This window comes from Lithobates pipiens, unplaced genomic scaffold, assembly GCF_037356315.1.
Source record: "Lithobates pipiens isolate NorthernLeopardFrog02 unplaced genomic scaffold, aLitPip1_a1.2 Scaffold_16, whole genome shotgun sequence".
NCBI lineage: Eukaryota > Metazoa > Chordata > Amphibia > Anura > Ranidae > Lithobates > Lithobates pipiens.
The window spans coordinates 206953255-207197047 of NW_027507748.1; the positions used below are offsets into that span (position 1 = coordinate 206953255).

At 43.3% G+C, this 243793-nt stretch overlaps 1 protein-coding gene across 1 annotated transcript; it reads left to right on the forward strand.

Annotated features, from left to right (window-relative positions):
- The first annotated feature begins 25267 nt into the window (after positions 1-25267).
- CCDC80 (coiled-coil domain containing 80) lies at positions 25268-243340 on the forward strand. Its single transcript, XM_077480931.1, has 8 exons — positions 25268-25643; positions 59015-60912; positions 71095-71251; positions 149678-149814; positions 158727-158878; positions 206354-206457; positions 238307-238387; positions 239760-243340. Exons 2-8 carry the CDS (start codon positions 59026-59028, stop codon positions 240107-240109), a joined length of 2868 nt encoding a protein of 955 aa, XP_077337057.1. The 5' UTR covers positions 25268-25643; positions 59015-59025; the 3' UTR covers positions 240110-243340.
- The last annotated feature ends 453 nt before the right edge of the window (positions 243341-243793 follow it).

Consider the following 243793-nt stretch of genomic DNA (forward strand, 5'->3'; position numbering starts at 1 on the left):
AGAGGTTGCGGACATACTGCAGGAGGGGGACAGAGGTTGCGGACATACTGCAGGAGGGGGACAGAGGCTGCGGACATACTGCAGGAGGGGGACAGAGGCTGCGGACATACTGCAGGAGGGGGACAGAGGCTGCGGACATACTGCAGGAGGGGGACAGAGGCTGCGGACATACTGCAGGAGGGGGACAGAGGTTGTGGATATACTACAGGAGGGAGACAGAGGTGGTGGATATACTACAGGAGGGGGACAGAGGTTGTGAACATGATAGTGTCCTCCTCACCTTAGCCTCCTCCTCTGTCCACCATCATATTACTTCTCCACATTATCAGTGTGCTATGTCCTCCTCCTGTGCCTCTTTCTCCTCTCCACAGGTCAGGGCAGCACAGTGCTTCCCTGACCTGTGGAGAGGAGATATAGGCACAGGAGGAGGACACAGCACTGATGATGTGGAGAAGTAATATGATAGCTGACAGAACACATCAGTCTCTGTACCTCCCCTGCATGCCACAGCTTCACCCTCCGCCGCCTCCGGGCTCCCAGAGATGTCCTCCGCTCTCACTCACAGACTTTACTCACAGTTTTACTCTCCTCTTCCCTCCTCAGTCCTCACCCCTGCTCGGCTCCTCTGCCAGTGTCCCGATCGTCTATTCAAAAACGGCGCCGGGAGGCGCCATTACGTTACTGCGCATGCGCCGCCCGGCCGAGCGCGTACGAACTTTGGAACAGCGCATGCGCCGTTCCATGGTCTGCTCACGGCCATCTTTTTTACGGGCACCGATGCCCATAATGGATTTTAATGGGCAGCTCCAAAAAGGGGTTAACTCTACGGGTGGTTGCAAACACCGTGGGGCCCCCTGCTGGACACCGGGCCCTCGGTCGGCGCCCGACTGCCCTAATGGTCAGTCCGCCCCTGCTCCTTGGCCAAGACACTGCATGAAGTTTGCTTATTCCACCTGTGCTTCAGTGGGTTTACTCCCAGTAAGTAGTTCAATGTTTCTGAACTGCAGTCCTCAAGTACCCCCAACAGGTCATGTTTTCAGCTTCCCATTATTTTGCACAGGTGATTTGGTCAGTTTCACTGCCTTAGTAATTACCACAGCCATTTCATTTGAGTGAAATCCTGAAAACATGACCTATTGGGGATACTTGAGAACTGGAGTTCAGAAACATTGCTCTAGTTTCCTCCTACACACCACACAGACATAATAATAGGTTTTTGACTCCTGTCCAAAATTTACCCTAATATGTGTATGCACAGGCCCACTGATAAGGCAGTACAGCAGTACAGCCAGCCCTCCTGCACCAGGCCCATCCTCCATCAGTTTGGAAGGGGAGCCAGGCACTAACCGAGCTAGAGAGCAAGCTGTACTGGCTTATTGCTAACAGCAATCCTCTTGTGCCTCCCACTGCAGTGCTGCCAACTCTTCCTTCTCTTCCTCCCTCTGGCTGCACTTCAGGGGGATCTGTTCTAGTACCTGTGCCCCCCCCTCTGCTGCTCGGGACCCCTGTCTGCCCCTTCCACCTGCTGTCCGGGCCCCCCGTGTGTCTTTTTCCCCTGCAGTTCTGTCAGCTCTCCCACTGGCAGCTGCTGAGGGTCATTTCAGGATGGTCATATTTACTGGCCCCTTCCTTAACTAAATGAACAAAGTGGTACCAATCACTCCTGTGTCCATTCATCACTAACGCATAGTAAACATAGTTTACTATGCGTCAGTCTGTGAATGAACAGGAAGCCTCTGAGTGCTTCCTATTTATTAATTTGTGTAATTAAGGCTGTAGCGAAAGTGACTGATGAATCTGTGTCCTCAGTCCCTTTCTCAGTCTCAAATGTGAGATATCAGGGATCTATTTTGACCCCTGATATTTCACCAACAGGGCAGTTAAAAAAAAGATGTTAAATAAATAAATGTAAAAACAAATTCTAAAATATAGAAAAAAATTAAGGACTTATTCACATATGCTTTGTTCTCCGAAGAGCAGTCAGCATTTAGGTCGCTCTTCAGAGAGCATTTGACAAGTAGTGAGAAGTCTAATTGCCTCCTCACTGCCTGCTTTAACCTTGTACTAGCGTGTTGCAACCGCCTGCTTTGCATGAGGTTGGAGGGTGCTTGCAGAGCAGCACTATTCACTTGAATGGGTGTTGTTCAATGGGGGAAGCATAGCATCTAGTGTATTTTTGGCAAAAATATAATTTGATATCTCTGGGGGATGCTTGTCAGGTAGGCTGAATGGGGCCCCTTCATTTCTAACAGCAGTCCTGTTTATGCATGTGAGATAGGGAACTTAGATTCTATTGCTTTTAGGGCAGGGACTAATGTGTACAGTTTGTAAAGTACTGTGTAAATTGTCTGCTCTATATAAATGCCTGTAATAAATACATAAATAATTATTCTGGTGATAACTGTCTAAGATAGGAATAACCCTCACTTTGTGAGATTTTCTCAAATTTCTTGTTGCCTTGCCTTGTTGAGGAAATGAAGTGAAAACTCTCAAGTGGGACAGAGACAGCAACAATTATGTTTTAATTTAGCAAGAGGCTAACATTCAGTCCCCTCCAAATGCCTCTGTCCTGGCTAGGTTTGTCACAAAGACCATTTAACCTTCTCCTATGGTTTTGCTCCCTTTTTGGTCAAAGCAGACAGATGTGCTCCCTTGCTGCTCCCACCACTAAAGAATGCGGTTCTCCAAAGTTGTAGACAGCAGGAGAGGAAAGTGAAATGTTTTTCTTTGGGCCACAAAACTTTGGCTTGGGCTGTGTCTAGGACTACATGCAGATATTCCAAGCATTTGTGGGTTGAACCAATACATGTTTGTGTAGCACCCTCTAGTGTCCAACTAGTGTAGGTAAATGTATTTGGTATGACTTGTGGCAACTGTGTGAGTCTGTAATTAGGCCGGGTTACTGCAGGTCAGGCTGGATGGCTCTACAGGGTGGGTCTCTGGTACCTCCCTCTGGAGAAGCTTCTGGAAGTTAGTGGGCTGAGGCCAGGAGGTCTTGATCTGCATACTTGAGGGGATCTGGCCATTCCCCATGTAGAGGGCCTGGCAGGGTGGCTGGCTCCGCCCTTAAATATGGTGGAGCCTGGCCAGCAGGGGGGTTGGGTGGAAGATGGAGTGCTGAGTTTGCTGTTGTGTGGCCTGGGATGGGACTCCAGGCTGGGAACTGAGGAAAGGAAGGAAAAGAAGCCTAAGAGAGGAACCTCTATTACCTTTGGACATCAGGGCTGGCATGGGAAGATCTGATTAGTTGGAGGCTTGGACAGGAGTCTTGCTCAGTGCAGGGGGGGCAAAAGACAGTGTGAATACCTCAGCACACCAAGGGGCATATAAGGTAAAAGACTGACAGACATAGCATACTTTCCAATCCAAGGACAGCATTGTGCTAAAACCTAATCCCTTGTCAGTGATCATCTCCTTAAACTTTTCTACTTGTCTGATCTCTATACTGGAACAGCGCTTCCCTTGTTGAACCCTTTTGCTGTTTTTTTCACTTGGTCGCATGAGATCAGGAGCAGCAGCTCGGTTTTAACCCTTTACATACATATGGGATTTTGGACACACTCTTGCGCCAGTTTTTTTGTTTGCTTGAGAGGGCCTACACACAAACACAAGCCTTGGCAGAGTAAAAGTTTATAGTAGATTTTCAGTTGAAACTGTTACAATGAAAGATTAGCAAACTGTAGAACAGGACAGTTAAGCACAGCTCTCAATACTTTATTACACTGTATTGTTACTGGAGGATGGCTTCTACTGGGGGGGTTGCAGTATTCTGTATAGCCAGGCTGCACTAGTCCCCCGAAGGAGATTCTCAGAAGGTTCTATGGCACCAGACAGTGTCCCTTACTCTGTCTCTACTTGCCAGGAATCCCTGCACTAAACACTGTCCCTAAGCAGCGAGTTATTTACCTTAAGCTGCCACTCACTCAAAGTAAGCCCTAATAACATGGGATCCCCTATTAAGGTGGCCACCTGAACTCTTGCAGGAATTGGATATCAAATCAGATACCTACCTTCCCAGAGAGGACTGATAGAGTCCATATGGAGAAAATTCCCTTTTCACACTTCTTTTCCCCTGTAGCGTCTATGCAGTGCCATCTACATAAGGGAAGAATACTTGCACCTACCTACTGGCTTCTTAATTTTGAGATACATCCAACTTTGAGCATATCAACATTGATTATTGTGTCCCATGTCCAACATAGGAAAGGATATATTTTTTGTTAGATGATTGATTTCAGTACATTACAAAGCACTAAACGCAGAAGTGCCTCAACAGTCCCCGAGGAGTTAATTGTCATTATCCTCTAAGAACATTAATGACAATGCATGAATAATCATTGCTGTTACATGGGTATAATCATGTTCAGTCTAGTAATCTGCATTTCAATGTACATAATCCTATTGCTCAAAATAAAAAGAGGATAGTATTAGTTGAAATCACTAACTTTAACTAATATATTATTTTTCTTTGTTGCCCTGCCCCTTCCTTTAAGCTCTGGAACATCTGGTATGCAGGTCATTGACTGATACTCTAAAGAAAAGTGTGTTTGTGCCCAACCCTGACTATATTGACTGACAGTACTGATATTTGAACAGTATAGGGTAGTCTATAGTAATTTTGGAGTTGACCCTTTTTTTTTTTTTTACTTCTTACATTTTGTATGTTGTAGAGGAGGATAGCTCCCACATGAACTAAAGCACCGTACGCATGGGCTGAATGGCGGGAGACATCGGCCAGTTCAATAAAAGCCGCCTGACATTCGGCCCTTGTGTATGTGAGCTGGTCCGATAGAAGCCAGCCATTTGGCCAGCTTCTGTCAGACGAGCATGCTGGAAAACCAGCAGCCAGCCAGCTCCTGATCAGTACTCTCAGCCAACGACCGGGAGCGCTGACCGGAGTGTTCTGGCAGGGGGGGTTCTGTCAGAACACAACAGCTCAGCAGGGGAGAGCTAACTAACATTAAATAGTTAGTAGAGCGGCTCTGACCAGAGCTGTACAGGTTTTTATTCGTTCAACCTGCTGGGTTGAATGAAAAAAAAAACTGTTATGCCCCATACACATGGTCGGATTTTCCGACAGAAAATGTTCTATGGGATCACTCTGTTGGAAATTCCAACCGTGTGTAGGCTCCATCAAACATTTTCTATCGCAAAGAGAGAAGGAAGGGTTTTTAGGGACTTTCATGAAATCATGGCCTGGTAAGGTCACACATTTCCATCCCTAGGGACTTTAAATGAAATAATGGCCTGGTAAGGTCCTCCCCTGTATTTCTCTAGGACATTTTCCATTGAAATTTCCATCACACAAAATTTGAGATCTGGAGCTCAAATTTTCCGACAACAAAATCCGTTGTCGGAAATTCCGATCATGTGTACACAATTCCGACACACAAAGTTCCACGCATGCTCGGAATCAAGCAGAAGAGCCACACTGGCTATTGAACTTAATTTTTCTCGGCTCGTTGTACGTGTTGTACGTCACTGCGTTCTTAACGTTCGCAATTTCCGACCAACTTTGTGTGACTGTGTGTATGCAAGACAAGTTTGAGCCAACATTCGTCGGAAAAAATCCATGGTTTTTGTTGTCCGAATGTCCGATCAATGTCCGATCGTGTGTACGCAGCATTAATATGTACCAGGCTTAAGAAAAAATACTTGCATTTGTTGATGGCAAGTGAAGGCACTGGGGTTGATTTACTAATGAAGTAGAGAATGTTCACTTTACAAGCAGAATTTTTTTTCCCTGGCATGTCCTTGAATGATGGAAGCATATTAACTAATACTTTATCAAATCAATCCACGTGAGTTACCAAAAAAAGTCCTTTTTTTGTCATTTTAGCTTGTGGTGAAACCTACCCACAAATGGTACTAGCTAATTTCTTCCTTAAAGTGGAAGCCAAATCACTAATATGTAACATAAGCTATACAATGTTAAAGCGAAACTAAACTTTCTCAATTAGCATTATTTATTTTAATCCTTATGCTGCTAGTATTAGTAAATAGGAAATTATATAATATTTACTTGTTTTAAACTTTTTTTTTTTTTTTATATATATTTCCACAGTTGCTTTTTGGTTTCTGGCCTAGGCCAAAATGTCAAACGTCGCTGAAGTCTTCATGGTATGTTTTTTTCTTTAAACTTTCTGAGTTAAGCACACCTTCCTTCCTGCATGCTCGAGCTAAGGGCAAATGGATTGCAGGAAGTAAATGCTACATGAAGCATCTGATCTTACTCAGGGTGGCCACAGCTAAAAATGCTAGAGGGTGTTTTTCAAAGCGATTTCTGAACAAAATAAAATATGAAGACATGGATGGATGGGTGGGTTTGCTTTGAATAATAGAAATGAACTAAACAACATTTTAATTTTGTGGTGCCCAGATTCAGTTTAGTTCCACTTATGAGGCATACACATGACCGGACTTTCCGGCAGAAAAGGTCTGATGGAATCATTCCATCAGATATTACGATCATGTGTGGGCTTCATCTGACTTTTTTCTTCAATAATTCAGACAGACCTAGAAATAGAACATGTTTAAAATTTGCCCGACAGAATAAATTTCTATCGGGAAAACCGTCTGTATGCTGGTCTGTCGAACCATTGAACTTCCTTTTCTAGTCCCATCGTATGTCATCAGGTTAAAAAAGAACAGACTTTGGTCCGTTCATGTGTGGGCAAGTATGTTCGGTCGGAAGTCTACCGTAACTCCATCGAAAGTCCGTTGGAACTCCATCGGGAAGACCGTCTGACCTTTTCTGCTGGAAAGTCCGGTCATGTGTACGCAGCATTAGGGACGGTTTCACAGGGGCGGTCAGACCAGGTCCACCTGTCAGCTTTTCAGATGGACCTGATGGGACCAGCCATTGTTCTCTATGTAGGAATGATGATGTTGCTCCAGATGTCTGCCAACACCCACTGGCATCTGATTTGATCCTATCTGCCAAAAACATACGGATGGGGAATCTATTCTGGATCAGATCGGATGACAGTCAGAAGGAAACGGACAGGTGGTCCATTTCCATCCAACCGCCCCATAGAGAACAGAGAGGTTGTGTCCGTGTCCGCTCTGCATAGTGGAGCAGACACAAACCTGTCATCCGCTGGCTCAGTGGGGCTTAGCTAAGAGATCCCCTGCTGAGCAGGTGGATTTGCATTATGATGTCCGCCCCATGGGAAAAGTGGCTAAATGTAATTTCAAAACTTATTTTAACTCATTGGGTCTAATGTAACTATGTATGCACTATACCTGGCTGATCCTTGTGGAAGCTGGAAATTACTTTGGAAGGCACCGTTACTGGAGTGCATAGGCGTGCGCACAGGGTGTGCCAGGTGTGCCTGGGCACACCCAAATAACCCCGTGTGCATTAGCATTATCCAGGGGTGGCACTAGGTGGGTGGTTGGGATGCCAGTGGCCAGTGTAAATACCCCCATTATATTAAAGGTTAGTGTCAGGGAACTCACCATACGTATGCCCGTCCCCGTATAGCGACAGTTTCCCTTCATTCCAGGCGGCATGCGCGGTGTCCCCGTCAGAGGCGTACGAATTCCAGGACGAACGGACGTATGCTAATCCGAACACGTGGACGTACGCCAATCCGAACACGTGGACGTACGCCAATCCGAACACGCGAAGACACCCGCGCAAACTGAACGGATGTACGTATTCACGCACGGACGGCCACTTCCACCAATCCTGGCTCACTCCCCTCTATATAAACAGGATCCTGGCCTGACATCAGTGCTGGATCGTCTTCAGCTACTCCTGTAGACCTGATCGTTGCTCCTGTGACCTTGCTCCTGTGACCTTGCTCCTGTGACCTTGCTCCTGTGACCTTGCTCCCGTGATCCTTGTTCCTGTGACCCGTTCCTGACACCCGCTCTTTGGATACCCTGTGCTACTATCTCCTGGACTACCTTTGACCCCGGCTTGGACTTCGACTTTGGCTTGTCTCCTGAATCTGTACCTCGTTTGCTTGCACGTTGCCAGACCCTTGCTTGTTCCTGATTACGCACCTGCCTCCTGTTATTGTACCGCATTGCCTGCCAGTTGCCGACCTTGCCTGTTACAGACACGCAGTGCTTCCTGCACACCTGCTGATCTTCCGGTGCCTACCTACAACATCTCTTCTACCGTGAGGACCCAGCATCTCCAAGGTCTGCTACTTCCACCTTCAGGCACCTGCACCCTTTCGTGTCCTCACGCGCCCTGTCCCCATCCTCAGGGGCGTGGAGACCGGAACCGTGCGAGAGGCCACCCTCAGCAGTCTGACTCCACTGTAAGGTACGTGACAGTACGATCCAGCCAGAAACATGGAGTCAGACAGGGGGGCCTCACCTTTGGAAGCTCTGTGCCAACAAATCTCTGCCCTTACCCAAGCAGTTCAAGGCCTGCAGGATGGTTACCATCAACTCGAGCAGAGGGTGGAGACATTAACTCCAAACACTACAGCCTCCCAAGGGGCTACAGCATCTCGGTCCGCCAGTCCGGCATCCCCAGAATCCATGCCTGCAATAGTGGTGCCATCCCCGGAGCCTCGAGTTCCTACTCCAGAGCGATTTTCCGGAGATCGCAGCAAATTCCATGCTTTTCGTAATGCATGCCAACTATACTTCCTGCTACAGCCTCGCACCTTCTCCTTGGAAAGCACAAAAGTAGGGTTCATCGTCTCCTTGCTTCTGGGGGAACCTCAGACCTGGGCCCATCGCCTCTTGGAACAGGCCAGCCCTTTACTTGATACCATGGACTCTTTTCTGGATGAGATGGCTAAATTATACGACGATCCTCAGCGTGCCACAACTGCTGAGGCCAGTCTCCATGCCCTGCGACAGGGTCGCAGACCTGTAGAGGATTATGTGACGGACTTTAGGCGGTGGAGTTCTGACACTCAATGGAACGACGTTACCAATTCCGCATCGGATTGTCTGAATCATTAAAAGACGAGTTGGCCCGTATCGAAGTTCCCAGTTCTTTGGAAGACCTCATACAGGTATCGATCCAAATTGACCGCCGTCTTAGGGAACGGAGGTCTGAAAGAGTTGGCCAGTTTCGCCCCACTTGGATGTTACCCAAGGCTCCGAATTATCCTCCTGCTTCCACACCTGCTCCCATTTCCGAAGCTCCAGAGCCAATGCAATTAGGGCTACTTCGCTCACCATTGTCTCCTGAAGAGAAGCTATGCCGGCGCCAGAATAACCTTTGCCTTTACTGCGGGGAAACTGGTCACTATGCGAATACATGTCCAAATAAGATTCGTAAGTTCAAAGACTCACCACTTGTATCCAATGCATTACCTCTGACAAAATCAATTCATATAGCTGTTCCCTTTTCCTTACAACTTCCAGGAGGAACACTCCAGGTCCAAGCTATAATTGATTCGGGCGCCTGTAGTTGCTTCATTGACCATACTCTCATTCTACAACACAACATTCCATTGGTACCCAAGCAACGCCAACTTTCTATAAGGTTAGCAGATGGATCCAACATCAGATCAGGTCCTATTACCCATGAGACTCAGCCACTACTTGCCAACATTCTATCCGATCACCAAGAATTAATCTGCCTGGATGTCATTTCTTCACCACTCTTCCCAATTATTTTAGGAATGCCATGGCTACAAGCCCATAATCCCCAAATAAACTGGATAACCGGTGAGGTCGTGTTTCGATCCACTTACTGCCTCCAAAATTGTGTCAGGACCTCAAACCACCTGGTTCCGGTCATTGCCTGTTCGGGTTCTACATCTGAGCTCCAGAGGTTGGTCCCAGTCACATACCACAGATTCCTGGATGTGTTTGACAAAAGAAAGGCAGACACACTCCCTCCTCATCGGGTCTACGATTGCCCAATCGAGTTACTACCTGGAGCCGAAATTCCATTCGGGAGGATATTCCCTCTATCGGAACCTGAACTCCTGGTCCTCAAAGAATACATCAATGAGAACCTCAAGAAAGGATTTATTCGACATTCCTCTTCCCCAGCCGGTGCTGGAATATTTTTCGTTGAAAAGAAGGATCATTCGCTCCGCCCATGTGTGGATTACAGGGATTTAAATAAAGTGACGATTAAAAATCGCTACCCCCTTCCATTGATTCCAGAATTATTCCAGAGACTTCGATCAGCCAAAACATTTACGAAACTGGATTTACGAGGGGCCTATAATCTAATCAGAATCCGTAAGGGGGACGAATGGAAAACGGCCTTTCGGACACGTTTTGGCCACTTTGAGTACCTGGTCATGCCATTCAGACTCTGCAACTACCCTTTTCAACATTTTGTTAATGACATTTTCAGGGACTTTTTGGATTTGTTTGTAATTGTTTATTTAGATGACATTTTGGTATTTTCAGACTCTCTAGAAACCCATCGTGACCATGTGAAACAAGTTCTCCTGAGGTTAAGACAACATGGGCTCTACGCCAAGGCCGAGAAGTGCGAATTCGAGCGACGGACCATTCACTTTCTGGGTCTGGTAATATCAACGGAGGGAATAGAGATGGATCCTCAAAAGGTTTCAGCCATTTTATCCTGGCCACCTCCAACTGATAAGAAAGGGGTACAGCGCTTCATTGGATTCTCTAATTTTTATAGAAAGTTTATTAAAAACTTTTCCAGTGTTATAGCTCCCATCACGCAACTCACCAGCAAACAAAACCGCTTCCGATGGTCCATCGAGGCCCAAGCTGCGTTCGACAAACTAAAAGGGCTATTCACGTCGGCCCCAATACTCAAACACCCTGATCCTGCTCTACCTTACACTCTGGAAGTGGACGCTTCAGAGAACGCTGTAGGCGCCATCCTGTCCCAACGCCAAGGACCTAAATCATTAATGCATCCTGTAGCATTCTTTTCCAAAAAACTAAATACGTCAGAAAAGAACTACGATGTGGGAGATCGGGAGCTCCTGGCAATCAAACTGGCTTTAGAAGAATGGCGGTACCTACTTGAGGGGGCAACACATCCAGTATTAATTTTTACAGATCATAAAAATTTGGAATATCTCAGAACAGCTAAGCGTCTCAGGCCCCGGCAGGCAAGATGGGCTCTTTTCTTCTCCCGTTTTAATTTTCACATAACCTACAGACCAGGATCCAAGAACAGTAAACCCGACGCATTATCCCGTATGTTCTCTGAAACCGAAGCCTCATCCCCTCCGGACACCATTTTGCAAGCAGGGAACTTTCTATTAACACGAACCAGTTTTCTGTCACAGGTTCGGCAGTCGTCTCAAGGTGCATCAGTCCCTCCAGATATTAACCTCCAAGAAAAAGATGGTCTTCTCTGGCGAGGAAGTAAACTATTCATTCCTCAAAATCTTCGCACCTCCGTTCTACAGGCTTGTCAAGACTATCCCCTGGCGGGTCACTTTGGGGGTCACAAGACGATAAGTTTAGTTCAAAGGCATTTCTGGTGGCCAAACCTTGCGAAAGACTGCAGGAACTATGTTAGCTCTTGTTCAACCTGCCTCCGGAATAAAAACAGCAAGAATAAAGCTTGGGGATTGTTGAGGCCATTACCTATCCCTGAAAGACCATGGGATAAGATCGCAATGGACTTTATTGTTGAGCTTCCCCCCTCTGAAGGATTCTCCTCTATCTTCGTGGTGGTGGATCGCTTTTCCAAAATGGCACATTTCATCCCCATGAAGGGAACTCCATCTGCAACCGAGACAGCCAGAGTATTCATTAAAGAAATTGTCAGGCTCCATGGAATTCCTGGTGATATTGTCTCTGATCGTGGAGTCCAATTCACGTCAAAATTTTGGAAATCATTATGTGAAGCTCTGGGTATCAAGTTAAATTTCTCTTCAGCCTACCATCCCCAAACAAACGGGCAGACTGAACGCACTAATCAAACGTTAGAACAATATTTACGTTGTTTCACTTCTTTTTCTCAGGAGGATTGGGCTTCGTTACTACCCTTGGCAGAATTTGCATTTAACAACTCTACTCATTCCACCACAAACCAGTCACCATTTTACTCCAACTATGGGTTTCATCCCTCCTTCCTGCCAACATCCTTACCGGATTCTCCTGTACCAGCCGTCCAGGATAGGCTGAATTTCTTTGTTATCAACAATCAGGTACTTAAAGAAACCCTCTCTAAGGCTCAGGAGGACGATAAAAAAATTTTGGACAGGAAGAGAAGGGGGGAATTGGATTTAAAAATCGGTGATCGTGTGTGGCTGTCAACTGCAAAGCTGAAACTGGCGTGTCCCTCTAAAAAATTGGGACCCAGATATTTGGGACCTTTTCCAATTAAGAAGAAAATTAATTCAGTAGCCTATGAACTTGAACTTCCCGGCTCATTTAAAATCCATCCTGTATTTCACACTTCTCTACTTAAGCCTGATGTACCTAATTCCTTTCCAGGTCGGGAGTTAAGCCCTCCAGAAGCTATATTGGTAGACGGGGAGGAGGAGTTTGAAATCGAAGCCATTCTGGATTACAGGAAGCGTCAAGGACAAAACCAATACTTGATTAAGTGGAAAGGCTTTGGCCCTGAAGAAAATTCCTGGGAACCCGAAGCAAATCTTCATGCCCAGAGGCTTATACGGGCTTTTCATCGCTCTCAAAGGTCGGTTCTAAGGGGCATCCGGAGGCTGCCCTTAAGGGGGGGGGCACTGTCAGGGAACTCACCATACGTATGCCCGTCCCCGTATAGCGACAGTTTCCCTTCGTTACAGGCGGCATGCGCGGTGTCCCCGTCAGAGGCGTACGAATTCCAGGACGAACGGACGTATGCTAATCCGAACACGTGGACGTACGCCAATCTGAACACGTGGACGTACGCCAATCCGAACACGCGAAGACACCCGCGCAAACTGAACGGATGTACGTATTCACGCACGGACGGCCACTTCCACCAATCCTGGCTCACTCCCCTCTATATAAACAGGATCCTGGCCTGACATCAGTGCTGGATCGTCTTCAGCTACTCCTGTAGACCTGATCGTTGCTCCTGTGACCTTGCTCCTGTGACCTTGCTCCTGTGACCTTGCTCCTGTGACCTTGCTCCCGTGATCCTTGTTCCTGTGACCCGTTCCTGACACCCGCTCTTTGGATACCCTGTGCTACTATCTCCTGGACTACCTTTGACCCCGGCTTGGACTTTGACTTTGGCTTGTCTCCTGAATCTGTACCTCGTTTGCTTGCACGTTGCCAGACCCTTGCTTGTTCCTGATTACGCACCTGCCTCCTGTTATTGTACCGCATTGCCTGCCAGTTGCCGACCTTGCCTGTTACAGACACGCAGTGCTTCCTGCACACCTGCTGATCTTCCGGTGCCTACCTACAACATCTCTTCTACCGTGAGGACCCAGCATCTCCAAGGTCTGCTACTTCCACCTTCAGGCACCTGCACCCTTTCGTGTCCTCACGCGCCCTGTCCCCATCCTCAGGGGCGTGGAGACCGGAACCGTGCGAGAGGCCACCCTCAGCAGTCTGACTCCACTGTAAGGTACATGACAGTTAGGTTCAACTGTAGGAACATATTACTTCTATACTTAGGATGTAAGGTAATAGGCTCCCAATCAACTGTCTCCCACCATCAGAGCCTCCTCACTGTAACAGCAGGTGGCGTTCATGTGTGTTTGAGCTTTGGGGTGCCCACTCTAATGCAATAGGCTGCGCACACCTATGCTAGAGTTATTGCCACTGGCTCCAAGGTCTTGTTCCCAGTGCCTGCTCCACTGCTTAGTAAACACAGGGGGTCACTAACTCCACTGTGCAAAAATAGCCTTACCTGGAATTCAGTTTAAATCTGCCCCTTTCAATTAAATAATTATACCTGGTGATCCTGCCATGAAGATCCTCATTTATGCTATATGCTGTAATAGCGTGCTAACATTATTTTCTGGTTTTATTTTCAAATTTTCCTGCTGATGCATTTTTAAGTAACCATTCGCAAATACATTTTTTTAGCAAAAAAATGTTTTAAATATTGTGATTTGGTATAATTTAATAAAAATGTTGGTTGTTTTTAAAAACTTTTTGTATTTTATGCTTTGTCTGAGCTGTACTCACACTATTGAACCATTCATATGTTTGCTTCCTATATGTTTGTGTTCAGCAGGGTTAACAATGGAAATTATAAGTGGAAGATGTCTGCTTATCTGTAATGGGCAGTACCAGGACAAGTTCACCAGTGCCCTGGGCAAAGATGACAAACTGCCCCCTTCCAATAGAATAGGGGCAGGGCTAAAAGCTTTGCTCACGGCACTGAGCTGAATCATATGGAATGATTGTGGCATGTGATAAAATAGTGCTGATGGTTGTGGCACACCATAGGGAAAGAATTTGGTGCACATTCTGTCTTGAAGACAAATATGTGGCTAACAGTGGCAAGGGAAGAAAAATCTCTATCAGTGGTGACTCTGGAAGCATAAAATATCTCTCTGTTAGTGGTGTCACTGAAAGGAAAAATAGCCCCCGCGTTGGTGGTTTTCACTGGATGGAAAAAATTCCCCTGCATCAGTGGTGTCACTGGAATGAAAAATAGCCCCTGCATCGGTGGTGTCACTGGATGGAAAAAAAGCCTCTTCGACAGTAGTGTCACTGAAAGGAAAAAATGTCCTTCTGCCAGTGGTGTCACTGGAAGAAAAAATGTCAGTAGTGTCACCAAAAAGAAAAATGAAGCTGTGTCAGTGGGGGGAAAAAAATGCTGCTGCGTCAGTGGTGTCAGTCTAAGAAGGTCTTTTATGGAATCTGTGTCAGTGGGATAAAGAAGGTGAAGACCCAGTGAGTGCATTCAACAAAACACACATTTCTAGACAGCCTGCCTCCATTAACCTTGCCGACCGGTCCAACCCCAAGCCTAAACAGCTTCCCTGCAGCGTTAACACCGTACAGCCTGCCACTGGGGGAAGGTGCTTACTGGCCGGCTGTCTCTTGGTCCCACCTAGAGGGACAGCAGTCTTCTCTTCTGGTGAGGTTCAATTGCTGTGCCAGTGAAGGGGGGCAGGACGGTAAAAGCATCAGGCCAGGAGTATTACAGTGCAACAGAGTTGTGTAGGATTGCGGAAGGTGAAGCAGATGTATCAGCCCTTGTACACACGGTCGGAGATTCCGACGGAATGTTTCCTATCGGAGCGTTTTATCGGATATTCCGACTGTGTGTGGACTGTTGGTCCGTCGGATACTCCGACGGACCAACTTTTCCAACTTGCCGGTAAAATTTTCAGACAAAATGCTCCGATCAGACATACTCTGATCATGTGTAGCCTACTCCGATGGACAAGGTGCCACGCATGCTCACAATCCAATTCGGACACGGAAGCGCTCGTTCAGGTATAACTACTGCTCGTAATCGATATAGCACATTCGTCATGCTGCAATGTTAAAAATTCTTTCATGAAGCACATTCTCTTGTTCTTTACAATGCTGCAAGAAGGAACTTCTTTTGATGCTCATAGTCACATTCACTTCTCCCAAACCTATTTCCTGACTCTTTTTTACTCATTTCCGCAATACAATTTTTAAATTCGTCACATCTACACAATTACATTTTTTGTTTATTGTTTTTTGGGTGAATTTTGTGTTTGTTTTTTTTCATAAACATCTCCTTTTTTGACAGTTTGCTCATCTTTCCATTTTTTGGGGTGTGTTTTGTGAGTCAACTTACCACAACAACATTATTATCTTTTTTTTATTTTGTTTTTATTTTTTAATCTACAGGAGGTTGTTTAGTGTTGGTACCCCTTGTTATTCATTTCACTTTGTATTTTTGAAATGTACCTGCCTGCTCACAAATAAACTGGCCTTTTTGAAGTAAAACACATACACAAGTATTTCTTCAAACAAAAAAAACCTTTATTTAGGTGTCAGTAACAGATAAAGAGGGAGGCAGCGATGGAGAAACTGGGGAGATTAGCAAAGCCTTTGGCCCCCAGGGCACACATCAACTATTTAAACGCAAAACTTGGTGGCCTGAGGAGTACATGTCTGAGGGAGAGAAGTCTGGTCCTGAAGTTCAAGAAACCCGGAACAGCAGCAGATGACATCTATGTTCCCAGGCTATGGTACTACAAGAGGCTGCATCTTCTGTCAGACCAGACTGAACCCAGGTCATCACACTCTGGTCTTCCTTCCACGCTTCCTTCCAGGCTGTGGCTGGAGGTGTGGCAGAAGGAGGAGGAGCAGGGGCATGGGCCAAACCACACAAGTGTGTTTCTGGTGTCATTTGGCCCAACAGACCCTTGTTGAGGGTGTGGAGAATAACCTCCTCACACAAGAGCTGTTGCCCCTCCTCCCTTTTCTCCAGTTTGCATGCAGCCAAGGCGGCAAAGGCTTCTTGATAGGTGGGTTTGGCTTGGAGGGCCGCTGAAGCCTTCCCAATCAGCCTCAGAGCCGACTTCTCCACATTCCCCCCCTTTCTCGCCATTTGGCGTGGAAGGAGGAGGGGAGGGACCTGGCATTCTGTCAGGCTTCTTTGCCCGCCCACCGCCTGGCTTCCGCTTACCCCCGCCTCCTCCTGGCTGCCACTTTCCACAGCCACCTCCTGGCTGCTGCATTCCACACCCTCCTTCTGGCTGATGTCTTCCTGTGTATGAAATAGGGATTTAGTTTTAGTTTTTGGTTCATCGAACACGCACAATTTTCACATCAAGACTGTTGCAAATTGTTAAGCAATACAAAAGACTATCATTCTGAGCCCAACATTTTTCTTTATTGTCCCAAAGGTTTTGGCCACTACTGTCTGTTGATATGTGAAACACTTTCTAAAATCAGCAATTAGTGAGCAAAAATCAAGTTAACATCATTCATTTTTACTCCCAAAATATGTACAACAATACTATACCTGGCTCAAGCTGGGCTCCCCCAGTTCTTCCTGAGTGGAAGGCCCAGGTTGGGCATCGGAAGACTCAGCGGGTGTGGAATGTAGCATAGGACGCGTGGAAGGAAGAGTAGAGAGTGATTCCCTGGCCTCAGCCTGGTCTGACAGAAACTGCATCCTATTATAATACCACAGCCTGGGGACATAAACATCCTCTGCTGAAGCTCCAGATTGCATGGACTGCAGCACCTTCTTCCTCTCCTTCAGATAAGTACTCCTCAGGCCACCGATTTTCACTTTTAAATAGTGGATGTCTGCCTTGTGGACCACCGGCTTCACAAACTCAACCAGTTTCTCCATTGCTGCCTGCCTCTTTTGTCTGTTACTATAATGAGGATGTGTCGCTTGCCACAGGCAGGGCATCTCCCTGTATTTATCGATGAACAAAGGGAGGAAGCTATGATCATTGAAAATGTCCATAATGTCTGCAAGACACAACACAAGACAAACCCTAATGTCAGGCTAAACTCCACTAATGCAGTTCTCAATCTAGAAGCAGTATAGCCTAGTGATGTACCAAGTTCAAAATTTTACCTTCGTTTGCATGATCGTCGCGTCAGCTTCTCCCTCTGTTCACAGATCGTACGGACGACACACGCGTGTTGCGTTTTATATACAGTGCGCATGCGTGAAACTCCGCCAACCCCTGACGTTCTGTCTAGACTATTCCCCGCCCCTTCGCTTTCGGCGCAGTGGGGAGAGCACATGGCGGAGAGAACGCAGGTGCACAATCAGAGTTCCACTAACGAGGAGGAGGGTGAGGAAAGCCCGGAGCCTGAAACGTCCCGATCCAGGAAGAGAAGATTTAAGGCCTCAAATATGTCTTTTGTAGAGATGTTGGAGATGGTGGACATATTGAACAGGATCGACTATGATGGGAAGTATGGACCTTACCCAAACCCAAATATCAGAAAGGCCAAGATCATGAATAAAGTTGTGAAGAGTCTTCAGAAGAATTTTGGGGTACGCCGATCCATGGATCAACTGAGAAAACGCTGGTCAAACCTGAAACTGAGGGAGCACGAGCAGTACAGAAGGATCAAGCGTGTTCTTGAAAAAAAATAAGTAGTTGTCGTGTGTTCATATGATTATTCTTGCTTGCATACATGCTCCATGTGCTTTGATCTCATGTTGTGCATTTTAAAATGGCCACTTTCAAGTTCATAGTTTCATTCGTTCGTAAGAAACATCGTTCTGCAGGTAAGTATTCCAGCTTAACAAAGTGTCCACAATAATGTTGTCACCTTTGAACTCGGCCAAACAACACAATTGTACAACACTTCCAAGCAATGTTTCATATTCCTAGTTCTGCCCTCTGTGTGCTAATTATTCTTTTTTAACATTCTCATAGGGGAGAGAAGACTCAGCAAGTATGAGGACACCAGGGACCCCACCCCTCCCGAAGAAGGCAAAATTCCAAAAGCAGAAGCAGAGGAGCAGGAGAAGGAGGAAGGAGAGATCGTTGAAGTTGGACAAATTGTCACCACAACAGGTGAGTGTTGGAGACCACAGCTTCCGGTAAGCTCATCAATGTATGTCACCATATTTATAATACATGGTGTGTTTTTTTGCTTTGTTTTGTAGGTGATGTGGAAGAAGAATCCCATTTTACCAGTGAAAGTGCCCAGATTCTGATTGGGGAGATAATGGGGTGCAATCGAGATTTGGAAAATATCCAGCAAAACATCAATGATGTTAAAAATAAAATGAAGAACATCATTGATGTTTTGGGGAGAGTGTGAAACAGCCCAAACTAGCTAGGGTTTTATTTTTTTGCTTTTAAACCACAACTTTTGTATTTTATAAAAATCTAAATTTGGAAGATGCACAGAGTGTGTCAACATGCGTTATCTCCCATCATGGGGGATCAATGTACGTGTTTTGTGGAAAGTGGCTGAGATGAAGGGGTTGCAGCCCCAAAACATGTACATTGATCCCCCATGATGGGAGATAGCACATGTTGACACACTCTGTGCATCTTCCAAACTTGAATTTTCCAGGGGTGACACCCCATGTGATGAAGGCAATATCAGCCCAGTTTGTACATACTCATGTCTGATATTGTCTTCACTTTTCAAAGTTGAACTTTGTAAGTTCCTGTGTTCTGTATGTTACGCTTGGATACATGCCTGTTTACACAAAAACACAAAGTTAAAAAAAAATGACCTGAAAGAATGTTTTTGATACACCCAATTTGTTGGTTTGTTGTAAAACCCTTTTCTAAATGCAAATGTGAATGTGCTTTGATTAAAAAAGTTAAATGATCAACAATGTGTGGCTTCCTTTTTTCATTGCGCAAAAGATGTATTTGGAGTAAAATTGTTGTTTTCTGTGACAATGGGTGTTATTTACTAAATGTAACTCCACTTTGCACTCCAAGTGCAGTTTCAGGTGTACTTTTGCAGTGCACGTGTAGTGCATAGTGGATGTGCCTTTAGTAAATAACACCCACAGTGATGTGTTAATTTTCACAATCATGCCATTTTCCTGCCATGGTGCTGAAAATTAGCACGATTTTGGTCAGTAATGCACTACATACATCAGTTACCAAAAACAAGGTGTATGTGTAGCAGACCCACAACATAATAAGATTATCTGAAGAAGAGACTGACCCCTCATCTTGCTCAGAACTTGGGTTTGAACTGTTGTTGAAAAAGGCACAACAAGAAAAAACATTTTACACATTTACCTAGGAGACACCTAAAACCAAGCCAAGCAGTAAATGCAAAAAATATTGGAGTTTGAAAGAAAAATGTATTCCTAAAATGCCGCTCAGACATTGTCTGGCATATCAATGGCCCCCCTACCCACAAAGTAGTCCATGTATTGGGTTCTGACCTCACAGGCGCTTTGGGGGGGCAAGCCAGGACGAGCAGCTTCAAGGCCCGTGAGGTTCTCATTTTCCAGCAAGTCTGCTTCTTGGCCAACTGAGACCGCATAGTTTGCAGAATGTCTTTTTAGGAAATTGTGAAGAACACAGCACGCCAGCACAATGTGATTTATTTTGTATTCCGCCATGTGAATAGGCATTAAAAAAAGGCGGAACCGGCTAGCCAGTATTCCAAAGGTGTTCTCCACCACTCCTCAGGTTCTGGACAGGCGGAAATTAAAAATTCTCTGGTCCGGGGTGAGGGTCCTCATCGGGAAAGGCCGCATCAGATGGTTTGCCAGGGCAAACGCCTCATCCACGACGAAGACGAACGGGAGTCCTTCCTGATTCTCTTCTGGGGGTGGCAAGCCCAGACTGCCACTCTGGAGACGCCAGTAGAACTCCGTCTGAGCGAACACTCCACCATCCGACATCCATCCATTTTGCCCCACGTCCACATACAAGAAGTCATAGGTCGCAGACACCACCGGCAACATCACAATACTATTAAACCCCTTGTAGTTAAAATAGTATGACCCCAAGTTGGGTGGTGGGACGATGCGGACGTGCTTCCCATCAATTGCACCTCCACAATTGGGAAAGTCCCAACGACTGGCAAAGTGGGAGGCCACAGTCTGCCAATCCTGTGGCGTTGAAGGACACTGTGGAGTGAAACAAGACCAAAAATTTTGCACATCAACATTGCAAGCAGATTAGACACAAACATTTTTTGGCAAGATTAGTATAACATTTTGGGAACTGACTATTTAAAGCCTAAAGTATAAGGTCCCCTTATCAGAGTCATCACCCCCCCCCATCCCCCCCATCTGATGGGCCCTTGCTAAAAAATGAGGGGGGACGTTTTGGACAGGTAACCCTCTCCACTTGATTGAGAGCTGAATGCCTAAATAATGTGTGATACTTTGGGAAGCCCCTCCTTACTTACACTATTGGCATCCCACCGGACAGGTAATAAGTGTCATAATAACAAAAAGAAAACAAAATGGAAGCACATTTTGACATTCTGCTATTACATATCAAGATAATTATTATTATTATTATTATAATATAGGATTTATATAGCGCCGACAGTTTACGCAGCACTTTACAAGATAATAATAGGGTAAAAAAATTAAAAAATTATATAATTTGAAAGTATTGAGGCAGGCCCTTGCACTACATGCTTTGGTGAATTCGTCCATAAATGTGACCATCAAAAAGGTAGGTAGAGTTTGTATTGGGTTTGGTAAAGTCAGCAGATAGAGGATTGCTATCAGCTGAGCTAACAGTTGGGGGGAGGGGGGTTCCTAATGAGTTTGGCACAACCAAAAAAAAAAATGTCACTCTGCATGAATTGAAGCACACACATAACATTTTTAGACATTTTAGGGGGTGTTTAGGGGAAAGCAATACTATGGAGCTGACAAAAGACATTGGTAAGTGACTAGACTATAGTTTTATGGGCCAAGAAGAGCATGGTGGGGAAGTTAGTGAGGCAAATATGCATGAGGACAAAGGGACAGAGAATATGAATTAGAGCATATTGCAATGCTGGTAATTAGGGAATGAGGAAAGAAATGCAAGACATTAACAATCATGAAATAGAATGTGATGTTAAAGGATAAAACTTACCTTCATATAGTCCTTCTGCAGGACCTGAATGATGGCAGAACAGGTCTCTGGAATAATGAGCCCCAGGGCCTGGGGGGAGATGCCTGTGGAGAACTTGAGGTCCTGTAGCGCAACGTGGCGATGAGTCCCTGCTCCGGAGTGATGGCTTGCCGCATGCAGGTATCCTGCCTGGTGATATAAGGGGTCAGCAAAGACAGCAGACGGTGAAAAACGGGGTCCATCATCTGGAGATAATTCCTGAAATCATCAGGATTATTCTCCCGGATCTCACGGAGCAAAGGCATGTGCGAGAACTGGTCACACTGGCGCAACCAATTCTTGGTCCACAAACGCCTCCCCTCCCTGTTCATGGACCGGGCTTGTGTCAAAGCAAGAACCCCAACACGAAGTCCCTGCACAGCACAAACTCTACGACGAGTACGTAGACGAAACATGGTTTGAAAACGGTCAGCTGGTCAGAACGGACAACAGAAAGCACTGATAAACAGCAATGCCTGAAAGAACGACCTGAATAGCAGAAGCAAGCAGACAATAAGCAATGCAAATCAAAGTGTACTATACCAAGATATAGTCCACAATGAGAAACAAATACTTACTGACTACACGCACTGATTATCAGATACGCAAAAACAAGCAGAAACTGAAGAGCAGTACCGAACTGAATCACAAATCTGAAAAGCGCGAATCGTCTTTCACCAAACTTCTACTAACAGGATGCAATAATCCCAACTCAAGAGTGGATTTATTCACTCGTGCCTCTAAAGGGTACAGTGTTGCGCAAGATTTATGAATAGGACCTGACCTCTTTGATGCTGTGAGGTCTTACTATCTGATGAGGTCTTATTACCATACATCCACAGGAGTTGGATTGTATGTTGGAAGGTGCATTCCCATGTAATGCAAAGGTGCACCCAAGCAGTTTGTAGCTCGAAGTTCAAAGCTTCAAAAGGCTTAACAGTAAAAATCAAAGTGTTTTTTTAAAAATGATGCCTGTTCACACCTAAGTGCTCTAGGCATCTGTTGATGCTAGGCACTCGAAAAAGTACCGGGGCTTCTTTTTGGGTGGATTTGGGCATTTTTTATCCTATAGACTTCAATGGGAGCAGATAAAAAAAAACTTGTGAAAATGCAAGTTCCAGGTGCTCCCAAAAAGTCTATGGGGCCAAAAACACCCCATCCTTCCCAAATTCTCAAGCATAAATGTAACCAAAGGTCCCTCAATATTGACACTTTCTGTGGTAAGGATTTAATATAACAGAGGGGATCTGACTTCTGTGAAACTTTGGGGGTTTTAAAATTTGGTGAGTGTTCATTACCATACTTTCATAATATCTGAGCGTTTTCAGGTGAAAGTATATTCCAGTGTAATATGAAGGTTAAGATCGATTTGACACCAATACTCTTGTTGTCAAAAGTGGAATACAATAGTAAGTGCAAGATATAACTTTATTTAAAGTACAACAAAGGGAAAAAGTTTGTTTTCCACTTTGGATAGAGTAAGGGAGGGTTAGAAATCCTGTAAGTTTTATTTTTGCAATCTATGTCCCATTACGGAGATTTCCTTCACTTTCTGTCCCATGGCCAAAATTCAAAGTGAGAGGAAATCCCTCCAAAGTGAGGGAATCGTTGGTTGTCACCAGGGTGACCAGAGCTAGTGTCCCCATCTGAAGTTTCCCCCTCTATTCCTGTTCTGGGGACAACCCAAAATTTGGGATTTTCTTTCTGTTGATTTGGTCAAATAGGGACACAAACAGCAATAAAAGCCTGATAGGTATTTTAATCCCCCTCCACTTCATCCACAACAAAGCTTTTCCTTTCATTATAGTTTAAGCGTCCCATTCTTTGTGGGTTGGTAAGTTAATGCTTCTTCCATCTCTCCCTGCATTGTCACTCTTTTTCACAGACTTCCAAGTGGCAGTTTCAATATGAATTAAACTGGGTACACATGGATCAACATTTGGCTGGTTCACCAGGGGCCAGCCAAATTTTGATCTATGTGTGACCCTCCCTGTTTGACAGACGTCTGTTGAACAGGACTGCTGGAAAACCTTCATTCAATCATTCACACATAGGGTACCTTTACTGGAATAGACAACTGGTCTCTAATAATCTCTCTCAAAGTTTGTACACCACCACAGTCACTTGTGCATTTACAAGGAACATGAAGAGCCCTCTCCACCTGTCCAGCCTATTACCGATACCACACTCCCAGTAACGGTATGGAGCCCCGCTGTGCATCTAGCACTGACTCCATGCATACTTCTTCTTCTGTACTTGTGTACAGGTTGGGGCCCTCTGTAGTACTGATCTGCTCCCGTTGCTATAGTAGACAGACCTATACGGAGAAAGTGCCGACAACAACTCCTCCTGGAAAAAGCTGTCCCACCTGCCATGCTAACTTAACATGATAGTTTAATATAAAGTGCAGTCTTTCCCTAACATTCCTAGTCTCTAACTCAGGCTTGTGGCTGCCCCAGCATACCTGTACAGGAAAAAGTCCTGAGAGTAGATGTGCAATAATTGTCACTCCAGACTCAGCATATTCAGCAGGCCAACAGGACGGATCGACAGTACCACAGACTTTCAAAAAAAACCCATGTAAGTCCCCAAGGCCCTTGGCTACAGACCCCTATCCCTTTTATAAATCACGGAACCAGAGGGTCAGACCCAGAAAAGTTCACCAAGAAAATAACCGGGAAACACAATTAACACTAACCTTCCTGCCTGGGGCAGCAATAAACTCTACCTGCCAACAAACTGATCAGTGTATTCTGACAGCAAAGGAGTCCCGTTGTCAGAATAAAATAGCACAGCAGGGATGATTCTTCCATCTACCTTGTTTGTGTGGATGGGGGAATCCGTTCATTTTTTTTTTTTGTTTTTTAATCAGTCCTTTTAATCATGCTGACCCTCCATTCACTTATTCATTGATTGTGGTTTTTTCTGTGTATTGCACTTGGTGTTGCTGCTAGTTATATGCCCTGTACACACGGTCGAGCATTCCGACAACAAAATCCATCAGATTTTTTTCCGACGGATTTTGTGCCAAACTTGTCTTGCATACACACAGTCGGACAAAGTTATCGGAAAATCCGATCGTTCGTAACGAGGTGACATACAACATGTACGTCGGGACTATAAATGGGCCAGTAGCCAATAGCTGTGGTCTCTTAATTTAGTCGGAATTTAAATCATCGGATTTTGTTGTCGGAAAATTTTATATCCTGCTCTCAAACTTTGTGTGTCAGAAATTCCGACGGAAAACATCTGATGGAGCCCACACATGATCGGATTTTCTGATCGCACATTTTCCATCGAAAATTTCGACCATGTGTACAGGACATAAGTTTAATGTGCTAGTCTTCAGTCCAGCGCAGTTTTTTCTATGCTATACTTGTTCATTTGTCTCGCTTAACTAAGCTAGGTCTTTCTAATAACTACTTAAATAATTACACAAACTGTGTAATATGGTTGTGTGGATGGGGGAATCCATTTGTGCATGTTTTCCCAGCTTTACGCAGACATTGTCCGTCTGGCAACCCACTCTGAGAAATGCTAAGCAACCATCATTGGAGTGCACACAGGTAGACAAGACAGACAGAATGTGTTTGTAGGTTGCAGGAGATCAGCGGCACTGAGATGCAATCAAGGATGACCAAAAAAATGTAAAAACAAGTATTTTATTTAAAAAAAGAAAAACATTTTTTTTATTTTTTTACCACAAATTAAATGTCGTAGTTAGGTTTACATCTACTTCAAACTGTAGGACGCAAACATTAATGAGAATGTAAGTAAATTTAGCCTACGTAACGAACATCTGTCCTTGCTTTCTGATGATGTGTAATGTTTCAACCCCACAGGAATATGAGAGTCCTCAGCCCTCCCTCAGTACTTCTATTGGGCAGGAGGCGGTGTTGTGCTGATCAGTTAAATTCTTCCCAAATTTTCTCTCTGGCTTGCAGTGGCTGCTGCTCTTGTGTGAATTAGTTCTAGAGGAGCACAGCAGACTTTTTTCTTTTTTTTTTTCCTCCCTAAACTTCTCTCTCTAAAAGAAAATATTAAAAGTGAACAGGAAGCAGGAGTTGGGGTGCAGAATAAACAGTGGCCTGTGAGAAATTGTGTCATTTCCTGCAGACAAGACTACACGTTTCGATTAATCCATACTCATCCCTTCCACAAACAAAGGACCAAGCAGAAGTTTGAAAATGAAGGAGAAGACAAGGAGTGTTTGAAAAGCCAGATGTTAGAAGAGGACAGCTGACTCCATCAAAAGATAGAAATGGATGTGTAATTGGTAGCAGGAGAGACAAGGTAATCAATCACAACCTTTAACATTCACGCCAACCGTCATTCTTTTCAATGTCAGCCGTATAAAGTTTTTTCTTTCCAAACTTTCCAACTTTTTTTTTTTTCCCCAGACGTGATCGGAAAGTATAAGAAGAAATGCATTGACTATATAAGTTGTGCATAATTAGGGGGCAAAATGATTATGGGTGGGGTAGGAGTGGGAAGGTTTGTTGATTGAAATCTGTGTTTCTAACTTATTTTGCAAGTTGGCGGTATTTAAATTTTATTTTTTTTACACTAAAAATAAGATCATGTGGTTCATATGGTTGCTTTTTAAAAAAAAAAAAGTATGTTAACCTGTAATTTAATTCAGTAGTCTTTGAATGAATGATCCTTTTTACAGGAATATCGTGCTGTTTGGTTTGTTTTTATACCTATGTTTGCAGCTTTACTGCTTTTTTTTTTTTTTTTTTTACTCCAGCAAAAGTTTACTATTCTTGTTGCTTAGAGAGGGGTTTAACCCTTTTTGTACTGCTGCCTTTTCCCACAATTCACTGGCATTCCTCCAGCCTGTAAAAGAACTGCACATGTAGCAAATGTACTTTTTATTTATTTATTTTTTAAATATTTTAAGCCGTATTGATACAGCTGACCATTCAGGAAAAAGGGAGAAACATTGCAGCATTTGTTCAAACAGCCAAAGCGGAGAGACTATGAAAAAGATTTCAGGAAGCCAAATGTTCGGCTGTGCAGAGACAGAAGCTAAAGAGGTTGGGGGGGGAGGGTTGAGACTGATATGACTCAGAAATATATTCATGCAGGTTGTGGAAGCAAAAAAACGTCAAAATTTATTGCGATGTTTAATATGCATGTAAATTCTCCAGCAAGATGCACATAAAAGCAGACATGTTACATATTGCAGACAATATAATAGTCTAGGAAAAGATACATTAAAAGTTATTCAAAATATGAAATAAAAACGAAAGATTGATGCTATTTTTTTAAGTTTTAAACAATAAATTAAATAAAAAATACATTTAACCACGTAGCATAATACTACGTCGGTACTACGACGCTAAATATAATATTTTCTGAAACGCGGACGGTGCGCCGCTTTAAGCAAAAAGTGGTCTCCGTGGCAGATTCGCTGCAAGATCCCTTTTATCGGGGGCCCCCTCGGCCGCGTTCTGGTCATCTCTGCCGCTTACCGGAGCCGCTGGTAATGGCAGAGTAATTTGCATCCTCTCCCCTGACAGGCCTGGAGCCGAGTAAGGGAAAGATGGCCCCCCACTTAGCTCCATAACATTGAATGGCGGAAGCGACGTCAAACATCACTTCCGACCAATGGTCTTAAAGCGGAATTTTTTTTTTCCCAAAAAAATAAATAAATTACATAAAAAATGTTTTATTTTTTATATCGCAGTGTATTTAAGTTTATATGTGGGATCTGAGGTCTTTTTGACCCCAGATATCACATTAAAGAGGTCCTGTCATGCTTTTTTTTCTATTAGAAGGGATGTTTACATTCCTTGTACTAGGAATATAAGAGACCCAAAAATGTTTTTTTTTAAAGAACAGTGTAAAAATAAAAAGTAAAACAAATAAGAAAAAAACTAAAAAATGTAAAGAGCCCAGTCCCGCCGAGCTCGTGCGCAGAAGCGAAAGCATACATAAGTGTCAAAAAGAGGCTTGGTCCTTAAAGTGTAAGTTCACCTTTACAGAAAAATCTGTACGGTGAACTTACACAGGTCCCCCTCCTTGCCCCCCCCCCCCTGGTCCCCCTGACCTGGACCACCGCAATCTTCAGTTCTAAGCCCAGGTATATCCGCGCCAGGAGCCTGCGGCTTAGAAACCCTCTCTGCAGCCACGCGTCTTCTCCATAGCTGACAGGACGGACTATATGGCTGCTGATTGGTCGGCGCTGGCTAATTAGAATGCTCCTTCCTGATGAGGGGCATTTTGGACATTCATTTTGGACATTCAGCTCAGTTGATTTCTAAGCCTCAGACTACTGGCGTGTATATACCGGGGTTTAGAACCCCAGTTCCCCTTACAGAGTTTTCTGTAAAGGTGAACTTACCCTTTAAGTGGTTAAAAAAAAAACGAAAAAATTAATTATTGAATACAACATTTTAGTTGAACTAGTTTGTCTCTAGAGCAAACTCTTGGCATTAAAACTACCTATTCCCCCTGCACATTATATATATTCTGAAAGCAGAGGCCCTTTAGAATAAGAAGATGATAGTTGTAAAACTTTATATTACATGATATTTGCACAACTGTTTATCAAATGCAAATTTTCAGGAAATATATTAATAAAATAAATTTTAGTGCAAACACACACAATACAATGCCCATTTTTTGGTAAATTATAAAAGATGAGGTTGTGTCAAGTAAATAGATACCAAACGTAACAAGTCTTAAAATTACATGCACGTGTGATATTGCAAAACATGTCAGCACCCAAAAATCTCAATAGGTGATGCTTTAACCACTTCCCACCCGGCCAATGTATATATACGGCCGGGTGGGAGCCGCCTGCTCCTGATAGGACGTTCAGGAACGTCCTTCAGGAGTAGCGGGATCGCGCGCGCGCGCGCCCGCGCAGCGGCGCGATCCCGATGTGCTCGTGTCACCCGGACACGGCACATCTCAGATCGGCAGGAGGGCTCTGTGATTGGCCCTCCTGATCACATGACGGCCGTGTCCAATCACGGCCGTCATGTGATGTAAACAAACAGCCGGTTGCTAGGCAATCGGCTCTCCTCTCCTCACACGGAAGTCACCGCTGAGGAGAGGAGAGCAGATCGCTGCAGCCGGCTGATGATCAGTGAGTATGGGCTGCTTTTCACAGCTTTTTACTCACTGATCATCAGTGTAGTGTAAACACACAACACACCACACAGTGAAAACACAGTCCCCACATATGTCCCCAAAACACACATGTCCCCAAAACATACATGTCCCCAAATAATAAAAACACATGTCCCTAATAATAAAAACTTGTCCCCCACATATGTCCCACTAAAATCACATGTCCCAATGATTATCTGCACACATATGTACGTGATCACCTGCACACATATGTACATGATCATTTGCGTACATATGTCCGTGATCACACAAACCAATTATTATACACTTAACGGAATTTTTTTTACCAAAAACATGTAGCAGAATACATTTTGGCTTAAATTTATGACAAAATTTGATTTTATTGGATTTCTTTTCAAATAGAAAAAAGAAAATATTGTTTTTTTCCCAAATTTCCGCTTTTTTTGCGCTTATATCGCAAAAAAAAAAACGGAGTCGTGAATAAATAACACCAAAATAAAGCTCTATTTGTGCGAACAAAATGATAACAATTTCATTTGGGTACAGTGTAGCATGACCGCGCAATTGTCATTGAAAGCGCTAGAGCGCTGAAAGCTGAAAATTGGGCTGGGAAGGAAGGGGGTGAAAGTGCCCTGTATTGAAGTGGTTAAAAGCCGTTGCAGCTCATCAATATAGAGTTAACCAGGAGCTCCTTTACTGGAGTTGTTGCTTTCACTCTGATGTTCACTTGAGGTGCGACCGCGGTTTATATACGTGTGTGCACCCTGGGGTGCATTTGTGTTTGTACATGTGTGTGGATCAATGGGGGTTAGGGCAATGTTTAAGGCCTCATGTACACTGCTGCTGGTAAACAGACGTTTAGGAGCAGTTGGGTGTTTTTTTCAGCTGCCCCTTAACTGTCCTCTGTAATCCTATCAGTACATGTACACAGGGTCGTTTATAGTAGTTTCTAGGCAGTTTAGTTTAGAAACATTTTTTGGAAAGCAAAAAAATGTATTCATGACAGATGTTCAGAGGCATTTGAAACTCCAAATGCCTGTAACAGCTTGTAAATGCATGTAAACACAGTAACTCGCGTTTCACAGCATTTTGTTTAAAGGTGTTTTTAATGGAGATACATTTTGAACTATTTTCAATGCAAAAAATGCTTCTAAACGCAAACACGGTTAAACGTGGCATGTAAAAGCGGCACAGCTGACGTTTTTAAACTGTCAAGTTAAATCATTCAGGAGAGGTTTTAAAACGTGTACATGGAGCCGAAAACTTTTTTAAAAACTGTTTTTATAATTTTGTCTTTTAAAACTTTTTTCTTTATTTATTTTTACTTGATTGCTGTCATAGGTAGTTTATAAACCCCCCATGAGATCACATTAGGCAGGTGACAGGTGCTCTTTTTGGAGACATTAGGGGTCTAATAGACCCCAGTGTCTCTCCTGCCCATTACACCATCTAACTGAGCATAGATCTGCTTGGTTAGACGTGTCCCCTGGCAGGAAATAGTGGATCTGAAACCAGACGTGACAAAATCAACGTCACTTCTGGTCTATTCATTTACATGCGAGATGGAGACATAAACAAGCTTTGCTCTCCCACTAATCTCCATCCTGAAGCCAGCGGTTGCAGTCTTGGGCTCCTGGTAAGAGCAGGAGAGCCCAGGAACCATTGGGGCCGACAGTGGTGGGGGGACATCGTCACTATACAGCAGCCACATCACTTTCACTTTCAAGCCGGGACCTGGCTGAACAAGCAGAGCACAAACCAATAGCTGCAGTAGCAGCCGTCAGCTTGTGATTTAGGCATCATGCTCATGAAGTATTCATCTGTTTTTCATCCGTGCTTATCAGTTGTTCATCAATTGTTCATCAGTTTTCATCCGTGTTTTAGACAAAAAAAAGTGACTGAACTGAACTTCAAAAGACTGTATATAGCTAATTGCTAAGGAGGGAGCCGGGAAGCCAGATGCTGCGTCCTTACCAAAACCGATGAGTCATCAGCTGTCAGCAGGATTCCTCGCTGACAGCTGAACGCAAAAAAGAAACAAATTGTCGGCAAAAAAAATGCGAAAAAAAATGATGTGGGGTCCACACCCGTCCCTTCGGGTCTAGTATGGATTCGGAGGGTCCCCCCCAAACTCCATACCAGACCCTTATTCGAGTATGCAGCCTGGCAGGTCAGGAAAGGGAGGGGACGAGTGAGTACCCCCCCGCTTGAACCTTACCAGGCCACATGCCTTCAACATGATGGGGACAAGGGCCTTTTCCCGACAACTCTGACCGGTGGTTGTGGACAGGGGGGCTTATCAGAATCTGGGAGATGGGGATGGGAATGTCGTTCGCTAACCACGGTTTTTCATCTGTTCAAAAAAATGGATGTTGACGGAAGCGGATAAAAATAGATGCAAATAAATAATCATCCATTGTCATCCATTTTTCCTTAGGAATGCATCAATGTCCGTTTTTCATCCGTCAACAGATGGATGAAAAATGGAGGAACAGTCGATATGTGTGACGAAAATTCTATTTTGAAAGAAGTAGCTAATACCATATGGATGGTTTACAGTATACAGATTACAGACTGTAATAATTTAAAAGCAGAATATATAACAAGCCAGTTCATTACTGAACACCATTTGAAGATTCAATTCACAGTACATCACTAAAACATGCATTTCAACTTTCTAGGAGTGAAAACTATGTAGGCACATAACATAAATCTGCCAAAGATTTAATACCTTAAACATAATTGGTTAAAACTAAATTATACTCACCTCCTCTCCAGCGATGCACCTTTGTGAGCTTCCTCACCAGTCCCCAACATCTTTGACTGGCCTTCTTTCAGGTACAGGATCTTTTGCCACCTTGATTGACCACTAGACATGCGCAGAACAGAAAAATTTGTTTTGTTTCATTTCGGATAGATTTGTTATGTTACTAACTTAGTTAAATTTAGTTTTGTTTATTTTCTAACAAATTCAAATTTTTAGAACCAAATGATCGACGGATTTGAATTCTGTGTGAAGAATAGCTGGTTATTAACCATTTAAGGACCGGCAGATTTTCCCCCTTTATGACCAGGCCATTTTTTGTGATACGGCACTGCGTCGTTTTAACTGACAATTGCGTGGCCATGCGACGCTGTACCCAAACAAAGTTGACATCATTTTTTCCCACAAATAGAGCTTTCTTTTGGTGGTAATTGATCACCTCTGCTATTTTTATTTTTTGCGCTATAAACAAAAAAGCCTGCCAATTTTGAAAAAAATAAATCAATATTTTTAACTTTTTGCTATAATAAATATCCCCCCAAAAAATGTAAAAAACTAAATTCTTCATCAGTTTAGGCCAATATGTATTCTTCTAAAACATTTTGTCAGAAAAAATTGCAATAAGCGTATACTGATTGGTTTGTACAAAAGTTATAGCGTCTACAAAAAAGGGAATAGATTTATGGCATTTTTGTTATTTATTTATTTTTTACTAGTAATGGCAGTGATCATCAATTTTTAGCAGGACTGAGAAATTGCAGCGGACAGATCGGACACTTTTAAATTTTATGGGGGACTATTGACATTTATACAGTAATCAGTGCTATAAAATGCACTGATTACTGTATAAATGTCACTGACAGGGAAGGGGTTAACACTAGGGGCGATCAAGGGGTTAAATGTGTTCCCTGGGAGGTTGTTCTAACTGTGGGGGCAGTGTACTGACTGGAGGAGTAGACAGATCGCTGTTCCTAACCAATCACTCTCTACTCCACTGACAGGAGATCTGGCTGCTACAGCTGTCTAAAGGGCTGACATACAGCTACGGTGATTCGGGGGAACAAGCCAACCTGCTGCAGTATAATTACAACGGCTGGTCGGCAACTGGGTAAGGAGGGGGCTGGGAAGCAGCCGCCACATCTTTAACAACTGATGACTTATCAGCTGTCAGTGGGCCTCCCCACTGACTGCTGAAATGTAAACAAAAGAATGTCAGCAATAGAAAAGTCAGAAAAAAAAACAGCATGCGGTCCTTCAGGTCTGGTATGGATTTTGAGGGGAGCCCCACGCAAACAAAATTGCCCCTTCAAAATCCATACCAGGCCCTTATCCAAGCATCCAGTCCAGAAAGCCAGGACAAAAAAGGGGCGAGCACCCCCCTCCTGAACCGTACCAGGCTACATGTCCTCAACATGGGGGGTTGGGGATCCGCCCCCACCCCAAAGCACCTTGTCCCCATGTTGATGGGGACAAGGGCCTCTTCCTCACAACCCTGGGTGTGGTTGTGGGGGTCTGCGGGTGGGGGGCTTATCGGAATCTGGAAGCCCCCTTTAATAAGCGGGCCCCCAGATCCCTACCCCCCATGTGAATGAGTATGGGGTACATAGTGTAGTGTTTACAAAAAGTGAATAAAAACTGTACATGAGTTTATTCAAAAAATTCAAAATAAAAAACTATGTCCCCTGATGTAACTTCACCATCAGTCACACCGCCCACCAGACCCGAAAAAAGAAACAGAAAAAAACTCCGGCTTCATTGAAGGCTCTCTGTCAACTGCCTGCTCCTCCGCCTGACATTTCTTAAATAGCTAAGGAGGCACACGATGATGTCAATGACCGGGGCACGCAGGGTCGATGATGTCACAGGGGGGCAGGGTCGCCAGCTGACATCATCAGGTGACTGCACCCCTTAGCAACATAAGAAATGTCAGACAGAGGAGCAGGCAGTCAGCAGGGAGCCTTGAACGAGGCTGCAGGTTTTTTTTTTTTTTTTTCGGGTCCAGCGGCGCGGCAGTGGTATGATTCATGATGGATCTACATCGAGGGCCAGCGCTGCATACTCCCACAACCACAGCCCAGGGTTGTGGGGAAAAGGCACTTGTCCCCATCAACATGGGTACAGAGTGCTTTGGGGAGGGAGGGGCAGAACCCCCCCTGAACCAAAGCACCCCCCATGTTGAGGGCAAGTGGCCTGGTAGGGTTCAAGAGGGAAGCTGCTCGCTCGCCCCCTTCCCCCTTTCCTGGCCTGCAGGCTGCATGCTCAGATAAAGGTCTGGTATGGATTTTGTGGGGAATGGGGTTCCAATTTAAATTTTGGCATGAGGTTCCTCTTAAAATCCATTCCAGACATGAAGGGCCTGGTGTGGATTGGGGGGGACCCATGCTGTTTTTTTTCTGACTTTTTTTTTGCTAGCATTTTTTTGTTTACAGTTCATCTGTCAGCATGTCACGTGGGGAGTGATGGCATCAGCACGTAGCCTTGCCCCATGTGACCCCCGGACGTGCGATTGTTTTTATCTGCTGTAAGTAGCCATTTGGCTTTTTTCAATAAAACATACATAAAAGTATAACAGTATCACACTATTGGAGTTCTCTTTTATATGGTCCACCTCCTATTCTTGGCTGGCTTGGATATCCCACTATGAGGGTGATTACATTGGAGGATATACCTCACCATTAAAGTGTCCCAGAGGCTTCCTGGTTTCCAGTACCATGCAGAGATTGTTCTGCCTGTTTGTCTGACCATCCTGGCAATAGGTGCTCCTCACCATCTGGTAAGAGTCCCTGATCACTGGGTGTGGGGTGCCACAAAAGGCTCTGCATGACGTTTTGGTGTGGGAATATCTGTTTAATTGACCTTTTGGACTTTCATATATCAACCATCAGGATTCACTCTTTGCACAGACTTTGAATTCTTTATTTATTTTTTTGCACTTGAAAGTATTAGGATGTTTTTCATGCACTGTATCATATCACATCTGAGATTCAGTCTATAATCATCTCTTTAAAGCGATTATAATCTTATAATCTTTAAGATTAGTGTGATTTTTTTTTTTGTTTAATGTATGTTTTACATGGTTTATATCACTCGGTTAAACAGTTTGTTAACCCTAAAAAAATATAAAAAATTGGATCCTGCTCCTATAAAGCATGTTATATGACACAGTGCATGTCCTGTGTCATTTGCACCCCTGCAAGACCTAAAAAACCTGGCTGATCCTGCCAGTTTCTCCCCACCCCTCTGTAAACTGACCACAATGTATCATGGCTGTTGAGACCAGACACCGTGGTCAGTTTACATGCCTCTGTCATCAGCAACCTGCTATCTGATCTCCTCTCTTCTCCTGTGTCCTCCTCCCTCTTCCCCCTCTGTCTGTGTATGAGCCGCCCCTCCCCCTCCTGCTGCTCTCATAACACAAACCTGTACACACCATCAGCACAACCTCCTATTGCAGTGTCTGCCTCTGTGAATGATTTATAAATATAAATGCTAAGAGCTGAGATTGCGATCACATGACCAGCCAGCTCTTTCCTCCCCTCCAGACTCATATCAGCAGAGGAATCTCAGCCCCTCTCAGAGGAGGAAAGAAAAAAGCTGGCTGGTCATGTGATCACAATCTCGGCAGTGAAATTAGGTATTTACAGCATTTATTTTTATAAAACACACACAGAGGGGATACTACAATAGCAGGCAGTGCTGATAGTGTATACAGGTTAGAGTGACTTAACAACCACTTTAATCACTGCAGTCCCTCATTTATGTATATTACATTTATGGAATAATTTTGATGGTTCAACCTCAAGCAACACCTAACAAAGATGGCACCTCATCCCTGAAAGTTTGAAACATGAATCAAAGGACAGGAAGGGAAATTAGGGATTTTTGCGGTGCTAATTAGCAAAGTACAATTAATTAAAGTACAAAGTTAGTAGTACAAAAATTTATTAAGTTTGAGCTTAAAATCAGTAGCAATATATGCTTAAAAGATTCAGAATAATGCAATACAGTGGTTGTTCTCGTCAAGCACACATAGTCCCGACATGTTTCGCATTAGATTGCTTCTTCAGGGGATGTGTGAAAGTTTGAACAAGATCTAGACCGAAAATACAAAATACAAAATAATAATAAAGTATGTCACAACATTCATAAGTGCAGAAATAGAGGGGGAGGGGAAAGGGGGAGGGGAAACAACAGACACACACACATCAAACCCACCTTCAACCACTACGTTGGTGGTAAAGTAGTGGGATTGTCCACCTCGGGGGTTAGACGCAGCAGTGCTGAATCGCAGGGGGCTAAAAAGCCAACCCAAGAAAACTGATAGAAAAAGGGATATACAGTAAAAAAACCAAATTTGAAATTTTGGGATGATTTAAAGTTCTTTGAATACCTAACTTAATTTTAAGGTTGCTAAAATAAAACAACCTTTTGGGGGTGAAGAACCCTCTAAAGTATAAAAATTGAGAAAAAATAGTACAAGGATATATTTTAGTTTCAAATGTATTACTTACATAGGTTGGATAATTGTAAGCAGTGGGGACGCTCGCATTTTGAAAAAAATCTTTTTGAGCACTCAGGGAGACACACCTGCATAGAAATACCAGCTGGGTGGCCAATCAAAGAGAAAACAAAACGAAGATTAGAAAAGTTAAAGTAAAATAAAAAAGTGTATCTCAAAAGGGTGGTGTGTACATCATAAACTGAGTGTTATAAAGACACAAACCCTCAGGCATATAGATATACCCAAAGAGTTAAACATTCGCATCCCAAGGCATAGAATTCAAAGCCAGGGAGTTAATGCAGGCATATAGAAAGGGACATGGACAGTAGCCTAGGTCCAAAGGGTTGAAACACCGGCAGAGAGATACGTGAACGTTTGCAAATGAAAAAAAGACCGATCGAGTAAATGTTGAAGAATATAACAGTAAGCTTACCGAAAAGTACAGAGTCTGAACGATCAAGCGTCACCCTTGGCTGCAACCCGCAACGGAATGACGATATTACGAAGGCTTTTTATATGCCCCGCCATCAAGCCGGCGTCTGACGTAGTCGGCCTGATGCGGACAAAAGGAGCGCTGTTGCGCATGCTCACCAATGGGACGAGACTGAATAAGCCTACAAATCCCATAATGCCTCAGGCATGTGGGCGGAGGAAAGAGGGGAACGATCGATGCCTTCGTAGAAGGCGAAGGCATAAACGAACGCGGCCACCAATCTGACCGCCCGGTCAGGCGTAGAGGCAAAAAACGATGGAAAAGAGGGTCGGAACAGAATGGCAGAAGAAATAGCCAATCCTTCCGACCAATGTAAGGGGAGCGTCGCAGCGCTAAAAAGGGGCAGTGGCACACAAGGCGCCTGTGCCCCCGGTGTCCGTGCGAACAGCACTGATGGGGAAACCGTAGAGGTGGACCATTCGGGTGGGAAATCATAAAAGGGAAGGACAAAAAATATTTCTCTAAAAGCTGCACATAACAGAACATAGTAATATCGTAAACATATAAACATATACATGATGTATTTTTATACTCAAAACAAATCAATACAGACAAATTTCAAATAATACAATAAAAAAAAAAAAAAAAAGGGAGGGAGGGGGAGGGGAGGGGGGGAAAGGGGAAGGAGGGGAGGGGGAAATGGGAACCCAACCAGGTTCCCTCTCAGAGGGGCGGTCAGCAAGATTGAAAGGCCAGAAAAGGTTTCTATATCATAAAAAAGGTTTAAAGCTTAAGTTTTCATTGAAGCCAGGTGGAATTGTAGCCCTTAGGTTGAAAATCCATTCAGCTTCATGTTGAAGTAAGATATTATCCACACTGCCCCCTCTCACATCAAGGGGGATATGTTCAAGTGCGGAAAAGGTGATAAATTTGGGATTGAAGGCATGGAAGAGGCCAACATGTCGACTGATGGCCGTCTCCATTTTCTTTTTGATAATGGGTTTGATATGGTCCTTGATTCGAGTACAAAATTGTCGCTTTGTTTTACCTACATAAAACCCGCCACAAAGGCAACGGGCAAGATATATAACGCCCTGTGTTTGGCATGTGACTCGATGTTTAATGGAGTGCCATTTGCCATTTGGCAGTTTAAGTTTGGTATGTGAATTGACATAACAACAAACGTCACAATGGCCACAAGGAAAAGTGCCATTGGTTACTTTTCTAGTGTCCAACTTTGGTTGTTCAAAGTGACTATGCACTAATTTATCTTTGAGAGAGGGAACTCTTTTAAAGGTAACTTCGGGAAAGTTTTTAATATATTTCTTGGTAGTAGGGTCAGCTAGAAGGAGTGGCCAAAACTTGTGTAAAATTTCCTTGAACTTACGATGCTGATTGGAATAGCGAGTAATAATTCTAACTGAATCATTTGTATTGGGACGTCGGGTTGAGAAAATAAGTGAAGTTCTAGTTTTGGGTTTTACACGGTTATAGGCTCGTTTCAAGCATTTATGACTGTATCCTCTTTTTTTCAATCTTTGGTAAAGGTCATCAGCTGCTATATTAAAATCTGAATTTTTGCTACAATTTCGCTTTAAACGCAAATATTGGCTATAAGGAATACTGTTAATCAAAGAAATTGGGTGAAAGCTAGTAGCGTGTAAAACCGTGTTACCAGCAGATGGTTTCCTAAATAAGAGAGAGTTGAGTCTACCTTCACTGTCCAACGAGATGGTTATGTCTAAAAAGTTAACTATTGACTGACTATGTTGCATAGTAAATTTCAAATTGAAATTATTAATGGAAATCAATTGAAAAAAAGTTTTTACTTCTGTTTCCGTACCTGCCCAAAAAAAAAGAACATCGTCGATATAACGAAACCATGAAATAATTTTATCCAAAAATGGTGACAAATCTTCTCTAGAGAGAGTTTCCTTTTCCCACCCCCCTAGGTACAGGTTTGCATACGATGGGGCACATTTATTCCCCATTGCAACTCCCTGTACCTGGAGGTAGTGGGTGGAGTCAAAAACAAAGACATTATGCTTAAGAATATATTCAAGGAGGTCCACAACAAAAGAACTATATTGTGAGAAAGAGGAACCTCTTTCAGAAAGAAACCTGCGTACAACTTCAACTCCCTTGTCATGGGGAATTGTGTTGTAGAGGCTTTCGATATCCAGGGCAACCAGCCATGAGTTGGGAGGGAGAGACAGTCCCTCAATCATTCTTAACAAATCGATGGTGTCTTTAACATATGAAGATAGAGAGATGACATGTGGACTTAGATAGCTGTCAACTAATGCGCTCGCATTTTCAGTTAAACAGGAACATCCTGAAATGATAGGACGTCCTGGAGGATTTGTTTGAGACTTATGAATTTTCGGTAGTGCGTAAAAAGTTGGAATCTTTGGATCCTTGATGTTTAGGAATTTCCATGTGTTGAGGTCAATGACCCCTTGTTGATATGCCTTAAAAATGAGATTCAAATAGATATTTCGATAATTTAGAATGACGGTTTTAGAAATAGGACGATACCAATTTCTATTGGTGACCTGTACCGTGACCTGTCTGAGGACAGAGTACCGAAAAAAAGAAAAGGGAACTCTGAACACGCCTCCACTGAGTCCCTTCGGAATCAATTGGGCACTCCGCTCTCTCGTCGGGCACCACCGTTTTCATCTAAACCAACACCTGCTGGCACACTTGCGATGTTTCACCCCTCTCACTCTCTTTCTTTAGGCTCTCGTGGCACACAACCAATGTTAAATCAATGCACAGCCCCTTCGGCCCAGGCAACCTCCTCCATAACTTCTTTGCAATCTGCGAATCCATCGGTAAGCACTACCAATGTCATTATCTCGCCTCTAGGTACTCCTTTACCTGCAGATTTGAAATTGGCACCTATTTTTTTAGGCAAGGACCAGATTCCACCGATGATTTGAACGACATTTATGTACAAGGTAACCTTGATTCATCTACAAATGAGTTGTCAATAATAAATTTATCATCACAGAGATTATCCGAACCTGAATTGGAAGTCTTGAAATTAGGACTAACCTTTTGTCCTGATTCAAATACAACCAAATTTCAACTTATTAAGGATTTACATCTTTTTGCCCGTAGATTGTTATATCGAGTTATCTTTGATAAGCCTGTTACTCCAGACTTTGATAGTAATGACGATGTCCGGTCTTATGAAAATATGACCGAACATTATGCCATCAAAAATTTGATGGAATTATGGGAGGAGGGAAACACTGATGACGACGACTCGGAAGTAATTTCCACTCCGAGTCTGTCAGTCCCAGGTGTTTCCTTCCCCCCCCCTCCATCCTTTAAATGCAAATCCAGAGCATTTCCTCTACTCAATGCAAACCCAAACATTTGGGCGTTTATACAGCAAACAACTATAGAGATTGAGAAATTGTCGTTTCATTCACCCTTATCTAACAATCTTTCGTTACAACACAGAGCAGCTATTAAATCCTTACAAAAAAATACAAATTTAATTATTAAGCCCGCAGACAAGGGCGGAAATTTGGTGATCATGGAAGTTTTACAATACACTTCCATGTGTCGAAATATACTGTCCAATAGAAATTGGTATCGTCCTATTTCTAAAACCGTCATTCTAAATTATCGAAATATCTATTTGAATCTCATTTTTAAGGCATATCAACAAGGGGTCATTGACCTCAACACATGGAAATTCCTAAACATCAAGGATCCAAAGATTCCAACTTTTTACGCACTACCGAAAATTCATAAGTCTCAAACAAATCCTCCAGGACGTCCTATCATTTCAGGATGTTCCTGTTTAACTGAAAATGCGAGCGCATTAGTTGACAGCTATCTAAGTCCACATGTCATCTCTCTATCTTCATATGTTAAAGACACCATCGATTTGTTAAGAATGATTGAGGGACTGTCTCTCCCTCCCAACTCATGGCTGGTTGCCCTGGATATCGAAAGCCTCTACAACACAATTCCCCATGACAAGGGAGTTGAAGTTGTATGCAGGTTTCTTTCTGAAAGAGGTTCCTCTTTCTCACAATATAGTTCTTTTGTTGTGGACCTCCTTGAATATATTCTTAAGCATAATGTCTTTGTTTTTGACTCCACCCACTACCTCCAGGTACAGGGAGTTGCGATGGGGACTAAATGTGCCCCATCGTATGCAAACCTGCACCTGGGGGGGTGGGAAAAGGAAACTCTCTCTAGAGAAGATTTGTCACCGTTTCTGGATAAAATTATTTCATGGTTTCGTTATATCGACGATGTTCTTTTTTTTTGGGCAGGTACGGAAACAGAATTAAAAACTTTTTTTCAATTGATTTCCATTAATAATTTCAATTTGAAATTTACTATGCAACATAGTCAGTCAATAGTTAACTTTTTAGACATAACCATCTCGTTGGACAGTGAAGGTAGACTCAACTCTCTCTTATTTAGGAAACCATCTGCTGGTAACACGGTTTTACACGCTACTAGCTTTCACCCAATTTCTTTGATTAACAGTATTCCTTATAGCCAATATTTGCGTTTAAAGCGAAATTGTAGCAAAAATTCAGATTTTAATATAGCAGCTGATGACCTTTACCAAAGATTGAGAAAAAGAGGATACAGTCATAAATGCTTGAAACGAGCCTATAACCGTGTAAAACCCAAAACTAGAACTTCACTTATTTTCTCAACCCGACGTCCCAATACAAATGATTCAGTTAGAATTATTACTCGCTATTCCAATCAGCATCGTAAGTTCAAGGAAATTTTACACAAGTTTTGGCCACTCCTTCTAGCTGACCCTACTACCAAGAAATATATTAAAAACTTTCCCGAAGTTACCTTTAAAAGAGTTCCCTCTCTCAAAGATAAATTAGTGCATAGTCACTTTGAACAACCAAAGTTGGACACTAGAAAAGTAACCAATGGCACTTTTCCTTGTGGCCATTGTGACGTTTGTTGTTATGTCAATTCACATACCAAACTTAAACTGCCAAATGGCAAATGGCACTCCATTAAACATCGAGTCACATGCCAAACACAGGGCGTTATATATCTTGCCCGTTGCCTTTGTGGCGGGTTTTATGTAGGTAAAACAAAGCGACAATTTTGTACTCGAATCAAGGACCATATCAAACCCATTATCAAAAAGAAAATGGAGACGGCCATCAGTCGACATGTTGGCCTCTTCCATGCCTTCAATCCCAAATTTATCACCTTTTCCGCACTTTTTGCATATATCCCCCTTGATGTGAGAGGGGGCAGTGTGGATAATATCTTACTTCAACATGAAGCTGAATGGATTTTCAACCTAAGGGCTACAATTCCACCTGGCTTCAATGAAAACTTAAGCTTTAAACCTTTTTTATGATATAGAAACCTTTTCTGGCCTTTCAATCTTGCTGACCGCCCCTCTGAGAGGGAACCTGGTTGGGTTCCCATTTCCCCCTCCCCTCCTTCCCCTTTCCCCCCCTCCCCTCCCCCTCCCTCCCTTTTTTTTTTTTTTTTTTTTTTTTCATTGTTTTATTGTATTATTTGAAATTTGTCTGTATTGATTTGTTTTGAGTATAAAAATACATCATGTATATGTTTATATGTTTACGATATTACTATGTTCTGTTATGTGCAGCTTTTAGAGAAATATTTTTTGTCCTTCCCTTTTATGATTTCCCACCCGAATGGTCCACCTCTACGGTTTCCCCATCAGTGCTGTTCGCACGGACACCCGGGGCCACAGGCGCCTTGTGTGCCACTGCCCCTTTTTAGCGCTGCGACGCTCCCCTTACATTGGTCGGAAGGATTGGCTATTTCTTCTGCCATTCTGTTCCGACCCTCTTTTCCATCGTTTTTTGCCTCTACGCCTGACCGGGCGGTCAGATTGGTGGCCGCGTTCGTTTATGCCTTCGCCTTCTACGAAGGCATCGATCGTTCCCCTCTTTCCTCCGCCCACATGCCTGAGGCATTATGGGATTTGTAGGCTTATTCAGTCTCGTCCCATTGGTGAGCATGCGCAACAGCGCTCCTTTTGTCCGCATCAGGCCGACTACGTCAGACGCCGGCTTGATGGCGGGGCATATAAAAAGCCTTCGTAATATCGTCATTCCGTTGCGGGTTGCAGCCAAGGGTGACGCTTGATCGTTCAGACTCTGTACTTTTCGGTAAGCTTACTGTTATATTCTTCAACATTTACTCGATCGGTCTTTTTTTCATTTGCAAACGTTCACGTATCTCTCTGCCGGTGTTTCAACCCTTTGGACCTAGGCTACTGTCCATGTCCCTTTCTATATGCCTGCATTAACTCCCTGGCTTTGAATTCTATGCCTTGGGATGCGAATGTTTAACTCTTTGGGTATATCTATATGCCTGAGGGTTTGTGTCTTTATAACACTCAGTTTATGATGTACACACCACCCTTTTGAGATACACTTTTTTATTTTACTTTAACTTTTCTAATCTTCGTTTTGTTTTCTCTTTGATTGGCCACCCAGCTGGTATTTCTATGCAGGTGTGTCTCCCTGAGTGCTCAAAAAGATTTTTTTCAAAATGCGAGCGTCCCCACTGCTTACAATTATCCAACCTACGTAAGTAATACATTTGAAACTAAAATATATCCTTGTACTATTTTTTCTCAATTTTTATACTTTAGAGGGTTCTTCACCCCCAAAAGGTTGTTTTATTTTAGCAACCTTAAAATGAAGTTAGGTATTCAAAGAACTTTAAATCATCCCAAAATTTCAAATTTGGTTTTTTTACTGTATATCCCTTTTTCTATCAGTTTTCTTGGGTTGGCTTTTTAGCCCCCTGCGATTCAGCACTGCTGCGGCTAACCCCCGAGGTGGACAATCCCACTACTTTACCACCAACGTAGTGGTTGAAGGTGGGTTTGATGTGTGTGTGTCTGTTGTTTCCCCTCCCCCTTTCCCCTCCCCCTCTATTTCTGCACTTATGAATGTTGTGACATACTTTATTATTATTTTGTATTTTGTATTTTCGGTCTAGATCTTGTTCAAACTTTCACACATCCCCTGAAGAAGCAATCTAATGCGAAACATGTCGGGACTATGTGTGCTTGACGAGAACAACCACTGTATTGCATTATTCTGAATCTTTTAAGCATATATTGCTACTGATTTTAAGCTCAAACTTAATAAATTTTTGTACTACTAACTTTGTACTTTAATTAATTGTACTTTGCTAATTAGCACCGCAAAAATCCCTAATTTCCCTGTCCTTTGATTCATATTACATTTATATTTGTTTTAGCGGGACAGTCCCTCCAAATAAGGGTGAGTTAAGAGTTATACTAGACAAGCTAGACTAGTGTCAAACCCTAGAGCAAAAGTCAACACTAAAATACATTTTAATGGACAGAATGCACAAAGTTGTGTCCCTGGGTCTATGTGGGTCCCAGGCCAGACTTGTAGTATGTATACAACATATCTCCCAACTGATTTTGTCCCTGATTTGAAACAAATTCCCTCTGTCCCTCATTCCTCCTCATTTGTCCCTCATTTTGCTCTGATCTTTATAGTTGTATATAAAATTGACTTTTTATTTTTCAAAAAGTGTTTGCCTGTGCTAAACCTTTCTGCCAAGTTCTAAACTGTTGCATTTGTAAATGCCAAAAGTCAGTATAAAGGAATAGTAGTGGTAAAAATAACTGGTGGGTTTATCTAATCATGTTTTTGTAGAAGTCTCCTGTAAGGGTGTGTGTCCCATACCTACATACCTATCCCTTATTCCCATCTCAAAAAGTTGGGAGGTAGGTATACAACAAACTCTCTTTGTCAGAGAAAATATCGGAGGTTCTCCTTCACTGATTTCCACACATCACTGTAATTAATTATATCAGGCACCAGGCTGTTTTAGGTGATGCCCATTATAAAAGGTTAGGCAATTTTAAAAAGTCATGTAATACCGAAAACGCTATTTTGGCATAGCATGAATGTCTTCTCAGTTGGTTCAAAATATACAGCATACACTGCAAAGGAAAAGTGCTATTAGATGTTTATGTTCACAGCTATGTAATGCTGAGAATCTACATATGAAAATCATATGACTTTTGAACAAAATAATGCCTTTGAATAATGACTAAATTATAGGGGTCATAAAGTGGGTAGCTGTACCTAGGCTTGAGGCTGGATGGCTTTCAAGCTTTCAGACCTTATTGCCTGCAAATGAGGACCAAAACACATATGTTCGATGCTTGCTGATGCTTTTTCTGGTCATTTAGAAAGGGGTAAAACAGAACAATGACATATGGACATTTCCAGTAATCCATGTCATAGGGAAGGCGTAAGGGTAAAAACATTTTGTGCCCCGTTGTCAGACCTGAGGCTCTATAGATCCAATAAAGTTTGTATGTTTCAAAACACAGCAGCTGTGCCACTGCAGGCATTCAGTTGGACTAGTTGGCCGAAGTGTTTTTCAGATTACATGCTTTTGAACAGGCTTTGTTGATGAGATATTATAGAAAAACATGAAAAAGAGAGGTCAAGCAAAACCAAGACCTTCTTCTTCCCTATTCCCAATATTTTGTAACCACTATGACTAAAGTCAGCTCTCTACAATGCCCAGTAGTGGCTGGCAGCTAGCCTGGTATGACGTCTAAGTCACGGGCTTCCCTTCCTATCTTTGTTGTCCCAGACAGAGATCCGTATATTGTATATTGTACAGTATTGTTTAATGTTTAGGCTTATTGGATTACTCATCACCAGCTCCTGTGCTATGCCTAAAGTTTACAGTGAGCTGCAATTACATCCTGTATTTAAATAATTTGTTATATTTACTTTCTGTATGCTACAGCTTGGCATAACATTTTTAATTAAAACCTAATTATGCACACTTTTGAAAAATCACTTCCTTTTGGTCGCCTCTGGATGATCAACGTCAGGCAGTGTGATAGGGTAGAGTAGGCGTGGATAGGTTTGCAGCCTCCACCATTCACAGCATACACAAGCCAAACATGACCTACATAAAGCATTTATATTCTACTTATTGACAAATGAAAATAAGCCTATGATGTCCATGCTTTCTGCTCTAAAAGAAATACACCCAGGAGGATATGTAAAACTTTATAACTCACCATCCAGGCCAGCCTTGCCCTCCTCAGTCTACATAAATGTATTCTATGTTAATTTATGGAGAGTGAAATTATGTCAGTTCATCTGACTCTAATTATTAACACTTCCTGGAAGAAGGAAGACCACACATCCTGCATTATTTCAATCTCTGAGACTGTGAATTGTCCACCCTCTAGTGCAGGGTTTCTCCAAAAGGGTTCCTTGGAACCCTAATGTTCTTCCAGAGGTAGCTAGGGGTTCCTTGAGCAATGAGCAATTTCTGACTCTCAAATAAGTTCCCTCTAAAACTATTGCTATTTTTAACTATCTGTAAGAAAGTAATTATTCCCAGTAACCACAAGTGTAAGCAGCATTCTTCCCACTGACCATCACACAATGTATCATGAAGTATAGGTACAGTCATTTTTAGCAGGGGTTCCCCTGAGACCAAAAAGTTATTTCAAGGGTTCCTCTATGTTGAAAAGTTTGAGAAAGGCTGCTCTAGTGTGTGTTATTAGAATAGAGTAGGCAAACTATAGCCTGGCCCAGAGATAAACCTTAGTCACTGAATCTGAGTCAGGGTTATTAGAAGCAAGGGCTGGATGACTCATCCTGGTAGCTCTTTGGTGTCTTCCCCTTTTTTCTAGAAAGATGGAGAACATTCTGGAAGCTAGTGGGAGGATGTAGGATCTATTGCCTTGAATATATATGGACTCTCAGCCAATCCCAAAGAGGGGTTTTACCTCGGACGGGAGCTCGGGAGGCTGGCCTAGAAGGATCCCACCTTCTATAAGGATTCAAGCCAGAGAGGCAGCAAAAAGAGCAAGGAGAGATAGTAAGTAGTTCAGCACGGTGCAGGGACAGATAAGGGGAGAGATTGCCAACATTGTAGCAGTGCTTTCTTGAAGACAGTGGTGTGTCGTGTCTTCATCCAACCTTGCCCTGGGGAATCTCCATTTGTGTCTCAGTCAGGAGGACTGGGAGAAGAAAACAGACAGGTTGTATGAGATATATGTGAGATATGCTGTTCACTCCACATGTGCTACTTTACCAAAAGGGGCTCAAGTTCTTGCCTGTAATGGGCTGTTGCTGAACTAGGACTGTTAGTTTCTTCAGGAGTGACTCAGCAGGAGCTGTACATAGGGGAACCAATTTTGTGCAGGAGGAAGGAAGAAGAGAAGTCTGTAAATATGGAGGAAGTTGTCCCTGTTTTTGTGTTTGAACATTCTCAAGTTGAGCATCCTATAATACCCTACTCCATCCAAGTTATTATTAATCAATAAAACAACAAAAAAAACAAGCAAAAGGATTGGTTTCTGAGTTTGAATAAAGGGAAGAAGGAAATGCTGTGTGATTGGTTGTGCAGCAGTGGATAACCCGGACATCATTGACTCCGACAAGTCTATATATCTATGTATTTCTCTCTAACTGACCTCAAAGCATTTGGAGGAGGACCGATTCACACTACAACGTACATAAAGAAACACACCAGCAGTCTATTTTTCATTTGTGCATTTTTATGCGCATTTACATGCATTTTTTATGAGCATTTCTATTTGTTTTAATGCATGTTTTTATGCATAGTTTCCTATGACCTAATTGCTCTGGGTGAGATATGCATTGCATTGTGGTGAATATGTGCACATTAACACGTGTTTCGGTGCATTGCGTTGCGATATGATGTGCACACCTATGGAATTGTATAACTATGGAATGCTGGTAAGAACACAACACATGGGTAAATATTGTTTTGTATGTGTCATTGCAGTTACCTGTGTTTTTGCATGTACAGTGAATGGGACCTTACTCTGCTTCCCTCACTCTTCTGTTCTTATTGTCTGTATTATTTACTAGCTATGATTCCTATGTTTCCTAGCCTAGCTCTGCACTACCTGTAACTGCTTAGGGTTGTCACCTGTCTGGGATTCACCTGGACAGTCCCGGGCTTGAATCATGTGCCGGGTTTTGTACTGCTCGAAACCTGGGTACATTATTCAGCCCAGACCCGGGAAAGACCATTCGGGCAGGGGGGGGGGGGGGCATTAGCACACCTGCCACTGTGGAGAGAGCAGCAATGGCATTGCTTCTAAATAAGTACACTGTGCCTGCAGTGTGTGTTGGGGATCTGAAGCTCCTTTCTGTCTCCCCTCTTTCAGTCTCCTGCATTGTCTATGTTATCTCTGACTTTGAGCCCCCCCCCCCCCCTCCGCCTCCCGATTGAGAGAATCGGGAGGCGGAGCTCACTGTAGCTACTGTCGGGCTGGCTGCTGCTCACACCACAGGCAGGGAGGAGGTGCGCAGATTTTTTTTTTCCTTGGGTGAAGAGTTGCAAAGTTTCAGGAGGATTTGTTTTTCAGGTGATGCAGTAAAGGGTTAAGGTGACAGGAGAATCAGAAGAGATAGTGAGTGTGGATGGTGACAGGTATTTCCTAAGCAGCACACATGACTAGCTATACAAACATCCCTCAATCACTCAGCCCAAATTATTATTATTATACACGATTTATATAGCGCCAACAGTTTACGCAGTACTTTACAATGTATAGGGGGGACAACACAATTACAGTACAGTTCAATACAAAAGGTACAGGAGGGCCCTGCTCGTAGAGCTTACATTCTAAAGGGAGGGGGTGGTACAAAAGGTAATAGCTGCAGAGAATGATTTGATGGGGGTGGCTTGGGGACAGTTAGGTGGGTGTGGGATATGTAATCCTGTCTTTATGTGGGGAGTTTACACCTGATTGTACAGACTAAGAGCTTGGATAACACAGGGTTACATGAATGGTCATAAATTACCTAGGGGCATATATAGATATATATTTACATTTTATAACAGGAGATTATAGTTCATTGAGTAGTACTATTGTATGATTTATTGTATATACAGTGGTGTGAAAAAGTGTTTGCCCCCTTCCTCATTTCCTGTTCCTTTGCATGTTTGTCACACTTAAGTGTTTCGGAACATCAAACCAATTTAAACAATAGTCAAGGACAACACAAGTAAACACAAAATGCAATTTGTAAATGAAGGTGTTTATTATTAAAGGTGAAAAAAAATCCAAACCATCATGGCCCTGTGTGAAAAAGTGATTGCCCCCCTTGTTAAAACATACTATAACTGTGGTTGTCCACACCTGAGTTCAATTTCTCTAGCCACACCCAGGCCTGATTATTGCCACACCTGTTCACAATCAAGGCATCACTTAAATAGGAGCTGCTTGACACAGTAAGGTCCACCAGAAGATCCTTAAAAGCTACACATCATGCCGAGACCCAAAGAAATTCAGGAACAATTGAGAAAGAAGTTAATTGAGATCTATCAGTCTGGAAAGAGTTATAAAGCCATTTCCAAAACTTTGGGAATCCAGCGAACCACAGTGAGAGCCATTATCCACAAATGGCGAAGACATGGAACAGTGGTGAACCTTCCCAGGAGTGGCCGGCCGCCCAAAATTACCCCAAGAGCGCAGCAACGACTCATCCAAGAGGTCACAAAAGACCCCACAACAACGTCCAAGGAACTGCAGGCCTCACTTGCCTCAGTTAAGGTCAGCGTTCATGCCTCCACCATCAGGAAAAGACTGGGCAAAAATGGCCTGCATGGCAGAGTTCCAAGGAGAAAACCACTGCTGAGCAAAAAGAACATCAAAGCTCGTCTCAATTTCTCCACAACACATCTTGATGATCCCCAAGACTTTTGGGACAACATTTTGTGGACCGATGAGACAAAAGTGGAAATCTTTGGAAGGTGTGTGTCCAAGTATATCTGGCGTAGAAGGAACACTTTATTTCATAAAAAGAACATTATACCAACAGTAAAATATGGTGGTGGTAGTGTGATGGTCTGGGGCTGTTTTGCTGCTTCAGGACCTGGAAGACTTGCCGTGATAAAAGGAACTATGAATTCTGCTGTCTACCAAGAGATCCTGAAGGAGAATGCCCGACCATCTGTTCGTGTACTCAAGCTGAAACGAACTTGGGTTCTGCAGCAGGACAATGATCCTAAACACACCAGCAAGTCCACCACCGAATGGCTGAAGAAAAACAAAATGAAGACTTTGGAGTGGCCTAGCCAAAGTCCTGACCTGAATCCTATTGAGATGTTGTGGTATGACCTTAAAAAGGCCGTTCATGCTTGAAAACCCTCTAATGTAACTGAATTAGGACAATTCTGCAAAGATGAGTGGGCCAAAATTCCTCCAGGACGCTGTAAAAGCCTCATTGCACGTTATCGCAAACGCTTGGTTGCAGTTGTTGCTGCTAAGGGTGGCCCAACCAGTTATTAGGTTTAGGGGGCAATCACTTTTTCACACAGGGCCATGATGGTTTGGATTTTTTTTCACCTTTAATAATAAACACCTTCATTTACAAACTTCATTTTGTGTTTACTTGTGTTGTCCTTGACTATTGTTTAAATTGGTTTGATGTTCCGAAACACTTAAGTGTGACAAACATGCAAAGGAACAGGAAATGAGGAAGGGGGCAAACACTTTTTCACACCACTGTATAGTAGTGGATGAGCACAATAGCTTTTTTGATTAATGACAACACTATCTGACTACTTCTCAGCCCTCAACTCCCCCCAGCTTGCATCACTCCCAGGCCACTCCATACATCCAGCTGACAGATATCAGTCAGAGCTGCTTCCTACCCCTCAGCTGAGGGACATCATTCCATGGTCACTTTCCTTTCCTTATCTTCCCAACATCAATCCCTGGTCACCCCACAGACACTGCAAGAAATCCCTCCCAATTCTGCCACTGTCATACCCATCAGGGTCCTCTCCTGTACATACTGCCCCCATCATACACTCCACACTCCTCTTCTGTACATACTGCCCCCATCATACCCTCCAAACTCCTCTCCTGTACATATTGTCACCATCATACTCTCCACACTCCTTTCCTGAACATACTGCCCCATCATACCCTCCACACTCCTCTCTTGTACATACTGCGCACTGTCATACACTCCTACTGTACATACTGCCCACTGTCATACCCTCCACACTCATCTCCTGCACATACTGTCCACTGTCATACCCTCCACACTCCTGTCCTGTACATACTGCCCCCATCATACCCTCCACACTCCTCTCCTGTACATACTGCCCCCATCATACCCTCCACACTTCTCTCCTGTACATACTGCCCCCATCATACCCTCCACACTCCTCTCCTGTACATACTGCCCCCATCATACCCTCCAAACTTCTCTCCTGTACATACTGCCCCCATCATACCCTCCACACACCTTTCCTGAACATACTGCCCCATCATACCTTCCACACTCCTCTCCTGTACATACTCCCACTGTCATACCCTCCACACTCCTCTCCTGTACATACTGCCCACTGTCATACCCTCCATACTCATCTCCTGTACATACTGTCCACTGTCATACCCTCCACACTCCTGTCCTGTACATACTGCCCATATCATACCCTCCACACTTCTCTCCTGTACATACTGCCCCCATCATACCCTCCACACTTCTCTCCTGTACATACTGCCCCCATTATACCCTCCACACTCCTCTCCTGTACATGCTGTCCCCATCATACCCCCTGCACTCCTTTTTCAGATTCAAAGGCAAACTGCAGAATCAGCATGCGGCAAGATAGCACATCGTTTTTTAAAAATGTTTTTAAAATTCATTAAAAATACGCTACTAAAATACCACATTTTATGAAGCAATATTTTAGTAGTGAAAGCCTGCGGTAATTTAACACTGGTGACAGCCAGCATCATTGCACAGCAGGGATGGGCCGAGCACCCCCTCTCGGTTCGGTTCACACCAGGGGAACTTCGGGTCTGGTATGGATATTAAGGGGAACTCCATGCCAAAGAAAAAAGCGTGGGGTCCCTCCCAAATCCATACCAGGCCCTTCGGGACTGGTATGGTTTTTAAGGGGAACTTCACGCCAAAATAAAAAAAATACCCTCCCCATGCTGAGGGCAAGCAGCCTGGTATGGTTCAGGGGGCGCCTGCCAGGCTGCTTGCTCGGATAAGGGCCTGGTATGGATTTTGGGGGAGACTACACACCAATTTTTTTTTTTTAATTTGATGTGGAGTTCCCTTAAAAATCTATGCCAGACCCAAAGGGCCTGGTATGGATTTTGGGGGGGACCCCACGCCTTTTTTTTATTTGCATGGAGTTCCCCTTAAGATATATACCAGACCCAAAGGGCCTGGTATGGACTGGGGGGAGGGAACTAATGCCGTTTTTTCTTAATTCTGTCATAGAGTTCCCTTTAACCACTTCAATACACTGTATATACTGTACACTTACTGCACTGTATATATATATATATATATATATATATATATATATTAGACTGCCTGCGCTGTATATATAGTCTAGACTGAATGCAGAATATATATATATATATATATATATATATATATATATATATATATATATATATATATATATATACACTACACTGACCACACTGTGTATGTGTGTATATATATATATATATATATATATATATGGCCTCTAGCCAATGTTCAGTGGCTCATCATTACACTATATATGGTCGCCATGTAAGCAGCCTTATATAGCCTGAGGCGTGGACTAGACCCCCTGAGCCATGATTGTGCTAAAGGGGGCCAAGCCTTTGGACAATCATGGCTTTCACAGCAGAGTGCACTGTGAATGGCCAAAGCATGCAGGTCAGGTGCACACTTGGCCAATCATCAGACATCAATGTACTGCGATCTCGCAGTGTATTATGGGGTGTTCCGCGGTGCTTGAATTTGCCACGAACGCCCCATAATATTCGGTATTCGCAGATCCCTATTGCAGAGTACTACTTCTTAAGTTATGCCGCGTACACACGTAGCCAACTATCCGGCGGACTTAGTCTGATTGACTTCCCACCGGACTGTCCGCCGGACTTTTTGAACGAGCTACTTGCCCACACACAGCACTTTTTCAGCGGACTAATACGGCGTACTAAGTCCGCCGGACTATCCACCATACTTTTAAAATGAACGGACTCGCCCACACACGCGGAGGAAAGTCCGCTCATTTTGAGCGTGTCTCCAGGTAGCCAGGGCCAGCGGTGCAATAAACTATTTTAACCCTTGTGTGTTGTGTTTTTTTTTTACTTTTTTTTACAGGTGAATGGGTAGGGGTACATTGTACCCCATACTCATTCACATAGGGTGGAGGGCCGGTATCCGGGGGCCCCCTTATTAAAGGGGGTTCCCGGATTCCGATAAGCCCCCCGCCCGCAGACCCCGACAACCAACGGCCAGGGTTGTTGGGAAGAGGCCCTTGTCCTCATCAACATGGGGACAAGGTGCTTTGGGGTGGGGCGCTCGCTCGTCCCCACCCCCTTTCCTGGCCGGCCAGGTAGCGTGCTCGGACAAGGGTCTGATGTGGACCTAGGGGGACCCCCACGCCGATTTTTCGGCGTAGGGGTTCCCCTTTAAGTCCATACCAGGTGACAGGGCCAGCGACGCCTCCTTCTCTGGCCCCGGCTACCTGGAGACACGGGAAAAGTCCGCTCATTTCAAAAGTACGGCGGACTAGCACACACACGGCCGTACTGTCCGCCGAAAAGCGAGTCCGGCGGACAGATTGGAGTGCAAAAATACTTTCTTAGTCCGCCGTACTTTTTGGTAAAAAAAGTCCGCCAGAGGCTACACACGGGCGGATTGTCCGGCGGACTTGAGTTTGCTGGACTTTTCCACCGAATTGTTTGATCGTGTGTACACGGCATTATACACACTAGATATAATAATTAATTTTTTGTGTATGTAAAAGTGGCACAGTAACATTTCATGTCTTCTGTATGTTGTGTGAATTCCTCAGCGTTTTTTTTGTTTTCCATGGATTTTGCACAGTGACGCTTTTCTTGGGTCTAATTTATAAGGGCTAGGAATGATCTGAACACCCCCCTGTCGGTTCGCATCCAGAACACGCAAACAGGCAAAAAATGTGTTTGAACATGATTAAAGTCTATGGGACACGAACATGAATAATCAAAAGTGATAATTGTAAAGGCTTATATGCCTGGTATTGTCATAAAAAGTGTTTGGGACCTCAGCCCTGCCCCAGGGGATATGTATCAAGGCAAAAATAAGTTTTAAAAACTGCCATTTTTTCGGGAGAAGTGATTTTAATGATGCTTAAAGTGAAACAATAAAAGTGTAATATTCCTTTAAATTTCGTACTGGGGGGGGTGTCTATAGTATGCCTATAAAGGGGGCATGTTTCTCGTGTTTAGAACAGTCTGACAGCAAAATGACATTTCTAAAGGAAAAAAAGTAATTTAAAACTACACACGGCTATAATGAATTGTTGGTCCGACAATACACATAACAGTTCATTGATAACAACGGCATGGAATTTCCCCACAGGGAAACCCCCAAACCCAAATTTAAAAAAAAAATGCGTGTTGGTCCTCCTAAATTCCATACCAGGCCTTTCAGGTTAGGTATGGATTTTAAGGGGAACCCCGCGCCAAAATAAAAAAAAATTGCATGGGGTCCCCCCAAAATTCCATACCAGATCTTTATCTGAGCACGGAACCTGGCAGGCCGCAGGAAAAGAGGGGGGACTAGAGAGCTCCCCCCCCTGAACCGTACCAGGCCACATGCCCTCAACATTGGGAGGTTGCTTTGGGGTAGCGGCCCCCCCAAAGCACCTTGTCCCCATGTTGATGGGAAGAAGGGCCTCATCCCCACAATCCTTGCCCAGTGGTTGTGGAGGTCTGCGGGCGGGGGGCTTATGGGAATCTGGAAACCCCCTTTAACAAGGGGACCCCCAGATCCCGGCCCCCCCCTGTGTGAATTGATAATGGAATACAAATGTACCCCTACCATTTCACAAAAAAGTGTCAAAAGGGTTAAAAAAAACAAGCGACGTTTTTTGACAAGTCCTTTATTAATTTGTTCTTCTTCCTCCATCTTCTTCTTCTCCATATTCTTCTCCATCTTCTTCATTTTCTTCTTCCTCTGCTCTTATCGTCCTGCATCTTGCTCCGGCTTTTTCTCCGCTCTGTCCGCATGATCTGCCCTTGTGAGAGTCTTCTGCCATGTGATGCTTCTGTTCTTCTGACACTTGTTATATAATGGAGGGTGGGGCCACCCAGTGACCCCACCCCGTGACCTCACCCCCTCTGATGCACGGGGACTTCCCTATGGCTTTCCCTGTGTTGTCAGAGGGGGCGGGGTCACCCAGGACACAGGACAAGAAGAGTGGAGGAATAAGAAGATGAAGAAGAAGATGGAGAAGAAGAAGAACACCGAAGAAGACTGGAAGAAGAAGCGGAAAGAAGAAGAAATTAATAAAGGACTTGTCAAAAACCGACTCTTGTGTTTTTTAACCCCTTTGACACTTTTTTGTGAAATGGTAGAGGTACATTTGTACCCCATTACAAATTCACATGGGGGGCGGGATCTGGGAATCCCCTATTTAAAGGGAGCTTCCAGATTCCGATAAGCCTCCCACCCGCAGACCCCCACAACCACCGGGCAAGGGTTGTGGGGATGAGGCCCTTTTCCCCATCAACATGGGGACAAGTTGCTTTGAGGGGGCGCTACCCCAAAGCACCCTCCCAATGTTGAGGGCATGTGGCCTGGTACGGTTCAGGAGGTGGGGTGAGGGGGACCCCCCACACGATTTTTGTTTAATTTTGGCATGGGGTTCCCCTTAATATCCATGCCAGACCTGAAGGGCCTGGTATGGAATTTAGGGGGAACCCCATTCATTTTTTTATATTTTGGTCCGGGGTTCCCCTGTGGGGAAATTCCATGGTGTTTTTATCAATGAACTGTTATGTGTATTGTCGGACTGACAATTCATTATAGCTGCGAGTAGTTTTAAATGACTTTTTTCCTTTAGAAATGTAATTTTGCTGTCAGACTGTTCTAAACACGGGAAACATGCGCCACTTTACAGGCATACTATAGACACCCACCTGGTACGAAATTTAAAGGAATATTACACTTTTATTGTTTCACTTTAAGCATTATTAAAATCACTGCTCCCAGAAAAACGTCAGTTTTTAAAACTTTTTTTTGCATTGATACATGTCCTCTGGGGCAGGACCCAGGTCTCCAAACACTTGTTATGACAATACCATGCATATAAGCCTTTAAAATTAGCACTTTTGATTTCTCCTATGGACTTTTAAATGGGGTTCTGAGGCCTTCAAATTTGCCGCGAACACCCAAATTTGTTCACTGTTGCAAACTGGTGAACAGCCAATGTTCGAGTCAAACTCATGTTCAACTCGAACATGAGACCCATCCCTAATAAGGGCATACAAATACAAAAATTTATACTGATCTGAACCAGTGTTAATTTAGTCAATGAAAATATTTTCAGCAAAAATCAGCAGCAGAAAACGAAACAAAAAGCACATCACATTTTCGTCCACTGACAAAAAATATGACAAAAATCAATTAGGGTATCATTAATGAATGGAAATTAAATGAAATTGTGAGGCAGGGAGGTTTACCCTTATGAACTTCAGATGGGAGAGAAGCAGCGCCAATCTAAGTGCAGTATGTAAAGCAAAAATGAACATTTATTAGGTTTTGCACTTACAGGATAAGACATGGCATGTAAAAGAGACCAAGCAGTGAAGCCCCTCTGGATGGAGAGCGGGTTTCAAGTGCGCTGGGGCAGTGGGCACGAGAGGGAGCAATCATCACCAGGGACACAGAGAGACTGGTAGGCGTAGCCATGGCAAGCGTTTGGAGCATGCATGCTTCTTCCTCAGGCCTCCCGAGTGGCCATCTCAGCTGAGATTAAATAGAGGCAGCGGTGCCAGTGGAGAGCAAGGCGTAGCATACCGGCTCCAGCTATAACCCCATAGAAACAGCAAGTAGCGGCCGTGGGAACAAGCAAGTGGTGTAATACATTAAATAAATGGTGGTTTATTCATGACACCTCAAGGATTTATAGTTTAAAACATAAGATTTAAAAGTGAAAAAAAAATATAGAAGTAAAAGATAATGTCATAAAATTATCTGTCTAAAATAAAAGGGAGTAAAAATATTATAAAAAAATAATAATGATAAAAATAAAAAAAATAATAAAAGAGGTCAGCTCTCCATCCAGAGGGACTTTACTGCTTGGCCTCTTTTACATGCCATTTACGTATTATCATGTAAGTGCAATACCTAATAAAAGTGCCTTTTTGCATCAAATAATGCACTTAGATTGGCGCTGCTTTTCTTCCATCCTTTTTACCTACAGAGCCACTTCTTACTCTGATGGTTGGCTGCGTATTCACTGAACACATTAGATTTTAGTTGACTAAAATTACTTTATTCAACTAAAATGTACTGGAGGTTTTAATTGACTAAAATACGACTAAAACTAAAACAATTGCAGATGACTAAAATGTGACTAAAACTAAAATGCCATTTTAGTCAAAAGACTATGACTAAAACTAAATCAAAATGCCAAAATTAACACTGATCTGAACACAGCAGTATTGTATGCTTTGAGCCCATGATCACTGGTTGGTTTTGTTCTGTAGTGTTTAGCCGTGTAAACCAAAATTAAAACAGCAATTATGTGTCATATACGGGAGGCGTACATAGACCTTATTGGCTATAACCTTTTCTCAGGGCCAACATGAAATATGAACGATATACAGCTATGGTTCCACTGCTGTTAATTACACACTATTGATTCTTACATCTTCCCCCATGAATATATCATTCATACATCGGTTACACATGTGCAGACATTCATGAATGGAGGCCAAGGTCATTCAGTGCACGTGCTGCAGCTGCATGAATGACTAATTTACAGAGGGAGATGTAAACATCAATAGTGTGTAATCAGTGGCCCCTTGCGCCACTGCCTACACATTTTTGATATTTACATGCTGGCCCTGAGCAGCGAGGTCTGTTGACACTGTACACATGTTAGCACCACTTGCCACCAGAAACATCCTAATGTGCATGAGCCCTCATTCAGTATGTTTTGTATAATTCTGAATATAACGTATCATTATGTATGGACGCTGCTCGGCATCACTTCTCTTGTTCGCATTCTTGGTGCAATTTTGAATATACAGTAGCTTCTTATTCTTTATGTACAGATGCTACACAACAACATTTCACCTATACTGTATGCTGGATCTGAATCCCAGTATCTGTTCTCATTCTGCACAGTACTTATTTTTTTATTCTTATTAAAAAAAAAAAATAATTGTGCAGCACTGTCCTACCCTACAAAATTGAATAAATATATATCCAGTATAAATTAACTTGCAATTAATCATATAAACTATAGAGTTAATTGTATAAGGTTAATGCACAAATAGTGAATATATTATACATGGCATATAAAAATGAATAAAAAAATATATATAACATCTTTTATAAAGTCCTATAATACAAAGCTTATAAAAGGTGCTTTGCGTGCTTCTCACAATTGTGCAAATAAAGTCTCTCGTCACAGTGCAAGAAAGCACTTTGGGTGTTTCCAACAGCAACCAAAGTGTAGCAGTGCTCAAGAAATCACCTTCCGTGATCACGCTCTTTCTTAGGTTCACACGGCTGCTATCAGAATTTAATCAGTCTTTCAGTTTAATTCTGTAGTGCAACTTGGATGCACTTTGGATGCTACTTTGATGATACTTTGAAATGGTTTGCAAATTCTATAGTGGCAGAAATGTGCTGGAATCACAGTAGTACAGGAACCTTTCTGCAAATTCATACGGTACTGAATTGTATTGATGTGTACGGTAACCATTGGTGAGATTTCCATTGTCATTTGATTCTGTGTGACTCAAGTTGCAATTGAAATCACATTGGTGTGAATAGTGCCTTATTGAACACACAGAGTGGTTTTCATTTTTTCAAAGTCATCCAAAATCCTAGAGCTATCCCCAGAACAAGGGAAACCAAGGGGACACTCGTCCTGAGGACAACAGTCTAAAACCCCATACACACTATCAGATTTTCTGCTGATTTTTGTCTTCAGATTTACCAAAACCATGCAGTGCAAGGGCCTGCCTGATTACATACAAATTGAAACTAAGGTCCTAAGGTTTGACCTCATATTATATGGTTTTGGTAAATCTGAAGGAAAAAATCAGCAGAAAATCTGATAGTGTGTGTGGGGGGCTTTAGAGGAAAACTACTCAACTTTGGGAGATTTCCCTTAATATCTGTTGCATCTAAGCAACACGAAGTGAAAAAAAATTACTCATATGAAAATTTTTAAATATAAAAAAAAAAAAAAAAACCTTGCAGGTGTCTTAACTTTTCCCTACTCTATCTGTATCTAAAGAAAAGTTGTGGCTATACATTCACTTTGACATATATGCTGTATACAAACTTTTCCATCAAATCTCAACAAAGACATTGAAGCCAGGTTGCAAATGAAAGGTTGGTGTTAATGTCAACTGTTTATTGCTGTCCCTTTTGGAGAGATCTCCTGAACAAAAAATGGTTGCAAATCTGTCAAACTGGGACACACGCAAGAAACAAAATCACATCACATAGTAGTACGAGGAAGAGGGCAATATTGCTGCTCATACCTTCCCGGCTCACTAACAACTGCTCATCCATTTCTTGTCTTGGTGTTGCAGGGACAGAAAGTGAGAACCCCCCAAATTTTCCCACTCTTTCCAAAACTAAACAAAATACTTTGAATAGATTTCAAATTTTTACAATGTTGGGTTGGATTTTAAGCTTTAAGTACCTATTTTTAAATTGTATTGCTATTTAGTTTACAGAATATATTCTTACAATTAAATGTTACCTAAAAATACTAATTATAGGCTTCGTTTTTTTTGCTTTGATTTGCAGACATTTCTACAATGAACTGGACATTAACATTTCGCCTAGCAGTTTTGCTGGCCGTGTGGATAATTTGTGCTTCTGACAGACCTCAGGGAATCAATAAGGACAGAGTTTTTCGTACAAGGACAATACCTAATCAGAGACAACATCAGAATTTATCTAAAACACAAAGTCATTATGTATATAAGAACTCAAATAAGAGAAACTTGTCACAAATTATGGTGAGTGATGAGGGTCAACCTCGTGATAAAAAGGTTAACCCACAGCAAAGGCCTGCTTTTAGACAAGTGCAGGCTAGAATGTTGAAGGATGACAGTGCAACCTCTGCACGTTCTAGAACAGCACGATTCCCTTCAGCTTCAAGTTCCCCAAATATCCTTGCAAGTTTTGCCGGGAAAAACAGAGTCTGGATTATCTCTGCTCCACACGCATCTGATGGCTATTATCGCCTGATGATGAGCCTCCTTAAAAATGATGTGTATTGTGAACTTGCTGAAAGACACATTCAACAGATTGTCATCTTTCACGAGGAAGGAGAAGAAGGAGGAAAAATCAGACGTATTACAAATGAAGGAAAGATCTTAGAACAGCCACTGGATCCATCAGTTGTACCTAAAATGATGACTTCTCTAAAACTGGAAAAAGGAAAATTTGGTATGGTTCTTCTTAAAAAGACTTTACAAACCGAGGAAAGGTATCCTTATCCTGTGCGTCTAGAAGCTATGTATGAGGTTGTTGACCAAAGTCCTATAAGAAAAATAGAAAAACTTAGGCAAAAAGGCTTTGTACAAAAATGTAAAGCAGCTGGAGTTGAGGGACAGGTATCGGAAGAAGGAGACAGTAGTAGTAGTTCAAGTAGTGGAGGTGTTAGCAGTAGCAGTACAACTAGTAGCACAAGGGTTGTGAAGCCTACCCAAGGCAGTATCACTGTCCAAAACACATTTAAGAAGGAAGAACCAAGAAGAAATTTAGTTCCTACAAGGTCTTCTAGGGTAAGAGCTACAAGAAAGCCTATTATAGTACCACCAACACCTTCACCTACACCCAAAGCCACAACCTTACCTCCTCCAACAAAGGCAATTACACGAATATTAACTACAGAAACAAGACCACCTACAACGCTACCTACAACAGTCCCTCCTACAACTCAGAAACCATGGACTACTAAATTTTATGCCACTCCTGAGACTCACAAATTACATGTGCAAGCTGAAGTAACAACGAAAAATCCAGATACAGCAGGACATTACTTTCCTGTGAGAACAGATAAACACAGAGATAGACAGCATGTGCAGACAGGAAAGCACTTTGCTACTACAAGCAAAACAAACAAACCAATGGTCCATGAGTCCCACACAGATGCTCCCGTTATTTCAACAACCACAACAGTGCATGATACAAAAGAAAACACAGGGAGGTTTGTGGATAACCGCACAGATAGAAAGGACCACAGTTCTCATGATATTACTCCAAGTCAAAAGAAACCTACAAAAACCAAACCTCCTAAAAAGAAAGGGGTGGAGAAAATTTTAAACAATGAATATGAAGACAAATTTGACCTTGGCAAACCCGCAACACCCAAGGTGGAAGAGGTCATAGAGGAAGCAAACATTCCACCTAAGAAAGGAAAGGAACATAAAAAAGAGGAAAAACCTGAGAAAACCGAAAAGAAAAAAAAGAAAGCTGAAAAAGCAGAGAAACCCGCCAAGAAAGATAAACCACCTAAAAAAGATAAGGCAGATAAAAAGATCAAGAATGAAAAAGATCGAACTAAGAAGAACAAGAAGGTCATCAAAGCAGAGGATGATATTTTCACAAAGCCAGTGAAGAAAATATACACAGAAAGTCCACAAAGGTCACTGCCAGCATTCCTGGAAAATTTTGAAGGCAAACGAAGACTATTGGTAAGTGTTTTTTTCTAATTGTAGAGCAAAAAATATATTTTGTTATTACTATGTTGTAAGTGCTACAGCATTAGTGAAGCAGTGCTTTAGATGGCCATACAGTGTTTGTGCAACTTTCATTTGACCAATATCATCAGTAACAACTGGATAATAAAAGAGTTAACCCTCCAGCATTTGCAACTTAGGTGAAATACAGATATAAATGTAATGTAAGTATAAATATTGTGTCTCTTGATACACTATTTACTAAAACCTATAACCCTTAAATAAACCTTAAATATATTGCCGAATGTTCTGAAGGTTTCCCAGCCATATTTTAGACCAGCCTTTCGCAAATTGAAAAGCTCTTTTAAAGGGACTGTTTTAACTACTTCCCTGCAGGGCCAATCCTGGCATTTCTCTCATACATGTAAAAGTCACAATTTTTGTGCTAGAAAATTACTAAATTTTGCCTGTAATGCCTGTAAAAGCAATCCAGTGGCTAATCAGCTGTTAGGATGGCTTTTACAAAAGAGGGAATCACTGGCTGAGAAAAAAGATACTGGGATGATGCCTGTAGCTGCAGGCATCATCCCGGTATAACTATTTTAACCTAAAGACATCCATGGATGTCCTAAGGTCAGGTAATTTTTTTTTTTTTACTCCTAACCATAACAAATAAACAAACAAAACACACTATATTGGCAACAGTTTTGGTTGGGACGCCTGCCTTTACACGCACATGAACTTTAATGGCATTCTAGTCTTAGTACATAGAGTTCAATATTGAGCTGGCCCATGCTTTGCAGCTATTACAACTTCAACTCTTCTGGAAAGGCTGTCCACAAGGTTTAGGAGCATGTCATTTGGTGGAGGGGGGATTATGGTGTGGGGTTGTTTTTTAGTGGTTGGGCTTGGCCCCTTAGGTTCCAGTGAAGGAAACTCTTAAGGTGTCAGCATACCAAGACATTTTGGACAATTTCATGCTCCCAACTTTGTGGGAACAGTTTTGGGATGGCCCCTCCTTATTCTAACATGACTGTGCACCAGTTAAAAAAAATGTCCATAAAGACATGGATAAGCGGCCTGCACAGAGTCCTGATCTAAACCCAATAGAACACCTTTGGAATTAATTAGAGCGGAGACTGCGAGCCAGGCCTTCTTGACCTCACAAATGCGCTTCTGGAAGAATGGTCAAATATTCCCATAGACACACTCCTAGGGATGAGCCGAACACCCCCCGGTTCGGTTCGCACCAGAACTTTCGAACGGACCCCAAATTCGAACGAACGTTAGAACCCCATTGAAGTCTATGGGACTCGAACGTTCAAAATGAAAAGTGCTAATTTTAACGGCTAATATGCAAGATACTGTCCTAAAAAGGGTTTGGGGACCTGGCTCCTGCCCCAGGGGACATGGGTCAATGCCTAAAATGTTTTTAAAAATGGCCGTTTTGGCGGGAGCACTGATTTTAATGACGATTAAAGTGAAAAAAAAAAGTGAAATATTCCTTTAAATATGGTGCCTGGGGGGTGTCTGTAGTATGCCTGTGAAGTGCCACGTGTTTCCCGTGTTTAGAACAGTCCCTGCACAAAATGACATTAAACGGAAATAACACCATTTAAAACTGCTTGCGGTTTTAATGTTATATCTGGTTCCTGCAATATGGTTTAAAATCATTGAGAAAAATGGCATAGGTAGCCCTCCCTGCCCATTACCAGCCTATTTGGGTCTTGTACGCATATTAAGGGGAACCCTGTACCCATATTAAAAAAAGGAAATGCGTGTGGCCCCCAGGCCCTATATACTATATACTCAGAACAGCAGTATACAGGCGGTGCAAACAAGACAGGGACTGTGTAGGTTTGTTGTGTTAAGTTGAATCTGTTTGTAATTTTCAACTGGTACATTTTTAAATGTAACTCCAGTCAAAAAAACGATTTTTAAGCTTTTTGGAAAACATAGGGAAGGGTTATCACCCCTGTATAATTTGTTTTGTCGTCCATCTTTTTTCATCTCACTTGCTGTTGTCTCCTTCCGTTTGCAAGTAGGAGATGTTTGTAAGTTGGATGTTTGAAAGTAGGGGCCTGCCCTATATGCTCTGCAGAAATGGCGGAACAAGGTGTTGGTTTTGCCACAACATTGTAAGCCCTCAAAGTGACTCTTGGTGGGCGCTGGAGCGCCCTGCTGTGAACGATTATATCAAGAATTGTAATTACATGCCATTGTTGAACAGTGGTAGAAAAATTGACTTGGTGGTTGTGGTGCTGGTGCCACAACACTATAAGTCCTCACCGTTACTCTGGGTGGGCACAGGAAGGGGCCCTCCTGTGAAATATTATATCAAGAATTGTAATTACATGTCCCTGTTAAACAGGGGCAGAAAAATTGGGCCTTAGGCACTGGTGCTGGTGCCACCACACTGCAACCTCTGTCATATACTCTAGTTTTATTGCAGGAATTAGCCCTGCTGCAAAGCATTGCATCAAAAATTGTACTTAAACGCCCCTGTTAAACAGGGGCAGAAAAATTGGGCCTTAGGCACTGGTGCTGGTGCCACCACACTGCAACCTCTCCCATATACTCTTGTTTGATTGCAGGAATTAGCCGTGCTGCAAAGCATTGCATCAAAAATTGTACTTAAACGCCCCTGTTAAACAGGGGCAGAAAAATTGGGCTGATGGCATCAACCAGAAATGTTCTTCCAACATATCAGCGGAGGAGGAAGAGGATAGACAATCAACATAACAGGACAGTCACTCAGCATCAGCATAGGCAGTCTTGAAGGGATGTGGTATTTCAAAAAAAATTATTCGGTTACATCAGCTTCAGGTGCTTGGTAGCTGTGGGTGATCCAAGACTGATTCATCTTGATGAAGGTCAGTCGATCAACTGATTCGGTGGACAGGCGCACCCTGTGATCGGTAACAAAGCCACCAGCAGCACTGAAGGTGCATTCCGAAAGAACGCTGGATGCAGGACAGGCCAGTAGCTCAATTGCATACTGTGCAAGCTCTGGCCAGTGATCCATCCTCAAGGCCCAGTAAGCCAGAGGATTTTCGGTGGGAAAGGTGTCCAAGTCTGACCTTGCCCCTAGGTATTCCTGCACCATGTAAATCAGACGCTGGCGATGGGTGCTGGAACCGATCATACCTTGGGGCTGCGGACTAAAAAATTGTCTGAAAGCATCAGTCAGACGGCCACCTTCTCCACCGCTCCTTCTGACCGATGCCTCAGCAACACGTTGTCCAGGACCAGGAGTTTGTAACCTCCCAGTCTCTGGGAACGCGTTGCACAGACCTTTCTGCAAGGCCTCCCGGAGATGTCTCATCCTCTGCTCCCTCTGTGATGGCAAGATAAGGTCGGCAACCTTACCCTTGTACCGTGGATCAAGGAGAGTGGCCAGCCAGTAATGGTCCCTCTCCTTGATCCGAAGAATATGAGGATCCTTCCGCAGGCTTTGCAGGATCAGGGAGGCCATGCAGCGTAGGTTAGCTGAGGCATTCGGTCCGGAGTCCTCTGGGTCACTAAGGATAACATGATCCGCAGCTACCTCCTCCCAGCCACGTACAAGTCCACGTGTTTCTTGGGACTGTAAATCATCCCTACAAGACTGCTGCTGCTGCTGCTGCTGATGCTGATGCTGAGTGCCAGCCTCCACCTCCATGCTGACACAATCATCCTCCTCCTCCTCTTCCTCCTCCTCATCCTCTTCCTGTGTGATGGGTGGCACAGCAGGAACACTGTCTGGATAAAGGGGGCCTTGAGAGGCAAGGAAGTCCTCCTCTTCCTGCCTCTGTTCTGCCTCAAGTGCCCTGTCCATTATTCCACGCAGCGTATGCTCCAAGAGGTGGACAAGAGGTACAGTGTCACTGATGCATGCACTGTCACTGCTCACCATCCTTGTGGCCTCCTCAAACGGTGACAGGACAGTGCATGCATCCCTGATCATGCCCCACTGGCGTGGTGAGAAAAAACCGAGCTCCCCTGACCCTGTCCTGGTGCCGTAGTCGCACAGGTACCCATTGATGGCCCTCTGCTGCGTGTGCAGCCACTGCAGCATGGCCAGTGTTGAGTTCCATCTGGTGGGCATGTCACATATAAGGCAGTTCTTGGGCAGGTTCAACTCCTTTTGGAGCTCAGCCAGCCGAGCACAGGCATTAAATGATTGACGGAAATGCACACAGACTTTCCTGGCCTGCTTCAGGACATCCTGTAAGCCGGGGTACCTGCCCAAGAACCGCTGCACCACCAGGTTAAGGACGTGAGCTACACAGGGCACATGGGTCAGTTGTCCCTGTCGGAGGGCGGAGAGGAGGTTGGTGCCATTGTCGCAAACCACCATTCCTGGCTTAAGCTGGCATGGCGTCAACCACCTCTCGGCCTGCCCCTGCAGAGCTGACAAAACATCCGCCCCAGTGTGGCTCCTGTCCCCCAAACAAACCAGCGCAAGCACGGCATGGCATCGTTTTGCCTGCGTACTTGCGTAGCCCCTGGAACGCCTACGGAGCACCTCTGGTTCTGAGGACAGAGCACTGGAAGAGGCCATGGAGGAAGAAGAAGAGGAGGGGGTGGAGGAGAGAGGTGTGTCACAACCAATAGTAGCATTTTGGAGGCGTGGTGGCAGAACAACCTCCAACACTACTGCACCTTGTCCTGCATCCTTCCCAGCTGCCAGAAGAGTTACCTAATGGGCCGTGAAAGACAGGTAACGTCCCTGTCCATGCCTGCTGGACCATGAGTCAGCGGTAATATGCACCTTACCTCTGACCGCCCTGTCCAGTGAGGCAAGGACATTGCCTTCCACATGCCGGTAGAGAGCCGGAATCGCCTTCCGTGAGAAAAAGTGGCGTTTGGGGACCTGCCACTGAGGAACCGCACACTGTACAAACTCACGGAAGGGGGCCGAGTCTACCAACTGAAAAGGCAGCAGTTGAAGTGCTAGCAATTTAGCCAAGCTAGCATTCAACCTCTGGGCATGTGGATGGCTGGGAGTGAACTTCTTTCGCCGGTCCAGCAGCTGGGGCAGGGACATTTGCCTGCTATAATCGGACGTGGGTGTACTGCTAGCAGAGTTCCCGGAAGCACTTGGCTGTGACACACCTAATTCTACACCTTCATTCCTCTCAGAGCAGGTTTCAGAGAGGACTGAAGGTCTAGTGGGGTTGGAGATGCCAGCTGATGAGGAGCAAGGAGAGGTCCGCTTTGTTCTTTGGTGTGGGTCTTTGAGGTACGCTTGCCAACGAGCTGCATGGCAGGTCAACATATGTTTGGTCAAGCATGTGGTGCCCAAGCGGCTGATGTTTTGGCCACGTGAGATACGCTTGAGACATATGTTGCAAATAGCAGCGATCTGATGCACTCGTCTCAAAAAAGGCCCACACCAAAGAACTTTTAGAATAACGCGCAGAGGCAGCTCTCTGCACAGGCGGAGCTCTGCGGTGTGATTCAGTCGGTGTGCTGCCCCTAAGCTGGCCCCCAGGGGGCATCCTGCCTCATTGGACATGTGCCTCCTCCTCCTCCTCCTCCTCCTCCTCCCTCCTTCCAGGCACCCACGTGGAGTCAGTGTCCTCATCATCCCCTCCCTCTTCATCGCTGTAGCAAACCTGGCAGTATGCTGCAGCTTGTGGAACATGACTGCCAGATTGCTGTCCTTCTTGAGCATCCCCTCTCTCTGCGCTCATGCTACTGCCTTCCTCTAGCTGAGTGTCATCATCAGAGCCCACAAAACACTGGGCATCCTCCTGGAGCATGTACCCAACACTGTGCTCAAAGAGTTCAGGAGACTCCTCAGGAGGACGTGGTGGGTCTAGGGAAGGAGTCACTGATGATGACATTGAGAGGAGGGAAGACGATGCATCGGCAGCTGCTTTGCTACTACCCTGAGACTGGGTGAGAGAGGATGAGGAGGATGAAGAGGGCTTGGTCATCCACTCTACCAAGTCGTTGGCATGTTGCGGTTCAACATGTCCAGCTGCCGAAAAGAAGGACAAGCATGTCCCATGGCCACGTGCTGATGACAATGCACCGCGTCCACGACCAGCACTGTTGTCTCTAGACACAGAGCCTGCTTGCCCTCTTTTATCGGCTCGCGCCTGTCTGCCTCTCCTTGCTGGCCTTCCAGACATGGTAATTGCCTGAAGGGAGTTGGGTAAAACAGCAGTTGGGTAGTGTATATTGTGCTGGAGGCACACAACACCCACTAACTCCTGCAGATGCCTTTATTATAGAACACCAGAGATAAAGGGGTATATACAGATGTATACTGTGCTGTGCTGGAGGCACACACAACTTCCAATAACTCCTGCAGATGGCAAGTGGGCTCAAATAGAGAACAGCTATGTAGGTGGATATAGCGGTATGTACTGGGTACAGAGCACGCAGACAGCACGCACTATCTCCTAACACTACTGGGTACAGAGCACGCAGACAGCACGCACTATCTCCTAACACTACTGACTGCAAGCTCTATTATAAAAGATAGATCACTACTACTAGCTATATAGGTGAGGTGAATATAGCGGTGTATACTGCGGTCAGGTCACGCAGACAATAACCAGAGAACACCAGAGATAAAGGGGTATATACAGATGTATACTGTGCTGTGCTGGAGGCACACACAACTTCCAATAACTCCTGCAGATGGCAAGTGGGCTCAAATAGAGAACAGCTATGTAGGTGGATATAGCGGTATATACTGGGTACAGAGCACGCAGACAGCACGCACTATCTCCTAACACTACTGACTGCAAGCTCTATTATAAAAGATAGATCACTAGCTTTATAGGTGAGGTGAATATAGCGGTGTATACTGCGGTCAGGGCACGCAGACAATAACCAGAGAACACCAGAGATAAAGGGGTATATACAGATGTATACTGTGCTGTGCTGGAGGCACACACAACTTCCAATAACTCCTGCAGATGGCAAGTGGGCTCAAATAGAGAACAGCTATGTAGGTGGATATAGCGGTATGTACTGGGTACAGAGCACGCAGACAGCACGCACTATCTCCTAACACTACTGACTGCAAGCTCTATTATAAAAGATAGATCACTAGCTATATAGGTGAGGTGAATATAGCGGTGTATACTGCGGTCAGGGCACGCAGACAATAACCACTATACAACAGCAAGATAGAAAATCGGCCGAAAATGATTGGTGTGTACTGTGTTGAAGGTACACAGAACACCCACTGCTTCAGACGCCAACACACTACACGAGGCCGCCGCGATGGCGGCCTTATATAGTGTGGGGCGTGCACTACACTGCCTGTGGCCAATCATGGCTCTACTCGCTGCTGGCGCTGCGATTGGCCAAGCATGCGGGGTCACAGTGCATGCTTGGCCAATCATGAGCCAGCAATGCACTGCGCCATCGCAGTGCATTGTGGGCCGTGAGCGCCACACTAATTTGATGCGAACGGACCAAAATGTTCGGACTTCGCCGAACGGACGAACAGCCAATGTACGTTCGAATCGAACACGAAGCTCATCCCTACACACTCCTAAACCTTGTGGACAGCCTTCCCAGAAGAGTTGAAACTGTTATAGCTGCAAAGTGTAGGCCAACTCAGTATTGGACCCTACGGACTAAGACTGGGATGCCATTAAAGTTCATGTGCGTGTAATGACAGGCATCCCAATACATTTCACAATATAGTGCATGTTCAAACCCACAACACATGCCTTTAAAGTATGTGTAAACATGATTTTTGAATAGCGTAGAGAAGGGTTGAAACCTCTTTTGCCCCACTTTGGAAATTCCCCTTTTTTTTCTCTGCTGAAGAAGCAATGGGAAATTAATGGAAATTTTTCCAAGGTAAGGGAAATTCCTGACTTAGACAGTTGTGCTCAAACATTCCTCCCCACTGGAAGATTTTCCCTCACTTCTTGCTGTGGTGGCAAGTTACGCTGACATTTTGGATTTGTTCTCACTTTCTGTCTCAGTGATAGTGGTCACCAGGACAAATAGAGGGGGTAAGGCTCTGACCCAATGGGGAAATAGACAGCAATAAAGGGTCCAAAATTTTCCCACTATACCTGAAACTAAAAATATTTTTTTTTGCCTTTACATAAACTTTAAGAGTATATGCATAATTAATAGAAAGAATCATATACGTTCCTTCAGGACTGCAGAAGGCTAACAAGAAGTGAATGTGAATCACGCTTAAAGTTAATATAATTGCTATGGTAAATAAACACTTTATAATGTAATTTTATGCTGTAAAGTAACTAGTTGGTTTCAAGGAATAGCAATACAAAGGTTAAACTATGAAGGGTGCATTTTACATAAATGAATGGCTTAGATTTGAGACTAGTCACGTGGTGCCTAATGTATATTTCAGCGAATTTGACATAGAAAACACTGCGTTTGCATGAAATTAGTTTCCTTTTAACCTGATCCATCTGTATGCAAAATCATATGTAAACAAAAGACATAAGGATTCATGTGTGCAAGAATATTTGGACAAATGATACATAGTTCAGAAATGTTTGGAATTTATCAAGTTAAAGTGGATAAATATGTCTAAAGCTGAGAGAAATAGGCTTATTGTACAAGAAGAGGGTAAAGATTGTAGGGACCACATGCTCAGCCTACAAAACAGGACTAACTATGGTAGGTACAGCAAGGTTGCCCCAGTCTATCACAGAATTCTATGCTGACAGATCCTGCAGAGCAGTTCAACTGGAGCTGCATGCGGAAGACATGTCCACAGGGTGGCATATACCTTGTTGGACTTAACCCCTTAGAGGCCAACAGAATTCTAGAATTTCTGAAGTTCCTGGTGTTCCTTGCACCAAAGTGCAAAGTCCATTTAACGAAAAGTGAGCATCCTTCATCTAACAACTCCACTTTGCTTAATGAAAAAAAATCTTTTGAGGAAAGTTTAAGTGTATATCTTTAAAAAAATTAAAATAAACATGTCATGCTTTGCACAGAGCAGCCCTGATCCTCCATTCTGGGGTCCCCCACTGGCCCTCCTGGCTCCATCTCTTTGATGAATGCCCCCATAGGAAGCTACTTCCTATGAACTCGTGAGGGCTTGATTCTGAGTTTTAATGTCTGTTTCTATAGACACAAACAGTGCTGCTCAGCCCCCACTCCCTGCTCCATCATCACAGGAATTTATTTACAGCAGCAGGAGCCAATGGCTCCCACTGCTTTCAATCAGCCCTATGAGCAGGGAGAGCCGGGCACAGCGCTGGATCAAGATATAAGGGGGCTGGAAGGATCCTGTAGCACAGAGGATTTATTTATTTAATCTTAATCTAGAGAATGCATTAATGGAAAGAAAAAAAACAGCCTAAAGCCTTTAGAACCACTTTAAACATACTTACTTTCTCTTAAGAAGAGGTGATTTAATCTTAATGGAATATGATCACTTTATATAAACACAGAATGATATACTCAAAGGAAAGCTTTCACCACAAAAGACCCATGACACTGTTTTCTGCTTAAGAAAAAGAGATTTAACGTCCTGATACTGAAGGTGTTCTTCACTGTAAGAGGTGTGAAATTATGGGATAGTCTTTCACAGGTACTGGTTTCAGACTCAGACTCAGAAGATCGTATTAAAAGAGAACCCAAATATGCAGTATATCTAAATGCTCAAAAAATAAAAGGTTACTAATATAAGAGATAACAACACAGAATACTGATTTAGGAGGTGTTTGCCTGGGTGTCAAAAACAAATTTTCTTGGTAGAGCAAATTGGGCCATGCTTTATAAGGTTCCACTTGATCAATCTTGACTGTCACATCTGTTATGCCGCATACACTGAGTTTCGGCCAGCAAAAGACCAATGAGAGCTTTTCATCGGAAAATGCGACCATGTGTATGCTGCATCAGAATTTAGCTGGCCGAATTCCCACCAGCAAAAATTTGAGAGCATGTTCTCAATTTTTCAGACAGAAAAACTTTCGAAATTCCAATCATGTGTATGCAATTCCGACACGCAAAAACTCACGCATGCTCAGATTCAACTAGATTTTCTAGTCCCGACGTACGTGTTGTACATCACCACGTTCTTGATGGTCGGTATTTGGTGTGACCGTGTGTATGCAAGACAGCTTGAGCGAAATCCCGTCGGGAAAACCATCAGAGCTTTTACCAACCAAAATTCCGATCGTGCGCATAGTGGCATGCATCATATATAAAATATTGCTGAGTAAGCTCATATTATTTTTATTTTATATATAGCTTATTACCACACCAAAAGAAGAAAACAACATGTATTCACAACAGCGAGATGAGTATCTTGAGTCAGTCTGTGAAATGGCCATACGAAAAATCTCAATCATTACAATTTTTGGCACTTTAACAAACAGCACAATGAAAATTGATCACTTCCAACTTGGTATGTACAATTTTAATATGCACCTATTTGTTTTTCTCTTATTTGATTGCCCTTGATTTCTTCTTTGTCTAGCCTGTTTTGTTTTTAAGCTACCAATTACTGTCATGTAAATAGCCTTCATCCCCAGAGGAGATGGCTGAATTAAAATAATTCTTTCTGCTGGCAGATTGTTTTTAAAATCCCTCATGGCAGCATCATATAGCTTCCCCCAGGGGCCCAACTCACTAGAACAATGGTAGGGGGAGTAAAGATATTATATGGAGCTATCACAATGTACGTAAAAGTGTAGGATTGTTACAAAAAAAATAAATCGCTTTTTTTGTTTGTCAGCTTCTGATGTCTGTGAATGAGATTTTATATGTAAAGCACCTGCACCTGGAGCTCTCCATTTCATTTCTGTTCATTTCAAAATTGCACATGGAGTCTGAAAGAAAGGGGTTATGATGGTTGTAATGGCTTTTTGTTTATTAGTCAGGAGGCAATCAAAACCAAACAATTTTGTATGGACACGACATCCTAAAAGAACCTCATGCATTAAGAGTACATTTTCAGAAGAGGGTGTTTTGCAAAGCACCTTGTCCCCATGTTGATGAGGACAAGGGCCTCTTCCCGACAACCCTGTCCGTTGGTTGTCGGGGTCTGCGGGCGGGGGGCTTTTCGGAATCTGGGAGCCCCCTTTAATAACAACAACAACAATAACAATGTACCCCTACCCATTCACCTGGTGAAAAAAGTGAAAAGAAAACACAACACAAGGTTTTAAAATAATTTATTGCACAGCTCCGGTGGTCTTCCGTCTAGGGGGGGTCTTCTCCACTATCTTCTGCTAGCTCTTTTACTAGCGAATGAGCCCGGCTTTCTTCTTCTTCATTGTCGCCGCCACCGCCCGGGGGTCTTCTTCCGACTTTGGGGGTCTTGTCCCCCTCTTCGGTTCTTCTTGCCGGGCCTCCTCTTTCTTCTTCCAGCTCTTTTACTAGTGGTGGCCCAGTCTTCTGTCGCCGCCTTCTCTTCTTCTCTTCTTCCTTGAGATGTTGACTCGACGCTCTCTCTGACCGCAATGACAGGGACGCGTTGTGCGGCAACTTATATAGGGACAATGGGCGGGGTCACCAGGTGATGTCCCCGCCCCTAATGATGTCAGAGTCCCGGAGGATGCTGGGATTCTGACATCATAAGGGGGCGGGGTCATCATGTGACATCACCCGGTGACCCCGCTCATTGTCCCTATATAAGTCGCCGCACAACGCGTCCCTGTGATTGCGGCGAGAGAGAGCGTCGAGTCGACATCTCAAGGAAGAAGACGAGAAGAAGAGAAGGCGGCGACAGTGGCGATAGATGACCGTGCCACCGCTAGTAAAAGAGCTGGGAGAAGAAAGCGGAGGCCCGGCAAGAAGAACTGAAGAGGGGGACAAGACCCCCAAAGTCGGAAGAAGACCCCCGGGCGGCGGCGATGAAGAAGAAAGACGGGCTCCTCCGCTAGTAAAAGAGCTAGCAGAAGATAGTGGAGAAGTCCGGCGAGAAGACCCCCCCAAGACGGAAGACCACCGGAGCTGTGCAATAAATTATTTTAAAACCTTGTGTTGTGTTTTTTTTACACTTTTTTCACCAGGTGAATGGGTAGGGGTGCATTGTACCCCATACTCATTCACAAAGGGTGGGGGGCCGGTATCTGGGGACCCCCTTATTAAAGGGGGCTCCCGGATTCCGATAACCCCCCGCCCGCAGACCCCGACAACCAACGGCCAGGGTTGTCAGGAAGAGGCCCTTGTCCTCATCAACATGGGAACAAGGTGCTTTGGGGTGGGGGGTCGCAGGGCCCCCCTTCCCCAAAGCACTCCCCCCATGTTGAGGGCACGCGGCCTGGTACGGCTCAGGATGGGGGGGCACTTGCTCGACCCCACCCCCTTTCCTGACTGGCCAGGCTACGTGCTCGGATAAGAGTCTGATATGGACCTTGGGGGGACCCCCATGCCGTTTTTTCGGCGTAGGGCTTCCCCTTTAAGTCTATACCAAGTGACAGGGCTCGCGAGGTGGAGGCAGCGACATTGACCTCCTGCGCTAGTCCCGTCTACCTGGAGCCACGTTCAAAATGAACAGACTTTTCTCCGTGTGCGGGCAAGTCCGTTCATTTCAAAAGTCCGGACTAGCACACAGACTGCCGGATTGTCTGCCGACTGCCGAGTCCGCCGGAAAATTTTGAGTCAAAACTTCTTTCTAAGTCCGCCGGACTTTTGGGGAAAAAAAGTCTGCCGGAGCCCACACACGGGCGGATTGTCCGCCAGACTCTGGTCCGCCGGACCAAGTCCACCAGATTGTCTGATCGTGTATACAGGGCATAAGACCCCTTTCACACAGAGGTTCTTTTCTGGCGCTTTCACGCAAAAAAAAAATTCCAAAAACCTATTTCCAGTTAAATCAATTAATGCTTTCACACTGGGGCAGTGCGCTGGCAGGGTGGTAGTGCCTATGCAACCCTTGGCGCCATTAGTGCTCCCATCCACACACTATAGGAAGTTGTTCTGTGGTTGAGTAAAGCATTAACCCCCAACAGTTTTGAGACTGTTACTACATTTGTTACCGCACCTGTTTCTGCAAGCGTTACTGCACCTGTCACTGCAAGTATTACTGCATCTGTTACTGTAAATTTTAATACTGGTGATACAATCAAGTGCTCTTGAAACTCTTCTGCTATACCGCTCTTACAAATACAAGAGCTGTTAACTCTTCTTAGTCTCTATGTGTGTCTATGTGTGTCATTCCCTCTCCATTGGGTACCTTAGGTCCTGGCCCTGACCATATGGGAAATGATGATAAGGCTCCTTGGGATTTGTTAGAAAACAGCTAAGTCAAAAAGAAGTTTGAGAAGGCACTGGTTTACTTATGGAATATAGAAAAAAATAGACTCCTCTTCCAGCATGATGTTACCAGGTGCTGGGCTAAAGCAATTTGAGGAAGGAGACATTTCTTAGATGTTTATTTACTAATGCTGGAAAATCAGTCTAATTTCTGCATAGAAACCAATCAGCTTCCAGGTTTTATTGCCAAAGCTTAATTGAACAAGCTGAGGTTAGAAGCTAATTGGTTTCTCTTCAGAAATGAGACTGATTTTGTACTCTCCAGCTTTAGTAAATAAATCCCTTTGCCTTTCATTCTCTTCTCCCTCTACTGAGATACTGATATTATGCTGTACCATTCTCCTCTGGCCAGCAGGGAGAGTGCTAAAGTCAAGCCAGCCTTTAGGCTTCTATGCAGAGCGCCGGCAATCCTGGGAGTAGTAGCTTGAGATGGCAGCCATATACTACAGATCACCATAGGCACTGTGCAGTAGGATGAGTGGGAGATGAATTTTATTATATTCCACAGTAAAGTTATTTCTCTTGGTGCTGAGGTAGCTAGAGAAAGAGTACCCCCATCTGAATATTCGTCTGCCATGGAGACCATACTAGTGGAGATCCGAGCCTGAGTCTGAAAGTGAGGACACCCGGGGGCAGCACAGCACCCCCCACCCTAAAGCACCTGCACTGCTGCCACAGGAAGATTGGAGCATCCGCTCACCCTCTGCTTCCCACCGCTGATCACTAGAGGCCTTTGGGGAGAGACCAAGCAGTGAGAGGTCTCAGCAGCATCCCTGGGACTGGTGAGAGGGCTATTCACCCACTGCTGATACTACTAGCAGGGACTGAGCAACTGAGAGCAGGACACCAAGTGTACACAATCCATACTGCACCCATACTGCACTCTATACCACACTTATTCCAAAACAAGACTGCACCTTATACTGTACTTATGCTGCATGCAGGTTAACAGGGACTGTTGTTAAGTGCCCCAATGCTCTTAAAGGGTCCTAATAATAAGAAGAGCATCCCAAAGGACAGCCCATTCCGTAATAATTATTCTGCAAGTCCCCTTTGTCCCCCTGCTCCCCCCTCCTTATTCAGTCTCCTTTTCTTTTGGGATCTGCATACTCAGTTGGTCTAGGACTAGCTTCACCACTATAAATGTACTCTGGCAGTATAGTTCCAGCACTCAGTGGATTGAGCTTTACTACTTCTCACTACTGCACTTGAGGTGGTCTTGCTACTGTTTATGCTGATCTGGATGTTGAATGTCATCTTATACCTAGCTCTTACTGTTAATTACTTTGTATTCTAATTTGTGTTATTACCATTGTTAATCCATTTTATGCTTGCCTAGTTACCAACCATATTGGGTGACAATATATTAAGTTTGCCTTTGCTACCAGGTTTGGTGCCCATTTTCTTTGATATAGCATGTGATTTCCTGTGATATTTATGTACAGTATGTTTATACAATCAACCCAGTGTGTTAGAGAGGCTGAGGATTTTAGAAAAGCTCAAGGCAAAGAACAGAGGACCTATTCTAATCAGCAGCTAATACAGATGTAGCTCTACAATGGCACACTGGTGATATTGTATAAATTAATTAGTCTTTCCAGACCTTTTCCAACACCCGGCACGGGAGCCCCAATCGGCACGCAAAGCCTCTTTTGCTGCACTTGACTCCCTCCCCATCAGCAGAGCAGCGCAGGGAAGTGTCAGTGAGTCACTAATGCATTCCAACTTCATAATTCCCCATGCTGCTCCTGCACTGAGGGGGAGGCACTGTACCCACACACATTGTAAAAGATGGGAAATATTGTTTGGCTCTCTAACTTTGCTGTAGCTGTGATCATCAGATTTTATGATGGGGAAGACATTGGGTGCAGTCCTGCTGGGGGGGGGGGGGGGGTGGTCCTGTTTCCAGGAGGAGGAGGACTGTCTTGGGCCACTGCTATAGCCAATCACAGTCCTGCTATCCCGGTCCACCATCTGGAGGAAGATGACTCGCTTGGTTGCCACTACCAATCTCAGAAAGGAGGGATTTCCCTGTGATTGAGAAAACCACAATCAGGTGACAGTTTTTGGAATTACTGTTGTGCTTCTGGGAACTTTGTTGAAGTTATTCCTGAACCTTTGTGTCACTTACTACTGAACCCCTGCACTCTGTGTCTCTTTAAGCCACGGCCAGTATTCAGTGCAATGAAAATCACACCCAACTTTTGCTGCGGCGCAGAAACTTTTTTTCAGCTGCGGAGGCCCAACTTATGATCATGCACACAGGCCCACTGCTTTCAGAAAATGCCCCAGACCTGAGCTCATCATTGCGCATCCATTCCAGCATGTGGTCTGGATGCAAGAGGTGGATCAGCAGGATGAGGGTGCCAGGACAGGTAGATGTGTCTCATCTCTGCTTCCTTTCGCCACTATACATATCACACATATCATAGATGAAAAGAGGATACCGCAGTGGAGCAGATGAGCAGGAGGGGTTCAGAGGTGGGGCATATGTGCAGGGAGGTACAGTGGTGGAAGAGATGAGAAGGGGGTTCAGCAGTGGGACAGAAGAGCAAGGGGGTTCAGTGTTGGGGCAGATGAGAAGGAGGTTCAGTGGTGGGACAGAAAAGCAGGGGGGAAGAGCAGTGGGGCAGATGGAGGTATATTGGTGGGACAGATGTGCAGGGGGTTACAGTGGTGGGGCAGGAGAGCAGGGGGAACAGAGGTGGGGCAGAAGAGCAGGGGGAACAGAGGTGGGGCAGAAGAGCAGGGGGTAGACAGGGGAGACAGATGTGCAGGAGGTGCATTGGTAAGGCAGAGGAGAAAGTGGGTTACAGTGGTGGGACAGATGAGTAGATGGGTTTAGTGTTAGGAAAGATGAAAAAGTGATTTAGTAGTGAGACAGAAGAGCATGGGGATATGGCGGTGGAGCAAATATGCAAGGAGATACAGTGGTGGGGCAGATGAGAAAAGGGGCACATTGATGGGGCACATGAGCAAGGTGGTTTACAGTGGTGGGACAAAAGAGCAAGGGAGTACAGTGGTGGTGCAGATGTGCAGGAGGTACAGTGGTGGGAGGGATGAGAAGGGGGTTCAGCAGTGGGACAAAAGAGCAGGGGGGTTCAGTGATAGGGCAGATGAGAAGGGGTTACAGTGGTGGGACAGATGAGCAGGGGTTTCAGTGTTGGGGAAGATGAGAACGGGGTTCAGCGGTGGGACAGAAGAGCAGGGGGTACAGCAGCGGGGCAGATGTGAAAGGAGGTGCATTTGTGGGACAGATGAGCAAGGAGTTAGCCCTTGTACACACGGTCGGAGAATCAGTTGGAATGTGTCCTATCGGACCGTGTCATCGGATAATACGACTGTGTGTGGTATGCATCGGATTAATTCCGTCGGAATATCCGTCGGACCCAATTTTCCAACATGTTGGAAATATTTCCCAACCAACTGGGCCGGTCGGACATACTCCGATCATGTGTAGAGAATTTTGATCGGACCAAGTGCCACGCATGCTCAGATCAAATTCCTACATCAAAGCTATTGGCTACTAGCCTGAATGTAGTCCCATCGTAACGAAATTACGTCATCACGTTCTGAAAGATCGGATTTTTCGCCAACTTTGTCTGACCGTGTGTATGCAACAGTTTCGGACAAGATCCGACGGGCAAAATCCGATGGATTTGGTTGTGGAAATCTCCGACCGTGTGTACAGGGGCTTACAGTGGTTGGGCAGAACAGCAGGGGGTACCGAGGTGGGGCAGATGTACCAGGGGGTACAGTGGCAGGGCAGAGGAGAAATTAGGTATGTTGGTGGGACAGATGAGCAGGGGTTTACAGCTGTGGGACAGAGGAGCAGAGGGAACAGAGGTGGGACAGATGTGCAGGAGGTACATTGGTGGGGCAGATGAGAAAGGGGGTTACAGTGGTGGGGCAGATGAGCAGATAAGTTCAGTGTTAGGACAGATGAGAAGATGGTTCAGCAGTGAGACAGCATGGGGATACGGCGATGGGGCAGATGTGCAGGGAGGTATAGTGGTGGGGCAGATGAGAAAGGGGGAACATTGGTGGGGCAGATGAGTAGGTAGTTACAGTGGTGGAACAGAAGAGTGGGGTGGTACAGTGGCGGGGCAGATGTACAGGGGGTTACTGTGATGGGACAGATGAGCAGGGGGGTGCAGAGATGGAGCAGATGTGTAGGGTAGTACAGTGGTGGGGCAGATTTACAGGGGGTTACTGTGATGGGACAGATGAGCAGGGGGGTACAGAGGTGGAGCAGATGTGTAGGGTAGTACAGTGGTGGGGCAGATGTACAGGGGGTTACTGTGATGGGACAGATTAGCAGGGGAGTACAGAGGTGGAGCAGATGTATAGGGTAATACAGTGGTGGGGCAGATGTGCAAGGGATTACAGTGGTGGGTCAGATGTGCAGAGGGTTACACTGGTTGGGCAGATGTGCAGGGGGTTACAGTGGTTGGGCAGATGTGCAGGGGGTTACAGTGGTAGGGCAGATGAGAAAAGGGGTACATTGGTGGGACAAATGAGCAGGGGGTACAAAGGTGGTGCAGAAGTGCAGGGTAGTACAGTGCTGGGGCAGATGTGCAGGGAGTTACATTGGTGAAACTGATTTGCAGGGGAGACAGTGATCTGAAGTGTAGAGTGGCAGGAATTGGGGCTGATCTAAGGCGTGAGAGTGCAGGATGTTAATTTCTCACTATTTAAGTAGTTTACAGAATTTACTTTATAAAAAAATGCTTTTCGTGATTGAGAGTGTGAAGTTGACATTTTTTTGTTATGAAATCAGCACGCTCAATTTCTTTGAGAACATTTTTCGGCACACTGTGCTCAAAAGGTTGCCTACCCCTGCTCTAGCTTATTTTTCTCATTTCAAGTGCTCACATACTTTTATATTGATCATCGTGACCAGAAATGTGCAGCCTGTAACCTGTGATGTTTTTCTAAAGCTTTATGTTGCATGGTTATTATTTGAATTCTGAGCAATGAGTGCAGGGTAATGCCCTTTGCAGTTTCTGACCTTGCCTCATAGCTCCTCAAAAATGTATTCTAGGATGAAGTAAAGAGAAACAGCATATGGAGAAGAATACCTTTCCCTGTGGTGTGTTAGGTGGTGCCAGGGGTCAAGTCCTGGGAAAAAAAGTGTGGGAACTCCCACCCAAGATCCACTCCCCCACCAAAAAAAAAAATGATACGCTCATATGCACGAACACTTCAAGTGGTATTTTTCATCCAATTTTCGTATTGTGTGTATGAAGCTCAACTGTTAGTACATAAAAAAAAACTAAAAAAACAATCCTCAATAAACAAGAATACAGTAATTCTCTGAATAATCAGAATTCATTCAATTGTGCTTCCATGCAAATATGAACATCATGTTCTGATCTTTATTGGGGAATTTTATTTTGTATATAGAGTATTTATGTGGTGAGTTTTCATTGAACAGAGTTTGGATAACACAGGGTTAAGCGGAAAGGTCATAAATTAACTGCACATTATCTGGACAGAATGCTTGGGGATATAGTGATGTGTTCCTGCTTAGGAGATGTATGTTAGCTTGAAGGGCTGCAAACTCTGCAGGGCTCCAACACACACTCACTGCTATTCCAACCCTTCACATATTTCCACATAAACCTCCCCCTGGCATTAAACTTTGCCAGGTATTGTGCCCAGCTTACCACCCAAAACTGATGTTCCTCCCTCAGCTCACCTCTCTCCCTGCATGTCCTGTGAGCAGAATAGCTGTGCTCCTCCTATGGGATTATATGGCACTGAAGATAGAGGAGGGGGGGATTCAGTGGGACACACGGAGCAAGTATGCAGGAGACTGGAGGGGGAAGATGAGGAGACAGAAAATCAGGAGGGGCCAGTGGTGAGGAGCGCATCACGAGAGGTGTGACTAAATACAATCTCTTAGCAGCAGGGACCTGATCTACCCGTCAGCTAGCTATGATTGACAGGTAGATCGAAGAGGAAGCTGTCATGGGGCCCCCTACTGGCAATGGCTGAATGGTGAGTCCACCCCTGGTGCAAGCTGTGTTGGTGGCTGCTGGTGTAGCACCTGATAGCCCATGTACACACGGTCGGAGATTTTGCCAACCAAATCCGTCGGATTTTGCCCGTCGGATTTAGTCCGACGGATTGTGTCCGAAACTGTTGCATATACACGGTCGGGCCAAGTTGGCGAAAAATCCGATCTTTCAGAACATGATGACGTAATTTCGTTATGATGGGACTACATTCAGGCTAGCAGCCAATAGCTTTGATGTAGGAATTTGATCTGAGCATGCGTGGCACTTGGTCCGATGAAAATGCTCTACACATGATCGGATTAGGTCCGTCTGGCCCAGTTGTTCGGGAAATATTTCCAACATTTTGGAAAATTGGGTCGGACGGAGATTCGGACGGAATCAGTCCGATGCATACCACACACAGTCGGATTATCTGACGACACGGTCCGATAAGACTCATTCCGACAGATTCTCCGACCGTGTGTACAAGGGCTCACACAGCTCGCATACTTCAAAGTCCTGCAGGACAGGGCTGCTAATGGGAACTGAGTTCCTGTTGTGGAAAAAGTACAGGAACTCCGTTCCCATGCGTTCCCGCAGGACTTGAGCCCTGGGTGGTGCTTATCAGAATTTCTGGAAATATTTTTAGAGATTGAGGCAGCCCTTTGGGTGCATTCACACTTGTGAATGCACCCTGCACAAACCCTAGAAGGGAGTTCCCCTGATTAGTAGGCAGCCCCATTGAAAACAATGAGAGACTGCTGGTTCTCACAGCTAATGGTTAAGGCTGCGATCACATGTGAGTGACCACCATCAGACTCAGACTGCCCGTGTCCAGGGCCGATCACTGGCATGGGGGTCACAGTGGTCACAATGCTTGAGAGATTACATCCAAGTAGGCTTGCTTAGCTGCTGGAGCCAGCAACCTCCCATTGCTTTCAAGGGCGCTGCCTACTCACAGCTAATTATAAGGGGGTTTCTAGCAGGTAATCGTGGGCAGGGTGTATTCACAAGTGTGAATGCACCCTATAAGTGGTGCTGGCCCAGGCTATACCAAGCATGTCAAACGCAAAAAAACAGCAGGCTGATTTGAGATAGCTAAACTGTTAAAAGGGCTGCATTATGGGGTTATTTACAAAAGGCAAATCCACTTTGCACTGCAAGTGCACTTGGAAGTGCAGTCACTCTAAATCTAAGAGGTAGATCTGAAATGATTGGAAGCTCTGCTGATTTTATCATCCACTCATGTGCAAGCTAAAATGCTGTTTTTTTATTTTTGTTGCATGTCCCCCTCGGATCTACAGCGACTTTACTTCCAAGTGCACTTTCAGTGCAAAGTGGATTTTCCTTTGGTAAATAACCCCCTATGTCTCCTGAAGACTGTACTTAGTTAATTTCAGAAAAAAGATTATAGTACTTTGGAAATTAGCATCAAAGTAAAAATGTCAGCGTATAAAATGTAATTTCAGCTTATAAAAGGAGGACATAAAACATTTTCTGAAGCATTTAGATGAAAACTTAAGAAAGTTTAATTTATCAGCTCAAGAATAGCTAGAAGCAGAATATATTTTTTTTCTTTAAAGTGATTGTAAAGGTTTAACTTTTTTTTTTTTTTTTAAATAACAAACATGTTATACTTACCTACTCTGTGTAATGGTTTTGCACAGCCCCAATCCTGCCATTTTGGGGTCCGTCGTCGGCGTTCCGGGCACTTACACCCCTGCCGAGTGCCCCAACAGCAAGCAGCTTGCTATGGATGCACTCTTGTATGCTCGCTCCCACCCACCACTCCCTCCTCACTGGCTCTTATTAACAGCAGAAGGAGCCAATGGTCAGTGAGGAGGGAGAGAGAGAAAAGAGAGCCTCTGTTCTTGTGCACATTACTGGTTCAAGATCAGGCTCAGGTAAGTATTAGGGGGGAGGGGGGAGCTGCATGAAATGTTTTTTACCTTCATGCATAGAATGCACGAAGGTAAAAAAAAACTTTCTGCCTTTAGAACCACTTTAAACTGTGTGTGTATGTGTATATATATATATATATATATATATATATATATATATATATATATATATATATATATATATAATCTATCTATATCCCACATATTTTAGGAATAAGTAAAGGAGGGTTAAAACCCTTGTCAGTTTATATTTTTGCTCTTTGCATACCATTGAGGAAATTTTCCTGCATTTCCCAGACACAGAAACAGGAAATTAGAGACAACTATTCTCTAATGCCCCGTACACACGATCGGGGTTTTCGTCTGAAAAATCTTAAATGTTTTTTCCGACAGAGTTCCGCTCAAACTTGGCTTGCATACACACGGTCACATAAAAGTTCTCTGAACTTTTGTCCGTCAAGAACGCAGTGACGTACAACACTATGACGAGCCGAGAAAATGAAGTTCGATGCTTCCCAGCATGCGTCGAATTGTTTCCAAACATCCATAGGAATTTTGCACGTCAGAATTGCTACAGACGATCGGAATTTCCGATTGGAACTTTTTCAGTCGGAAAAATAGTGAACCTGCTCACAATCTTTTCCTGGTGGGAATTCCACCAGCAAAAGTCAGATAGAGCATACACACCATCGCAATTTCCGACCAAAAACCTCACATTGGACTTTTGGTGGCGGAATTTCCGATCGTGTGTACAGGGCATTAGACCCCTTTCACACTAGGGTGGGTCACAAAAATAGCGCCTGCAAAGTGCCTTGAAAGAGCCGCTGATGTGTCTCCAGTGAGGGCCCGAGGACTTTCACACTGGAGACGGTAAAAAAAGTCCTGCTAGTAGCATCTATGGATCGGTGAAGGAGCTCCTTCACCACTCCTGCCCATTGAAATCAATGGAGCAGCACAGCTATACTGCCGGCATAGCGCTGCTGCAGCAGGGCTTTGCAGTGGTTTTAACCCTTTCTCAGCCGCTGGGGGGGTAAAAGCGAATAGTGCAGCTAAATTGGCGGTAATGCGCTGCTAAAAATAGTGGCATTTTACTGCCGATGCCACCCCCATCCCAGTGTGAAAGGGGTCTTAGACAGTTGTTCCCAGAACAAATGTCCCCACATTGGAATAATTCTCCTTGCCCTAATTTTTCACTTGCCCGCACTTTCTTTCTTGGTAAAAGAGGCCACTAGTACACAAAGCATGGTAAATATGAAAGAAAAGAGGGGACAGCAATAGAAAGTCAAAAGAGGGCCACTTTCTATAGTTTTGTTTTATATGTATAGTACCTAGATATGTACTTTATAACCATTGAGGAGCACAGAGAAGGAGCAAGAAGACCACACGTGGCCCATATAAACGCTAGATTGATATTCCTGGGTTATACTACAGGGTCTGTTTATAAAAAATTTTCACCAAAGATCCACACAACTTTCACCCAAGATTCACATATTTATCTAAATGCATTCAATTGTGAAAATGTGTGATTCTTGGGTGAAAGCTGTGTGAATTTTGGGTGAAATAGACACAAGTATAAGATATCGGTCAGTAAAATATAGTACTTATTAATTTTGTATTCTTCCCTTGTGGATTGTTATTAAATATGTCTGCGTTTTTATTACAAATATGCATTATGTAAACTGATTTTTAGTATAGTCTGGCAGTGTCTGTTTCAACAAGCTGTTTTTAAGGACTAGCGTCATTAAATATGGATAATATACCTAACTTCATGCTAAACGAGCATCCTGTTACGCAAGGTGTTTTTCCATTCTGCAGTATTTTATATTAACCCTTTGTACCAAAATGTAGTTGCTGAATATTGAATTACTGTGATCAGGAAAGAGCTCAGTCGGCAGCTGTATAGGCCCCTCATTTGGAGTGTAAACTATGCAAATTTATATCTTAGATCTAAATATGTCTGTAGGCTCTTTCATGTGATACTTTAGGCCACCCTACAGGTCTCTAGCTTTCATTCTCTACCTATCCCTTCTTAGCTATTTCCCCCTTGTTTGTGTGAGGATATTAAAATTTATAAATTTTTGACACAGATCAGAAATTTTTCAGCACCTCCTAGCTGGTACTTTAACTCTGGCACTGGTCAGCACTGATATTTTCCATATATAAGTCAAACCTTGAATCAATAGTTTTTTTTTAATTCAGCTTTAAGCAGTTAAAGCAACATTATTTTTCCGTTTGGGAGAAAAGTTTTACATAAATGAATAAAAATTGACCATTGTAAGCATGACGTCAGCGTGGTTTGTCTCTCAACCCTCTCTCTGCTTATTAGGTATTCATTAGCTACCAAACTACCCATTTACATCACTGTCAATGTTACAATTAAAATCTGAAATAAACAGCTAAGCATAGCATGTCCATTTTTTGCTGGGCAGCTTGGCCTATTAATGAAAGTTGAAAATAACAGACTTACTGGCCAGAGTTGAGGGAGGAGGGATTAGAATATATTCCACAGTCTGGGCACAGGTATGACAATTAACCACTTCAATACAGGGCACTTAAACACCTTCCTGCCCAGACCAATTTTGAGCTTTCAGCGCTGTCGCACTTTGAATGACAATTGCGCGGTCATACTACACTGTACCCAAATGAAATTTTTATCATTTTTTTCCCACAAATAGAGCTTTCTTTTGGTGGTATTTGATCACCTCTACGGTTTTTATTTTTTGCGCTACAAATAAAAAAATACAGAAAATTTTGAAAAAAAAAATGTTTTTTTTTGTTTCAGTTTCAAAACTTTGTAAATAAGTACGTTTTCTCCTTCACTGATGGGCACTGATGGGGCTACACTGATGGGCACTGATAAGGCGGCACTGATGGGCACCAATGAAGTGGCACTGATGAGGTGGCATTGATGGACACTGATAGGCGGCACTGATAGGCGGCACTGATAGGCGGCACAGATGGGCGACGCGGATGGGCGACACGGATGGGCGACACGGATGGACACTGATAGGTGGCACAAATTGGCACTGATAGCTGGCACGGATTGGCATGGATGGGCGGCAGAGATGGGCATGGATGGGCGGCACAGATGGGCATGGATAAGCGGCACAGATGGGCATGGATAGGCGGCACAGATGGGCATGGGTGGGCACTGATAGGCGGCACAGGGGGGCACTCATAGGCGGCACAGGTGGGCACTCATAGGCGGCACAGGTGGGCACTCATAACAGGTGGGCACTCATAGGCAGCACAGGTGGGCACTCATAGGCGGCATTGGTGTTATACTGTACTAATGGATGCCAATCAGTGCCAAACAATAATGCATGCCAATCAGTGATGCCCATTGTGGGCACTGATTGGCATCCATTATGGGCACTGATTGGCATCCATTGTGCTGACCATTGGCATCCCTGGTGGTCTAGGGAGGATTACCTTTTCCCTGGTGGTCTGGTGGCGTCCCTGGTGGTCCAGTGTGGGCATCCTCGGGGGGGGGTGTGCTGATAATCGATCAGCACAGACCCCCCCTGTCAGAGGAGCAGCCGATCGGCTCTCCTCTACTCGCGTCTGACAGACGCGAGTGAGGAAAAGCCGATCACCGGCTCTTCCCATTTACACTGTGATCAGCCGTGATTGGACACGGCTGATCACGTGGTAAAGAGTCTCCGTCGGAGACTCTTTACCGAGATCGTAGTTGCCAGGTGTCAGACTGACACCCCGCAACAACGATCGCCGCGATGCGCGCCCCCGGGGGCGCACAGCGGCTCATAATCCTGAGGACGTCATATGACGTCCGGTCAGGATTATGAAACCACTTTGCCACCGTCAATTTGTAATAGGGCGGGCGGCAAGTGGTTAAATTGATGAGTGCGGAGACTGTTGAAAAAGTGCGTTTTTGCGACGAAATGCCTCGGTTAGGGCTATGATACAGAATTGAGAAAAAAAAAAAACTAAAGGGGCTCGAAAGGAAAAGAAAAAGGGGCTAAAGTGTGTTTTTTCTTTGGGTGATAGTGGATCAGCAAGGAGAAAATGAGAGTGAAAAGTTCCTGTTTTTATGCTATGGAGATTGCACTTTATGGAGGACATTTTACCATCTTTGCTATTTGCACAAATGAATTTGGGGTGGACTTGAATCTGAAATTTACATATGCACTTTATACTATTGTGCACTTTATTTTTACTTAATGAAACAAAAAGTACATAATTGGTTTATATAGTCACTTTGCATTTGAAATATTGTAGATAGTAACAGAGTTCTGTATTTTTTGTTTGTATACCAGGTGTTAACTAGATGTTAATGCTATTCATGCCAAATCTTGAATCAAAAAACGCACTGGAAAGGCACGCCACTAGTGTACTGTATGTCAGTGTGCAAAAAGGAAACACACATTGGCACAAGACAATTCACCTGACTAATGCAAAGTCCACTTTTAGACTCCATTCACACAGGGGCAACTTTGGATACGACTTCAAGTCGCCCCAAGTCGCCCCTAGTCGCCTCAAGTCGCGCTACATGTAAAAATCATTGTAAGTGAATGAGAGCCATCTTAATGCACACTACTGAAGTTGCTCCGACTTCAGAAAAGGTTCTTGTACTACTTCAATCTGACTTCTAGGTGACTTGCACCCATTGATTTCAATGGAAGTCGCCTCCAAGTCGGATCCCCATCTATATTGAAGCTACAATGTCACCTCTCTCACAGAATAATCAGCTTTGGAGGGGGAACTCCATGACAATTTTTAAATAAAAAAACGGCATGGGTTCCCCCTCCAGGAGCATAGCAGGCATAGGGCATAGGGGTCCCCCCGAAAATCCATACCAGACCCTTATCCGAGCACACAGCCCAGCCGGTCAGGAAAGGGGGTGGGGACGAGTGAGCCCCCCCTCCTGAACCGTACCAGGCTGTGTGCCCTCAACATGGGGGGTGGGTGCTTTGGGGAAGGGGGGCGCCCTTCCCCAAAGCACCCACCCCCTATGTTGTGGCCTGGTACGGTTCGGGGGGGGGGGGAGCCGCTCGCTCGTCCCCACCCCCCTTTCCTGACCGGCCGGGCTGCGTGCTCGGATAAGGGTCTGGTATGGATTTTTGGGGGGACCCCCACATAGTTTTTTCGGCATGGGAGGTTCCCCTTAAAATCCATACCAGACCTAAGGGCCTGGTATGCCCCCAGAGGGGGAACCCAAGCCGGTTTTTTTTTTCCACTTTGGTGTGGAGTTCCCCCTCCAGAGCTGATAATTCTCTGATTGGCCACGGCCAAAGTCGCCTGGCCTCGGGCGACTTAAAGTCGTGTTGTAAGTCGCCCGAAGTCATGTTGAAGTCACTCCATGTCGCGCTGTTATTCATACTCAAGTCGTGTCCAAGTTGCCTCCAAAAGTCGTGCTGGAAGTCATGTTGCCCCTGTGTGAATGGAGTCTTACGCAGATGCATACATCTAAATGGGCCCTAAAAGCCCAGTTAAAGAGGAGGGCTGGTTTAACCACTTCCCACCTGGCCAATGCACATATACGGCCGGGTGGGAGCCGTCTACTTCTGATAGGACGTTCAGGAACGTCCTTCAGACGGAGCGGGATCGCGCGCGTGCCCGCGCAGTGGCGCGATCCCGATGTGCTTGTGTCACCCGGACACGGCGCATCTCAGATCGGCAGGAGGGCTCTGTGATTGGCCCTCCTGATCACATGACGGCCGTCATGTGATGTAAACAAACAGCCGGTTGCTAGGCAATCGGCTCCTCCTCTCCTCACACAGAAGTCATTGCTGAGGAGAGGAGAGCAGATCGCTGCAGCCGGCTGATGATCAGTGAGTATGAGCTGTTTTTTACAGCTTTTTACTCACTGATCATCAGTCTAGTGTAAACACACAACACACCACACAGTATAAACACAATGTCCCCACATATGTCCCCAAAACACACATGTCCCCAAAACATACATGTCCCCAAATAATAAAAACACATGTCCCTAATAATAAAAACATGTCCCCCACATATGTCCCACTAAAATCACATGTCCCAATGATTATCTGCACACATATGTACATGATCATTTGCGTACATATGTCCGTGATCACACAAACCAATTATTATACACTTAACGGAATTTTTTTTACCAAAAACATGTAGCAGAATACATTTTGGCTTAAATTTATGACAAAATTTGATTTTATTGGATTTCTTTTAAAATAGAAAAAAGAAAATATTGTTTTTTTTCCAAATTTCCGCTTTTTTTGCGCTTATATCGCAAAAAAGAAAAAACGGAGTCGTGAAAAAATACCACCAAAATAAACCTCTATTTGTGCGAACAAAATGATAAAAATGTAATTTGGGTACAGTGTAGCATGACCGCGCAATTGTCACTGAAAGTGCGAGAGCGATGAAAGCTGAAAATTGGGCTGGGAAGGAAGGGGGCGAAAGTGCCCTGTATTGAAGTGGTTAAAAAAAATAAATTAAAAGTCAGCAGCTGCAAACACTGTAGCTGCTGACTTTTAACCACTTTCAGACCGGACCATTTTGCTGGTAAATGACCAGAGGTCTTTTTACAATTTGGCACTGCGCTGCTTTAACTGGTAATTGCGCGGTCATGCAATGTTGTACCCAAACAAAATTTGCGTCCTTCTCTTCCCACAAATAGAGCTTTCTTTTGATGGTATTTGATTGCCTCTGCGATTTTTATTTTTTGCGATATAAATGTAAAAAGACCGCAAATTTTGAAAAAAAATGATATTTTCTAATTTTTGTTATTAGAAAAATCCAATAAACTCAATTTTAGTCATACATTTAGGCCAAAATGTATTCAGCCACATGTCTTTGGTAAAAAAAAAAGTCAATAATTGTATATTTATTGGTTTGCGCAAAAGTTGTCACATCTACAAACTAAGGTACGTTTTCTGGAATTTACGCAGCTTTTAGTTTACGACTGCCTATCTCATTTCTTGAGGTGCTAAAATGGCAAAACCCCCCCAAATGACCCCATTTTGGAAAGTAGACCCCCTAAGGAAATTGATAAGTGGCATGTTGAGCCCATTGAATATTTTATTTTTTTGCCTCAAGCGATTGAATAATGACAAAAAAAAATGTTTTATTTTTTTTTACACAAAGTTGTCACTAAATTATATATTGCTCACACATGCTATGGGCATATGTGAAATGACACCCCAAAATAAATTCTGCTGCTTCTCCTGAGTACGGGGATACCACATATGTGGGACTTTTTGGGAGCCTAGCCGCGTACGGGGCCCCGAAAACCAAGAACCGCCTTCAGGTTTTCTAAGGGCATAAATATTTGACTTCACTCCTCACTACCTATTACAGTTTTGAAGGCCATAAAATGCCAAGATGGCACAAAACCCCCACAAATGACCCCATTTTAGAAAGTAGACACCCCAAGCTATTTGCTGAGAGGCATGTTGAGTCCATGGAATATTTTATATTTTGCCACAAGTTGCGGGAAAATTACAAACTTTTTTTTTTTTTTCACAAAGTTGTCACTAAATGATATATTGCTCACGCATGCCATGGGCATATGTGAAATGACACCCCAAAATAAATTCTGCTGCTTCTCCTGAGTACGGGGATACCACATATGTGGGACTTTTTGGAAGCCTAGCCGCGTACGGGGCCCCGAAAACCAAGCACCGCCTTCAGGCTTTCTAAGGGCGTTACAGTTTTGAAGGCCATAAAATGCCAAGATGGCACAAACCCCCCCCCCCCCAAATGACCCCATTTTGGAAAGTAGACACCCCTAAATTTAGGGGTACACTAGTGAGACTAGGTAATAAATGGCGGGTGCCCTGAAACTATAAAAAAATAACTAACCAACCAGCGTCACCTGTAACAATTATATGGTGATCACTGGTGAAAGGGTTAACTAGGGGGCAATCAGGGGGCTTTATGCGGTAGTATATGGGGGTCCCTGGCGCTATAAAAAGCTGCGGCGAACCTAAATACCTACCTGCCTAACTAGCGTCACCTGTGACACTAATACAGCGATCAGAAAAACGATCGCTTATTAGGCTGGGTTCACACTGGAGCGATGCAGGAACGGCACGAATCCGCAGCGGGTTCCCGCATCACATGCCTCCCGGCGGCAGTTCACACTGCCCTATGCGAACTGCTGGGAGTGTCAGTGAAATGTTAATGACACCCCCAGATCAGTTCGCATATCGCAGTGCGATCTGCAAACTCGGATCGCATGGTGTGAACACCCATGCGATCCGATTCTGCTGCGGACCAAAAAAAGGGTCCCGTGCGGGTTTGCGGCGGGTGCGACACGAATTCAGCCATACTATCTGTATGACTGAACTCGAATCGCACAGAGATCGGATGTGATTTGCACTGCAGTGCGGTGCGAATCACATCCGTTCTCATAAACCGCTGCAATGTGAACCCAGCCTTAGTGACACTGGCGACGGGGGGTGATCACGGGGTTAAACCTTTATTGGGGGGGTTAGGGGGGTACCTTAGAACTAAAGGGGGCTAACCCTAACTGCCCTAACAGTTATTACAGTCACAAATGACACCCACCGGGTGATCAGGGGGTTAAACCTTTATTAGGTAATAATTGGCGGGTGCCCTGAAACTATAAAAAAATAACTAACCAACCAGCGTCACCTGTAACAGTTATATGGTGATCACTGGTGAAAGGGTTAACTAGGGGGCAATCAGGGGGCTTTATGCGGTAGTATATGGGGGTCCCTGGCGCTATAAAAAGCTGCGGCGAACCTAAATACCTACCTGCCTAACTAGCGTCACCTGTGACACTAATACAGCGATCAGAAAAACGATCGCTTATTAGGCTGGGTTCACACTGGAGCGATGCGGGAACGCCACGAATCCGCGGCGGGTTCCCGCATCACATGCCTCCCGGCGGCAGTTCACACTGCCCTATGCGAACTGCTGGGAGTGTCAGTGAAATGTTAATGACACCCCCAGATCAGTTCGCATATCGCAGTGCGATCTGCCAACTCGGATCGCATGGTGTGAACACCCATGCGATCCGATTCTGCTGCGGGCCAAAAAAAGGGTCCCGTGCGAATTTGCGGCGGGTGCGATGCGAATTCAGCCATACTATCTGTATGGCTGAACTTGAATCGCACAGAGATCGGATGTGATTTGCACTGCAGTGCGGTGCGAATCACATTCGTTCTCATAAACCGCTGCAATGTGAACCCAGCCTTAGTGACACTGGCGACGGGGGGTGATCACGGGGTTAAACCTTTATTGGGGGGGTTAGGGGGGTACATTAGAACTAAAGGGGGCTAACCCTAACTGCCCTAACAGTTATTACAGTCACAAATGACACCAATGCAAAAAAAAATGACATTGGTGTCACTGTGACTGGGGGGCAGGGGTAATTGGGGGGGTGATCGGGGGGGGGTGAGTGTGCCTGGCATGTTCTACTGTGTAGTGTCGTGTTGGTGCAACTCACCGATCCTCTCTCCTCGGTGTCGGAACGAAAAATACCGACACGGAGGAGAGATTACATCACTTCCTCTCCTGTGTTTACATTACAGGAGAGGAAGTGATGTGACGAAGGATTTCTATTCGTCGGGAGCGATCGCGAGGGGGTGGCCATGAATGAATGGCCGCCCCCTCATCCCGAATCGCTCGCGAACGAATACCGACCGCCGCGGGAAGGCAAGGACGTACATGTAAGCCCTTATGCCTGCCCGTGCCATTCTGTCGACGTACATCGTCGTGCGGCCGTCGGCAAGTGGTTAATAAGCACTTATCTGTCCAGGGCTCCCGCGATGTCGGCCGCCTGAGGCCGACCCGTCCCTCAGCTCTCGGGTCCCGGCGCCGCCATTCTATGTAAGGGAAGCAGGCAGTGGAGCCTTGCGGCTTCACTGCCCGTTTCCTGCTACGCATGCGCGAGTCACGCATCGCTTTGTGAATGGGACACGCTGTGTTCTGGGACACACAGTTCCCATAACACAGCGCGACCCATTACCCAGAAGACGCCGCACGGAGGAGAGAAGAAAGAAGATCTCCGCGGAGGAGGAAGAGGCAGATTAGGATGATGTGCCTAGCAACAGGCATTTCTGGTAAGTTAAAAAAAAAAAAAAATTCAGATTTTTTTCTAATTTTTAATGTATTTTTTTTTTTTACGGTGGCCCTCCACTTTAATTTTCATGATTACATATTTAAATGTAATTGTTACATAAGTAAGCAGTGTAAGTTTCTGAAATTGACTTGGTATAAGCCTCTTGCAATCCCTGTATAGCAGAGCTCAGACAAGAAGAAGAAAAAGAAGCCTACAAGGAGTCAGTCAGCTGTGCTGCTGTGTTTATGCTAATAAGTAGCATGCTGATAGAACAAGATAGCAGAGTGACCGAGGGATGGGTTTATAAGTGTGCTGCTTTTTCTTTATTGTTCAGTCACACGTTGTTGGGATGAAAAAGACCTAGATGTATTACTGAACTAAGGAAAATTAGGCATCCTGCCCTACCAGACATAGCTGTGGTGTATAGTAGACATGTGCAATTAGTTTCGTACGAAGCGAAAATTCGTACGAATTTACATAAATTTGTACATTCGGGAGGATCCAAAATACGAATTGCTATGCTTTCAAATTTTGTACAAAATACGAAATTTGGTTTACGAATTTTGGATTCAAATTCCATTACAACAGAAACGTGACTCGTGTTTTATTGACCAATCAGAGGTTTTCTTCTGCTGCTGAGTGAGGGTTGGGAAAATTACCTTTTTTAATATGGGAGTGGGAGACTGGTACTGGTAGTCGATGGGAGATTCAGAATTGGACAAAATAGGAATTTTCATTAGTTATGATTAGGGATGAGCCGAACACCCCCCCGGTTCGGTTCGCACCAGAACTTGCGAACGACCCCCGCGTTCGAAACGAACGTTAGAACCCCATTGAAGTCTATGGGACTCGAACGTTCGAAATGGAAAGTGCTAATTTTAATGGCTAATATGCAAGATAGTGTCCTAAAAAGGGTTTGGGGACCTGACTCCTGCCTCAGGGGACATGGGTCACTGCAAAAAAAAGTTTTAAAAACTGCCGTTTTGGCGGGAGCACTGATTTTAATGACGATTAAAGTGAAAAAAAAAGTGAAATATTCCTTTAAATATGGTGCCTGGGGGGTGTCTATAGTATGCCTGTGAAGTGCCACGTGTTTCCCGTGTTTGGAACAGTCCCTGCACAAAATGACATTAAACGGAAATAACACCATTTAAAACTGCTTGCGGTTTTAATGTTATATCTGGTTCCTGCAATATGGTTGAAAATCATTGAGAAAAATGGCATGGGTAGCCCTCCCTGCCCATTACCAGCCTATTTGGGTCTTGTACGCATATTAAGGGGAACCCCGTACCCATATTAAAAAAAGGAAATGCGTGTGGCCCCCAGGCCCTATATACTCAGAACAGCAGTATACAGGCGGTGCAAACAAGACAGAGACTGTGTAGGTTTGTTGTGTTAAGTTGAATCTGTTTGTAATTTTCAACCGGTACATTTTTAAAGTGTAGCTCCAGTCAAACAAACTATTTTTAAGCTTTTTGGAAAACATAGGGAAGGGTTATCACCCCTGTATAATTTGTTTTGTCGTCCATCTTTTTTCATCTCACTTGCTGCTGTCTCCTTGCGTTTGCAAGTAGGAGATGTTTGTAAGTTGGATGTTTGAAAGTAGGGGCCTGCCCTATATTATAGCGGTATGTACTGGGTACAGAGCACGCAGACAGCACGCACTATCTCCTAACACTACTGACTGCAAGCTCTATTATTAACCACTTGACCACTGGGCACTTAAACACCCTTAATAACCAGACCAATTTTCAGCTTTCGGTGCCCTCACATTTTGAATGACAATTACTCAGTCATGCAACACTGGACCTATAGGAAATGTTTGTCCTTTTTTTCACACAAATAGAGCTTTCTTTTGGTGGTATTTAATCACCTCTCAGTTTTTTATTTTTTGTGCTATAAAAGAAAAAAGACCGAAAATTCTGCGAAAAAATTAATTTTTCTTCGTTTCTGTTATAAAATTTAGCAGATTAGTAATTTTTTCTTCATAAATTTTGGCCAAAATTCATACTACTACATATCTTTTGTAAAAATAAGTACAAATTGGTGGATATTATTTGGTCTTTGTGAAAGTTATAGAGTTCACAAGCTATGGTGCCAATATCTGAAAATTGATCACACCTGAAGTACTGACGGCCTATTTCCTTTTTTTTTTTTTTTTTTCCACAAAATTGTCATATTATCAGGTTATTTCACACACACAGCATATGCATACCAAAAGACCCTGGAGAATACAATGGTGGTCGTTGCAAATTTTTATCTCACACGGTATTTGCACAGCAATTTTTCAAACGCGTTTTTTGGGGGGAAAAAACAGTTTTGTGCTTAAAAAACAAACAAAAAAAACAGTAAAGTTAGCCCAATGTTTGCATAAAGTGAAAGATGAAGTTATGCTGAGTAAATAGATATCAAACATGTCACTCTTCAAAATTGCACATGCCCGTGGAATGGCGCCAAACGTTGCTACTTAAAAAATCCCCATAGGCGACGCTTAAATTTTTTTTTACTGGTTACATGTTTTGAGTTGCAGAGGAGGTCTAGGACTAGAATTATTGCTCTCGCTCTAACGTTCTCGGCGATACCTCACATGTGTGGTTTGAACACCGTTTTCATATGTGGGCGGGCTTACGCATGCGTTCGCTTCTGCATGCGAGCACATGGGGACATGGGCGCTTTAAATTTTTTTTTTTTTTTTTATTGTTCATTTTACTTTATTTATTTTAGTTTGACATTTTTTTCCCCAAAAATATATTTTTGATCACTTTTATTCCTATTACAAGGAATGTAAACATCCCTTGTAATAGGAATATGGGGTGACAGGTCCTCTTTACAGTGAAATCTGGGGGTCAATATGACCCCACATCTCACCTCTAGGCTGGGAAGCCTGAAATAAAAAATAAAAAAAAGATTCTGGCTTTGATCGTACTGGCGAGTTGGTAGAAGCACCGGAGGGCGGTGAGGGGTGGGGGGCGCCTATGGCTGGGTATTTCAGGGTATCACCGAGTATGGCTGGGTATCTCCGAGTATGGCTGGGTATGGCAATTTATGGCAGGGTATTGCAGAGTATTGGCGGGGTATTGGCGGGGTACTACAGAGTAATAGCAGGGTACTGCAGAGTATTGGGGGGTACTCCAGAGTAATGGCAGGGTACTGCAGAGTAATGGGGGTTACTGCAGAGTAATGGGGGTACTGCAGAGTAATGGCAGGGTACTCCAGAGTAATGGCAGGGTACTGCACTGCAGAGTAATGGCGGGGTACTGCAGAGTAATGGCGGGTACTGCAGAGTATTGGGGGGTACTGCAGAGTAATGGGGGGTACTGCAGAGTAATGGCAGGGTACTGCAGAGTAATGGCAGGGTACTGCACTGCAGAGTAATGGCGGGGTACTGCAGAGTAATGGCGGGGTACTGCAGAGTAATGGCAGGGTACTGCAGAGTATGCACTGGTATTGCAAAGTATTGGCAGGGAATTGAGGGGTTAAATTCGGTGAGCAGCGATGTGGGCACTGCAGATGCAGCCCACATCGCTGCTGACACCGATCTCTTTCCCCTCCGCTGTACCGATCGGTACAGAGAGGGGAGGGAGGAACCGGCGTCATAACATGACGCCGGTTTGTTTACCACGTGATCACTTCGTCATTTGACGGAGCGATCACGTGGTAAACGGCCGCGACTAGCGGCCGTTTACCATGATCCGTGATGCGCCGGGTCCTGTGGACCCGGCGGTCACGGATGCTCTCGAGTGCGCGCCCCAGGGGGCGCGCGAGAGCAGAATTCTGGGAGGCCGTTAATTAACGGCCTCTCAGAGTTAAACAACCGCCCTGAAGCCGTTAATCGGCAATGGGCAGTTGTTAAGTGGTTAAAGCTAGATCACTAGCTATATAGGTGAGGTGAATATAGTGGTGTATACTGCAGTCAGGGCACAGACAACAACCACTACACAGCAGCAAGATAGGAAATCAGCCAAAAACGATTGGTGTGTACTGTGTTGAAGGTACACAGAACACCCACTGCTTCAGATGCTAACACACTACACGAGGCCGCCTCAAAGGCGGCCTTATATAGTGTGGGGCGTGCACTACACAGCCTGAGCTATGATTGGCCACAGGTAGAATGCCTGTGGCCAATCATGGCTCTCCTCGCTGCTGGCGCTACGATTGGCCAAGCATGCGGGGTCACAGTGCATGCTTGGCCAATCATGAGCCAGCAATGCACTGCGCCACCGCAGTGCATTGTGGTCCGCGCGCGCGCCACTCGAATTTTGACGCGAACGGCCCAAACGTTCGGAATTCGCCGAACGGCCGAACAGCCAATGTTCGAGTCGAACGTACGTTCGACTCGAACACGAAGCTCATCCCTAGTTATGATTATTCGTTATGATGAAGTTAAAAACCCAGGAAGTCAGCACAGGGATGGTGGGAGCCACTCATAATGATAAGTTCATCATAATGAACATTCGTTATTGTTACGAAAAGTTAACGAACCTAGCGAAAATTCGTATTTCGTAAGAATCCAAATAAAATTTCAGACACGATTTAGGAAATACGAATTAACTGCTAATACGAAACGGAACGGAACAAAACAAATTTATTGATGCCGCACATGTCTACTGTATAGCAGTCCTGTGTAACTCCCAGAAATGGATGGACAAAAAAACAAATTCATTAGCGGCAGGGCCGGATTAACATAGGGGCTATGGGAGCTGCAGCCAATACCTTAAAAAACTAAAAAAAATCACAAAAAATGATTGACTTTGAGGGTCCTGGCTCGGCTACCAAGGGTCCCATATTGCCAAAATTTAAGTGGTAAGTAGCTGAAGGTCTACCCCACTACTGGTCACATTTGGGGCTCCTATCACCTATGGTTCCAGAGATACGGGGGACTCCTTGCACAGCCTGTCAGAAGCTACATTTGGAGCGGCCAGTTTAAATACAAGCTGGTACACTCGGTTTGCAGCCTACTGAGAGGATTAGCTCACAGTGCCTCTCCTTACTTTTTGTCAGAGGCACTGAGCTCAATGGAGCCTGCAGAGTTTGGCAGGCAGCACCGTCTGTCAAACTCACTCGCAGTAACAGCATAGTCCAACAATGTAAAACTGCCAATCAGCAATGTAAAAAAAAAAAAAAGGAGGCGGCAGTAGCACCTCATGAACGCCTGTCAGCTGCTGCTATACCACTTGTTGAAAAGCAATACACCGCAGATCACTTTTTAGAGGGCAGTAAGCATTACTGGAAATGTGAAAGAAACTTGAAACACATCATCCATTTCACACTCCCCACCAACCAGGTCACTCCCCAGCCCCTTCCCATGTTAGCCACCTCCCTTCAACTTATATCACAGGTGATCATTTCCCAACCTACAGCTGACAGACCCTACTCCAAAAGATATCACTCCCAGTTACTAACCCCACCCACTGATTGATATCCCTCCATGAGCACCTCACACCCTCCTGCTGACAGACCTCTCTCCCCAGCCTGTCCCCACACACCCTCTCACCCGCTGACCTGTGGATGTGGGAATCACACCCGCAGTGTTATTGTGTTCTGCCAGTGGGGAGCCTTCCCTACACACAGAATACAATCATCAGTGTTGCTAACTATAGCTGGCAGCACTGACTGTTTTAGGAAAAACCTGACAGGCTGGTTGTACTCAAGTTGATTAATAGATTGACTTGTGTATAACCAGCTAGCCCATACATTGATTGACTATAGCTGGTCTCTGCTTAATTGGCTTAATTCCAATTCATGTATGGCCCGCTTAACCACTACACAGGCCCTAAACATCCTTCCACAAACCTTACGTTTTTCCTTCCCAGATTCCTACATCCTTCTCACCTGTACATAGTTCCCACTGTCATACCCTCCACACTCCTCTCCTATACATAGTGCCCACTGTTATACCCTCCACACTTCTCTCCTATACATAGTGGCCACTTTCATACCCTCCACACTCCTCTCCTGTACATACTGCCCACTGTCATACCCTCCACACTCCTCTCCTGTACATACTGCCCACTGCAACACCCTCCACACTTCTCTCCATACTGCCAACTGTCATACCCTCCACACTCCTCTCCTGTACATACTGTCCACTGTCATACCCTCCACACTCCTCTCCTGCATATACTGCCCACTGTCATACCTTCCACACTCCTCTCCTGTACATACTGCTCACTGTCATACATTCCACATGCCTCTCCTGTATATGCTGCCCACTGTCATACCCGCCACTCTCCTCTCCTGTGCATACTGCTCACTGTCATAACCTCAACATTCCTCTTTTGTACATACTGCCAACTGTCATATCCTCCTCTCCTGTACATAATGCCAACTATCTTTCTCTCCACGCTCCTCTCCTGTACATACCACCCTCATAATACCTTCCACACTCCTCTCCTGTACATACTGCCCCTATCAATGCCTCCACACACCTCTCCTGTACATACTGCCCCATCATACCCTCCACACTCCTCTCCTGTACATACTGCCCACTGGCATACCCTCCACAATCCTCTCTTGCACATAGTGCCCACTGTTATACCCTCCAAATTCCTCTCCCTCACCTGTCCATACTTCCCACTTTTCTACCATCCATACTCCTCCCCTATGCCTCTCACACACAAAACAGTTCTTTAAAATTATATTGAATATCCTCAATGTTATCATCTCTAGAATGGGCACACTTTTCTTCCATCTTCCAAGATCTGTGCCTTCAGTCACTTGCCTTGGCTGGGCTGTGTTGCTGTCATTTCCATGCATGCTCATTTGCATCCTCTCTCTTTAATCCCCCTTCTATCTCTCATCCTCCCTCCCTTACCCCTCCACCCCTCTCTCATGCCCTTTCTCTCTCTCTCATCCTCCCTGTCTCTATTTAATTTAATTTGTTATAACAAAAAATTGTTTGCATTTTTAATTATTATTATTTTTTTTTAATAAAAAGCCCCACCATAATCCTCCTCAGCACCAGGCCCATGATGTTCTTAATCCGGCCATAAATAGTGGATAAAATAGCTGCCATATATGCATTTCATCTGCGTATTTAGCTGTGTCCAAACCTGTATGTAAAGAAAAAAAAACTGCGCTGTGTCCAAACCTACAACTATAGTAGCAGCTCAAAGTGAAATACACACAAGCATAGATAGATAAACATAAGGAGCTGCGCTCTAAAAATAACATGTGACCCAATAATAAGATACAAAACAAACTTGTATATAAATTCAACAAGTCCCAATAAGTGAATCATGCGACATATAAAAAAAAGTCTTCCAATGTATAGGTAAAAAATCCTCCAATGGAAAAAAGGTGAATAAGTCAAACCACAAATTAAAGTGACTTTCTTCTGTGACTTTAAGATGGACAGAGTGAATCCACCACCACAGAGAGCGCACCCTTACCAGCTGCACAAGCTTAATGTGGTTGTAAACCCACTTTGAAAAAAAATAAAAACTAACACCTGCAAGACAAAGGCATAATGAGCTAGTATGCATAGCATAATGTATGAGCTAGTATGCATAGCATAATGTATGAGCTAGTATGCATAGCATAATGTATGAGCTAGTATGCATAGCATACTAGCTCATTATATAATACAAACCTGGGATCGAATCCCTTGCTGCAGTGCCTGTACACGGCACCGGCCGGCGACATCACTCCTGGGGGTTACTTTTGGGTATCACGGCTCCGCTGTGATTGGCAGAAGCCACGATAATGTCACTCCCACGCGTGGCATTGCTTCAGTGTGCATGTGCCGGGTTAGGACAACACTTTTAAGCTGGGTTAGGGCAAGTTTACATCAAATCATATTACTTCTAGTTTATTGGGAAGCTCAATTGACTTAAAGCAAATACAAATAGACAGAGTTAATGTCTGATAGATTAAAGTGTATATCCCTCTTTCACAGCTATTGTTCCTATTTAGCTAATTTGCACTTTTCCTGTGTGCTGCTAAACAGAGCACAGATTTGGCAGTAGATTGAAAAAGTTCTTTTGAAAAGGCCGGACTAGACTTAAACACAAGTTCTGGGTCAAACAGCAGTGAGCACATCAGTGACCTCGCAAAAAGTCAAAAGTCATTGGTGAACAAATGTTGACTTTTAGTCAACATTAAAAGGATTTATTTGGGGAAGTTACAATTGTTTCATTAGAATCAATGACTAATTGGACTTTAATATTGCATATTTTCACTCCCAAAAAATGTTTTTTAACTCAACGCTCATTCTGGTATTTACTGTAGCGCCTTGTAAAAAAGACACTGGAGCTAAAATGAGAGCTATTTGCGGGTCTGAGCATGCTCAGTTGTGTTGGCACCTAGTTGTACAAAAACTTTTATTTCTTCTCAGACTTTTAAAGATATTTCAGTGTAGAAATCACTTTTTTACACAGTTTAAAAGCAGATTATCTTTAAATAATATACCAAATATTTCAGTACTATTTAGACACTTCTATCATGCTCTAAATGTTATTTCCATGTGCACTAGGTTTTAGCAGAGTTAGGGTTTGAGCGCTATTTGGTTTCAGGGAACTATAGTAATTTCGATTTTGGGAGTATTTTTTTACCAGCGCTACAGTGATTAACGTTTTAGCGCAAATTAGTGAGGCTAGCGCAAATTCACAGTAATTTGCGCCAATTAGTGCTGCAGCACTATAGTAAATGATCCCCAGTGGGTTTTATGCAAGTGCTCTATCCTTTTTCTAAAAGGGACTATACATTATACATTACTATTCCTGATTTGTTAGGTGTTATTTACCATGTGTACATCCATAGATGAAAAGGTGCTAAAAATGGGTGGGTTGATACTATGTATGGAAGGGAAACCTGCCTATATCCAGTGTCGGTAATGCCGTGTACACACGACCGGACTTTCCGGCAGACTAGGTCCGACGATCTTCCCGATAGACTTTCGGCGGCATCCGATTTCCGACGGACTTCCGAATGAACGGACTTGCCCACACACGAACGGACTAAGTCCGCTCAAATGTCCGTTCATTTTGAACGTGATGACATAAGACGGGACTAAAAAAGCAAGTTCAATAGCCAGTAGCCAATAGCTTCCCATGCGTCGTATTTGGTTCGTCGGACCAGCATACCGACTAATGGTTTTCCCGATAGGAATTGAGTCTGTCGGACAGATTTGAAACATTTCTTGGTCCGTCATATTTTTTAAATGAAAAACAATCGGATTAGTGCACACATGATCGGATTGTCCGATGGACTGACTCCATCGGACCTAGTCTGCCGGAAAGTCCGTTGGTGTGTACGCGGCATTTGAAGGTTTGACACATCAGGACTCATGATCCAGATGATTAAATATTAACTAAAGGCAATTTTTTTTTTATCGTTTGGATAGGGTGGAGTTGGATTAGAATGGCTGTCAGTTTTATTTTTTTTGCTGTCTGTGCCCTCATTAGGGAGATGCACCCTCTTTATTTGTGATGTTTACCATTATCATTAAAAGTGAAAATAAAAGAAAATCTCACATTTTGGGCTGTCCCCAGAGATGTAATAAAGGGGAAATCTTCCAATGGGGACACTAGTTCTAGTGAACTGGGAGTCCCCAAGAAATTCCCTTAATTTGCAGGGATTTGCTCTCACTTCCTGTTTGCTTCTGGGACAGGAAGTGAAGGGAAATCCTTGCAATTAGACAAAGATGACATGAAAAAAACCTCTTAGGCCGCGTACACACGAGAGGATTGTCCGCCCAACTAAGTCCGTCCGACAATCCGACAGACAGTCCGTCCTACTTTCGAATGAACGGACTTGACCACACACGATGAACAGACAGTCCGCCGAAAGCTTGCGCGATGACGTGTACAGCACGTACGACGGGACTAGAAATACGACGTCCAATACACTGCAATGCAACCTTTCGCCGTGTAAATCCTTTCTGAGCATGCGCCATACTTAGTCCGTCGAACTAGCCTACTCACAAGCGGACTGTCCGCTGAAACCAAGTTTGGACGGACAATATTACGGAAATTCTGAAAGACTTAGTCCGCCAGACTGTCCGCCGAAAAAGTCCGCTGAAGCCCACACACGAGTGGATTGTCCGCTGAAACACGTTTCAGCGGACCAAGTCCGTCAGACAGTCTGCTCGCGTGTACGCGGCCTTACTCTAAAAATGAAAAAAAAAGTTTTGCCTATAGTTCTGCTTTAACCCTCTTAGGTCTGCAACACAAAAACATTAAAGTGGATGTAAAACCAATTCATGCAATCTGACCTGGGCACATATATCTGTAGTGTTTACTTATCTCTCTCCAAAGCCCTAAGTCCTGTGTCTTTCTGTTTATTCCTTCTTCTGTTATCAGTATGACAAGTTCTCTGAGATGGGCGATAAAAAAAGACTGAAATGTGTGTAGGGGTGGGTGCTATAAATAGATTAGCAGAGAGCCTGTCTTGTCACAGCACAGCTCTGCAAGTATGTTGGTTCCTCTGCCTGAAGGGGGGTTGTGCTTTTCCTCCAATCATCTGTCACACAGTGTATGCCAAGACTCCACTCCTACTGCTGAATGAGGAAGTAAAAATTCTAAAACAATGTTAGAATTCAAAAAAATGTAGCAAGCTGAAGACAGCAGATATACATGTAAAATGTATGTAGGGAGATTTTTCTTATATCTGTGTATCATCTGAGTAGGGTTGCCACCTTTTCTTCAAGACAAACACAAACACTTTAGTGGCGCACAGCAATTTTATTTTTAAGGGGGGACACTGTGGACTCTGCTGTAAAGAGGAACTCCAATGTAAAGGGGTTACCGTTCACCAAACCTCTAACTTACATCAGAGTTCCCAGCATTCCTCCTTAAATTAGGGTCCTTAAAGCCCCCTTTACATCAGAGTCCACAGGGCACCCCTTACCTTAGTGTACTCACTTGCATGGAGGCAGGAGAGAGAAGGGAGGGAGGGGGAGACTTCAGTTACAGACATTGGAACTTCCAGCCCCACACATCCCTTTCCTGAGGCACAGAAGACTGAGGATTGGACTGTGGGTGGGCAGACAGAGGGGTGGGGGTGAGAGGAGGAGGAGCAGATCAAGCCCTCTCTCCTGTCTGTGTATGGGGGTGCACTTGCCATTTGTCGTACTTGATTAGTTGGGGAACCACAGTCCATTCTGTGCATTGTGTCTGGGTTTCAGGTGGTCTGAAACCTGGATACATGCTTCAAAACTCGAAGTGTCTGGGTGAATCCCAGGCAGGTGGCAACCCTACATCTGAGGCTGTTCACTTCACTGGGTATAGGAGAAGGTTTACATCCACTTTAATAAGGGAGCTCAGCATGCTCCTAATAAGGCCAACAGTGCTCAGTCCTTCTTATTCCCTGTAAAGCACAACCCGAAAACACAAGGGTGCAAGATGAATTTCTGCATGCAATATAGGTACATGTTTCATAAAAAAAAAATGTGGATTGTCTACTGTCATCTATTATAATCTTCCAAAATAGCAATCCTCATTAAAGCTGAAAGCTACAAATTTTTTTATTGAATGTTTACACTGGGCCAACTTATCTCACTTTAAGTATACATATCTGATATTTGGAGGGCCACTGGGTATGCTGTAAATCAATGTAATAGTGAAGTTCAGTTTTAATGTTACACTAAACATTTTTCTTATTCTCCAAAAATAATCCATAGACATCCACTACTTAATGGCCTTTCCATTAAATCATTTCTTACTTTGTTTTTCTGCCTCCCTGTAATATCCTCTCTGAGTTCCTTTTACCCCTTCTGCTTGTTGGGGATAAACAATGCACATTCGTTGCGGTCATGTGAACTGCTCTATGTATACTATACAACCGTATTCCCTAGTCCATCTTGGGGGGAGAGCAAGAGAGGATGGCTATGCTCATAAATGCAATGGGACCAGGGAGAATGAACATCTTATGCCACGTACACACGACCGGACTTTTCGACAGCAAAGGTTTGACGGAACGAATCCATCAGATGATTCGATCATGTGTGGGCTCCATCGGGCATTTGCTGTCCAAAAATCTGACGGACTTTAGAAATAGAACATGTTTCAAATTTTTCCGCCGGAACTTCGCCGGACCCAGTTCATATGGAGAAATCCGCTTGTCTGTATGCTAGTCCGACTGACGAAAACCGATGCTAGGGCAGCTATTGGCTACTGGCTATGAACTTCTTTATTCTAGCCCGGTCGTACCTCATCACGTTCGAATCCGTCGGACTTTGGTGTGATTGTGTGGGGCCAAGTCCGTTCATTTGCAAAGTCCGTCGGAACTCCGCCGAAAATCCGTCAGGAAGACCATCGGACCTAGTCTGCAGGAAAGTCCGGTTGTGTGTATGCAGCATAACAGGAAGTCAGATAAGAGCAGCAGCAGCAAAAAAATAGAAATTGCAGACTCGGAGGAGGCTGAGAGTAATGGAAGGTACTTTTGAGTTATTATTATATACTTAATAGATTCCTTTTTTCAACTAGGGTTTAGTGTCACTTTAAGTCTAAACATAATTTTAATGTATTCTCTACAAAAACAAATATAAAACAAACTGCAGTCAAACGCTTTTATTATTTGTCTAAGCAAAAAGAAGAATTTACCTCAACAATTTGCCAAATTAGCTGCAGTTCCTTTATCTGGGAAACTGAAAAAAAGCTCCAACTCAGGCCGGGTTCACACTCTCCAACATGAAAGTAGCGCGACTTTGCCAGACAACTTTGACGCAACTTCAACACTACTTTGACGCAACTTAGAAGCAACTTTGAAGCAACTTCAGGGAATGGCTATGTAATGTTCCTGTAATGTTGGATCCAAATCACATCAGTTAGCCCCAGTTCACACTGATGTGACACAAAATTCGTAGGCCTGTTGATCTAACTTGTGACTTTGGACCGACATTGATTCGACTTCCATCCAACATTAATGAATGGGATATGATTTTGCTCCGACTTTGAGATAGTCAGACTTGTCCTTTGACCAATCAAAACAATCCCAATTGACATAAATGATGATTTGACTTGAATGCGACTTCCTTTGAATTCTATTGGCTGAAATCGGACAGAAGTTGGACCAAAGTAGTGCAGGAATCGTATCCAAGTCGGAACAGTTAAGAGGGCTTTCATAGGGAAAACTCATAGGGAAACATTGATTTTTACATGTCATGCTCTGATAGTCAGAGCGCATGTCGCACCATTGTGAATCAGGCCTTATGTGTGAAGTATACTATGAATCTGTAATAATGTCTGATGTAATGACAACCTTGTAAGTGAATCAAATGCCTTGAACCTTAAATCAGGGCCAGACAGCAAACTTGCAGGTAGCTAATACAGCCAAAGAATCAGGCAAAGCTTTCCAACCACTTTGAATTTAAGGCGTTAGCTTGACCAAGCCTGGAACATCGCAGATGTATCAGAGGACACAGCTGTGTCAACACACACTGGTAAAAATCCCATGCATAAATGATGAGGTAGGGTGTGCAAACAAGAGCATGACAATATAACATACATGTGAGTATACGCTTTCATTAAGAAGATTAAAACAGGATATGTTCCTTCCAGCTTTCGTAGTGTGAGGAAAACCAACATCTGGGAGCAATTGACTTGATCAAACTTGGAGGAACATAATCAGGAAGGTTTAATAAAGCTATCACCAGTTAAAGTGGAGGGCCACCCTAAAATAAAAGATGGCATTAAAATTCTTTAAAAAAATATACATATATGTATATATATTTTCTAACTTACCTGAAACCGCTGTTGCTAGGCAGTCTTCCTAATCTGCCTCTTCCTATTCCGTGGCACTTCCTCCTCTTCGGCGAGCGGCCTTGTTGCCTTCCGGGACATATGTGTGTCCCAGAAAACAAAGGGGCCGTTCACAAAGCGCTGCGTGACTCGCGCATGCACAGTAGGAAATTGGCAGTAAAGCCGCAAGGCTCCATTGGCTGTTTCCCTTTGTTAAGATGGAGGCGCCAGCAGCCGATCCGATGGATGGATCGGCCTCAGGGGGGCGACATCGCGGGCTCGCTGGACAGGTAAGTGTCCTTATTAAAAGTCAGCAGCTACAGTTTTTGTAGCTGCTGACTTTAAAAAAAAAAAAATTACAGCCGGAACGCCCCTTTAACTTTTTCTCAAATACAACAATTCAATATTGTGCATTCATACCTACTTTTGTCTTGGTGTTTAGCCCTATTTGGTGTTTTAGCCCTATTTTCAAAGCAGTTATTGAAGGTACTGCAATTTTATAATTTGCTACAAATTAAGAGAGGTCTAGCAGATATAAGTCCAAAAGCTGCTAAGGTGTTAGTAAGTATTGGTCTGACAGTTCAGGTGATAGCTTAGTTTTTGCAGTTGACCGGGTTAAAAGTGTATTTAGAGTAAATTCAGCCATAGATGGAGAGATTTTCTGTCCTGCAATCACAGGTTGTAAAAAAAGAAAATTGCTTGCTTTCCCCATCTGCACAGTCAGTGTCTAGCAATTATTGCATGAAGATCCAACAGGCTGGTTGTATCAACTTGGGTACATTCAGCCAGCCCATACATAGTTCGAATTTCGGCCGGTCCCTGCTGAACTGGCCGAGATTCAAACCATTTATGGTCGGCTTTAGGCTCAGAGCTAAAAGTTTAATTTTAAGGGTAAGGAAAAGGATTGATTGTTAATGATAAAGATAAATGAATACAATATATAATATTTGACATATAATATATATTTTGCTGAAGAATGTTCAGCATTCAACACTTCTGTGAGCATAAAATTGTGGTGTTCCATGCATTCCTATAGGACAGGGGCCAGTGAAAGGAACCACTGAGCTTAGTGGGGAACCAGGCATCCAACATACCCAGAAGTGTATCAGATCCAAGCTAGGATCTTCAACCCAGCAGAGAGGGATTGGGTCATAAGGGCAGTGGACTTTACTTGAAGGAATTGCTTTATTTATTTATATTTTAAGCAACAGAGTCACTGTAATGTCGCATACACACGATCGGACTTTCCGGCAGACTTGGTCCGGCGGACCGGAATCCGTCAGACAATTCAATCGTGTGTGGGCTCCAGCAGAATTTTTTTTCCCAAAAGTCAGATGGACCTAGAAATAAAACATGTTTCAAATCTTTCTAAAAATCAGGAAAACCATTCGACTAGGGCAACTATTGGCTACTGGCTATTGAACTTCCTTGTTTAGTCCAGTTTACGTCATCACGTTCAAAATGAACAGACTTTCAAACGGACTTAGTCCGGCCGTGTGTGGCCAAGTCTGTTTCGTTCAGAAAGTCAGTCGGGAAGAACGTCGGACCTAGTCTGTCGAAAAGTCCGGTCGTGTGTACGCAGCATTAGTGTTAGGTTATTGGTTAATCCTACTGGTTATGGTAAAGGTTAAAGAGGAAGTAAACCCTGATGGGTTTACTTCCTCTTGGATTCCCTGCAAAGGTAAAGCATAATGGACTACTATACATCGCATAGTAGTCCATTATGTGTCACTTACCTGACACAGGAGCCAGCGAAGTCACTGCTGTCCCCTGTAGATCCGAGCGTCCATCTTCTTGGTGGGTCTCGCTGCTCCGGCGCTGTGATTCCCCGGAGCAGCGATGACGTCACTCCCACGCATGCGCACGGGAGCCAACACTCACGGCATATCGCCACGATCTGCGGCCTGCCCAGTGCGCCTGCACGCCGCTGTCTTCGGGTAAATATCTCCTAAACCATATAGGTTTAGGAGATATTTCTTGGACCTACAGGTAAGCCTTAATCTAGGCTTACCTGTAGGTCAAAGTGGTTTGTAAGGGTTTACAACCACTTTAATTGTCATGGTAGGTGAACTTTTAGGGTAAAGGGGTCAATTCACATAATCATGTTGCAGTAATGAACGTTACTTGCATTGTTGTGCTTTGATGTCTTCTGTTGCAAATGGCATACCAAAGCACCTCCAAAACATACATGCAACACACTGCAGGGCAGTAGTATGTTGCGCTGTGAACAATTGAAGGTTCCACCTATTATTTCATGCGTTGAAGTGCATTTCAACCAATTTATTTTGAACAGGCTGCCCAATGCAGCATGTTGCAGTGTGGCTCAACACACAAAAGCACACTGCGCTGTGGTGTGTATAATTTTCAGGGTTGGATTAGAAGGCTTGCAATGGTTATGAAAAGGAAAAGGGTGGTGATAAGTGTTTGGAGGGTGCTTACAATGAAATTTTCATTTGTTTTTGCGAACCGAACTTTAACAATTTGACGTCGTACAATAAATTAAACAGAACCATCTGTGATTTTAACACAAGTAATTATAAAAAAAAAAACGTTTGAATAGAACACATTTTTCAATATTATTCTGACATGACAACTGCCTGGCAACATGACAAAATATAGTGAAATTGGATGCCAGTTTTATACTGTGATTCCTAGTAGCATCATCTGCATTACAGATGTGAAGCTAAATATGTTCTTTTTTATTTTTGCAGAAAAGCTTCTCTTAAAGCAGTACTTAACCCAAACAAAAAAACTGTAATATATTGCAGCTTACCAATTCTTAAATAGGATGATATTATTCATTTTTTAGGCTTAATTTGCTTTATTTACATCTAGTGATCCAGCCAATAACACAATTCCTGTCTCCACACTGGGTGGGGGAGCAATGGAGACATCTTTGGACTGTAGCATTGTGAATCCGGGGGAAGGGTAATATTTGACTTGGATGGATTTAACTAACAAATTGAAACCAAACTCTGGCTCACACTATTTAAGCAGTTTCAGCAGTGGTGGCCGCTCTATACGGGCGCAGGGGCGCCGCCCCCACAGTCCATGGGCCTGGCCCCCGAATCTACATGCAGGATGAATGTAATCCAATGGGACAAGTTTTTTGGTAAAAGTAGAACTAAAGACATTATATAGAGGCTATAACCCATATCTGTTTTTTGTTTGTTTTTTACCATATGTGTCCTATTGGAGACATTTCTCATTGCTTCCTGTCCCATAGCCAAAACAGGAAGTTAGAGGAAACCAAGTGATTTGGTGTAGAGTTTATAAGCCAAACCACATTGGATGGATTTTTGATGTTGCGAAATTGGACTTTATTATTAAGAGAGGACTGGTGGAATGGACATTTAACACAAAAGTGCAATACTCGAAAACATTTTTTGTTTTATTGTTCGTAAAAAAAAAAATGATATGCATCATTTCTAATTGCTTACACTGATTTGGATGTGATAATTGATGTTCACAATAATCTACAGTGGCATAATTTATAGGGAACAACCTACTTGGTGCAAGGGTGTGTACATTTGATTGAATAGTTCTTTTTTTGTTTTGTGAATATGGTGTAATACATTATGAAAATAGAATGTACATGGAGTTAGCACTGGTTTTATGTTATTTTTGCAAACGTTACTTACAGTAAATTATTATGTGGCACTTTTTAGTTCTTGCTGTCAAATACTGACATGATCATATTTCATCTAGAGATTTATTGATTCTCCCTTTAGTGAATATCTGAATGTCAGACATGTGCAATTATAATCCTTGCTGAAGACCTGCTGAGACAGGAGATAAAGAGATTGTGTTGCCTTCTACCAGTTTTAGCCCCTTCGCTGCATTTTGTTTTTCATTTTTTGCACACGTTAAAATACATATTTCATCGCTGAAGACTACTCAGAGTATATATAAGAATATATATATTATATATATATATATGTATATATATATATAGAGAGAGAGAGAGAGATAGATAGATAGATAGATAGATAGATAGATAGATAGATAGATAGATAGATAGATAGATAGATAGATAGATTTAAAAAAAAAATATATTTTTTTCAAAAAGCATAGAGCCTGTAGAATACAATGGTGACAGTTTTATATCTCTTGCTTTTGCGCTGTTGTTTAACCACTTCCCGTCCTGCCTATAGCAGAATGACAGCTGGGAAGTGGTTCAGTTATCCTGATTGGGCGTCATATGACATCCAGCAGGATAAGCCGCATATGCGCGCCCTTGGGGGGGCACAGCACAGCAATCGGTGGTGTGGTGTGTCAGTCTGCCGGAGGCTCTTTACCACGTGAAAAGCCGTGTCCAATCACGGCTGATCACGATGTAAACAGGAAGTGCCATTTATCAGCTTTTCCTCACTCGCACTTCAGGAGTAGAGATCACAGACGCGAGTAGAGGAGAGCCAGGGTCAGCTCTCCTGACAGGGGGTGTCTGTGCTGATTGTTTATAAGCGCAACTCAACCACAGATGCCCACCCAGGACCACCAGGGATGCCGCCAGGGCCACCCACAAAGGAACTCCAACAGGTATACCACCCTAGACCACCAGGGATATGCCAATCAGTGCCCAGGCAGCTGCCAATCAGGGCCCATTAATATTGCCTGCCAGTGCCATCAGCGATGTCTATCAGTACAATCTATCAGTGCCACCCATCAGTACCCATCAATGCTGCCTATCAGTGCCACCCATAAGTACCCATCAGTGCAGCCTTTCTGTGCCCATCAGTGTCCCCTATCAGTGTCCAAAAGTGCCACCTATGAGTGCTCATCAGTGCTGCCTATCAATGTCCATCAGTCCTGCATATCAGTGCCACCTATCAGTACCTATTAGTGCCGCCTATCAGTGTCCATCAGTGCCATCTCATTGGTGCCACCTCATCTTTGTCGCCTTATCAGTGCCCATCAGTGCAGCTTACCAGTGCCCATCAGTGAAGGAGAAAACGTATTTATTTACAAAATTTTATAACAGAAACAAAGAAAAACTTTTTTGTTGAAAATTTTCGGTCTTTTTTTATTTGTTCAGCAAAAAATAAAAACCGCAGAGGTGATCAAATATCACCAAAAGAAAGCAATATTTGTGGAAAGAAAACTATAAACATTTTGTTTGGGTACAGTGCAGCATGACCGCGCAATTGTCATTTAAAAAGTGACAGCGATGAAATCTGTAATTTGGCCTGGGCAGGAAGGGGGGTAAGTGACCGGTATTGAAGTGGTTAACAAACTCTTATTTCAGTAAAAAAATACATTCAAATTAATTAAAGTTAACACAAGCACAATTTAATTCCCATTTTTGTTAAAATATAAATGATGAGGTTGCGTTGAGCAAATAGACAAAAAATATTTCAAGCCTTAAAAATTGCATGTTTCTCTGAAACGCCAAAAAACAATGGTCTCCAAAATGGTCTATAGGTGACGCTTTAAACGCCTTTGCAGCTTAACAGTAAATAATAGCCCTAGATTTATTGCTCTTACTCCAGATCCTGTATCAGAGTTACCTATGATTGTGTTGCACAATCGTCCTTTTCATATGTGTGAACACCCAATGTGTGCATTTACAATATATGTGTATGGCAAGAGGGCGCAAGAGGTTTTTAAAATCATTTTTGGGGTTTTATTTTATTAAACTTAAATTTTTTTAAACTTTAGTTTAAACAGGAGTTTTTTTTGTTTTGTTTTTTCACTCGGAACAAAGCATAAACATATCATAAAGATAAAAGTTGGGCTTTACAATATGATGCATTTTCTGTGAAAAAGAAAACAGTTATTGTGTAGTATTATTTTATACTCTTTATACTCTACTACACGTACTTTACATTTTTTAGATGTCCCGGCAGTCACACAACATAACTTATGTTTAAATATTTTAAAATTGCAGCTTACCTTTTTCAGATGCTCTTTTCTGGACCCTCCAGCAAGGAAAAACCCTAGTTAGGTCTCTGTATTTAAAGGGGCTGAGCAGCTATATTTACTATAATTAACTTGGACTGTGATGTGCAGGCAGAACTTTATTATCAATGGGAAATTGATTTGAACAGTGTCTGTCCTAACAAAAGAATAAAAGTTTAAAATCTGGGCTTCTTGTATTACATGCTAATGACGACAGGCAGACAGAGGCAAGCCATTGATGATGAAAATCGCTCATTTCAACACTGACTGTGTTGATGGGGGAATCCCTCCTGGAGTGCTATTGTACTCCGCCAGCAGGGGGGCTTTATCCACTTGCCGACTGCTGCACACCGATTTACATTGGCAAAATGGGACGGGCAGGCATAAAGGCGTACCTGTACTTCCCTTTGAATTTGCCTCCTAGCAGGCACATGCATGCTGCGGGAGTGTGCTCGCGGGTCCCGCAAACTCGATGTTCACTGGCGGCCCGCAATTACAGTGAGGAGAGGCAGAACAGGGAGATGACTATGTAATCAAGGCATTTCCCTGTTCTGCCTAGCAACATGAGAGGGATCTACTGCTCCCTGTCATCGAGAACAGTGATCCCTATCATCTTGTACTGAGCCCACCCCCCCTACAGTTAGAACACATCCACCCAACTGATAGCCTCCTCAACACTGTATCTCAATCTTCCACCTGACTGTCCCTGCTGGCGTGGCCCATGTCTATTTATAGAGTGGCCTCAGCCCCCATGCCAGCCTACCTCTGAGGATTGGCCAAGGCTCCATAAATATTCAAGGCAGCTCCTCCTAACTTCCACCCTCTAGTTCTAGAAGATTCTACAACCTTCTAGACCAGGGGCAGGCAGCAGAGAGCTGCCAGGGTGAGTCACCCAACCCTGAACTTTAGTAAACCCCTGACTCAGATTCATGGAATTGTACTTCCACTATTTTTTTTTTTTTTTTTTTTTTTTTTTTTATAGGGTTTTAAGACAATTATCCCTCCCCTCCCTACCCGTAACAAACCCCGTTTGGTCCCTATGGACCCATTGGGGGAGCAACGGTTTCAATCTCTCTGCTATCACTTTTGAGAATATCTTCACATCCGTGTTCAGAAGAGAGATTGGTCTATAACTCCCAGGGGTTGTTGGCTCCTTCCCCTCCTTTAATATCAAAGTTATGTAAGCCATCAATGCCTCTTCCCTCAGATCTTCCCCTTCTGCAACTGCATTCATATACTCACATAATTTGGGGGCCAATATCTTTTCAAACTTTTTGTAATATAAAATTGGAAACCCATCCGGGCCTGGACTTTTCCCTATTGCCATCCCTCTTATTGCCCTCGCCACCTCGTCTACCGTGACCGGGGTCTCCAACATTTCCAGCTCTTCCTCCGGGACTTTAGGAAAATCTATCCCTTTTAAATACTCAATAGTATCCTCCTTATCTCTGTTTTTCTCCATTCCCTGTCCTACCTTATATAACAGACTATAATATTTATGGAAGACCGTCGCTATTTCAGGAGTGGAGTGCTTCATTTCCCCCTTTTCATTTTTAATTTTGGGTATGAAAGACAAATTCCTTCTCTCCCGCACTACTCTCGCTAACCATTTCCCAGGTTTGTTCCCCTCCTGGTATCTTATGCTCTCTGCCCAGTGGTTAACTCGCACCCTTTCCTCCTCCATAAGTTCTTCTAATTGTAGCTTCTTATCTTTTAGCTCTGCTTTCTCTGGGATCCCCTTTGATCTAGTTTGTTGCTCCAGTTCCCAAATCTCCTTATTTAGATCTTGTAACCTTTTCCCTATTTCCTTTTTTTTCCCTGTCCCAATGCTTATTAGGATTCCTCGTATATATGCTTTGTGGGTCTCCCATATCGTACTCCTCGTAACCCCAGGGGAATCATTTCTTATAAAAAACTCTTCTAGTTCTATTTCAATTCTGCTTCTAGTTTCTGGGTCCTGGATCAAAGCTTCATTTAATCTCCATGTCTCTCTTTTAGCCTGATCTATTACTAGCTCCAGCTGCACCATGACTGGAGCATGGTCAGATAAGGAGATAGATTTTATTACTGTATCTTTGAGAGCTGGGAGCATTTGATGTTCAATCAGAACATAATCAATTCGGGTGAATGTCCCATGCACCGAAGAGTAGAAAGTATAGTCTCTGCTGTTCGGATGTTTAATCCTCCAAGCGTCAACCAACTGAAATTCTAAGAGCAGGGCCTTTATTTTTTTATATCTAAGCTCCGGCCAACGCGGGGACCCGGCTGAGGAGTCCACCCGAGGGTCGATGCCCATATTCAGATCTCCCGCTACTATCAGTTTACCTTTTTTAAACTCCGCTAATAGTTCCAAAACCTTCCTTAAAAATTTATCTGGGTCCCTGTTTGGGGAGTATATATTCGCAAAGGTGTATATTCCATCCGATAGTTTCCCTCTTATAAACAAGAATCTCCCTTCTGGGTCGGCCATCTGTTTCTCGACTTCAAACCTCACACTTCTCTCAAAGCCTATTGCTACCCCCCTGGCGTTACATGTTGTAGAGTCACCGTAGAACCATGTTGGGAACCCCCGGGACGTCAGTCTCCCTGTAGCCTCGTGTGATAAATGTGTTTCCTGCAAGCAGACCACATTCGCTCCATACAATTCCAACTCCCTATTAACTCTGAACTTTTTTTGGGGAGTACTTATACCCCTTACATTATATGTTATCAATTTCAGTCTTGTCATATCTCACTGATCCCCTCCCCCTCCCCTCCTCCCCCGGCCCCCCGGGAGGGAGACATCCCCCCCCCACCGGAGGTCGACGCGGGGGAAGAGAGAAGGGGGGGGCGAGAGAGCAGGAGAGAGAGCACCTAAACCCTGTTTGAGAGAGAGATTACCCCCTAACCCACCCCCCCTCCACCCCCCTCCCATCCCCCCTCCCCCCTTCCCCCTCCTCCATTTGGAGGAGTGAACAATTTCCACATTTGTTCCTCGCTTAGGTGTCCCGGTGACCCACAGGTCACCTTTTGCCCACCTAGCATTCTTTGGGAGGACCGCCTCATTCACGGCCTGTCCACGTGCCCACACCTCCCCCCCTCACCCGCCAATGATGGTAATTATACCCCCTCCCTCCCCCCCCCGTCCTGGACCCGAGACCATTGCACCACCCTACTAATTCCTTCGTTCCCCAACACCTCCTCCCATCCTGGTAGTGCTGGTGGGGGGATTTCTAACTTATTACAAAAGTCCGTTAAATCCTCTGGGAACCTTAGTACTGCGGAGCGGCCATCTCTCCTTCCCCTAAGGCATGCTGGGAACCCCCATTGATAGGGGACATTTAGTGACCTCATCAGATCTGTCAGAGGTTTAAGGAGCCTTCTTCTCCTCAATGTTTCCCCTGCTAGGTCCGAGAATATCTGTATCTCCGCCTCCTGAAACAAAATTTTATCCAACCTTCGGATATTCTCCAACACTAACGCTTTATCCCCCAAAAAATCGAATCTAATTATTACGTCTCTTGGTTTTTCTGTGGCTTGGGCGCGGTATCCCGTGACTCGATGTACTCTGTCTATTTTTAATTTGTCCTTCTCCGCCCTGCCTAGAATGGGATTGAACAAGTCCTGCATCACCCTAGGGAGCTCTTCATTTTTAAATTTTTCTTCTAGGCCTTTTATCCTTAAATTTTTCCTTCTTCCGCGATTTTCTTGGTCCTCGATTTTATATAGGATCGATCTGTTTGTTTTTTGGGCTAATTTCACTTGTTCTTTTAGATCCCTCATATTTTGTTCATATCCATTCATTCTTTCCTCCAACTCTTCCACCCTTCCTAGCACTCGGCCAATATCTGTCTTAATCCCGGCTATATCAGATTTAAGTGATGTTTCAACCTTGGTCAATGCCTCTGTAAATACCTCTCTCAGCATGCTCAGGCTCACTTGTGGGTCTGCCAGCACTAGGGCTCCTTCTAATTCGGGTTGGATTTCAGGTTGAATTTCGGGTAGGGGGGTAGCCTCTCCTTTTCTCCCCAGTTCTTCCCTTTTTTTGCCTTTATCTTCCTCTCGGGAGCTTACCCCCCCCGTCCTGGTACGAGTTGGGCCTACGTCCTTAGGTTTTCCTGCTCCCCGCACTTCTCCCGTGTCTATAGTTTTACTCGTGCCTGCACCTGATTTCCTTGATGTCTTCTGGCTAGGGGTTTCCTGGCTGCTTTCCAACACACTTGTCTCCCCCACTAAGTATCGTTGTATCCCCCCCGGGCTAACAGGTCCCGTACCCCCCCTTTTATTCATCTTCCCCGGCATTCTCCTTTGTTGCAGGTTAACACCCAGATCCAGGCCCTGTCCCTTTCCCCATGACTCTTATGGGGTCCGGGTTGCTCAGATCACTTTCTGGGGGCGGGGTACCTCACTCCCTTGTATCTGTATGCCTGCAGGCAACTACAAGACAAAATTGCTGTCAGGGAGTGCTGGGTGCACAATGGGCGAAGGACCGAAAATTGTGAAATGAGCCCCCAACCCGACCGCTATTTTATGCCTCTATCTAAAATTGTAAAAAGAAAAAGAAAAAAAACTCTGCATAGCATTACTGATTATCAATCCTTCAAATGTCCATCTGTTCACCTCTCATCATTCCTCCCCCTGCAGGGTTTATATCCAGCTATTCAAGCAGTGTTGATAACAATCTGATAGTTCCAGAGAAGGAGTCACATTAAGAGCAGTTGTTAGCGTGCTTATGTATATATCCGCCTTACCACTTTCCAAGAGAAGTTATTACAATAACAGCTTCTGACAAGATATGCAGCCGACCATCACCCCTCCTTTCATTCACACAGATTGCTCAGCTATCATTGCTCCTCCACTCTATCGCTGATTATCTCATTCATAGCCTTGCCGGCCTGTGCAGGGGTGGAAAGGTCCGTGTCCGGCTAATCAGGCGATATTGGTAGTACACTGATGGACAGGTAGTAGACGTCACATTAGCAGCAATCGTTAACCAGCTTATACATGTATGTACCTTACCGCTTTCAAAGAGAGGTCTTTAGAATGATAACTTCTGATCACTGATAATGACCAAATCTCCAGCGGGCCATCTCCCCTCCACTCATCCATACGGTTGCTCACCTCTCACTGCTCCTCCACTCTGTCAATGACCCTCTAATTCTTTGCCTTACCGACCTATGTAGGGTAGGGAAGGTCCGTGCCGTCAAGCCTGCTCCGCTGAAAGGAGGGGGGGGCGTAAGGCTTCCTACAGAGCCACCTTCCCACCGCTGTGTCTCCGCTTCACAGGAAGCATTCTCCGCTCGCTCTCTCTCCTGGCTTGATCCGGGGCGTCCGCTCGCCTCGTGGAAGCGAACAGCTGACGGCGGGTGGGCGGGGCGGGTGGATCAGGAGGCATAGGCGGGTGCGGCGGGGGGAAAGGACGCGAGCCGACGGCCGCTACGTGTCCACGGCTCCTCCCATCCCCGCCTGGTACTTCCACTATTGATTGCAAAATAAAATAAAAAATGTAAATGAAAATAAAGTTCCACTTCTGTGGCCAGCTTTAGGCCTCTTGCACACTGCAGCTTGAAAAGGATCAGTACAACCTTTTTTTTTTTTTCCTGAGCTAAAATGTAGCCCGCATGCACATAAACAAGAGATGAGGAAGGTATTGTGCTCGCAAATGCGTGAACGTGTACATATATATATATATATATATATATATATGTGCAAATACGTGCAGAAGTACACAAAAGTGCACAAAAAAACCACATGAAATTACATCCAAAAAAGTAGAAGCTCAAACATCAGTACCGTGTGCAAGAGGCCTTAGGCAGACAGGACAGGACAGAAAGTAAAGCAGAAACTGAAGTAAAAAGACTTCTGGAATGACATCAGCGAGCCCTAAGTATATACGGTACAGATCTATAAGAGCACTCAATGTACCAGTAACTGACTGTTAATAAACATTTATAGCCTAAGGTGACAAGAGACAGGAGAGAGTGACACGGAGTAGTATGGAGAAACAGACAGGACAGACAGGTAGGAACAAAGTGCTGGAGAGCATAGACAAAGATGGTAGACAATAGACTTTTAAGAATCAGAGTTAAAGTTAAAGCAAGGGAGACTAATAAAGAGGCATGTATAAGGATTTTATTTATTTCAGGTACTTATATAGCACCATCAATGTATGCAGCGTTTCACATATGTATTATACATTCACATCAGTACCTTCCCCCAAGGAGCTTACAATTACATTCATACATACACATACTAGGGCCAATTTAGACAGAAACCTTATGATATTTTTTGTAATATGTTAAAAAACGCAATAGCATACCCATCCGAACCATAGATTCCTATGACCTAAGTGGCCGTTTAACAAATTTTGGCCTGGGGAAAGACGGAGGTAAATTATAGTTTGATTTTCTACTCTGGAGGTGTCAAACCTCCAGACAAAATAAAAATGAATGCTGTGATGAGAAGTATAATGGCGTGTACACACAACCAGACTTTTCGTCCGAAGGACTTTGCAGCTAAGGTCTGCCGGACTTTCAAACGAATGGACTTGGCCACACACGATCACTCCAAAAGTCAGACGGATTCTAACGCGATGACATAGAATAAGGAAGTTCATAGCCAGTAGCCAATAGCTGCCCTAGCGCCGGTTTTAGTCTGGCGGACTAGCACATAAACGAGACGACCGGATTTTTTGACCGGACTCGAATCTGTCGGAAAGATTTGAAGCAAGTTTTATTTATAGGTCCCCCAGACTTTTGGGAAGAAAAAGTCAGCTGGAGCCCACACACGATCAAATTGTCTGACGGATTCCAGTCCGCCGGACCAAGTCCATCGAAAAGTCTGGTCATGTGTACGCGGCATTACACATAATTAAAGTGATATTAAACCCAAAATCAAAAAGTTGGTATATTGCAGCTTATCAGTGGCTGCATTTGTTTTCTTTTTTTTTTTTACTTTATTTTCGAATGGTGATCATTGCCCTCTCCCCAGAATGACAATGCTGCTGTACAAAGGTGTCTATGTTGCTTCTCCATCCAGAATAGAGACACCCCAAGTCAGGAAGTGTGTTACTGGCCGGATCACCAGGTGTAAATAAAGGTTAAAAAAGCCTAAAAAAGAAGACAAATGCAGTCACCGCATTAAGAATTGGTAAGCAATATATTATTTTAGTTTAATTATGCTTTAAAGTGTATGTCAAATAAAAACTTTTTTTTCTTAGTTTTGGATAGCGTGAGGAAGAGTAAGAACCAGGCCAAGTTTTCACCGCTATCAAAGGCTCTGTTAGAGAGATTTCCCTTCACATTCAGTGCTGTTGATAACTTTTTTTTACAAAAGCTGCCTGGCTATCATACTAACTTGCTTCCTCCAATATGTCAAGTTGCTAAATCAAAGGGGGTATGTCGTGTGACTTTTCTGAGCTGCATACTTCCTTTGGGCCAATACTGATTGAAGCCTGAGGGTCACAGAAACAGCAACTTCATAGAGAGGCAAACCTTGGCTCTACCCAATGTGCTACTGCTGTCCAAAGTGATACTGTGAAGATAAAGAGGCAAGCTTTAAGCTTTGCCATATTACAATAAAACCTTTGATAAAAATATTTAAATTGATTCATATATGTATCTCCATTTTGTATGTAGTGGTATACACTCTCTTTTATTTTATTTAAAGTGGACGTAAACCCACCTATCGTTTTCAGCCGAGGAACTTCAACTGCCATGGTGCTGCACATGTGATCTGTTATGACACCAGCCATTGGATGGTTTGACAGTTTGATTAAGAGCACAGCCAATGTGCAGTTAGCATTCCCGGAATGCCGGGAATCTGTTTTTATGAAACTGTTAAATCGATAGGTTTTCTTCCACTTTAAGAAAAGTGTTTAAATCACACTTTAAAATGTACGCCTAGTAAAGGACTTTTTCAATTCTAAGTAAAAAGTACATGAATGATTACCGCAGTACAAGATAGCATCCCCAATACGTAGCACATGTCAGATGATCACGCCAGCATTGCTACATCTTTGCCCTAAGCTGGCCATATGCACAGCAAATACGAACTGTTCAAAATTTGTTCCATGGGTGGCCATGTCAGCACTCTCCCACTCGCTATCCTTTGGGCTGAAAATTGAAGGTACAAGGCTGAAATTGCCAGGCAGGCAGCAGCTGCATCCAATCATATACAGGTATCCAATCAGATAGCTGGCATGGGAGATTCCTCCATCCATGCTGTTTAGCGTGGATGGAGGGTTTATTGGATTTCTCTCATTCGGGCCATGGAGTCGAACAAGAGAAATCTTACAGTGTTTGGCCAACTTTACACCTGATTGTAGACAGCTGTAGCTCTTTTCAGTTGTGGAACAGGGATGGGCACACGTCCATGCTAATAGAGAAAAAGAGATGTGTGTTCTTAGGATTATTATCTTACTGTCAAGGACAAACAAATGCACCTAGGTGTCATAGATGCCATATACATGGAATAATTGAAGAAAACCCCAAAAGAATATGAGTTTAAGACATTTTGGTGAGAACAAAGGCAACAAGTCAAATATATGAAATGTTTAATAAAGCAACCGATTGCCATGCTTGGTTGCAACTGTTTTCTATAAAAAAAAATTAAAAAAATACTTTAACATTTCTTTGCTTTGCTAATACATGCATCCACCTAATCAAAATGTTATTTTCTAAAGGCTCAAGTCAATCAATAAAAAAAGTGGAAACACTGATTAAGTGATTTCACAACACTTCCAAATGTGACATAAAACCAACATTATAGTGTGGTACAACCTATATAACATGCAAACTAATGTCCATAACACATATATAGTCCACTAGAAGTATCTTCAATCACCACTGTGTATAAAGTGCATAACATCCTCCAAATTCACAGTACAAATAGTGTCTTGTGTTCCTCCACCACTTGTAACATATAGCAGCTCACCTCCAAATGTGACCTCTAAATAAAAATTAGGTCAAAATCTGCTCAAAGGAGTAACACAGAGGTGAAGTCCACACATCCAACTCTCCTTCACCACTCAAACATATAAAACATGTAAAGAAAAAAAGGTGGACCAATGGTGTTCCTGATATACTATGTTTAATGATGCCAAAATAGGCCTGGTCCTTAAAGTGGTTGTAAACCCTTACAACACACTTTTTGCTACAGGTAAGCCTATAATAAGGATTACCTGTAGCTACCCTGGATATCTCCTAAACATGAACGGTTTACCCTGGATATCTCCTGTATTTGCATGTGCCAACATCAACAGCACATGCTTCAGTAAATGTGTGCCGTTACCGGCGGCTCCCACGTGAATGTGTGGGAGTGATGTCATCGCGGCTCCGGCCAATCACAGCGCCAGAGCCTGCGATACCCGGAAGTAACTCCAGGAGCGATGTCAGCCACTGGTGTACAAGGACGGCTGCAGGGGCTTCGATCTCAGGTTAGTAAATCATAATGCTATGCATACTAGCTCATTGTTTCTTTTGTCTTGCAGGGTTTTTTTTTTCTTTTTTGCCCTAGGGCTTACAACCACTTTAAGTAGTTAAAGATAAAACAAAAATAATGTGGCGCCCCAAATAGTGCCAAAAATATAAAAACCATGAAAATAAGTGAATATGCTGAACCAAAAATATGTTATATGTGATTCTAACAATATATGATGTATAATAACAAGGTAAGCTAAAGGTGAATGTTCCAAAGATAAATGAATCAAAAATTTCCAAAAGTTCTTGGATAAACAAAAACGGTGCAACTCAAAGGTAAATCCTGTGTAGGGAAGAGTCTCTCACACTTCTCCCAGTGATATCAAACTGAATCTTGTGTATAAACAAAGGATAAGGTGGCACGCTTACCAGATTGGTGGACTCGTATACTGTACGGTATTCTTGAGGAGACACCTCAATAGGATTCAGCATGTGGAGTCGATCTGTGACAGAGCCAACTTCCAGTATCGACAGAGAGGATCCAAAATCAGAAAACGATCTCCAGGGGGTGCAGTGATCCACATTAAAAGTGAAATTGGTGATCCATAAAAATGGGTATAAAATAAAAAACGCATATAGTGTGACATGAACACCTGCCAATCCAAGTGACAACATGGATGTCACAAACACCAAGCCACCCTAGCTCTGCAGAAGAGCCACATCCGCTGCCACCACCGATCGAGTCCCCCAAGTCTGTTAAGTGTGCCACCTTATCCTTTGTTTATACACAAGATTCAGTTTGATATCACCGGGAGAAGTGTGAGAGACTCTTTTGGAAACTTTTGATTCATTCATCTTTGGAAAATTCACCTTGAGCTTAGCTTGTTATTATCCAACATATATTGTTATAATCACATATAACATATTGTTGGTTCAGCATATTCACTTATTTTCATGGTTTTTATATTTTTGTCACTATTTGGGGTGCCACATTATTTCTGTTTTATCTGTATTTACACTGAGGGGGTTATTTACGAAAGGCAAATCTACTTTGCCCAACAGTGCAAACTAAACTTGAAATTGCACTGAAAGTGCACTTGGAATTGTAATCGCTGTAGATCCGTGGGGTACATGCAAGGAAAATAAAAAAACAGCATTTTAGCTTGCACATGATTGGATGATAAAATCGGCAGAGCTTCCCCTCATTTCAGATCTACCCCTCAGATTTACAGCAACTGCACTTCCAAGTGCACTTTCAGTGCAATTTCAAGTGCACATTGTAGTGCAAATAACCCCCTATAAGTCTAGTGGAATGTTGGCAGCCTACTAGATTAATGCGCAATTTATTTCTACATTTATACCACTTAAGGGGTTAAACACAAGTTATTGTAGGCTCAGGGCTAAAATAATACTCATTAATGTGTATTTTGGTGTAACTATTTTTTTTTTTCTTTTTTTTTTTCCCAAAAAAAAGTTTATTGGAAAAGTTATGAGAAATTTACAGAATGATGAACAGGAGTAAAGTACATCAGGTACACAATAAGTCACTCAATCATGACAAAGCTATGAGGGGTAAAAATCCCCTATGACGGTACAATACTCGTAAATAACTTGACTAACTTTAGAGCACTAAATGACCCTACGGACTTATAAACACAAAGGTAAAAAAATAGTAGGTTAACCCAATATCAAGGATAGTAGATGTTCACATTCTTGTGTATTCTTACAATGAAAAGACAGCAATAGACATGTTACTTAGCAGGGGTGCATGCTTTAGGTACATGCCCTAAGAAAGTGGAAAAAGTGGTATGCAAATGTCAGGACTTAGGAAAGTAAGGTTTCATATTCTGATGAGTTTCGGAAGTGATGCCAACAAGCCCAAATTTTCCAGTAGCCGAGTGGGGAATCTTTCGTTTGGTGTATAAGTTCTTCCATCTCAGCCACCTAAGGCCGCGTACACACGCGGGGACTGTTCGGCCAACTTTGTCCGCTGAACAGTGTTTCGGCGGACAGTCCGCCCGTGTGTGGGCTTTCAGCGGACAGTTTCAGCGAACAGTCCGCTGAACAAGGTTTTTCGGAAATTCCGAAAAACTGTCCGCTGAAACTTTGTTTCAGCGAACAGTCCCCTCGTGTGTAGGCTTGTTCGTCAAACTAAGTTCCGCGCATGCTCAGAAAGGATTTACACGCCGAAAGTTATAATGCAGTGTATAGGACGTCGTATTTTTCGTCCCGTCGTACGTGCCGTTCACGTCATCGCGCACGGTTTCAGCAAACTGTTCGTTCGTCGTGTGTGGCCATGTCCGTCCATGCTAATTTTGAGCGGACTGTTTGCTGAAACTGTTTGACGGACAAAGTTGGGCGAACAGTCCCCGCGTGTGTACGCGGCCTTAGAAATGCGATGGAACCAATCCGAGATGGAGGGAGGGGCACTGGATTTCCATAGGACCGGAATGCACATTCTCGCTGCATTAATGAGGTGTTGTGCCAGGGATCTTTGATATTTCGATCTCGAAATCGAGGTATGGTGGAGAAGTAGTTGTGCTGGCGAAAAATCAATGGGGAGGGTGGTGATCTTACAAGTGAGACGGTGGACCTCTGTCCAGAAAGGTCGGATACGGGGACATGACCACCAAATGTGGAGGAGAGTTCCCTCTTCCTGAGAACATCTCCAGCATGTAGAGGGTACTTGGGGGAAAAGTTTATGTAACTGAGACGGGGTTTTATACCATTTTGCAGCTAATTTGAAACCATTTTCTTGTACTGACACATTGATAGACCCCTTGTGAATATGGGAGAATATGGTTTCCCACTCCTCTTCCGACAAATGCAAGTCCAGATCTGATTCCCAACTGCCGGAGGATTTAATAGATCTGGGATTACATTCCGCGAAGAAGATGGTGTAGATTTTGGATATGAGGTGTCTTTGTGGTTCCATCGTGTCGCAGAGAGATTCAAAAGGAGTGAGTGATCTAGCGAAATCTTGTTGTTGCTGGTGAAAGGTTAAAAAATGTCTAATTTGGAAGTATACCCATTGAGGGATCGGTCGTCTGGGGTCTTTACTCGGTACGTTTGAGCGCGTTAAGAGATTTCCATTGGTAAAAAAGTGTCGGGAGAGTATCTCTGGGTGTGGCCATATGGAACGAAGAAATGAATCGGATTGACCAGATGGGAAGTCTGGATTATGTCTAATGGGTGTTAGTGGGCTGCGGTGAGACGAGATTTGTTGTGTTTGGCACACTGATCGAAACACGTGTAAGGTAGGTGCTACTAACGGGTGCTGTTTACAGATCATGGGAATGTGTTTCTGATCTAACCAGGGTAAATGTCTCGTCGGAATTGGTGAAAGTGTGTTCTCCAGATGTACCCAAGCTTTCGTAGAGGTATGTACTTTCCAATCTACAATTCTGGATAAATGGCAAGCCCAATAATATTTCCTAATATCTGGAAAGCCTATTCCGCCTTTTGCCTTAGGTATTGTTAGTCTATCGTGGCTTAGTCTGGGCCTTTTTCCGTTCCATAGGAATTGTGTGCAAATAGATTTGTATGAATTAAAAAAGGCCACTGGGAGCTTAATGGGGATCGTTTGTAGTAAGTAAAGCATTCTGGGTAAGATATTCATTTTGACAATCGAGGCTCTGCCAAACCATGAAAAGATCCCCGTGGACCAGTTTTTAAGATCATTTTGAATGTTCTGGAGTAAAGGAAGGTGGTTGTGTGAGTATAGGTTTTTGATGTTAGAAGGTAGCTTAATGCCTAAGTACAAAATTGCTGAGCTGTTCCATTTAAAGGGGAAATTTCTTTGGCAATGCTCTACTGCTGATTTACTAAGGGATACATTAAGAGCTTCGGATTTATTAAAATTGATTTGCAAATTAGAGATATATTTAAATGAGTCTAGATCTTTGAGGAGGTTGGGTAATGTAATATGTGGTTCTGTAAGGAACAAGAGGATGTCATCAGCAAAGGCTGCTATCTTTTGGACTGTATCTGCCATCGACACACCTCTTATATCAATATTTGCCTTGATGCGATTGAGTAGAGGCTCTAACGTGAGAACAAATAGAATGGGCGAGAGCGGACAACCTTGACGAGTCCCGTTGGATACGGAGAAGGCATCCAACAGGTGGCCATTCACCCTAACATGGGCTTTCGACGAGGTGTATAGTGCCATAACATGGGATATGAATCTGTTCGGTAGACCTATAATCTGTAAGGTTTCGTGCATATAATCCCAGGCCACTCTGTCAAATGCCTTCTCCGCATCCAAGGAGAGGAGGAATCCTTGAGTTTTGGAGGAGGACAGCCAGTTATGTATATTAATTGCTTTAATTGTGTTGTCTCTCGCCTCCCTCCCCGGGACAAAGCCCACCTGGTCCAGTGAGATCAATCCCGGCAAGAGAGGCAAGAGACGATTAGCTAGGATTTTGGCATAAATTTTAAGGTCTACATTCAGTAAGGAAATGGGTCTATAGTTCGAAACAAGAGATTCGTCTTTGTTTGGTTTGGGAATGACCGTGATGTGCGCTGTCAGTAGATCTCTCGGTGGAGGGTTTTCCGTAGTAAAAGAATTAAATGCCGCTAGGAAACGTGGTTTCAAGATGTCAATAAACGATTTATAGTACCCAGATGTTAATCCATCTGGGCCAGGGCTTTTGCCTGGTTTTAGGTGTTTGAGGGCTGTATCTAGTTCAAGCGCGGATATTGGAGCTTCAAGATCATTGGCTATTTCGGGTGTTATAGGAGCCGGGCCATATTGGTGTAAAAATTCTCTAATTAGTCGTGTCCGTTGTGTGTTCTTTGGTAATTGGTGAGTATCATTCAGATTGTATAGGTTCTTATAGAAATGAACAAATTGTTCAGCAATTTGGTGGTTAGAAGAGATCGTGTTCCCCTTTTTGTCTTTTAACTGGTGGATTGAGTTGGCAGCTCTTTGTTTGCGGAGCGCTCTGGCTAAAAGTTTACCAGATTTATTACTGAATTCGTAGAAGGTTTTACGTGAGAGTATGTAGTTTCTCTTGATTCGGGTGGATATGTAGTTTAATAGCTCTTGTCTGGCCTCAATAAGTTCGGGAATGGAGTTCTCTACCTGAGACAATTTATGCACTCTTTCCAGAGTTTTAATCTTGTTTGTGAGGTACAAAAGGTGGGCAATTCTGTCTTTTTTCCGTTTAGCCGCAGCAGCTATGAAATCCCCCCTGATTGTGCATTTATGTGCCTCCCATAACATCATAGGGGAGATGTCAGGGGAAGCATTGTCCTCAAAATAGGTCGCTAGGCGCTCCTTTGTTGTATGGTGTAACTATTTTTAACTTCAAAACTTCATGAGGTGTCAAGTCATGAATTCATTTAATGAAAGTATAATTTAGGCAAAATCTATGACAGGTTATCTTGAGAACGTTCTATGGTGCTGCATTTTAAAGTGCTGCTTGCTATAACTATACCAGTTCCTGAGTCATTCCCCTGATCTTTTCACATTCTTAAAATAGACATGAATGTGTGGTCTGTAGGTTGACCAATGAACACTGAAAGTGTTGTGTTTAAAATGCAGAGAGCATCTGATAATCGGTAAACTGGTAATTTGTGGTGTTTTAAACACAGCCTTGCGTAGAGCCCTTTCAGAGAAATATCACTTATTTACTAGTATATTCTAAGTTCTATTGCTGCATTGATTGTTTTTTTTAGAACTTCAGTTTTTTCAGCATTAATATGTTATATTAACGCTTGCCGACCGCAAAACATAGATTTACGGCAGCAAGGCGGCTCGGCTGCGCCAGATCACGTATTAGGTACATGATCTGACACTTCCAGGTAGGGTGTGTGTGCGCATGTCACCAGCTACCCATCAGTGCTGTGATTAAACACAGTAGATGTTGATCAGCGGGTTCCCGCCAATGGCACCTGCCGATCATCATGAAAAGCGTCAGTTACTAAAAATTGCAGTATATATCCTATAGTTTGTAGACATTACAACTTTTGTACAAACCAATCAATATACATGCTCTCCTCCAGGACTTTTCCAAAGCATCTCCAATCCTATGGAATGCCCTACCCCAATCTGTCCACTTATTTCCTACTCTATTAGCTTTTAGACGATCCCTGAAAACCCTTCTCTTCAGAGAAGCCTACCCTACCCACACTTTTCATTTTCTCCATCAGCTCATCCCCCCCCCTTTTTACCTTTTGTTTCCACTTGACCCTCCCTTCTAGATTGTAAGCTCTAACAAGCAGGGCCCTCTGATCCCTCCTGTATTGATTTGTATTGTAAGTGTACTGTCTGCCCTCATGTTGTAAAGCGCTGCTCAAACTGTTGGCGCTATATAAATCCTTTATAGTAATAATAGTAATAATAATAATAATATACGCTTATTGGGATTTTTTTAACAAAAACATGAGGCCGAATACATATTGGACAAAATTTATCAAGAAATTTGATTCATTTACATTTTTTATTGGATATCTTTTATAGAAGAAAGTTTAAAACAAAATTTTTTTTAATTTTTTTTTTTAATTGTCAGTGCTGTCTCACAAAAAATGGGCTGGTCATGAATGGGGGTAAATCTTTTGCAGGTCGAGTGGTAAACTAATTTGTTAACTACATAATGCATGTTATAAAAGAAAAAATATATTCTATTAAATAAAATTCAAGCATTTTATTTGACCCATATATAAGAGGGCTCTTCCTTTAACCACTTAAGGACTGCCTCACGCCGATATACGTTGGCAGAATGGCACGGCTGGGCACAAGCACGTACAGATACGTTGCCCTTTAAGTGCCCAGCTGTGAGTAGCACACTGCCACCGGCACACTCGTGACCCGATCCTGAGCTCCGTGACCGTGGCCATAATCGGGTCACAGAGCTGAAGAACGGGGAGAGGTAAGTGTAAACAAACCTCTCCTCGTGCTTCCTAGTGAGCCTGTCACCGATCGTCTGTTCCCTGTCATAGGGAAAGACGATCAGTGACATCATATGCCAAGCCACACCCCCTACAGTAAAAAAAACACAAACACACACACTTAACCCCTACATTGCCCCCTAGTAGTTAACCCATTCACTGCCAGTGAAATTTTTACAGTAATCAGTGCATTTTTAATCGCACTGATCGCCAATAGTCCCAAAAATGTGTCAAAATTGTCCGACGTGTCCGCCATAATGTCGCAGTCACAATAAAAATCGCTAATCGCCGCCATTACTAGTAAAAAAAAATTATTAATAAAAATGCCATAAACTATCCCCTATTTTGTAGACGCTATAACTTTTGCGCAAACCAATCAATAAACGCTTATTGCGATTTTTTTTTTACCAAAAATATGTAGAAGAATACGTATCGGCCTAAACTTAGGAAAAAACATTTTTTGAAATATTTTTGGGGGATATTTATTATAGCAAAAAGTAAAAAATAGAGCATTTTTTTCAAAATTGTCACTCTATTTATGTTTATAGCGCAAAAAATAAAAACCACAGAGGTGATCAACTACCACCAAAAGAAAGCTCTATTTGTGGGAAAAAAAGGACGCCAATTTTGTTTGGGAACCACGTTGCATGACCACGCAATTGTCAGTTAACCTATCGGTAATCCCGAGTCTGGCTCGGGTTGGGATTTTAGTACCATAAGCGGTAACCCCGAGCCAGACTCGGGATCGCATCGCTGGATACAGGGAGAGGTTACTTACCTTTTCCCCTGGATCCGGCGATGTCCTCCTCGCTGTGTGATCGAGCTGTCCTCCGCTCGATTCACACAGTGCCCGAATGCCGCCGAGCTCCGTTCCCTGCAACGTTACGGTGCACGGGAGCGGAGATCGGTACCAAATTCAAAAAAGTAAAAACACACAAAACACACACAGTACTGTAATCTTACAGATTACAGTACTGTATACAAAACATTACACACCCCCTTTGTCCCTAGTGGTCTGTGCAGTGCCCTGCATGCACTTTTATATTATAAATACTGTTTTTTTTCTGCCTGGAATTTGGAGATTGTCCATAGCAACCAAAAAGTGTCCCTTTATGTCAAAAGTGATTTTAGACCAACTAGAAAACAGCGATAATAAATTAGAATCACTTGCAGAATTGAGTGATAGAGATTTGTGGGCAAATTTGTCATCAAACACTCAATCTAATGACACCGACACTTCTGCAAATGAGCAATTTTCAGTGTTTTAGGATTTGATTACATTATTGAATAATTTTTATTATTATTTATTATATTATAAACGTTATCATATACCTTGTCAAATAGGGTCCTCCATCAGATGCTGTCCTCTGCGTACTGCGCATGCGCAGTACGGAGCAGACCAAGCTTCGGAAAATCTGCCGAAACTAACGGCGCCTGCGCCGTGAGTGGAGGAGGTAGCCCCACTATCCAAGCGGACATAGGGTTTAGAATTTTAGAGGGCCCCTCGCGGGCGAGCTTCGCTCGCCACGCTTCGGGCTCGGCCTCGCTGCGCTCGGCTCTTTTTTATTCTAACTCTATGTCCCTTGGATAGTGGGGCTACCTCCTCCACTCACGGCGCAGGCGCCGTTTAGCTTCGGAGATTTTCCGAAGCTTCGTCTGCTCCGTACTGCGCATGCGCAGTACGGAGCGGACACATATGGATGGCCGGACTCTATTAGGCAGAACACCGGGATGTCTGCTAGACTCTGGTTTGAACAGATTTAAGAGAGTTATTCCTAAGAATTACAGGACTACAATATAAAACGCCAAATTTCCATGCAAAATAATTGTACCGCTTTCAGCACCTAAAACCAGAACTAATCATACCGCCAGGGAGGTTAAAGCAACGCAGTGCCGAATCGCAAAAAGGGGCTTGGTCCTTCAGCTGCATCTTGGTCCGAGGCTTAAGTGGTTAAGGTGTAGTCACGTCCCCTGAGTGCATGTGCTGCTAAAGAGTCCAGCCCTTTTCCTATACGAATTAGGAAGAGGAGCAGTTTAGGGTTCAGGTCTGTGTGTAGAACAATCACCTATGAAGTTTGTGGGATGCCACACATGTAGAGCCTGAAGAGGAATAAATGGTACACGTTTCTGCAAATAGGTGAGAACCAAAGCAACACCCCCTTGTTGCAGTTGCTACCATTATTTGTGACTGTTCTTGACACGTCTTCTACACTGTAATCCTAATAGCATGATGTCATTGGGTGACACAATGACAGTGACATTGGGGAGTTGCTATGAAGTTGCTATGAATCAGGGGGCGGTGAGAACATGATCTAGGACCCACCATCGTACACAGGAACTCTTGGAGTCTGCCGTAATCATCTGGAGTGGAACAGATCCTTCATTTTGTTTTGGGTACCTAGGTTTACTGTAGGGCCACTACACTTCATTCCCCACTTCATAATTTGAGCCTACTTAAAAATCACTTCAGCCCGGAAAGGTTTTGCCCCCTTAATGACTAGGCCATTTTTTGTGATACGGCACTGTGTTGCTTTAACCGACAATTGCATGGTCATGCGACAATGTACCCAAACAACATTTTTTGCGCTATAAACAAAAAAAACAACAATTAAACTAAAAATAAAAACTTTTTTTTTTTTACTTATTGCTATAATACGTATCCCCAAAAAAAATGTATTCATCAGTTTAGGCTGATATATATTCTTCTACGTCTTTTTTGGTAAAAAAAATTGCAGTAGGCGTATATTGATTAGTTTGTGCAAATGTTATCTCGTCTGCAAACTATGGGATAGATTTAGGGACTTTTATTTATTTTTTATTGTTTTTACTGGTAATGACAGCGATCTGCGATTTTTAGCGTGACCGTGACATTGCGGCGGACAAATCTGACCCTAAATTACACTTTATTGGGATCAGTGACATTATAACATTGATCAGTGCTATAAAAATGCACTGTTTAATGTAAAAACGACACTGGCAGGGAAGGGGTTAAAACTAGGGAGCGATCAAGGGGTTAAGTGTGTTCCCTGGGTATGTTCTAACTGTTGGGGGTATGAGCTCATTGGGACATGACAGATCACTGCTCCCGATCACTGGGTACAGAAGATCTCTGACATGTCATTAGGGAGAACAGGGAATCGCCTTGTTTTCTGCCTCTGTACACAGCAATCGCGGGTCACTAGAAGTCATTTAGTCCACGGGACCTGTGGGCACGCTCCTGCGGCACGTGCGTGTGCGCTATCCTCCTTGCACGGACCGACGTACAGGTACGTTGGTTCACGCAGAAGCGCCGACCTTCTGCAGTACATCTGCGTGAGCTGGTCAGCAAGTGGGTAAAGTGTAACTAAAGGCAAACATTTTTTTTTTAGAGTGGAAAGGGATAAGAACACCTGTCAATTTTTTTTTTACTGCCCCTGTTAGAAAGATGCATCCTCTCTATCTGTCCAGTTTACCATTATCATTGAAAGAGAAAGTTAAAGAAAATCCCAAATTTTGGGTTGACCCCAGAACAGTAATAAAGGGCAAATCTTCTAATGGGTACACCAGCAGGGATAAGTTCACCTTTAGTAACATGTTACATATTACACCCATATTTAGGTTGTAACAGGCAACTAAAGCACCTGCCTGAGCCCCTACAACCTCCCTCTACAATTTAAATAGAGCACGGCCATGTGGGTCTCCGCCCACGCAGCCACGTCGTTTATTCATAGTGAACTGCAGGAGATGGCTTGAAGTCCTCAATGAACTGAGAGAGTGCTGGTGAGTGCTCTCATAGTTCATTGACCTTCCTACTTTTCAGTAAGGCTGGGTTCACATATGAGCACGGAGCAGCTCACAGCAGGAGTCCAGTGCATCCTCGTTCACTGTTTCAGGTCTGATTTCAGCCCTGAAATGGACCAAAAGATGCAAAATATGTGACTATTGTATTGTAGATCAGAGAAATTTAAAAAATCAATGACAAATCTTGTAGAATTAGCTGGTGTATAATTCAGAATTAAAAAAAAATATATATATATATATATATATATATATATATATATATATATATATATATATATATATATATATATATGCATACGGTATTTCAGGTAGCATCAGTATATGTTAAGCAACACTTTTCAAATTACATAGATTAATTTCCATTTTCATGGAAGGTGCTTCCATGGCAGTTTACTCTGAAGCACTTTGGAGAAAACCAACACTTCTCGCTCACTCATTGGTTTCTTTTCTCCAAATATAAACCCATACAAGCTTGTATAATCTAGAAGAAAGGAAGAAGGATGGATCTGTTCTCTGCTTATTAGGTGTGTCTCTTGAATAGATTGAAAAGAGAGTAGATCAGATTTAACAGGCAATTCAGGCGCATCACAGCACAGTAGTAAATGACTACAGAAAACCTAGAGGTTAGTTTTTCTAGAAAAACATCCGTTGGTAAATAGGAAACAATGCAAATATGAAATATATGTGTGTTTCTATGTATGTAGGTTGGAAGTCCATTAAAATCCCCTGCTGTGGTGCCTTCGCCAGTCCATGGGTTACAAATCTATAATACTTGCTCTTGTACAAAAAAAAATTATGATGTTTAACCATTGATCCATTTTCTCTTTGTAAACCAAAGTCACATCTTTTGGACATGGATTGTCATCAATGTTCCACCAGTAGTTTAGACCCTCTTAGGTTAAGAAAGACCACTTCCCCCCCCCGCTGTAGACATTTTCTGCATGGTAACATGGCTTTCCATTAGAAATGTTGTTTTGCTGTATAAAGCTAACCTTTGCATTTGAGCTTACAAACCAAATGTAGCACTCAAGAGACTGTTTTTTTTTTCTTGATTACCACTTGCAAAACTATTGGGTTATAGTTGTGCTTTATGTTTCCATGGTTACCTGTTTTTCAAAAGGTGTTAACTCAACAAATACCTCTGGAATACAATGAAAAAAAAAAAAGTTTAACATAAATAGCATAACAAATAATAATGCAAAAAAATTAATATAGCCATTTTTTTTTTATTATTTGCACAAATAATTGTACACATTGCTTGATCCTATTTTGTAAAAGATTAATAAAAATACTTTCTGTTGTATGAAGTGGAAATTGAACTGAAACAGCTGAGAAGGATGACACATGCATTGTTCTTCAATGAGTCTATGTGCTTAAAAAGACATTTAGACGATGAGTAAGCCCAAATTAGTTACAGTTACAGACAATGACATAACAGCCTGTAATAGTCTCTTGAATCAGGTGTATTTGTATTTAGAAGCCGTTTAAATGGAAATCCTGATTTTTGCAAATTACGGTATTAAAAAGGAATGTTTTATCCTATTTAGATAATGCAAATGTTAACAAAATTTGGAGGATACTTGGCTTTCTTTACTTTGTGCCTGTCCATTGAATATGGAAGAAGGCGTCACTGCGGTGGTGGAAAGTGCAGACATGCTCATTGGTACCTTGGAAACAAACACAGATGTGGGCATTTGTGCCACAGCAAATAAAGGCAATTGGGGGACTGGGGGGCAGACGCAGTGTGGGTAGGAATTGGTGTGCAGGTGTGGTTTGGGGGAGTGAGATGGTATTTGGCTGTGGTGGTGAAAACACGGGGGGGGGGGGGGGTTGGAATGCTGGTGAGAAGGGGACAATAGCGAGGTGGGGGGTCATTGCCCCAGTGGCGGTCAGGGAGGTGGTTGCAGGCATGATCGTGAGTGGTGTCTCCTTGAGTAGCTGTCAGCTATAACTCCAGATGCATTCCTTCCTGCTAGCAGCAAAGGTTGGGTGGGTAACTGGTTGTAAGGGCTACTAGGCAAAGGATTTTAGTGTCTGTGTAAGCTGCAACAGAAGCCAGGGGGTAGAATGGTAATGTCAGCTGGCAGCGCCAGAAATTAGAAGGCCAAGTCCTTTTCTCACCTTTTTCTTCCAGCTGGGTATAGCTGTTGTGGATGGAACTGGCCTATATTTAATGCCATTGTTACCGCACATGCGTAGTAGGTACACAATGTTATTACCTACAATCCACTACGGCACATGCACCAGGTTACCCGAGGAATCCACACTTCTCCAAGAGCAGACATGGCATTTAGGCTAAATTTACACTATTGCGTGCCAGGAAAATATGCACACTTCCGCACATTGACCATGCTGCTGGACATGTCATGCTGCTGTTTCGCATGACATGCAGGGGTGCCATTAATTCTTTGTGGCACCTCTATGCGTTGGCAAAATGCCAGCAGGCAATGCTCCGATTTTCAAAAGGGTTCCAGGACATCTTTCCCTTTGCTTCTGTGGGTAGTGCAGCCTACAGCCTACTGAAATGAATTGTCTGCCCTACCCACAGAACAATTGTGAACTGGGCCTTGGTGCCAGTGCTGCATATCTCCTCTAACCTGCAGAAAATTTTCCAGATACCAGCAATCAGTTCCTAGCACAAAAAGGCTACTGTCACCGATACCCTATTTGTAGCCTTACATATCACACAATGTACTAAACTGAGCCACATATCAGTTATTAGTGCCACTCAGAGACTTCCTGTTCTGAGAGCTGATTGCTGGTATGTGAGGTTAGAGGAGATCAACAGCATTGTCACTAAATTCTGGGTTGTGGTCCTTCTTCCTATGCATGTTCATTAGAACTCTATTGATTACTATGGGGTACGGGAGACAGAACAGCCAGATTTGTCATAAGGCAATAATATGTGTGTTTTTCACAATGTTCCATGGCGATTCTTTTAACAATAGAAGTGCAGGCTGCAGAGGTCAGACCTCTGGGGGCGCGGTACACATTGTGTGTGTTCCTGAGGGAAGAGGAAGGAGGTGCACACTACTGGACTTAGAGGAAGTGGGAAGCCAAACACTGAGATGTTATTATAAACCCACCTACCTCTTCCATTACTACAGCAGACACTCTCTGGAAGTCCAACATCAAAACTGTTCAAGTACCACCGTTTATCTCTAAACTAGGTGGGGAACTAGAGTGGGGAACTAAAACTACATTCTACTTCCTGTATTCTTCTTTTACAATATTTAAATTATATATTGTATATTGTACATATATGTGTTTATATGAATGCTAGGCTAAGGATAGATTTAGCATTAGTTATGCAGATAGGTTGGATATGCAGGCACAATCCTATCAGGCTTGCTATTGTCTCTTTGTTGGCAGCTTTATAAACATGCCCACTTGGTTTGGCTGAGCATCAGGGCCGTTTGAAGGAATTTGGGGGCCCCAAGCAAAATGGACATGGAGGCCCCCCCTCCCCCTGCACGCACGCATGCACGCACGCACGCACGCACGCACGCACGCAAAGCCTGCAGAAATCACAGCATAGCAATACAGTTTAAGTTCACCAACACTTTATGTAAATAAAAAAGGTTTACAGAGTAAATACTGCTGTTGCATATAATGTGAATAAAATGTGAACATTTTCAACAATTGAACATTTCCAAAAAAACACCAATGTACCATAAAATCAAGTATACATTAAAAAAAGTGCACGATAACTAAATCCAACATACTTAAAACATACGCACACACACACTTAAAAAAAAGCAATAAGTTGGAAATGGGATGGTAAAGAAATAAAATAGAAAGAAAGCTATGGTAATTGTTTTTATTATGGTCAGCAAGCTACCCTATTTTTATTACTAAATGGGTCTTGATGACTGCCTCCCCCCCCTTACTACTCCCCCCATGTTCTTTTTAACCCCCCTCCCTACCGCGTAACACGCGGCAGGAGATTCAGTTTTATGTTCCCTTCCGGCTGGACTGAAAGGAAGTGAGCGTGTGCACTTCCTGTCAGTCCGGCCGGGAACAGAAAACTGAATCTCCTGTACCGCGCGGACTGCGGGAGGAAGGACTAGGAGCTCGGCCACTCTACAGACTGCCTGCAGCTTATAGGAAGCGGCGGCGCGGCTGGGGCCCCAGGCCAGCTCGGGGGCCCCAAGCAATTGCTTGTTTTGCCTGTTCTGTTGCGACGGGCCTGCTGAGCATGCATGTTTATGCTGTGAAGAGGGAATGGGATTTGCTGTCTGACACTTTGGTGTTGGGTTATGAAGGTGGAAATGATAATGATCGCTTTGTTCAACAGGAACAAATGATATATTTAGCTGGGGTTGAAAACAGTCTGATTTGGAAACTGTAATGAGAGCATTTATACACATGGAATGTGAAGATTGTGGCAAACCACAGCAGGTAAGTATACATGGGGCAGGGGAGGGTGGGTTACTTTAGGTCACGGGGAGGCAGAATGGATATGAGCACTATATGAGAAATTGCACTTTTCCTAAGCATGTACTCTAAAGGGGGGATTTACTAAACAGGACATTTCTAAGCTGCTTTACAAAATTATTTACAATTTGTTTAAGTGGAATAGTCCTGCTATTAATATTATTAGCAGCGTTGGTAGCATTTTATTTTTTTTTTTTTTAACATAAAGTTTATTTAACCATAAAAAAACACACAAGAAGTACAATCCAGAATCATTACAGTTTAGCCAGACAATGTTGCACAATCAATAACCCTGTTCTTAATCAAATACATACATAGACAATCGGGGTATTGTTGTGGGGCAGAGCCCACTCTCAGTCCTTGCCGCCCGCCCGCATCCAGTGTACAAATATAGCACTTGATTAAAATGCACCCCTAGAGGAGGGGGGGGGAAGGGGAGGGGGGGAGAAAGGGGCACAGGCCCACCACATCCCCCCCACCCCCCACGACCACCACCCAGCAGCCCCAAGTCCACAGCAGGCCCCATCAATCCGGAGAAGAACACCCGGCTATCCAATAGTCAGTTGTTTAGCCTCTACCCAGTCCGCCCATATTCTGTCAAACTTCCCTGGGCAATTCCTCCCCATATAAGTTAATTTATATAAAGGCAACGCATTATTAATAAGTTGCAGCCAGAGCTGCCTGGAGGGGGGTTGAGCCTGATTCCATTTCAAGAGAATAGCCTTCCTAGCATACATACAGGTGTAGAAGACAAATAGCTTTTTCCGCTGGGGAGCCTCAAGGAAGGAGCAGATACCCAGGAGGAGGGGGGCTGGATTGCAGGGTACATTCAGTTGCCCTACAGAATTGATGTCATCCAGGACCTCCAACCAGAACTCCCTGATCGGCGGACATGACCAAACCGTGTGGAAGAAGTCTGCCTCCCCCACTCCGCATCTGGGGCATGCCGGCGATCTGTCCGGATACATTTTGGCCAACTTCAGCGGGGAAAAGTAGGCCTGATGAAGGAACTTGAGTTGGCCAAATCTATCCCTCGAGGAAATAGCCAAGGTCAGGTACTGCCGAAGCCCCTCCTCCCACTCCTCCCCCGTCAGGTCCGCTATGTCCCGTCTCCAAGTCTCATACAGCTGAGAGACCTTAGAGGTGTCTAATAGAGTCAGCATATTGTAGATGGTCGATAGTGTTTTACGTTGCTCTGGGGAACGAAGCTCTGATTCCAAAGCCGACATCTGTAGGGTGATCGGTTGGGGAAATTGGGATCTGTATGCGTGGCGCACCTGCAAGTACCTAAAAAACATCCGGTTCGGAAGGCCCCTAAGGGCCTTCAGAGCATCAAAAGTAATGAGTTGCCCCTGGGACACTATATCCCCCAGAGTGGCAATCCCATGCCTTGTCCATACCACTGGGTCCGGGATCGAGTGAAAGTGGGGGAGTCTCGGGTTACCCCATAACGGTGTCTCCGGGGACCACGTGTCAGGTTCCTCAAATTTCCCGGTCACCGTGTCCCATACCTGAACAGTCGTCCTCATAGGTGTCGTCACCCCCGGATTAGCTCTCGGCCCAGTAAATATTAGATTCCGAAGTGTCTCGCCCGACCCCAATAACGCTGCCTCCACCACCGACGCCGGATTCACACTTTCCCGGGTTAACCACCACTTGACTGTCACTAGAACCGCCGCCCAATAATATTTAAGAAAACACAGGAGGGCAAGGCCCCCCAACGCGACCGGTAGCTGCAACGTAGTTTTCGCTATCCTAGGTGCTCTCCCATTCCAAATAAAGGACACCATCACACTGTCCAGTCTCCTAAAGAAGGACATAGGTATGTTGACGGGGGTCTGTCTAAAGAGATAGAGGAGACGGGGTAGGATGGACATTTTAATTAAATTGACTCTACCCACCGGGGAAAGGGGAAGAGATCTCCACACCGCACATTGCTGGGTAACCCGAGTCACCACTGGGGCGAGGTTAAGTGCAACGAAGTTCCCAAGATCCCCATCAATCTCCACTCCTAGATATTTAAACCGGGAGACCCGCTTGAGCTGTCCATCCAACTCTCCGGGGCCCACCGCTGAATGAAGAGGAAATAATACTGACTTGCCCCAGTTTATACAGACCCCCGAGTACCTCCCAAATCCGTCAATAACTTCAAGGGCCCGTTTCAGGGAGGAACCATAGTCTCTAAGATACAACAGAGTGTCATCTGCATAGAGCGACACCTTCTCCTGCTGGGGACCTATGTCTATTCCCCTCACCCGGGTCTCGGATCTGAGGAGGATAGCCATAGGTTCTATCACCAAGGCGAACAGCCCCGGCGACAGAGGGCAGCCCTGTCTCGTCCCCCGCCGCAAGGGGAAGGGTGGAGAGAGGACCATCCCCGTACGCACCCTAGCAGTCGGAGATCTGTACACAGCCTGAACCCAGGAGACGAAGACGGGACCAAAGCCAAACCTACGGAGGACCTCTCAGAGATAGATCCACTCCACGGAATCAAAGGCCTTTTCCGCATCAAGGGAGGCCACCACCGCTTTGTCAACGTCCCCGACCCCCGAGGACAAGACCGCATACAGTCTCCGAAGATTGATGTCCGTCCCCTTTCCAGGCATAAAGCCCGACTGATCCTCATGGATTAGGGTAAGTATCACCTCATTGAGACGCCTGGCGAGGATTTTAGTCAAAACCTTTGCGTCGGAATTAAGAAGGGAGATAGGCCTATAGGAGGAGCAGAGCTGGGGGTCCTTCCCCGGCTTAGGTATGACCACAATAATAGCTTGATCCATAGAGTGGGGAAGCTCACCGTCAGTCAACGTCTTTGTAAACATGTCATAAAGTCTGGGCGCCAAATCATCTACGTATTGCTTAAAGAATTCAGGTGGAAGCCCATCCGTACCGGGGGTCTTGCCCGACTGAAGAGAGCCCAGCGCCCCCCGTACCTCCCCCATTGTAATGGGGCTATCTAGGGCCCGCTGCGCCTCAGGGGACAAGGTTGGAAACTGTACTCCGTCTAAGAAATTGTGCAGCTGTTCAGTAGAGTAGCCAACCCTTGAGGAGTACAGCCTAGTGTAAAAGTCCTGAAAGCACTTATTAATGCCAACTGGGTCTGTAATAACGGTCCCATTATCAGACTGTATCCTAGGTATAGTGGCGAGGGGGGACTGTTCCCGGGCCAACCAGGCCAGCAGTCTCCCAGTCTTTTCCCCCTGCTCAAAAATTCTTTGTGTCTGAGCCAGTTGCCTCTTGTGCACCTTAGCAACCCTCAGGAGCATTACCTCCCTGTAAGCCACCTTCATGTCCTGTCCCGTAACCGGATTGGCCGTAGTGGCAAACCTGGACTCCAAGGACAGGGCTCTGGCCTCGGCCTCCTCAAGGGTAACCCGGTCATTCCTGCGCTCTCTCGCAATAGCCGAGAGGTAACACCCCCGTACGTATGCTTTGAAAGCGTACCACACGGTGCCCATCGAGGCTGTACCCACATTCAACCGCCAATACTGTTGTATCAGCGCAGCCATTTCAAAATCTATAGTGGGGTGCTTAACCCAAAACCTGGAGAGACACCAGATTCTATCTGAGGGGGCGGTAGATGTTTGTATACTACAAAGCAGGGGGGAGTGGTCCGAGATACCCCTAGGGAGAGTGGTGACCTCCCCAATCCTAGGAAGCAGGGCAGCAAGATCAATGCGTGACAGTGAATTATGGGGGAGAGAGTGGCAAGTATAGGAGCGCTCCGAGGGGTGCTTCCATCGCCACACATCCTCCAGGCCAAACACACCCGCCCATTTAGATAAGTGAGACTCGCTGGAGGAACCCGGGGCAGCTCTATCCAAGGATGGATTCGGGGCAATGTTAAAGTCCCCCGCCAATAGGATATTATCCGTGGTGTATTGAGCCAGGATGGGGACCATACTATAGAGCAGGGACAGGTCCGCCGGGGGGGGGCAGGTACAAGCCCACCACCACCATCTCCACCGTGTCAATAAGAGCGTGCAGTATGACATAGCGACCCCCGGGGTCCAGCTTAACATCCAGCAATTCAAAATTAAGATGTTTATGTACTAAAATGCTGACCCCCCGGGAGTACGCCGTGTGGGTCGCATGGAAGTGTCTCCCCACCCACGGACGTTTGAGACTGAGAATTTTGCTGCCCACCAAGTGCGTTTCCTGTAAGATACAAATATGGGGGCTATACTTTTTAACCACTTGGGATCCGCGCTATTGCAAAATGACGGCAATAGCGCGGACCCACATTTTCGGGACTACGTCTATTGACGTAGTCCCGGTTACGAGCGGCCTGCGCGCCCCCTGAGGGGCGCGCGCGGCGCGCTCTGTGATCGGCGAGTCCGTGAGACTCGCCTGATCACCGATCCGTGTAAGGGGTCGATCCTGACCCCTTATCACGTGATCAGCTGTCAGCCAATGACAGCTGATCATGTGATAAAACGGAGCCGGTAATCGGCTAGAAAAAAAAAAAGCCGATCGCCGGCGGCCGTGTTCGGGACATCAGTCCCGATCACGGCCAGCAATTTAAAAGGACACCTGCCCCCTGCCAGTGCCCACCTGCCACCCGCAGTGCCATCCTGAAATAAAGTAAGTGCCCCCCTGTCAGTGCCACCCAGCAGTGCCCATAGTGCCCACAGTGCCACCCAGCAGTGCCCACAGTGCCACCCACAGTGCCACCCAGCAGTGCCACCCACAGTGCCACCCAAAATCTGCCTCAGGTGCTGCACCCCAGTGCCGCCCATCAGTGCCCAGCAGTGCCGCCCATCAGTGCCCAGCAGTGCCGCCCATCAGTGCCCAGCAGTGCCACCTATCAGAGCCACCTATCAGTGCCCATCAGTCCCATCTATCTGTGGTACCTATCAGTGCCCATCCGTGCCACCCATCCGTGCCACTTATCCGTGCCACCCATCCGTGCCATCTTATCTGTGCCCATCTTTGCCCATCAGTGCCGCCTTATCTGTGCCCATCGGTGCCGCCTTATCTGTGCCTATTAGTGCCGCCTTAACTATGCCTATCAGTGCCCACCAGTGCAGCCTATCAGTGCCCACCAATGCAGCCCATCAGTGCCCACCAATGCAGCCCATCAGTGCCCACCAATGCAGCCTATCAGTGCCGCCTAATCAGCGCACTTCAATGAAGGATAAAAATGACCCGTTTGCAAAATTTTATAACAAACTATTAAAACATGATTTTTTTTTTGCATCTTTTTTTGTTTGTTTAGCAAAAAATAAAACTCCGAGCTGTAACTAAATACCACCAAAAGAAAGCTCTATTTGTGGGAAAAAAATGATAAAAATTTCATTTGGGTACAGTGTTGTATGGCCGCGCAATTGTCACTCAAAGTGCATCAGCGCTGAAAGCTGAAAATTGGTCTGGGACTGAGGGGGGTTTAAGTGCCCAGTAAGCAAGTGGTTAAGGAACTCAAATACAAGGGAGCGTTTAATTTTGCTATTAAGCCCCCTAACGTTCCACGAGAGAACTTTTAACTGGGCCATAACCTACATAAAATGAGATAACTCACAGGGGATGGTAAATTAGGCAGGCCCCAGGGAGGCGACCCCCCACCCAAGACAATACCAGTTCCCGCCCAGTTGCTACAGTAGGGGCGGAGCCCCAAGGCAACCCCCAGGCATATTAACCACATGTACTCGTGACCTCTTAACTGTCTGGCATATAATAAAACTACAGAATAACTCTGCAAGCTAAAAACAAAACAGAACAAAAACTTAAACACCCAACCCCTCCCTCCCCACACCCCGCCAAACATAGCAGAGGGCGTTTGCATACCCAAACCAACCAAGAGTCTTAATTAGGAATGTCTCCTAGGGGGGGAATATGGCACAGACAGCACCCCAAGGACCCAACCCCCACCGGGAAAGAGAACCAAATGGGGGGGGGGACGCGGGAGCCAGGGAGCCCCACACCGCACCACGTAAAATGAAATAAAAAATAAAAAGTACCAAAAAGAGAAAAAGAAGAAAAAATGTCTGCATTAGTAGAGCGTAGCAGTCCCGTACACTGAGGAGAACATGTGCGGTTGCCATCCACCAACAACAGTCACCCAGTCTCACAACTTGTGTCCCACCCGCCGGTCCCAGCTCCACCAGCCTCAGGAGAAGAAGTCATACGGGGGACAAGGAGCAAAGACGTGCCCCACCAAGGTGCAATGCCAGGAGAAGTCAGATAGCTGCCCTGCACCCATCCAGAGATAGGCAGCCGTGTCTCCAGCATGATGCAGCCCAGGGCCGATGTGTTGCAGAGGCAGCGACCCGCCATAGCTCAGCGTCCCGTACAGCCCCGCCGCAGCCGGTGACCGCGGGAGGGGGGGGAAGGGGAAACCAAGGGGCCCACTGAGCGGGCAGCCACCGGGGACACACAAGGAGAAGTAGGCCTAGAAAGTCAGGGCGTAGAGCAGGTGGCAGGGGCAACACTGACCTCAGGGGAGAAAAGAAATGGGCTAGCGATCCCGGGGCAGCGACTCCAGCCAGCGGGACACATCCTCCGGAGCAGTGAAGAATTTCGAGGACTCTCCGTCCACGACTCGCAGCTTAGCCGGGAACAACATATTGTATTTCAGGCCTCTTGCACGAAGTTGTCCCTTCACATGGTCGAACGTACGACGAAGGCGCTGGGTCTCGGTTGAGTAGTCCGGGAAGATCATAATCCGAACGTTCTCATACCACAGCTCCTTGATCTTCCTCGCCTCCCGTAGCACAAGATCCGATCACGAAAGTTCAGAAGCCTGAAGATAAAGGTCCTCGGCGGCGTCCCAGGCGGTCCCTTCACCGACGGCATCCTATGCGCCCGTTCGACCGCAAATTGCGGGGAGAAGGTTGTCTGGGGTAGGAGGGTACACAGGAGTTGTTCAGCAAAAGTAGCTGGGTCGCGGCCCTCTGCCCCCTCCGGGAGGCCCACCAGGCGGAGATTATTCCTCTGCTTCCTGTTCTCTTGATCTTCCGCACGGGACTCCAGCACCTTCATCTTCACCTGCAGAGTCCGGATAGATTCACCATGCCTATGAACGGTATCCTCCGTGTCTCCCACACGTCGTTCAGCTTCAGTCAGGCGCTCTCTATATTTATCCATGTCCCTGCGAATTAGACCCATCTCCAGCTGCATGTGGTCGATCTTGGCTGTCAACGTGGTCTGACACCCCGCAATGGCCTGCATAAGAGCCGTGAATTGCTCACTCCCCAGCGCGGCCGTCGCCTCCGTCGCCTCCGGGGTATCAGTCTGGGACGCCATGTTGGAGGAGCATGCACGTGCGACCTGGTCAGCCGGTGGGGTCTTCAGGTTCTGCTGCCGCTTCCTCTGCGATCCAGGGTTGCCTCTTCGCATTCCCGGGACAAAGTGGCACCCGTCCGGGAATATAAGGGTGATTAAAAGTCTCTCTAGGCGGATAATTGAACCAATGCGGCGCGGAGCTCCCTCTACACACGTCCGCTCAGGTCGCCATCTTGCCACGCCCCGTTGGTAGCATTTTTAACATTTTTACTCTTCATCTTTTGAAAACTGTCTCAAACAATGATCACAGATTGTGGTTCTGGCTATGCCTTTTCTACTTTAACTGTGTTATTTACATTATTTGTAGTTCAGTCTCATACTAATTATACCCAGAACACTAGAACTATTGTATGCAACATACGTAAATCATATAATCATACAGTAAATCATATAGCCATGTAGAATATTACCTATTTCATAGCTAATGACCTGGTATAATTTTTTTTTTCAAGGAAGCATACAGTATATAAACTAAACATTTAGATCATATTTTACCTGAATATTTAATATAGGTTTAAAGGTAAAGGTAATTTTGTATTCTAATTAGCGCTTAAGGCTAAATTACTAGCTACTTTAGAGATAGCTGTGAATTGTAGAATGAAACTGTTTATTTCCTGTAATGGTGAAGGTACTGTACATGTACAATGAAGGTAAAGTGCAGTATCCATTGCTTGGGTAGTGTGCTCGGCTAGAGAGAGAGAAAGCAAGTAGGAACACTTTACTGCAGCTGCTTTCTATGCCCTCACTGAACTATTAATGCTGGATCTAGTAACCTTGTCTGCTTCCCACCAGCAGGGGTGGCTTCCCACCTGCAGAGGAGCAGAGTGCTACCAAGCCATGCCTTGCGCGTTTTGTCATTCTGACGTAATTTCTTAGTCACCCCAATGAAGTCAGAATGACAAAACATGTAGGATGTGGCCTGTGGTATTGCTTGGTAGCACTCTGCAAAATAGAGTATCTGTATATTACCAATGTTAGAGCCATCTACAACAGCAGCATTGATATGGTTTTAAAGTGATATTGGTGGTTTTATTCAGTTAATATGTGAGTGCATTTTTTTTCTTAAAGTGGATGTAAACCCCATTTATGAAATTTGACCTGCGCACATCTATCTGTAGTGTTTACTTATCTCTCTCCAAAGCCCCAAGTCTCGTGCTCTGCACATTATTTCCTTCCTTTGCCTATGGGAAGAGGAGTTGTGTGCCTTTCCTCCAATCAGCTGTCATACAGTGTATGCCAAGAATCCACACCCTGTGGTGGAACAGGAAGAGACATTCTAACACAATGTGCTCTTTCTGAACAGTATAGAAAGTTGAAGACAGCAGATATACATCAAAAACTTATGTAGGGAGATTTGTGTCATCCCTGTGTATCATCTGAGGCTGTTCACTTCACTGGGTATATCTGTGGGTTTACGTCCACTCCAACCACTTCAGTCCCGAAAGAATTTACCCCCTTCCTGACTGGGCCATTTTTTGCGATATGACAATTGCATGGTCATGCAACGCTGTATCCAAACAAATTTGATGTGCTTTTTTCCCCACACATAGAGATTTCTTTTGGTGGTATTTGATCACCTCTGCGGTTTTTATTTTTGCGCTATAAACAAAAAAGAGCGACAATTTTGAATAAAACACAATATTTTTTTCTTTTTGCTATAATAAATATCCCAATTTTTTTTTTAACTATTTTTTTTCTCAGTTTAGGCTGATATGTATTCTTCTACATATTTTTGGTAAAAAAAAAAAAAAAACGCAATAGGCTTATATTTATTGGTTTGCGCAAAAGTTATAACGCCTACAAAATAGGTTATTGATTTATGGCATTTTTATTATTTTTTATTTTTTTACTGGTAATGTCAGCAAACATTATGGGGGACACATTTTTGAAACCATTGACATTTATACAACTATCAGTGCTATAAATAGTCACTGATTACTGTATAAATGTGTCTGGCAGTGAAGGGGTTAACACTAGGGAGCGATCAGGGGGTTAAATGCGTTCCCTCACTGTGTGCTCTAACTGTGGGGGAATGGGGCTGACTGGGGGAGAAGACTGATGGGTGTTCCTATATACTACTCCCCTGACAGAACATGGATTTGTGTGTTTACACACAGATCCACGTTCCTGCTCTGTCAGGAGCAATCGCGGGTGCCCAACGGACATCGCGGCCTCCAGGCACACACATCGGCTCCTCAGTGGCACAGTACCGGCAGGAAGCGGAAGATGCCATATAATACCCGCCCAGGATGGGAGATCCCATCTGCCGACATCATTTCACAATATGCCAGGAATGAAGGGGCTAATATAAAATATGTCAGTGAGCACTATGTCAGTTTTTTTATCCTTTTAAGCGCTGCTCCATGCTTTATCACCTGAGCTGAGTGCTGGATTTAGCCTGGCATACATTATACAATTTTCTTATTCAATTTCCTTTAAATATACCTTCAATTATGTAGTGCAAGGACCTGCCTGATTGCATACAAATTGAAAGTGTTTAGGTTTGACCTCATCTTATATGGTTTTGGTAAATCTAAAGAAAAAAAGTATAAGAAAATTGTATAATATATGGCCAACCTTACTGCGTTAAGCCTTGTGCACACGATCGGATTTTCCGCAGACAAAACCTCAGACTTTTGTCCGAAGGCGTGTGCCTGGATTTTGTCTTACAGGCAAACAGCAAGGAATTGTCGGCCAACAAACACGAATGTAGTGACATACTAGGTGGTTTTTCAGCTCTTTAGCGCCACCCTTTGGGCTCCTTCTGCTAATTTCGTGTTAGTAGAAGTTTGATTTCGTGCTTTTCAGTTTGTTTCTGAATGGCTGTTCGTCAACCTGACATTTTGCAAAATCGGAGGAGATAACGTGTTAATTATTATTGGCCTTGGAGTTATTGCTTTGACCCAAGTCCAGTCCAGAAACAAGAGGAGGAGGATTTCTTGGACCAAAAATTGGTTGCTTTATTAATCCTGACCAATTATGTCATATGCCTTTGCTGCGGGAGCTCCAGGACAATAATCCAGATGATTTACTGAATTACCCCCGGATAACGGACCCCTGCTTTCACTAACTCTTGGCATTGTTGACCCCCTATATTAAGAAGCAGGACATATGCATGAGGCTTATATTTTATTTTTTGGTAGAATAATAATGATTTGATTTGTTATATTTTCTATATTTTTGGATGCATAGAATGCACTTTTTGGTTAAGTTCTATTGGCCAATAGCATGTCTAATTTTATTTGTTTTCTTTTTTTAATACACAATAAAAAAAATGTGGAGAATAATACTTGACTATGTGGGTTATTTACAAAAGGCAAATCCACTTTGCACTACAAGTGCACTTGGAAGTGCAGTCGCTGTAAATCTGAGGGGTAGATCTGAAATGAGGGGAAGCTCTGCTGATTTTATCATCCAATCATGTGCATGCTAAAATGCTGTTTTTTATTTTGTATGTTCCCCTCGGATTTACAGTAACTTTACTTCCAAATGCACTTGTAGTGAAAAGTGGATTTGGCCTTAGTAAATAACCCCCTATGTATTTTACTTCAAATGACAGTTTGGGAGTAGGCAGTTACATTTAAAAAATACAATGTAAAATTAACAAGGGACACCAACATACTTGTATCTTTGATCTTAAAAACTAGGGGATAATGGTGTTGTAGTAACTTGCCCAAAAAAATAAAAAAAAAATAAGAATAATAATAATATTGTTCTTGATATCACTAGAAAAAAAAAGCCTTTGAAAATTAGTTTGCAATAACTCCATCAGTATCACAAGAAAAGCAGCTTCATTATTATCCCATTAAAGAAGAAGAGAATTGTGCGCTGTATTTCAAGATTTCATATTTTGCCACGTCACGAATGTTAATTCTCCATTACGAACGCTAGTTTACAAGACCAGCCGCTTCGGGCTCGTCCTTGCTTCCGAGCATGCATATTTGTACTTTGGACTTTTGTCCGACGGACTTGTGTTTACACGCCCGGAAAATCCGACAACAGACATTTGTCTGCAGAAAATTTCAAAACCTGCCATCCAACATTTGTCCGCAGAAAATCCGACAACAATTGTCAGATGGAGCATACAAACGGTCGGCTTTTCCGCCAACAGCCTGTCATCACACAATTCCCGTTGGAAAATCCGATCGTGCTTTAGGATTGATTGAGCTCTGGGAGAGTCCAGCTGGGTTTTTTGAATCATATTGATTTGATTAAAGGCACGATAAGATTTTTGTAATATGTTTATCCATAAGGTGAGTATGTGCCCAAAAGAGGTTTGGTGGAGGTATCTAATGTTATACAATTTGAGCTCACCGAAGTGGACTGTCTATGTTGACTTGATCACGATTGGTGGATTGTATCACAGTTTTATTCAATGACATTTATATGAAGGACTGTGCAGTGTGCGGTGATGTTGGATTATAATTACACACATGTTTGTATTTAGCACAATTCTGATTTATGTTAATTTGTTTTTTTATGTAAATTTTTGTTGTATATTAACCAGCACAGCATATTTTTATACACAACTGCTATTTATGTAATTTCTTTTTGAATAAAGTTATTTTTATAACAGACAGGTGATTTCTCCATAAAATCTTTACCATAAGCCTATACTCAACCTACAAATGTATTTATATGTAATCACCTTAACATGTGAATGTATTCATATAATAAAGAGAGGCACTAAAAAGGGTTTATTGTTTCTGCCTTTAAACAAAAAAAAAAAATCTACAATATAAAAGGGATTGATCTCAAGCAAAGATATATGTCTGTTTTTTACAGTATTCTGAGTTGAAGAGATCAGATGTTGCTCTGTGTTGTCATATACTGTATGTGACGGATCCTATCCCCCACACTCCGCTTGAGTGCTTCCGTCAGTATACAGCTTCCTAAGTCCTGGAACACGAGTCCAATGGATCTGGCTATAGGAACTCCCAAGAACTAGACAACACCAGTCTTGGAGAACATCAGGAATAGTCTTTTATTTGAGATCTCACACAAATATATACAGCAGGATGACTAAAACCTAACCTAATTAGCATGAGCTAATTATCTAATCCTTGACCCAGACTAGTTGACTGGGAGATAACACTTTTCAGGGTAAGACTTTGTCTCCTAGCTCACTGACTGACTATTCAGTACACATTACCATAAACATCAACACAGGGTTAATTAGCACAAACAACAATGTGTGGAATACTCTTACAAGCCAGACTAGACTCATTTACACAACAGACAGGTGGCTGGAGTTCATGACATTAGCATATAACAGTTTGTGTCCCAACAGTGTGGTTCAGTCTATTGCTAATATGGCATATACATATCCAGACTCTGTGTGTCTTGGGGGGGGGGGGGGGGGGCATTGACCTGATTCCAAGTAACACCCCCTCAGGGGTCCCCAGGCATACAGCTCACGAAGAGCACCATTCCCCCAAATGTCAGGGCCCATAATCGCAAGGCAAGAGGCTTGCATTCAGTCCCCTCCAACAGCTTCTGTCCCGGCTATGTCTGTTACACTGTATTTCAGGGCATCATTTACATAGACACACAGGTGAAATAGTTAGGAGGAGTCTTATTTTTTGATAATTAAAAGTCAGCAGCTACAAAAACTGTAGCTGCTGATTTTTTATAAAAAGACCCTTATCTGTCCAAGGATTTAGTGCTGTACCCACCCGAGCAATTTTTTCCACCAGGTGCCAGCATCTTACCTGTGGGTAGTCAGCTGCCCACTGTACATGCTTGAGCCACGCTGGGCATTGTAAATGGTCCAGTAGTCTTCTGGGACCTGTGATGTGTCCCAGAAGACTGCAGGGAGGGAGTGGCTTGAATTGCCAAGCGATCCTAACGGAAGTGGGGGGGGGCAACAGCAAACATCACAAAAAAGACTCCAAAAGACTCCAAAGTTGATTCCATTTCTTACAACTTGCAAGCACCTGCTGTTTATTTTCATCAGAGGACTGGGAGGCTGCCAAGATTCTGTTTCCATAAACCGCAAGGGGAAAGAAAATGTGATTTCCGTGCCTTTGTTGTAAATTTGGAAGGTGAATTTTTCCAAAATGCCTATAGCTACAGAGGTGAGGGCTTGTTTTGCTGTAAAGGTTGTTCGTAATATGTGGATACTTTAATGTTCAAAGTTTGGGCACAGTTTCATTCTAAGTAAGAAAAGTGCTGAATATCATGCAATGCATATACCATCCAATATCCAATATTTGTATTTTATTACATTTCATGTTACAATGTGCTATCTTTATTCTTGTTTTTTAAGACAATGAAAAGCCTATGAAAGTAATTGGAGACGATGATTTGCTGGATCATGAACTCAATACAGAATTGAGGAAAGAATATGGCATGACTTATAATGATTTCTTCATGGTGCTAACAGACTTAGACATGAAGGTTAAGGTAGGCAATCTGTTTAATGTATATTTTTATGTTGTACAATGACCTGTGTTATTGTTGGCGTTATTGTTGTTAGTAATATTGAATAATGATGCAAAGAGCAATAGTGTTATGTAAACCATTACAATCAGCATTCATGAGCATCCACAACCAATAGCTTAACATTGTAATAGAAACTGTTTTAGATTGGCGGCTGAGTGTTACCAACAACCACCACTGTTACAATAAATATACCAATATGTCAACTTAAAGAGGAGTTCCACCCAAATGTGCTTCCTCTCGCCCTCCAGTGCTATATTTGGAACTTTTCAGGGGGGAGGGGGGAACGGGTACCTGTTTTTGACAGGTACCCATACCCCACTTTCGGGAGACAGTGCCGGCCCCCCTCCTTCGCTGGGCCAATTAGCTTTGCACATGCACAGTAGGGCTTCACTGCCAGTTTCACAAATGGCAGTGGCAGCACCTGACAGCCGATCTAAAAATCTGCTGAGGTGCTGACATTGTGGGCCTCCTGGAGAGGAAAGTGTCTATATATTAAAATTCAGCAACTACTGTATTTGTAGCTGTTGACTTTGTTTTTTTTCCCCAGACTGGAACACCTACCCCTTTAAGGCAAACCTGTGCTTTGCCCATATAGGGCAAACAATAGGTTTGCTTTAATGCCACCCTCCCTAGCAACACATAACTTCTCCCCTCACCACTCCAATTAGTAGTCAGCAGCAAATAAAATACCTGGTGCTTCTGGGTAAAGAGGAGCATATGACTTCCTCCATGTGATAGCATTGATACCTGATGACTGGCCCTGTGCTGTAGTTTGGGGATGGGAAAATTCCTTAGCCCCATATACGTTTCAACTAAAATTACTCTAATGCCGCGTACACACAATCGCACATTCCGACAACAAAATCCATGGGACTTTTTCCAACGGATGTTGGCTCAAACTTGTCCTGTATACACACAGTCACACAATGTTGCCAGAAATTCCGAACGTCAAGAACGTGGGGACATCCGACAAACCGAGAAAATTGAAGTTTAATAGCCAGTGCGGCTCTTCTGCTTGATTCTGAGAATGCCTGGAACTTTGAGCGTCTGAATTGTGTACACACGATAGGAATTTCCGACAATGGATTTTGTTGTCGGAACATTTGAGATCCAGATCTCAAATTTTCGGTGTCGGAAATTCCAATGGAAAAAGTCAGATGGAGCCTATACATGATTGGAATTTCCGACAACAAGCTCCCATCGAACATTTTTCATCAGAAAATCCAACCTTGTGTACGGGGCATAAGACTAGGTTCACACTATTGGGGTTTGCCTGCCTCCATGTTTCTGGGGGAACAGCAACTGCTGTACCTGTGGGAAATGCAGGGGATAGGTCCCTGAATCTTTTCTGCAGCCCCATGGAAACCGCACAGTGCTATGCATTTCTGTACACAGTGAAATGTGCTGTGGTTTCCAATGCATGGGGGTGCCATTAAAAATGAATGGCACCCCAAGGCATCTGCCAAACAGCAGTGCAATTTTGCTGCGGGTGTTGGAACGCATGCAATTTAAACACAGTCCCACATGGTCTAATTTTATCCAGGGCTGTCTTTCTTTTCTCCTGACTTCTAGACAGATTAGGGGGGGGCATTGGACTAAATTTGTTTCTTTTACTTGCATGGGAAAAGCACACGTTTAATGTGCTGTGGTTTCCAATGCATGGGGGTGCCATTAAAAATGAATGGCACCCCAAGGCATCTGCCAAACAGCAGTGCAATTTTGCTGCGGGTGTTGGAACGCATGCAATTTAAACACAGTCCCACATGGTCTAATTTTATCCAGGGCTGTCTTTCTTTTCTCCTGACTTCTAGACAGATTAGGGGGGGGCATTGGACTAAATTTGTTTCTTTTACTTGCATGGGAAAAGCACACGTTTAATGTGCTGTGGTTTCCAATGCATGGGGGTGCCATTAAAAATGAATGGCACCCCAAGGCATCTGCCAAACAGCAGTGCAATTTTGCTGCGGGTGTTGGAACGCATGCAATTTAAACACAGTCCCACATGGTCTAATTTTATCCAGGGCTGTCTTTCTTTTCTCCTGACTTCTAGACAGATTAGGGGGGGGGGGGGGCATTGGACTAAATTTGTTTCTTTTACTTGCATGGGAAAAGCACACGTTTAATTTAAATTCTATGGGTAGCATTTGGCTATTAGTATATAAGCAATAAAACAAATCAGTTTACACATGCTTAATATCAAGTTGTTTTCAGCTGTACATGAATTGGTTGATTGATTAAATTATTAATTAATTTACCGTACAGCATGTACTGTGTAATAGATGGTATACCACCCCTGTAATGAAAGCTTGACCGCTTAACATTCCTTGGACCACAAAGATAAAAAAAAAATATTAAATTGGTGGGTAAGAAGAAATTCTTGGTAAAAAGCCAGATATGCTGGTTATTTGTAAGGTCAAGTCACCCAACCCACATTGAACAATATGTTATAACTTTGTATAGCAGAAAATAACTACTTTTATTAAATATAACAACAAAAAAATAAAGTCATGTAATAAGCTCCACATAGTAGTTTGGAAATGCTTGCTTGCATTCAACTTAAAAAAGGTAAAGTAGAAAAGGCTCATTATGAAAAAACTGTTATGAAACTCCAAGCAAACTGATAAACCCACTATTGTAGATTGTATTACCCATCATAGTTTTTGGAATTCATGTAGTCCACAGACTCCGGCTAGAAGTTTGATATCACCATTGAAAATCCACATTCTTGCATCTTTTTGTGTTCTCTAATTCCTCTTCATTGGATTAGGAACGCTTGTCACTGTCATGTTGAGGTCCTTCATGAGTTATCCTACTTCTGTAATTCCTATCATAGCCTCCAGCTTTCAGTGTCTAAAAACATTATAGACCAGCCTTTTTCAACCTTTTTATGTTAGAGGTACTTGGAGACTTGGAGAACAAAACTTATTTATTGGTGTCAGTGCAAAAAATGCCCCTTACATTGGTGGTCAGTGGAAAGACTGCAACCCTTAGACCCCTTTCACACTAAAGGCACCTTTCAGGCGTTTTAGCACTAAAAATAGCACCTAAAAAGCGCCTCTCAAGCCTCCCCAGTGTGAAAGCCCAGCTGCTTTCACACAGGGACGGAGCACTTGCAGGACAGAAAAAAAAGTCCTGCAAGCAGTGTCTTTGGGGCGGAGCAGTAGCGGTGTATACACCTCTTTTAAACCGCCCATGCAGCAGCGGCACTTTTACGGGGCCTTTAGCCCCTTGTTAATCCCTTCTTTGGGGTTAAAATCGCCCGCTCCCGCCCCCCTCACAGCACCGGTAAAGCCCTGCTAAAACTAGCCACGCTTTTACGCTAACACTTCAGCGGTCTGAGTGTTAAAGTAGCCTTACTGTGTGTATGCTTCATCAGAATTTAGCTGGCCGAATTCCCACCAGCAAAAATTTGAGAGCATGTTGTCAATTTTCCCGATGGAATTTTCCCGATGTATTTAAAACTCTCTATCAGAAAATCCGATTATTTGTATGCAATTCCAACACGCAAAAACTCACGCATGTTCAGATTCAACTACGAGATGGAAGCTATTGGCTACTAGGCATCAAACTTCCTTTTTCTAGTCCCATCGTACGTGTTGTACGTCACCGTGTTCTTGGTGGTCGGAATTTGATGTGACCGTGTGTAGGCAAGACAGTTTGAGCGGAATTCTGTCGGGAAAACCACCAGAGCTTTTTCCGACGAGAATTCCGATCGTGTGTATGCGGCATTACAGTGGTAGTCAGAATGCAGCCCTATAGACAGCTTAAAAGCGGAGTTCCATTCAAAAGTTGAGGAAGTAGAGGAAGTTGTTGTAACAAACTTTTCCATATGTACCCGCAATGTTTGACCACTAACGACACCACACTATGCTGATAGTAGCTAGCCACCTTTTATGGAAAGAATACCAGTCATAGCCTGTATTCCTGTACTGTTTCATAATGTATAACTTCAGTTGATGTTTTCCTAACCCAATTACAAACCTATTTATCATGCAGGAGATATTGACATTTAAAAGCATCAGATTCTTAATTTTCTGTTAGAACTATATAAATATAGTATATAAAACAAACGCCTAATAAAGATAAATGCTCATACAGAATAAAGATGGAAGACAATACACATTTATATTATACATTGAGATCCTCATAAGTAAATTGAAATCCAAAACCAGACACATTTTCATTTTTTATTATTATTTTGCCATGTGTGTCTCATTGGAGAGATTTCCCATCACTTTCACAAGTGCCCCCAGAGCAAGTGATTTGCTAGGGGGTACCGAGCAGGAGGGAGGGTCAAAGAGCACCAGTGGGGGACCCAAGAAGAGGAGGAATGGGGCTGCTCTGTGGTAAACCATTGCACAGAGCAATAAGTTTGCTATTTAAAAGAAAAAAAAAAGAAAAATCACTTGAATATCTGCCTGAAGTACAGTTTTTAAAAAAAATAAACGTATCTGGAAATGACTGGGTGATTGAAGAAGTAATGGGCACATATCTGTTTTTTTTTTTTCTGCACATAAAATAATTCTGGTACAGTATATTACAAACCTAGCAAGCTGGGCACACTTAAATGACCTAGCAAGTTAGGGATCTTTCCATAGTTGACCTCTATTTCTAAAAAATGGTAGTTGTCTGGCTGCCAAGCCATGCCCTGGGTCAGTATTCAGGCTAGACAGACAGACAATTAGCATTTTCAAAAAGAGAGAAGAAATTGTACCCTCCATTTTTTAACCACTTCTGGACTGCCGCACACCGATGTACGTCCCTACTTTGGGGACGGATATCATTGTTATGACAGCAGCTAGCTGCCATAACCCTGGTATCGCCAGGCGGTCCGGTACAAGATAAAAGTGGTCTCTGCAGCGGATTCGCCACCAGATCACTGGTATCGCCAGGCGGTCCAGTACAAGATAAAAGTGGTCTCTGCAGCGGATTCGCCACCAGATCACTTTTATCGGCAGTGGGAGAGGCCACCATCCGGTGCCCTCCGCCGCTTACCGGAGCCATCAACAGCGGCGGAGATCACGTCTGTCCCCTGGGCTGACATGGAGACGAGTGAGGGGAAGAGGGCCCCCACCAGTCTCCATGACACTGCAGGGCGGAAGCAACATAAAAAAGGTAAACTTCCACCCATAGCTCTTAAAGGACCATTTTATTTTTTTTATTTTTTTTAAATGACAAAAGTAAATATGAGATCTGAAGTCTTTTTGACCCCAGATCTCATATTTAAGAGGGGTATTGTCATGCTTTTTTTCTATTACAAGGGATGTTTACATTCCCTATAATAGGAATAAAAGTGACACTTTTAAAAAAAAAAAAAGGTAAAATAAATAAGAAAAAGAAAAATTTTAAATGCGCCCCGTCCCGCAGAAACGAATGCATACATGAGTAGCGCCCGCATTAGAAAACGGTGTTCAAATCCCACATGTGAGGTATTGCCTCGATCAGTAGAGCGAGAGCAATAATTCTAGCCCTAGACCTCCTCTGTAATGCAAAACATGCAACTGGTAGAATTTTTTAAATGTTGCCTATGAAGATCTTTAAGGGTAAAAGTTTGTCGACATACCACGAGTGGGCGCGATTTTGAAGCGTGACATGTTGGGAATCAATTTACTTGGCGTAACATTATCTTTCACAATATAAAAAAAATTGGGCTGTTGTCTTATTTTTTTATTCAAAAAAGTGTATTTAAAAAAAACAAGTGCGCAAATACGGTGTGACAGAAAGTATTGCAACGACCACTATGTTATTCTCTAGGATGTTAGGAAAATAAGAAAAATAATGTTTGGGGTTTCTAAGTAATTTTCTAGCAAAAAAAAAGTTTTTAACTTGTAAACACCACATCTAAAAAAGAGGCCCAGTCTTAAAGTGGTTTAAATAGAGTGAGAGATTCAGATATAACAGTGAATAATAACTTCACAGCCAGCATGAGGTTTAATAAGTAGAAGTTACTTACAGGTTGCTATTTTGATCACATTCAAGAAGACTCCAGATAATATTTAAAGATTAAGAATTCCTGCCGCTTGATATGGCTTTGATTCAAACATGGTTCAAACTCAGCCAAACTCTTATGCCGGGTACACACGATGAGACTATCTAGTGGACTTGGTCCAGCGGACCAGAGTCCCCCGAACAATCCGTCCGTGTGTGGGCTCCGGCGGACTTTTTCTTTCCAAAAGTCCAGCGTACTTAGAAAGAAGTCTTGACCGGTGGACAATCCGGCCATCTGTGTACTAGTCCGCCGGACTTTTGAAATGAACGGACTTGCCCACACATGGAGAAAAGTCCATTAATTTTGCAGCGAAAGTCCGCGGGACTTTTCAACGAGCGGACCTGCCCACACACAACCGAACTTTTCCGGTGGACTAGGAGAAAAGTCCGTTCATTTTGAACGCGGCTCCAGGTAGATGGGACTAGCGAAGGAGGTCAATGTCGCCGCCTCCATCCGCGAGATTGACACCTCGCTGGCCCCGTCACCTGGTATGGACTTAAAGGGAAAGCACTACACTGAAAAAACGGCGTGGGGTTCCCCCCAAAGTCCATATCAGACCCTTATCCAAGCACGCAGCCCGGCTGGTCAGGAAGGGGGTGGGGACGAGCAGATTCTGATAAGCCCCCCGCCCACAGACCCCGACAACCAGCGGCCAGGGTTGTCGGGAAGAGGCCCTTGTCCTCGTCAACATGGGGACAAGGTGCTTTGGGGTGGGGGGGCGCAGGGGGCACGCGGCCTGGTACGGCTTAAGAGGGGGGGCGCTCACTCGTTCCCACCCCCTTTCCTGACCGGCCAGGCTGCATGCTCGGATAAGGGTCTGATATGGACTTGGAGGGGACCCCCACACCGTTTTTTCAGTGTAGGGCTTCCCCTTTAAGTCCATACCAGGTGACAGGGCCAGGGAGGTGTCAATCTCGCCGATGGAGGCGGCGACATTGACCTCCTTCGCTAGTCCATGTGTGGGCAAGTCCGTTCATTTCAAACGTCTGGCGGACTCCCACAATAGTCCGGTGGTTTTTCCGCTGGACCTAGTCCACCTGAAAAGTTCGGTAGTGGTTGGGCAGGTCTGCTCGTTGAAAAGTCCCGCTGACTTTCGTTGCAAGTGCGGTACTTTGTCCGCTGGACTACGTCCGCCGGATAGTCCGATCGTGTGTACGTGGCATTAGTCTTTTCACTTCAGAAAATTCCTTCACTTAGTTATTATTTTATGTGGAGATATAACACAGAATTTACAAATCTGTACTGAGGTAGTCTGGCAAAGGCAGTGATAGTAAATCATACAAATTTTAGAGCAAAGTAGTGGTATTGAAAGTAACAAATAGCATTTTCAACCCAAAATAACAAATAACATGTTAATTCTCCAAACTATTCTTAAAACATCTAAAAGCAAAGCAAAAGAAAGAGTGATAGAAGATATAGAAAACTATAAAAAAATCTTTATCGGTCTGTCTTTATGGACCTTGTTTGTGCACTGGTGCGCAGTCATGTTGGAACAGGAAGGGGGCATACCCAAACTGTTCCCACAAAGTTGGGAGCATGAAATTGTCCAAAATGTCTTGGCATGCTTACACCTTAAGAATTCCTTTCATTGGAACTAACGGGCCAATTCCCAACCCTTGAAAAACAACCCCACACCATAATCCCCTCTCCACCTAATGATTTGGACCAGTGCACAAAGCAAGGTCCATAAAGACCTGGATGAGTGAGTTTGAGGTGGAGGAACTGGACTGGCCTGCACAAAGTCCTGACCTCAACTCGATAGAACACCTTTGGGATGAATTAGAGCAGAGACTTTCGAGCTAGGCCTTCTCAATCAACACCATTGCCTGACCTCACAAATGCGCTTCTAGAAGAATGGTCAAACATTCCCATAGACACATTCCTAAACCTTGTGGACAGCCTTCCCAGAGACGTTTAAGCCATTATAGCTGCAAAGGGGGGGCCAACATGTACGTGTAAAGGTAGATGTCCTAATACTTTTCACAGTATAGTGTATGTTGTTATTAAAATGTAAGACCATTTTTTGTGTTGGATAACATAGGAAAGGGTTAACATATTTGGAGGTTTATTTTTTGTTGTCTGTATCTCATTGTGGAGATTTCCTTTCAAAAACAAGAAGTCAAAGGAAATTTGCAAAATCAAAAGTAAGGGTTATTAATCCCTTAGACAGTTGTCTTTCGAAAATGACAATCTACCTTCACCTTTGATTTGGTGACAAACTAAAAATTTTATATTTTCCCTTACAAACTGTCTACAGTGCTGACGGAGACCCTTCTCCATGCTCCAAAACTAAAAAAAATTGTCTTTATATGCATTCAAGCCAATTTTAGCAATTTCAATTGTGTAACATTTCAAGAAGACTTAAAGCCTGGAAGTAGGAATTCATATTAGTGGGGTAGCTTGAAAAAGCTTTTTTATTTTTTGGTTTGATGGCATTTTTTCTTATTTTTATAGATTTTCTTCTTTTGCTTATCTGTCTATTATTCACTTTTTTCCGTACATCAACATCATATTGAATGAATAGAAAAATATCCATCCTTTTTATATTCTTACATCAAGCAGAGCTGTAACAATGACATGTTTCATAGTCAAGAGAAAGTATGTGTCAGGGTCAAGGAATATTAAATTAGAAATTGTTGTATCATGAACCCAGTATTTATGAGATACAAAATGATTTGGCCTTGACTATTGAATAAGAACCTCTGTAATGTTATACTGTGTTGGACAGTAGCTACATGTAACCTTTACCTCTTGTTTAACTTTAACTTAAAAAAATATGTAGCGCTAGCAAGTCCTTGCATGAAATTCCCATTTATGGTCTCTGATGATAATAAAAGCAACTATCAAGGATAAACTATAAATATTCTATTTGTGATTCACGCAGCAATATTATGAAGTGCCCATTGCTATGAAGTCTGTGTTTGACCTCGTTGATACATTCCAGTCAAGAATAAAAGAAATGGAGAAACAAAAAAGAGATGGGATTACTTGCAAGAGGGAAGACAAAGCAAGGTCTTTGGAAAGTTTCTTGTCAAGGTAAGTTTAATAATAATGGTTGAGCTAGGCTGAGCTTATAAATATCAACTAGAGCACTTTTCATCAAAGTACAAGATGTATTCTACTGCTGGTACCCAACCTCAATGTGGATGGTACAAATTAAAGTTCAGGATATATTCACAGGAAGCCTTGTGGTATGCTTGTTCTAGTGTCAGCAAGGGTTTGTGGACATGTTAGTGCAATGTGTTTACTGGCTATCGTCTCTACTTATTCCTTTAAGAGCTGAATGTATGACAAACATGCATGGCAGCAGTATGCAGTATATATCATAATTTGCAACTACTTTTTTTAGCCATAAAGTAGATTAGTAAATAAGCTGCAAAAAAGCCCTCACTGACCTCTTTAGTTGCAAGTGCTGTGAAGTTATACATCCTCAAAGTTTCCAACCAAAACAGTTTCACTTTCAGTTTTTCTCAGTAGCTGCTATCCTAGCAGAGAGTTGGCACTGGAAGAAAGAGAGGTAAGATGCCTGGTGCAGCACATCCACAGAGTCCTATGGTGGTATGAGAAAGACAACCTCAGTCTGGGCTCTCACCTTGCCACGCCCCAACACATTTTACTCCGCCCTGTGGAGCTTAGTCATGTGGATGACCATGACTAAGCTCCAAGGGGCAGAGTGAAATGTGTTGGGGGCGTGGGCTGGGGGGAGCCCAAGCTAAGATTGTCTCTCTCATACCGCCATAGGACTCCATGGATGTGCGGCACCAGGGATCTTTCCACTCTTCCTTCCAGTGACTACAGGAGCTGGGACGAGCTCTATCCCTTGCTAGCACTCCTGCAGTGGTTGCAACATTACCCACACTACTCCCCACAGTGATCGAGCTTGAGCGGCACACTAAACAAACCCTGGGTCACAGTGAGTTGGCAGCCAGTCAGCCTTCAAATCTCTAATTTAAACAAATAGCAGGTGAACTGGAAGAGGGGGAGAATGGAGACCCCACCTGGAAGAATTCAGTGCTACTGCTGCAAACTTTGAGGATGAATTGCTCCCCAGCACCTACAGCTACAAAGATCAGTGAGAACTTATTTTAAAGCTCATTATTGCTAGTTAAAAACAAGTACACATTTGAATGTCCACAGCTTGGTTGTAAAATGTTCTCCTTCCTTGATATAAAAATACAAAGACTGGTGCTCTGCCTTCTAATCACTTAAGCAGAGAAGGTGAGAAGACAGGGGAAGGTGTCAGAAGCCTTTTTAAAACTGCCATTCTAGTTCTATTCTGCCAAAACGGATTTCATGACTGAATTAATTATCTTTTCAACACTGCTTCACAAAGGTAACCAGTATAAAAATATATAAAAGTAAAGATATAGTGGGTCATGAAAGAGATCTGTCAGGTCAACTTCAGAATCAATGGATACTGGGATATGGAGTAAGATTAATTTGTTTTCACTGGCAATGGAGGTATTGTATTGGTTGCCGTGTAACCTGAGATGGTTAAAGCAACACTCTGATCAAAAGTAGAAAGAAAACCCTAAAATGCAAATAGCAAATAATCTACTCAGGAATATGCCCCCATACTTTGGAGTAGTGCACCAATCTCATGCTCATCTTCTGGTACAGTATTTGGAAACTCCAACCCTCTTCCTAATTGTAACAAAAGTGTAGTCTAATTTAAGTCTGGTGCAGAAGATAAGAGGGATCAGCTATAACAGAGGGGCAATGGAAGCCAGTGGGCGATGTCACCAAGGCTCAATGAATGTAGTCCCATTGTCGAATGCTTCCTGACAAAGGGTAGCAGCTGCTTCTGGATCATATGACCACACTCAAGCAGAATAAAAAGAAGGTATTTATACTGCTCTCTTTTATAAATGGTATGCAGCATAAGCAGAAGAGGGGAAGGCAACATTTTTAGGCAAACATATTAGATTAAGTGTCATTAATGTGATTCTAAAGTCTAAAGGCATTCTCTGCATTAAGGTAAAAAACCTTCCACTGTGTGTTCCCCCCACCCTCTTTAAAACTTACCTAAATCCTGTATCAATTCCGCACTGTGCCCAGCAACAGGTCTTCTTTCCCTCTCTTCCTTGTTTCTCAAGCTTTGCTGAGAACAGTGGGAACCATTGGCTCCTGCTGTTGTCAGTCACATCCAGTGAGCAGAGAGCAGGTAGTTGGGTTGAGCCACGCTGTGTGTGTCTATGGACACACACAGCCTAGCTCAAGAGTGAGCCAACACGTCTGCCCCATGTTTATTTTCGTTTTAAAAAATTGACTTTACAATCACTTTAATGACCCCATTATTCTAATTCTAGGCTGTCTATATGCCACTCTTCTCCAATGTATTACAAAATTTATTTTGCCTCCTCTTGCTGCACTTCTGGCCCTTCCCCCTATAAAATACCCCTCAATAGATCTCTTGATGCAAGTCTGCAACCCAAAGAGGAACATGAAGGATCACAGGAGCATTCTCCCCAAAGAACATAGCAGTTTGTAAAGTTATTTTTTACCTAAAATTGCTTTTTATTAGTTCAGCTGACACTTCAACACTGCAAAGCCTGTGATGATGGTATATCAGTTATGTCAGTTTTGGGTAGAGTCTGCGGAGTCAAACTACATCATGGATTGTAATAGCTCTAGGGGATTCTAGAGAAACACTGGCTCTGGACTTGAGTTCCCTGGCTGGTGTCCCTTCTTTAACCAGTTATAAAATAATATCTGTTACTGCAAGACTTTTTTTTCATTTTTTTTATTATTGATAATGCAAGAGGAGGAGTAGCAACACCAAATACTTTCAGGTAAGATCCAAAAAATATGCCACAGAGAGTGAACCTTCGAACTCTCCAGGAGATATAAGTAGCTGGCAAGTCGCTCAGTCCAACAGACTCCACCTACCATAACAGTAATTATGCAGAGATTGGACAAACAGCAAATGTTGGGCAAAAATCTTAAGTTACTTATAGAAATGAGATAACAATTAAAAATTCTGAAATTTTTTAGATGCATCAGGTAGCAATCAGTGGAGTATCATCCATGGGTGCACTGCACACGAGGCTCTGTGGGGAGGGGGGGGGGGGCACTGTGACCCACTCTGCACACATGTATGATTGTCCCCTGGTGTGGCGGGGGGGGGGGGGAAGTTGTAAGCACTGATCTCCTTGCATGACAGCCGCTTCTCCTCCTCTCCCTCCCGCGGCTATCAGTGCTTACAGCTGTCCCTCCTGCTGCACCGATCCTCCCGAGCTGTTCTCCGTGTCCTCCTCCTCCTGTTCTCCTCCGCCTCCCATGATCTGTCCCAGCTCACTGTCTCCTACTCCTCCACCCCCCCCCCCCGTTCTCCTCCGACCCGCTGTGTCCTCCTCCTAGTCCGCCCTCCGCAGCCAGCTTCCCTCCTTTCCTCTCCCGTGGGCTGTGGGGGATGTGTCAGGACAGATAGCGGAGGAAGGGGTCGGTAAATATATAGTTTACTGGCCCCTTCCTTTTCTGAATTGGACACCGAGAGCGATCGTTACCGAATGCTCTCTATGACCTGTAATAACTGAGCAGAGTAACCTGTGTGTTACTCTGCTTCAGTTATTTATTTATTATTTATTTCAGTTACTTATATAGCGCCATCAATTTATGCAGCGCTTTACATATACATTGTACATTCATCAGTCCCTACCCTCAAGGAGCTTACAATCTAAGGTATTTTTTGAAGGGAGAGGAGCTGCTGTCTCCTCTCCATTCATCTTCAATGCTGAGAAAGGGACTGGGGAATCTCTGTCCTAAACCTCTTTCTCTGTCTCAAAGGGGAGCTGTCTGACCCCTGATATTTCACCAAAGACCACCAACAAGGGTGATTAGAAAAAATATATATATTGCAAAAAGTATTAAAAAATAAAATTGTAATTTTTTTTTTATTAAATTCTAAACTACTGACACCATCTACTGCTCTACTGACACCAACCTCTTCCCTACTGACACCGTCCAAATCCCCACCCCCCCCCAATCACCGTGAGAAAAATATAATACAAAAATAAATTGTAAGAAATAATTTAAAAAACAAAATTTGTAAAAAAATAATAAAAATAAAAAAAATCCTGACACTGTCCATTGCTCTACTGACACTGTCCACTGCCCTAGTGACACCACCCACTGACCACCAAAAAGCATTTTGAAAAAATGAAAAAAAAAAACGTAAAAATAAAATTGTAAAGAAATAACAAAAAAATTTAAATAAACTACTGACAATGTCCACTGCCCTACCGACACAATCCTGCACATTCTACCCACCTCCATACATGTGCACTCCTCTTCTGCACATATTACCCACCTCCATACACTCCGCACTACTTACCTTCACATAATACCTACCACCATACACTCCACACTTCTCTCCCTGCACATACTACCCATCTTCATACCCCTCTCCCTGCACATACTACCCACCTCCATACACACCGCACTCCTCTCCTGCACATACTACCCACCAGGCCTGGACTGGGACAAAAAATAGGTCCGAGCATTTTAGACTGGGCAGCCTTTTTTTTTCCAATGGGATCAGTGGCAGTACTGGGAGAAATGGAACGAGTGGCAGTGCTAATGGGGGGATGGGATCAGTGGCAGTGCTGGGCAGGATGGAATGAGTGGCAGTGGTGGGGGGGGGGGGTGATAGAATGAGTGGCAGTGCTGGGAGAATGGAATGAGTGGCAGTGCTGAGAGGGGGGATTGGATGGGATCAGTGGCAGCATGGAGGGAGGGTGGGATTAATAGCAGTGAGGGGGGTGGGATGAGTGCAGTGCTTGGATGGATAAGATGAGTGCAGTGCTTGGGGATGGGATGAGTGGCAGTACCTGTGGATAGTTGGGATGAGTGGCCATGCTGGGGGTTTGAAATTAGTGGTAGTCCTGGGGGTGGAATCAGGGGCAGAGTGGGGGGTGGGATCAGTGGCAGTGCGGGGGGATTAGATCAGTGACAGTGCGGGGGGATGGGATCACTGGCAGTGCAGGGGGATGATATCAGTTGCAGTGGCAGTGTGGGGTGAATAGGATCAGTGGCAGTGGCAGTGCGGTGTGGATAGGATCAGTGGCAGTACTGGGAGGGATAGGAATGCATATGCACACCTTTTCTCCATAGACCCTTACAAGTAGGTGGCTTTTGTATTAGGCTCTGAGAAGAAAGGGTCAGGAAAGCACAGCCCGCTGGCTCAGGGGAAATCAGGAGTTCTGCCCAAACAATTTAGGTGCTCTTGATTAAGGTCATCTGCTCTGACAGCTATAATCGCAGGCAGTGGTACTTACTTTGTCTCCAGCCCTATGGTGTCTGTGGCAGCAGTGACACCTATCCCGAGATCAGGAGAAGGGGTCTCCTCCAGTTCCTCTTACTTCAGTCAGCCAGCCTCTAGTCTCCACCCCCCAGCCATGCTATGAACTAAATGGGTGACTGTGAAGAGGCTGAGTGAGCGGCACAGGCTCAAGGGACATCTCAGCAGGGTGGCCGCAGGTTTAAGAAACATCCCAGCTGGGCAGCCGCGGGCTGAAGGAACATCCCATCTGGAAGGCCGCGGGCTGAAGGAATATCCCATCTGGGTGGCCCTGGGGTTGAAGAAACATCCAAGCTGGGTGGCCGCAGGCTCAAGGGACAGCCCAGCTGCCGCAGATATTTTGGGGCCCACACGGACATGCAGCCCAAAGGCACCGGCCCACCGGGCAAGTGCCCAGGTGCCCTATGGCCAGTCCGGGCCTGCTACCCACCACCAAACACACCCCACACATCTCCTGCACATACTACCCACCACCAAACACACCCCACACATCTCCTGCACATACTACCCACTGCCACTCTGTACTGTACATTCCCTATTTAACATTACTGCATTCTGCAAAATGTATATCTCAGACTCTATTAAACTACACCCCATTTAGCCACGCCCAACATTTAGCACGATTTAAACCTTGCTCATTTTTTCACCGTGGCGCGGTACGCATGCTGCATTTTTTCTTCTGTGCCTAGGGCCCACTTTTTATCTTGCACATGGACCCACTCATTTCATGATACACCCCTGGTAGCAATTATATGTTCATGCGGTATACATAGACAATGCACACTATCAGGAATAACATGGGATAGAGATCTTCTTTGTTCTTTAATGTTTTCTCCTAATAAGGCCATATCAGGATGTGTCTACAGGAACCTCCTCCATGTCTTTATATGACCAGACATAATACCATGTTCTTCTGTTTGGTATGAATTTCAAATTAATATTGGGGCTGGAAGACTCTAATAAAAGCACCACTTCCTTTATATATGACAGAACAGTGTATGCCCAGAGAGCAAAATAATGGAGTTTTAAGGTGCAAGAAAATCAATCAAATTTGCAAAAAATTTAGAAATTTTATTACATAGATAATATAAAACAATTTATAAATCTTGGGCCACATCAATCCAATGGTCAAGATACAAAAGTGTTATTGCCTCTACATGTTTCACCACAAACGTGGCTTCTTCTGGAGCTTTTGTAGGACCTTGTTATTTAATATATTACCCCCTTTCAAAACGATCCTGGTTCCAATTGATCCCCTAGATCAGGGATATGTAATTAGCGGACCTCCAGCTGTTGCAGCTGAAGTCCCATCATGCCTTTGCCTCTGGGTGTCATGTTTGTGGCTGTCAGTGTCTTGCTATGGCTCATGGGATTTGTAGTTCTGCAACAGCTGGAAGTCCACTAATTGCATATCCCTGCCCTAGATCAATCAAGAGTTTTAATGGGGAACGTATGTGCCACAAAAAATGAGAAGAGAAGAACAATATTCATATCCTTTTCCGAATGCACACTTCCTCTGGTGCCAACAAATGTTCCTTAGCTCAGTGTCAATATGACACCTCTTTAACCAGTTTTCCATTCTTTTACAAGGGATTAACCCTTTTAGACGGGTTATAGAGCCTCACTGGTAACAGGGTAAATGGCCACAGCCCTGTTACCAGTGAGGCTCTATCACACTTTTGTACCTTGACCATTGAGTTGATATGGTCCGAGTTTTATAAATTGTTTTATACTATCTATGTAATAAAATTTCTACATTTTTTGCAAATTTGATTTTGATTGATTTTCTTGCACATTAAAACTCCATTATTGTGCTCTCTGGGCATACACTGTTCTTTCTGTTTGGTATGGTTGGGTGGGTTGGACTTCTCTGCATGTTTCTTCCATGTCTCTCCCTTTTTCACCTCTGCAGGTGCTTGCACATTTTTACCTGAAGATGCTGTAAGCTTCCATGAGCCATTAAGCACTTTCTCCCTACCTAAGCCTAATAACTCCCACACAGTTCCTTCATGTGTAAACTGTGTACAGGAGAAAGTGAGACTGAGTGTTCACCCATGCAAGCAAATGTCATCCCTCATTCCCTCTTAAAGGGCAGCAAAATCCACAATCTACTCGACTGCTTAGATGGCTCTTTGGTACACTTCTGTTTGCTGTTCTGGATTGACTTACTTACTGACCCTGCATGTCATATTAGAACTGTGTTTGACAAAGTTTTGCTGTGATTCCTGACCTTAGCTCAGCTCTAAGTCTTGGCTTTGATACTTGTCTCCAAGAAGCCTTGGAAACAACCTCTGGCATGACTCCTGACTACCATATGCTTTTGCATTGGTACTGACAGCATCTGGCTGCTTTAACTTGCACTTGAATTTAGATTAATTTCAGGTTTTAACCATTTGCTGCTATGTGGACCATTTCATTACACCTAGGCCTGTACAGCTTCTGTCAAGGAACAGCCACTATCCTCCAGAACTTAGGCCCTAAGGGCACCCAAGTAAAATACCATGCACATAAAGCATATCCTAATGGCTGTTAGGAAAAATATTCCTCAGCAATGATCCAACCATAAATGATCCAACCATAATAGTTTGTGCATGTTGGTTTGTATACATAGTTTACAGTTCTTTTATCATTTACAGTATGAATGTGTATTTAGATTTAGGTGTACATGTAAATACACACACAACAAAGTTGTCGAAAATCCGATCGTTCTGAATGAGGTGACGTCAAACACGTACGTCGGGACTATAAACGGGCCAGTAGCCAATAGCTTTCGTCTCTTAGTTTATTCTGAGCATGCGTGGCACTTTGTCCGGCGGAATTGTCTACACACGATCGGAATTTATGCAATCAGTTTTTGTTGTCGGAAAATTTTAGATCCTGCTCTCAAACTTTGTGCGTCGGAAAATCCGGCGGAAAAAGTCAGATGGAGCCCACACATGGTTGGATTTTCAGACAACATGATCCCATCGCACATTTTCCATCGGAAAATCCAACCATGTGTATGGGGCATAATATTTAAATAGATCATTGTTTATTTCCAGTTTGTTATTCTATACACAAGTTTATTAGATGTTTTTTCTCTGTAATCATCTGGATTAATTTTACGTAGTAATCATCCAAGGAAATACAGTGATTGGTAACAGATGAACAAATCATTGCTTACATGATTAAAATATTGCCAAACTGGGTTGATCTTTTCTTTCTCCTTTATCTTTGCAGCCACAAATGGATCAGTTTAGCTTTCCTGAGGTTTTAGAGTATCATTAAAGCCAGCAAAAAAAAAAAAAAAGACATATTCATTACCTTCCGTTTCACTTGAAATGGCAAAATCACACAGCATATCCACAAAATATTTGTGAAGTTTCCTTTGCTTCAGCTGCCATTATGAGGGTGGTGCATTCAATATGTGCTAGTAAATTTAAAGAGGAAGTAAACCCCTACCCTGTCCACCTTTAGGAGTTCCCTGAAAACGTATTTATTCAGGGAAGCCTATCCCACACCCACCTAACTGTCCCCGAGCCACCCCCATTATATCATTCTCTGCAGCTATTACCTTTTGTACCACCACCCCCTCCCTTTAGAATGTAAGCTCTACGAGCAGGGCCCTCCTGAACCTTTTGTATTGTACTGTAATCGTGTTGTCCCCCTATATATTGTAAAGCACTGCATAAACTGTTGGCGCTATATAAATCGTGAATTAAAAAAATCGTGAATAAAAAAAAAACCCTGATGGGTTTACTTCATCTTTGTCTCCCTGCAAAGGTAAAGCATAATGGGCTACTATGCATCGCATAGTAGCCCATTATGTGTCACTTACCTGACACAGGAGCCAACGATGTCACCTCTGTCCCCTGTAGTCCGGAGCATCCAACTTCTTCCGGGTATCGCTGCTCCGGCCACTCACAGCGCCGGAGCAGCGATGACGTCACTCCCGTGCATGTGCACGGGAGCCGTCACTAACGGCATATCGCCGCTGCTATAGTGCGCCTGCACGCCGCTGTTACGGCGCATGCGCCATAGACAGCTGTAACTGTCTTTTAGTAAATATCTCCTAAACCGTGTAGCTTTAGGAGATATTTATTGGACCTACAGGTAAGCCTTAATCTAAGCTTACCTGTAGATCAAAGTGGTTTGTAAGGGTTTACAACCACTTTAAAGCTGAAGTTATGAATTTTTTTTGCATAGTTACATTGGTCCAGTTTGGACCAATATATGTTGGTATGTGCCAAAACTGGTCAATCCATATGGAAGCTGAAAATTACTGTAGTAGGCATTGCTACTGCAGTGATCGCAGCTAGCTTCTGGGTCCCATGGTCAAGCAACTTCCCTGTGGCATTGTGAGCACAGGAGAACGCTCGCATGGCACAGGAACACTTTGCATTTTCTCAATGAATGCAAGCCATTCTCTGATTGGAAAGGCAGAGCAGTGACATCATTGCCACCGCAAAGGTTATTTTAAAGGGACCTACCACAGAAAAGTGTTGTTAAGTCTTTTTATAATCTTTATTGTATTCACCAGTAGGAGTCTTGATTTCAAGAAAAGGAGGGAGAAAATGAAGGAAGAGAGAAAATCCAGCCAGACTCCAAACCACTGACGTGGAAATTTTGCTATATGCTGCGTGTAATCCATGTCACTTTCAGCCTTTTGGTATAATGCATCCTAGTACAACCCTGTTTCCCGTATCTTCCCAAGTAACAGACATGACCACCATTCTTACATCTTTAGCTCTACAGCTCAACTGTCTGCCCTCACGAGCACAGGCACTTCGTTTTTATTTATCTGCAACAAAAGGAAAGACAAACAGGAAATGGCCCCAACAGCCAACTGCTTCCTCCTTGCTATATGACATCACAGGAAATGACAACACAGGAAATGACAACAGTAAAGGGGAGGGCATCCACAGGAGTGTGGGGGAATTGCACATGCCCCACCCACTTGAGGCATGTACACTGCCCCCAGCCCAGCCACATGCATGCACATCCACCATCTTGGTCAGCATGGAGCCTATTCAATACTGCTCAGAGTAACCAGTATCTAGTAAGAAAATTCTACTTGTTCTTACAGGCTTGAGAAAATCTGCGGGGACATTGCTACTGCTGTTGTCAATATACGGTACGAGTATACCAAAAAGGCAGATATCAATGTCCTCTTATAAAAGCAGATATGTATCCAGAAGGGATAGCCTAGCCACAACAGAGATATACAGTGGTGTGAAAAAGTGTTTGCCCCCTTCCTCATTTCCTGTTCCTTTGCATGTTTGTCACACATAAGTGTTTCGGAACATCAAACCAATTTAAACAATAGTCAAGGACAACACAAGTAAACACAAAATGCAATTTGTAAATGAAGGTGTTTATTATTAAAGGTGAAAAAAAATCCAAACCATCATGGCCCTGTGTGAAAAAGTGATTGCCCCCCTTGTTAAAACATACTATAACTGTGGTTGTCCACACCTGAGTTCAATTTCTCTAGCCACACCCAGGCCTGATTATTGCCACACCTGTTCACAATCAAGGCATCACTTAAATAGGAGCTGCTTGACACAGTAAGGTCCACCAGAAGATCCTTAAAAGCTACACATCATGCCGAGAACCAAAGAAATTCAGGAACAATTGAGAAAGAAAGTAATTGAGATCTATCAGTCTGGAAAGGGTTATAAAGCCATTTCCAAAGCTTTGGGAATCCAGCGAACCACAGTGAGAGCCATTATCCACAAATGGCGAAGACATGGAACAGTGGTGAACCTTCCCAGGAGTGGCCGGCCGCCCAAAATTACCCCAAGAGCGCAGCGACGACTCATCCAAGAGGTCACAAAAGACCCCACAACAACGTCCAAGGAACTGCAGGCCTCACTTGCCTCAGTTAAGGTCAGCGTTCATGCCTCCACCATCAGGAAAAGACTGGGCAAAAATGGCCTGCATGGCAGAGTTCCAAGGAGAAAACCACTGCTGAGCAAAAAGAACATCAAAGCTCGTCTCAATTTCTCCACAACACATCTTGATGATCCCCAAGACTTTTGGGACAACATTCTGTGGACCGATGAGACAAAAGTGGAACTCTTTGGAAGGTGTGTGTCCAAGTATATCTGGCGTAGAAGGAACACTGCATTTCATAAAAAGAACATTATACCAACAGTAAAATATGGTGGTGGTAGTGTGATGGTCTGGGGCTGTTTTGCTGCTTCAGGACCTGGAAGACTTGCCGTGATAAAAGGAACTATGAGTTCTGCTGTCTACCAAGAGATCCTGAAGGAGAATGTCCGACCATCTGTTCGTGTACTCAAGCTGAAATGAACTTGGGTTCTGCAGCAGGACAATGATCCTAAACACACCAGCAAGTCCACCACCGAATGGCTGAAGAAAAACAAAATGAAGACTTTGGAGTGGCCTAGCCAAAGTCCTGACCTGAATCCTATTGAGATGTTGTGGTATGACCCTAAAAAGGCCGTTCATGCTCGAAAACCCTCTAATGTAACTGAATTAGGACAATTCTGCAAAGATGAGTGGGCCAAAATTCCTCCAGGACGCTGTAAAAGCCTCATTGCACGTTATCGCAAAGGCTTGGTTGCAGTTGTTGCTGCTAAGGGTGGCCCAACCAGTTATTAGGTTTAGGGGGCAATCACTTTTTCACACAGGGCCATGATGGTTTGGATTTTTTTTCACCTTTAATAATAAACACCTTCATTTACAAATTGCATTTTGTGTTTACTTGTGTTGTCCTTGACTATTGTTTAAATTGGTTTGATGTTCCGAAACACTTAAGTGTGACAAACATGCAAAGGAACAGGAAATGAGGAAGGGGGCAAACACTTTTTCACACCACTGTAATATGTTTCTCTTGTTATGCGGACTTCGATTCTCTAATGTGCATAGACATTTGAAGTCAAGAAGCCCAGCGCATTGTGCTCGATACTTACAAACCGGCAAAAGCCCACACACACAGAGAACACGTCTCCAAGCCCATGAGAAGGTTTTCTTACTGACAGTTTTACAGCTGGTCCCGATTCAACCCACGTGCGCTCTGCTCGGTTAAATCAGACTCAGGGAGACAGATGACAATCTATAAAACACATATCCTAGAATAAAATGTCCACATAAGTCCATATAATAAAATTTCTACAACACCACTTTAGAAGTATCTATGCTGGTTAATTTAAATTTGAACTGGCCCACATCATGGGTGTGAGGGATATAGCCACAATGCAGGATAACCAATTATTTACTCAAAGAAATTAAAGCCCACTCTAATTAAAATTGGAACCTCTGTGTCTCTTTCAAATTAAATTCTGCCTAGTGTCATTCAACCCACTGACTGTGAACCCAAGGCTCCAATGACATGCCCCCTAGGAGCGCAGCAGCAGGCCACCCTGATCTCACAGGGGAATAAAGCAGAAAACATTGTTTATCATTATGTGGTACCTTTCCCTGCAACATAGAAGTCTGCCCACCAATGCCACGGGGAGAAGTCCCCAGAATGTGATTTGAACAGACCAAATACGGTCACAAAAAAGGTATGTATACAAAAATATAAAAAATGAATCCAAAGGGTTTAATTTGTCTAGCCATGCTTATGATTCACACTGTCCTGAAATTCTGGATACCCAGGATAACATTATCACTATTAACTATAGGAGATTTGCAGTTTTCTGTATTGTCTTCCTGTCACTTGGACTATTAAAGCGCATCATCACTTAGTTGAGGTCTCCATTTCCCTGTGCTCTTATCAACTGTTTTTTTTTTTTTTTTGTTACATGTTACATTGGCAGCATTGGTAATGTAGTAAAGACTTACTTTGATCTGTGCTGTGTAGAGATTTGTGGGAAGTTAATATAATAAGAATGGTTAGGAAATAGGCTTCCAGTATTTTTAATGACTATACTTTATATATTTGCCTAGAGTTTAACATATAAAAAAAAGATGCAGAAATGTATATAGCAATTAGTATGTTTTCAGCCTTTGCCCTCCAGATTGATTATCTTAGAAAAACACATCTGTCACTGGACTATGAAAACAATATACAGTTCATTCACTTATTGAGTACGATTTACTAAAGGCAAATAGACATTTTGCAAGTGAAATTTCTCTGGAGCTTGGTAAATGAGGGGAAGCTTCACTTTGCAATGAATACCCAATCCCATGCAAAGAATACAAAAAAAAACTGCATTTTTGCTTGGACATGATTGGCTGGTGGAAGTCAGCAGAGCTTTCCCTAATTTACAAAGCTCTGGATAAACTGTATTTGCAAATTGCACAATCTATTTGCCTTTAGTAAACCAACGCCAATGTGTTTTTATGTGTGTAGCTTCACCCTGCAAGTCATCCACTTTCAATGCCTTCATTTTCCTAATGCTTAATCTGAAACTGGAAACTGTTCTGTACAAGATCATATTTATTGAAAAGCCAACTAGACAGCCCTTTGAAGAAAGGGCAGCCTTACATGTGGTGTTGCTTAGTCTGCACTTATGCTATATAGGAATACTATAAAGGTGTAGCCATATATTACATGCCTTAAATGTAGAAGGGAAACATGATGTATGCATGTGTTCATATAAAAGTAAGGGGTTATATAGATTATATAGTATACAAGGTGCGGGTGGACAGTTGGTGGCATAGAAGATGTTCATCAGACACAGAGTTCATATTATCCAAAGGGTTGGGGTTATTTCTGGTTGCTATCAGCCCGGCAACGTCACGTGTAATATACATGCCAGCATTTCAAGTTCAAAGACCTTCTGGGATTGGTTTACTGAAACTCGAGAGTGCAAAATCTGATGCAGCCGTACATGGTAGCCAATCAGCTTCTAACTTCAGCTTGCTCAATTAAGCTTTGAAAAAAAAATGGAAGTTGATTGGTTTCTATCCAGACCTGCACCAGATTTTGCACTCTCCACTTTTAGGTAATCAACCCTTCTGGCATGTATAATACTAGAGGATTGCTGGGTGTCTGAGAGTCACAGGCACCACATCCCTTGATAACACACATAGAACAAGAGAGCTGGATTTTAAAGGTGCCAACACAAGTTTATATAAAATTATCCATATTTTTTTTAAACATTTAAAATGGTAAACATTCCATATATAAAACCATCATAGAGCATCCATGAAACTACAGTAAAGGTGGAGTAACTTCAGCTCAACATGTTTAGCCAAACAATGGCTTTTTCAGAGTCGGCCAAGGGCAGAAACCAATGCCGCTTGCCAGCCTAGAAGCACATAGATCCCGTTGAGCCACAACAGAGACCTCGTAAAAATTGATGTTTAATTGACACAAAAGAGGGCAAGCATAGTAACAGAACCTATTGGTGCCAGTATATGGAGCAAGGCCAGCAAATCATTTTCACCCTCCTACCCCACCTACTGGTGCCCTGGGTATCCATATGGTCACCCATTCCCACCAGAAACTATTAGTTTTTTAGGTGTATGCCATCTAGTGGAAAAAACTGAAAAAAAATATTTGAATAATTTTTATAGGAAAACAGAAAATAATAAAGTGACTAAATATGCAGCGGACAGTCAACCCCCAGAACCCAAAAACATTTTTTAGTTACACTAAAGAATAATTAAACAAACCAAAGACCTGGCCAGATATTCTATTTACAAAAAAAATTATTGTATTATTTATAAAAAGGGCTTGATGCTCACAGAAATCAAATGCAAAACATTTTTTTATAGATATAAAAAAAAAATACAAACATTCCCTCTGTTCTCAGCTGCATAATAGCTGGGGGAGGAGAAGCAGCAGCACGTTGAGCTTCACAGTAAATAGCTGTGCAGGAGAAGTGTGTCAGGACAAGTCTGATCATTGGAGGAGAGTATACTGAATTACCAGCATAGCTAGAGAACTGACCATGGTGTGGTCCCCTACTAAGTGTGGACTGTTTTTAATAGGAAAGCAAGGGGACTAGCAGGAACATCAGGGATTTCACACAAAGGAAGCAATATAAACAGAACAGCATACTTTCTCATACAAGTACATGGTACAGCAGCCACATATCAGGAATATGAAGTGTTGGGGTAACAAACGCTTTAAGGGCCTGTTCACACTACTGTGTTGCGTTTACACGCAAATGCGGTACAGTTCATTTTGAACGGCATCTCAATGCACCTTACCATTGTACGTGGATCACAGAATTCCACTAGCAAAAAGGCTGACTGACCCTTTTTTTGATGCGCTAAGCAACCCATTCAAAGTAATTAACCACTTCACGCAAAATGACAAAGCCGTACATCAGTACTTTGACGCTAAATACCGGGGTTTGTGGCAGTAGCTAGCTGCCATAACCCCAGTGTTTTCGGGAACACTGTTTGTTTCTCTTTAAATAAAAGTGGTCTCTGTGGTTGATTCACCACAAGATAACTTTTATTGGTGGCAGGGGAGGTGCCCACCACCCTCCCGCCGCTCTCCGGTCATCTCTGCCACTTACAGGACCTGCCAGTAGCTGCAGAGACTATCACGTCCTCTCCCTTGGATGCCTGGCTGCCGACTGAGGGGAAGATGGCCCCTGGCGGCTCCAAGGCATGGGAAGGCGGAAGCGACGTCAAACATCACTTCCACCCATAGCTCTTAAAGGAGAATTTTTTTCAAATATTTTTTTTTTTTACTATTATTATTATTATTGCATTTTAGTGTAAATATGAGATCTGAGGTCTTTTTGACCCAAAATCTCATATTTAAGAGGTCTTGTCATGCTTTTTTTCTATTACAGTGGATGTTTACATTGTAAAAGGAATAAAAGTGATCCAAACATTTTTTTTTGTTGTTTAAAACTGTATCAAAACAAAAAATTAAATAAATAAGGAAATAAAGAAAACATTTTTTAAAGCCCCCCCCCCCCCCCCCCAACCCAACAAGCTTGCATGCAGAAGCAAACGCAAAATTGGTAACCTGCAGAAATTTTTAAACATCGCCAATGGAGATTTTTAAGTGTAAAAGTTTGTCGCCATTCCACGAGTGGGTGCAATTTTGAAACGTGACATGTTGGGTATCAATTTATTCGGCGTAACATTCATTGACTTTCACAATATAAAAAAAAGTTGGGCTAACATTACTGTTACTGTCTTATTTTTTAATTACAAAAGTGTTAGAAAAAGTGGTTAAAAGTGATAAATGGGTTTATGAAAAAATAAACATCCATACTTACCTTCACTCTACAGTATTGGTCTGATGCTGCAGCTGTTCCCCCGCTGGCTCTGATCATGAGAATTGAGCAATCACATGACCACTGATCGCTCAGTTCTTGGTCCACTCGGAGCAGAGAACAGTTACTGTCCATCACTGCTCTGTGCTCTGCCCATCCAGCGCTTTCTGGAGCACCAGGCTGGGGAGATGGTTGGAGCAGCTGGCTCTGGCTCTCATTGGCATGCTAAGATACTGAGCCAGCTGCAAATCATGAATCCAGGTGGATCCAGACAATATGGTCAGGATGCTTCCAGAGCCAGCTGTCGGCTGATTCTGGGTCAAAGGCAAACAAGAACTTGAAGAAGAGAAATAGGGCAACAAAAATCTTTCACTATACTTTAACATGCAAGCGCTAATGCAGCACAGCAATGGAGAATAGAGCCTGAATGGATGTACAGGAGAGGGGAGAAGGATCTGTATCCTTTACAGATAGCATTTTCATTGTTTATGCTATACATGTAAAAGTTAAGCGTGTATGTTTTATCTGTAGAATATATAAAGGTTTGTTCTCAGGACATCCCTTTGTTCTTTTAGCTCTACTTTAATATCTATACAACAATTATGCACAATCGTGGAGTTCACAATAGGTGGGACCCATCCTGCTCTTAGCAGTCAAAACATGGCTGTCCAAACAAAGATTCAGTCTAATCACTTTGGCAATGTGTTGCTATTCAAGAAGATGGAAATATTTGACGATTGATGCTCTTCTTTTACAACCTATTACATTTTGTTTAAAAAGACAATTAAACATAATCAAAATATGGCTTGGTTTTTGCAATTTACTTCATATAATCAATAGCTAGCAAGCCATGAAATGGGTTTACTGCAATTTATATCTACAGTTCTAAATTATTTGCTAGTATAGTGTTGTCTGCCAAGCGCTGCAAGCATAAATTCAGTAATCTTTGTGCTGAAATGAAGCCAGGCAGCCACTTAACATTTCTACAAAAAAATCTGCGTTCAATCACAACACAATCACTTTCTTGTAAACAAGAATGAATATTTCTAAACCCAACCTTTATTTAGCTTCCCAGGTCATGTACACAGTATGATCTACATTTTATTTAGAAAAAAGCCTTATAGAACTGTCATACAATGTGTGCACCATTCCCATTCTCTTTACAGTGAAGTCTTTTTGACAATGTATTGTAACAGATTGTTTTGTCAGTGCTAACAATGTATGACTAAATAGAGCTTGAAAGAGAAAGGAAAAATTGTAACGAAATGTTGATGTCTTTCTTGTTTGGAGGGGAACATTAAATATGCAATCATATACTATATGTGAAAATGTAATTACCCTCATTTAAATTAAAGTGGATATAAAGGAAAAAAAACAGTTTTAAGTCTGGATTGGTAAGGCGTTACAACCCCTGTCTGTGTACATGCTATGGAGATCCAGTCCTGGTGGCCTCTAGTTACTGGAGGTGAAATCCAAAAATTTGGGTTGTCACCAAAACAGGAATTTGAGTAAATTTTTCCAATTGTGATATTTGTTCCAGTGAAAACTGTCTAGTAGGGATTTCCCTCACTTTGGAGAAATTTCCACATTTTGATAACCTCTGAAAATCTGCATCCTTGACCCCTCTACCACTACCTTTTTAGGTGACCAATTCGTAGACCTGTTAGATGCTGTAATGCAAAACTATGGTAAAGCCCTGCACATCATGAGGGAGTGTATGATGAGCAAATAGGCTGCCCTGATGTATAGATAATATGTTTTAATATGTTTTAATATCACATTTTATATAGAAACAATATATTTTTAACATTTATACCAGGCATCAATAAATGTCAGACTGCGGTCTGGATGCAAACCGAAAGACAGTTCTATCCAAACTGCCAGCTAGCCAGTTCCCAATGCATCTACCCACCCTCCTTCCTCTGTAATGATTGGTTGTTAGGATCACTAGCATCCTAACAGCCCAATGGCATCACCTGTATGCCCTGCCCCCAACATCTCATAAGGATAGAAGTGGAATGTCCTTCACCCAGACTTGCAGCTTGGTTCACCTCCCAGCTTCCTCCCTCTGCCTGCCTGGTGCTAAAAAGTATGGGGGCACTCTGATGGGGACACCCAATTTAAGGGGGTATTCTGATTGGGATATGTGATGTAAGGGGCACTCTGATGGGGACACCAAATTTAAGGGGGCATTCTGATTGGGATATGTGATGTAAGGGGCACTTTGATGGCAACAGCCGATGTAAGGGGCAATCCGATAGGAACACATGATATAAGAGGGCACTTTTTTTTTTTAATAGACATAAAATGAATATATATACTGTATACTAGGATATGAGTCATAGCACAAACATGAGAATTAGACCACTGCAGGAAAAAAAAATACTGAATGAACATGTTTGAATTTAAATTCAGTAAATTATTATTTACTTTGGGATCATCTCTTTTACATGTATACCTAAAAACTGAGGTTTTAAAATATGTGCCACATTGCAGTTACCACATTTTTCCTTTCTTTCTAAAAGTACCTGGTGATCCTACCAGCACTCCAGTCTTCCTTTAGGAGGATGAGAACCCAGCAGGTGCCGCAGGTAATTTACTGGAACATTGCCACCCTCAGCGGCCAGGTAGGGCTGGATTGCTGTGCACAATAACAAGAGTTGTCATTGACCACCCCCTGTGATCCAAAATAATGCTTTGTATCTGGAGGAAATAGATCAGTTTGCCCTCTTAGATCCCACCTCCTGACATTGGTGAGCCGCAGACTTCAGTGTCCATTGTTATGATGTCATTGGGTAAAGTGACTAATTTTGCTACGTAGGAAAATGGTAAAAAAAAAACATAGTTCCAAGGGTGCATGGGGGGGGGGGGGTGGGTAATATGTTAAAAATGTTTTGGACATAGTCTAACTTTCAATAAAGATCTGGACAGCTTCTAAAAATGTTTGTCACATAAAAAAGACAATTGGAATGATTTATTTTTTTCCTTGTTTGACTAGGCTTTCTGGTCTTTGAAATCTTTGATTTCACCACTTAGTCTTGAAAATAGTATCTGCAAGTATATGTAAGCGCAATATCAGCAGATGTTTGTAAAAGCATTTCTAACAAGTCAGTGTCAACCAAGAGGCCATATGTTCCTTCTTCTTTCGCATTTCCCTTCCACTAGTTTGCATGCTGTTGACATTTTTGTCAAGTAAATATAAAAGTATTTTAGAACAACAGAGTGTTAAGCAAATGAATCTCTGTTTACAACTGAAAGGATATTCCTAATATGCCTATTCCTAATATGTAAGTGAGAATTTAAAACAAAGAGATCAAAACATTACTCAGCATATTCTTTTTTTTTTTTTTTTTTTACGTGACATCTATACGTTTATTACCTCCACTATCTGTCTATGAATTTTTTCCTCTTCCGTTTTTTGTTTTTTTTTAGGTAAAGAAAGTAAATGCATAAAGGTATGCTAGCCAAGATCATGATACATACAATCAAAGTACCTGAATAGCAACCAAAGCCCCTGTATGTGCAATTTAGTATAACTAGAGCTGGAAACGAATATCACATTTCAAATCAATCGGAATAAGATGGCTTGAGGCACTAGATGATTGACAATTTCTTCCACAGGTCTTTTCGTTCTTCTCTAGAAATGGTTTTCTCAGCTAAACTTTCTCTTTGAAGTAGACACAGAGTGCTTTTACAAGAATGATGGGAAACAGACGCAAAATGGAACCGGAAAATAGCCTATGCAGTCAAGAGGCCCTAGCAGATATTAAAAAATTGTGCAAGTTTGTAAAATGATCATTCATTTCATTATCCTACCTGTAGGCCATTTGCCCCCCCCCCCCCCCCCAGAAGCCTAGTCATAAAACTCCTATTAGAAGAGTCACGTCTGGAGTATTTGGTCAATTGCACCTACCATTACAGGAATGAAGACCAAAGGTTTTTGTGTTCTAGCAAAAAAGGAAGGCTGTGAGGAATGCTAAACCAGGGGCCTAAATAGCCTATAGGTTTATCTATTGGGGCCATTTGACTGCATAGGCTATTTTATGGAAAGGTCAACTAATGCCGCGTACACACGACCGGACTTTACGGCAGACTAGGTCTGACGGGATCAGTCCATCAGACAATCCGTTCGTGTGTGGGCTATTCTTTTTTTTTTTTTTTTTATTAATGTTTATTAAAGAAGAGAAGCGTGTACAGAGCATAACAATCAATATAGAAATCAATAGCAAGATCTACAACATTATAACGTTAGTTACATGGGCACATAAATATACACCCTCCTCTTCTATCATAAAAGAGGAGATATAGTAGACAGAATTAGAAGGGGAGTAAAGGAAAAGGAAAATAAACAGAAAGAGAGAGAGAAAGAAAAAGAAGGGAGAGGGGGGGGGGGGGGGGCGGGGAGGGGGCAGACCACCGTCGGACAACCTATTGCAAAATAACAGTAGATGTAGTAAAAACAAGCGTCATGTTCACTTCACTCTGGTTGAGACATTATGGCTGCATAACTCGAGGAATATTTGAAGGCAACCCAACAGGCCCAGATCTTTGTTGACAACTCAGATTTACCCCGGAGGGAAAGGGTCATATCCTCCATGTAATATGTGGTATCCACAGTGAGCAACCAACGCCGGAGGGTGGGGATCGTCTTCATCTTCCAAAACTGAGGAATGAGGGTTTTAGCAGCGTTTAAGAGATGTGGTGTAATCGACCTCTTGTAGGAGCCTGTCGGCCTTCCCGTGCAATGGAACAGGACATACCACGGGTCATTAGGTACCTCCCATCCCTGGATTTCTTTAATTGTGTATATGATCGCCAGCCAGAATGGGCGGATCCTCGGGCAGTGCCACCAGATATGGGCATGAGTGGCTACCTCCCCGCACTCCCGCCAACAGAGTGGGGAGGACTGGGGAGAGAACCTATGTAGGACAACCGGTGTGTAGTGCCATCTGGTCAAAAGTTTGTACGCCATTTCTGATGTCTTAGAGGATCCCGAGGAGGCATGAGCCAGTGTTAGGATTTGTGACTGCTGGGACGGAGACAGCTCCATTTGTAGTTCCCTTTCCCAGTACCGTAGAAAGGAGGGGGTACCCGTAGAGGTGAGGGACAGCAAAGCCTGATAGAAGTACGAAACTGGCCGCTCAATCGGGTCAGGTTCAGCAAATGCGGTTTCCACAGGTGTAAGCTCCGCCAGGGTGCGCAGGGGTTTTGGGAGCATGCGAACAAAGTTCAACAGTTGATGATGTTTCCAGCGATCCATGTAGGAAATGGAGGAGTCACCCATGATGGAAACAAGAGGTAGCACCCCGGATGGGCCGGTGAACTGATGGAGATAGGTGTTAGTGCCCAGCCGCCACGGGTGAATCTGAGGGTCCATGTTACCCGGTGGGAAAAAGTTGTGACCCACCAAGGGCATCAGGGGGGAGTTATGCAGCCAGCCATTTCTCTTACAGATAGAGTCCCATACCATCAAGGAGGAGTGTGTAAGTGGGGACGTGGTAGGCAAAAGGGTTCGGAACTTCCTCGGTATCCACATCAGCGTGGAAGGTTCAGCTCCACAAAGGTCTGTTTCCACATTTACCCAGAGTTTCGTGCCCTTGCAATACTTTAAGTCAGAGAGTCTGGTCAGTACAACGGCCCTATAGTAGAGTTTGAAATCTGGTACCGCTAAACCCCCGCTACACTTAGGGCGGATGAGGAGCGTTCTATTCAACCTGGGCCTTCTCCTATTCCATATGTACCGGTATACCATAGATGTCAAAATTGTAAAAAACCCCACCGGTATTCCAAACGGGACCATCTGCAACATGAAGAGCACCCTGGGCAGCAAGTTCATCTTAACCAGGCCTATTCTTCCCAGCCAAGAATGTCGTAGCTGGGACCACTTTTGGATATCGGATCTAAGAGTGTTGAGTAAAGGCAGAAAGTTAGCGCGGAAAAGGGACGATAATGAGGGCGTTAGGTAAATGCCCAAATATTTCATGGAGCTCAGCTGCCAGTTAAAGGGATAGTTCTTTTTCAGGTGGGATACTTGTTTGGCGGGTACAGAGATGTTTAACATTTCCGATTTGGACATGTTGATTTTAAAGTTCGACACCGCGCCGTAGGCCGCAAACTCGGACATAAGATTTGGAAGGGTGATCAGAGGCTGTTGCACGTAGAACAAAATATCGTCCGCGTAAGCCGCGTATTTGTGTTCCGTCGTACCAATGGTAACACCATGTATATTCGGATTTTGTCTAACAAGGGATAAAAATGGTTCTAGGGATATCGCGAATAAAATCGGCGAGAGCGGGCACCCCTGACGAGTGCCGTTGTATAGGGTGAAGGGGTCACTAAGGGTTCCGTTGATCCGTATCTGGGCTGTGGGGCAGTGGTACAACGCCGCTATTTGGGAGCGCAGAGTGGGACCTATGCCCAGGTGCGCCAGCGTAGCCATAAGGAAGTCCCAGTCCACCCTGTCAAACGCCTTCTCAGCATCCGTGGAGAGTAACAGGGTGGGCTGGGCAGTCCGCCGCACATATGCCATCAAGGAGAGTGTGCGGAGAGAGTTATCCCGCGCTTCCCTCCCGGGGATGAATCCTGTCTGATCCCGTGAAATCCATTGTGGCACCAGGGGGAGCAGCCTATTCGCTATAGCTTTAGCATAAATCTTCGCATCTATATTCAAGAGCGAGATAGGGCGGTAGCTCGCGCAGTCACTAGGGTCCTTGCCCTCCTTGGGTAATACCGTGATATGTGCATGAGTGGTCTCCGGGCGAAGGTCCCCGCCGTCCGAGGTCACGTTAGCATATCTGGTCAAGTACGGCATCAATATATCAGCGTACGCTCTATAATACGATACCGTGAGGCCGTCTGGACCCGGTGCCTTACCGCGCGCCATAGCTTTCATGGCGCCCAGAAGCTCCGCAGTCGTCAACTCCCCCTCCAAGGAAGCCAAAACCTCCTCGGAGAGTTTCGGGAGAGCGGCGCGGGCCAGATAGTCCCCAATAAGGCGTCTCCGAGCCTCTCTATCATGGTCCCCCTGGTGCACCCGATACAGGCGCTGGTAAAAGTCCCGGAATGTCTTGGCTATACGGGGTGTCTCGAACACCAAGTCTCCCGAGGGGGTCTTAACTTTGGCAATAAACGCTGCATTCTTCCGCTGTCGCACCGAATTAGCCAGCAGTCTACTGGGCCTATCGCCCCACTCATAAAAACGGTGAGCTACCAACCGCGCGCGACGTTTGTGGTCTAAATGAAGGAGAGACTTCAGGGTCTCCCGTTTTTCCGTTAAGGCGTGGAAAAGGGCTGGAGTCTGGTTCAACTTATGTCGGCGTTCTAAGTCAGTAATGTCCCGCAACAAGTTGGCCTGTTGAGTTAAGCGCTCCCTCTTTTTCCTAGAACCCAATTCTATGAACTTTCCCCTAATATAGACCTTGTGGGCCTCCCAAAGCACTCCCGGTGAAACTTCAGGACTGACATTAGTCTTAAAATAAAACTCCAAACTTTCACCCATCACCTTTTTATCCGCTTCTTCGGCTATAAGGTCCTCGTTCAATTTCCAATTAGTGGCCTTCAGAGGTATGGACGCCACGCTAATGGTTAAGGATATCGGAGCATGGTCCGAAATGGGGGAGGAGTCAATGCTTGACTTCACTACGAGCGGGAGATGTTGGTGGTCAATGAAGCATAAATCTATTCTAGAGTAGGTTTGGTGCACCGGGGAAAAATAGGTAAAGTCCCTTTCCCGTGGGTGAGCAATTCTCCAGACATCCATCAATTGTAGATCATGGAGTCGAGAACGTATATACCTTATTCCCCTGCCGGAAAGCGAGGAACCACCCCTAGAGGTGTCCAGAGTAGGTTCCAAGGGAACATTAAAATCGCCTGCTAGGAGGATACATCCACGTGCAAAGTTCCGCAGGGAGCTAAGTGTGGAAGCCAAGAAACGCACCTGGTTTTTGTTAGGGGAGTATAAGGTGGCCAAAGTACACTGCATGCTGCCCAAGGTGCCCCGCAGAAACAGAAACCGTCCCGCAGGATCACACAACATTTCCTCAAACGTGAACGCGGTTCCCCTACGAAGCCCGATGGCCACACCCTTGGCTTTAGAGATGTCCGAGAGGCTGTAGTACCACGTGGGGTACTGTGGTGAGTGTAACCTAACTCGAGTCGTCTGTGTGAGGTGGGTCTCCTGGAGGAAGACCACGTCCCCCCGCAAACGGTCCAGTTCCCTATATAAATTGTGTCTCTTCCCTGGGGCGTATAGGCCCCGTACATTAAAAGATACAATGTTCACAGTAGCCATGGGGTTTCAGGAGGAGGAACCGCGATCATCACAACATTATCAATACAATACCAAGGCGGTCTGCCGCCAGAGAGGGGGGAGGGGAACAGAGGAGGTGGAGGCAGTAGACAGAAAAGGTGAGAGAGAAGAGGACAGGAGAGAGAAAGGCAACAAAAAAATACAAGGCCCCACCTTAGTGGGAAAAACAAATTGAACCAAACAAGGTGCTGTCGAGAAACAGCCATTAGTGCACGCATTACTATGCCGTGCAAGAGCGGGCCGCGTGCCCGCCACAGGGCCCCCACGCCCGCCACCCCAACGGGGGAACGGGCGCCGAGGCCCCGCGCCGGGCGGCCCCCGCTCAAAAAGGGGGAGGCGGGACGCAGACAGCCGGGCGCAAACCACACCATAAAGGTCCAAGGCAGCGCCCCGCGGTCCGGTGCCGACACCCAGGCAAAAAAAAAAAAAAAAAATCTATAAATAACATCATCCAAAACCTAAAGCGCCTGTACAGAACAATATTGGTATAAAACTGAGGCGGTAGGGTACCCAATGGGGGGGGGAGAGAGGAACCAAGAGTCAAATACGCTCCAGAGGCACAGCGAGGAAAATAAAGAAATGTCACGCCAATAAAAAGACAAAGGGCAAAAGTGCAGCGATGTTCATATCCAGACTGAGGGCCCCCTAGGGGTGCTCAGCCCTGGCCTGCAAAAACACGTTGTCGCCAAAGGCGGTCAGCTTCCTCGCACAAACTTAGTAAAGGAAACATTCAGGCGGTATGCCCCACAGATGCAAGTAGACGTCCTGAACAGGTAACCAAGCTGAACAAGTTGGTGGGCAGGATGCCCTTTCAAGGGCGGCAATCAGGTGCAGAAGTACGGCGGGCACGGCTCACTCTCTGCCAGCCCTGGTCGGTCCCAGCGGGCAGGGGCGGGATGCCTTCATGCCATCCAGGTAGTTCTGGGGTAGGAACGGACATATCCGTGCAGAATTTGGACAGCTCCTCCGGAAATCGAAGTATTGCGGTTTTGCCATCTCTAGATGCGATCAAGGCCGCAGGGAAGCCCCACCTATATTTAATGGACGCCGCCCGGAGCAGTTCCGTGAGGGGCCTTAAAGCCCTGCGTCGATCCAAGGTTTCTTTAGCGAGATCCGGGAAAAAGGATAGCATCGCCCCATGAAAATCAAACGGATTAGCTCCCTTAGCTTTCTGCATAATCAGTTCCTTTTCAGGATAATGGTGGACCCGGCAAATAATGTCCCGTGGGACGTCTGTAGCAAGATTGCGTGGGCGGAGTGCCCTGTGCACCCGGTCAATCTTCAAAGGGGCGTCAGGTGCTCGTCCCAGAAGGCTATTAAAAATGCCCCGAACGGATGGTAACAGATCGTCGTCTCCAGTCGCTTCGGGAAGTCCCCGAATCCGAACGTTATTACGTCTGTTACGATTCTCTTGATCTTCGATCTTGTAGGCGGTCGTACGATGCGAAATGGCAAGTTGACGTGTAGTCGCCTGGAGGGATCGAATAGCGTTCGCGTGGCGATCGAGACGTTGCTCCGACTCTTCAACACGAGCCAATACTTGCGAGAGATCCGAACGAACTGCGGAGACCTCCTTCCTGATGACCCGCTCGAGGTTCAGAAGCATGGCGGCGAGATCGGAGGTAGTAGGGAGATCGCTCACTCTTGGCGCCGCTCCGGCGGAAGGATGTGACTCACCCTCGGCCCCTGAGCCCGCCGAGGACTCGGGCGAGCGCGACCTCCGGTCCGGCCCATCGCGGGATGCGGAATCCACTCTACTCCGCGGCTTGCGGCCTAGGTCGTCCTGCTCTTCCACCTCGTCCGGTTCCACGGAAAGGAATCGCTTAATCGACCCCGTTGAGGCTCCTTTCTTGGGCAGAGACTTGCCCGTCCGCCGGCCCATCACTCAGGTAGGAAAAATATAAATTTTTGGATGATTTTATGTATATTTCTCGGTGTCGGCCTCGGAGCTCACAGAGCACACGTCTGCTCTAGCACATCACCAGGCCACGCCCCGTGTGTGGGCTATTCTGACCGTTTTTTATAGTCGGACTAAAAATCGTGAAAACCATTCGTCTGTGTGCTAGTCCAACAGACCAAATACGCTGCTAGGGCAGCTATTGGCTACTGGCTATTGAACTTCCCTGTTTAGTCTCATTTATGTCATCACGTTCAAAACTAACGGACTTTCGACCAGACTTAGTCTGTTCGTGTGTGTCCAAGTAAATATGATGCAACTTTTTAAAACAATGTTCTGCTGCATAAGTGTGATATGCAGAATACTCTAAACACAAGTGGTTCTAAAATTACAGCTCTTTTCTTTATCTAGTCCTTAGGGCACTATTTCTCTCACCGGCACCAAGATGAGGCACTATTCCTCCCAATAACACCAATAGTGGTGCATTATACTAACGGCGAACATTATTCTCCGTTCGCCGGACCATAGATGCTAGGACATTTTTTTTCTGCTCATTGACCATTGGTCCTGAAACATTGTTTACACCCAGTGACACTGGGATTTTTTATACTCCCACTGGCTACAGCCTGGCTCCCTAAAGCCTGAAAGATAGGGAACTGGCCTTCTGTTTAGAAAGTTTGTGTATCTTCTACTGTAGACCATACATTTGTTCCTCGTATATAATCTGCCTTATCATTTCACTTTTTGTTTCCTGGGGATGAAAAGTGGCTTTAAAAAGTGTACAATATTGGAGGTATTGCTTAGAGCAACCAATCAGAAGTATTGCCTAATTGTTCCATAAAATCAAAGGTGAAACCTGATTGGTTGCTTTGCAGTAACTCTTTTGTGCTCATTTTCTTTTCTTCAGCTTTTCGCGAATCAGCTCCATTGTGTTTATATATCTCCTTAAAAAAATGTAAGCATTTCAAGTGCTACAGCAAACGTACCCATAACCCTTTAGATCTTTAACATCTTCTATGTTTCAAGAGTTGCTATGATGGATGTTAGCGCTGTCTTTAAAAGAATGAGGAGGTCACTCATAAAAGTGAATTATCTCTTGGGAGGTGTTGAGCTGGAATTCCTGCACTTGTTATTGTTTCTGTCACTAAGATGTAGAAGTGAATGGTTTATTTTCCAACTGAAATGTCTCTGTGCCTTTGACGGGGTGAACTCATTCTGCAGTGTCAGCTCTTTGTATTAGTCAGTGTTCCAGACACCACATTACTTTTGCTCTACAAAACTATCAGTGTCTGCAATGATTAAATGAGCAGTATACAGCGATAATACTCTATAGGCATTTTTTTTTTTTTGTTCTATTAATCTTATTTTAAAGCTGAACTCAAGGCAGATATAAAAAAAAGACAAATGTATGCAGCTATATATTCATTAATTAATCATGATATTTATATTTTTCATCTAACCAGTCACGTACCTAAATGTGACTTGTTATCAGGCTCTTATATTACCCTGTCCATCAGCAGTACTAAAACTGTGTGAGGTAGGGCTAGTACTAGGAGCCAGTCTGGTATACTGAATGCAAATATGCTTACAATAAGATGCTGACAGAAGGTGAGGGCAGAGAAACTGGAGGGATTGTGACACACCTGGGTATCGGACCCCTGCCCTTCTCACTTACTCGTAACGGAGGACCAGTCAATCTCACACCACGCTGTCACTTGCATAACAATAACCACTCTCAGCTGCGCACGGCACCAAGATTTCCCAGCTTGAGGGAACACAATCTAGATGCCAGCAGCCTGAAAGTGATTGCCACTGGGCTAATTAAGAAATTAACACTTTAGCTGCCACCACGAACTTTGATTTATGGGACAGTCAAAACTCCCATCAATTTAGCAATACCAATTATGATTTTAGAATAATCGTCTGTAAAGCCGCGTACACACGGGCGGACTGTCTGGCCAACTTAGTCCGTCGAAACACATTTCAGCGGACAGTCCGCTCGTGTGTGGGCTTCAGCTGACTTTTTCAGCGTGCAGTCTGGCGGACTAAGTATTTCGGAATTTCCGTAATATTGTCCATCATACTTTGGTTTCAGCGGACAATCCGCTCGTGAGTAGGCTAGTTCGACTAAGTATGGCGCATGCTCAGAAAGGATTTACACGGCGAAAGGTTGCATTGCTGTGTATTTGACTTCCTATTTCTAGTCCCGTCATACGTGCTGTACACGTCATCGCGCAAACTTTCGACGGACTGTTTGTGCATCCGTGTGTGGCCAAGTCCGTTCATTCGAAAGTAGGACGGACTGTCCGTCGGATTGTCTGACGGACTAAGTTGGCCATACAGTCCGCCCGTGTGTACGCGGCTTAACACACACTGCCACCACAGACAGGTCTGCTCAGAGGCCTTACTCTAAACAGTAGCGCTCAAGAGGCAGGTTCATTTATAGCTTGCATTAAGAGCTTTGGAGACAAGGTTAACACATTTCGACATAAGGGTTTAATAATGAAAAGGTCAAAATTGGTGCAAATACAACATTTACAGAAAAAGATGTTTCAACGAAATAAAGACAATATACAGCCACAAAGAAATAAGGTAGAACTGAGGAGGAAGAATACATGCAACGTCCGAGGGTTGATCAGAGTTCGATCAATGAGCTGGGTAATCGCTTCTAAAACTTGGCATATGTTCCTGCTTTGATGGTAAAGGAGAACTCTCAAACTGTCCTGGTATCTCTCTTTTCTTTGGGATCAAAGGGGTGTTGACAGCTACCATTGACCAATTGTCTGATCATCTTCTTTAGGGATTGGTTGTTGGGAGGTCTCTACATTCGTGACCATGTCTCAGGTACCGTTTGTGATAAATATTCATATCTCTGCGTCTCTACTGTTTACAGATGGCTAATATCCATATTATGGTCCAGCGTGACTGTTGCTTCAAAACAAATATGAACATGGCAGGTTTCCAATGTCTATTTTACCTAGAAGGAATAAGGGGTACCAGTGGTTTTCCATATAATCTGACATAGGGGTGTCTGAAACGTTACAAATTATCAGAGGAAACTAAATATGTCCATATTAAGGCTGTGCTATTATTATTTTGGAAGTTATAAAACATGCTGAAGTTTCAGAACTATACTAAACTGTCTGCACTCTATGTGGATTGAGGTATTCATGGCAGGTATCTGTTGGTTCTCTGGATTGAGAGGGTGACAGTTTTTTTAGGGGTTCCAGCCTTAAATTGTGGATCGGGTAATGGAAAAGTCTGTGTATTCTGATCACTAGATTGATAAGGTCCTGGCCTTAGTCACCAGTTTGCGTATTGGATAACTGTAAGAAAAAAGGTCACGGTGCTGTGCCCTTCACTGGACAACATGGCTGGGATGAGCTGCACAATGACAAAAATGGCTACTAACCACACAGCTATGCGTTAACCCAGTACGTATGACCATTACAGGGATGACCTCAACTCTGATCATTTTCTGTCCAATCAGTGAACAGTTGAAGTGAGAAATTACACCACTCGACGACCACCCACAGTACATTTACATGAATAATTTGACACTAAATAATGTTGCTATGGCAAAAACCGTGGTATCTTCTTGTTCTGGGGGTGATTGTCTACAAAATAAAAGTGGTCTTAGCAGCGCATTCACTGTAAGATCACTTTTAGAGGCTTCCTGGCCATTTCCCCACTTACAGGACAGATCAGTAAAGGTGGAAAAAATCCGTCCAGCATCATCTTTCACATTATATAAAAAATTGGGCTAACTTTACTGGTTTTTGTTTGTTTTTTGCGTTTGAAAGACCACTGCGCAAATACAGTGTGACATAAAATATTGCAATGATCACAATTTTATTCTCTAGGGTCTCTGCTAAAAAATATATGTGTAATGTTTGGGGGTTCTGCATAATTTTCTAGGAAAAATTATAGTTTAAACTTAAAAAAAAAAAAAGTTCCATAAAAGGCCTGGTCTTAAAGTGTGTAACAAAGGAAACAGTGTCACCCCCCTGGCTGTGCAATGGAGTGTGTAAATCTTGGGACTAAATGGACAGAAATGCAAATCATTTTGCATGTAAAACAGCTGCCTTATATGTACAGGGTTTGGACAAAAATATGGAAAAACTACATGATTTAAAGGTGTGAAAGCGTTGAAAGCAGAAGTGATGTAACATGGGACAGTAGGCAGCATAACCCCTTTCCTGCCAGTGCCATTTATACAGTAATTGTATACAAATAAGTCATGCTCATATAACCTGAATAATCACATATAATAGATGAAAAAAAAAATACAAACACTAGTGAAGTGCAAAAACAAAGTGAAAAAAAACAAGTGAAAAGTAAAGCAAAAGTAAAAAATTACAATTCCACATAACAGGAAAAAATCAACAGTGTGGAAGATGATAATTCCAATGACGTGATAAAGTCCAGATTCCTTCCACCTTCACCAAGAGAGAGAAGAGAAGAAAAAAGGGGGTAGGGGGGATTCTTGAATCGAAATAGAACCCTACTCGGTGTGTGGGGATCCTTACCCGAACTGATGGGGTCATATGCGCCAGCAGATTTAGCCCTCTGCAGGGTCTAACGAACCTCCGTATTGCTGAAGTCCACCAGGTACAGAAAGGAATCCTCCACAGTATCCCAACTGGAAATAGAAAATCCAGTCTAGGGGGCGCAATTTATTTTGCAGTATACAGTGCCGTTATAGGAGTTAAATTCTACTTTCTTCTGCGTCTTACACAAATTACACACACATACATTTATACAGTAATCAGTACATTTTTATAACACTGATCGCTGTATAAATGTCAGTGGTCCCAAGAAAGTGTCAAAAGTGTCCGATCTGTAATGTCGGATTTGTAATGTTGCAGTCCCGCTAAAAATTGCAGATCGCAGCCATTACTAGTAAAAAAAACTAATAATAAAAATGCCATAAAAAATGCCATAGATCTATTCCCTATATTTTGGATGTTATAACTTTTGCGCAAACCAATCAATATACGCTTATTACGATTTTTTACCAATAATATGTAGAAAAATACATAACTGATGAAGAAATTAGTTTTTTTACATTTTTTGGGGGATATTTATTATAGCAAAAAGTAAAAAATATTGTTTTTTCTTTTTAAATTGTCACTCTTTTTTTTGTTTATAGTGCAAGAAATAAAAACCGCAGAACTGAGCAAATACCACCAAAAGAAAGCTCTATTTGTGGGAAAAAAAACCCTACATTTTGTTTGGGTACAACATTGCACGACCGCAAAATTGTCAGTTGAAGCGACCCAGTGTCATATCGCAAAAAATGCCCTGTCATTAAGGGGGCAAATCCTTTGGGGGCTCAAGTGGTTAAATGGGGTCCTGGGAATTTCTGGAATGTTCTGGGAAGTCAAGTGACCTTATATGACCTATCCTTGAGGACCCCCGCCCCCCCAGAACTTCTAGAACATACCTTTTTTGACTTATCACAAACCCCCCCGCCCCCCGAAATCAATTAATGGGGGAGGCTTGAAACTCGAGCCACCAACATCCCATAAAGGTAAGGAAAACCTTAAAACAGGCTATTCCCCCTTTCCTCGCATTCTTTTGCTTCCACTGTCTGATGAGACACCTAGCTAACAGGTGGGAAGCCTCACTTTCATGGAGTCATGTCAGAGCTTACTGAGTTTCAAAGATGGGAAATTGAAGCTGCCCATGTAGCTGGTGCCTGTGTGATTGAAGTTGCCAGTTTATCTTCAGTGTTGTGAGGTACGGCATCAAAGGTTATGACAGCATATACAGTTTCCTGGAAAACATCATCTGATAAGCATAAGCGCAGTTGACATGGTCATCTGATCAAAAGAGACAAAAAGGACATGCAGTATTGTGCAGTATTGTGACCCAGAATAATATTTGTCAAATCCCAGGAGAATTCAGGCCGCCTTGGATGTTAAAGGTGGTCCAACACCATATTGGGTAATGTTTTCATTAATTTACCTGGAGTTTTCATATTTTTGTCCAAGACCTGTATTTTATCTTTGTATTTAGAGGCTTGCCTTAAGTTTACTATGGCAAGTACAACAATACGTTTTATGTCACGTACACACGATCAGACTATCCGGCGGACTTAGTCTGGCGGACAAACCGCCGTAAAGCCCGCCGGACTGTTCGAACGAGCGTACCTGCCCACACACGTGATTTTTCAGACGGACTAGGTCCCACAGTCCCAGCATCCTCTGGAACTGTGACATCATAATGGGCGGGGACATCATCCAGCGATGTCCCTATATAAGTCACCGCACGTCACGTGCCTGTCATTGTGGCCAGAGACAGCGACGGGGCAACAGCTCAAGAAGAGGAGAAAAATAGAAGAACAGAAGAACAGAAGGTGGCGGCGATAGAAGACCGGGCCACCGCTTGTAAAAGAGCTAGAAGAAGGCACGGAGGCACGGCAAGAAGAACCGAAGAGGGGACAAGACCCCCGAAGAGGGGGACAAGACCCCCGAAGTCGGAAGAAGAGGGCGGTGACGAAGAAGAAAGCCGGGCTCCTCTGCTAGTAAAAGAGCTAGCAAAAGAACAGAAGATAGCAGAGGAGTCCGGCGAGAAGACCCCCGAAGACGAAGAAGACCCCCAGGGGGGGTCCTTGTCCTGGGGACAAGGTGCTTTGGGGTCCCCCCTTCCCCAAAGTACCCCTCCATGTTGAGGGCACGTGGCCTGGTATGGCTCAGAAGGGGGGGCGCTCGCTCGTCCCCACACCCTTTCCTGACCAGCCGGGTTGCGTGCTCGGATAAGGGTCTGATATGGACGCCATTTTTTCGGTGTAGGGCTTCCCCTTTAACTCCATACCAGGTGACGGGGTCAGTGATGCTTCCTTCGCTGGTCCTGGCTACCTGGAGCCGCGCTCAAAATGAATGGACTTTTCTCCGTGCGTGGGAAAGTCTGCTCATTTCAAAAGTATGGCGGACTAGCACACACACGGCCGTATTTTGGTGCAAAACTACTTTCTTAGTCCGCCGGACTTTTGGGTAATAAAAGTCCGCCGGAGCCCACACGGGGGGATTGTCCAGCGGACTTGAGTCCGCCGGACTTTTCCACCGGATTGTTTGATCGTGTGTACGCGGCATTATATGAACAAATTACATTTACCTTTTAAGTGAAACACATGTATTTTCCATAAATATTTTTCCTCATTAATAAAAGCATTGGAAAAGAGCCACTGTGATCTCATCAAACAACCAGCTCGTGTTCTTGAGGTGCACCCCAGCTCCCTGCCACATCAAAAGAGATTACCATGGATCCAGTTACATTATGCCTTGACAATGTTAAATATTCATAAAAAGAAAGTGTTGGCCAATTATGAATATAGCTAAAACTCTTCAAAAATATAAGGATTTAAATTCAATGTGCTTTGGTGGATTTTTTTCTACACATAATGATGTAATTCTAAATAATTTGTATCCAAGAATTTAACATTTTCATGACCATGGTAGTATACATGCCCAGGCCAAAATTTTCAGCTTTAGCATGTGTTGGCTAATGTAATGATAAAAGCTGGCCATACATTGTGCATATTTCATCTAATTCCTGATAAACTGGACGAAACTCTGTAACTGGGTTATCCTGTTGCCACCCGCCCACCCAACAATCTGTGACTGAAAAACAAAAGGAGCTTGACAGAAAATTGTCAGAAAATCCAATCTGATGCAGGCATTGTTTCATTATTCTGACAGCCACTGGTGATGGTTGTCAGACTACAGTAGCTGCAGCTGGACATTTTTCCATCCATGCTGTATAGTGTGCATAAAGAAACTTGTGATTTTTTTTATTCAGCCCTTCATTTAGACTGAATGATAAAATGTAACTATTAATGGCCAGCTAAAACTCTATGACTAATTTACACACCCAAATCACAAATACAAATTTCTAAAGACATAAAAGGTTTTTATTTACCACACAGTTTAAAAAAAAAAAAAAAGAAAAAAACTGATCTGGGCTGACATAGAAACTGTACACTATTAAACAGATGGCACTTCGGGTGAACATTATTGCCGGTTTTAATCTGCAGGCTGAAGACGTTCTTTCAATGAACCTGCAGCCTGCATGTGATCACTGTCTTAGAAAAGTAACCACTCTGAACCACTAGATTCTTGATTGTCAGTGGTGCTATCGGGTATTACTAACAGCTGGGACTCAACGAGTCAGGAAATGTACAAAGGGTCGGCTGTTGACTCTCCAACAAGAGAACATTTACTAACATGTCCTTGGCATTAAGCAACATGTTAGGGAACATTAACATTAGGTACAATTATTCCTAAGCAAAAAAAGATAGGCATAGCCTAGATCAGATAGAATAAATCCCCTTGTGCTAAAGAATTAGACACCTATTCCCTTGTAATAAGTCAGCTAAGTTCAGTAACAGATAGGCCTCCATTCATGTATACTTTCTTTTAAAGGGTTTGTTAACCCATATAACACAAATAATGCCAGATCCTCTATTAGAGCCTGGCATAGCACACTGTACCTGTTTTGTAGAATACTGATTTAGCGCTGTCTTCAGGCCGGTCACATGACTCGCGGACACTATACAGTTCAGATGGATGGATACTGCAGGAGGGGCCGTGATCTTCCTCTGACATCAGCAAGGGAGATCACATGGCCGCTCAGCCTTTAATGTAGTAGCCTTTAAAACTGGCCGACAGTCACGTGACCGGCCTGAAGACAGCGCTAAATCAGTATTTACAACACTTGTTTTTCTACAAGACAGGTACAATGTTCTATGGCAGGATATAATAGAGGGGCTGGCAGTGAGCATTTCACATTTGTAATTTTGCTAATAGTGGCGGGGGGCGCAGAGACACGCAGACACTAGCTGAATGGCAGGAGGGAGGGGATGAAGGGGAGATATGAGAGCAGCGGGGACAGCAGCGTTTGACGAAGGGAAGCAATCAGACCACGGTGATCAGAGCGGATAGCCCTGGTTTTCATGGTCTGCACAGAGAGGGCATACAGGCAGTGGCAGGTTCGGGGGGGGGGGGGGGTTACAGTTTAAAGGGGGCAGATTACACAGCACAAGCACTGTGCTGTTTAATCTGCATTAATTTTAATCTATTTTTTTTTTTTTTTTGGGTTAACAAACACTTTAACTGTGTCATTATGATGTTGTACTAAAATGTTAGACTGGTAAGAGCTTGAAGTAGGAATCTTTAGACCACTAATCTGCGTTCGGTAGTGGTTACATTTTTTTTTAAGTCATATTCAAAAATATATCTTAGATCAGTTTCCCAGAAATGTCCTCCCCAAGTCCCACCAAAAGTTTACAGTTTGTAAATAGCCACAGAGGTAATTAACCCAGCTTGCTGAAACACTGAATTCCCAACCTATGCATATGTGTTGTTGTTCCACTGTTTATAGGGCGTTTGGGAGACAGGTCTGGGAAAACACTGTAGTACAGAATAATCTAATAACAGAGTATCAAGTGTGAACAGTTAAAGCTGGAATGCCATTGGTGTGAAATATCTGGATTTTGCAAAAGCTTTTCATATTGTTTCTGTAATTCCCCAGGTGCACAAGTGAGACTAGAAAATGGGGGAGATCTTACACAAAGGATTAAAGACTTGGTTTGAACGCAGAATATGAAAGGTAGTGTTAAAATAAGCTACAGAGAGAACTGTTTCCCAAAAATTGGCATTGGAGATAGAACTTTGTATTTTTTAAAGATAAATTATCGGCATATAACATATATATGCGTATAACACGCACCCCAAGTTTCGGATGGAATTTAAAAGAAAAAAAACTTTTAGGAGGGAAGTTTAAGGAAAAAAACCTACATTTAAATGCCCATTAATGCAGTCTTGTCAGTGTCATTTGCAGCCTTGCATTGCAGCCTTGTCAGTCATTTGCAGCCTTGTCAGTCATTTGCAGCCTTGCATTGCAGCCTTGTCAGTCATTTGCAGCCTTCCATTGCAGCCTTGTCAGTCATTTGCAGCCTTGTCAGTCATTTGCAGCCTTGCATTGCAGCCTTGTCAGTCATTTGCAGCCTTCCATTGCAGCCTTGTCAGTCATTTGCAGCCTTCCATTGCAGCCTTGTCAGTCATTTGCAGCCTTGCATTGCAGCCTTGTCAGTCATTTGCAGCCTTGTCAGTCATTTGCAGCCTTGCATTGCAGCCTTGTCAGTCATTTGCAGCCTTCCATTGCAGCCTTGTCAGTCATTTGCAGCCTTCCATTGCAGCCTTGTCAGTCATTTGCAGCCTTCCATTGCAGCCTTGTCAGTCATTTGCAGCCTTTCATTGCAGCCTTGTCAGTCATTTGCAGCCTTGCATTGCACCCTTGTCAGTCATTTGCAGCCTTCCATTGCAGCCTTGTCAGTCATTTGCAGCCTTCCATTGCAGCCTAGTCAGTGTCATTTGCAGCCTTGCATTGCAGCCTTGTCAGTCATTTGCAGCCTTGTCAGTGTCTTTGCCATTTAAAAATGGTGCCGCCGAGATACAGAGTGGATGTCCTGTGTATCTCAGCGGCGCTCGGTAGCTCTCGGGCGTTCTCTGCGACTTTCGGCTTTCGCTGCTATTTTTGGCCGCACTCGTCTGTTCTCGGTGGCTTTCCGAAAGAACGCCCGAGTGCGGCCGAAAATAGCCGAGAATGGCTGAGTGCGGCCAAAATAGCTGAAAGCCGCCAAGAGAGGCAAAAAAGCTTTGAAACGGCGGGGGATCGGTGTATAACACGTACCCAGGATTTTCTCCTGATTTTAAGGGGAAAAAAGTGTGTGTTATACGCCAATAAATACGGTACATGTATATCATATGGTATTGTACATGCATTGTACAAAATTATTTTAAAGTACATCTTACCAATCCTTAGATGTAGTGGTTGCATAAATTTTCTTTTTTCATCATGTGTATATTTTTTGCAAATATAGAAAAAAAACCTGTTGATCCTGTTGCCATTTTGGAGACGGCTGTGACTTCCTAAGACTCACAGCTATCTCCCGACTTTGTATGTATGAGATCCGCCAACTGCGAGTACATACTTGCTAAAAAAGGGTGTTTTCTATTTTTTTTAAAAAAGGAAAAAAAAGAGTGCAAAACTGTTGCAAATGTGTAACGGGGGGGGGGGGGGGGGGGGCATGTTATGGCATGTTGTAATTGTGAGTGATGGTTCACTTTGAATACTTTACAGCTGGGAGAAAGAGGTATGCTTATCATTTATAATAGAGACATCCCAATCCCCAACCAGATGAATCATCACTGAATAAAACAAACATGTGGCTGACGTGCAAAATCTGCACTAGCCTTACCCTCTCAGTGTTATAGACAACAAGGATTTTTTACATATTAGTATTGGGAGAAACAGGAAAATTCTCTCCCCTCTTCTTGTGAGATTAAATGGGAAAAAGTATTTTTTTAAACCTAGTCAACTATGCAACTGCTGACCGCACAGACATTTTTCAAATGGTTGGTTGGTTTGGCAATGTATGGCCAATAAAAATCCCATCTAAATAAAAAAAAAGTAAACAAAATAGGCGCCTAAGACAAAAATGTTTAGTTTTATAATACAAATTTCTGAATTGGACATAAGTGAAAAGTTTAAATCATAGCAAAAGAAGTTTCATTGCGCATGCGATTTGGAACCTTATACAGGAGTGTCCAAACCACAACAGAAAAAGCTTCTGGGGTTTAGGTTTCCAAGAACACACATGGAATCCAGAACTCCTGATACAAAGCCAATGGTGGGGCCAATATGCATGAATATGTCTTAAAATATCCTTATTCGCTTAATTTGTAAGCCACTTTTGTTTTAGATCGTTGTGTGTTTTTTCTTCATTATTTACCTATGTCATGTTCTTTTTAAAAATACTAGGATTACAGAGGATAGAAATCAATGGTTTGCTACAGCCTGATACATTTACAATTGGTTCACATGCAGTTTCACACTTTTAGATGACAATTAAGCAGTCTATGGAATACAAACTACCAAAACAGATAAGCTTATAGTACTACAGCTAGAGGAAACCTATTAGACAAATTGGACATTCCTGACTAATAGCCAAATATTCTTTAGTGCCAGTGCAGAATTTAGCTGGTTCTGTGGCTATGCTGTTTTTTTCTTCCATGATCTAACCAAGGCAGAACACAGGAATTCGAGGAGACTGGCCCAAGCACATATCATACATTCATAATAAGGGTTCCCACTTCCTCGATCATTGTTTGCTTACCTCACAGTTTATTTGTCCTTAAAGCGGAGTTCCACCCAAAAATTGAACTTCTGCTTCAAGAACTCCTCGCCCCCTTGGGGGCTTCCCACTTCCACCTTCTGCCCAGGGACCGCCAAGGTGACTCCTCCTTTCACACGTGACACGTGACAGGTCCGAGGAGATCGCCTGTCCACTACAGGAGCGCAGCACGACTCGCACATGCACCGTGTGTGCATGGCCGTGAAGCTTAAAGCTGGTAATGGAGGCATTGGCGGAGCGGAGGGGGAGAGGAGCGATGCTCCATTCGGCTGCATCGCTGGACCGTGGAACAGGTCTGTTTATTAAAAGTCAGAAACTACACTTTTTGTAGCTGCTGACTTTTAATAAACATAAAAAGCCTGAAACTCCGCTTATATATAGATATATGATATGTTTAGATCCGTTAATAAACTTTCTTTGTAAAAGAAAAAAATGAAAACTCATAGTATTTTTCTTTCAACTTTACTAGCTTGTCAAATATGTTTTATATCCTTTTTAAAATAATTTAATGAAAATATTGTTATGATTATTATCATACAAAGAAACACCCAGGGCTCTTGCATTTTGCAAAGCATGATAGCTGTTTTAATTATAAAAGACAAATACTGTCCAGTTTCTTAGAAACATCCAGCTTATAAGTGACCAGCTTCTTTCTGCACACTCATTCTGGCAAACACATAAGCATTAGACATCATCTTACTCGTATGTTGGAAACCATAAATCATCAGCTTCACTGCCCCTAAAGCTTGTTCTACATAGAGAAGACTATCATATTATTTATTGCGCGACTGGGTAACCATAAAACAGGAAGGCAATGTCTATTGGTTCCTTCAAAAATTTGATGGCATGACATTTCCTGGATAAGAGGTACCCATTACCAAGCCTGAAATGTATGTACATTGACTTAATCCCACCTGTCTTTAGAGGAGACAATAGAAACCTCTGTTGCTTCCAGGATCAAGTGTTGCAAGGGGATCTATGAACTGAAAACTCTTATCCAAAAAGGCTTAAATGAACAATTTAACTTGACTTTTTTTCCTTTAATGTCTTGAATGGCTGGCATACAGGTCATTGGCTGTAGAGTGTGGCACCCCATTTGTATGTACACTTGACAGTATGGACATTCTCCCATTTACCAATGCCCTATGTTGATCTCTTTGGGGACCAGGAACATATCACAGCTTTTACTGGTGACCCATTATCAGGATCGGTGTCATCCTCCTACCCTTGATCTTAGATTAGCCACCAGACTGTTTCTTTTTGTTATAGTGTTGGTTGATTTATTGTGCTGTTTTACTGCATGCCTTTTCCATCCTTGAAGGTCTACTGCATATCAACCTGTTGCTCTAGCTTATGTTTAATCTTGTTTTGTGCAGTGTTTTTTTTTTAATTTACCTTTATTTATCTTTATTTTTTATTACATCATTTATTTTATTTTGATGTAGCTTAGCTTAGGTTTCATCTCTTTTTTTTGTGCAAATACTATATTTATTTTTCTTACATAATTTATTTTATTTTGAGGCATACTTGTTCATCATTGATCAGCAGTTGTAGATGCCAGCGTTGCTACTGTAGTTTATTTTTTTTATTTTTTGAGCTACTTTTTCCTTGGCCCCTTTTTTGTTCTGCTACTTTTTACTCTCTATCCTTGTGAGTCCATTCGGCCCTGATGTTTAATTTTTAAGGGAACATGTTTGTGTATTATGTTGCCTAGTAACACTCTGTTCTGCCAAACACATGCACTGGGTGTGACATCACAGTCGAACTTCCACACACTGTCCTGACTGCTTGGTAATCTACTGTTGCCTGCACGTGCATTGCATAAGCATTAGGCTATGCTGATATGATCTATCTGTTTTATACATACTTTTTTACATTTAATATGTTATTTATAACTTTCCTTGTTAGCTAGCTGCCATGCTGTTGGTATTTGGGGCCCTGTATGTTGCTAGTGACTACAGCTATGTGACATGTTGTTTTGAATTGACACAGGGTTTTTTTTTCAACTTTTTGGGGGCAGGTTCCTGATTGGTATAACAGATGCTGTCTTATGCTTGTGAGTTGCTTGTTTATTTTGTAAATCTAAATAACAGTATTTAGTGCACACTAACACTAAGTGTTGTGAAATCACTTAATCACTTAACAGGTGTTAGCTGGAAACTCCAGTGTGGTTTGGAGCACTGTCATTTTTATTTGATGTTATATTATATTTTTTTTGAGTTACACATATTGTTGGTCTATTAATTCATAGCATTTAAATTTTTGCAAATCTGTCATTACTGTCCTTTATCATTACATTTGTTTTCTTGAAAATGCATATCTATCTCTATGCTGCAGCATCAGTGTGATGCTGTGTCCCATATTGGCCGAGTAATCAGCTGACCTCTTATTACTCAGTTCCGGTCTACTTTGAGCAAAGAGCAGTGACAGTCAGTCACCAGTCTCCACTCTACCCCTCCAGAGCTCATTGTAGTGTCAGGCTGGGGGGGGGGGGGGGTAGGTGCAGCTGTCAATTAGGCAACTGGGTGAATCCTATCAATCTGGTCAGGATCCTTCCAGAGCTTGGAGTGGCTCTGTGACTGACATTAGCTGATAGCGGGCAATAGCCTGCTATAAGCTGACTCTTGGTCACAAGAGAGCAAAAGTAATTGCATTCCTGTGACCTAAGAGATGTATGGCCTTAACCACTTAAGGACCGGGCCTATTGTTCAGACTCGATGTTAAAATCAATTTGTTTTTGCTACTTAGAACCCCCAAACATTACTTCTTTTTTTTTCAGACACCCTAGAGAATAAAATGGTGGTTGTTGCAATACTTTGTCACACCATATTTGCGCAGCGGTCTTACAAGCGCATTTTTTGGGAAAAAACAATTTTTTTGACTTAAACAATAAGAAAACAGTAAATTTAGCCCAACTATTTTTTAATTTGTGAAAAATAATGTTACGCTGAGTAAATTGATACCCAACATGTCATGCTTCAAAAATGCCCCCGCTCGTAGAATGGCGACAAATTTTTACTCTTAAAAATCTCTTTCTACAGGTTATCAATTTTAAGTTAGAGGAGATCTAGTGCTCTTGCTCTAGCGATCACGGTGATACCGAACATGTGTGGTTTGAACATTGTTTTCATATGCAGCCACGAATGACCTATGTGCTCACTGCTGCGCGCGAGCTCGGCAGGGCAGGGTGCTTTCAATTTTTTCTTTTTACTTATTTATTTTACTTTTGTTTTTTGTTTTTTAACACTGTACTTAAAAAAAAAAAAAAAAAAAAAAAAAAAGCACTTTAGAGGCAGGGGCTGCAGGGAGGAGAGGAGAAGATTTCTGGCGGGTCACATGAGCGCTGTAAATAAGGTATTTTCCACAATAAAAGTTACAAGAGGAGACACACTGCAAATTAAATAATCTTTTTAGAAAACGGATTACATGTTTTTACAACGACTTTAACTAGGGCTTATTTTCAGGGTAGAGCTTATATTGCAACCATCCCCGAAAATAACTCTAGGTCTTTTTTTCGTTATTGGGCTTATTTTCAGGGAAACAGGGTATTTACACATGCTATACAGCCACATAAACATTTAGGGAGTAATGATATGTTAAAATCCAACTCCAGATTAATTTTATTAAAAATAAATTTGTCCCTCTTAAACAAAAAAGGCAGCTCGGGCTGTAATACTCACCTTCTGGTGCTGTCATTTTCACTACATGAAGTCCACCGTTTTCCAAGTTCAATGAAGTCCAGTGTTACTCAAATTGGAAGACTGAAGAAATACTGCAAAGCGTCAATGTATACTTTGCATTAATGTCTCGCCAACGGTGGACCAGAGGGTACCCTTGCACTCTGTGTAACAGCAATAGCATCATCTAGACCAGGGATCTCCAAACTACGGCCCTCCAGCTGTTGCAGAACTACATGTCCCATGAGGCATTGTAAAACTCTGACATTCACAGACATGACTAGGTCATGACTTGATGGTAATTGTAGTTCCTGAACAACTGGAGGGCCATAGTTTGGAGACCCCTGATCTAGACAAAGGCATATTGTTATTAAAGTGCAGATGTGACTAGGCTATTGACATTCAGATATTTACATATTCACACCAGGTAGTCAATAAAACTTGAAACAAACCTTGACTAAGTTCTCTAGGTACAGGTCTTTTCATTCTACAATTTACAACAAACAGACTTTCACTTTCAATGTCAGCTCGCTCTGCAACCCCCTCTCGGCAGTGACTTGGCATCCTACGAGACTTCTTGTTCAATAATGTTTTATGAACTTTTTCAATACAAATACAAAAATGGGGAGAGGCCTCTAAATAGTACATTCAAAGACAATTATACACAATAAGATGCATCACAGGTAAACCTACCAGCCTTCTAATTACTAATTTAAACACAGAGCAGGGGCACAGAATATAGGACAGAGCAGAGTGCTGAGACCCAACCTATACAACTTCACTGCTTCTTTTAGTATGAATTGTTCCACTGTGTCTGCAGCTATAGAGGTCAGTGGGAATGCATTTAAAGCTAATTTACTGATTGTTAAGAATAAATAAATATGTGAATGTTCACAGGTTGGTCACAGCTTCACTTTAAGATCTTCCTCCAATTTTAAGATAGATTGCAATTTACAGTATGTATCTGTTAGCAGCATTGCATAAAAAAAGTGTTTTATTTTTCTAAAATGTAATTTTTTCAAGTTTAGGCAGGCTAAAGTTCTTTAAATGGTCATTTTATCTTTTAATAATTTGTACCAGGCATAGCCATTTGCACTATAGCACCATAAGATGAGATGAGGGCGAGAGTAAGCACTGAATACTCATTCGACTGAGCAATAATTTTCTTTAATAACCATATCATTAAAAATGATGACTTTAGAACAATTAACAAAAGATGTGATTTTTTTTCCTCTGCAGCCACATAGCATATTTCTGCAGTGAAACATGCTTTAATATGTTTTTCTGCTGGAGTCTTTTGGATAAAGTGATTTCAACCTTTGAGCAGGATTTGATCTCCCAGTATGTCACGTAACGTCTGTTACTTCAATAGATTTGAAAAAAAAAAAAACTTCCAGCGTCCAAAGGGAATTATATTTTTGCTATTCATATTTTTACAGTAAATTTCATTTGAAAGTGAACTGGTTTCAAAGCCAGTACTGAAATATACAGAAGAAAGGTTTTATTGCTTTAGTGCTTGTTGGAAAGCTACCGATAAAGTAGATAGAAAAGCAATTTTCTCTTACAAAAAATGTTAGGAATGTTATGCTCCTCTCCATAGGAAATAATTTGGTTTGTGGGCATATAAAAAGTATTACTGCATTACAGGTATGTGGACCAAGTAGAACTTAGACAGCAGGGGATTGACACAAAACCTAATACACATGCAACACGCAAAATATACTCTTATCAGTTGCAGATATCCAGATATTCGGCTAAAGATGCAAAAACAAGATTAGTGCACTTGTAACAGCACAAATTAGTACTTTATGGAATCCTTTTCTATTTGTGCTAACAGTTAATTTTTTTTTAGGACAAGCTTTTGACGTTTATTCCTTTTTTTAATGTGCAAGCAGTATTGATACACAAAGAATTGCCAAAATTTTAAAGGTTTATGTAAACCCTAAAGTGCCGTACACAGTTGTACCAGCTGAATTACTATTGAACCGGATGACATTCGGCCCGTGTGTACAGAAGCCAACCATTCAGCCAGTCCAACAGAAGCCAATCGTTCGGCTAGCTTCTGCTGAAGGGGCATGACCAAAAAAGGTCTGCTGATTTGAATCCGATCAGTGCTTTCAACTGATGGCTGAGAGCGCTGACCAGTGTCTTCTGTCAGGGGCCACCCCTGTCAGAACAAAATAATTCAGCGGGGGGAGTTTGCTGTACTAACATTGCACAGTTAGTACATCGGGTCCTCCTTAGCTCTTCAGTTTTTTTCCAGCAGGCCAAAAAAAAATTGTAATGTGTACTAGGCTTAACATTGAACTTCTTATATTTGCTCTCTTCTGGTCTGTTATATATACACAATTTCAAGCATTTTATTTTATTTGTTTGATAAGTGCATAAAAATAAAATAAAATACTAGTTGATCCTATCAGAAAACCAATGGCATCCTTCTTCATGTTTACACTGCGTTATCTCACTGGGTCTAATCATCCCTCCTAGTTCTTACCTTGGACTGCACAACAATCTGCCCTCTGTGTTGTGGAGATGAGGCAAGGAGGGAGGATCCTGAAAGTTAACAAAAGATAACTGGGCAGGGCTGACACCATTTATTGTGTTTTCAGTTTAGAAAAGGCACTATATTGTCAGCCTGCAACAGGAACTTAGGAGCTAAATTTAAAATTTTATCAGATCAACAGATATTTTTTATGTGAAGAAGTGTCTGATTCCTTGCACTACTATGTGCAAACAAACGGATTGTGTAAAAGAAATTCATAAATTGAACCAAAAAAAATATAAGATAAAGAGAAAACCTAAAGTGAATATGTGTGCATGGGTCTGCTGCTGAATACCTGCTATATATGTTTATAATTGATTGTAAGCAGTGGTAAAAATTAGATATGTGGTACAGCGCTCCCCACTAGTACTGCATAGTAAAACACAGTGATGATGTATAATAAGAGCCACTAAGAGAACAGTACATGTGAAGACCTATACATCATTAGAACCAAATACATTGTGTGGAATATACAAATAAAACAACAAAAGACACTTTAAACAAAACATCACTGTGATGTCTAAACCAGTGATAATCAGTAATAGGCGTTTCCAGTGATATAAAGTAAGCTTAACCACTACAATACAGGGCACTTTCACCCCCTTCCTTCCCAGCCCAATTTTCAGCTTTCATCGCTCTAGCGCTTTCAGTGACAATTGCGCGGTCATGCTACACTGTACCCAAATGAAATTGTTATCATTTTGTTCGCACAAATAGAGCTTTATTTTGGTGTTATTTATTCACGACTCTGTTTTTTTTTTTTTGCGATATAAGCGCAAAAATAGCGGAAATTTGGAAAAAAAACAATATTTTCTTTTTTCTATTTGAAAAGAAATCCAATAAAATCAAATTTTGTCATAAATATAAGCCAAAATGTATTCTGCTACATGTTTTTGGTAAAAAAAATTCCGTTAAGTGTATAATAATTGGTTTGTGTGATCACGGACATATGTACGCAAATGATCATGTACATATGTGTGCAGATAATCATTGGGACATGTGATTTTAGTGGGACATATGTGGGGGACATGTTTTTATTATTAGGGACATGTGTTTTTATTATTTGGGGACATGTATGTTTTGGGGACATGTATGTTTTGGGGACATGTGTGTTTTGGGGACATATGTTTGTACTGTGTGGTGTGTTGTGTGTTTACACTACACTGATGATCAGTGAGTAAAAAGCTGTAAAAAGCAGCCCATACTCACTGATCATCAGCCGGCTGCAGCGTTCTGCTCTCCTCTCCTCAGCGGGGACTTCCGTGTGAGGAGAGGAGAGCCGATTGCCTAGCAATCGGCTGTTTGTTTACATCACATGACGGCCGTGATTGGACACGGCCGTCATGTGATCAGGAGGGCCAATCACAGAGCCCTCCTGCCGATCTGAGATGTGCCGTGTCCGGGTGACACGAGCACATCGGGATCGCGCCGCTGCGCGGGCACGCGCGCGCGCGATCCCGCTACTCCTGAAGGACGTTCCTGAACGTCCTATCAGGAGTAGACGGCTCCCACCCGGCCGTATATATGCATTGGCCGGGTGGGAAGTGGTTAAAACACAAAAAGTCCAATATAGTGAAGAGGCTAGTCAATGGGTCCCATAAAAGGTTCATTATCATCAAGGTAGTTTATTCAGGTGAACATTTACTTTGCAAAGTCAAAATAATCTACTCTTTTAGGACACCAATCTTTACAAACTGCATCAGAGTTATGCCCCATACACACGGTCGGATTTTCCAACCATGTGTGGGCTCCATCTGACTTTTTCCGTCGGATTTTCCAACGCACAAAGTTTGAGAGCAGGATCTAAAATTTAACGACAACAAAATCCAATCGCATAAATTCCGATCATATGTAGACAATTCCAACAGACAAAGTGCCACGCATGTTCAGAATAAACTAAGAGACGAAAGCTATTGGCTACTGGCCCGTTTATATTCCAGACGTACGTGTTTGACGTCACCTCGTTCAGAACGATCAGATTTTCCGACAACTTTGTGCGACCGTGTGTATGCAACACACATTTCGGCCAAAATCCGTAGGAAAAAATCAGACGGATTTTTTGGTCGGAATGTCCGACTGCATGTATGGAGCATTACTGTGTATCAGCTGGTGCAAAATGTTCAAAGAGCCACTGTCACCTGCCCATTCAGAGCAAAGTAGCAGTGCCTCCTGATAGCATATTTTCTAAGCAAAGTATGCTTACCGATATTCACTTCTTCCTCACCACTTCCTCACTGAAGAAGTCCACCCTGAGTAAGCTCCATTGTTGAATGATTAATTCTGGTAATATTGTAATCCTAGAAATGTAATGCAATTGTCTTAACAATCATTTTTATTATATATTTTATCAAACCTAATAATGATGCTTTTTTCTTCCCTGACAAAAATGAATGATATAGAATTATAGATTTGGTGCATAGAAAATTAACTTTATTTTTTTATTTTTTATAGATTCCGCTGGAGAAGAAGACTGCTCATCATATCTGCTGCCAATGATGAAGAGTGGGCATATCAACAGCAGCTTAATGCACTTAGTGGACAAGCTTGTAATATGGGTAAATATCCTGCAATCACATATAAAAATGTAATATAATTTATTCAAATGGTAATTATAAAAAAGAGCAAATTCCAGCTGCTTATGCATGTGTTTGGTTAAAAGGTTGCATACTCTAAGCAGAGAATACAGTTAGTAAACATCTAACAAAACACATTCAAAGAATGTTCAATTAGTAAAAAATCTATCAAAATATGCTAAAAAAAAAATATATGTACATTTTGATTATCCCTGTAAAAGGAAAAAATTATATATATTACATACATACACAAGGGTTCTTCAAAAAGTTTCCACACTTTTTTAAACTCTATTAAAAGTGCGTAAACTCTAATGAAGACCTTATACATATATATACACACACACACACACACAGTAACTTAAAAAAGTGAGTACACCCCTCACAATTTTATAAATATTTTATTATATTTTTTCATGTGACAACCCTGAAGAAATGACACTTTACTACAATGTAAAGTGGTGAGTGTACAGCTTGTAGAACAGTGTCAATTTGCTGCCCCCTCAAAATAACTCAACACACAGCCATTATTGTCTAAACCACTGGCAACAAAAGGGAGTTCACCCCTAAGTGAAAATGTCCAAATTGGGCCCGATTAGCCATCCCCCCCCCCCCGGTGTCATGTGACTCGTTAGTGTTATAGGTCTCAGGTGTGAATGGGGAGCAGGTGTGTTAAATTTGGTGTTATCGCTCTCAGTCTCTCATACTGGTCACTGGAAGTTTAACATGGCACCTCATGGCAAAGAACTCTCTGAGGATCTGAAAAAAAAGAATTGTTGCTCTACTTAAAGATGGCCTAGGCTATAAGAAAATTGCCAAGACCCTGAAACTGGGCTGCAGCGCGGTGGCCAAGACCATACAGCGGTTTAACAGGACAGAAATCAGACTGAGACAGAAGTGCAGTAAAAATCACACTAGTTTAATAATAATAATAAAAGGTAAACAGAGCAAACGTAGTCAAAACATAGCCAGCGTTCCATAGCTGGAACGGATAGTCAGACAAGCCAGGACATCAGGGAGCCAGAGATTAGTGTACTTCAGCCAGGAAAATAGGAAACTGGAGAATCAGCGTAGTGGAGCATCAAGCAGGATCAGGAACCAGAAGGGACATCAGCCCAGCAAGTCTTTCAAAGATACAGAGGAGATAGTCTCTGATATGTTGACCAGGCGAAGGCAGAGAGTATCTGGACTGAACAGCTTAAATAGCCAGCAGGACTGATGAGCAGGATATCATCACCAGGTGAGTAACTGTGGAAAGATATAGAGCAGGCAATTAACCAACAGCTGAACAGCCTGCTCTGAGAAAGAAGGGCTGAGCCCAGTCCTGACAAGGTTCCACTCAGAACAGGCCACGGTCGACCAAAGAAGTTGATTGCACATGCTCAGCATCATATCCATAGGTTGTCTTCAGGAAATAGATATATGAGTGTTACCAGCATTGCTGCAGAGGTTGACAGTGCTCAGATCATACGCCACACACTGCATCAAATTGATCTGCATGGCTGTCATCCCAGAAGGAAGCCTCTTCTAAAGATGATGCAAAAGAAAGCCTGTAAACAGTTTACTGAAGACAAGCAGAATAAGGACATGAATTACTGGAACCACATCCTGTGGTGGTGGTAGTGTCATGGTCTGGGGCTGCATGAGTGCTGCCAGAACTGGGGAGCTACAATTCATTTAGGGAACCATTAAAACCAACATGTATTGTGACATACTGAAGCAGAGCATGATCCCCCTCCCTTTTGAAGATTGGGCTGCAGGGCAGTATTCCAACATAACGACCCCTAACACACCTCCAAGACGACCATTGCCTTGCTAAAGAAGCTGGGGGGAAAGATGATGGACTGGCCAAGCATGTCTCCAGACCTAAACCCTATTGAGCATATGTGGGGCATCTTTAAATGGGAGGCGGAAGAGCACAAGGTCTCTAACATCCACCAGCTCTGTGATATTGTCATGGAGAAGTGGATGAAGACTCCAGTGGCAACTTGTGAAGCTCTGGTGAACTCCATGCTCAAGAGGGTTAAGGGAGTGCTGGAAAATAATAATGGCCACACAAAATATTGACACTTTGTGCCCAATTTGGACATTTTCAATTAGGGGTGCACTCACTTTTGTTGCCAGTGGTTTAGACATTAATGGCTGTGTATTGAGTTATTTTGAGGAGACAATAAATTTACACTGTAAGGCTACTTTCACACTGGGCAGTAGCGGGGCACTTTTAACCCCTGCTAGCGGCCGAAGAAGAGGTTAGAATTGCACATGTTGCAGAGCTTCCGAAGCGCTTCTCAGGTGCTTTGGAAGCGCTGCCCATTCATTTCACCCCAAAGACGCTGCTTGCAGGACCTTTCCTAACGTCCCACTAGTGGTGAACCCCAGTGTGAAAAGTCACACTGAAATGAATGGGAGGCAGTTTCCAGGCATATTTAGAGGCTATTTCTAGCGCTAAAATGCCTGAAGAAATGGCCTAAGTGTCAAGCTAGCCTTATACAAGCTGTGCACTCACTACTTTACATTATAGCAAAGTGTAATTTCTTCAGTGTTGTCACATGAAAATATATAATAAAATATTTACAAAATGTAAGGGTTGTACTCACTTTTGTGAGATACTGTGTACCGTATATACTCGAGTATAGGCCGACCCGAGTATAAGCCGAGGCCCCCAATTTACCCCCAAAAAACTGGGAAACCTATTGACTCGTGTATAAGCCGAGGGTGAGATATGCCTGTCCATCCCTGTGTGTGTGTCCATCCATCCATCCATCCCTGTGTGTGTGTGTGTCCATCCATCCATCCATCCCTGTGTGTGTGTGTGTGTGTCCATCCATCCATCCATCCCTGTGTGTGTGTCCGTCCATCCATCCATCCATCCATCCGTGTGTGTGTGTGTGTGTGTGTGTGTGTGTGTGTGTGTGTGTGTGTGTGTGTGTGTGTGTGGCCTTGTGTGTCCAGCCTACCTGTGTCCCCAGCCTCCGTCCGGTCCCGAGCCTCCGTCCGGTCCCGTCCCGTCCCGAGCCGAGCCTCCGTCCGGTCCGGTCCCGTCCCGTCCCGAGACTCCGTCCGGTCCCGTCCCGTCCCGAGCCGAGCCGAGCCTCCGTCCGGTCCCGTCCCAGGATCACCGCTCTTCGTTGGCGCCCATTTTCCTGTTCAAATGCCGCGCCTCCCTGTCTGTGATAGGCGGAACACAATTTCCCAGCAGTCTGTGTTCCGCCTATCACGGCCATCCTTTCATCCTCGTCCGTAGTACGAGGATGAGCGGATGTCCGTGATAGGCGGAACACAGGCTGCTGGGAAATTCAGTGTTCCGCCTATCACAGGCGAAGGCGGAGCCGGAGGCGCGGCTTTTGAATTAGAATAGAATGGCCGCTGTCTGTCTGCTCGACACGCTGATCGAGCAGGCAGACAGCGATGACTCGAGTATAAGCCGAGGGGGGCACTTTCAGCCTCAAAAAAGAGGCTGAAAATCTCGGCTTATACTCGAGTATATACGGTATATATTATTATTTATTTATTTTTATGACTCTGGAGTCAATCTTGACAGGAACAGGATGGATTTCTATATACAATCAGAAGACTTTTTCTCTGTATCTACAAATCATTTTTGCATATTTTTTTTACTGAATGTGACTTCTTTTTAAGAAGGGAAGCCATAGATTAAATTGTGTTTAACCTTTTGAAGAGCGGGGGCAATGGTAACCAGTAGCACACCACAATAAAATGAAATGGTTCAGAATTTCAAATTTTTTATTTTGAATAGAATAATGAACATTTTCCTCCTGCAGCTGGCTTTTAGCGGTTGCAGGAAGGAAATGGAGATGATCAGTTCCTGTATATGCAGGCCCTGCTACCTTTCCTGTCTAAATGTTAACCACTTAAGCCCCGGGCCATTTGGCTGGTCAAAGACCAGACCACTTTTTACGATTCGGCACTGCGACGTGGCTCCCAAACAAAATTGACGTCCTTTTTTTCCCACAAATAGAGCTTTCTTTTGGTGGCATTTGATCACTTTTGCGGTTTTTATGTCTTGTACTATAAACAAAAATTTTTTGAAAAAAACGCATTATTTTTAACTTTTTGCTATAATAAATATCCCCCAAAAATATATATAAAAAATGTTTTTCCTCAGTTTAGGCCGATACGTATTCTTCGACATATTTGTGGTAAAAAAAATCGCAATAAGCGTTTATTGATTGGTTTGCGCAAAAGTTATAGCGTCTAAAAAATAGGGGATAGATTTATGGCATTTTTATTAAAAAAAACATTTTTTTACTAGTAATAGCGGCGATCAGCGATTTTTATCATGACTGCCACATTATGGCAGACACGTCGGACAATTTTGACACATTTTTGGGACCACTTGCATTAATACAGCGATCAGTGTGATTAAAATTGCATTGATTACTGTAAAAATATCACTGCCAGTGAAGGGGTTAACACTAGGGGGCAGGGGAGGGGCTAATGTGTATCCTATTTTGTGTTTTAACTGAAGGGGGGAATGGGACTGTGCAGGGAAACTAACAGATCGCTGTCCATACTCTGTATGAATAGACGATCTGACAGTTCCCTGCTCAGAGAACCGGAAACTGTGTGTTTACACACACAGCTGCCGGTTCTCCGTGTGCCCCGAGCGATCGCGGGAGCCCATCGGCTCGGGGGGCGCCACGCGTGCCCCCTAGTGGCCATTTATGTTACCGGCGTTACATAACGGCGATTCGCGCAGCCAAGCCATGCTGCCGGCATACTGTTAAACAGAATGTGACAGAGAGGCTGCTTAGGCTCCCTGGAGCATAGGGGAGGGTCCCAATTGTGACCCCAGATGCTGCACCAAGGTTTGGGGGGTGTGGAAAAAGCACGTCTCAACTATGGGGATTTATCACCCCCCAAATTGCAAATTTAAACAAGCCCTTACTGTCCTGAGCCCCCTAGAAGGCTACTTCCACACTGATACGCTGTGGTTTACCCGCACCACGAGTGCAGTGCAGTGCACCTTTGGCTTTCCTGCGGATTAGCGGTGCTTTGCTATAGACTTCTATTATATCCTGCGGGTGTGGTGTACTTTCTGAAAATGCACCAAACCCACTGAATATAAGAGAAGTCTATGGCTCAGTGCAGCTAACCCACAGATGAACTGCGCTGCACCTGCAGATCAGTGTGAAAGCAGCCTAATATTTGTTAACCCTTTTCTTGGTGCTAATATGTCCATTGCAGAAGTGCAGTGTATGTGTTGTCTGTCGACTCTAGGCAAGAGCTTCCCTGGTTTGAGGTCAAGGGGCACATCTAAGGGCACCCCTGCTATAGATAAAGAACTATGAAGCACAATCACTGTGCTGTACTTGAAAGCAAAAATAGTCTATCTGAAACGACATGTATATCTTGCCCATAGGTTGTCAATGCTGCTGCTCTATTTGTTAATTTATTTGCTGTGATAGACACACCTGGGATGGGGGCTTTTGGAGGGGACTGAATTCCAGTCTCTTGCCTACCGACTACAGGCCCTGGCATTTGATGGGGACAAATGGAGGTCATGTGGACTGACTATGTGAGTTCACTCTGCTTGACTAATGCATGTCCAGATTGGGTGGAGGTCTGGGACCTTGTTAGTCGACTTTTGATGGGGGAGAAATATGATAGACTTACCCGGGACCGAGGCTTTTGGAGGGGACTGAATTCCAGTCTCTCGTCTACAGACTATGGGCCCTGGCATTTGAGGGAGCTACAAGCATTTAGGAAGATATTCTGTTATTTAATGCAAAAGGACATTATTAAGGAGGCGATGATGGTCTCTGCCAGCTTGGAATTCAGTGGACAGATATATGTGAAAGGAATGCTGATTAATGAGATATGGAAATCCTGGGCCTTTCACCCAATAGCTTATTGTCTCATTTTGTTGTGTACTCTTTGCTGGGATGTTTGGGGTGTGGCTGTATTCCAATGTTCTATTGTGTCTGTCTGTCTTGGATATTATGGGATGTGTATGTAGATTAGCTGTGAGATTGGTGGCGGCAAATTCCTCCAACAGCTCTCACTGCTGATTGGACAGTCTACCCCACACAGAATGCAAAGAGGGGGGATTGTCCAGAGTATTACCTGTGTTTTCAATAAAAAGTCCATGTTCAGCAACCAAAAGAGTATTGTCTTGTTTGAGTTTGAAAGCGGTTGGAATATCTGATATCTATATTCAGACTGGGAGAAAGCAGTATATGTTTCGTTACATTGGTGGAAAGCAGTGGGATGCTTCCTGCAGTCTGGGACATCCAAACCTCCACCTGGATCCAAGGTCCGGATAGCAGGAGAAGAGGAGAGGTACAGATATCAGCTGTCTTGGAAGAGAGATGCAGATACAGCACAGAGGACCAGTATTAGAGCAGGTCCTGCTGGGATGGTATTATTCTATCCACTGGGAACTCTGGAAGGAAACGCTAGCCCGTGAGCAGCGACACCAGGGAAAAATTCTCTCCCCCTTCCAGGAAAGGTACTGGTTGCAGTATGAAGTGTGAATGGTGTTTTTGGGGGAAACAACTGCATAAGCAATGGACAGCTCAGTTAACCAGGCTGGTCCAGGTGGAGATGCGGCTGGACGAGAGCTACAGAGCCTGCTGCTGGTATGTAGCCCAAGTGTGTCTGTGGACAGCGGACAACAACCCTACAGAGGACTTTGGCTCGGGTGGCCTGGGGCTGTAATTAGAGAGGCTGTCACAGGACCCTGACTTTGGGAGCGATTTGGAGTGGCATTTGGAAGAAACCTCAGAATACAGAGAACAGATGCTGAATGTCTCAGAAGTTCTCTGAGCAATGGAAGATTTGGAGTTTCTAGCATCAGGAATGGGAGCTGGAGATTGCCTACAGACAGTTGCTAGATTCTACTCAGCAGCAGGTCTGGGCACCCTTTGCATGGGACTATCAGAAAATACCAGCTGACAACTCTGAAATCCTGGGTGAAGAGTCAGCAATGTGGCAGAGTAACAGTGTTTGCCAATCTGCCCCGTAACTATGGTAATGGAGGTCTTATGACGGATGCAGCAATTGCTGACTGACCTTCATGATGCTGTTTCTGCATGGGATAATCTTGGATGAAGGAATGTGTCTGTTCAGCAGCTGGATGAGGGTACAGGAGATGGAGCAGTCAGCTCATCTCTCCAGCCTCAGACCACAGAATGTATGGATTTAATTGACCGTTCATCAGAGGATGTTATAGATTATAAGTCACCTGCCCAAGTGCAGCCAACCCATGCCCTGGATTTTCAGCAATTCGAGAGACTTGTGATTTAATTGACTTTTCTGCTGAGGAAGAACAACCAAGTGAGCTCAGCAAAAGAGCTAGCATCAGGGCAGAACATCATGGAGCTCTGCCCAGCACCAACAGCAGCATCAGTAGAGTTAGAAGGTGGCAGTCACGTCCCAGCAGCAGATCAGGATACAGGGGGAGAAGGTAGAGGAGGTGTTCGTCGTCCCTCCCCAACAGTCACCAAGGGTGGAGGAAGCAGTCTTTCCTCCCCGGGAAAAGATCTGTGCACCTGGGAGACAGTACCAGAGACATTTTGTCCCAGCAGCCAGAGGAGGGAATGGAAGAGCAAGCAGTCGGCTCACCTCCCCAATGGCAGCTACACAGTTTCCATCCAGCCTCCTGCCCCAATGATTAGTTGAAGCCGATGATGTGGCTTCCCCAGAAGTGCTGGCAACAGGGCAGAGTGCTACCAACCTCTGCCCAGCATCGGCAACAACTGTGGAGTTCCAGGGAGCCGGGGCAGTCGGCCCCTCTCTCCAGTGACAAGCTGAAGTAGTAAAGCTTCTACGCCCAGCTGAATCACTGTCAACAGGGCAGAGCGCCACTGGCCTCTGCCTAGCACCTACAGTGTCTCTACAGCTTCAGGAAGCTGGGATGATCAGCCCATCTGTCCAGCAGCAGACCAAGCCCTGGCATGTTAAAACCACCCGGATGAAAGGCTGGCAGCTGAACAGAGAGTCAATGACCTCTGCCCCACACCAACTGATGACAATTATTCCTTGCAGCCACAAATGGAGATCGTGCAGACTGACTATGTGTGTTCACTCTGCCTGACTAGCGCATATCCAGATTGGGTGGAGGTCTAGGACCTTGTTAGTCGACTTTTGATGGGGGAGAAATATGAATAAATGAATGAATGAAATAATTTGTATAGCACACAACGCAAACTGAATCGCCTCAAGGCACTGCGAAGAGCTTTTGTTGTCCAGCTTCTAGAAGAGGAAGGTCTTGAGTTTTTTCCTGAAGGCCAGGTGGTTTACTTCCAAGCGGATGTTGATGGGTAGAGCGTTCCATAGCCGAGGTCCTTGGACAGCGAATCTCCGTTCCCCCTTTGATTTGTACCGGGATTTGGGAACAAGGAGGAGGTTTTTGTTAGATGATCGAAGACTGCGGTTGGGTGTGTAGCATTTTATTTTCTCAATTAGGTATTGAGGAGCGTCTCCATGCATGCATTTGTGGGTGAGGCAGAGGGTCTTGAATGAGATCCGATTATTTACGTTTAACCAATGTAGGCTCCTCAGGGAAGGAGAGATTGATTCCCAGGGTTTTTTTCCTGTTAGCCTTGCCGCCGTGTTTTGGATTAGTTGTAATCGCGCAGGTTGATATTGGAGTAGTCCTAAGTAAAGGGGGTTTGCGTAGTCAAGTCGTGAATTAATGACTGTTCCAACTACCACTGCTTTGTCATTCTTTGGGATGAAATGGATGAGTCTGCGTAGCAGGCGGAGCAGATGGTAGGAACCACTGACTACTGCTCCTATTTGTCCATAGACATTTGTGAGTCAAAAATTACGCAGAGACTCTTGGCCTTGGTCTTTGGGGAGATGGTCTGCCAAAGATGGTGGGTGGTGGCCAGGAGGTCTTGGTTCGGGAATTATGGTTTGCGTGCAGGATAAGAAGCTCTGTTTTTGATTTTTGATTCGTTGAGTTTGAGGGAGTTAGTGGTCATCCAGTCTTTTATCAAAGTGAGGCAATTTTCTAGTTGTTGATGATGGTCTCTTTGTCCGGTGATACGGAAGTAAAGTTGCGTGTAATCAGCATACGAGTGGAAACAGAGGTCTGATAATCTGATGATTTGGAGGAGTGGGCAGATGTATATGTTGAAGAGGACTGGCGACAAGGGCGATCCTTGAGGGACTCCACAAGCGACTGCCAGTGTTTCAGAGGTGAATTCTCCTAGTTTCACTGTCTGTGAACGATTTCCTAGGAAGGACGCGAACCATTGAATATCAGAGCCTGTGATAGACTTGCCCGGGACAGGGGCTTTTGGAGGTGACTGAATGCTGCTCTACCGAATATGGGCCCTGGCATTTGAGGGAGCTACAAGTATTTAGGAAGATATTCTGTTATGTAATGCAAAAGGAGATCATTAAGGAGGCCATGATGGTCTCTGCCAGCTGGGACACAGTGGACAGATGTATGTGAAAGGAATGCTGATTAATGAGATCTGGAAAGTCCGGGTCTTTCACCCAATAGTTTATTGTCTCATTTTGTTGTGTACTCTTTGCTGGGTCATTTGGGGTGTAGCTGTATTCTAATGTTCTATAGTGTCTGTCTACCTTGGATATTATGGAATGTGTATGTGGATTAACTGTGAGATTGGTGGGGGCGAATTCCTCCAACAGCTCTCTATCATGGTTATGCAGTGATCTTCCTGTTTGCTTACCTTCCCTCATGTGTTCAGACTAAGAGGCCAGCCACTTCCACCTGGTGGTTTTTATAACCTCTCCTCTAAGCATGGCTCCACTCCAGGCCCTATCAGGGAACCTTATATTAACCTGTGCACTGCAAGCCAACAGTGCTGATCAACCATTGTGTATTCCTTTGTGTGTTAGCTTCCTGTTACCTGCTGTGTGCTCTTCTGTTGTTCCGTTACCGACTTTGGCGTGTCCTTGACTATCCCTGTTTGCCTGTGATCCTGACCTTTTGGCGTGTCCCTGACTATTCCTGTCTGCTTGTGGCCCCCGACCTTGGCTTTGTCCCTCACTATCCCTATCCTCCTGTTGCCTACTGTGGGTGTGAGCTGGGGGACCCTGGGGGTCACGACCTGGAGCCAGTTGCAGCCAAGTCCATCCTCACCACTAGAGGCGCTGGTGAACACCTGCTGGCTCTTAGATTCCGTGCCCTAGGGAATCTTACGTCCTAACCCCAGTGGGATCTGTTCCCCATCTGCAGCAGTCAGCCATAGGGTCCACAACCTTGCGGTGCACTCCTGATCCCTATGGTGTGCATCTGTCACCTCGCCTCAAGGTGACCTGACACTCTCACTGCTGATTGGACAGTCTACCCTGCCCAGATTGTAAAAAGAGGGGGGGGTTGTCCAGAGTATTACCTGTGTACCTGTGTTGTCAATAAAAAGTCCATGTTCAGCAAACAAACAAGTATTGTCTTGTTTGAGGTTGAAAGCAGTTGAAATATCTGATATCTATATTCAGACTGGGAGGAAGCGGTATATGGCGAAAGCACTCAAGCGGAGTGTCGGACGTTTCGTTACATTTGCCATAAACAACAGGTAATGAACCAATGTTACGGGGAAACTCATAAATAACAGAAAAAAAACATTTTTTTTTTTCTTTTTTTTTACTTTGCTTGTAGTTCTACATTAAGCTGTTCACATTTACATAAAATGTTATGTGACTGTAGTTTCCTTTACTTTCTGCAAGGGTATCATGTAGAAAGAAAACATTTATAAACAGTTTCCAGTTCTCCAATGAAGCCAAGAAGAGACAGGAGAGCCTTGTTTATTCCTTGTTTTGCTTTAGTGCCTAACAGAATGAGCAGCCTACGGATAAGAAATTTGTGTGTGTTCCAGGTGATTAGAGGGTGGCTGTTCAGGGAACAGTTGTGAGTGAAATATTCCAGGACTTCTTTATGTTTGGCTTTCTAATGGCAGAAACAGGGACAGTGCAGGAAATTCAGTCCCCACCACTGGAGACCCTGAGAGATATAACAGGCTAGCTAACTATGCATGCATTAGCCATCCCTTGCTTCTTTTTCAGGCATACCAGAATGGAGGTAGACATAAATTATATCCGTGTAGTAGATTCCTGGAGATTAGCAAGTTTCAAAGTCAGGGGGAGAGTTGGAAACGCAATAGTACTGTACATGTAAACATATACCTCAGGGTTTTCCCTCATGAGTCACTTGGCCAGAATACAAAATAACAACATACAGATAAAGACTACTGGTCTTGCCAATTTATTTATTTTTGTTCCCATAAAGGAACATTGGATCATACTTTTTATAGATAAGGTGAGGTTAAAATTCCTAGCATTGGGGGTTATTTACTATAGGAAAATCCACTTTGCACTGCAAGTGCACTTGGAAGTAAAGTCACTGTAGATCCGAGGGGGACATGCAAGGAAAATAAAAAACAGCATTTTAGCTTGCACATGATTGGATAATAAAATCAGCAGAGCTTCCACTCATTTCAGATCTACCTCTTAGATTTAGAGCGAGTGCACTTGCAGTGCAAAGTGGATTTGCCTTTTGTAAGTAACCCCCATTGTGTTGTTTCTAGAACAAGATATGTGAATTAGCTAGGTCAGATCTGATATGGTCTTGGTTGATTTATATGGACCTAAATATATATGTATATACATCCCAAAGTTCTTTCTTCTTTTTTTGCTTTATTGTTTCTACCGTGTTTAAAGTAAACCTTTCCTGAAAGAAAAATTGAGACTGCCATTGCTGACTTCTCATTCTACATATGTAAGTTTGCTGGCAATTCCAATGGCTCTCTGCTTTGAATCACACACCCAGAACAAGCATTTTGATAAGGCTTTCTGAAATTGACTTGGGAAATGCCAGGGATATACAAACTCTTACCACCACATTCCTATACTAATAAGCAGGGGCCAAACGGGACTCTGTGTCCGAATGGACTCCGGGAGCTGTGAATCGGCTTGGGTGCCCACATAGCAAGCTGCTTGCTGTGGGGGCACTCAACAGGAGGGAGGGGTCAGGAGAGCCGAAGAGGGACCCAAGTAGAGGAGGATCTGGGCTGCGCTGTGCTGCAAAACCACTGCATAGAGCAAGTACAACATGTTTGTTATTTTTAGAGAAAAAAAAACAGACTTTACAATCAATTTAATGCATTCTCTGAATAACCCCCCCCCCCCCCCCCCCCCGAATACATACCTGAGCCCAATCTCGCTCCAGAGTGGTGCCTGCTCTTTCTCTACTTCCTCACAGGGCTCTTATGGCTCTTGCTGCTGTCAATTAAATTCTGTGAGGAAAGAGCAGGGGGCAGGCCCAAGTCATACTGTGTGTGTCAATAGAGGCACACAGCCCCCCATATAGCAAGTGGCTTGCTATAGGAGCACTTGAAAGACAGGAGGAGTCAGAAGCGCTGATGGGGGGGGGGGGTATCCGAGAATGTTGTGGGTTCCTCTGAGAAGGTAAGTAGGTAAGTATAACATGTTATTACAAAACAAATAAAAATAACCTTGACAATCACTTTACAATGGATATATCTTATACATAGTTGCTATATTGAAAGGCAAAGAAACCAAACAAAAAACTAATAATAATCCACTCAAAAATAAAGTATGCACATAATGTATATACACAACTCCTGTGAGCAACCCCTTAAAAAAAAACATCTACAGTATGTATTTGTATTAAATCAGAGTGTCATTTTGGGAGATCCTCCTCAGACCTCAAAAAATTATGGACATATAGCACAACAATATATTGATCAAGATGTTGGCTGTGGAGGAGTTGAAGGTCTCAACACATTTCGCTTGGTGCTTCCTCATGGGATGGGAGTTCTAGAATGAAATACAGAAAGACAGGGGTAAAATACACCCAGGTATGTCAGCATATGGGGATCATATACACCCCTTAACCGCTTCAGCCCCAGAAGAATTGGCCCCCTTCCTGACCAGAGCACTTTTTGTGATATGGCACTGCGTCGCTTTAACTGACAATTGAGTGGTCACGCAATGTTGAACCCAAACAAAATTGATGTCCTTTTTTCCCCACAAATAGAGCTTGCTTTTGGTGGCATTTGATCACCTGTGCAGTATTTATATTTTGAGCTATAAACAAAAATATAGCCACAATTTAAAAAAAAAAAGCAATATCTTTTTTTACTTTTTGCTAAAATAAATATCCCCCCAAAAAAAAAAAAAAAAAAAAAAATGTTAGGCCGATATGTATTCTTCTACATATTGTTGGTAAAAAAAAAAAATCACAATAAGCGTATATTGATTGGTTTGCTCAAAAGTTATAGTGTCTACAAAATAGGGGACAGATTTATGACATTTTTATTATTATTTTTTTTATTAGTAATGGCGGCGATCTGCGATTTGTATCGTGACTGCGACATTATGGTGGACACATCGGACACTTTTGACACTATTTTGGGACCATTGTCATTTATACAGCGATCAGTGCTATAAAAATGCACTGATTACTGTGTAAATTACACTGGCAGGGAAGGGGTAAAACACTAGGGGGCAATCAAGGGGTTACGTGTGTCCTAGGGAGTGATTCTAACTGTAGGGGGGATGGGCTCACTACAACATGACAGAGATACTCCTCCTGATGACAGGGGGCAGTAGATCTCTGTCATATTGCTAGGCAGAACAGGGAAATGCCATGTTTGCATTTCCCCATTCTGCTGCTCAGATGACATGATCGCGGGACACTGACGGACACCAAGTCCGTGGGACCCACGGGCACGGAGTACGCGGTGGGCATGTGCACCCACGCGTCCTAAAGGGGACATACAGGTACGCCCATTTGCGCAGCCGTGCCATTATGCAGACATACATCATCGTGCACTGGACGGCAAGCAGTTAAAGAAATACACCCAGGGTAGTCGGTAGGGGCCATTTACGTATATATGTAGTGATATGTCTTTGATATATCCACTACAAAATCCCCTACAAAAGAGTCCTACTGCACATACTGTATATAATGTTTTTTTTGCTTTCCTGATCTAAAAACGAATTCCAGATAAGTCAAGTGGGTTAGCATAGTAGCAAGGCAACTAGCATTTGCAGAAGATTAGCAAGGCAGCATGTCTAAAAAGGTTTACTTTATTCCAAAAATAAAATAGTAACCATGGCTTACCCCCAATAGCTACCAGGCTATTAATAGGTATTCCTAATAGGTATTCCTATTAGCCCTTGTACACACGATCGGAGAATCCGTCGGAATGTGTCCTATCGGACCGTGTTGTCGGATAATGCGACTGTGTGTGGTATGCATCGGACTGATTCCTTCGGAATATCCGTCGGACCCAATTTTCCAACTTGTTGTGGAAATATTTTCCGACCAACTGGTTCGATCGGACATACTCCGATCATGTGTAGAGAATTTTGATCGGACCAAATGCCACGCATGCTCAGATCAAATTCCTACATCAAAGCTATTGGCTACTAGCCTGAATGTAGTCCCATCGTAATAAAATTACGTCATCACGTTCTGAAAGATCGGATTTTTCGTCAACTTAGTCCGACCGTGTGTATGCAACAGTTTCGGACAAGATCCGACGGACAAAATCCGACGGACAAAATCCGACGGATTTGGTTATCGAAATCTCCGACCGTGTGTACAGGGGCTAAGAAAGGTCCACCAGCACCCGATGTTGCCTTAGGACATGTTTTCCTTGCCCCGTCCCAAACACATCAGCCTAATGCTAAATAACAAACAGGTTGCCATATGTATAGAAGAAAGTCAGCATATCTCTCATATTATTCTGGAAAGGAGGATAAACAACGCTGTATTTACCACTGAAGTGCTTGTGGGATGGTGCCTAGGGCACCAGGGTTAGAGCAGTCAACACAAACCCTCAATGCCTAAAAATTCTAATAACATTTCCTCATTTTGTTTCATTCTTCTGTTCATCCACTGATAATTTTGCATCAGACCAAAAGAGAAAAGTGAGGAGACATGGTGCTTTTAATAGAAATGTTTACCATGAAAGAAAATGCTAATTTACAAGGACCTCTAATGAACCAGAATTTCACTTCTCTGCTGATCCCTATCTGCTACCCATTGCTTTCTAGATGTGTGAGGTACACCACAAAATCTCATCTCACAGTATTAAAAAAGATAAAAGACAAAACAGTAATATATTGTACCTGTATCTCTAGGTAAGACTTTCATTTTATCATTTTTTTTTTTTATGATGGGTTTTTGGCAAAGTAAGTGACTTTAGACAAGGGTCAACTTTAAAACAATTCATCTCAACAGCTGATGACTTCGTTTCTTTTTCCTGGCTGCCTGCCCAACAAGCGGTTATCCCAAAACCCATATGTTTTCCAGACATATATTATTGCCTGGAATGATGGAAAAGAGCACATTTCTTTTCTAACAGGGAGATCCTTTAAAATGCTGGAATCATATTGAACAGACAAGAGCATATGCATAAAATTGCTGCTTCAATAGAATGGGTCCGGGATGAAGCTGGTGGCATACACATTGCGTTTATTCAAAGCCTAGTTTCCAGGCTCTTTACTTCCCTCACTTCGTTTTATTTGTTTTTGCATATACATACCTTTTTTTTTCTTCAAATGTCCTTAGGCTTTATGAAGGTTTTGCAGATCTGGAAAGGTGCCCATTTATAATTTAATCGACAACTCAAGATCTGTGTATAGCGCTGTAAGTCTAACGGAAAGTGCAGCTCTACTTTAACTTGCAAATAAAATGATTTCTACATTTATAAAATCACAAATCAACTGGTTTGGCAACACTGGAGTGATGAAATCTGAACATTAACTTCACACTGCACGTCAGTGCCCTTTGCACTGAAATGTCAAATAAACCTGACATTGTGCCAAAGTTAGAATACAAACATGCAGAGGCCTAAATACAGGCCATTATGTAGCAAGCAGGATAAATATTATTCTTCTGCAAATTAATAAAAAGGACTCAAACAACAATCACTAAATAGCTTTTTTGTTTTATTATTGTTACCAGGCTTCTATGCTTTTTTATGTTTTATTTTTAATGGCACAATTACATTCTACATATTGTAGTAACACATGTATGCAAGTGGGCACTCTGGAATGCCAGGAGACATTTTAAGGTTGTGCCCATGGGACCTTAGGTAACGTGTGGGATAAATCCGTGCACACATTCGCCTCAACTTCTGATATATATTGTATCCCAGTGGTCACCAACCAGTAGTCCAATTTTGCTGGTCCCCAGTGGTTTTGGTGCAAATCAACATTGAGGTGGATGTATACCACCCAATGATGTTTCCTGTGTTGTTCTCAATGTGCCCTGACAGTCAATACTCTCAGCGTAGATTGATACCCAATGCCTCCTCTCTAGTTCTGGCTCCTGTGCACTTAGAGGGAGGTGCTAGCTCTCTGCTCTGCCCCTCCAGCTCTCACTCAAGCACTGTGCTGTGGAAGGGGTAGGAGCGGCTGGCTCAGCCTCTCAGCAGTTAACTGAGTGGCTGAGCCAGCTTCCGGTCAAGGCTACTGTTTTCAGAGCCTGGACTAGGTCTGTTACGTTAGCCCACTGTCGGCTAAAAATGAGTCACAAGAGTGTAGAATGAACTGCACTCCTGTGACCCATAGGTAAGGTATAGCCAAAAACGCGTTTGCTATACTTCTCCTTTAATTACTGTGTTGTACCCATTTTTGTTCAGTGGTCACTTAAAACAAAAAGTGATAGGAACTTTGTATTTCTAGAAGAATAAGGAAAGGTTTACAACATGTAACAGAGGGTTTTTTAAAAGTAGGAAATTCTTCTCATATTTTTATTACTATATGTGTCCTCATTAAAGTGGGGTTCCACAGAAAAAAAAAGAAATCATTAAAATTCCTAAAAAGGAAAAAAAAAAAAACATTTGTAATTTATTTTTTAACTCACCTCTAAATGCCTGTTGCTAGGGGGCCCCTCGTAGTCTACCTCCTTCAGTGCCTGGGCAGGTGACATCACTTCCCCTTGGTGCAGGAAGGGCTCAGCTCTTCCCCCTCCTTCCTGTCAGTCATCTGGGACACGTGACAGGTCCCAGATGACTGTGCGGCCAATCACGGCGTGCTGCGCCGCTCACGCATGCGCAGTGGGTGCCCGGCTGTGAAGCCACAGTGAGAATGCTGGCGCCGCCGAGCGGTGGGGGGAATGAGCGGGGCTTCGTTCCCCCGCATCGCTGGACCCTGGGACAGGTAAGTTCCGATTATTAAAAGTCAGTAGCTGCAGTATTTGTAGCTGCTGACTTTTATTTTTTTATTTTTAAGGGGAACTCCTCTTTACGTAGATTTTCCTTAATTTATTGTCACAGTGACAAAACAATAAACAGAAATCTTTCCACTGACATAAAAAAAGTTCTATAAAAGGTCATGACCGCTGGGTTATGTTCTCTGTAAATCACTGAATTATATTCCAGCATAATATAACTTTTGTAAAGTAAGCTTACAGCTAGTTTACACTGATATTTCATGCTAAAGGGGGTTAGCCCAGCAAAACAGAATTCACTTTCTTAACACGCAACACTGATGATATCTGTAACATGCTTATTATTATGAAGTGCATTCCTGTATTTCTTATATACATAAAATCAAAACATTCCATATACTGTATATAGGCATATTCAGATAAAGCTATCCAGATACTGCATACAGGTATATCCAGCAAAGCTGCTGTTATCAGAATGTTTATGTAGCAGGGCACTGAATCTTTCCCAGACAAAGGGCCATGCTCACAGTAGATCTCTATTCTAATCTGTTCTCAGTTTGGGAGTGACCAGATTTCAGTATGCTAGCTCCTCAGACAAGAGCTTATTTAAAAAATAGCAAACATGTTATACTTACCTCCTCAGTGCAGCCCTGATACTCCTTCCTCTCTGGTCCCCCGCCGGCGCTCCTGGCTCCTCCCCACACCAAGTGTCCCCATAGCAGCCTGCCTGTTTTGAGAGCACTTGCATGTGCTCGCTCCTGAGCCCCAAGCTGCGTGTCCATAAGACACAAAGAGAGGGGCATGGCCTTGTCCCCGGCTCCCTCCTCACTGGCTGTGCCAATAGCTCGCGCTGCTGTGTCTGAGCCAATGAGGAGTGAGAGAGGAAGTTTATTACCCTAATGCAGAAAATGTAAAACCGCTTTAAAGTGGATGTAAACCCTCACATATACCCAGTGAAGTGAATAGCCTCGGGTGATACACAGAGATGAAACACATCTCCCTACATAAGTTTTACATGTATATCTGCTGTCCTCAGCTTTATATACTGTTTAGAGAGTTCAGATCACGTTAGGAGATTTTTTCTTCCTGTTCAACACTGCAGTAAAGCCTGGGCATACAGCCAAGACAGCTTATTGGAGGAAAGGCACACACCCCCTCTCCTCATAGGGAGAGACTTTCAGTTCTGTTTGTTGAATCGTTCAGCACTCTACTGATCTATTTATAGCATCCCCAACACACAACTCAGGCTGCTTTTATCTCCTGTGTCAGAAAGCTTGTTAGACGTTCTCATGCTGATAACAGAAGAATGAGGCAGGAGAAAGCTAAGGGACATAGTGCTTTGAAGAGAGATAACAAAACACTGCAGATATATGTGGTCAGCTCAAATTTCATGAATCGGGTTTACATCCACTTTAAGGTTCGGTCCGAACACAAGTTACCTGCCCTACTATGCATAGTAGCTTCCCAGTGACAATAGTGGTTAAGGAAATCTGTGCACTGTTGAGTCCTTAACAACTAGTGATGTCCCCATTCACTTACATGAAAGGCAAGGAATTGGGGATGGTAAAAGATTTTAAAAAATGGCTTGGAGGTTGCCCCTTAATTCATACTAGATCCTTCAGGTCTGGTATTAAGGTGGATCCAAGGCATGTCTCTTTCGAAATTTTCATCTGACCAGTCCATATTGGCTCTAGAAAGCAATGTACTAATGGACAGAAAATCGAACAATCATTCTAAATAAGGATATTTACGTCCGGTTTTCTAATAGTGTGTACTAGGCTTTAAAATACAGGTAGTTTCATTCCAAAACAGTGGCAGTGGCAGCTGACACAATTATGCCAAAGGTAGGAGGAGATAAATATATAGCCGTGTTCAATATTATTGGATAATTGAGCCCTGACCCCTTCCATCCAATCTAAAAAAAAAAATCTTATTTTCATTCAAAGCGGAGCTCCACCCGTTTTTTTAGTTTATTAAAAGTCAGCGGCTAATAAAGCATAGCTGCTGACTTTTAATAAACCGACACTTACCTGTCCCAAAGTCCAGCGATGCGACCGCCCGGAGACTCGCTCCTTCTCCCCCTCCTCTCCTCGGTGCCTCCATTGATACTGTGGGCACCCAGTCATGACAGCTTATGGCTTCATAGCCGGGCGCGCACTACGAATGCACGAGTCGCGCTGCACTCTGCTATTGGCCTTCTGAGACCTGTGTTGTGTCCCAGAAGATCGCTAGCAGGGAGCGGCCGCCTAGGGCGAGAGGAGAAGTCGCCTAGGCGGCCGAGGACAGGAAGGAGGAAGTGGGACAGGAAGTCCCACTAAAAAGAGGGTACACACTCAAAAAATGTAATGCCAAATGTGGCATGTCAGGGGGGAGGAGTGCTTAAAGCAGAAGTTCCACTTTTGGGTGAAACTCTGCTTTAATTATAAAAGATAATTATATGGCCTATATGGTAAGCTTGAAAAGTCATTCACTTTGAGGTCACTGCAAAACACAATTTGAACACTCTTTGTGTCTGGGAGGAAAAAAGGTTTGACTCCCTTCCACGGGAATATGTTCAAAATTGCTTTAAAAAAAAAAGTTGTATGTGTTTCCAAATGCACAAAATATGACTGTACTACTATTAATAGGAAATAACACCATGATTTGTTGATCTAGGGGGAATCCAATTACCTTTGAGGATCAGGCAGGAATGTTATGTTCCAAACTGGATCATGCTTTATAAGAATTTGTTTGCCTTCCTCTGGAATAACTGTGGGTTTACAGTTCTGAGGATGCAAGTTTTTTCATTTTTTTATTTTTTCTATCTGTTGAACTTGCTAGACGTGTCTTTTTTTAACCCATACAACTATGTAACTATGTGACTTATTCAGTGATTGGTACTGTGGCATGTTTATCGCGAATATCACTGAATATTCACTATACATGCATGAAAAACCTTGCTTCTGATCGTTACTTTTAAACAAAGGCAACATCTCCACCTAATGGCTACACTAAACTTCAACACTATATAAAAAGATTACACAGAAACCTAATTTATAATATGTGGGCTGTTTTTTTTTTTTTTTTTGTAAAAATGTGAAGAATGAGAAGAAAATAATGTTGCTTTGTTCCCTGATTTAGTGAATGTAAATCTGTGATGTCATAATGTAGAGCAGCCTTTCTCAACCTTTTCAACACAGAGGAACCCGTTTCAGTCTCGGGGAACCCCTGCTAAAAATTTGAAATCTACAACTCATGATACATTAGTGTGATGGTCAGTGGGAAGAATGGTCCTTACACTTGTGGTCATTGGGAAGAATTACCTCCTTACAGATAGCTAAAAAAATCAATGGTGTCAGTGTGGACTTATCCGTGAGGCAGAAATGGCCCAATGCTAAAGGAACCCCTAGCAACCTCTGGAGGAACCCTAGTTGAGAATCACTGATGTAGAGTATAAGATTTCCTATCATTTGAGCCCAGTCTTGCCACAAAGAGTTAATCCATCTCTGAGCAATCATCTTTTATTGTTCAGTCAGATAATTCTTGACAAACAGAGAAAAACTTTGTCAAATCCTCCCCCTTGCTGTGAGTGACAGGTGATTTACATATCTCATGCACTAGCCTAAGAGGCATGCATTATTTTTTTAATTCCCTCCCCACTCCTTTCTTCTGCTGCTCTGCCAGAATTGGATGTCCCCCACCTCAGCATGGTTGGGCATGCTGAAGTCATGTGGTTACTTTCCTGTATTTTCACTGGATGTTAGAGATCATAGCAGAAGTTCAGTGTAAGAAATACACAGGAGAATATGCATATTGACAAGGGGAGTGTAGAGGTGGGCGGGGAGTCTGACATCACAACTCCACCCACCGAGCTCCAGTCAACAGACCCACCCACAGAATATGTAGTTTTTCGGGTCTCATAACAGACAGAGGGGACACATTCGACAGGTAAAGATACATGCAGGAGGCATGTATATCCTTCTAGATAACCCCTATGGCAGTAGATTAGAAAGGATGACATTGGGTTTACATCCACTTTAAAGAAGATGTGCCCTCGCTTCCATTCCTTGTGTGAATTGGGGATGGCTAATTGCTCCCACAGAGACACAAACAAAAAAACAAATAAAACTTTTGTTTGATACAGTAGAGAAAGGTTGGAACCTTTATCAGGTTTACCTGCTATGAGCCCATTGGTCCCTACCACCACTACAGAACACAAGGAAACATGAACTGGCAGGAGGAACCACAGCAAGGTGTGAGGGAGAAGGTACCAGAGTTAAGCTTGCAAATTCCTTCATCCATGCTACATAATAAGCATGGACATCTCGCTGTGGCTACTGTATTCTGACAACCATGCCCATCAGCTATCAAAATACCCAAACAGTGCCTAATTAGATGCAGGTGATGTTCAGCTGACAATTTTCTCCTGGCTACTTTAATTTTTCAATTGAGTAATGTAGGGCGGGAGGAGCAGACAGGGTCACTCACTGAGCGTATTTCCGCTATATCATCAGGAACCAGTTTATGGCAAGTTTTAGAATGCACTCTATATTTTGCAACAGCCCTGGTAAAGCACAACCCTCCCCTTCTTTGCAATAAAAAGTCTGTGCTAAAGAATTTGACTCAGCTTTGCCAGCACAGAGTATTGGAGTGCGAGGGAAGTACGCAGCACTTTTATCCAAACAAAAGGGTATTTTGAGGAATTTCTAAGCAAAAATATGCAAATCGTTAAATGCAGGGGTACAAGCCTAAAAGAGATAGAAAGCCATGAGACTTTAAACAACCCCCTCCATTCGAAAATGATGGGCGGGCGGGAGCGCTGCCCTAGGGGCCAGGCAGCGACATGATCTGTGACCCGCTGTGTCCACCATACAGATTATATCCACATGTCAGTTGTACATAATAGATAAGAAGAACAGCAGTACAATATCTGAGTGTAGTATACTAAAAGATTTATTGTGGTGAAAAGACAAATGGCAACGCACATTGTGACAGTTAAAATCAGGTGCAGTGCACACCGATCACTTCTGGCCTGCTCTGTACCCCACAAGAAGTTCTCAGCTTGTTCAATTAGGCTTTGGCAATAAAATCTGGAATCTGACTGGTTTCTATGCAAATATAAGCCTAATTTTGCACTCTACCGCTTAAGTAAATAAACCACAATGTGAGTTGTCATTTGTCTTTTCACCACAATGAACCTGTTAATATACTACACTCAGACTGTGCACTGCTATTCTTATCTGTTTGCCTAGCGATACTTCAGTCTCTTCAGAGGTGCTGCATCTGGTGCATTGAAATCAGTGGAAAGTTACCCTAAACGCTCCAATAGGATTCTATGAATATTTTGCTGTGCTGCATAGATATTTATGTGCCTCCCCTGGTTCTAGAATGTTGGAGATTATTCTAGAAATAAGTGGGCGGAAGCTAGGAGGGTTGCCTTGCATATTTAGGGGCCCTTAGCCAATCCCCAGGGAGTGGGGCTGGCAGGGAATTAATTGAGCCCTTAAAATAGACATGAGTCTGCCAGCAGGGGAGTCAGGTGGAAGATGGAGATGGAGTACTGAGGGAGTCTGTCAGTGGCCCTTGGAGGGCCCCTGACAGGGAGGGGCTCTACCTCGGGTCAGGGCTCAGGTGGCTGGCCTGGAAAGATCCTACCACATAACAAGTTGGAGGAAGCTTTCTGAAGAGGTAGCGGGAGCAAGGAGAGACAGAGTGAGTAGATCAGCATGGTGCAGGAACAGACAAAGAGACTGCCACATGAAGTAGGTCTCTCTTGAAAACAGTAGTGTGCTTAAAGTATACCTAAAGGCAAACCTTTTTTGTTTTGGATAGAGTATAGAGGGATTAGAACACTTGTTAGTTTTCATTGCTGTCTGTGCCCCTATTTGGGAGCAACAGCCTCTCTATTTGTCCTGTTTACCATTTTAATTGAAATTGAACGTAAAAGAAAATCCAGCTATTTAGTTTGTCCCCAGAAAAGTAATATAGGGGACATTTTCCAATTGGGGCACTAGTTCTGGTGACCTGGGTGTCCCCAAGGAATTCCCCTAATTTCCTGGGATTTCCTCTCATGTAATGATTGACTATGGAACAGAACATGAATGAGATAATTCTGCAATGGGGCAACAGATGCCTATTCAAAAAATACTGGATGGGCAGGAGTGCTGCCCTAGGGGCAGGGCAGCAGCACAATCTGTGACACGCTGTGTCCACAGTTAACATTATGTCCAGTTGTACACAATAGATAAGAAGAGCAGTACGCAATCTGAGTGTAGTATATTAACCGATTTATTGTGGTGAAAAGACAAATGGCAATGCACATTTTGACAGTTAAAATGGATGCAGAGCAGACCGATCAATTCTGGCCAGCTCTGCATCCCACAAGAAGCTCTCCACCATCTTGTTGGTTCCCACTTCCTCATCTAAGCGGTCATCCAGCCTAACACCCAGACTTTCCAGGCTGCAAGTTGCAGGAAGAGGCTTTCCATCCCAAATGCATGAGCCAACCGCTCATAAATTACATGCAAAAAGTGCCATTTCTTCTTCCTATGTAAGTCACTAAGTATTTCTCAGTAATGCTGTGTAATGGAAGGTCCCACACTCCGCTTGAGTGCTTCTGTCATATAGCACTTCCTTCCAGTCTGAATATAGATATCAGATATTCCAACCGCTGACAACCACAACCAAGACAATACTCGTTTGGTTGCTCACCATGGACTGTTTATTAGAACAAGACTACAGTCTTATATACAGTTGAAGAGGAGGTTCCCCCCTCCTGCTCATATTACTCTAACAATACATCTGTAACCAGAAACACAAATTGAGCTAATTAACTAATCCCTTAAAGCAGTATCAGAAACCATGAATCAGAACGAGACAGAAGCACAGTTAAATCACACTTGTTTAATAATAAAGGTAAATAGAACAAACATAGTCAAAACAAAGCCAAAGTTTGGTAATCGGACAGAATTCCAGGAATCAGCATAGTGGAACAGCAAGCAGGATCTGGAGCTAGAAGGATCGTCAGCCAAGCAAGTCTTTAACAGGCACGCAGGAGAGAAACTCTGTGATGTTGACCAGGTGAAGGCAGAGATCATCTGGGCTGGACGGCTTAAGTAAGAAGGACTGAGCGGCCAGCTCAGAGAAGGAAGGGCTGAGCCCAGCCCTGACAATTTTGCTTTGCTTTTTTTGTGTGTCATTACCTGATTCACAATTACAGGATGAATGGATAGCTTCTTGTTCAAACAGAGTAGCAGCAGGATAAGAAGTGTAAGGAGGCAGGCAATGATCCAGTAACTTTTATACCACACTAATGCACAATATCATTTTCAGACACTGCATGCAGCTCTTGGAAGAACAATATTACAAGATTATGAGATCTGACAAATGGCATTTAAACCACATTTTATACAGTGCATATTTTTCCATCTGACTATGTTTTAGAAGAAAATGCTGTTGCAAATCAGGTCGCTTTAAAAGACTATAAACTGAAGCTAACAATAATTAAGGAAAAAATAGTCCCAGGTTAGCATAGTGGCTCCGTGGTTAGCACTTCTGCCTGGAACACAAAGGCTAATGGTTTGAATCCCAGCAATGACACTACCCTCATGAAGATTGTTCTGTGCCTTTATGTGTTTCCATGCTGGTTGGTTAGTGGGCTAAATGCAGCTTATATCCATTTATGTAATGTAAGGAAGATTGTAGGCTTTTTAAGGGCAGGGACTGATGAAAATGTATGATATATACTGTATGGAAATTGTTGGGGCTAAATACCTGGAGCAAAATACATGAAAGAGTTTGGCTCTGCCCCCCTAAAACAGGAAACATGGACTAAAAAAAACAAGCTCTAACTCTCTGCCTTATTACTATAGCTGCAAAAAGCAGAACTTATTAAAAATGTAAGCAATATGCAAGGACGATCAGATAGTTTCTTGCATTTGCATACAATATATCTGTTCCCAAAAGCAGATACAGGGATATATCACATCCTACATCATAAACTTCATAAGAGCAATGTGAAAGAACAGTAGACTCTTGCATTTACACAGAAGATCTCCAAAAGCAGATAGTGATAGGATTCTACATTACTAAACATAAATGTCATATGGGGCCTATGCTGCACTCTCTCTCTTTCTATGCATGGAGGGGAACTTTGTGTCTGCTATGAAATAATAAGTTCTGTCTCGGAGTGCTTTGTGTGGGATAAAGTCCTAAAGTGGAAGAAAAGCCTACCTCGGACTATTCCTAAAAATGATCCCTCCCCCTCCTCCTACTTACCTATTTTCTTTCTGCTCCAGTCTAAACACATACCTGTAGCTCTCTGTAAGGGAGTTCTTGACAATGACTGTAAATTCCTGGAGAAATTACATCATCCTCGGTTCCCATGGTCCAGCCGTTGTCGGTGTTCTTTCCTCTCCAATCAGCAGCTGGTCACTGTCACAGGGAAGCTGGAGCTGTGGGATCACGTGACCAGACAGGAATGGGTTAAAATGAGGAAAGCAACACATCTTTTTTTTTAAACAGGTTAGGCAGGATAGATAGGAAGATGAGTGATGGAGCATTTTAAGAATAATTATAGTTAATCTTTTCTTCCACTTTAAGTCCTATGTCCATATTTTACCTGTTATCCGGACCTCATTAATTGGTCTTAGCTGTCAACATGCCTTTTTGTGAGATGATTGATGTTTTCTCTCTCACTTTCTCTCTGTTGTGAGAGTCTGCTGCTGGGTAAAAATTCTAACTGCTGTTAGAAGTAGGGATGAGCCGAATATTCCCCTCCCCCCCAGTTCGGTTCGCAGCAGAACTTGTGAACAGACAAAAAATTTGTGCGAACACCGTTAAAGTCTATAGGACACGAATGTGAAAAATCAAAATTGCTAATTTTAAAGGCTTATATGTACTGCCCCAGGGGACATGTATCAATGCAAAAAAAAAGTTTTTAAAACGGACGTTTTTCAAGAGCAGTGATTTTAAGAATGCTTAAAGTGAAACAATAAAAATGAAATATTCATTTAAATATCATGCCTGGGGGACCCTTTAGTCTGCCTGTAAAATAGCACATTTTTCCCATGTTTAGAAAAGTATTGAAGCAAAATGACATTTCTAAAAGAAAAAATGTCATTTAAAATTGCCACGGCTGTAATGTATTTCCAAATCCCAGCAATATAAATAAAAAAAATCACATTTCAGGTCCAGTATGTGGTATGGATATTAAGGTGAACTCCACACCAATAAAAAAATAATAATAATTGCGTGGAGGTCCCCTAAAGGGCCTGGTATAGATGGGGGGAACCCATGCCGTTTTATTCTTAATTCTGTCATAGGGCTCCCCTTAACCACTTCAATACACTAAATTATATATTATATTGTACACTGCACTATATACTCTGCACTGTATTATATATACTACACTGAGGGCACTATATACAGTACATATACTATACAACTGCACTGTATACTGAAAAATTGGGCCTTAGGTGTTGGTGGTTGCAAAACACAGTAAACCCTCACAGTTATTCTTGTTGGGCGCAGGAATGGTCCCTGTTGATAAATATTATTTAAAAAATTGTAATTACATGCCCCAGGGGCAGAAACATTGGGCCTTAGGTGTTGGTGGTGCCAGAACACTGTAATTCCTCACAGTTACTCTTGTTGTGTGCAGGAACGGTCCCTGCTGTTAAATATAATTTCAGAGGCTGCTTGCCCTCTTTTTCACACTGGGTTGGGATCGACGTCGATGGTAAAACTGCACTATTTTTAGCGACGCTTTACTGTCATTTTATCGGCGGTATTCGCCGCCAAGAAGGGGTTAAAATCACCACAAAGCGCTGCTGCAGCAGCACTTTGCCGGCGGTATAGCCGTGCTGCCCCATTGATTTCAATGGGCAGGAGCGCTGAAGGAGTGATGTATACGCGTTTTTAGACATGTGCATTCGTTTTCGTCCGAATGCATTTTCGTCCGAATTTCAGCTATTTTCGTTTTCGTTTTGACAAACGATAACGAAAGCACAAAATCCGAAAAACGAAAGATCCAACATAAATAAATGCTTTATTTTCGTTTTCATTGTTACAACAGTTCGATATAGAATAGGAGATTTGACATGACTCTGACAATAACAATCTGTCTATAGAACCTGTGGTCGAATGTGCCTAACCTTACCTCTATTAGTCCAAGATTATATAGAGAAAATATTCGACAGAGAAAAAAGATTTGACAGAGAGAAAAGATTCTGCAAGTTACTGTCCTAAAAAGTGTTTGGGGACCCGGGTCCTGCCCCAGGGGACATGTATCAATGCAAAAAAAAGTTTTAAAAACGGCCGTTTTTTTGGGAGCAGTTATTTTAATAATGATTAAAGTGAAACAATAAAAGTGTAATATTCCTTTAAATTTCGTAGGGGGGGGGGGTTGTCTATAGTATGCCTGTGAAGGGGCGCATGTTTCCCGTGCTTAGAACTGTCCCTGCACAAAGTGTCATTTATGCAGGAAAAAAAGTCCTTTAAAATCACTCGCAGCTATTATGAATTGTCGGCTCCGTAATACAGAGAACACTCATTGAAAGTCATTGATAAAAAAAATAAATAAATAAAAAAGCGTGGGGGTCCCCCAAATTCAATTACCAGGCCCTTCAGGTCTGGTATGGATATTAAGGGGAACCCTGCCTCAAATTTAAGAAAAAATTTGACGTGGGGTTCCCCCTAAATATCCATAACCAGACCCTTCAGGTCTGGTATGGATATTAAGGGGAACCCCGCATCAAATTAAAAAAAAAATTGACGTGGGGTTCCCCCTAAAAATCCATACCAGACCCTTTATCCGAGCACGCAACCTGGCAGGCCGCAGGAAAAGAGGGGGGGACGAGAGAGTGGCCCCCCCTCCCTCCTGAACCGTACCATGCCCTCAACATTGGGAGGATGCTTTGGGGGTCTGTGACCCCTCAAAGCACCTTGTCCCCATGTTGATGAGGACAAGGGCCTCATCCCCACAACCCTGGCCGGTGGTTGTGGAGGTCTGCGGGCGGGGGGCTTATCAGAATCTGGAAGCCCCCTTTAACAAGGGGACCCCCAGATCCCGCCCCCCCCTGTTTGAAATGGTAAGGGGGTACAAAAGTACCCCTACCATTTCACAAAGAAAGTGTAAAAAATGGTTAAATAAAACAAACACACTTTTGAAAAATTCCTTTATTAAAAATAAAAAAATAAAAAAAAGATTCCAGCGGCGGTAATCCACTCTTGCTATCCAGCGACGGACGGTCATCTCTCCAGTGATGGCTCATCTCATCCAGCGTAGCGAATACATCCTTCTTCTGTCTCCGTGGAGGAGACACTGCAGGCATTCCGGCGGCTGACGTTTCTTATATACGGAGGGCGGGGCCACCCGTCACCTGACCCCGCCCCCTCTGATGCAAGGGGAAACCCGGGGTTCCCTGTGACGTATGGGTGACCCCGCACCCCTCTGATGTAACACAGGCAGGTTTCCGTTACATCAGAGGGGGCGGGGTCTGCCAGGTTGCGTGCTCGGATAAAGGGTCTGGTATGGATTTTTAGGGGGAACCCCACGTCAATTTTTTTTAAAATTTGACGCGGGGTTCCCCTTAATATCCATACCAGACCTGAAGGGTCTGGTTATGGATATTTAGGGGGAACTCCACGTCAAATTTTTTCTTAAATTTGAGGCAGGGTTCCCCTTAATATCCATACCAGACCTGAAGGGCCTGGTAATTGAATTTGGGGGACCCCCACGCTTTTTTTTTATTTATTTATTTTTTTATCAATGACTTTCAATGAGTGTTCTCTGTATTACGGGAGCCGACAATTCATAATAGCTGCGAGTGATTTTAAAGGACTTTTTTTCCTGCATAAATGACACTTTGTGCAGGGACAGTTCTAAGCACCAGAAACATGCGCCCCTTCACAGGCATACTATAGACAACCCCCCCCCCCCCCTACGAAATTTAAAGGAATATTACACTTTTATTGTTTCCCTTTAATTATTAAAATAACTGCTCCCGAAAAAACGGCCGTTTTTAAAACTTTTTTTTGCATTGATACATGTCCCCTGGGGCAGGACCCGGGTCCCCAAACACTTTTTAGGACAGTAACTTGCAAATTAGCCTTTAAAATTAGCACTTTAGATTTTGAACGTTGGAGTCCCATAGACTTTAATAGGGTTCTAAAGTATGCTGTATACTAGCTCCATCGAATCTTCTTTATACATTCGACAGACACCATAAGCCTTCAAAGACAGATTCGACCGTAATTCATGTGGATTTTCGGACGAATGCAATTTTTGAACGAAAAACAAAATAAATAAAAACGAATTTCGGGAGTAACTAAATAAATTAAGTTTTCGGACGAAAACGAAATTCCGAAACGAAATATTTTACTCTGCACATGTCTACGCGTTTTCTAAGACCACAAGACATGGTTCCACTAATTCATGTCCTTAGTTTACTTGTCTTCAGAAAACTGTTTGTGGGCTTTCTAGTGCATCATCTTTAGAAGAGGCTTCCTGGCTGACCCCCCCACCCCTTCAACCTCTGCAGCAATGCTGGCAGCACTCATACATCTATTTCCCAAAGACAACCTCTGTATATGACACTGAGAACATGCACTCAACTTATTTAGTTGACCAGAGCAAGGCCTCCTCTGAGTGGAACCTGTCCTGTTAAACCACTGTATGGTCTTGGCCACCGTGCTGCAGCTCAGTTTCAGGGTATTGGCAATCTTGTTATAACCTAGGCCATCATTTTGTAGAGCAGCAACTCTTTTTTTCAGATCCTTGGAAAGTTCTCTGCCATGAGGTGCCATGCTGAACTTCCGGTGACCAGTATGAGAGACTGAGAGTGATAACACCAAATTTAGCACACCTGAGACCTTGTAACATTAATGAGTCACATGACACCAGGGAGGGAAAATGGCTAATTGGGCCCAATTTGGACATTTTCACTTAGGAGTGTGCTCATATATATATATATATATATATATATATATATATATATATATATATACACTAGTAGACTGTATATATCAAATATACTGCTTGTACTGACTGAATATACAGTTTACACTGCATATATAGCTGTGTAAGCAGCCTTATATAGTGTGGGGCATGGACTTAGTGCCCTGAGCGATGATTGGCCAAAGACACCCTGCCTTTGGCCAATTATGGCTCTCGCTGAACAGTGTGCTGTGTGTGGCCAAAGCATGGAGATCAGGTGTATGTTTTGACTAATCATCATACAACAATGGACTGCCGTTTTGCAGTACATTATGAGGCACTCAAATTTGACATAAATACCCCATAAAATTTGCTGTTCCGCGAACTGGAAAACACCCGATGTTCGAATTGAGCTTACGTTCAACTCGAACTCAAAGCTCATCACTAGTTAGAATGCACAAAGGTACCAGAGCTGCCTGTTTGTTTTGAAAAACCCCATTAGGGTGCACCTTTTAGCCAGGAACAGACTTGAGTTTAGTTAGTGGCTAGGACAAGTAGATGTTGACTGCTAACTGTAATGTTGTTCATGTTAAATAATACAAACATATTGCAGAATGTGTGAAATCAATGTTGAGGTGTAACAAGGAAAACCCATGGATCAATGTATGTAAATGAAATCTATGCCACAAAGCAGACAATTATAAAAATGACATATAGTGTACAGACTCACAGATAGTGAATTTCATATATGAGGCCAGCAGCATAGAGATAGCCATGTTGAACCTCAACAGCTAGACCTCCTGATCCTGATCCATGTACATGTTCACAAACAAATAATATAACATGAATATAAACTGATCCAAATGTGGCATATTCACTGGTATCCAAAAAGAGGATTGGTGCCCATCAGTGCTATCTATCAGTGATACCTATCAGTAACACCTATCAGTGCCCTTCAGTGCCACCCATCAGGGCCCATCAGTGCCGCCTTATCTGTCCCTATCAGTGCCACCTTATCAGTGCCCATCAGTGCAGCCTATCAGTGCCCACCAGTGCAGCCTATCAGTGCCCATCAGTTCCGCCTCATCAGCGCATATCAACGAAGGAGAAAAATGACCTGTTTGCAAAATGTTATAACAAATTATGAAACATGATTATTATTTTTTTCCGTCTTTTTTTTGTTTGTTTTAGAAAAAAATAAAAACCCCAGTGGTGATAAATACCACCAAAAGAAAGCTCTATTTGTGTGAAAAAAAAAGTATAAAAATGTAATTTGGGTACAGTGTTGCATGGCTGCGCAATTGTCATTCAAAGAGCAAAAGCGCTGAAAGCTGAAAATTGGTTTGGGCAGGAGGGTGGTTTAAGTGCCCAGTAAGCAAGTGGTTAAAATGGTACTTGTTTCATCTTTTAAAATCTGATGTATTAAATAAAATTTGATATTTTATATTACATGTTATAATTTCTAGTTTATTGGCACCTTTAAAGTCCCTCCCTTCCCATTTCTATTTGTATCTATTGACAGGGGCCTTTAGCCTGCTGTCGGCTGAGAATGGGTTATAGGAGTGCAGAACAAAACTGCACTCCTGGGATCCACAGGAGAGGTAGGGCCAAAAAAGCTTTGGCCATACTTCTCCTTTATTATTGATCGTGCATACTGTATGTGTAATATGTACTAGCGTAATATAAACTTTGTAATGTTATTAATTATGGGAAATCACTAGCAGCAGAAGAACTACATGGTAAAAACTGTAAAATATCAACTGTTTTTTTTTTAGGACTACGACACATGGCCATTTTGAAAATGGTTGGCATTGGGGTTGAAGGAGGTGGTGTTTTGGAACTCTACCCAATCAATGGTAAGAATAAAAAGATGAATTATAGGATGCATGTGGCCTATTTAAAAAGTTAAAATTTCCTATTTTGTCAATTTAAAAACATTTTTGAATGTTTTATTCCATCCTAGACCAAGATTAATTCATAATTAATTAATTAATCAAGGAAATATAATTAAAGAATTTTAGTAGCATAATCATTTTTATTTTCACTTCTTTCAAAATGATGTTGTAATACAGGAGGTCCAATAGGAAGAGCTAGGACCTTAATGGCTTCCAGCGTTTCTTCCCTCTCCCATTTCATTATAACCTTAAACCAATTCATAGTGTAGAATCAGCCATCCCTACACGTGCTTCGCTTACCTGCTGCTTGGGATCAATTTATATATAAACACTTGGTATTTTTATTAAAATTCATTAGCTACTTTTATTTTGGGAAAATGTAATTCTCAATTCACTACAGGCTTCAATTTAAAAAAAATATTGTTTATATTTACCCCCCCCCCCCATTATATTTTTTAAAAGATAGTTTGTACTTTTGTTTGTAATTCATGTATGAAACATTAATAAAAGGTATTTTTGATCAATATACTGATGGCACCATATTTGTTCAAACACAATATTATCTAGGGTCGACAACTCTGTTCTGGCCCAAGGGGCCCTCAGATGAATCGTGTGAATTCTGGTGCCTGTGCAGTTCTTGGCTGTGCTCACAAATGTTTCACACATATCAGCTTCCCTGCTCAAGTTAATAGGCTGCCATATGCTATTGCCTGACAAATATGCCAAAAATAGCAGCAAAAAATGTGCTGCGTTTCCCAGGTATGACATCACTCTAATGCCCTGTACACACGGTCAGACATTCCGACCGCAAAATCCATCGGATTTTTTCCAACGTACTTTGTCCTCAACTGGTGTTGTATACACACGGTCGGACAAAGTTCTCGGAAAGTCCAATCGTTCGGAACGTGATGATGTTCGTTCGTTACGATGGGACTACGATGTGGCTAGTAGCCAATAGCATTGGTCTCGTAATTTGATCTGAGCATGCGTGGCACTTTGTCTGATCGGAATTCTCTACAAATGATCGGAAAAAGTCCAAAATGATTTTTTTGTTGGAAAATTTGAGATCCTGCTCCGATGGAAAAATTCCGATAGAGCCCACACACGATTGGATTTTCTGACAATATAATCCGATGGGACCTTTTCTGTCTGAATTTCTGACCATGCGTATAAGGCATTAGTGATAAAAGGTACAGCTTTTTTTAAAACATCCTATCGCTATAATTTGTGACATGTCAGAAATGTATTGATGCAGACTTGTTACAGAAAGATCTACTTTAACCTTACTCTTTTAATCAGATTGATAACATGTAACTATTTATGACCATCACAGGAAGCTCCAGTGTTGAGAGAGAAGATCTTTCCTTTAACTTGGTGAAAGACATAAGAAATTACTTTCAAGTCAGTCCTGAATATTTCTCCTTGCTCCTGGTTGGCAAAGATGGCAATGTAAAATCTTGGTATCCTTCACCCATGTGGTCTATGGTAAATGTATATGATCTAATTGACTCTATGCAGCTCAGACGACAGGAAATGGCTATTCAACAGTCACTAGGAATGCGCTGCCCAGAAGATGAATATGGAGGATATGGTTACCATGGTTATCCTCACCAGGGATATGAAGATGGCTATCAGGATGATCATCGACACCATGAGGGATATTACCATAGATATCATGACTAACATGTATTTGGCTAAGATTGATATTTTTGTTAGGAATCTAAATATGTAAAGACAAGTTTCAGAATGATAAAGGCGGTATATAGTTTTTCCATGCATATTTTAAGAAAATGGTTCAAGCAAAGACTGCTCAGTCTTTACTTTATTCCTTTCCTATGAAGATATTTTTCATATGTATTTATTTAAAAATGCTACAGACTCACCCTTAACTGTTTGCCAAGTAGGCCATAAGTATATTTTATCTAATGTCAAAATAAACAGACATTTGTTAGCTTCAATAGCCCCTCCAATATTTTGAAATCATTTCTTCTAATTATAATTTTTAGCAGTTTCATCTTTTTAAATCATTCCAGACGTTTATGATTTCTATGTCTTTACTATATTAAAATATGCCACCGGGAACATACCTCTACTGGACTCTGCGCACTTAAGACATTAGGCTCAGTTAACCAAAGCAAAACACGTGTTACTTTACTACGCATTACCTTTTCATGTTAATTTTTATTTTATTTTTACTTATCTAAAAGGTAAGAGTTAATAAGTTAAAATAATTTTAACGTTTGTGTGATTTTTTTAACTGTGAAAGGCAATGCACAAAGATTATTGGACACGTTATTACTTCTTAAAATTATTGTGTTGCTATTTGTAATTTTTTTCCCCAGGAAAAATCTGCCTGTAGAACCGATGTCTAATACTTACCTCTCTGCTGGGCGCTGGCTCAGATCTTGCCTCTTTTCAAGAGTTACAACTGCCTGAAGAATCTTCAGCACTCAAAACTTTCAGCTAAGTCATAAGCCTGTGTCGTTTGCTTTGTGGTTTTATTCGCCGACCCCTACATCACTATTGTGTCCTGTAATGGCATAGGGGCTAGCAGATGGAAGCACAGAGGGCAGCGTGGGAGCAAACATCCAGAACCCCAGGAAGTGTGTAGGAATAGAGCCAAGATCCAAGTCAGCACCTGACAGAAAAGGAAATATTAACCATTTTCTTTTGCAAGAAACTTTTTTTTTTTTCCTACAATTTTCGAATAGTAACAGAGTTGCTTTAAAATGCATTTATTTTCTGGCAGCAAGCTGTGTATAAAGGAAAAGCATGAAAATGAGTCATCTGAAGATGTGCTAAGGTACCAATTCATGAAAAATGAAGACTTTCAACGATAAAATGCCAATTTCATGCAAATAAATGATAGCACACAAATATTTTTGTTAAACATTTGTAGGACATTTATCATGAGATACAATAGTCCATCAATTTTAAAGTCCAATTGAAATCTTATACCTTATTTCTTCTCCTCATCCTGTAGCAACACATGTCATTTTGAATCTATTTTTATTTGGAATGCCCTTTTCTTATTATGTGTCCTTAGTCATTCTTGCACTAACTCAGAAATATCACAGGTTCCCACTCAAACGGTAGACTTTCGTTGAAGACTTTCAACGATAAAATGCCAATTTCATGCAAATAAATGATATCACACAAATATGTATGTTAAACATTTGTAGGAAATGTATCATGAGATACAATAGTGCATCAATTTTAAAGTCCAATTGAAATCGCATACCTTATTTCTTCTTCTCATCCTGCAGCAACAAATGTAATTTTTAATCTATTTTTATTTGGAATGCCCTTTTCTCATTATGTGTCCTTAGTCTTTCTTGCACTAATGCAGAAAAGTCACAGGTTCCCACTCAAACAGTAGTTCTTCCAGTGTGCTGCAGCCTTAGCCAACTAAATGATTCACTGATGTACACAGTGGTATCAACTATTTTGTGTTTTGAACCCCTATAAATGAAATGTGGCTCTCTACTGCCTTAAAAAACAGTATCTCATAATTATTTTTACTTTATGAAAGAAGTCCCTATAGTCAATAGTTCAGCTTTAGTTCATTGGTTTGGCACATAAAATATCTGCTTCTTCTCTCTGTCTAGCCAACAGGTGCTCCTTAAGGCATCATCTAAAGCAGTGGTCCTCAACCTCGATCTTCAAGTACCACCAACGGACCATGTTTTGGGAACTTCTCTTAGATAAAATAGCTCTTATCAATACCATGTCATTGATATTGATTTAAAGCAGCTGTGCCCAGTAAAAGAAAACATGAAAACATGGTCTGTTGGGGGTATTTGAGGACTGAGGTTGAGAACCACTGATCTAAAGCACTTCGACATGTTGCATGTCAACCACAGATTTATTTTTTATTTAATATCTAAAATGTTCAAAAAGCTTTTTTTGTTTTCATTTTTTTTATGTGGCACCTTTTATGTATATTTTGTTTAAACAATAGATTTAAACTTCCATAGACAGCTAACTAGTCTGAAGCTTCACCTTGCAGTATCATTACCTTTAAATGGCCTGCATTTGCTTTTTATGCAGTACATAGACATTCCATAAGAATTATAGTAAAGGAATTTCAGTGAGGTCACTTCAAAAGACTGGCACAGAAAAAAGGGATTTTCCATTCAAACTCTCTTTAGGTCCATTAGAGTAAAATGATACCTATGTGGAGTCTCTGAAATATAGGCTATTACATATATTACGTTTGGTAAGTAAGATTTATTGGAAAAAATAAAAAATTCTTTGTAAACCTAAATGTAACCTTGCACCATTCTAATATGCTCCCCTTGTCCAAGAATTTAAATACACAATGTCCTTCCAAAAAATGGTTCTAAATTAGCAGACTTTACTCTGACTAAATACGTTTTTTTATATTTATATTCTAAGATGATCTTGATCAGAGTGTATATATCGGAAAACCTTGTCCCCTTTTAAAGGTTCCATCCATTTCTTTACCTAAGAGGTTTATGATGGATAATATGGTTTGAATTGATTATAAGGCAGAACCTCTTTCTGTGCTGGTGATGGAGTATTTTTGTATGCAACACATTGTGTATAATAGGCCATAATTTGTATGATGATTGATAAAGAATTACTCACAGTAATATAAACCACACACTTAAAAAAAACTGAGTGATAATATATAATAGCCAAGCAAACATAACATTCCATCTTGATCATTAAAGCTATAACAAAAATTGTGCATATAAATCTAGACTGTTGTTCACTATGTGTGTATATATTTATCCATGGAGGTGGATTGTTAAGACCATATACAATTTATTAAACCTGCTGTTCACAATCTGCAAGATGACAGCATTGTAGCACTATTTTGTAAAACAAAAATGGTGTGCGATAACAAATACAATGTGCAATCAATCAATAAAGATTTTTTAAAAACAATTATTGCTCACATGAATTTTTGCAATCTACATATTAAGCACTAGCAGTAATTTGATCAATATAACTGTTTTTTAGAAGACTTCTAAGGTACCTGTAGCTTTAGATAGACATGGTGTAAATGTAACATCTATGAGAAAGCTACAGGCAATTGCAAAACAAAATCTCAAGGAGGTCTAATCATTATTGCTTTCCAGAAAGGAAGTCAGCACTGGCACAGCGGGCAGTGTGTTGAGCGGCTCTTCCATCTTCTTAATAAAAATACAACTGGCGTATGAAGATTGCTTTCACAACCCTTTAGAGTGAAAAACATGGTCAGGATTATTTTTTAGAAGTATTATGTTTTTTAGCTTTGCCTGGTGAATGTTACCAATAAAAAGCTTATCTTTCCCGCAGGATGATGTTAAACTACACCCCAGTTAATACATTCCCTGTTTAAAGCTGGATTAAGCCTTG

Coding starts and splice junctions, on each gene's coding strand:
- CCDC80 (XM_077480931.1), top strand. CDS start 59,026: ATGAACTGGACATTAACATTTCGCCTAGCAGTTTTGCTGGCCGTGTGG. Junction 60,913..71,094: donor AAGGCAAACGAAGACTATTG/GTAAGTGTTTTT, acceptor TTTTATATATAG/CTTATTACCACACCAAAAGA. Junction 158,879..206,353: donor TTGGAAAGTTTCTTGTCAAG/GTAAGTTTAATA, acceptor TATTTTTTATAG/ATTCCGCTGGAGAAGAAGAC.